At 49.4% G+C, this 288,358-nt stretch overlaps 2 protein-coding genes across 2 annotated transcripts; one reads left to right on the forward strand and one right to left on the reverse strand.

The window, feature by feature from the left end:
* Positions 1 to 18,147: 18,147 nt before the first annotated feature.
* ENTHD1 (ENTH domain containing 1) lies at positions 18,148 to 143,599 on the forward strand (the record flags this gene model as incomplete). Its single annotated transcript, XM_080704779.1, has 6 exons — positions 18,148 to 18,496; positions 44,358 to 44,501; positions 70,799 to 70,917; positions 81,566 to 81,689; positions 123,166 to 123,561; positions 142,971 to 143,599. 6 exons carry the CDS (start codon positions 18,148 to 18,150, stop codon positions 143,597 to 143,599), a joined length of 1,761 nt encoding a protein of 586 aa, XP_080560905.1.
* Positions 143,600 to 190,824: 47,225 nt separating this feature from the next.
* On the reverse strand, positions 190,825 to 272,596 carry CACNA1I (calcium voltage-gated channel subunit alpha1 I; the record flags this gene model as incomplete). Its single annotated transcript, XM_080704780.1, has 36 exons — positions 190,825 to 191,370; positions 192,349 to 192,545; positions 193,792 to 193,951; positions 194,045 to 194,167; positions 194,795 to 194,941; positions 195,170 to 195,508; positions 196,422 to 196,543; positions 196,626 to 196,704; positions 199,185 to 199,255; positions 199,976 to 200,109; positions 200,898 to 201,007; positions 201,992 to 202,143; positions 202,671 to 202,863; positions 204,413 to 204,502; positions 205,952 to 206,077; positions 206,236 to 206,362; positions 206,805 to 206,989; positions 207,352 to 207,420; positions 207,543 to 207,666; positions 208,264 to 208,364; positions 208,572 to 209,045; positions 209,575 to 209,777; positions 210,393 to 210,486; positions 210,929 to 211,084; positions 211,182 to 211,299; positions 211,553 to 211,738; positions 212,274 to 212,421; positions 218,618 to 219,031; positions 220,332 to 220,644; positions 223,549 to 223,641; positions 224,922 to 225,237; positions 229,871 to 230,030; positions 240,994 to 241,091; positions 257,237 to 257,370; positions 257,752 to 257,853; positions 272,339 to 272,596. The coding sequence occupies 36 exons, from the start codon at positions 272,594 to 272,596 to the stop codon at positions 190,825 to 190,827; spliced, it is 6,462 nt and encodes a 2,153-aa protein (XP_080560906.1).
* Between the last annotated feature and the right edge of the window lie 15,762 nt (positions 272,597 to 288,358).

Here is a 288,358-nt window from a genome sequence, read left to right on the forward strand (position 1 = left end):
AAATCCTGGTGGAATCACACTTAATGACATGTCTTTGAACAATTGCAGACTCTCCCTGATCCAGAAAAAAAAAAAAAAAAAAAAAGGCAAGTTCTGCTCAAGTTCAGGCACGAGCCCTTCGAGCCACCAACGCCAGCAGGTGTTATTCTCTGGCAGTCAATAAATATGTGGGAATTGGGATCATTTTTTATTCTCCCAGAAGGCAAAGGCTCTGAAAGCGACGGCTTCGGGCAGTCAGTGCGATGCGTTTTGTATAAGAGATGGGAGAAAATGATCAAGATCCACCGAAAGAATTAATAATGGCATCATCTTGTGTTTCCATGTGCCTTTCCCCTGAAGTGCTTTGTATATTTTAACTCATTTATTCTCTACAGTACCCCCATGAGGTCGACATAGAACAATTGCAATACAAAAGAAAGGGAGCTTCATGAGGACCCGAGATGTGGAAAATATTCAAAATATTCTATTAGCCACAGAGATATGTCTTCATATTGAACAGATGGGTCACCTCTGCTTCCGTAAAGTCGTTTTTGAAAAGATAAAAGTAGTAACAATTTAGGGAGAATAAGATTATAAGGGGGACACTGGAAGTTGACTCTAACGGGAGGATTTATTCAACAAAACAGGGCTGCCTCTCTTTTATAAAAAGAACAAAAATATTTTTTCAAAAAGCATACAGATCAGGACTTTTAAAAATTTGAAATTTAAATATACGTAGGCAGCTTTCTATTCACACTGAAGTCTTTCTTTAATAGTGGAAGCTTTTGGAAAGAGAATCATTTTAAAATTATTCTATACACATGAAGTTTTATATACAACATCAGGTTATTCGGGGAGAGTAACTTAAAAACTAAATGTTCTGTCTGAAGCTGAAAATAAGAAGGAAAAGAAAGGGACTCACTAGAGAGCTAGCAGTTTATAATAAATGTAATCGCACAGGATTAACGAGCCTTCCACCTCAAGTTCCCATCTCAGATAATAGGAGCACAGGACATTTCCTGCCGTTGGAATTTTAGATCCTAAACATTCTCCCTTTAATTTATCTAGGAATATAGAGTTTGAATAATTTATAAATAAGTTATATAGACTTCATTTGAGCCTACGTTGAGGGCCTAATTCAGGGTATGTAGATATGTTGATTTTTAAGTTGGCAAAATCTTTGGAGTATCTTTGTATTTACTACTCATGTTCAGGAATAGTTGGGAGCAAAAACATATAGGCGCTATCTTTCGGCGGGATATTAGAGACAGAGGGATAGAGCCCAACTGTTAATAGGAAGACAAAGACAGACAATGCCCTCTCAAAGGATTTCAGCATAACGTTTTCTTTTTGTAAAGGAGCGCACACTGGTATTCTTTGTAAGACAGAACTGGAAATTTGAGCCAGTTGAGAAATCCTGACCTTGGAGTCTGGTGTTCATTCATTGCTTCTCAGCTCTCTACCACCTCCCGCTCCCCAATTTGGATCATATTGTGACTGCAATGAAATAAACGATTTAGTTCATCTAAAGTCTTTCCCTGCCGAAATGGCTCAGGAGCCAATTAGTGGAGGTTTTGGTCATGAGCTGAGTATGGACTAAGTCTTCTCCAGGTCACCCGACAGGAATTGAACGCTCTCACCACCAACATCACGGCCAAAGCTTTAGAAATCTCAGCTGATGAACTAAAATATTAAAGCAATATGAGAAATTCCATGGGATTCGTTTTAGTCAGATGTGACCAGAACATCCCGTACATCATAAAAACTGCTTAAGGCTTCTAAAAGACGTGTACCAGTGTTGTATAACGACATACCTTTTGGAAGAGGAGAGGTTGAGTTTACGTCTTGGCTTTGATGCGAGTTATTAGAATCTTCTCTTGCAAGAAGGCAGGCGAATTCAAACACCAGAATTACTGCATTTCAGAATACAGTTCCACCTTGTGCTGCGCTGAGAGGGTGCGAGCTTACAGATCCATTAATAGTGCCTCCTCTCTACTGCTTCTCCTCCAAACTACCCCCAGGCGGTCCTGCAGTCTCTAGGCAAACCACACAGGAACTAGCAGACACCAGGCTGCAGAGGGTTGGGTGTGAGCCTTAGATTATGTGGTTTTGTTTTCTTGTTGCCAGGGTTGAACTAAATTGCAGGAGGTATACCGAGAAACACTTTTGCTTCTTATGTTTGGTTTCAGTTTTAACAATATCCCCCCTGAACACTTAGGTTCACACAAGAAAATGTCTCATCCTGGATATGGTCCATCAGCACGCTGCTGTTGCCTTTAAGGAAAATTCTCATTTGCTCTTAGGATATCCACACATCTAGAGAAACAAGGCTTCTTGGGGAAACTTATTTGAAACCGCCCTCAATCGATCACAAAGTTAAAATCTCAGAGAAAATGTTTTCTGAGCGCGTTCAGCCCATGGTGGTGTTACTCTGACCTATATGACTCTTGACTAAAGAAGAAAGACTGGACTGGAATCAGTTCTAACCCAAGTTTCCACAGTCTGGCAGGAGTGAAACTGTCCCTTAGATTTCTGGGACCTTGCTTTCTCTTAAGTGAGTTGGGCTGAAGGCTTTTTGGGATTTTTAAGACCCACTCACTGACTTAAGAGTTTTGTCACCTTCAACTTCCTTAGTTCTTACCTTTACATTTATAACTCACCCTCCCCCCTGTACCAACTGCCACCTGTGAAGGCCTCTTCCTCTGTCTTTGCTCTTGACAGCAAATGGATTGCCAATGTGCACCTTTTGCACAAAAATAGACATAGTGCTACTTGCTAAGTGGCACCCTTCAGAGTTTGGAGACTGGATCTAAGATGAAGAGGGAAATGTTGACTTCCACAGATGTTTCTGGCATTAACCATGGCATGCCAAGAAGGAGGGTTTCATGTAAGACTCAAGGTGGGGATCTAAAATGTGAACTTGTTTTGTATTTCTGCATTGTGCAATGGCATCCTTTAATTTCTTTGCCTCTTCATACCTTGCTCAAGATTTGCTTAAAAAAACAAATAAGGCAGGCATGGTGATGCAAGCCTATAATCCCTGTATTTTGGAGGCTGAAAGAGGAGGATCACAGGCTGGAGGACAGCCTCAGCAAGAAGTGAGACTCTCATCAGCCTAGCAAGACTCTGTTTTCAAATAAGAAATAAAATTGGGCTGGGGGTATAGCTCAAAGGCAGAATGCCTCTGAGTCTGATCTCCAGTGCCCCCCCCCATACCCAACAAACTTTTCCTTGATTATAGTTGCTCAACATTTTTATTGAAATAGAAAAGAAAAAATGAGGTATAGAGTTAGCAAAGTACTGTGGTCATAATAGCGGCTCAAGCAATGTTCACTGAATAAGTTAAAGAAACAATCTGCTATTCCTAATTCCTTAATAACAAAGTTTATTTTTATTAATGCAAGTTTCTCTATTTTTTTGAAAATTCAAGTTGTATCTGAACAGGATACCCACTATTCCAGCATGTCATGCAGGTAGAATTTAAAAAATGACAACACACGGCTGATTCTGAAACAATAACATCTCACAGTGGGCCTCAGGGTTCTTCAGCCGCCTTGGTCTAAGGACCTTCTTAGATTCCATCATTACTTTAAACAGTTCCATCACTGATTCCCAAATACTGAGATCCTCTGGCCACAGTCCTTATTCTTCAACAGCTCCCAAGTCAGTGGTTTGAAGTAAACAGTGAATCCCAGAACTTTTATGGCTGAGAAATGGGAAGAAGGAAAAAAATATTTAATTGGTGCTATGCAGAAAGTGTTAGGGTATTTTTGGCTTATACCCCAATGGTGAGGCTAGTTTTTCTCTAGGAAGCAGAATATAATTCCTCCCCTTATAAAGGTATGGGGCAGAATGCAGAACAGAAGAGCTCCAGGAAGATTTATTTTGGTAGAAGGCACTGATTGGCAGACTGTTGCACAGCATATTGGGAGGGAAGGAGGCCACACCGGTCACTTATTTCCTAAGGGTTCTGTAACTGAACATGTACAAAGGTGGAGCCCGAGAATGAAGACCCTAATGTGAGAATGTGAGCACTTCAGTCCTCACACTTGGAAAAATAGCAGGTAATTGGGAAGATTCGGGAATATGGGAAATCTCAATTATCTACAATGGAGACAATTTCTTTTAGAACCACACTTGTTTAAAAATTGTCAACAGCTAGGCGTGGTGGCGCACGCTTGTAATCCCTGTGCTTGGGAGGTGGAGGCAGGAGGATCGCGCAGGTTCGAAGCCAGCCATGCTGGCTTAAGAAACCCTGTTTCCAAATTAAAAAAAAAAAGTATAAAATAGGTCTGGGAGTGTAGCCCGGAGGTAGAAGGGCTTCCAGAAGCCCCAGTACCACACACACACACACACACACACACACACACACACACACACACACACAAAGTCAACAATCCCTCTTGAAGAGCCATTGTTAACATCAGAGCTTCTCATGCATAATTATGCCCAATTTTACTTTATGATAAAATGTGTAATGCTGATTCAATAGCATGGATCCAGACATTCTGTTTTCATTCGTCAAGTTCCAATATCGTTTTGGTATTGGGTGTGTAGTAGGTGCTGGGAATACACTGGTGAACATAACATAGTCTCTGCCCGCAGGATCCTCTAGTATGTATGCAGATGGTTGTGGTCTAGAGGCAAATAGAACGGGGCAAGAGCCACAGGGAGTGTGGCTGCGATGGGGGTTGCAATTTTATGTTGGGAGATCAAAGGGCGTTTGAAAGACCAAAACAAAGTGAGGAGCCAGCCCATGGGTATTGCAATGGCGTTTGCAGGCACAGGGGTAGCAACTGCAAAGCCTTCAGGTGGGAGCCTCCTTGACATGGCTGGAGAAGCGTTGGGATGGAGGTCAGAGAGGGGCCAGGACGCCAGGGGCTGCCCAGCCACAGCAAGACCTTTGGGTTTGACTGAGTTGCATGGCAGCCAATGAAAGATTTTAAACTCAGAGTGATATCATCTGACTTGGGTTTTAAGTTTTAAAAGGATCACTCTGACTGTTTGTTGAAACTAGATGGTAAAGGAGCAGGGACAGAAGAAGGGAGAGTGCTTAGGAGGCTACTGCAATAGTCCAGCCAATAGATGATGGTGGCTTAGGACAGGGGCGTGGGAAGTGGTTGATTTCCAAGTGTATGAAGTGATCATAAGCTTAGAATTGTAGAAAATATCATTGTACCATATACTGGAATATAGTATCAACTAAACCATTTATTATTCAGACTTGGTAGCCACCCTGTATTTCAAAAATAAGCTAATACATAGGGAGTGAGGTGTCAGGGAGAGTAAACACTAATCTGAGGTTCATGGCCTGAGGAACTGAAAACCAGGATGCAGCCTTCACTGAGGCAGGGAGACTGTGAGGACGCAGTCCTGGAAGACAAGGCCAGAGGTATGGTTTTGGAAGCCTGGCATGGGGGCGCACGCTTGTAATTCCAGCACTCACGAGGCTGAAACAGGAGGATCGTGGTTCACGGACAGCCTCAGCTACTTAGTGAGGCCACCCATAACTTAGTGAGACCTTGTTTCAAATTAAAGAAGAAGCCGGGTGTGGTGGCGCACGCTTGTAATCCCCGCGCTTGGGGGGCAGAGACAGGAGGATCAAGCAGGTTTGAAGCCAACCACGCTGGCTTAAGAGACCCTGTTTCCAAAAATAAAATATAAAATAGGTCTGGGACTGTAGCCCAGAGGTAGAAGGGCTTCCAGGAACTCCAGTACCACCAAAAACAAAACAAAACAAAACAAAACCCCCAACAAATTAAAAAAGAATAAAAAATTGGGCTGGGGGCGTAGCTTGGAGGTAGAATGCCCCTGGGTTCCATCCCCAGTACCACACACACAAAGTATGGTTTTGGACATAATAAATGAGATGTTCATGAGATAGACTAAAGGGAGCTTAAGATAGTGAGACCCAGGACTGTGGAGGTCAAGAGAGATTGAGGCTGAAGGTAAACTCTCAAGAGTGTTGTTGGTATGGAGGAGTATTTAAAGAGATGAGACTGGATAACTGGTTCCACCGAGGACCAATGTAGATAAGACAAGTGCTGGATAATAGATTTCTCCAAAGTTCAGAGGCCACAGAATTGGGAAGAGATGAGCCAAGGAGATCAGAAGAAGTGGCCCTGGAAATTAAGCAAGCAAACTTCATTCACTTTATCAAATGCTGAGTTCAGAAAATTAAAGGGAAGAAAACTCCCAAGAAAGTTATTATCATAGGACCATATCTGTATCTGGTGAATGCTGCAGAATTAGTAGTATAATCGACCATATTTGTATCAGGTGAATACCACGGTACTGCAACTAAACTGTGCCCCCCAATGGAGCAAAGTAGACCAGAAGGCCCCTTATCTACTGTCACTTGAACAGGGCGCATCCCACTGCTTGTGATGCCTCACGCTTCTGCGAGGGTACGTAGCTCCTCACTGCTGTGGCTCCTCTGCCCTCTCGGGCTGCAGTCTTTGCTTTTGCCCTGTCTCCGGTTCCCCTGCCTCTTCTCGTGCCTTCTCCACACTGACGACTTGAGTCTGATTCTCAAGTCTGTAATTCTGCCCCCAAACTCCCCTCCATTACAGTTCTCTGTACTTTCCTGTCCTTGGCAAACCTCACCTCTCCGGGCTCTCCATATTCAACATAGAAAATGAAATGAAATTGAAATGAAAATGATGAATTCCATTTTCATCATCTTCCCTGCCTCACCTGCCCCTCGGACCATATTCCTAACTTTGATGAGCAGCAAGTATTGACAGTCACCCAAAAAAGAAACTCGAGAGTCAATGTGCTCTTCCTTCTCCCTATTTTCACATATACCAGGAGGAAAGTGCAGTAATTTCTCCATTTTAATATCCTATATAAAAATATATGAGCTATAGAAGAGTGAACAGAATTAAATATTCTGCTATGCTTATCTGGGGCATATGTTCCAAGACCCGCCGTGGATTCATGAACCTTAGAGAGGACTGATCTCTATATATTCTATGTGTTTTTCTACACATACCTACCTACAATAATGTAAATTTGTGAATTAGACCCAGTATGTTATTTATAATAACTAATAATCATAGAGAATAAATCTGACAGTATACCATTATAAAGATTATGTGAATGTGGTTTCTGTCAAAACATTGTACTGTGCTCACCTCCTTTTTCTTGTGAAGATGTGAGATGATTCAAAGTCTCATGGTGAAATGGAGTGCCCAGTTTCCATTCTATGTTTTTGGACTGCAGTTGTGGCAGGTCACTGAATCTGAAACCATGGTCAAGAGGAGACAGCTGCCCTTCTGTTTTAGTTATGGCCTTTATCACTTATTGCCAGACAGAATTCTTGTATCATTCTCTTCTTTGTTCAGTTCCTCAGTTTTGTTTCCTTTCTTTTTTCCCCCAACACACATGGAAATTCATCCTAAAAGGAGAAAGTGAATGGGTTCAAAAAGAAAAAAATCGCCGGGTGTGGTGGCAAATGCTTGTAATCCCAGCATTTGGGTGGTAGAGACCTGAGGATCACGGTTTGCAGATAGCCTCAGATACTTAGCGAGATCCTTCACAACTTAGTGAGACCTTGTTTCAAAACAAAGAATAAAATATAGGGCTGGGGGTGTAGCTCAGAGGTAGAATACCCCTGGGTTCCATCCCCAGTACCCCCCCCCAAAAAAAAAAAAACTGAGCTGGGTGTGGTGGCGCACGCTTGTAATCCCAGCATTTGGGAGGCTCAGACTGGAGGATTATGGTTCACGGACAGCCTCAGCTACTTAGTGAGACCCTCTGCAACTCAGTGAGACCCTGTTTCAAAATAAAGAATAAAAAAATAGGGTATGGGGTATAGCTCAGAGGTCAAATGCCCCTAGGTTCCATTCCCAGACTCGAAAAAAAAAAAAGTCAAACACTAAATAAATAAAAAGACTAAAAAAATAGGGCTGGGGGTGTAGCTCAGAGATACAGTGTCCCTGGGTTCCATACCTGGTACTGAAAAAAAAAAAAATCAGAGTCTCTGACCTTAAAGCAGGTAGAATTGTGACTGAGAATGTCAATGGAATTCAAAATCAAGGACCAAAGATTGGTCCTCTGAGTAGGGGAAAGAGCATAGAATTGGACACAGGAGATTTGGGTTCAAGTTCCAACTAAATCACTTGCTTGTTGAATATTCAGAACAATTCTTGTAAACTGTGTATTCCCACACACCCGGCTCAAGCTCATCTCCAGAAACCGACTGTATAGGACTATGTAGACTCAGACTAGGTCCCCTTTTACTCCCATACACTCTATGCCTGCCTTTAGCATGGCAACTTATTTATGCTTGCTAATATCTTCCGGTTTATACTATCAGATTATTAAACTATAACTTCCTTATTTTCTCATGTCTCAGTGCACTGCCTGGCACATAGAAGGTGCTCAGTAACATCAAATAAATGCATGTTTCCCAAACTCAGCTTCCTCATCTGTAAAAATGGAATAACAATGCCTACTTTTCAGCATTACTTAGAAGTTTATATAAGATGCATATAAAATTTTTCATAAGCTAGCCAGGCGTGGTGGCACACACTTGTAATCCTAGCATTTGGAGGATCTCGGTTCGCAGACAGCCTCAGCTAGTTAACGAGACCCTCTGCAACTCAGTGAGACCCTGTTTCAAAGTAAAGAAGAAAAAATAGGGCTGGGTGTAGCTCGGAGATAGAATGCCCCTGGGTTTCATCTCTAGTACCGCAAAAAAAAATTTTTTTTCATAGCTATAGCCCAATGTATAAGATACTTGTTTATTCCCCCATTATTTTATTGAATAAAATGCAAATACCTTAGCATGGTATTCAAGACCCTAAACAATCTGTTTTCTAGGCTGTTTTGATTTGCCTCTGGCCACTACATCCATTATTCTATGTTTTAGCCAGCTAAATAGTATTTCAAACACACCAGCTTTTTAAATACCCATTATTTTATATTGTACTTACCTGTCTGTGTGCCAGTACCAATAGTGTTGGCTACTATTATAATCAGAACCGAAGTAGAAGATAAAAATGAATGTTACTTTTGACTACTAAGCATTTTCTTAACCTCCTTTCCCCTGCTCCTCATCCTAGTCAATATCCACTCAGTCTCTGTCGTGTTTTAAAACATGGGTTTGATTATATTTTCAGTGCCTACTGGATAAAATCACTTAGTGTATGGACAAGGTTCTTTATGACCCGACTTTTCTCTGCCAATTCATCTCCCTCCACTCTTCCACTAATAGCTTTTGCGACAGCCATAGTAACTCTAGTACTTGTAGTTTTACCACGATAATAGGCTCTCTGCTTTCGTGCCTTTACACATGATGTGTCCTTTGCTTCTAGTGTCCTCCTCTATTTTGTCTATCCAGTGAACTCCCTGTCACCTTTAAGATTCAATTCAGATGTAAGCTCTTCTGTGAAACCAGCCCTTAAATACTCCTTGGCAGAATTAGATGCTCTCTCCTCTCTTTTTCTCCGGCACATATCTTGTCACAGCCTTCTGGGATGTTCCTGTAACCTCTGCTAGCCTGGAAACTCATCCAGCATAGGGCTGTTTGATCTCTGGGATCGTTCTGCTTGGCACAAAGTGAGCGCTCACGGAAGATCCGCTGAATATATCGACTGCCCCTCAGTGGTACCCGAAGCCTGTCACTGGAGGTACTCCATCACCCCAACATGCCCTCGCTCTTCATCTCTTTATGTTCTTTGAGATGGCAATCCGGTGCTCATAGGGTGACATTTCTAGTCAGTTAAAATTACACTAGTAGCCGGGAACACGCTTGTAATCAGGAGGATCGCGCTGGTTCGAAGCCAGCCTCGCTGGCTTAAGAGACCCTGTTTCCAAATAAAAATATATAAAATAGGCCTGGGAGTGTAGCCTGGAGGTAGAAGGGTTTCCAGGAATCCCAGTACCACCAAAAAAAAAAAAAAAATTAGAAAGGGCTAGGGGCTCAGTGTAAAGCACCCTTGAATTCGATCCCCAGTACAAAACAAAATTACATTAGTAACAATTGTTACTAATAGTAACTTGTAAAAATTCAGCCTATGAAAGGAAAATTAGGAGCCGGGAGTGTGTTGTACACTAGCGAGCAAGAATAACTGTCCATAGCCAACTGTTTGTCCGAAAAGCCACACTTTATTAACAGGTTCGAACCTGGACCCAAGCATCTCTGCTCAGCAGATAATGACAAGGGCCCCATCTTTTGTTAACCCTCTCCTTATACAGCATCTTGTTACAAGGTCATTAGTCATTCTATCAGCCTGGACATTTTTTATATTTACAACCTGAAAAGCAACCATAAAGCACACCACTGACCTGGGAACAGGGTCCCTCCTCTTATGGTATGTTTACCCAGATGTTGAGGAATGAGATAACGGGGATGTGTGAGTCGGCTGCTGCTTTATTTTACCTTCCCCCAAGGACAGCCGGGGTTCCTTGCCCCATTTGTCTTTCTATCTGCCAATTAGATAGAGGAGATGAGGGAGAGCAGGCTTGGGAAGGTATACACTTTTCAAATTTATAACTCCTATGTTTAAATTGCCTGAGAAGCATAGATGTTCAGAGGTGGCAGGGGCTCACGGAAGAGGGTCTCTTATCTATGGAATGTTTGTTCAGACATAAGGGCAATGGAGCTGGCTCCGGGCTGGTGCTTTCTTACTCCCACCCAGTGCCCGGTTCTTCTCTTAAACTGTTAAGAGGAAGACAGACTTTAATAGAGTCAGCATTATTCACAGCTGGGCTAAAACTCTACTAAAGTACAATCTCTAAAGGTTCCCTAATTCATCGGTCCCATCTTAACACCTCTATACTATTAATTCAGACTAGAACATAAGCATTTGATTAAAGGCATATCATAGCATTTCTTCACTTTAGAGCAACTTGTACAGACAATTTTTAAGATAACAGGGGCCTGGGGCAGAGATCCCTTATCTGACACAGACGATTGTTCTTTAGTGGCCATAAACTATTTTGCACCCTGTTCTTGGGTTTAAATCTCAAGGGGAACACATAAATTTAAGATTGAAATAAAACTTATAGAATCAAACTCTATTACGATATAATTTCTAATAACACACTAAATTATTGATCTTACTAATGATTATAACAAATTTTGTATTAGCAAAACTTAAACTAAGCCTTAATATCTAATTTAGAACAAAACACTTAAAGCAAGGCACAACAAGTGCTCCTAATCCCAGTACCCGGGAGGCTGAGAAACGAGGACCGCAGCAATGTAGTGAGACTCTCAACAACCTAAAGATACCCTGTTCCAAAAAAAAATACAAAACAGCCGGGCGTGGTGGCGCATGCTTATAATCGCAACATTTGGGAGGCTGAGACTGGAGGATCACGGTTTGCGGACAGCCTCAGCTTAGTGAGACCCTCTGCAACTTAAGTGAGACCCTGTTTCAAAATAAAGAATAAAAAATAGGGCAGGGGGTGTAGCTCGGAGGTCAAATGCCTCTGGGTTCCATCCCCAGACCCGCAAAAAAAAAAAAAAAAAAAAGTAATCCCAGCATTTGGAAGGCTGAGACAGGAGGATCGCGGTTCACTGCCAGCTTCAGCTACTTAGTGAGGCCCTTTGCAACTCAGTGAGATCCTGTTTCTAAATAAAGAGTAAAAAATAGGGCTGGGGGTGTAGCTTGAAGGTAGAATGCCCCTGGGTTCCATTCCTAGATCGCAAAAAAAGTAAATAAAAAAATAAAAACCAAAAAGGGCTGGGGTGTATGTAGCTCGGAGGTAGAATGCCCCTGGGTTCAATCTCCAGTACCATTAAAAAAAGAAAAAGAAAAATTAGGACCATGGTAGTGCCATAGACAACAAACTATGAAATGAAGACTTCTGTCTTTACTGCGCTTGATGTTCTCCAGCTGAGGGACTTTATACCCATCTTGCTTGAGGCCCGGGGGCCGGGGGGGGGGGGGGGGTAAACCAGGGGACCGGAAGTGAGGAACCGGAAGCGAAGAGCAGGGAGGAGCGGAAGTGGGAGGAAGCGGAAGTGGAGGAGGGCGTGACAGCCCGAGGGCCGTGGGGTTTGAATTGAAGCGGGAAAAGGCCGAGGCTGCGGCTGGAACCTTGGGCCAGGTAATGGCCTCCGAGTGGGAGTGGGAGTGGGATGAGGATGGAGGGGCCAGCCGGCCGCCCTCCGGCCTTCTGCCCCCGCGGGCCTCGTGTGGCGAGGCGACTTCTGCGTCTGCCTGAAGGAAGGTTCCTGCCGTGCCGATGCCGCCATGCCATCCCTCTTTCTGGAAGCTTCCCTGTGGGCCGGCGGCCCCTTTTGCAGGAAATTGTACCTGTCGCTGGGCTGGTTCTCTGACTGGAGACGGGCCACCTGGTACACAGTGGTCACCCTGAAACGATTAAGTGACGGAGAGCCAAGGAAAGACCGTGTCTACAGAAAGTGGATTTTTCTCTCAGCTTCTACGTTTTTCAAAATTCTCTCTAAAATGTCTTCCTGTCCGCAGCCCCTTGTGCTCAGTACTCCTTACGCTGCAGATGAAGGAAGCGAGGCTCAGAGAAGTGGTTAAAGCTTTAATTAGGGAATGGAGAACAGGACCTCAAGCCCAGGACCTTTGAATCCTAATTAAAGTAGCCAGATGAACCATATGGAATCCCAGGTGTAGCAGTTTATTCCAATGGGCAAAGACGGGTTATGTGCGCCTGTTTCTCTATTTCACCCTTCCCTAGGATGGAGCTTGCCACATCGGAAGCTCTGGAAAGTTACTAGTTGAATGAATTAATGAAGGCACAGACGGGGCTCAAGTTAATTTCTCTGCCTATTGTGGTGTTATTTCCATCTAAATAGTAACAACTCCTTAATGCCACGGCATTCTCTCTCCTTGTTGTCCCTTACCAATCTGGCCAGAACTTATTTCGTCCTGAGTCAAAATCAAGTCTGTGGGCAGAACCTGTACAGACAAGAGGGGCTCTCCTTCTCACGCTACCCTAAATCATCTCTCCAGAGATGCCTCGAGGTGCCAGCTCGCAGATGCTATTATCATTATTGGGTTTTTTTTTTTTTTTTTTTTTTTTTTGGTGGTACTGGGGTTCCTGGAAGCCCTTCTACCTTCTACCGGGCTACACTCCCAGACCTATTTTTTACATTTTCATTTTGGAAACAGGGTCTCCTAAACCAGCGCGCGCGGCTGGCTTCGAACCTGCGCGATCCTCCTGTCTCTGCCTCCCAAGCGCGGGGATTACAAGCGTGCGCCACCACGCCCGGCAATCATTATTGTTTTAAGTCTTTGGATAGTTTGTCTAGCTCCTCAATCCCTATTCTGAAATCAAAACGTTTTGAAAACCAAGTATCTCTTCTAGCTCACTTGGTAATAAAATCTGAAGTAGGCTATTTATAGACTTTATTCCAAATATTTACGTGTTTTCGTTGCAGACACATTGATGGGTTTCATTGTTCAGAGTAGCCCTACACCTTATTGTGGGTATTGTGTAATGGGTAATATAGTCACCGCACTACCCTTAAAAAAAGCACATTTTACAACTCACCTGGCCTCAAAGGATTTGGCTAAGAAATTGTGGACCAGCAGGTTGATGTCATCTGGTATATTATTTTCTGTTATGATTCAAGTAAAGTGGGGCAGGGGAAGAAAACAGCATTGTGGAAGTGGGGTGATCGGAAAAAAAAATAAAGAGCTGGGCGTGGTGGTGCACACCTGTAATTCCAGTACTTGGAGACTGAGATAGGAGGATTGCAGGTTCAAAACCAGCCTCGGCAATTTAGTGTGACTTGAATCAACTTAGGGAGACCTGTTTCCAAATAAAAAACAAAATAGGGCTGGGAATGCAGCTCAGAGGTAGAATGCCCCTGGTTTCAATCCTCAGCACCATACACACAAAAAGAAAGTAAACAAAGAGACCTTTTCTACCTCATCATTTGTTTACTTTAGAATTATTTAAGGGAGAAAGTTACTTAACTGAATAGTAAGACCTTTTTTATATATATGGGGAATTTAACTTAGAGACATTCTACCTCTAAGCTATACTCCCAGCCCTATTTTATTTTTTAAGTGTGTGTGTGTGTGTGTGTGTGTGTGTGTGTGTACATGCGCGCACATTCGTGTGTGTTAGTGTTACTGGGGATTGAACCCAGGGGCATTCTACCTCCAAGCTACACCCACCCTGAGTCCTATTTTTATTTTGAAGCATGGCTTCACTAAGTTGCTGAGGCTGGGGCTGGGTCTGCCAACCTGCAACTCGTTTCTCAGACTCCTAAGTACTGGAATTATAAGCACAGGTTCTCACTAAATTGCTGAGGGCCTAAATTACTGAGGCTGGCCTTGAACCTGAGATCCTCCTGTCTCAGCCTCCCGAGTTCTGAGATTTCAGGCATATACCATCACACTCACTGAACAGTAAAACTTGAACGTAAGGATCATGTTTAAATTTCTCCACAGAGTTGGATAAATGATAGGTCCTCAAGAAGTATCCCTTGATTGACTTGAAAATATTGGCTTGAAATTCTAGAATTTTACTTGAAGATTTTATTTTAAAAATGTCATGTTTATAATTCAGAGCTGTAGAATTTTTACAGGTTTATCCAAAAGCAGCATCATTCAATCATTTGGTTATTCACTCTTCACCTGTTTTGAGTACCTACTATTGCTAGGTTCTAGTAGGCCTAGTATTATAGTGGTAAGTAAGTAACAAGCTCAAGGTCCCTGCCTTCTAGGAGCTTTTAGTCTGATGGTAGTAAAAAAAAATAGGTAAGTACAGAGCATTCTAGCTGGCATGAAGGAAACTAAGCTGGTGCTGGTTGAAAGTGTGTGGGGTGACCTGAGTAGTTAGAGAAGTCAGCAAAGATGTCTCAGAGGAGATGACACAGATTGTGACACAAGACGCCTTCTTTCCTCTGGTTCTTCACATTATAGTGATACAGTCAGACAGCTGAGATTCAAGTATAGAAAATTACCTTTCTGCCAATAATTTTGTCTCAGGTGTCATACAGCGGACCAGCCGTGTTGCTTAATGACAGGGTCATATTCTGGGAGACGCACACTAGGTGATTTTTGTTACTGTACAAATATAGTGTGCTTATACAAACTAACATGGCTATGATATCACTAGGTGACATATCTTTTGGGACCACTGTCACATATGTGGTCCATCATTGACTGGAACATCATTATATAGCACTCGACATTATACAGTTGTAAGGTTATTTGATGGTATGAATAAAGGGAGTATTTGCCTATATTCAGGTGTCTAAAACATGATTAAGTGACACATAGTTTATGTCTAACACCAATTAATTGAATTCCTTGTTAGTCTGAAAAGACATCAGTGGTAGAATGGTGTCTCACATAGTCTATGTTCATATCAGAAACTAAAGTTCATGTCTATCTAGGCTTTTTTCTTTGATTTTTCTAATGGTTGGAAGGTATATGATTTTGGTATGCTAGTATTCATATCTATTTTAAATTACTATTTTGTATTATAAAGCTATTTTGATATTTTTCTGGCACAGAAATTAAAAAAAACTTCAAATATTGAAGAATGCAGGCTAGAGAATATAAGAAAACCCCCAAATTAGGATATGCCTCATATATATCTATATATCTATATCTATATATCTATATCTATATCTATATCTATATATATATATGAGAGAGAGAGAAAGGAAAGAAAGATGAATGAGAATTTAACAACTGTTGTTCGCTTCCAACAAGTTATGCTTCCAAGTTCTTTTTAATAGACTTGTGAAGAAACAGATCAATGCTCGTTGCTGTAAGCCAGTGCCACAGTGCATCTTGCATTGAGTGAGTTTGATAGAGGGGAAAAGGAACAAGAGAAATAGAAAATTTTAATAGCTCATTGAAACATTTTAAGTCAGGTTTTTCCTTCAGGAGGGAGTCAGATAAAAAAAAAAAAACAACAACCTGTATTTGAAGTACAAACAAGAGAAAATCAGAAAGTTGTGGAAACATTCTCTTTTTTTTCTTCGTAGGGCTGAAGGTAGTCTCTTTCTGAGAAACATTAATTAAACAGATAAGGTATTTTATCTTGCTTATTTGAGGATGAGTTGTACTTTTACAAAAAAAGGTTAATTATCTACTCTTTAAAAAATAAGGGATGGTTCATTTCAGATGCCTCTGAAAATTTATGTCTTCCTTCAGTACATAGAAATTAATCAGGCTTGAGTCAGTAGCTGCGAAGGTCAAAGAAGGGAAGCAAAACTAAAAATAACAAACATTCATTATGGAGTTTAGCATTTTTTCCTTTGTATGTGTTCAGCTTCTCCAGTAAAATAGGATCATAGATCGGCTAGGCTTTATTGGGTCTGGATGCTCATCAGGGCTTGAAATCAATTTGGCACACTTCTCGGTAGCCATCAGTAGTGAATCACTAGGGAAATTGCAAACTAACTGACTCACCTTAATGAAAAAGAGGAAAGGGAATAATTGCATGTAAATTATGAATTGATAATTCATAAGCATTATGTATCTTTTGGGGCTGCATACCTTTTTTAAATTTGATTTTTTTTTTCTGTACTGGGGATGGAACCCAGGGGCATTCTACCTCCAGGCTACATCCCCAGCCCAATTTTTTATTCTTTAGTTTGAAATAAGGTCTCATTAAATTGTGGAGGGCCTCACTAAATAGCTGAGGCTGTCCTTGGACCTGCGAACCTCCCGTCTCAGCCTCCCAAATGCCGGGATTACAAGCATGTGCCAAATGCCTGGTTTTGAATGTATTTTTGTATCAACCTAAATGGGCTTCTCTTTGTATGTACCTGTTTTGAGATTTGTCAGACACATGCTGATCACTCCAGGTTTTAGGGAAATCCTTACACTATTTGAATCTTACTATTTAATTCTACAGCTGTATTTTTTCTAAAGGCAAGTGAGGGAAGTAATTTAACCTTTCCTTCTAATTTGCTACTCTTATCTGGGCTAAAGCATTGGTGTTAAGGCACTATGAGTAGCTGTGAAGTCTGCCGAGGAACAAGTCTCAGTAGTTAACCCTCCTTTTAGATTAATAAATCAGATCATATTTAAATGTACTTGCTGAGGTACAAGTCTTACTAGTTAGCCCTCGCCCTTCTCGATTAACAAAAAAGTAAGACCATATTTAGATATGATTGTAATGACTTGTAGTTCTAAAAAGAACACAGTCATAGGGCTATTAGGCAATTCTAAGGCTTAGTTTTGTGTGTGTGTGTGTGTGTGTGTGTGTGTGTGTGTGTGTGTGTGTGTGTGGTGGTACTGGGGTTCCTGGAAGCCCTTCTACCTCCGGGCTACACTCCCAGACCTTTTTTTTAAAAAAAAATTTATTTGGAAACAGGGTCTCTTAAGCCAGCAAGGCTGATTACCAACCTGCGCGATCCTCCTGTCTCCGCCTCCCAAGCGTGGGAATTACAGGTGTGCGCCACCACGCCCGGCTAAGGCTTAGTTTTTTTTTGTTTTTTGGTTTCTTTTTGGTGGTACTGGGGTTCCTGGAAGCCCTTCTACCTCCGGGCTACACTCCCAGACCTATTTTTGCATTTTTATTTGGAAACAGGGTCTCCTAAGCCAGCGCGCGGCTGGCTTCGAACCTGAGCGATCCTCCTGTCTCTGCCTCCCAAGCGCAGGGATTACAAGCGTGCACCACCACGCCCGGCTAAGGCTTAGTTTTTTAAACAACTATTTTAATTACTTTCAGGGCAAAATACTTTTATATATGGCCACATCTGTTAAGAGATGTCAGAGAGCGAGTTCCATGTTATTAAACTAATATGTCTACTATCCATGTAATGCTTTATAATTACTGTATTTCTGGCCAAAGAGATTGAATTTTTTTTTTCCTGCAAGAACTTTTAGGACTGAAAAGAGCACCTATATTTCTCTAACAAATCTCTCATGAAGCATTTTCCTGTACCCATGTTGGGAATGTTTATATGGTACCCTATGTTCTGATTGATGTAACAGAGGGGGCTGATTTAGAAACAAAACCTAGATTTTTCAGACTGTCCTGGTTTTCTGTAGACCTTTTTGTAAAAATAAAAAAAATCTTTAACTCACTTTCTTTTTGTGCTTTCCTTGCAGGAAATTGATACTTTATCAACATGGAAATTAATCATTTGTATTTGGGAGCAGGAGAGCTGAGGACCAATTACCTGAAAAGAATTTTATGAACCAGTAGCACTCCTATTCCACTGCGCTCATACCCCATTTCACCTTTGAACTTGTCCTACCTATGGCATTCAAGAGGCAGATGAAAAACTTTGTGAAAAATTACTCAGATGCTGAAATAAAAGTCAGGGAAGCAACTTCTAATGACCCTTGGGGTCCCTCTAGTTCTCTGATGTTAGATATCAGTGACTTGACTTTCAACACAATTTCTCTCTCAGAGATTATGAATATGCTCTGGCGGAGGCTCAGCGACCATGGGAAGAACTGGCGCCATGTGTATAAGTCCCTCACCCTCATGGATTATCTCATCAAGAACGGCTCAAAGAAAGTTATTGAGCATTGCAGAGAGGGGTTCTGTAACCTTCATATGCTGAGAGACTTTCAACACGTAGATGAAGGCGGAAAAGACCAAGGTAACAGTTAGGGAGTTGTACAGTGTGACCACAGAGAGCAGGAGTTTGGGAGGGATCCTTTAAAATCAGGAGCTGGGGGAATTGTTCGTAAATGCACCAGCTAGTTCAGTCCTCTGTGTTGACTCTTCGGTGCCTTAGAGAACAATATCTTTTTTCAAAAGGAGGTATAAAACTAATACACTTAGCTTCTTGAAAAACTGATGCCTCACAGAAAATGAATAAAACAGGAGGCATGACGATTTGGTATAATAATGTCACTGTGATTCATAATTATAGTTGAAATTTAGTCATAAATTATGGAAGTATTTCTAAAGACTCTAGAATCTGCAAAATCTATTTAGATGGAAATAGTTGAGTGCAGAAATTGAGGTCATAAACTAATTCTCTTGGAGGTAGAAGAGAAAGTAAAATAAGGAAAGAATACATAGAGCCCTGAGATGATTCAGTCATGTCTGATATTCTTCAGTGGTAGAATAAGCATTTTCCCTCTATCCAATGTAAAATTATTGTTGTTCTTGTGATACTGGGGAGGCCAGAGGTATTGTACTTCTGAGCTTTACCTCTAGCCCTGTTTTACTTTTTATTTTGAAATGGTTTCACTAATGGACCAATGCTAGACTTAAACCAGCAACTCTGTCTCAGCCTCCCAAGTATTGGGATTAGAGGCGTGCGCCACCCCCCAGCCTAATGTAAAATTATAATTTGTGTTTAAGGTGAGTAGTCTTATGAATCGTGAGAAGGGGATAAATTTTTTGTGCAGCCTCTCTAGAGGTTAAGCATGAATTTTAAAAATAGATCTTTTTTTTAAAGGGGAGTTTTAGCTTTACAGAAAAATTATGCAGAAAGTACAGTTTTCACATTCTCTTTCCCCACCCACGGTTTCTCCTATTAACATCTTGCATTAGTGTGGTTCATTAGTTACAACTGATGATCTGATATTGATGTTATTAAGTTCATATTTTATATTAGGATTCATTCTGCATTATATAGTTCTTTGTCTTTTTTTTTTTTTTTCATCGTACTGGGAGTAAGTCTAGAGGCATTCTACCTCCAAGCTCTATACCAAACCCGATTTTTATTTCTTACTTGGAAACAGTCTCACTAGGTTGCTGAGAGCCTCACTGAATTGCTGAGGCTGGCTTTGAACCTGTGATCCTCCTGTCTCAGACTCCCAAGTACTGGGATCACAGGCAATCACAACCATGTCAGGTATGTTTTTTTTTTTTTTTTTTTTTTTGCGGTAATGAGGATTGAATGCAGGGGTATTCTACCTCTGAGCTACACCCTCAGCCCTATCTTTTATTCTTTATTTTGAAATAGGGTCTCGCTATCGCTAAGTTGTGGAAGGCTTTATTAAGTAGCCAAGGCTGGCCGCAAACTTGGGATCCTCAAGTCTCAGGTACTGGGATTACCAGTGTGCGCCACCATGCCCAACTTTTCTATGGGTTTTGAAAAAAATCATTATATCCTGTGTCCTATCATCCAGCTTCAACAGAATAGTTTCACTGGCCTGTGACTGCCATGTGTTCCACCCATTAATTTTTTTCTCCCAACTCCTGAACGCCTGAAAACCATCGGCCTCTACCGTTTTGCCTTTTCCGTTTGTCATAAAGTTGGAATCAAAGTATGTAGTATTTTCAGACTTTTTTTTAACTTAGCAATATGTACTTTATTCCTTCATGTCTCGAAAGCTCATTTCTTTTTCTCCTTTTATTTATAAAAAAAATAGATCTTTTTTTAAAGGGGAGTTTTAGCTTTACAGAAAGATTATTTCTTTTTCTCCTTTTTATAAAAACAGTTTGAGATATAATCACCCAAGGAATGTTTTCAACTATATAGTCTTTGGTATATTACATTAGTCTTAAAAATCATGGCAAATAATACATAAAACATTTGTCTTTTTAGGTGCAATTTAGTGGCATTAATTACACTCACAATATTGTACAACTGTCACCATTATCTATTTACAAGCCTCTGTCACCTTAAACAGAAACTCCATAACCATAAGCAATAACTCTTCGCTCCCATTCCACCAGCCCTCATCTGCTCTGTCTGCATAAATTTGCCTGTCTCCAGTGCTTCATATAAATGGAACCATGCAGTTTGCTCTTTCACATCTGGCTCATTTCACTTACCCTAAGACCCTCAAGGTGTATAAATTGTTTCAGGATGTATCAGGACTTTATTCCTTTTACCTTGAGTAATATTTTTGTTTTAAGCCAGCCGGCATGGTGATGCATGTAATCCCAGTACTTGGGAGGGTAAGACAGAAGGATCGGGTTCACAGCCCGCCTCATCTACTTAGTGAGGCCCTCTGCAACTTAGACCGTGTTTCAAAGTAAAGAATAAAAAATAGGGCGGGGGTGTAGCTTGGAGGTAAAATGCTCCTGGGTTCAACCCCCAGTACCTCAAAAAATTTTTTTGTTTTCTGCTTTTATTGATGCAATGTAGTTATCATCATAGTGAAATTCAAAGTAATAGAGACATATGTACATATGTCACTTGGTGTATTTTCTGTTTTCAGTTCTTTGGGGTGTATACTTAGGAGTGAAATTGCTGGATCATCTGGCAATTCAGTACTTTTTGTGGAACTGCTAAGCTTTCCCATAGAGGCCGCACCATTTTACATTCCCATCAGCAAAGTATGAACGTCCCAGTTTTTCTGTAACCTTGTCAACACTTATTTTGTCCTTTTGAAAATTGTAGGTATTGTATGAGGTAATCTCATTGTGGTTTTGATTTCCTCTCCCTAAGGAATAATAAAGTTGGACTTCTCTTATTTCCTTGCTGGCAATTTGTATGTCATTTTTATTTAGATCCTTTGCCCTTTTTTAACTGGGTGGTTATTACTGAGTTTTGAAAGTTCTTTATGTATTCTGGGTACAAGACTGTCATCAGATAGATGATTTGTAAGGGTCTTCTGCCATTCTGTAGGTTGTCTTTTTACTGTCTTGTGGTCCTCTAAAGCTCAAAAGTTTTAAATGTCAGTATGTCCAGTTCATCTATTTTTCCTTTGGTTGGCTGTACTTTTGGTGTCGTATGTGAGAAACCATTGTCTAAAGTCATGAAGATTTACACTGACTTATACGGCACCTTTGATATGTCAAGGCATAGTATATTTGAATGTTTAAATCCACCATCATGAAGGTCTTTCAGGTTCCCTAAAAATAAACCAACCTGAGCTCTTTGGGTTTATTTAGGTCTTCTTTCATACCTTTCAACAGTGTTGTGCAGTTTTTAGTGTGAGTCTTGCGCTTTTTTCTGTTATTTATTTCTAAGTATTTTTTCTTCTTGATGCTGTTTACATGGAGTTATTTCTTAATTTTCAGGTTGTTCATTATTAGTGTATAGAAATACAACTTATCAACCAGTTGTATATTAATCTTGTGTCTTGCTACTTTACTGAACTAGTTTATTGTAATCGTGTTTTGGGGGGAGGGGAGTAGTTTCCTTAGGATTTGCTATATACAAAATTTAGATAATCTGGGCATGGTGGTGCGCCCCTGTAATCCTCCCCCAGGGAGCTGAGGCAGGTTCAAGGGTAACCTCAGCAAATAGTGAGATTCTCATCAACCTAGCAAGACCCTGTTTCCAAATAAGAAATAAAAGTGGGCTGGGGACGTAGCTCGAAGGTAGAATAACTCTGGGTCCAATCCCCAGTACCCCCCCACACACACACACACATTTTTAAAAAATTCCCTTGATTCTGTGACTATGACACATTACATATTGACTTTTTTTTGGTGTGTGTGTAACTGAGGATGAAACCCAGGGGCATTCTACCTCCGGGCTACACCCCCAGCCCTATTTTTTAAGTCTTTTTAAAATTTTTTTTGAAACAGGGTCTCACTGAGTTGTGAAGGGCCTCACTAAGTACCTGAGACTGTCTGTGAACTCCATCCTACAGTCTCTGCCTCCCTAATGCTGGGATTACAAGAGAGCGCCACCACATCCGGCACATAAAGACTTCACATGTGAGCCAGCCTTGCATTTCTAGTATAAATCACACTTGGGCATGTTATCGATTCTTTTCTTTTCTTTTTTTTTTTTTTTTTTTGGTGGTACTGGGGTTCCTGGAAACCCTTCTATCTACGGGCTACACTCCCAGACCCATTTTTATACTTTTATTTGGGAACAGTGTCTCTTAAGCTAGGGAGGCTGGCTTTGGACCTGCACGATCATGTCTCTGCCTCCCAAGCGCGTGCCACCACACCTGGTCTATCGATTCTATTTTTAGGTGTTTATTTCTGGACAGGCCTGAGGCCTAATGGTGAAATAGAAATTTTCATAAGTTTTGATCATGCTCTGCTGCTTCATCTAGAAATTAGAGAAGGATCAACATTCAGGAGGATTAAATTTATTATTATTATTATTATTATTATTATTATTATTATTATTATTATTGGTACTAGGGTTCCTGGAAGCCTATCTACTCTGGCCTACACTCCTAGACCTATTTTATGTTTTTTTTTTTATTTTTGGAAACAGGGTTTCTTAAGCCAGCGCAGCTGGCTTCGAATCCGTGCAATCCTCCTGTCTCCGCCTCCCAGAGCAAGGATTACAAGCCTGGCTAAATTTATTTAAAAAAATAAAATACTAATTAAGTTTTTGCATGCCTAAGACTAGGTTAAAAAGGCACGTTTCCGCCGGGCGTGGTGGTGGCGCACACTTGTAAGCCCCACGCTTGGGAGGCAGAGACAGGAGGATCGCGCAGGTTCAGAGCCAGCTGTGCTGGTGTAAGAGACCCTGTTTCCAAAAATAAAATAGGTTTGGGAGTGTAGCCGGAGGTAGAAGGGCTTCCAGGAACCCCAGTACCACCAAAAAAAAAAAAAAAAAAAAAAAAAAGGCACGTTTCCCTGGTAATTTGTAGAGCAGCTACTTTATTACTGTACTAAGAACTTTGATGTTGTTATGAAGAAAGTGAAGCTAGCCTTTGCTGTAAAGAACCTGAGATATTTTGAGAGGTAAAATGAGTATGCATTTAACTTGAAATGCACAGACAAACCTACTCAAAAGATCTTTCAGATTCCCTAACAGTTGAGCTTGGGATCAAAAAGTAAGCCCAATGTGTACTATGCTAGATTTTGTGAATACTCCTGGTAATTGGTAACTACCAAGAGAACAAGAAAAACGTCAACACAAGCAGAGTGTGTTCATTCGTTGTTTATGCAAGGTATGTTAGGAATTGATTGATAGCAGTGATCCACATTCACTTATAGACATTAATGAAAAAATGAGGTACTTGCAGTGGTCTATGCCTATAATCCTAGCTACATGGGAGGCTGAGGTAGCAGGATCACAAGTTCAAGGTCAATTTGGGTGACTTGGGGAGACCCTGAGTCAAAATAAAAATAAAAATTAAGCTGGGTATGGTGGTGCATGCTAATCCCCAGCACCACTAACTAACTAACTAACTAAATAAATAAACAAATAAATAAATATTAAAAGGGCTGGGAATGTAGCTCAGTGGTAAAGCCCCTGGGTGCAATCCCAGTACCACAAATGCTTATTTTATATTTATCTTTTGTATATTTCTCTTTTTTCCTAGTGAATGTCATATACTATGAGAATAGTTCTTGACATAATTTATACTTAAATAAGTGTGTATTGATGAATATGCAAAAACTTATTAGTGGGATGATCATATAGTCAAATTCATTAGTCTTCAATATAGCATACTGTATCAGCAAGCATTCCTAATATATTGTTTGCTTTTACAGCTCTGTGTTTGTACTTAAGATGTTTCTTTCCCCCTGGGATATTCTTTGCTTGATCTCTGTTTGTTGAACTTCTACTAATCTTTAAAGGCTAACACAGAGATCTTTTCTCTGTACCCCACTCTTTGCTTTCTCATCGGGCAGGACCAATTGCTGCAGTAATTTATTCATAATATCAGTGGGATATTAGTGGTATGCTTTTTATAGTATATTTTATCTATTATACAAAGTATATATGGGGAACCATATGTAGTATATATGATGTATTTTAATATATAGTAGATAGGAGGAATTATACCTTATGTGGGATATGTATGTAAAAGATAAGAGTCCTTAGCTAGATTACGGTCATATGCTGTATGTTAATCATCCTTTCACCATCAGGCCTGGGTACACAGTAGTTTAATCAGTAAATGTTTTTGAATGGAAGTTAGAGAAAGCATGAGTGTGATCATCAAAAAACTATTGGATAAAATCTCTATACAGTTCTAAGTTTAAAGCATTGAGTCCAGTGTTGTTCTGAAAATATAAATATATGATTTTCCCTGTTTCTAGACTTTTGGGTCATTTTGTATTGTATCTGCTTTTTTGTTGTTGCCTTGAAACAATATTTACACTTTAGAATAATATATTGAACATAATACTTCAAAATGTAACTGAATAGGCCGGGTGTGGTGGTGCACGCTTGTAATCCCACATTTGGGAGGCGGAGACTGGAGGATCATGGTTCAAGGACAGCCTCAGCTAATCAGTGAGGTCCTTTGCAACTCTGTGAAACCCTGTTTCAGAAATGAAAAGACTAAAAAATAGGGCTGGTAGATCAGAGATACAATGCCCCTGGGTTCCATCCCTGATACCGAAAAATAAATAAATAAATAAACCCAAAATGTAACTAACATACTACTTAAAAATTATTCTAAGCTGGGTGTCGTGGCGCACACTTGTAATCCCAGTACTTGAGAGGCTGAGACAGGAGGATCGCACAGTTTTGAAGCCAGCCTCAACTACTTAGTGAGGCTCTCAGCAACTTAGTGAGACCCTGTTTCCAAATAAAATATAACATAGGTCTGGGAGTGTAGCCCAGAGGTAGAAAGCCCCTGGGTTTCATTCCTAGTGCCACACACAAAAATTATTCTATATTTACTAAGTTTTGGATTCCTTTATTAGCAAGGATTTTTGCATTAAATTATGTGACAAGCACTGGTCTAAACAGTTGGCATGCATAAATTTATTTAATCTTCACAATATCCCTTTGAGATAGGGCAGTGTTGGCCTCTTCCCCCACAATGTTACTCTTCCCCCACACATGCAGCCTTTCTCCATCAACATCCCCTCTCAGAGTGGTGTTTGTTATAGTTGATGAACGTACATTGATATATCATTATCACCCAAAGTTCATAGTTTATATTAGGGTTCACTTTTATTTTTATTGCATTGTAGTCATACATCTTAATGGAGTACCAGATGGTAGATGCATGCACACATCACTCATTTAGTCCTTCACTTTTAATGTTGTACATTATATAGGTCAGGAAGATGTATCTATCATTACAATGTCATATAGAGTAGTTTTACTGTCCTAAAAAATCGTCTTTGCTTAGCCTATTCGTCCTTCCCCCAGCCCTGACCAATAGCAAGCCTCACTGTTTCCATGATTTCACCTTCCCAAGCCACAGGGCCGAATCGCACAGCATCGAGCCTTTTCACATTGGCGTCTTCCACTTCATCTTGACGGCTCATTTCCTAGTGCTGCCTAATCCTCCGCTGTCTTCACGTACCACAGATGAGCTACTTGTCCACTGAAGAACACCTTGGTTGCTTCAAGATTTGTCAGTTATGAACAAAGCTGCTGTGAACATCTGTGTGCAGGGTTTTGTGTGGAAAACAGTTTTCCGCTCCTTTGGGTAAATAACAAGGAGCGTGATTGCTATATTGTATGGCAGGCACATGTTTAGTTTTGTAAGAAACTACCAAACTTTGTACCACTTGCATGTCCACGAGCGATGCAGGGAGTCCTGTTCTGCTTCCTCGCTGCACTTAGTGTTGTCGCAGTTTTCCACTGGCCATTCTAGTAGGTATATGGTAGTCTCTCATTGTTTTAATTTGTATTTGCCTGATGACATACCACGTAGAGCATCTTTTCACATGCTTTCTTTGTCATCTGTATATCTTCTTTGGTAAAGCAGCTAGGGTGTTAGGCCCCATTTTAAAATTGGGTTGTTTGTAGTTTCTTATTGTTGAGCTTAAGAATTCTGTATCTATTTTTGGATAACAATTCTTTGTATTTCATATGTCTTTTACAAATATTTTCTCCTAATCTGTGACTTTTCATTTTCTTGATAGTGTCTTTCATAGAGCAGGAATTTTTATTTATTTATTTATTTTTGCGGTACTGAGTATAAAATCCAGGGACATTCTATCTCCAAGCTACACCCCTTGCCCTATTTTTTATTTTTTGAGACAGGGTCTCACTAAGTTGTGGAGGGCCTCACTAAGTAGCTGAGGCTGTCCGCAAACCGCAATCTTCTGATCTCAGCCTCCCGAATGCTGGGATTACAAGCTGCATCACCATGCCTGGCTCAGGAATTTTAATTGTAATGAAGTTCATTCTATTAATTTTTTTTCATGGGTTGCGCCTTTAATGTTTTATCCGATAAGTCATTGCCAACCCCAAGGTCATATAGGTTGTCTCCTGTTATCTAATGAGAGTTTTATAGCTTTTGCACTTTACATGTAGATCTGTGGTCCTTTTTCTTTCGGGTACTGAGGATTGAACCCAGGGACATCTACATCTGAGCTATGCTCCTAGTCTTTTTAATTTTTATTTTGAAACTGGGTCTCGCTGAGTTGCTGATGCTTGCCACAAACCTGTGATCCTCCTGTCTCAGCCTCCAAAGTACTGGGCTTACAGGCATGTGCCGGCATGACTGGCTTTGAGTTAATTTTTGTAAAAGGTTTAAGGCCTTTGTCTAGATTCAGTTTTTGCACCTCTGTTTAGTTTTCAGCATTATTTGTTGAAAAGTCTATCTTTTCTCTGCTATATTGCCTTTGTTCTTGTTAGAGATAAGTTGGATGTATTTGTGTGAGTGTTTCTAGGCTCTCTGCTCGGATCCATGGATCTGTCTGTCTGTTGTTTTACCAGTACCACGCTGTCTTGACTACTACGGCTTTATAGTAGCTCTTGAAATTGGGTAATGTCAGCCTTGCAGCTTCGTTCTTCTCCTTCAGTATTGTTTTGGCTATTCTGGGTCATTTGTCTTTCCATTTCAGCTTTAGAATCAGTTTGATGTTATCCACAAAATACTTTGTTGGGATTTTGGCTTAATTATGATTGTTATAAATGTCCAATCCGAGATTCCAAGATCCCTGCTGTATCTGCATTTGATTTGATGCTCACTTTGTCATTGAACTGTGATTTTTTACTATTAGTATCTCTTATAATTTTTCCTTAATAGCCAGACATGATGTACAGGTAAAAAGAACTGTTGTGATGTGGTGGTAAGAAGAGGGAGCAGACACACTCTGCAGTCCTGTGACTAGGTCTTGGTCTTTTAGTGGGCTCGTATTGGTGGACTGTGGACTTTACGTGTGCTTCTCAGCTGCCATCCTTTCCCATCTGCTCCCCCTTATGTGGGACAGGATGTTTAGAATAGACCACAGTTGGAGAGTTCCCTTCTCCAAGACCAGTTAGACTGATAATATCCCATAGGATAGGCTCTCGTTAACTTTTTTTTTTTTTCCCCTGAGGGAAACCTTGTTAGAAATAGAGGGTACTCCACCATATTTCAGAGTTGTTCCTTTCCCTTCCCACACCAGAATGACTAGCTACATTGCCTGGCTAGTGGAAAGGGGTGGACCCCCAGTATTCACTGTTAGAACCTGGTTAAGCTCCTGGAGGGCACTTCTAATGACTGGGTCTCCACACTGAGTCCATCCACACCGTGCCTCCAGCAGTTAGTGCCGGTTCCTCCACCTCTGCGCTTGTTCCCTCAGAGATGTGCACTGTGGATTTCTACTCTAGCAAGCTTCGAGCTTTATGTTCACCTGTCAGTCCAGTTTGGGGGGTCAGTGGTTTGCCCTGTGATCACACCTCTCTGCTGGCTCTAGGAAGAGTTGTTTAATTTTTAGTTTGTGCAGCCTTTTACCTCCTGTTAGGATGGAGTGAAAACTTTGGCTCAGATGTTGAACTAGAAGCTAGAAGTTAAGTTTATTCTTTTTTTTTTTTGTACATGTTTTAAAGTTATTTAGGTCAAAGATGGTATAAGAAATACATATTTTATATTCTTTGTTGCTACTCTCAGGGCTTAAATCTTCGCTCAAGTCTAACTAATTTGATGGTCTTGGGCAAATAGCTAGACACAACCAGGAAAGCTCTTTTATCTTAGGTTGGCACCCCTTAGTCTCAGCTTAGGCTCATGAAGAGAGGCTCATATTACCACAGAGGACTTGGGCCTCAGTTGATAGTCCTGAATCTTGTCATTTTAAGGTAATGTACATTCTATTATGTCCACAATATCTATATTCATGATATCTATATGAACCTCTATTATGGCCCATTTATGTACATGTTTGTATCCCTTTGCAAAATTGGATTTCTTTCTTTCTTTCTTTTTTTCTTTTCTTTTCTCTTCTTTTCTTTTTCCTTTTTTTTTTTTTTTTTTTTGCAGTACTGGGGATGGAACCCAGGGGCATTCTACCTCTAAGCTACACCCCCAGCCGTGTGTGTGTGTGTGTGTGTGTGTATACATATATACATATATACATATATACATACTGGTGGTACTGGGGTTCCTGGAAGCCCTTCTACCTCTGGGCTACACTCCCAGACCTATTTTATATTTTTATTTGGAAACAGGGTCTCTTAAGCCAGCACGGCTAGCTTTGAACCTGCGTGATCCTCCTGTCTCCACCTGCCAAGCGTGGGGATTACAAGCGTGCGCCACCACTCCCGGCCCTATATTTTATTCTTTATTTTGAAACAGGGTCTCACTGAGTTGCAAAGAACCTCACTAAGTAGCTGAGGCTCTTTGTGAACTCGGATCCTCCTGTCTCAGCCTTTCAACTGCTGGGATTACAAGCGTGTGCTACCATGCCCGGCTAAAATTGAATTTCTTAAGGACAAGAACAGAGTCCCTAGCAGTTGGCACATTGCCTGGGAGTAGGATCACTCAATACATATTTGGTGAATGTATGATTAATTTCTTGATATTTTTATACTTTTAGCAAATTTATAGTAACTGACTTTGCAAAAATAAAAATGTAAATGTCAGAATTGACTAATAAAAGCTGGGCATGCTGGCACATGCTTGTAATCCCAGTATTTGGGAGGCTGAGATATAGGAGGATCTGGGTTCGCAGTTAGCCTCAGCTACTTAGTGAGGCCTTCCACAACTTAGTGAGATCCTATTTCAAAAATAAAGAATAAGCCAGGCGTGGTGGCGCACGCTTGTAATCCCAGCGCTTGGGAGGCTGAGACAGGAGGATCACACAGGTTCGAAGCAGCCTCAGCTACTTAGTGAGGCTCTCAGCAACTTAGTGAGACCCTGTTTCCAAATAAAATATAAAAATAGGTCTGGGAGTATAGCTCAGAGGTAGAAAAAAATCCCCTGGGTTCCACCCCCAGTACCACACACACAAAAAAAAGAATAAAAAATTCAGGCTGAGGATATAGCTTGGAGGTAGAATGCCCCTGGATTCATTCCCCAGCATCACACACACACACACAAAGAATTGATTAAAAAAAATTTCTATACCTTCACAATATATTACATTTATTTATTTATTTATTTATTTATTTATTTATTTATTTATACGGTACTGGGGATGAAACCCAGGGGCATACTACCTCCAAGTGACACCCCCAGCCCTATTTCTTTTTATTTTTTATTTTGAAACAGGGTCTCGTTGAGTTGCAAAGGGCCTCACTAAGTAGCTAGGGCTGTCTGTGAACCCGAATCTTCCTGTCTCAGTCTCCCAAATGCTGGGATTAGAAGCATAAACCACAACGCCTGCTCATAAATTACTTTTAAAAATAGTTTAACATTAGTAGTACCAATAAGCATATACAATTTGCATATTATAAAATGCATAGGTCTTAGCCAGAAACGGGGGCACATACCTGTAATTCCAGCAACTCAGGAGGCCAAAGCAGATGGATCACAAAGTTCAAGGCTAGCTTGAACAACATAGGAAGACTGTCTCAAAAAATACGCTTGTAATCCCAGCATTCGGGAGGCTGAGACTGGAGGATCGCGGTTCACGGACAGCCTCAGCTACTTAGTGAGGCCCTCTGCAACTCAGTGAGACCCGGTTTCAAAATAAAGAATAAAAAAAATAGGGCTGGGGCTATAGCTCGGAGGTCAAATGCCTCTGGGTTCTATCCCCAAACCCTAAAAAAAAAAAAAAAGTGCTAGTGGTGTCGCTCAGTGGTAGAGTGTCCCTGTTTTCAATTCCAATACCACACACACTGGAGATGGAGTGCAGTGGTAGTGTGCTCCTGGGTTCAATCCCCAATACCATAAATAAAAACATATCTTAAGTGTACAGTTTTATGAATTTTGACAAATTTCACCCATATCAAGGTAAGTATTTCCAATCATCCCATAAGTTCTTTCACCCTCTTTCCAGTCAGTCTTCCTTCCAGAGGAAATTGCTTTCTGATTTTTTAACCACATAGATTAGTTGCATTATTTTCTTGAAATTCATAGAAATGGAAGCATGCAGTACATATTCTTTTGTTTCTGCTTCTTTTTCTCAGCATACTGTTCTTGAAACTCATCCAAAGTACTTTTAAATGGCCTGATCATTTTATACTGCTCAGTAATGAGAGCTTGTTATTCTCATCTTTGCCAACACTTGGACATGTAGATTTTTTTGTTTGTTTTGGTATTGGAGACTGACCCAGGGGTATTCTTTTTAATTTCCTGAGGACTGAGCCAAGGACATTTTACTTTTTATTTTGAAACAGGGTCTTGCTAAATTGCTGAGTCTAACCCCGAACCTGTGACCCTCCTGTCTCAGCTTCCCAAGTTCTGGGATTACAGGTGTACACCACCATGCCCAGCTTAGTAATGGTATTATTTTTAATTTAGCTATGCTGATGGGTGTAAATGTTTCCATTTGGTTTTAATTCACATTTACCTGAATAACTTTATATGTTTTTGGCTATACAGTCTGTCAAATATTTTGCTTATTTTTATTTGTCACATTTTTAACAAGTTATAGAAATTCCTTATACATTCGGGAGATCAGTCTTTTGTCAGAGGGATGGAATATAAGTATTTTCTCCAAATCTGCAGTCTTTAGTTTCTTACTGTGACTTTTGAGGAGCAGATGCTTGTAAGTTTGGATGTGAGTGCAATCTGTCTGCAACCCGTTGTTACCCCGTGCGTGGCCAGGATGGACCCAGCTGTTCTGGCTGGCTGGGTGGGTGCCCATCCCTCCTCGCCCCTTCCTGTGTGTTCCTCCCGATGCCGTCCATGGGTGTGGTGGGTGGATACCTTCCCCAGTAGAGGAGGACCATTCTTTAGTTAAGGGCACATGAGCAGCTGTGCTCCCTGTTGGGATTCCAGACAAGCTTGCGAGACCCATTTGTGGGAGGACAAAAGGTTAAAAAGTTTGACATTCTGATGAGGTTCACTTTATCTCTTCATTTATTGTCTATGCCTTTTGTGCCTTTGCTGAGAATCTTGCCTACCTCAAGAAAGATATTCTCTCCTGTTCTATTCTAGACGTTTTTGGGGTTTTTCTAGGTCTGTGATTTATCTAGAGCTTTACTTAAGCTTTCATGTATAGTGTGAGATAGAGGTAGAGTTCATTCTTTTTCATATGGTATCTAGTCGTGTGAGCATTATTAGATTTTAATAATAGAGTATTTCTATATACGTTATTTCATTTGGTTCTTCAGGCAATCTTATCAGAAGAGAAGGATACAGTAGTCTTTTCTGTGGTTTCACTTCCTACAGCTTTATTTACCTGTGGTCAACTGCAAAAATGGTAAATGGAGAATTCCAGAAATAAACAATTCATAGGTTTTGAATGACTTATAGTATATTGTTATACTTGTTCTATTTATTAATAGTTACTGCCATTGATGTCTTACTATGACTAATTTATGAATTAAACTTATCAGAGGTATGGGGAAAATACGGTATTATAGGGTCTGGTATTATCCATGGTTTGGGGGATATACTGGGATATGGGAACATAAGGGTATCTGCTGTATGTCTTCTCTCAAGGAGATGAGGAGCCAAAGCTCAGGGAGATTAAATTATTTAGGTAATGTTGCATAGCTAATTAATGACTGAAAACAATTAGAACTCATATATCCCGATACTATTTAGTTGTATTCTCTTATACTTAACGGCCTCTCCTAACTGAATCTTAAGAATACCATAAGCTTCACTGAACTACTAAATGAACTCAATTAAAATTGCCTAAAAATATTAAATGTGAAAGCTTTGCCGGGCATGGTGGCACATGCTTGTCATCCCAGCATTCGGGAGGCTGAGACAGGAGGGTCACGGTTCGAGGACAGCCTCAGCTACTTAGTGAGGCCTTTTGAAACTCAGTGAGACCCTGTTTCAAAATAAAGAATAAAAAATAGGGCTTAGGGTGTAGCTTGGGGTAGAATGCCCTGGGTTTCATTCCTGGTACTGCAAAAAAAAAAAAAAAAAAAAGGTGAAAGCTTTTTCTTACCATCACTTATTTGCACAAATATGTTATTTTCTAAAAACTAATTCAGATTCTAGGAAATGTGTGCATTATAGGTTTATGTGTTATCTTATTATCAGTAGGACAAGTCATGAAATTAGAATTAATTTCATTTAAATAGGCCAACTCATGTATATATTCACATATAATTAAAGATTTTTTTAAATTTTTTTATTGGTGCACTGTATTCATACATCATAAAGGGATAAAAAAAAATTTTGTAGACATATATGCACACATCGCCCAGTTAGCCCCTACCCAATCCCACCCCATTTTCTCCCCATCCCTCCTTCCCATGCTTGGCTTAGTGGTTGACATCTAGTATTATAGCAATTTATTCAGAATTAACAATGATAATCTCACATAACAGTTTAATTTGTCTGATACCAAGCTTTTGATAACTTAAAGATAACATTTCAATATTTCTTTTTGCTTTCTTTCTTACCAGAGAATATTTTTTCTTTTTTTTTTTAGGTGAAACTATCATACATTTATTTATTTATTTTTCAGTAAAAATCTATCCTAATATGGAATATGGACTCTAGATACCCAAAACGATCTTGAAAAAGAACAAAGCTAGAAGATATATATTTTCTGATTTCAAACCATATAAAGCTACAATAATTGAAACAGTGTAGTACTGTTCTAAAGGCAGATATATAAACCATTGGAGTTAAATAAAAGCCTAGAGCTAAATTCTTCCCTATATTGTCAAGTTATTTTTGACAAGGTTTCCACGAACATTTGGTGGTGGAAATAATAATCTTTTAACTAAATATTGTTGAAAAATAATACTTACATGGAAAAGAATAACATTGGACCCTTACCTAACACCATATACAAATATTAACTCAAAATAGATAAAAGACCTAACTATAAATCTTAAGACTATAAACTTTTAGAAGAAAATCTGGGTCATAAAACCTCACAACATTGAAATTGGCAGTGATTTCTTGGATATGATTTCAATGGCACAGGCAACAGAAGGGTATACAAACTCCCTAAAAAATAAAAAAAAAATGTATATCCAAAGACAATGTAAACAGAGTTAAAAGTTACTGATAGAATGGGATAAAATATTTCCAAATGCTATATCTGAAGGTATATTAATATTCCAACTAGAAATCCTAAAAATTAACAACAATAAAGGCTGCAATACCATTTAGAGATAGGTAAAAGACTAACAAAAATAATGAATCTCCACAGATAACCAGTCTTAGTTGTCTGTTGGATGGAAAATCTTGTTTCTCTGGTTCTGGTGTGTGTTACCTATTTCTTCTTTGTAGTTAATCTCTTTGAGTATTTTCTCTAGCGCTGGTTTTGAAGACATAAATTCCTTCAGTTTCTGTTTGTCATGGAAGCTTCTTATTTCCCCATCTAATTTGATAGAAAGTTTAGCTGGGTAGGAAATTTTTGGCTGGAAGTTGTTTTTTTTTGTTTTGTTTTGTTTTTTCAGAGTTTGAAATATGTTGCTCCAAGCCCTTCTGGCTCTCATGACTTGGTTTGGGAAGTCTGGAGTGATTCTAATTGGTTTGCCTCTGAATGTCACTTGGTCCTTTGTTTTTGTTGCCTTTAAGATTCTCTGCTTGGCTTCCACATTGGTCATTTTGACAATTATGTGGTGTGGGGATCCTCTTCTCCGATCCTGTCTAAAGGGAGTTCTGTAAGTTTCCTGGACCTGTGTATCAACCTCTTGCTCTATGTTTGGAAAATTTTCTGCTATTACTTCCTTGAAGAGATTGTTGATCCCTTTGGTTTCACCTTCTTTTCCCTCCTCTATCCCAATTATTCTTAGGTTAGCTCTCTTAAAATGGGCCCATATTTCTTCAATGTCAGATTTCTGCTGTCGGATTTCTTTTTTCTAAATTAGAAACTATGTGTTCATTTTTGGAGTGATCATCTTCTAGGAGCGAGATTCTATTCTCCATGTGGTCTAATCGGTTGTTTATACTTTGAATTGAGGCCTTTATTTAATTGATTACATCCTTTATCTCTTTTTGGCTCTCTCTGAATTCTTTTTGAAACACCTCTATTATTTCTACAGTTATTTTCCTGATTTGATCTTCTAGAAATCTCTGAATTTCTGTTTTATCAGGTTCTGACGTTGTGGGGTTGTGGGCATTCATTGCTCCATTGTTATTCCTCTTTCCCATGATTTTGGAAGTTTGTGCCTTCTCTAGGTTCTTCTCTGGGTCAATAAGACTTCACTTAAGGTGCTCTGGATCTCGAGTCTGTGGTATCTCAGTCACCACTACTCCTTTACTGGGTTGTATCGTAAAGTTTCAGACCCAGGGAGTCAATCGAGGCTGCTTTAGACCATGTGGGATGCCAGGTTGGGCGTTCTCCTGCAGGGAGTTGTGACTATGGTGTGATATCTCTGCCACCGCCACTCCCTCACTGGGTCAAGTCCCTGGGAGTGCAGTACTGGGATTTCTCCTCTAGGGGCCGCAATTTGACTCACGGTTGTTGAGTGCGCTGATGGAGCTGTAGTGGACTCAGTGAATTCACTGCTGCTGCCGCTGGTGGCAATATGGTACCACTGCCATGCCCTCGGCCGTGAGGCTGGCGTATTTCTTCTCTGATTTTGAGCTCCACTCTGAGTCCCTGCATGGTGTGCTGAGCCCAGCCCCTGAGAGCTTTAGATGCTCCCTGCGCCGAACAATCTGCCAAATCCCTCCATACTGATCCTCAGCGGCTCACCTCGGCTCGCTGTCCGCTGCTCCTCTCTGGAGCCTGGTGGGCTGTTGAGTGCTTTGGTCTGGTGCCATCCGGTGAACTTGCTGCTGCCGCCGGCAGTAAGGCGCTGCTGCTGTGTCCTCGGACATGAGGCCGGTGTATCCTTTCTTTGGCTCTGAGCTCCGTTCTGAGTCCCCCTCCTCTCTGGGGCCTGGTGCTGCAAGGGAAGATTGCACCCGTGCCACTCTGCTCCACGCCGCAGCTCCAGCCGCAGCACTGCAGTCTGGTTTCTTTCTGGTGTCTCGTTTTTCCAGCCCTCTTTTTCTTGTCCCTTGTATTTACATTTTTTGCTTCTCTGCTGATGGTGTTTTCTGGCTATGAAAGGCGCTGATTTTGTGGTAATAGAGATTGGTTGTTAGCAGGGCTTGTAAGCCCCGCTTTTCTCCGTTGCCATCTTCCTGGAAGTAAGATTTATTTTTTAAAGGGCTACGTTTTAAAAAGACACAATTTTAATGTTATTAAATGTTAAGCTATTTTACTTAGAAGTAGCATGTGTTGGTGACATGATTGCCATTTTAGTTTTCTACTGTCATTGTCGGTCATGTAATTTAGAAAATTAGGTACTGATATTTATATTCATGACTTGTCTAGGTATAGGCTGCTTCCCTGGTGTGTCCTCTAAAACTTAGGGATGGGCCCATACCAATCACCTGTTTGTTCACTAACGTTTGAATATCTTGGACTAAGACCTAAGCCTTGTAAGCCATCATCAAGAGCTATGAATTAAAATGTAAAAGGCAAATACTCTGGAAGAGATAATATTTATTTATATTCATGTCAAGTTCTAAATTGTTAAAATCCATTAGGATTTTGAGTTCAGATTCTCACAGAAAGAAAGAAAACACCAGATATTTGGTCCCTGAAAAGGTTTAGACAAAGAGGGCAAGAAGAAAGAAAAGGAGTGACTGAGACTTTCCTTTTCAAGGTGGTTGTAATGAATTGACTAGAATCAAGATACCTAGAAAGTACAAGAAAAAGAAAATATTTTAAAATATAAAATAAATGACTCTAGATATATATTATCTATGTCAGTACCTCACTATGGGGCATCATTACTTTTACAGAAGGAGCTGCCCTGGAGTTGTATGAGGCAGACAGTTCTTAGTATGGTGCAGAGGCTAAGCGCTAAGGAAAAACTGAGCTTCAAAGTGGATCAGACTTAATGTTTTTCTACTGCTGTCAGCACTAGTCACAATTTTATAATTAGAGAACCCGTGGCTTAATACAAAAGTGAGCAAATGTCATTTCCTGTAACATATATGTATACATATACATGTGTGTGTACTGGGTATTCGACCACCCAGGGTAAGTGTGTGTGTGTGTGTGTGTGTGTGTGTGTGTGTGTGTGTGTGTGTAATATTGGGGACTGAGCCTAGAGGCATTCTACCCCAAGTTATACCCTCAGCCCTTTTGTTATTTTGTTTGTTTTGAAACAGGGTCTCACTATGTCTCCAGAGTCTTGCTACATTGCTGAGGCTGTCCAAGAACCTGGGATGGTCCTGTCTCAGCCTCCCAAGTACTGGGATTATAAGTGGGCACCACCACACCCAGCTCACCAGGGGATTTCTATTTTCTTTTTTTTTTTTTGGTGGTAGTGGGGTTCCTGGAAGCCCTTATACTTCCGGGCTACACTCCCAGACCTATTTTATACTTTTTTATTTTTGGAAACAGGGTCTCTTAAGCCAGCGTGGCTGGCTTTGGCTGGCTTTGAACCTGCGCGATCCTTCTGTCTCTGCCTCCCAACCCCGGAGATTACAAACGTGCACCACAACAAGCGTATACTACCACGCCTGGCGGGATTTCTATTTTCAAGATACATCTCCAGTCCAGAGGCTTTCTATCTTCAAGCTGCATCCCAGCTCTTTCTATGTTTTATTTTGAAACTGGAATTTGCTAAATTGCTGAAGCTGGCTTTGAACCTATGATCATCCTGTATCAGCTTCCCAAACACTGGGATTTAAAATATAAAATAAATGACTGTGCCTGCCACTAACAAATGCTTTTGATGAACAAATAGTTTTCTTTAACAAACTTGCTATAGGTTTGGGTCATAGTAAGCCTGTGGTTATAAGTTACATTCTTATGCATTTAAACAAAATATGTTTACTTAAAATGGCTGAATATTTTAGATGGCCTTGTGGTTTTTTTCAACAAATGTGTCATGATTGGTAATCATGAGAGCAAGAAGCAAAGCACACATTTGTTTAAACTTAAACATAGCCTTTCTAGACTGGCTTGCCTTCCTATGGTGTTATTTGTTATTTACACGGATGACAGAATCAGTAAGCAAAAAAGGAGAGCAGCCAGTTTAGCATTTTCAGTGCTGTGTCAACAGAATTATTCTCTTAAGCTTCCCATCAAATAAAATAGTTCATAATATATACGAAGGCTTGTCACAGAGATTAAGGTCTACATTTGTTATTTTTTTACAGAGCTGATCTCTGCTTTCTAACTTAACTTTATGACTTTGGGAACCTAACCTTAATACCCAAACCTTACCGTTCTCTTTCATAAGATGGTTTAATAACTGAGTGTTTGGTTGGTTGTGAGGATGGGAGAGAGAGATGTGTGAGAGTCAGCCCCATCAGTCAGGTCCTCAGTCAAGGTTCACTGGTACTCTGCATCCTTGATTCTTACTTTTATTACTTCTTTCTCTTTTTTTTTTTTTTTGTGGTACTGGGGGTGGAACCCAGGGGCTTTCTACCTCCGGGCTATACTCCCAGCCCTATTTTATCCTTTATTTGGAAACAGGGTCTCACTAAGTTGCTGAGAGCCTCACTCAGTAGCTGAGGCTGGCTTCGAACCTGTGCGATCCTCCTGTCTCAGCCTCCCAAGGGCGGGGATTACAAGCGTGCGCCACCACACCCGGCTATTATTTATTTCTTAGGACATACATTCATACTGAAATAAAGCTCAGTGCAAGTATTCAGGAGGTCACTGTTGGCCCCAGCCACTTGTCCACATGTCTGTTGTGGTCCTTACCACCTGCCATTATGTCAGTGATTTACATGCTGCCTCCTTTGCTGGACTGAATGGAAGGTTAAGATTCCTCTACTTGTGTCTCTGTTTTTTTACTGAGTCTGGTGCAGATGTGGGATAAGTGTTTGCTGATTGAAAGACTGACTGAATGGCAAATGTCTGGTTGTGGTTTCAAAGTAGGAATTGGTAGCTTTGAAGATTTTCTCTATTTTTTTACACTGTTTTTTATATTTTCTATATATAACAAAAACATAAAATATGAACTTGGAATATATTCAAGTTTTTTATACTTTTATTGATGCATTATAGTCTCACATGAGAATTTTCCCTTGATCCTAACTGTTCTTGTATTTTCCGACAATGTTTCTAAGTGTAGACTTATTTTGGCTTATTTTGCTTAGCCTTTGGAGATCATTTTTGATGTGAAGATTCATGGATTTTCTATGAGTCTTAGTACTTGTCTCTGAATATTTCTTGTTTGCTATTACTTTAGTTTTCTCCTTTTGAAAGTTTTGGATTAATGGGGCCTTCCAGTTTGTCCTTTGTGACTTTTAATTAATCTCTTTAATCTTGCGGCCTTTCTTTGCTGTGTTTTGGAAGAATTCTTTAGTACTGTCTTAAAGCTACCAATTTTCTCTTTAGCTGTTTGAGTATAGAGTTTATCTTGGATGTGGAGAGTGTTTTTCGTATTTTTAAATCTCACTAACTCTGTTTTTTATATCTAGGATTTTAATTTATTCTTTTCCTATCCATCTGTTGTTATTTCATTCCTGCCCACTTTGTTTTATTTCATAATTTCATATTTCTTATTCTGGATATGAGTCTTATATTAATTTCTTTTAATCATTTATTTTAAAATCTTTGTTAGATGATTTATAAATACTATAGAATATATAGAATATTAGTTTTTCAGATGTTACTATTGGAATACTTTATTTATTTGGAGTAAATTTGTGTTTCTGTTGCTGATTTTATTCTCTTTCTTAGCATTAGTTTTTTTAAAAATGCACTTTGGAATATAGTTTTAGGCTTATTATGGGTGGGAGATTCTTCCTGCAATCAGCCAGATTCACTTTCCTTTATCATGACTTTTTGAATCCTTTTTTTTTTTACCCAGCTCCATTCAAGCCTTCAGTATAGGCCTTATAAAGGTGGCTAAAATTCAGGCCCTGTGATAAAACCAGGTGGTTTAGTCTAGTTCCACAGCTCAAGACTGTATGAGGGTCCTGCTTCTAGACCCACAGCACAAATAAGGGATAGCCCAGGAAGGAGTTAGCCCCACCCTATTTCTTCCTAGCCTCATAGCCATGGAACTCTCTAATATCAAAGAATAAAACCAGAGCCAGGCATGGTGGTGCACACTTGTAATCCCAGTACTTGGGAGGCTGAGACAGGAGAATCGTAGGTTCGCAACCATCCTCAGCTACTTAGGACCTCCACAAATTGATGACACCCCGTAGCTCAGAGATAGAATGCCCCTGAGTTAAAAAAAAAAAAAAAAAGAGTAAAACCAGCTCTGGTTCTCCAGCACCTGAGAAGCTGGACTCCTGGCTGCCAGATTAAGATCTCAACAGTCCCGTGGCTTCAGCTCTACTTACTGCTTTCTCATTTCTCTTACATTTTTTCTTCATGTAGGTTTTTATCTTGTTTTTGAGACTTGTAGTATCTCTTATTGTTGTGTATTTGGAACAGAGTAGAGCAGCCCTTTGAAGCATGAACTTACTGTGCCAGCTTGACTGAAGGTTTTTTTAACTTGAAAATAATTTGATCAGATATTTAGATAACTTTCCCCTCCCTCCTTTCCCCAGTCCTCACTCCTGGAGGCCTTGTGAAAGGTAGACTGGAAGGGAGACTAAAGATAAGTAAATAGGTTACCTAGGCAACAAATGATCCAGGTCTGAACTAAGGGAGATGGAGAGGAGAGAACAAGAACGGTTTAGAAGATATTTCGTGGATGTAATTGACAGTCTTAGATAACTGAATTGGAGTTGTATGTGTTCATATTTGTAACTTAGAATGGAAGTAAAATTCATAGAAAGTATTATAGGGAAAAGAGTAGATTCTGGTAGGGCAGTGAGTCAGAAATAGAGACAGGGGTATTAAGGTGTTTTATAAGCACTGCTTGAAGTTTGTAGATGTTTTTCTAAAGCCCTTATGGTATGGCTCTTTCCCAGTGCTGCATCTCAATGCTCATGGTCTTTGAATTTACCATATTTCTAAATCTCTTTACGTGATGTTCAGTTGTAAGTTTACAGGCTTCTTGGCATTTGGAAACATTTCCTCAGGATTATTGTTCATTCTGCAGACTTTTCTTGAGTGCCTCGTAAGCATAGTTCTGGCCTTGATGGATGGTATAGACTAATGGAAGAAAAAGGCGTTTATCAAATGGGCAGCTACACACTATGAGAGCGTCACAAAAGACAGACACATGGTGCTGCGGGAACGTCCGCAAGCAGGACCTGCCTGAGTTGCAGCCGCCCTGTAAGGGGCGCGGTGGGTGTGCTGCCTGGCAGTGGAAGGCTCCTCTGCAAATGGTCTGGAGCTGTCCCGCCGCCTGCGCTCTCTGCTCTTTTGTCTGTGTGTGGCTGGGATTTTGCTGTTCAAGACTTGGTTACCTTCATTACCTTTTCAGTAAGACTCCCCGTGCCTGCACCCCCGTTAACGTTCAGCACTTCATGGTTCCTTAGGTTCAGTAGAGCATTTATTTTTATTTGGAATCACCTCAATTGGCCTACTGGATGTTTCTGCCACCTAGAACATAAGTGCCACAAGTGTAGGGACCTTGTCTCTCGTTTCCTTACTTGTGCCTTGAGTGCTCAGGACATTTCCTGACACTTTCTTTAACATAAGTGTTCAAGAGATAATTAAATAGCTGCACAATAGAATGCCCTTCAATACTGACCTTGCACAGTAGCCCTAGTAATTCGTCTCTCCTCTTTTTTTTTTTTTTTTTTTTTTTTGGTGGTACTGGGGTTCCTGGAAGCCCTTCTACCTCCGGGCCACACTCCCAGTCCTATTTTATATTTTTGAAACAGGGTCTCTTATGCCAGCGCGGCTAGCCTCGCACCTGCGCGATCCTCCTGTCTCTGCCTGCCAAACGCGGGGATCACCACGCCCGGCTTCTCCTCTTCTTTCAACTTGTGTTTGGGAGGCCTCTCGGCTGGCTTTCTACTTGATTGTATTCTGTTGTGTTGGTCCTATCTTCACCATTGTGCTTTTCTAGTGGGTGTTGCCACTCACAGCATCCCACATAGTGAGAGACATGTGCCTGGAGCTGGGCCAATCACAACCATTCTCCTGGTTGCCCCACATTCGAAGGAAGGAAGAGGGAGACTCCTTTGGCTGCAGAGCTGTGAATCTGGAGCCATTGGGCTATATCCACATTAAGATGGAAAAGGCCAATCTGCAAGAGGAGAAAATGAAGGCATTATATAGACAGAAACAGAGATGGGAGAGGGGCAGGGAATCCTGGTAGTTTCTGCTTCATTTGTGCCTGAAGCTCAATTATCACTCCTGGTTTCTCCATGATTTTTACCTTACCCTCTTTAAATTGAATTTCTGTAATTTATAGCCAAAAGATTTCTAATTAAAATAGTATACAACTTTATATTCATTTTAGCCTGTACCTCAAGAAGTCTTTTCATCTTGATGTGTTTTATATAGTATCTTTGCATATGATCCTTGGTGTGTGTGTGTGTGTGTGTGTGTGTGTGTGTGTGTGTGTGTGTGTGTGTTACTGGGGTTTGAACCCTGAGATGCTCTACATCTGTATTTTTATTTTGAAACAGGGTCTCACTAAGTTGCAGAGTGTCACTAATTTACTCGAGATGGCTGTGAACCTCCTGCCTTAGGGTTTTGCTAAGTTCTGAGGCTGTCCTAAGACCTGGGATCCTTCTGTCTCAGCCTCCCAAGTACTAGGATTACAGGCATGAGCCACCACACCAGGAAACTTATATGTTTTTTTTTTATCACCTAGCCCCATTTTTCTTTCAGACACAGAAAGTTGCAGCCTGAGTTTGTTCTACTTCTAGTTCTATTCTACTATGTCCTCCTTCCTTTCTTTTCAGAAGCATATTGGTTAGAAGTAAATAGATGCCATCTGATTATTTCTGTTGTTTGCTTAATTTCTCCCCGAAGCAGGTTTACTGGTTTTTTTGTTTTCCACTTTGATGCTTTAGTTCTGAGCATCTCGAGGGTGACAGAGCAGCTGCCAGGGTGGTGGGGAGTGAGGCACTCATTTTGGGTGATGGTCTCTATTTTGGGTTAACTGCTGAGGAGGAGCCTCCACCACTGCAACTGGCCTGAATGGTGTACTTGCTTGTCCCTTAGGACTATGGAGCTTCTCACACATCCCACAGACTCCAAGTAGAATATCCCACAGCTGTCTCATAATTTCTAGTTTCTTATTAGAGATATTGCAAGAAATTGTGGTGGGCAAGTAACTTCCTCAGGCACTTAAGTTGCAAATCAGCTCTTAGTAGTTTTCATCAACCTGGTTCTATTCATACTCTATCAAGGGGAAATTTGGGACTTTTTGATATGTTTCTTTTTGATTCATTCACTAAATGGATATTTATTGAGCATATACTATATGTCACCCACTTCAGTGTCTAGAGACTTCTCTGCTCTCTTAGAACTTACATTCCAGGTGAGAAAACAACAAACAAGTGAATAAATATGTAATATTAGGTAGTGCCAAGAGCCAGGGTGGAAAAAAAGGCAAGATAAAGGTATAGAGGGTGGTGGTGATGGGCCCTTTTAAAGAGGGTGGGCAGAAGGAGGGCTTTTCTGAGGGGGTAACGTGTGAGCAGAGACCTGGATGAATCAGGGATGTAGCTGTGCAAAGTTTCTGGAAGAAGCAGCAGCCACAGACGCTCCAAGGAGCTAGGGACAGTGGGGTTGTAGCGTAAGGCACCAGGGTGGCTGGAGTAGAAGAAAGAAACAGAACGGGAAGGGGATGAGTTTCTGAAGTCAAGAATGGGAAAATGTGTTTTTTTATGCTTCCAAAACCCAGTTGGCCACTTTCCAGGTGAAAGATACTCTCATATCATCTCCAAAGGCCAAAATTCAGAGCAGACATGAGTGAGATGCTTGCTTCTTTTATGTCTTCCCTTGTTTACTTGTTACACGGAGTGATAACCCAAAATGAGGTGGGAGTTTTTGATTAGGAGCTATAATCACAGGAAATCAAGTGTGAATTCAGATTAGAATGATGAGATTGAAGCAATTGTAAATGAAGTTTGGAAGGAAGAAATGAGTAGGAAGTGACACTAGAACCATCACAATCTGTATTTCTCTACTATTCTCTCCATATACCTACACAGTGTTTTATTTATCCCTGTGCTTTGCCGATTTGAGCCATAATATGCATAGTACTTTAAATATTTAGCCACATGTGGTCACAGTCTAGGTCAGTACATCTAAATCAAATTCCTCTTTCTTATATTCCTGTATTGTTGGGCATAGATGACTTTTAAGAGAAAAATACAATAACGTACCTAATATGAAAAATGTGCCAATATACGATTTCATCATATATGAATGACTTATTTACTTAAAATATACAAAAGATTATATTTATTGAAAATTCTTATTTGCTATAGATTTTTCACTTTGCACACATTTCACATTTTTTTAATTTTCTTGAGAATAAAAATTAATTATGTACTTGACCAGTAGTTCCCTTCCTCAGCAAACTCAATGTTTCCTTTTTTCAGGTTATTATATTCGGGAAAAGTCTAAGCAGGTCATAACACTGCTAATGGATGAACAGTTGCTGTCTAAAGAGAGAGAGGTAGCGTGTCGGACTAGGCGACGGACCTCGTACTCCATGTCAGTGGCTAAGAGACTGCCTGGTACAGGTAGCTCACCAGCAGCATGTGCGTCTGGCCCTGCCTCTGAGAGGAAGCAGAAGCTTCTTAAGGTTGCAAGACTTCGAAATAAAAGTACGTATAATGACCACTGGCCTAAAGCACTGTAGGGATCATTTAAGAACAATTAAAAATATTTACTGAGCTGGGCGTGGTGGCGCACTCTTATAATCCCAGCATTCGGGAGGCTGAGACTGGAGGATCGCGGTTCGTGGACAGCCTCAGTTACTTAGGCCCTCCGCAACTCAGTGAGACCCTGTTTCAAAGTAAAGAATAAAATATAGGGCAGGGAGTGTAGCTCGGAGGTCAAATGCCTCTGGGTTCCATCCCTAGACCCACACACACACAAAAAAAATTACTATTAAATTTTAGTGCCAAATTGTTGTTATTAATTATTATTGTGTATGTGTTTGTATGGCACTGGGGATTGAACTCAATGGATTTATTTTAGGGTAGGTAATTAGGGGAGGCCTTCTGGAGGAGGTGCATATTTAAGCAGAGACCCGGATACAGTGTAGGGAACAGTCTGTGCCCAGCAGGCCAAGGAATAGTAGGGGCCAGTGCTCTCCCTGAGCTGGCAGGCGAGCTTTGGAAGTGAGTCCCTAACCTGCCGCAGGGTAACGGAGCCATTTCTCTGAGTCTCATCAGAAACTCAGACTTAGTGCTTTATAGTTATAGGTTGTGGTTTTATTTTGTTTCATATCTAAAATTATATTCTTTAGCTTTATGATACATCTCATTCACTAGGCTGAGATTGAATGACTTTTGAAAAAAAATTTTAAAGCATGAAGTTTTAGCTGGGTATGGTGATACATGCTTGTAATCCTAGTACTTAGGGGACTAAAACAGGAGAATTGAAGATTCGAGGGCAGCCTCAGCAATTTAGCAAGGCCCTCAGCAACTTAGACATTGTTTCAAAATTAAAAATAAAAAGGGCTAGGGACATAACTCAGAGGTAGAACACCCCTGGGTTCCACAATAATAAAGAAGTTTTATTACAATTTGTTTAATACTGCAAGCATGTCTTGAATACCACTTACTATCTGCCAGGCAGTTTTCTAGGCAAATGAGTATATTTCTGCTCTCATGGAAGTTATATCTTGAGATTTACTATGCACTTTCAAGTCTGTTTCATAGACAAACAAATTTTCCAAGACAGTTTTGGTCAATGATGACATCACTTAAGTAAATCTATAGTAAGTACTACTTACAGTGAATAGGTAAGAGAGTTTGGATGTGAAAACTATTGTTGATTTGTTTATAAATCTGTTAAGATTATTATTGTTTTATTTACCCACTGTCTATACACATACATATCAGATAATATAGATGTATGTGTTTGTATTCAGAAAAAAAAACAGATAATAAACTTATCCACACTGACCGCAGGTGTTTGAAGCTACATTTTACAGATAGAAATAGAATGGACAGTGGGAGAGGGTAATGGGGAAAGATAATAGAATAAATTTGTGGGGATTCTTATGGGGAGAGGAGAAATAGCAAATGAAAACCTAGAGATGGGTAGATACTGGGATCAGGTGTATCCACAGGTGATAGTATAGAGGCCATTTAAATCCTAGCACTTGAAACAATAGGATTGTGTTTCTCTGTTCTGGAATTGATGAAAAATAGAGAGTTCCTTCCCTTTGAGGACACTTACTAAAAGTTGGATATAACATTTGGGCCTACATATTGCTTAGCACTGAGCCACCTCCTAGGGAGGCTGAGAAATAGAGTTTTTGCACTGGCCAGTCATGTGCCCACATGACAGTTAAGAGGCAATAGCAAATCATCTCTATCATGGTAAGAAAGCATATAAACAAAAAATGAGCTTAGCATGGTAATATCTGATTGTTTAACTAAATGGAATAAAAACGATAAATTTGATTATATGGGAAAATGTTGGCAGATAGTTAAACATTCTCAAAGTGATTAATAAACAGCAAATAAACAGTATTTGGAAATTTCAGTTTGATAAGAATAGCAACAAGGAAGCATTGCAGGCCTTGAAGAACAGAAGGCATGTTTAGCCTAGTCACAGAACTTAACTTTCTTATTACTGAAAACAGCTGTTTATGGAAGATAATTCCTATTGCTTTGTGTAGAAATGAAGAAGAAACGAACTGGAGGGGAGCTTTTTTTGTGAGAGAGTTGTTTCAGTGCAGGCACAAGGCTGCTCTAGTGCTGTAGAAGTGAGGGACGGTAATGTTCAAAGATAGCACGGCGTGGCACCAGGGCAGTGGTGACATGTCAGGAGAGAAAGGAAGAAATTGAAAATGACGCCAACTTTTGTGTTAGAGGACAGAGAGACGTGTGATGGCATCATCCAGGTGAATTCCCATCAGAGGGATTTAAAGATGTCTCTGCATTATTTAGTTACCGTGAGACATAAAATTGAATGCATTGCTAGAAACCCGATTCGCAGACTTCAGTATCTGGAGCTGAAACAGCTGCGCCTAGCTTCTTGGTGGTAAATTAGCAAGGGAAAAGAAGTACTTTGAAATAGGTTTTATACACACTTCACCACTTCTTTTTTTCCACTTCTATTCCTGGATGTTTCCTTCAAGTTTTAACTCTGTAGATAGCTTGGGTGGGTTTTGTTTGGATCATTTTGATTTTGAGGGAAGAGATGAGCTGGAGAATAATTGCTGCTTGATGGCAAGGCAGAAAAGTACAAAAGCACAGCGACAGCTCCACTTCTCTGAGCTGTGTGTCAGAGAGAGAGGCAGTAATTATTACAGAAACTGTCGCCAGAGACGTGGCTTACAACCAGCCCACAGAATGCTACCTGTGTTGGCCATCTGGTCTTCCAGAAGAGCTCCTTAATAGTAATATTCTTTGCAGTGCAGTTGTATATTAAGAAGGATTATTCTGGGCTACATTGAATGGAAACATTTCCCTGCAAGTAGCATATGATTGCTGTTGATAGGAAAGCTATACTGCAAAGTATTGTCATGCTTTAATAATCAAATCCACCAAGGGTGATGTTGCTAATTCCTGTGGTCCACTTTGTACTAACAGAGAATTGATACAGTCATTCTGGGTTCTTTTTTTTTTTTTTGGGGGGGGTGGTACTGGGGTTCCTGGAAGCTCTTCTACCTCTGGGCTACACTCCCAGACCTATTTTTACATTTTTTTATTTGGAAACAGGGTCTCCTAAGCCAGCGCGCACGGCTGGCTTCGAACCTGCGTGATCCTCCTGTCTCTGCCTCCCAAGCGCGGGGATTACAAGCGTGTGCCACCACGCCCGGCTCTGGGTTCCTTTAACTCATATAGATGAGATGACAGGGCTTATGGTTAAGTTGTGGTTGCTACTAAAATATTTTCATTGATAAATTTCAAGAAGTTATTATTATTTTTTTTAATTTTATTTTATTGGTGCACTGTATTCATACATCATAGTGGGATACAAACTTTTGTAGACATACATGCACACATCGCCCAGTCAGCCCCCACCCGATCCCCACCCCATTCTCTCCCCATCCCTCCCTCCCATGCTTGGCTTAGTGGTTGCCATCTAGTATTATAGCAATTTATCCAAAATTAAAAATGATATTCTCACATAACAGTTTCATTTGTCTGATGCCAAGCTTTTGATGATTTAAAGATAACATTTTAATATTTCTTTTTGCTTTCTTTCTTACCAGAGCATATTTTTTTCTGTTTTTTTGGTGAAACTATCATATATTTATATATTTATTTTTCAGAAAAAAATCTATCCTAATATGGAATATGAATTCTAGATACCCAAAACGATCTTGAAGAAGAACAAAGCTAGCAGATATATATTTTCTGATTTCAAACCATATAAAGCTACAATAATTGAAACAGTGTAGTACTGTTCTAATGGCAGATATATAAACCATTGGAGTTAAATACAAGCCTAGAGCTAAATTCTTCCCTATATTGTCAAGTTATTTTTGACAAGGTTTCCACGAACATTTGGTGGTGGAAATAATATTCTTTTAACTAAATATTGTTGAAAAATAATAATTACATGGAAAAGAATAAAATTGGACCCTTACCTAATCCCACATACAAGTATTAACTCAAAATAGATAAAAGACCTAAATATAAATCTTAAGACTATAAACTTTTACAAGAAAATCTGGGTCATAAAACCTCACAACATTGAAATTGGCAGTGATTTCTTGGATATGATTTCAATGGCATGTGATGAGCCCCACCCATTGCCTGCTAGCTCGAAGACCTAAAAATAGCGCCGAGCGGAAGCTCTGTGAGGCCCATTAAGCAGTAAACAACTTTCAGGAAGTCCGGTAACCAGAGCATGGGGCGCACGGGAACACAACATACCACTGTTTGTAACAAATGAGCTAATTTTGCATGGAGCGAGTGATCTGAGTGCTGATTGGCTGCTTGGGATATATAAGCGGGGAGCGGGGAGCGGAGAGGAGGAGAGTATGTAAGAGCCTGGGATAATAAAGAGTCCGAAGAAGATCGTCTCCGGTGTCGTGCTTGAAAGCGGCAAGTGGTGGCCCGTACGGGGAATCTCTCTCAACGAGACGGTCAGAACTTTGGACTTTCCAGGGCAGCCGGCTGGTAAGTTCTCCTGTGAAGAGGGAGGCTCTACAAAGTAGAGGATCATAAGATTGTTCTTTCCCAACTCCGTTTGAGGACGAAGGGGAGCTCCTTTGAGGGGAGGATTTATAGGGTAGTATACTCTCAGGCTGGACCTGAGGCTGAATAGGTATGGGAAATAATCCATCTCATCCAATACAAAAGGCTTTAAAAGCCTTATTAAACGGAAAGGGGTTAAAACTTAGGGATAAGACTATTCAGGGTTTTTTGAGCCAAGTGGATGAGGTGGCCCCTTGGTTTGCAGTATCAGGAAACTTGACCCTGGCAAGTTGGGATAAGTTAGGGAAGGATATTAAAAGGGCAGAGAAAAACAATCAAGTCACGGGAGGAACTTATCCTTTGTGGCGCCTCGTCAGGGCATGTTTGGAGCAGAAATACTACAAACCGCTAGTGCGAGAGGGACAAGTGGCACTTGATCTGTTAAAAGAGGAACGGTCCACTTCCTCTCACCCAGCTAGTGAACTAGGCTCTGAAGGGGAGGGGGACTCGGACGAGGAACTTGCGGCAATAGAGGAGGAAGTCAGCAGATTAACCCTAGCTACGGGCCCCTCGCAGGGCTCTGTTCCTCCGCCCTATAATCCCTCAGCTCCAGGACAAAGCGGAGGCCGCTCCTTTAATGAAAAGGTATGGCGTGAGCCGGAAATGTTACTATCCAGACAGGCTTTCCCCGTGTTTCAACCACAAGGAGGAGGACCTCGGTATCATGAGCCTTTAGATTATAAGCTTGTAAAACATATTGCTGAGTCCGTGCGGACTTATGGTACCAATGCTGCATACACCGTAGCCACCTTAGAAAGCATTTACAGGTATGCCATGACCCCTGGAGATTGGCAGAACTTGGCCCGAGCGGCTTTGACCCCAGGACAGTATTTAGATTGGAAGGCTTTCCTTATTGAGTTCGCAGCAGAGCAAGCAGCGGTGAATCAGGCCGCAGGACAACCTGCCTGGAATTTGGATATGCTTTTGGGACAGGGACAATTTGCTAACAACCAGACCTGTTACCCTCAACAAGTGTATGATCAGATAAACAATTTGGCCACCAGGGCATGGAAAAGTTTGCCTAATAAAGGGGAGGTGTCAGGCAATCTTACTAAGATAATTCAAGGTCCCACTGAGCCTTTTTCTGATTTTGTGGCTAGGATGGTAGAAGCTGCTGGACGAATATTCGGGGATGTCGATGCAGCCATGCCACTTGTTAAACAGCTTATTTTCGAACAATGTAATACTGAATGCAAACAAGCTATAAATCCATATAAAAGTAAAGGTTTAGAAGTATGGATGAAGTTATGTAGAGAACTCGGCGGACCTTTAACCAACTCGGGGCTCGCTGCGGCTATCATGCAAGCATCTGGCAGGCAAAAGGGCAATAACAACACCCGACTAGGAAATTGCTTTTCATGTGGGGCGGCAGGGCATTTAAAAAGAGACTGCCCAAAACGAGGCTCTCTCTCTCAAAAGAGCCCACCAGACCTATGTAAGAGATGTAGAAAAGGCAGACATCCCGCCTCAGAGTGCCGGTCCGTTAAGGATATTGACGGCAATATCCTACCGTCCCATGATCAGTCGGGACAGGGTCGCCCGCTGTCAAAAAACGGGAAACGGGGCCCCCATCCCCAGGGCCCTTACAAGTATGGGGGCCAACAAATGTACAATGCTATAGAGACACACCAAACACCCCAATGGCCCAATCTCCAACCGCCCAAGGAATCCGGAGAGCCACTCCCGGTTCAGCGGGATTGGACCTCTGTGCCACCACCCAGCTGGTATTAACCCCTCGAATGGGAATTCAAATTATGTCGACTGATATGTCAGGGCCATTACCCCCAGAAACGGTGGGCATAGTTTTGGGGCGATCATCATCCACCATGAAAGGCCTAATAACTCATCCTGGAGTTATTGACCAAGATTATGAGGGCGTTATAAAGGTTATGGTCTCCGCCCCCAGAGGAATTGTTGCCATCTCTCCTGGTGATCGGATAGCGCAGCTGTTATTATTACCTAGTCTACATTCTCTCTTCCCTTCAAAAAAGGAACAGTGAGGAGAAAAAGGGTTTGGGTCCTCTGGTACTAATATAATATCTCTCGCCTTTGATATGGGAAAACGACCTTTAATTACTTTGAAAGTGGAGGGAAAGCCGATTCTAGGATTGCTTGATACAGGGGCAGATACTAGTGTAATTGCTTCTAAGGATTGGCCCCCCGCCTGGCCCATAAAAAAGGCTGACACACAGCTTAGAGGATTAGGATACATTAAAACACCTGATATTAGTGCTAGACCCCTTCATTGGGAGGACCAAGAAAAACATTCTGGGACCTTTACACCCTATATGCTGGAAATTCTGGTCTCCTTGTGGGGTCGAGATCTACTTCTGGACATGGGATTCCGATTACATAATGAGTATTCTCCCCAGGCGCTACATATGTTTAACAAGCAAGGTTTTCATCCATCATTTGGATTAGGGCGAAACCTACAGGGACGGAGGAGCCCTGTCCCCACTGAAGGACAAAACACTAAACAGGGATTGGGTTTTGTGGAGTAGCCACTGGGGAGGCAATTCCCATCACTTGGAAGACGGGGGATCCAGTATGGGTTTCCCAGTGGCCTCTCCCCCGTGAAAAATTGGAAGCAGCAAAAGAGTTAGTAAAAGAACAACTAAAATTAGGACATATCCAATCATCCACATCACCCTGGAATACCCCTATATTTGTAATAAAGAAAAAATCAGGAAAATGGAGACTATTACATGATCTCCGAGCCATAAATGAACAAATGCAAGTTATGGGACCAGTCCAACGTGGACTCCCCCTTCTCTCAACTATTCCAAAATTCTGGCCAATTATAGTGATTGATATAAAAGATTGCTTTTTCTCTATACCATTAAATCCTCTAGATACCCCACGTTTTGCTTTTACTGTGCCATCCCTAAACCAAGAGCAAATTGACCAGAGATATGAGTGGAGAGTGCTCCCCCAGGGTATGGCGAATAGCCCCACTCTTTGTCAACTATATGTGGATGCTGCCTTACAACCTGTTAGGGATAAATTCCCTCCATTGCGTTGTCTCCATTATATGGATGATATCCTATTAGCCTGTGAAAATGAAAAGGTACTGGATGAAGCGTATTGTGTGCTTGTTAAAGCCCTTGAGGAAAAGGGTTTAGTTATAGCATCTGAAAAGGTTCAAAAGGGCACCGTCACCCATTTTTTGGGAAATATTCTTTATCCCAATTTTGTCACGCCTCAAAAGGTCACCATTCGTACAGACCAGTTACACACTTTAAATGATTTTCAAAAGTTATTAGGAGATATTAATTGGATACGTCCTGCTTTAGGAATCCCAAATTTTATGCTAAAACCTTTATATGATATCCTCAAAGGAGATTCTTCCTTAACCTCTCCTAGAATGCTGACTGCTGAAGCCCGGGAAGCCTTAAGTTTGGTAGAACAAGCTTTAACTAAGGCTTCCCTTAAGCGCATTTCACCGAGGGATTCTATTTGGGCATGCATACTGGCTACTGAGCTCCAACCCACTGGGGTCTTATGGCAACAAGGACCTCTATTATGGATTCATCCTAAACTATCTCCTCAAAAGGTTATTGAGTATTATCCCTCTATGGTGGCAAAGGTTGCTGTTCTTGCCATACAGCAATGTATTCAACATTTTGGCCAAACCCCTAATAAGCTTATTGTTCCCTATAGTAAACACCAAATATTAATTTTACAAACCTCCCTGGATGATTGGGCTATATTACGATGTGTGTTTAATGGAGAGATAGATAATCACTTACCTAAAGATCCTATATTACATTTTGCAACTCAACATCCTATTATCTTTCCAACCATAACCAGAAGAACACCTATACCCTTCGCTATCAATATTTTTACTGATGGATCAAAATCTGGCCTTGGAGCTTTTATGATAGAAGGACAAAAACCCATAGTTGTTCAATATCAGCATATATCACCTCAGCTAGTTGAACTAAATATTATATTAGAAGTGTTTGAGAGATATGATTCTTCCTTTAATTTGTTATCGGACTCCTCCTATGCTGTAGAGATGATAAAGTCCCTTGAATGTGCGGGGCAAATATCAACACATACGCCCATCCACTACTTGGCATCTAAAATTCAACATTTAATTTTGATGAGGAAAAATCCCTTTTATGTACAACATATTAGGGCACATACAGGCTTACCAGGGCCTGTTGCCCAAGGTAATGATTATGTAGATAAGCTTACGAAGATGCCCATGATTTTCTCTCTCACCCCACTTCAACGGGCACAAGATTTTCATCGCCAGTTTCATGTAAATGCTAAAACTTTACAGATTAAATTTAAAATTCCTCGTTGTCAAGCCCGTGACATCATCAAGGCCTGTGGTACTTGTGCACCCTTTATCCCCTCTTCTAATGTTGGTGTTTGCCCACGTGGGTTGCTCCCCTTACATTTATGGCAAATGGATGTGACCCATATACCTGAATTTGGCTCTGTTAAGTATGTACATGTTTCTGTTGATACTGTTTCTGGAATTATATATGCTTCTACTCACACAGGGGAAAAAGCTCGTGACGTTATCGCTCATTGTCTTGAAGCTTGGGCAGCATGGAATGTGCCAAAAGAAATAAAAACTGATAATGGTCCGGCTTATACCTCACAAAAATTTCAGTCTTTCTGTAAACAGATGGGCGTAACATTAAAACATGGCCTTCCATATAATCCTCAAGGACAGGGCATTGTTGAACGCGCCCATCGCACAATAAAAGAATGTCTAATAAAACAAAAAGGGGGAATAGGTGAGAATCTGAAACCAAGGCAGCGATTATCTTTGGCACTTTTTACTTTAAATTTTTTAAATTTAGATATTAATGGCAAATCGGCCGCAGATCGCCATTTTTGTCCTTCTAGTATTCCCCATGATATGGTAAAATGGAAAGATGTCCTCACCGGAAAATGGAAGGGACCTGATCCGGTACTCACATGGGCCAGAGGCTCTGTTTGTGTTTTCCCACAGGACGGAACCGATCCGATTTGGATCCCAGAGAGACTGACTCGTCAAATAATATCGCAAGATGGCGCCTCAGGGATGGATACACCTGATCACCATGCTGATCTGGACAAAACCAGTATGGAGTGAGCAACAATGGGGTATTTTTACAGCTTTTCCATTTCCATTACCATTGAGTTGCTCCTCCCAGACCTTCCCTAGAAATTTTACTACAAATGCATCTCTAGAACTTCTCGGGAGCTTTCCCAACATCTTACAGGCAACTGGAGCTGGGAGTTTGATAAACTCACCGAACAATTACGTGCTGAAATCATCAAGGTCAACACCACCCGAATCGACCGAACAATTACGTGCTGAAATCATCAAGGTCAACACCACCCGAATCGACCGAACAATTACGTGCTGAAATCATCAAGGTCAACACCACCCGAATCGACCCCAAAGTGGCCCAAACGCTGGCGTCCCGGATCCAGAAGGCAGCATTCCATCTAAAAGAATGGGCCGGGTTGGGAGCATTGGGATTTTGTTTTGTTTTCCTGTGCATTCTATGTCTCTGTTGCCTGAGACGTTTATTTCTGCAGAGGGCCAAGGATCAGATGCTCCTAGCTCAGGCTTTCATGGCGGTTGAAGCAGGACAATCGCCTACTGTTTGGCTAGCCGCAATGGAAAAATCATAAAGCAGAATGTCAGCAAGGACTGCACTTGGGACCCCGGGAGGGTGCATCCCAAGGAGGATATGCTCAGCTGCATACGGGTTACCACTGTATTGCTCGCCCGTCCCTGCAAAAAAGGTGGTGGCAAATAATTGCATAAACTATAGCAGGGGTTGAGTCCTCTATCCTCTTCTGCTTAAAAACAAAAAGGGGGAACTGTGATGAGCCCCACCCATTGCCTGCTAGCTCGAAGACCTAAAAATAGCGCCGAGCGGAAGCTCTGTGAGGCCCATTAAGCAGTAAACAACTTTCAGGAAGTCCGGTAACTGGAGCATGGGGCGCACGGGAACACAACATACCACTGTTTGTAACAAATGAGCTAATTTTGCATGGAGCGAGTGATCTGAGTGCTGATTGGCTGCTTGGGATATATAAGCGGGGAGCGGGGAGCGGAGAGGAGGAGAGTATGTAAGAGCCTGGGATAATAAAGAGTCCGAAGAAGATCGTCTCCGGTGTCGTGCTTGAAAGCGGCAATGGCACAGGCAACAGAAGAATATACAAACTCCATAAATAATGAATCTCCACAGAGAACCAATCTTAGTTGTCTGTTGGATGGAAAATCTTGTTTCTCTGGTTCTGGTGAGTGTTACCTATTTCTTCTTTGTAGTTAATCTCTTTGAGTATTTTCTCTAGCGCTGGTTTTGAAGACATAAATTCCTTCAGTTTCTGTTTGTCATGGAAGCTTCTTATTTCTCCATCTAATTTGATAGAAAGTTTTGCTGGATAGGAAATTTTTGGCTGGAAGTTGTTTTCTTTCAGAGTTTGGAATATGTTACTCCAAGCCCTTCTGGCTCTCATGACTTGGTTTGGGAAGTCTGGAGTGATTCTAATTGGTTTGCCTCTGAATGTCACTTGGCCCTTTTTTTTTGTTGCCTTTAAGATTCTCTGCTTGGCTTCCACATTGGTCATTTTGACAATTATGTGGCGTGGGGATCCTCTTCTCCGATCCTGTCTAAAGGGAGTTCTATAAGTTTCCTGGACCTGTGTATCAACCTCTTGCTCTATGTTTGGAAAATTTTCTGCTATTACTTCCTTGAAGAGATTGTTGATCCCTTTGGTTTCACTTTCTTTTCCCTCCTCTATTCCAATTATTCTTAGGTTAGCTCTCTTAAGATGGGCCCATATTTCTTCAATGTCAGATTCCTGCTGTTGGATATTTTTTTCTAGATTAGAAACTATGCGTTCATTTTTGGATTGCTCATCTTCTAAGAGCGAGATTCTGTTCTCCATGTGGTCTAATCGGTTGTTTGTGCTTTGAATTGAGGCCTTTACTTCATTAATTGCATCCTTTATCTCTTTTTGGCTCTCTCTGAGTTCTTTTCGAAGCACCTCTATTATTTCTACAGTTATTTTCCTGATTTGATCTTCTAGAAATCTCTGATTTTCTGTTTTATCAGGTTCTGATGTTGTGGGGTTGTGGGCGGCATTCATTGCTCAAGTATTATTCCTCTTTCCCATTATTTCGGATGTTTGTGCCTTCTCTGGGTTCTTCCCTTGGGTCACTATGACTTCACTTAAGGTGTTCTGGATCTCGAGTCAGTAGTATCTCAGACCCCACTACTCTTTTACTGGGTTTTATCACAGAGTCTCCGACCCAGGGAGTCAATAGAGGCTGCTTTAAACTATGGGGGGTGCCAGGTTGCACGTTCTCCTATGGTGTGATATCTCTGTCACCACCACTCCCTCACTGGGTACAGTGAGGTACCTCACTGTACCTCAGTGAGGTACAGTACTGGGATTTCTCCTCTGTGGCCCGCAATTTGACTCACTGTTCTTGAGTGCGCAGATGTAGCTGAACTGGATTCGGCGAATTCACTGCTGCTGCCGCCGCCGGTGGCAATATGGCGCCTCGGCTTCGCCCTCGGCCGTGAGGCTGGCGTATTTTTTCTTCTTCTCTGGTTTTGATTTCCACTCTGAATCCCTGCAGCGTGTGCTGAGCTCTGCCACTGGGAGCTTTAAATCCTCTCTGCACCGAAAGATCCCGCCTGGCTCTTCCGCAGCGGCTCACCTCGGCTTGCTGTAGCCGTCCGATGAGTTCGCCGCTGCCGCCGGCAGTATGGCGCTGCTGCCGCGTCCACGGGCGCGTGTGTCTCCTCTGTGGCCATGAGCTCTGTTCTCAGTCCGCTTTCTCTCTGGAGCCTGGTGGTTTTTTTGTTTTTCTGGTGATGGTGTTTTCTGGCTATGAAAGGCGCTGGTTTTGTGGTAATGGAGATTGGTTGTTAGCAGGGCTCTTAAGCCCCGCTTTTCTCGGTTGCCATCTTCCCGGAAGTCCTTCAAGAAGTTATTTTTTAATTTAAAAGTAAATGTACAAGCGGGGCGTGGTGGCACAGGCTTGTAATCCCAGCATTTGGGAGGCTGAGACTGGAGGATTGTGGTTCACAGACAGCCTCAGCTACTTAGTGAGGCTCTTTGCAACTCAGTGAGATCCTGTTTCAAAATAAAGAATAAAAAATAGGGCAGGGGGTGTAGCTCGGAGGTCGAATGCCCCTGGGTTCTATCCCCAGACCCCCACAAAAATAATAATAATATTACGTGTACAAAAAAGAAAATAACAATAATTTATATACCTACCAACCTAAAGAAACTACTATTAACATCCTAGAATATTAGTTTACAGTCTGTTTGGTTTTCTTTTTTTGATTTTGTTTCAGAAAAAAATCACTCTATTCTTCTAAAAACAATACAGTTTTATATAAAATCATTCTTTGCCAATTATTTAATAACCACTATTAATATTAGGTGAACATAATTCTAGGACACATACATATAGAGAGATAGAAAGTTAGAAATTATTTTTATTTAAAACAGATTATAGCTAGGCATGGTAGTGCACCCTATAATCCCAGGTATTTGGGAGGCTAAGACAGAAGGATCCCAGGTTCAAAGCCAGCCTTTGCAAGTTAGCAAAGCTCTTAGGAACTTAGTGAGACCCCGTCTCAAAATAAATAATAAAAATAATTAGGCTGGGGGTGGAGCACAGAGATAGAATGCCACTGGGTTCAATATCCAAGACCACAAAAATAAAATAGGGCTTGGGGTATAGCTCAAAGGTAGAATGCCCTCAGTTCAATCCTCAGCACCACAAAACAGCAAAAACAGAATCTACTATATACTAGTTTTTAGTAAGAAATATTAAAGGTCTACTTCTAGCAATAAGACTTAGTAATGACACATCATCTGAGGTATTACTGACCTCATAAGAGTTATGAGAAATTTCCAAGGAGTTCTTCCAAACATTTTAAATAAGTAAATAAATTAAGAATAGAACATGCAGCTGTTGTCAGAGTGACTTGGAGCTGGTCCCCATGGGAAGTTTCAGGGATTGAGTTACTTAAGAGCATCAAAAGTTAAGAAAACGAGTTTGAGCCAGGTGTGGTGGTGCACACCTGTAATCCCAGTATTTGGGAGGCTGAGACCGGAGGATCATTGATTTGAAGATCGCCTTTACAATTTAGGGAGACTCTCAGCAGTCTAGTGAGACTCTGCTTAAAAACAGAATACACCAAGCTGAGGGTATAGGTGGAGGTAGAATGCTCCCGGGTTCAGTCTGCAATTACCCACACAAAAAAAAAAGAAGAGAAAAAAAAAGAAAAGAAAAAGAAAGAAAGGAAGAAAGAAAGAAAGTTGCCTTGAATGTTGGGAAAGAAAGCCTCGATTTATGGTGCTGAACTCAAGTCCTCAAGTGGGCTGAAGTGGTCCAAAGACGTTTTCTCTGTAGAAGAAAGCCTACTCAGTTCACCTGTTAGGCCCATGGGATTTTCACCAGTTAAAATCAAGCAATGTGCTCATAATCCACTATTTTCATACCAGGAGAAAGTAAGTAGCAAAGAACATGTTCAGTTCTCAAAGATGGTGGACATTGGAAAGGTCAGGTATAAGATGTAGAATGTGGGAAGCCATTAAGGTTTTCCCCTAAAAGAATATTTCTGATTTGGCTGACTGTCCTTCGCCCAGAGTCGACAAGGTTTGGGGTCATGGAAAGTTCAAAGTAAAAGGTCTGAGAGAAGATCAGGTGGTGATGGCACGAGGGTGCTGATTAACCTACCTGTAATGTATGTGCTTTGGATTGGTCTCTATTGTATTCCGGTGCTGATAGCATGAGGATATTGATTGACCTGTAACTGTATAAATACCTCTAGAGAAATAAACCCGTTATTGGCCAATAGAGAACATTGACCCAGGAGCAGGAGTCGACCAGTAGGGATAGTAGGCTGGCAGCCCCCCCACGTTAGAATTTTTAAAAATCTTGGAATCAAATTCTTAAGAGTTGAATTCTTCATCCTCATGCCTCTCTTCTGAACCCGTTCTTTTGCCGACTGGCTCCGGCAGTAGAACAACTAAATATTTAAATATTAAAAAAATAAAATGTTTAGTTCTCCTGGAAGATAAATAAAAGTACATAAGGCAAAAATTAATGGAACTATAGAAATAAAACATCTATTATCATTGATGATTTTAATTTTTTATTTTTCAGTGGTACTGGGCATGGAACCCTTCTACCTCCAGGCTACACTCCCAGACCTATTTTATATTTTTATTTAGATACAGGATCTCTTAAGCCAGAGCGGCTGGCTTCGAACTTGCGTGATCCTCCTGTCTCCGCCTCCCAAGTGCGGGGATTACAAGTGTGCACCACCACGCCTGGCATCATAGATGATTTTAAAAGGAAACATTTTGGTTATAGATAAGTGAAATGCATTTTTAAACATTTTAAAAAATAAGGATTTTAGAATTGATTATGTATGTTATAAAACCTTTACATTTCAAAAATTCTATATCATACGAACCAAAAGACAAGAAAAAAAATAGAAGTTAAAATTTTCCATACATTGGAATGTGGAATATTCAAGTAGAAGAAGATTATTTCCATTCTTCTTGTGAAATCAGCTTTGTACAAAAGGTCCTAGCCATGATAGTAAAACAAGTAACAGAAATAAAAGTGCAAGTATTAAATTGTATATAAATTGTATATAAAAATGTACTAACAAAAATTCAGTATTAAGAACTTAAAGGTATAAAAGCAAAATTTAAAAATGTTTAGAAGAAAATTTAGTTGACTATATTTTTTACATTGAGAAAAAGGAATATTTTTTAAACATAAACATAAAAAGTGGTTAAAACAACAACAACAACAACAACAACAACAAACAACAACAACAACAACTTTTTTCCCTCTTTGCAGTTCTGGGAATAGAATCTCAGGCCTTACACCTGTCAGGCAAGTACTCTACCAGTACCCCTGAAAAAATGAACTATTAAAGAATTCACAAGTTTGATTGCTGTAGTAGGCAGAATTCTGGAGTAAGCCCTAATGACCTGGGCCTTTATTTAATTCCCTAGCCTATATTGTTTAAAATATTTCTTTGGTTTGCTATTGCATTTTAGGGTCAGATTTAAAAATTCAAACACAAACTTTAACCATAATTTTAAAAAAGATACCATTTATAATAAATCATGACCTACTTTGGAACAAATCTTATAAAACTGTGTACTTTCAATACACTAAATATTATAATGCTTAATTGAAATATATTAAAGTAGACATATAAATAGAAAAATATTTTGTCTTTATTGAAATACTCAATAATATAAATATGTCAATTCTCCAAATTGTGTAGAGTTGGTAAAGGGTTTCTTAGCCTTGGTACTATGGGTATTTTGAGCCACATACTTCTTTCTTGTGAGGCCTGGGCATCGTAGGATGCTGAGCATTATTATCCTTGGCCTCTGCCCACCCATCCTTTCCACTGAGAATCAAAAATGGCTGCACATATGGCCATTGGGAACTACTGATTCACTGAAATTATAACCAAAATCTAAAAGCATTTTTAAAATGGGTTAAGATGGGCTGGTAATAAATTTATATGGAAGAATCAAAAGGTCAAGAATAGCCAAAACATTCCTTAAAAAGAATACGGTGAGCCGGGCGTGGTGGGCACGCTGGTAATCCCCCCGCTTGGGAGGCTGAGACAGGAGGATCGCGCAGGTTCAAAGCCAGCCTCAGCTACTTAGTGAGGCTCTCAGCAACCTAGTGAGACCCTGTTTCCAAATAAAGTATAAAATAGGTCTGGGAGTATAGCTGGAGGTAGAAAGCCCCTGGGTTCCACCCCCAGTACCACAAAAAAAAAAAAAAATAAGTTGGAGGGCTTGCTTTTCTAAATAATAAACTAAAACTATGGTATCAATGCAGGTTATGTGTACCGACCAGTAGGACAAACAATAGAGCACAGGAAATGGACCTGCTACTTTGAAATCTTAGTAAAGGACAGAGGTGTCCTTTCACATTGGTGGAGAAAAGATGAATTGTTCAATAAATAATACTGGGAAGCTTAATTATCTATATTGAAAATTTTAGTTAAAAATGTACTAACAAAAATTCAGTATTAAGAACTTAAAGGTATAAAAGCAAAATTTAAAAATGTTTAGAAGAAAATTTAGGAGACTATATTTTTTACATTGAGAAAAAGGAATATTTTTTAAACATAAACATAAAAAGTGGTTAAAACAACAACAACAACAACAACAACAACAACTTTTTTCCCTCTTTGCAGTTCTGGGAATAGAATCTCAGGCCTTACACCTGTCAGGCAAGTACTCTACCAGTACCCCTGAAAAAATGAACTATTAAAGAATTCACAAGTTTGATTGCTGTGGTAGGCAGAATTCTGGAGTAAGCCCTAATGACCTGGGCCTTTATTTAATTCCCTAGCCTATATTGTTTAAAATATTTCTTTGGTTTGCCATTGCATTTTAGGGTCAGATTTAAAAATCTTTGCTTAGACTAGCATCAAGAAGCTTTTCCTCTGGTGGTTTTGTGTTAACTCTAATTCATTTTGAATTGATTTTTATGTGTGGGGTGAAATAAGTGTCCAGTTTCATTTGTTTGCATGCAGATATCCAGCACCATTTATTGAAGAAACTGTCCTTTTCCCATTACACGTTCTTGGCACCTTTATTGAAGCTCAGTTTACCATAAATGTGTGAATTATATTTCTGGGACCTCATATAAACCACTGGGTTCCAGTGGTCTACATGTCTGGTTTTGTGTCAGTAACTTTTACTTTTTATAAACCTTTGTGGTAGATTTTGACATTTAAAAATTCCCCATATAAAAAATGAAAAAATCATAGGACTGGGGATATTTTCCAACACACATAACTAACAAAGGATTAGTATTAAGAATACATAAAGAATTTCTATGAATCAATGAAAATGGGACAACTGAACAGAAAAAAATAGGAAGGAGGTATGGAAAACATTTACTAGCTAAAAGGCCAAGAAATACTTAAGATGCTCATCTTTGATATGTTATATAGTAGAAACAATTATAAAGTGAATTTTATGAAGAGATATAATTTACAGTGACCTTAACTACCAAATGTCATATCATAAGGAGCTTTCTTTCTGTTCCTTGGGCTACATTTTCTTCTACATTTAGGATCTTTATTTGCTCACTTTATCGTGTCTTCTTCCTTTTTTTCCTACTGCACTGTGTTTAGTTCCTAGGTCATTGTTTCATACCTCGCTGATGCATAAGTGTGCTCTTCTGAAGGCCGTAGAGAGTGGTGATCATAGCTCAGGTTCTGGAGCCATGACCTGGACTTGGGTCTTGACCAGTTGTGTGAGCCTGGACATGTTACTTAAGCCCTTGTGCTGCAATTTCATCTTCTGTGAAATGACAGCATAGTCCCCATGATTGCACTGTTATAAGAAGTAAATGAGCTATGAAAGTCATGACACAATTTTGGATGTAATTTGCTCGAAACACTTAATCTTTTAAAAAAACTTTTCCTATCATATCTAAGACCAGTTTGCTCTACCAAGTTGCAGTTTTTATTTTATCTTATATTATTCACTTTTCTGTAGCAAGTAGGAAGAGGGGATTTCAGCTGAGCCCTGTGCAGTCTTCTTCAGAACACCTGGCCTTTGCTTTAGTTCCTGAGTCTCTTCAGAGTCCTGCTTACTACCCAGTTTGGATATGTACCCAGTTTGCATGGGGTGGTGGGGTGGTGGAGTTGGCCTCAAGCTTTTATCATCAGCCCAGTTTAATGTTAACCTGTAGTTTTCCCTTCTATTACAGTGCTAACATCTTTATTTATACATTGTTTTACTTACTTTTTTACCTATTTCTACATCTTCTCAGTCATAAGAGGGAAAAAATACTGTTCAGTTCCCTTTTTTCCAGACATTGGGATATTGATGAGAAATATCAGGATCTTGTTAACTTTCCAGTGTCACTTTGGGGGAGAAGGGTATTCTAAGTCTTGTTCGTCCATTTTTTTTTTTTTCCTTTTAAAAATGGAGGAGAGCCAGGCATGGTGGCGCACGCTTGTAATCCCCACGCTTGGGAGGCGGAGACAGGAGGATCGCGCAGGTTCGAAGCCAGCCGCGCTGGTGTAAGAGACCCTGTTTCAAAAATATAAAATAGGTCTGGGAGTGTAGCCCGGAGGTAGAAGGCCTTCCAGGAACCCCAGTACCACCACCAAAAAAAAAAAAAAAAAAAAAAAAAGAAGGAGAAACTCCAGTGGAGCCAGGGAGGTGGTATAGGGAAAGGGAGGGGGATCAATGGGAGACACTCCCATTGACATACATACATAAGTGAGAATACCAGTGTCAGTCTCAGAACCCTGGAGGGAGCTGGGAAAGCCCATCAAGTGCTGTGTGCGTGTACGTCACCATCTCTATGAAGTGCGTTATGATGCGAGACCACAATGCACCAATAAAAGTTTTGAAAATAAAATCCTTTCTGTTGCCGGGCGTGGTGGCGCACGCTTGTAATCCCAGCACTTGGGAGGCTGAGACAGGAGGCTCTGGGTTCATGGCCAGCCTCAGCTACTTAGGCCCTCTGCAGCTTAGTAGGTGCAGCACCCCAGGCCCAGGTGATGGGACCTTCTTGCTGCAGTTTGACTCTCCCCTCTCAACGCAGAGCTCAGCCACTGTATATTAAAGTCTGCTCTTGTGTGACTGCATTCTTTCTCTTCATCTCTAGGACTGGGCACTTAACATCGTCTGAATTTTCCTGTTTCCCATTATTGTAAGAACTATTGGCAGTACCTCAAATTTTATATGCTATTATTAGCAAAATGCCAAAATTAAATTGCCTTAACTCCTTTTAAAGATATCCAACAATAAAAGTTGGTTCTTTCCCACTTGAAGCACCAAACCCTGGTCCTGTAAAAGTTAAATATAAGCGTAATTGCCTTGAGACTTTTACAGTTTATTAGTTTTTCAGTAGCCCACTGAATATTTTCCGTGGTGGAGTCTATTTTACATTATGAGAAACTAATTTCAAGTAAATGACTTGATTTACTTAATTTATACCTAAAAGCACACTCAGCACACAGCAAGAGTGCTTATCAGACACTAAATGATAAATGAAGCAGCTTGGAAATCTGTGCGCTGTATGGAGGATCTAGGTTACAAAATGTGCTGTTGTGTGGTCTGTCAGCTTGTCATCTCATCTGAGAACCTCAGGTTTACCAGTTCTGCTTTGCAGTATTATCTGAGTGCTGCAGACTCGGCGGGGTCTGCAGCTGCTCTCTAGATAGTGTCTACAAAGTGCTTACGACCTTGCTATCTGGCCGCTCATCTCCACAGGGCTCCAGAGCGTCGTTTCCTGCTGCATTCTTGCTTTTTCACTAAGGCTTCTCATTCACATACTTGTCCTCCTGGGTTTGTGCTTTCACAGACCTGGTTGATAAATTGTGATGATACCAAAGGGACTTTGTTTCTGCTAAGGAACTAAATGTGTATTCTCCCCTTCCATTTGCTTGTGAAAATCCATAAATAAGTGTTGTGTAACCACCTCATGTCATTAAGCCCACTTCTCTCACATCCAGTGTTGCGCCAGCTGATAATCAAAAATGACTTCCCATAGACTTACTATATTCTAACTGCCTTTCTTCTTGCCCTGTAAGATATAAATTTATAATATTTTAGTTATTCTAGGCTGAAATGCATCTTTGAATAAGCAAGATATTTCTTTCACAATTCTTGCTGTTCTTTGGTTTCTCTCACAATTTTCTTTAAAATTAATTTTCTAAAAATTTTATTAATCTACTTCTGTGATGTATAAAGCCCAACTTCATATCATTTCATAGATAATTTTGTTGCTGAATGCCGAAAGAGTGATAATATAGTTCCTAATTAAGTCAAATGGAAGTAGATAGATTATCTAAGCCCCAAGTTACCACTGTTTGCCAGTGTTAATTATAAAATCCCAAGTGCAAAATAAGCCCATTTCCATTATTCATTTTCCATGTGAGGTTACAACGAAATGAAAAGCTAAAACCACAAATGAGAGCTTCTTGTTATCTCTGGTGTCTGCCATGCTCGCTCCTCTTGCCCACATGGCTCCTTCTGCTTTGAGTAATCTCTCTCTTCCTATTACATTTATTAGAACTCTAGCTATCCTTCAGAGCCTTGTTCATATTTCACTTCCTGTTTGTTTGGGGCTCTTCCTACAGTTCATTCAAGGAAGCTCAGTATGAAATTGTTTTCTGATTGTTTCCTATAAGTCAGTATTGTTAGACTTAGCTCCTCTAGGCACGCAGTAAGCTTTCTGAAGGCAAAGATTATGTCTCATACCATTGCTTTTCAAGATTTTTTTTTGGTATATCTCCCAAAGTAATTTTGAAAAATTATGTATCTCCTCATACATTTTTGTATTGACACATGAAATTTTATAAAAATGAATAGCTTTAATGGATATAATTCTGGTGTATTATAAATATTGGCATTAAAGAAGGGAGAAAAGAAAAACAAAAGTTATTATTAATCTAAAGGAATCTAAATGCCTTTGGGGTTGACACCTGTTATCATTCGAGAAAAACTCATGAACTCTCTAACTGTTGGAAATTTTATTTCATTCCCTTTTCTCCGTGAAGTTAGTTTTATTCCACATCCTTCACAATACCCTATATGCTTTATAGAAGGTATTTTTGTGCTTGACAGTCTTTCTTACATCAAGTATTTAAAGTATATTTAGGGTGTGAGGGCGATCTGGCTGCGACATCCGTCACCCCACTGATCGCCAGGGTGGATTCGGCTGATCCGCCTGGCTAGGCGAGCGTCCCCTTCCTCCCTTACCACTCCACCTGCGTCCCTCCCGAAGCTGCACGCTCGGTGGAAGAGGACCACCTTCCCCGAATAGAGGAGGACAGGTCTTCGGTCAAGGCTATACGAGTAGCTGCTCGTATATATGATCCCCTGCTAGAACCTCCAAACAAGCTCCCAAGGTCCATTTTTAGGAGAATGTAGAGTAGTCAAGCTTCAAAGACTCCAGACACATCCAAATTAGGTGCTGCGCGTGGCAGTCTGTCTTTATAAAAAATGTTTTTAAAAGTATATTTAAATTTAAAGTGTTTTTCTAAAGTTTCTGTGAGCTAAGGTTTTAAATGGTAAAATATTTCACTTATTACAATTATTGTTAACACACCATCAACCAAAAACCACATGAATGTATTATAATTTTATAAGAACTTATCAAACAAAGAATATAATTTTATTGTAAAGGCATGCTTTTATGAGATACATGGGAGTATTTATTTAGCCACATATGAGTATTACTTATTGTTAGATATAATCAGGGTTCAGTATAGATTGTGTTTCTGTTTACATTTTTATGGATGTAAATGTGGTGAAAACTTGTTGACATAAATTATAGGTGGGACTAGGGTGCTTTATTACAGAACTGGCAGTCAGTTCTATGAATTCCTTCTGAGTAATGTGCCAAAAATTATAGTTATTTATTATAAAAATAGTTTTCATTTTTTGTTGACTGTTAACTAAATCTTTACTGTATTGAAAGCAAAGAATTGGAAACATTTTATTTAGAAAAAGATTTGTTAAAACAGTCTTTAGGAGTAATTTATTTCCTCAAATGTCTGGAAATAAAACCAAAAAATTCTTTGCTAAAATTTATCAAATAACTTTTTATTTTTTTGTATTGGAGGCTGAACTTAGGTACATTCTGCCTCTGGGCTACACCCCCAGCCCTATTTAATTTTTTATTTTGAAATAAGATCTCATTAAGTTGCTAAGAGTTTTTGCTAACAAGCTGAGACTGGCCTCAAACGTTGCTAAGAGTTTTTGCTAACAAGCTGAGACTGGCCTCAAACCTGTGATCCTCCTTTCCCAGCCTCCCAAGTGCTAGGATTACAGGCACACAATGTGGAGAATGCAATTGCTAGAGACAGGTTAACATTCATCTTGGAAAGGTTTTAGGGGAAGCCAGGTGTGGTGGTGCACGCTTGTAATTCTAATACTTGAGAGGATGAGAAAGGAAGATCATGGGTTCGCAGACAACCTCAGCTACTTAGTGAGGCCTTCTGCAATTCAGTGAGACCCTGTTTCAAAATAAAGAATAAAAAATAGGGCCGGGGAGGTGTAGCTCAGAAGTAGAATGCTCCTGGGTCCCATCCCCAATACCAAAAACAAAAACAAAGAAAGGCCTTAGGGTCATAGAAAGCTATGACCAGGCTGTTGAAAGCAGACTGTCCCTCCAAGGTAAACATTCCTGTGTTTCTTGCTGTTGCCAACCCCCAATCTCAGGGATCTGCTCTCCATCTCCAGGACCTTGTGCAGCTGTCCTGCAGTGTACCAGCTATTGCCTCAAGGTGTCCCTGCACGTTTACTGGTTAAGCATTACCTCCTGGGCTCTGCACACAGGCAGCAATGTCCAAACCACAGCTGCCCCCTTTTGCAATGATAATCAAAGCTGTGGACAAGTGTCCAGTTGGGACTTCGCCTAAGATCGTGTCTGGGCCATTCTTTTCCTCTTGGGAGTGAGGGACATTACTGACAATGCACCACCATGCTTGCCTCAAATAACTATCAATTAAAACTGTTATACTTTTTTTTTTTTTTTTGGTGGTACTGGGGTTCCTGGAAGCCCTTCTACCTCCGGGCTACATTCCCAGACCTATTTTTACATTTTTATTTGGAAACAGGGTCTCCTAAGCCAGCGCGATCCTCCTGTCTCTGCCTCCCAAGCGCGGGGATTACAAGCGTGCACCACCACGCCTGGCAAAACTGTTATACTTTAATTTAACCCAATATACTCAGAAACTGTAGGAAAAATAAAAACATTAATTGTAACATACATGTCAATACAGTAATTGAGAAAATGATTATTACAGCACGTGCTATAAATAGATTTTCATCAACTCTTAGGAACTGCAGATTTAGTTCATTCAATTTCTAGAGAATATCTGTCATATAACCTAGTTGACAAAGCCAACTCCTATTGTCAAAACAACTAGTCAAGCCACATATGAAGTTTTTCTCCCCCAGAAAGTACCTTTCCTTTTTTATTTAGTTAAATGTAAAAATAAACTTTGCTCTGATGACCTTCATGCTCCTGAATTCTTTTCCTCAGGCTCCAGCTTTGTTTTGTGGTTACTGTATTTATGGCTCAGGCTTCTACTGCTTGGCTCTGAGGGGACTCTGCAGGGAACAATGCATTCTTTGATAGTATCTGGGAAGTGAAAATCACAAGGACATTAAGTGAAACTTGTTGCCTATGCTGCTCTTCCATACGGTAATACCAAACATCCCGTATGGACTAAAATGCCCTGTTACTTATGCCATTCTTTGCCATTAAAAGAATAGATGTAAAACAGGACGCTTTGGGGTTTTGTGTCTTGATTAAAGGAGGCCTCTCCTAAACCAGTAACTTTTTACTGGTTGGTGTCTGAGAGGTTTTTATGCTCTGGGAAGATGCTGTAATAAATTGGATGAAGGCTATGTCTTTCTTTTATAAAGTCGGGGGGTTGCTTATCTAAGGGGAAAAGAACTAGCCTGAAGCCTCTATGTAGCTGCATTCTCAGGCAGATGAGATTTTGGAAAGAATATATGCAGATTTGTTGTGGATCTGTAGATTAATTTCTTCAAAAGAGTCATGTCAGCCAGGTGTGGTGGTGCACGCTTGTAATCCCAGTACTTGGAAGGCTCAGACAGAAGAATTGCAAGTTCAAGGCCAGCCTCAGCTACTTAGTAAGGCCCTCAGCAACTTAGTAAGACCCTGTTTCAGAATAAAGAATAAAAAATGGGCCTGGGGGTGTAGCTCAAATGTAGAATGCCCCTGGGTTCCATCCCCGCTATTGCAAAAGAAAAAAAAAATAAGGTCTTGTCCCCCTAGCCACTGTGAAGATTTTATGTACCCCAATAGTGTGCATACATCGGTTTGGAGATAATTTTCTTACATTTCTTATTATATACATTAATAGGCTGGAATGGAATTGGCTCTAATAATTTTAGAGTTAGACTCTTTTTTTCTGGTATTGGGGATCAAACCCAGGGCCTCACTCATGAAGGGCCTGCACATGCTGGACAAGCCCTATGCTGCTCTGCTATGCTCCCTGCCTGCAGCTTAGACTTTTTAGAGTTAGTCCTAGTACATGGGAATTAACATGAGAACATAAGGGATATTGATACTACAAAAATATTAAGTGTAGTAAAATATATAAGCAGAAACATCAGCTTATTTTCATTGATGTGTTTTTTCCTTTTATTATTATTTAAATTAAAACTTAAACATCGTTAAGTTCTTTTTCTTATCTACACATTCTGATTTGTTTCTCTTACAACACATAAAATTCATGCTGGAATAATAAAGTTTTAAAAATATTAATTAGAACCAGGCGTGATGATGCATGCCTATAATCTCAGTACTTGGGAGGCTGAGATAGGAGGATCACAGGTTCAAGACCAGCCTCAGCAACTTAGTGAGGCTCTCAGAAACCTAATGAGACCCTGCTTCAAAGCAAAAAATAATTAAAGAATATATGTATATATGCATTATATATGTACATGTATAGTAGTACTAGGGATTGAACTCAGAGGCAGTCTACCTCCAAGCTATACTCTAGCCATTAATATCATTATATAATATATATTGTGGTACTGGATATTATATAATATAAATGTTTATATTAATTAGAATAATTATAAGTATTATACCTGCCTTGCTAAAATTTCAATAGAATGATTTTCACATTTTCAAATTCTTCTATATAATTATAGCTTATCTTTTAAAATGTTTCAAATAACAAAGCTAAAACAGAGTTATTACATGGAAAAGGACTTAGCTGGGCGTGGTGGCGCACGCTTGTAATCCCCGCACTTGGGAGGCAGAGACAGGAGGATCGCGCAGGTTCGAAGCCAGCCACGCGCGCTGGCTTAGGAGACCCTCTTTCCAAATTTAAAAAAAAATGTAAAAATAGGTCTGGGAGTGTAGCCTGGAGGTAGAAGGGCTTCCAGGAACCCCAGTACAATAATAATAATAATAATAATAATAATAATAATAATAATAATAATAATAATAATGGAAAAGGACTTGAATTTAAGTTGTATTTTTTAAAATCATTCTGAGCTGAGCATTGTGGCACACATGTGTAATCCCAGTACTAGGGAGGCCAAGACAGAAGGATCACAGGTTTGTGGCCAGCCTCAGCTACTTAGGCCCTCCACAACTTAGTGAGACCCTGTTTCAAAATAAAGAGTAAAGGCCGGGCATGGTGGCGCACACTTGTAATCCCTGCGCTTGGGAGGTAGAGACAGGAGGATTGCACAGGTTTGAAGCTAGCCTCGCTGGCTTAAGAGACCCTGTTTCCAAATAAAAATATAAAATAGGTCTGGGAGTATAGCCAGAGGTCAAAGGGTTCCATCCCCAATACCACCCAAAAAAAAAAAAAAAAAAAAGTAAAAAATAGGGCTGAGGGTGTAGCTCTGAGGTAGAATGCCCCTGGGTTCAATCCCCAGTACCACACACACACAGAAAAAAATTATTCAGAACTTGCCAATTGCTATTTTAAAAAGTATATCAAAGCGATGAATACTTGTGGGATATCATTGGCATATGATACATATTTAGTAAGCAAAAGTAATCTTCTATAGTGATTAACTTAAAATTAACTAATATAAAAATCTTAATGTTTTTTGCTGAAGTAAAATCTTTATGTCATTGACAGAAAACTCTTCCAAGGCAGGCTTGAAACAGGAGCAGTGCCAGGACGTTCAGTCGCCTGCCGGGACTGTGTTGTCACAGGAAATTCTACCACTCAAGATAAATGCTTGGAAATCAACAGAGGTGAGTTGCTGCTGTAACAAATTATCAAAACTTTGGTGCCTTGAAATAACACAGATGTGTCATCTGATGGTTGTGTGGGTGCAGTCTGGCTGGTCTCGGTGGCTGAACGCTGTCTGTGGCCGCCTGCCTTTCTGTTTGCTGGCCTTTCCCAGCTTGGTGGGCTCCATCAGAAACTGCTGGTCTTGTGTGTGTGTGTGTGTGTGTGTGTGTGTGTGTGTGTGTGTGTGTGTGTGTGTGTTACTGGGGACTGAACCGAGGGGCGTCCTGCCTCTTAGCTACACCCACAGCCTTATTTTCTTTTTTCTTTTTTCTTTTTTTTCTTTATTTTTTATTGGTGCACTGTATTCATACATCATAGTGGGATACAAAGAAAACTTTTGTAGATATACATGCACACATCGCCAGTCAACCCCCACCCGATCCCCACCCCATTCCCTCCCCATCCCTCCTTCCCATGCTTGGCTTAGTGGTTGACATCTAGTATTATAGCAATTTATCCAAAATTAAAAATGATAATCTCACATAACAGTTTCATTTGTCTGATACCAAGCTTTTGATAACATAAAGATAACATTTCAATATTTCTTTTTGCTTTCTTTCTTACCAGAGAATATTTTTTTTCTTTTTTTTTTTTAGGTGAAACTATATTTATATATTTATTTTTCAGAAAAAAATCTATCCTAATATGGAATATGGATTATAGATACCCAAAACGATCTCGAAAAAGAACAAAGTTAGGAGATGTATATTTTCTGATTTCAAACCATATAAAGCTACAATAATTGAAACAGTGTAGTACTGTTCTAAAGGCAGATATATAAACTATTGGAGCTAAATAAAAGCCTAGAGCTAAATTCTTCCATATATTGTCAAGTTATATTTGACAATGTTTCCACGAACATTTGGTGGAGGAAATAATAATCTTTTAACTAAATAATGTTGAAAAATTAAAATTACATGAAAACATTTCAATATTTCTTTTTGCTTTCTTTCTTACCAGAGAATATTTTTTTCTATTTTTTTTTAGGTGAAACTATCATATATTTATATATTTATTTTTCAGAAAGAAAATCTATCCTAATATGGAATATGGACTCTAGATACCCAAAACGATCTTGAAAAAGAACAAAGCTAGAAGATATATATTTTCTGATTTCAAACCATATAAAGCTACAATAATTGAAACAGTGTAGTACTGTTCTAAAGGCAGATATATAAACCATTGGAGTTAAATAAAAGCCTAGAGCTAAATTCTTCCCTATATTGTCAAGTTATTTTTGACAAGGTTTCCACGAACATTTGGTGGTGGAAATAATAATCTTTTAACTAAATATTGTTGAAAAATAATACTTACATGGAAAAGAATAAAATTGGACCCTTACCTAACACCATATACAAATATTAACTCAAAATAGATAAAAGACCTAACTATAAATCTTAAGACTCTAAACTTTTAGAAGAAAATCCGGGTCATAAAACCTCACAACATTGAAATTGGCAGTGATTTCTTGGATATGATTTCAATGGCACAGGCAACAGAAGGGTATACAAACTCCCTAAAAAATAAAAAAAAAATGTATATCCAAAGACAATGTAAACAGAGTTAAAAGTTACTGATAGAATGGGATAAAATATTTCCAAATGCTATATCTGAAGGTATATTAATATTCCAACTAGAAATCCTAAAAATTAACAACAATAAAGGCTGCAATACCATTTAGAGATAGGTAAAAGACTAACATAAATAATGAATCTCCACAGATAACCAATCTTAGTTGTCTGTTGGATGGAAAATCTTGTTTCTCTGGTTCTGGTGTGTGTTACCTATTTCTTCTTTGTAGTTAATCTCTTTGAGTATTTTCTCTAGCGCTGGTTTTGAAGACATAAATTCCTTCAGTTTCTGTTTGTCATGGAAGCTTCTTATTTCCCCATCTAATTTGATAGAAAGTTTAGCTGGGTAGGAAATTTTTGGCTGGAAGTTGTTTTCTTTCAGAGTTTGGAATATGTTACTCCAAGCCCTTCTGGCTCTCATGACTTGGTTTGGGAAGTCTGGAGTGATTCTAATTGGTTTGCCTCTGAATGTCACTTGGTCCTTTGTTTTTGTTGCCTTTAAGATTCTCTGCTTGGCTTCCACATTGGTCATTTTGACAATTATGTGGCGTGGGGATCCTCTTCTCCGATCCTGTCTAAAGGGAGTTCTATAAGTTTCCTGGACCTGCGTATCAACCTCTTGCTCTATGTTTGGAAAATTTTCTGCTATTACTTCCTTGAAGAGATTGTTGATCCCTTTGGTTTCACTTTCTTTTCCCTCCTCTATTCCAATTATTCTTAGGTTAGCTCTCTTAAAATGGGCCCATATTTCTTCAATGTCAGATTCCTGCTGTCGAATATTTTTTTCTAGATTAGAAACTATGCATTCATTTTTGGAATGGTCATCTTCTAAGAGCGAGATTCTGTTCTCCATGTGGTCTAATCGGTTGTTCATGCTTTGAATTGAGGCCTTTACTTCATTAATTGCATCCTTTATCTCTTTTTGGCTCTCTCTGAATTCTTTTCGAAGCACCTCTATTATTTCTACAGTTATTTTCCTGATTTGATCTTCTAGAAATCTCTGATTTTCTGTTTTATCAGGTTCTGATGTTGTGGGGTTGTGAGCATTCATTGCTCCAGTATTATTCCTCTTTCCCATGATTTCGGAAGTTTGTGCCTTCTCTGGGTTCTCCCCTTGGGTCACTATGACTTCGCTTAAGGTGCTCTGGATCTCGAGTCTGTAGTATCTCTGACCCCACTACTCCTTTACTAGGTTGTATCACAGAGTCTCCGACCCAGGGAGTCGATAGAGGCTGCTTTAGACTATGGGGGGTGCCAGGTTGCACGTTCTCCTATGGTGTGATATCTCTGCCACAGCCACTCCCCGACTGGGTCAAGTCCCAGGGAGTACAGTACTGGGATTTCTCCTCTGTGCCCCGCAATTTGACTCACTTTTCTTGAGTACGCAGATGTAGCTGTACTGGACTCGGTGAATTCACTGCTGCTGCCGCCGGTGGCAATATGGCGCTGCTGCCACACCCTCGGCCGTGAGACTGGCGTATTTTTTCTTCTCCTGTTTTGAGTTCCACTCTGATTCCCTGCAGCGTGTGCTGAGCTCAGCCACTGGGAGCTTTAGATGCTCCCTGCGCCGAAAGATCCCGCCTGGCTGTTCCGTAGCGGCTCACCTCGGCTTGCTGTAGCCATCTGGTGAAATCGCTGCTGCTGCCGGCAGTATGGCGCTGCTGCCACGTCCTCGGGCGTGAGGCTGGTGTATCTCCTCTGTGGCTCTGAGCTCTGTTCTCAGTCCGCTTTCTCTCTGGAGCCTGGTGATTTTTTTGTTTCTCTGGTGATGGTGTTTTCTGGCTATGAAAGGCGCTGATTTTGTGGTAATGGAGATTGGTTGTTAGCGGGGCTCTTAAGCCCCGCTTTTCTCGGTCGCCATCTTCCCGGAAGTCTCTTTTTTATTTTGAATAAATAAAATGAGAGTCCTACTGAGTTGCTGAGACTGTCCTTGAACTTGCAATCTTCTTGCTTTAGCTTAGGTTCTGCTTGTCTTTTTACTTTCTTTTTAATTTTTTTTGTTATACAGGGGATTAAATATGAACAAGGTCAATATATATATAGTAAAGTTTACCTTTATGCTTTATGTCTTTAAAAAATTAAATTTTAGCGACGCTTGTAATCCCCACGCTTGGGAGGCGGAGACAGGAGGATCGCGCTGGTTCGGAGACAGCTTCGCTGGCTTAAGAGACCCTGTTTCCACATAAAAAAGTAAAAAGATAGGCCCGGGAGTGTAGCCTGTGGGAGTATAGCCCAGGGGTAGAAGGCCTTCCAGGAACCCCAGTACCACCAAAAAAAAAAAATTAAATTCTACGCCCGGCGTGGTGGCGTACACTTGTAATCCCCGCGCTTGGGAGGCGGAGACAGGAGGATCGCGCAGGTTCGAAGCCAGCCTCAGCTACTTAGTGAGGTTCTTGGCAACTTAGTGAGACTGTTTCCAAATAAAGTATAAAATAGGTCTGGGAGTACAGCCTGGAGGTAGAAAAGCCCCTGGGTTATACCCCCAGTACTACAAAAAATAAAAAATAGCCGGGCGTGGTGGCGCAGGCTTGTAATCCCCGTGCTTGGGAGGCGGAGACAGGAGGATTTTGCAGGTTTGAAGCCAGCCGCGCTGGCTTAAGAGACCCTGTTTCGAAATTAAAAAAAAAAAAAAAAAAAACCTATAAAATAGGTCTGGGAGTGTTGCCCGGAGGTAGACGGGCTTCCAGGAACCCCAGTACCACAAAAAAAAAAAAAAAAAAAAAATCTTTCTTATCCTAATGTAATAAAAATCTCTTAAGTATTGAAGTCTTACATCCTCCAAAACTTTACTGATGTGGTATATAGTCAAGGTTTTGTACCCTGTATAGTCATTATTTATTTAGTAACCCATCTTTCTCTACTCATTTTAAAAACCTTTATTATGAATCCAATGTAGCTTCAGACATTACACTAATAGTACAGAGTCCTGTGCAGCCGCCCCCTAGCTTCCCTAATCATTTAACTATGGTACAGGATCAAAGCAGGAAACAGACACGGCTATGCCAGTGTCAGCGAGATGCCAGACCTTGGTCCTGGATTTGTGCAACCGGCACCACGCTCATGGTACAGAACCGTTGAATCGCCGGGCGTGGTGGCGCACGCTTGTAATCCCCGCGCTTGGGAGGCAGAGACAGGAGGATCGCGCAGGTTCGAAGCCAGCCGCGCGCGCTGGCTTAGGAGACCCTGTTTCCAAATAAAAATGCAAAAATAGGTCTGGGAGTGTAGCCCAGAGGTAGAAGGGCTTCCAGGAACCCCAGTACCACCAAAAAAAAAAAAAAAAAAAAAAAAAAAAAAAAAAAAAAAACAGAACCGTTGAATCTCACAGAATCCCAGCCCCATTCTCTGGCAACAACTAGTATTTTCTCCATCTTTATAGTTGTGTTTTTGTCATTTCTGGAAGGATATATAAATGGAATCAAACTTTGTAACTTTGAGGTTTTCTGCTCAGTTGTAATGCTCTTTTTTTCCCCCATAACTGGATATTGAACCCAGCCTCCCAAGTAATGGGATTACAAGCGTGCATTGCCACTCTCTGTTCTGTTATTTATTTTGAATTAACTTTTGCATACGGGGTGAAGCATAAGTGAAGGTTTAGAACACCTGTTTTGGGGGTTTGGGGGCTGGAGCTTTCTAGTTCCAACCTCACTTGTGGAAAAGACTTAATTGTACTGCAGTATGCTTACATGTTTTCTTCTCTCTTGTCACCCATGGGACATTTTAGTGGGGAAATTCTGTCATCTCTCTTGAATTCTAGATTGTTATTTTCTTTAAGCATTTTCTACCGTTCATTTTTTCTTTCTCATACTTTGATTATCTGGATATTTTAATAATTCTCTTTTTGACTTTGCAGTTTTTGTTTCTTGGTTGTTTTCTCTTTTTTCACTGAGAGTTCTCAATTTGATCTTCTAGCGTACTCATTTCTTCATAGCTATATTCCTTTCATTATTCCTCTAAACTGTTCTCTCCATTCTTTTCTATTTAATATTTGTTTCATTCTTCATATCCAGTCTTCTTCCTGCTTTGTATTACTTGTATCCTCATTAGTTTAGTATGTTTATTAAGCTTGTTTTAAATTCTTCATCTTTTTTAGTCTTTTTTTTTTTTTGTGTGGTACTGGGGTTCCTGGAAGCCCTTCTACCTCTGGGCTACACTCCCAGACCTATTTTTTTATTTGGAAACAGGGTCTCTTAAGCCAGCACAGCTGGCTCCGAACCAGTGTGATCCTCCTGTCTCCGCCTCCCAAGCGCAGGGATTACAAGTGTGCGCCACCACGCCCGGCGTTTTTTTTAGTCTTTTCATTATTGAATCTTCAGCTTATAGATTTTTGTTAATAGATTTCATATTAGCTTCTCATTTCTTGCTATGAAAGACACTCTTTCTACCTTTTATTCAGAGTGCCTTGTTAGGTGTTTCCTGCCATGATTCCAATAAGGGAGGTTGGCGTTCTTTTCTTTTTTCTTTTTTCTTTTCTTTTCTCCTTTTCTTTTTTTTTTTTTTTTTTTTTTTTTTTGTGGTACTGGGGGTGGAACCCAGAGGCCTTCTACCTCCGAGCTATACTCCCAGACCTATTTTTATATTTTATTTGGAAACAGGGTCTCACTAAGTTGCTGAGAGCCTCACTAAGTAGCTGAGGCTGGCTTCGAACCTGTGCGATCCTCCTGTCTCAGCCTCCCAAGCGTGGGGATTACAAGCGTGCGCCACCACGCCCGGCTTTTTTTTTATCTTCTTTTTTTTTTCTCGTGGTACTGGGGTTCCTGGAAGCCCTTCTTCCTCCGGGCTACACTCCCAGACCTATTTTATATTTTTGAAACAGGGTCTCTTACGCCAGCACGACTGGCTTCGAACCTGCGCGATCCTCCTGTCTCCGCCTCCCAAGCGCGGGGATTACAAGCGTGCGCCACCACGCCCGGCTTTTTTTTTTATCTTCTGTTCCAACTCTTTTCCCCAACCCAAAAAGGTATTGGATTCAGTTGCTTTTATAGCAACTCAAAAAGTACATAAAATTTAAATTTCACTTTTCCTTAATTGCATAATAACTCACAGATTGAAAACACACAGATTATTTTAAAAGGTAAGACATTAAGTCAGAATAATTTTTAAACCGGACTTAGTGGTGCAGGCTTGTAAACCCAGTACTTGGGAGGCAGAGACAAGAGGATCTGGATTTGTGGCCTGCCTTAGCTACTTAGTAAGGCCTTCTTCAACTTAGTGAGACCCTGTTTCAAAATAAAGAACAAGCCTGGCTTGGTGGTGCATGCTTGTAATCCCAGCATTTGGGAGCCTGAGATGGGAGGATCACAGTTCTCAGACAATCCCGGCTACTTAGTGAGGCCCTTTGTAACTCAGTGGGACCCTATTTCAAAATAAAGAGTAAAAAAATAGGGCTGGGGGTGTAGCTCAGAGGTGGAATGCTCTTTGGTTCAATCCCCAGCACCACACACACACACAAAAAAAGATTTTAAAATTTGAGATCAGTCTTCTTGCTGATGATGGCTTTTAGGTTGAAAATAGACTTGAATAATTCTGTACACTTTGGAGCTGATGACATAAAATTAAATCCTGACAATTACTGTTTTTGTTATTTTAGAGGAATTCACTGTTATTGATCTTTTATCAATAACATGAGAAAAATGATGTTGTTCTCTCAAAAGAAGTTTAGAAGTCAAAGTTTCTTTATCAAAACATGGCTATATCATAACATCCCATCACCCTATCAACAGGCATCTCTTCTTCCCAATATCAAGAGCATTTGATGCAGTCTGGGGTGGCCTCCTCAGTAGTCTGCTTCTGTAACAGAAGACAAAACCTGTCAAGTTAAACAGCAGAACTAATTGTTGATGCAGATGTAGTGTGTGAGAAATACTGTCTACACTGACATTCTCATGTTCCTGATACACAACAAGAAAGAAATGATATTGTTGATTGCTTAGGCAGAATGAAGGTTGCCTAAAATTTTTATTTTAAAATATAAACCTCTTTAAGGTTTTCTACAAATGAAAGAAAAGTTATCATGAAAGCAATATATAAAATTCTTAGCAGAACTTTCAAAAGCAGAACAGTACTTGCCTAAATGATATATTCAAAACTAAGTAAAGCCTTTACTATTAAAACAGACATAGGTCTGTTTTCTCTGAATACTGTTCAGGATTTTGTTATTAAATTTGCTAATTAATAAGCCTATTTGTATCTTTTCACCACTTAAAAGACCTTTTCCTGCTTGAGAAGATTGAACAATGAGGTGGTGAATTTTTTGGTCTCTGTTGTTTCCATAGCAACAGTTAGGGATGCTGTGAAGTGGTTCACACAAAATCAAAGCTGACCAAAACCTTCAGTCTAGCTGTGAGTTCCTAAATTGATAGTGATGGAAGGTAAAGGTTTATTTCCTGTACTTTCTGCATATTGTTTTAATAAATGAAGAGTACACAGTTTTTAGCCTTGGGTTTATTTCTATGTCATTTATTATATTTGAAAAAATTTGAACTCACCTAAGTTGTTAGAGAAAATGGAAATTATATCGATTTTTATTATGTTAATTCATCATTCCTAACTCTTTGCTGTATCATTGCTTTGGATCTAAAAGTTCTTTTTAATTTTCATTTTTGTGCTTTTATTCTTTTTTTTTTTTTTTTTTTTTTTGCAGTACTGGGGATGGAACCCAGAGGCATTCTACCTCTGAGCTACACCCCCAGCTATATTTTTTATTTTTTTATTTTGAAACAGGGTCTCACTGAGTTGCAAAGGACCTCACTAAATAGCTGAGGCTGTCTGCGAACCGTGATCCTCTTGTCTCAGCCTCCTGAATGCTGGGATTACAAGCGTGCGCCACCACACCTGGCTGAAAGTACATGTTTTAAGCATACTTTATATCAGTAAATATAGCTGTGCTGTATAAAATCTCGATTTATTTAATCATTCCCTATTGGCAATCATTTAGGAATTATTTACATTTTGTCTATTAAAAGGCAATGTTGCAATGAAATTTTTTCTACACATATTTCACATATTTTTACAATGCTGTCAAGGAAAATGAATTACTGAAAATTTATATAGTATTTGTTTTTGTCTTGAAGGGTACTACAAAATTGTCCTCCCAAAAGTTGTACTAATTTATACCTAGTAATAGTATATCAGAATGACTCTTTGCATTTTTAAAAATTTTTCATCAATATGGGGAATATAAATTTGTTTTAATTTGATTTTTACAATTATTAACTGTTAATACCTTTTTAAATTTTTCCTATTTCATTTCTCATCTTTCTTACCTTGGTTTAGGGAGTAAGGGGTGGTGGAGCTCAGACCTAAGGTCTCACCCATGCAAAGCACTCCACCATTAAACTAGATCTCAAGTCTCTTCCTAGGTACATTCTAAGAGCAGTTTATCTGTTGAAGAATTAGCCTATTGTTTGGTTCTTTACATGTATGTCAATCTTCAATTTTTCATTTAATTTTTTATATTATGGCCTTTTTTTGTCCCGTAGAAGTCTTTAATTTTTATGTAGTCAAATTCACCTTTCTTTCCTTTACAACTTGTAGATTTTAAGTATCCTTAGACTTTCCTTACTCTGAGCCTTTATAAAAAGTCACCTTGACTTTAAGCAGACTAAATTTTAGAGCTATTATACTTTTAGAGCAAAATTGGGGGCAGAAGGTACAGAGATTTCTCTGTGTACCCTTAGTCCCTCCTACACAGTCTCCCTCTGCCATCATCCTCTACCAGAGTGGTACATATGTTGCAACCAGTGACCCTACAGCGACATGTTGTGATTACCAAGTGTGATTTACAGTGGGGTTCACACGTGGTGCTTCACACTCTCTGGGTTCAGGCCAATTTATAATGACATGTATCCACCAAGATAGCACTATACCAAGTAGTTTCACGCCCCTAAGAATTCCTCTGGGCACTACCTAATAATTCCTCTTTCCCTCCACCCCCTAACAACCACTGATTCTTTTACTATTTCCATAGTTTCACCTTTTCCAGAAAGCCATTAGTCTTCAGGAAAATTTAATTTAAATACCCAATGGCATATCAAAATGGCTAATATAGAAATGGTAGTAACGCCAAATGCTAGTGAAGATGTGGAAAAATTAGATCATTTATTACTGGTGGGATTGTAAAAGGGTATAGCTCTTTCTTATAAAACTGAACATGTATCTGCATACAAACCAGCAATTACATTTCTAGGCATTGTCCTGGAGATATGAAAACCTATATAAAAACTTGTGCACAAATATTCACAGCAGCTTTATTTGTAATAGCCCAATTCTAAAAACAACCCATATGTCTTTTTTTTTTTTAGTCTTTTTTTTTTTTTTAGTCTTTTTATTTTTTTTTAATCAGAGTCTCACTGAGTTTTAAAGGGCCTCGCTAAGTAGCTGAGGCTGTCTGTGGTGAATTGTGATCCTCTGGTCTCCACTCCCGAATGCTGGAATTACAAGCGTGCGCCACCACGCCAGCCCCCATGTCTTTTAGTGGGTTAAACATCCATGCCATGGATATTACTCACCAATGAGAGGGAGTAACTTGATACACACGACAATCTTGACCAGTCTTCAGAAATTAGACCAGGTGAAAAAAAACAACCTCAAGCTAGGTGTGGTGGTGCACACTTGTAATTCCAGTGTTCAGGAGACTGCGACAGGAGAATTGCGGTTTGTGGACAGCCTCAGCTACTTAGCGAGGCCCTCTACAACTCAGTGAGACCCTGTTTCAAAGTAAAGAATAAAATATAGAGCTGGGGGTGTACTTCAGAGGTAGAATGCCCCTGGATTCCATCCCCAGTACTGAAAAAAAAAAAAAAACTCAGAAAGCTACACTGTATGATTCCACCTATATAGCATTCTTTAAATGTCAAATTCATAGATAATGAAGAACAGATTAGTAGGGACAGAGGAGGATGGGTATTGCTATCGAAAAGCCCCAGTTTCCTCTTAGTTATGATGGAAATGTTCTATATGTTAACGGTGTCAGTTCAGTAGCCCAGATGTGATTGATCTTGGTTTCCCAGCTGTCATGGTCTGTCTTGTTTTCTGTCAGGACCTGATGCTTTTTCATGATGAAGCTCCAAAGCCGCCTCTGCCAGCAGCACCTCCTTCCTTCATCTCCTCAGCCGCATGCTTGTCAAAGGGAGAAGGGGAAGCTTGCAACTTCTGGGGCGCAGGTAACTTGTGACGGATAGGAAGTTCACTCAGAAACATGAATAAGAAGCACTGGGCAGGAATTCCATAGAAATAAAAAGATTTTATTTTATGAAATATAGTAGTCGTTGACTTTCCTTCCCCTCCCTCCCTCCCTCCCTCCCTTCCTTCCTTCCTTTCTTCCTTCCTTCCTTCCTTCCTTCCTTCTTTCCAGTACTGGGGATGGAACCCAGGGGCATTCTACTTCAGAGCTACATCCCCTGCCCTATTTAATTCTTTATTTTGAAACAAAGTCTCACTAAGTTGCAGAAGGCCTCACTAAGTAGCTGAGGCTATCTGTGAACCTCTGTCCTTCTGTCTCAGCCTCCCAAATGCTGGGATTGCAAGCTTGCACTACCACACCGGGCAGTAGTTGACTTACCAACAGTGAGCACAAAGGGCAGGACTGGCACGCATCAACACAGCCCACACTTGATCCCATAATCTTAATTTACCATTTGTTTCAGTGTTTTTTCTTTTTTCTTCTTCATTGTCTTGTTTCAAAAATAACTACAAGCCTTTAATCTCTCATGAAAGGCTTAAAAAAGAAAATTAATTTTAGTTTCTGCTTATGTTAACTAATTTTTATAGAGTTTAATGTATGACACTTTTCAACATAAGCATTAAATAAAATATGAAGTCAAGATAGTTCCTGTCCCACAAATTGGCTAATCATCTCTTAAATAATTAACATTAGAGAAAAACACAATATAAAATTTTATAAAACTAGCTTTCAGTAACTTACGCTACTGAATTCCAGCGGGGCTTGCTGCTGGTCGAGCTCCTCTAGGACCTGAGTCTTGATTGAGCCGCTCCGTCCGTCCTCTCTGTTCCCCATGAACTCTCCATTTGCAACACATTCTTCTCTCAATTTCCTCAGACAGTAGGTGGAAGGTCTGTGAAAATGCGCGTGCACGTTCTTATTAGTACCTTTCATCCTCCCTGTCTTTACTTTCCTGTCTTTCCAGGCACCCTTTCATCACAGCAATGGTCCCCATGTCTTGAGTTCCATCTTCTCCCTCTTCTCAGACCAAAAACCTCAAACTTCCTCTTATATAGATTTTCAGTATCCAAAATACAAAACTTGTATTAGTACAAACTTACTTTAAAGTTCACATTTATAGTTTTTTTTTACAAAGAAAACAATGAGAGTATTTCAATAAATCACAAAAACAAGAACTCAGGGAGTATCATGACATTTGTATAAGGATGGCATTCACATGGACAGTTAGTTACAGACGGGCAGTTTTAGGCAGTCTGCTTGGTATTGTAATACTTATTAAGTCAACTGGTCCCCAACTCAGAAGCTTGAAGGAAGAGCAGTAAGGAAGCGTTTTTGTATTCTAACACTGCCTGACATTTTTTCCTTCTAACATTTTTAAAAATAGACTTTCTTTTTGAGAGCAGTTTTACATTCACAGCAAAATTGAGAAGAAAGTACTGAGTCCCATATGCCCCTACCCCCACACATGTATTGCCTCCCCACCATCAGTATTCCACACCAGAGTAGTACATTGGTTCCAGTCATGAACTTACATTGATTGACACATCATTATCTCTTTAAATCCACAGTTTACATTCGGGTTCATTAGGGTTCACTCTGTGTTCTATGGGTTTGAGCAAATTACATGCATACACTTATTATAGCACCATACAGAGCAGTTTCCCTGTCCTACAAATCCTGTATGCACTGCCTATTCATTCCTCTCTCCCCCAACCCTGGCAACCACTGATCTTTTTACTGTATCCATAGTTTTCTTCTTCCAGAATGTCACAGAGTTGGAATCAAACATATGTAGCCTTTTCAGATTGGCTTCTTTCATTTAGTAATATACATTTAAAGTTCCTCCACATCTTTTCATGGCTTGACAGCTCATTTCTTTTTAGCACTGAATAGGATGTTCCTCAGTTTGTTTATTCATTTACCTACTGCAGGACATCTTGGTTGCTTCCATGTTTTGACAGTTATGAATACAGGTGCTCATAAATATCAGATGCAGGTTTTTTATGTGAGCAGAATTCCCTCCAACATTTAATTCAAGAGAAATTGAGTATAAATGGGTGTCAGAGGTGACTCAAGGGGAAAAGAGTCACAAAACACGTTGCACAAGGGATGTGCCCTTACTTTACTTGGCCAGGACCCATTTTAATCAGGGAGGCTTTTCCTGTTTTTAAGTTTTTTCTCCAAACTTTCCTTGACACTGGTCTCAGAGATACCTTGTTAAAATGCAGATCTTCGCATTTCACTTCTCAGCTTAAAAGCTTTCCGCAGTCCTCCACTGCCAACGAGATAAGCCTTATTTTTTATACTGTCATATAACACTTTCGTCATCTGGTCCCCACCAGGCTTTCTGGTCTCATCACCCAAACCGGCCAAAACTCTTGATGCTTTGTGACATCCCATTGCTCTTGTAGTTTATTCTTTTTAGAATGTCTGTGTTCCAGTTCCTTTAGCTGTATAACACATTGCCCTAACACTTTGTGGTGTAAACGGCACATTTATTATGTTCGTGGATTCTCTAGGTCAGGCCTTAGGACAGGGCACAGTGAAGATGGCTGTCTCCACTCCCTGATACAGATGTCTGGGCCTCAGCTCGGGAGCGCAGAGGCTCGGCAGGGATCCCCTGCATGCTTGCTCCCTCACGGATCTGACCTTGCCGCTGACTGCCTTCGGGGCAAGGTTCCTCTCTCCACAACCCTCTTCATGTGGGCTAGTCTGGGCTTCCTCGCAGCATTGGCTGGGTGCCTAGGGTGAGCATTCTGTGGAAGCAAGGACCTCGTAGACACAGAGTAATTTGGAAGTCATACTGTGATACTTGTGCCACACTCTGTTCATCAAGGCAATCACAAAGTCCTGCCCTGTTTCAAGGGACAGGGGATGTAGAGCTCTCCTCCATGGAGGAGTGTCATATTGAAAGAAAAGCAGGTTGGATGGGATGTATGTTGGTACAGTCATCATTGAGAAATAGAATCTTCCACAGTAGTCTACCAAATTATAAATGCTTGACAAAACCCAATTCAAACATCAAGGCCCAATGAAAATGTCACTACTACTATAAAATCTTTATATACAATAAATCTTTATTTCATTGTGTTCTCATAGAACTTTCCCCACATCTCTACTATAGAATCTATAAATTTGAGCCAGGCATGATGGTACATGCCTGCAATCTCACAACTTGGGAAGCTAAGATAGGAGGACGACAGATTTGAGGCCAACGTGTGGTAACTTAATGAGACCCTGTTTCAAAATGAAAAATAAAGTAGGGCTGGGGCTATAACTCAGAGGTAGAATACCCAGTGCCCCTGAGTTGGGTCCCCAGTTCCACAAAAATGTTTTTGACTTTGTATCATAATAATTTTATAAATTATATTTACCTTACAAATTAACATAATTTTATTTTTTTTAATTAAGACATATAGACAAAGCTAACCTACCACACTGTCCCTTATCCCAGTACTATCTGCTCCACAGGGTTAACTGTTAGTAATTTGGTGATTATTTTCTCAAACTTTCTCTGTGTATTTACATACATACATGCACATTTAGAATTATATAGAATTGACTTAATTTTATAACATTATTTTGTATTTTACTGAAACTTATTAAATTTAAAAATATTACTTGACAGCTGGGCGTGGTAGCACACGCTTGTAATCTCAGCATTTGGGAGGCTGAGACAGGAGGATCCGAGTTCACGGCCAGCCTCAACTTCTTAGGCCCTTTGCAACTCAGACCCTGTTTCAAAATAAAGAATAAAAAATAGGGCTGGGGGTGTAACTACGAGGTAGAATGTCCCTGGGTTCCATCCCCAGTACCGCAAAATATTAAAATTAATAAAAAATATTGACTATTCTCCAGTGCATGTCAATATTTAGAGATGTAGTGCGCTTTCCTTTTTTTCTCTCGTAGCTCCTGTATATTATAATTTATTTCTCTCATCATAGACATTTTGGTGTTGTATATTTTTAACTATTATAAATATAGTGAATAAACGGGTGCATGCCTGTAATTCCAGTATTTGGGATGCAGAGACAGGAGGATTGCAGGTTCCAGGCTGGCCCTCAGCAGCTTAGCAAGATTCTGTTCAAAATAAAAAGGGGCTGGAGGGATAGCTTAGAGGAAGAAGCCCCTGAGTTAAATTCTCAGTGCCAATAAATAAATAAAGTGAATAGCCTGTACACATATGTGAATGTATATGAGTGTTTCTTTAGGGTGAATTCCTAGAAATCCAATTGCTGGACCATAATGAACCCTGTTTTAATTTAACTAATACTGCCCAAAAGATCCTCAAAATATCAGTGGCATTTTTCATTTTTGCTTACTGTATATGAAACTACTTACATACTCTTACCCTTAACAACACTTGATATTTTCAAGCCATATATATGTATTCCTTTTCTTTTTCTTTTTTGTGGTACTGGGGATGGAACCCAGGGGCAGTCTACTTCTGAGCTCCCCGCCCCCAGACCTATTTTATTATTTTATTTTGAAACAGGGTTTCACAAAGTTGCAGTTGGCCTCACAAAGTTGCTGGGGTTGGTCGCAAACCTGCAGTTCTCCTGTCTCAGCCTTCCAAGTACTGGGATTAAAAGTATGTGCCACAATGCCTGGCTTATGTATTGCTTTCTTAATGATGTCTTCATAGAAATGTTATGTTTTGTATCATGATTATTTTTCTTCATAGCTTTCTGTGTGTATGTATTTTTAAGACAGCTTTCCCTATACCAAGTTTATAGTACATATTCAGCAATCTCTTATTTTGTTTGAGTTATTTAATTCATCTGGATTTAAAGTGTTTGTAAGTGGTTTTAGATAGGGACAGTGGCAGCCAGTTGTCAACCCTTATTCACTAGTTTACATTTTTATTATTTTGAAATAACTCTTTAACCTAGACTAAAAATAGATCTGCTTAAGAACTGTGTTCTGGCTGTGTGGTGGTGCACACTTGTAAACCCAGCATTTGGGAGGCTGAGACAGGAGGATTGTAGTTTGTGGACAGCCTAGTGAGGCCCTTTGCAACTTAGAGAGACCCTATTTCAAAATAAAGGATAAAAAATAGGGCTGGGATCTGGGCAGGGTGGCACACGCTTGTAATTCCAGCATTTGGGAGGCTGAGACAGGAGGATTTGGGTTCACAGACAGCCTCAGTTGCTACTTAGTGAGGCCCTTTGCAACTCAGAGAGACCCTGTTTCAAAATAAAGACTAAAAAATAGGGCTGGGGTGTAGCTCGGGAGGTAGCATGCCCCTGGGTTCCATCCCCAGTACTGCAAAAAAAAAAAAAAAAAAAAACAAAACAACTATATTCTGTTAAATTGGTCTCTTTTTATGTTTCTGGTCTATTTATTTTTTGCAGCTATTATAATAGTGTATACTGCTGTAAAAATGTGTTCTGTTTTATGTAGTTATTATATTATTGGTCACTTAGGTTATTTCTATATTTTTACTCTTATATAAACAGCGATGAAGTAATGTCTTTCCTCCTTCTCAAATAAAGTAGGCTTTTATTTATATTTTTCCATGAGCTGATGCAAATTCTGAAGTACATTATTCTGAATTTCTGTTGGTAAATTCTGTCCAGTTCACTAACTTATCCTGTCAACAGATGGTTCTGATTTCCATGTTCTGGTTTTGGCAACTTCAGCCTGAGGCAAAAATAAAGTAAGCGCGTTATTCTGGTACAGCGTCTTGGGTTCTCCTCGCCTCCTTGCTTTCGCCCTCCCGAGGCGCTGGCGATCTGCTGTCCGTGCTCCACGCCAGCACTGTGCCTGCCTCCCCAGCCTACCTTTTCCTCAGCCTGCAGAGGCCTCTTCTTGGATTGTGGGCTGCTTCCTTGCTTTTCTTGTAGTTTGTTACATGTGTTTACTCTGAATATATTATTTGGTTTCATACACTCCTAACCTTTTAGTTTTAATACACCTCTGTTGGTGCACTGTACCCACACATCACAGTGAGGTTCAGAGTGACAGGGACATACCTGCACACGCGCCTGGCAAGCTCCCCGGGCCCCAGCCACTGTCCCCTTGTCGTACGTGATTTTGCATACGTGTGTAGCATCATTTGGAGTGTTTGCTTCATCAAGTCTCTCCCCTGCCCCTCGACACGCCTTTATCTGGAGTCCCTCTTGTATCCGCTTCTCCCTACCTTAGCACATGAGAGAAGACATGACCCCTCACTTCCTGTGCCTGTTTATCGCACTTAGCATAATCTTCTCTAGTTCCATCCATGTTCCTGCAAGTGACAGAACTTTATCTTTTTTATGGCTGAGTAAAATTTCATTGTGTGTGTGTGACAGTTTCATACTCCACTCATCTGTTGATGGACACCTAGGCTGGTTCCATGCTTTGGCTGTTATGAATTGTGCTGCTGTAAACAGCTTCAGTTTCTGGTTCAGTTTCCTCAGAAAGATACCCCGGAGTGGGATAGCTGGATCATATGGTGGTTCCATTCCTAGTCTTCTGAGGGATTTCCACACTGGTCTCCACAATAGCTGCATGCTCTGGTGGGTTGCCATCCACCAGCATTGTGTAAGGTTCCCATTTCCCCACATCCTCACCAGCATTCGTTATTGTTTGTATTCATGATGATTGCCATTCTAATTAGGTTATTTGGAATCTTACAGTAGTTGTGATTTGCATCCCCTGATTGCTAATGATGTTGAACATTTTTGGTCATTTGTATTTCTTCTTTAGTGAAGTGTCTATTTTTGTTCAGTTGCTCATTTTTTGTTTGGTTATTAATTTTTAGTGTTTTTTTTTAAGTTTTTGAACTTTTATAGGCTTGACTTTTTTTTTTTTTTTTTTTGGTCTGTTTTGGTACTGGAACCAAGGGATTGTGTGTGCAAGGCAAACACTCTACCACTGAGCTGTGTCCCAAGCCTCTTGAGCTTTTATAAGTGGAATTATTCTGAATTTGTTTTTCTGACCTTTTTTTAATAACTATTATACTCTTAAAATTCATCTCTGTCTATGGTTGTCATTTGTTCTTGCATAGTATTTTGTCTTATGTATATATTTGCATGTATTTATTTACTGTCCGTGGAATGCTATCATCAGTGCTGTGTGTCAAGATTTTTTATCGCACACAGTGCTGTTTATGAGCTTGCTGTGTCCTTGTATAAGCCTTCTGGTTTTCTTGGACAAGAGGTTCTCGGGGGCATATATTTTGGGGTGAACTTCCTGTATGGTTAAATACAAGCACCTTTAAGTTTACTAGGTAATGCAAATTGTTTCCCAAAGTTCTAGTTGCTCCATGTCCTCACCAACCCTTCTGCTGACGTTTTTTGAAAAGTTGACAATCTAGTGGATGAAATTTTGTATCTGATTTTTTTCTAAAATGTATCTTTGGAAAATGAAATTGAGCATATTTCCATATGTTGAAATTTTTCATAGGTATTCATGTTTCCTCATCTGTGAAATGTCTACATATCCTTTGGCCATTTTTCTGTTTGTCTTAATTGATTAGTAGTTCTTTATTCTGGAGGCTAAGAATTCTATGTTGTAAAATTTTCCCCCATTTATGACTGGTCTTTTTACTTTGTATAGAGTTTTTGAATAACAGTTCTGAGTTTTAGTATGTATGTATGTATGTATGTATGTATGTATGTGTTTTAGGGTGAGCATAATGGGTTTATTGGGTTCACTAGGAGGACCACAGAGCTGGCTGGTCCCAGAGTGGGGAGAACGAAGGGAAGAGTCTGTGGCATGGTGAGGTTTTTATACTGTCCAGAAATCCCACCCCTCCTCGTGCATAGTAATTTGGGGTGGCTGCTTATGTTTGAGTTTCATGCTGCTGTGTTGAAATTTCCTGTTGATGTCTAAAGCTGCAATGTAAAGGCTCCAGGCCTCTGATCACAGCGAGGCGGGCCAGTCCCCACATCTCCTCAGGAAGGCTTCTGCCTGTCCCATTTCTTTTCCCACACTGCTCATCTCTGACTGTCTACCTAAAATTCCCCCTCAAGAGCTAGATACCCTGGAATCATTTAAGGAACAGGACGATGATCCATTTTCTATAGTTTTTCCGAGCTTCTGAATTTTAATGAATTAGAATTTTATTCTTTATGTTTTGTACTTTTTGTATCACGAAGATAATTTTATGTAGGCTAAATTTTTTTTTGCAGTTTTGCTTTCCACAATTAACTCTTTAATATAGAATTGATTTTTGTGTATGGTCGAGGTAGGAGTCCAGTTGTACTTCTGTGTGGATGGCCAGCTGTCCCAGCATCACTGATGGAAAAGTCTGGCCTTTCCCTGGTGAGCTGCAATGCCATCTGCATCCTAAAGCAGTTCACACATATGCCCTGTGCTGTTTCTGGGCTCTGTGTTTTGTCCATCAGTTACATGACTATCCCTGCACCAGCAAATAGGAAACTTCCAGTGTACAATGGGTAACTCATCATAAATTAAAGAACACCTCTATTTTCATCACTACTATAAAGGTTATCATTTTATAAATTGCATTTTCTGTTTGTTGATAGCACAAGTGAGTGGAATTAATTTTATATATATAGTTTTTGTAACCAGCAATTTGCTTAACGCTTGGCAATTTTCCTAATTTATATATGGATTATCATGCATTTCTCATGTTGATTTTCTTGTAGTCTGTGAATGACAGATTTACTTCTTCATTTGCAAATCATATACTTTGTATCTCACTTCCTCACCTCACTCAAGTGGAGGGTGTCAGGTAGGACTACTTAAACAGAGCTGGGTGGAATATGGTCATGGGCTTCTCAGGTCCTGACTCACACCCATTAGCCACTGCTTATGAATTGCTATTGTTTTATATCTTAGGCATCTTGCCTTTCAAGATGTGCCATGTGGCTGAACTCTGTGGCACATGCCTTCAATCCCAGCTGCTCAGGAGGCTGAGGTAGGAGGATTGCAGGTTCAAGGCCAGCCTGGGCAACACAGCAAGACCCTGCCTCAAAATTTTAAAAAGATACAATAGTTTAAGGACTGGGGATGTAGCTCAGTGGTAGAATGCCCCCGGGTTCAATCCTCAGTACCTTGGGTGGGATGCAGACATGCCATGTGAAGATGTAACTTTAGCAGTTGTCAATTAGGAAGATTTTCCTATTGTGTTTCAGGAACACTTCTGAGTGAGACTGATTTAGCAGTCCTGCACTCTGGGCAGTGCTGGCATACTTATATATCTTCATATTTTCAAGAGAATAATTATATTTTGCCATTAAAAGAGATTCACTAAATCTTTTGTCAAGATCTCCATTCCTAATTTGTTAATAGTTTTATCATGACAATATTTAAAATTTTCTCCATTTAGCATCTTAATTTATAAGCTTTCTTCTTTGATATGTTAATTTTATAAATTTGTTGACTTTTAGATATTAAAATAACCTTAAGTTTCTGTAGTAAGCTCAATTTGATCATGATATATTATCTTTTCTATATATTGCTGGATTTGATTTACCAATATTAGTTTAGGAGTTTTGCATCTATGTGAGTCATTGTCTCACATAGATGATTGGGATTGTCTTTTTTCAAATTCTCTTTGTCATCCTTTGAAACTGAGGTCATACTAGACTCATAAAAAAATCAGTAGGTATTTGCTTGTATTTACTCTGGACTAGTTGTGTCAGGGTTACTGAGATACAATGAGACAGATAAGGTTTCCTGTAAGTGCACTACTGGTGCTACTGGCAGGACTGCAGGCAGGGAAGGCCAGTAGGCCCAGCATACATGCTCATGGGTTCAACCTGAGTCTGCCGCAGAGTGGCGGGCCGTTTCCCCATTAGGGCCTAGTGTTGGAGCAGTCAGCATTCACAGAAGCCAGATCGCTTGGTGAGAGAAAGTGTATGTTGGTGAGGCCAGGCCTCTTAAGCTATTCTGCATGGCTGGAGCCCACTGAGCAAGCACCGGAGTGACCAAGGAAGGAGGGTTATCACAATCACTATATAGAGCTCATTCCTGCCTGACTTTTGAGTCTCCCCTACAGTGGATGTCCTCTGGCAAGCCTTTATAGGGACATGAAAGCTGGATGCAGTGAAACAGCCCGTAATCTCAGGACTTGGGAGGCTGGGAAAAGAGGGTGGCAGGTTTGGGGCTAGCTTTGGCAGGTATTGGGATATGAATGCCTTTACATCATTTGCATGTCCTTGGTACCCATATTCCAATCGTATTCTTTCCAAGTCCCTAACTAGCACCCATAAACCACTGCTTATGAATTGCTGCTGCCTTTTGAGATGTGCTGCATGGTCAGATGCTGTGGTGCATGCCTGTAATCCCAGCTACTCAGGAGGCTGAGGCAGGAGGATTACAAGTTCAAGACTTGCCTGGCAATGGAGTGAGAGCCTGTCTTAAAATTAAAAAGGGGTAGTAGGAATGTAGCTCAGTGGTAGAGCTACCATGGGTTCAGTCTCCAGTGCCACAGGGTGGGCCGGGGAGTTGTGGCATATAAAGATGTGCCATTAACATTGTCCGCTAGGAAGATCTCCTAGGTCTTTCAGGGGCACTGATTTGGCAATCCTCTACTCTGGGCAGTGCTGGCATCCTGAGATTCACTGCAACCCAATCCCCTACTTAGCTCTCTTAACTAGCAGTAGGGAATTCTCCATGAACTTACTGGTGTAAGTGGAGGGTGGAGCAGTAGCAGAGTGGGAGCGGTACCGTGGAGCCAGAGCCACCTGTTTGTTCTGTTTGCTTGGCCCCTGAACTGGCTTCACCTGGTCTCCTGTGTGCCAATTTAATTTGATAATGGAATGCTGCTGTGTACATCCAATTTTGTTTTGTGGCTCAGATAATACTCATTATGTGAGGGGACTTGGTCACTTGGTGTCTTGTGTCAGGCATTCACTCCCCAGCCAGGCCCAGTAGGAAGCCCAAAGTAGCTTTTCAGATGGACAGTAATCATAGACAGAAGAAGGCATGTGCTTCCTCCCAGGGTCGAGAGAGGCTGCAGTCTGCATCCCTGTCTGCCGGGCACTTGAGGTTCTGGGCTCTGCTGGTTATGTGGTGCGGGTGTCAGCACAGCTCATCCTGTAGCCTGAATCTGCTGCAGAGCCTCTTCTTGCCTTTGTCCTCATTCAAAATGGGCATTAACTGTTGAGAGTGCACACCCATGTCCATCAAGATTCGCTTGGGGTTATCGTGTTCTTTATTTTGACTCTCTCGAGGTATATACAAGGTATTGCTCGCTTTAGAGGGAACATCTTGCCATGCCACAGACCACTGAATTCTAAAATGTCACATACGGGGAGGCTCCGAGCTCTGCCAGGACCTCTCTCCTACCTCTGCTCACATGTCGCACAGGGGTTCTCGGCACTTGCTGTACTAGTCCAGTTAGCCTTTATCAACAGTGCGGTGGGCCGGTGTGATGTTCTGTGGGACAGACTGCAAGAAAAGCCAAGTCCCTCTGATTTTATTAAAAGACATGGCAGAAATGACAGAGCTGTGAGGCAAGACTGAAAGGCATGTACTATTGTCCCTGTGACATGAAGACTGTTTCTAAGTGTTTTTTTTTTCAGATATAGACAAAAATTTATTTAGGAAAGTGAGAAATGTACATTCAAGGGAAAATGTGGGCCACCCCAAAAGTGAGAGAAGGCCTTTGGGAGTTCAGGGCTCTTCTGTTATAGGAGACTCCATGGTGGGAGGCAGGAGGAGGGATGTGAGGACGTCACAAGGGGTATGTATGTTTAATACAAGTAGTCACAAGGGGGTATGTATGTTTAATAACAAGAGGTGTTTAAAATTCTAGGCTGACAGCTATATACTAGATGTCAGGGGCTGTGATGGTTTGCTCTAGTAAAGGTACCCACAGCTGGAGCTTTAGCTGTGTTGGGCATCCTCACCTGGTTGTATCTGTGATCATTGACAGTCATCCCCACATCCATCCAGCTGTTCAGAAAAAAACAGGCTAATGACATTGGAGAATCACCACCCTGCAACTTGCATGTCTTCAGTGGTGGCACTACTCTCTGAAGTTTCCCCAGAGAGGCTGGAGTGTGTGTGATTACAGGGGCACTGCTTGGTCCCTCTGACCTTAATATACTGACCTCTGTGAGTGGTAGAACCACTGGGACTGTGGAAGTAACAAGAGATTGACCTGTGGTTTTACAAGACCTGTATAAGGTGAGTCCCAGACTAAGACTTTTTGTGTCACCTGATTTTCATAAATTCCTTCTATGATCAGTAGACTTAAAGTGACATTGTTGGAGGTCCAGAAGTTAGTGTCAGTCTAGATGCAGTACCCAGTAAGACCTAGAAAGTCTACGTCTTTCTCTTCCTAAATGCAGTTATTGTAATTGGCTTCAGGTACCTCTAGGGAAGGCTCAGGGAAAGATTTACTATATACATCTGTGGTTACATTATAGGATTCTTTTTCTTAAAGGGAATCAAGATTTTGGCTCCGGGCACTGGCTTAGGTTTAGAAATCAGTAATAGAGCATAAATCCCCCCATGAAGACAGTAGTTAGGTTTTCTATATATGTCAAACAGCACTTAGGAGGCTGCTTACCTATTTCTCACAGATCCTATGATTCATTCACTAGTACCACAAGCAAAGAGAACTGGTGTCATTGCGTCCCTCTTAACTCACTATGCTTATTGTGGCTAACTGTTCTCCTAGAGCTAAACACTGTTGTCTGGTGGTTCCTACCCTGGGATCCTGTATTCCCTCTGAGGTCAGGAAACCCAGTTCCATTGCCTGGTCCTGTGGTCTCTCCAGCTTAGAGATCACAGCCACAACAGAGCTCTTGAGTGATGCTGGTGCCCTGGCTCACTGCACTTTTTAAATCTTGGTGAAGCAAGTCAGAGGTGGCTAGGCACAATTGTTATAACAGGTCTACCACAGTAGTCTCCTCTTCTGGCACCTCTGAGCTTCTTCTCCAGTGTGCTAGAGTATCGCATCCCTAAGGCTCTGACCAGCAGAGCCTAGGGAAGAAACAAACGAACGCCGACTCTGTTGATGAAGCTACTTCCTCTTTTAATGCTCCTTCTCAATAATGCTGCTGCTGCTGCTGCTGCTGCTGCTGCTGCTGCTGCTGCACACAGCAGGCAAATATATATCAGTCTCATAACCCCTCCCTCATCACTCCACCAACCCCAAGCTTCCCACAGCTAGGGCGTGTGCATTTCTAACCCTCTCATAGGCGGGCTGGTGGTAGCACGAGGCGCTGCGTCACTGATCATCCGTAGGGCGCCTGATAGGGCTCACTGCGCAGGCTCAGGGCACCACCAGCCTCGTGAGCCTCGTGACTTGGCTGCAAGCCTAGGCGCCATCTTGAGTCCCCGCTGGCAACAAGCCTGGGTGCCATCTCGGTCCAGCCGAGTGGGCCCCAACACTAGATAAGTGCGGACTTTCCCCAGGCCTGTTGACAGGGAGCATCCTCACTTGTACTTTTCCTCTTTTCATTTTCTGCTGAAATGTTTCAATCTCAGGGAGGCCTTCCTGAACAGTTTTAAAAACCAGCACCCACCTCCTCATCGCCAGTGGCACTCTCTCCCTCTTCTGTAGCACTTACGAGTGCCTGGCTTGCAGTACACTTAGGTGTCTATCAGGAGACACATCACTGGGCATGCTCAAGTACCACTACCCTGCCAGTAGTGTGGCTTTGGCCTTGCTCTTCATCACAGCTGGGTCACGTGGTGCTGGTCACGGTGCAGTTGTATGCAGTGTGTGTGCATGTGTGTGTGTTACTTAGGATTGGGTGCATTTACTGATGTCTTTCAAGGACAGTTGTTCAATGCTTTCATATTTCCTGAAAGTGTCTTTATATCAGTCATCTGAGCATCAAAAAGCATGCCTGAGATTGTAGAACACACTGTCGATATTTGAGAAGGCAACAGCATAGTGACTGTGTAATGTGGTTGGTATCAAGAAGTCAAACTAAACCCCTTGTAAACTTAATGGTCTTCTTTTTACTTTAAAATGGGAAAACATGGTTCACACAAGAAAAATGAACAATATATGAAACTATTAATGACTTTAACTGAAATGGATAGAGCAAAACTACCTTCTCAGGTGAATTGAAAGGCTGAAAGGTAGTAACTGTATTAAAAACGCCAACTTCCATCCATTTCTCATGTAGTGATCAACTGTGTTCATAGCTGTGATGATTGAAAGAAATATTGAGAGACTGACTTTTGAACTATTTATGAACGTTAGGCCAGGAAGCTAGCCAACCTAAACTCTCTTCTGCTCTCCTAATGAGTATGTATTATAAAAATGTCATATAAGCCTTTTAACAGTTCTGATTAGGAGAATCGAGCTTAATCTAAACTAAGTTGACAGGTTTTTTTTAATCAAAATTACTGATTTCTCAGGTGTATAAGTCCCAAGTTGACTTTTTATTTGACTAAAACAAATAGCTCTATATTTATGATCACTGCCGCAGAGTCGCCTTCTGACTTTGTAGGACTTTTTTTTATCATCCCTAGCAGACACTTGTCACATTACCTAAAGAAGAAAGTGCTCAAAACTCAGAATAAGGAGGGAGAGGGAAGGGAATGGGGTGGGAATTTGGGTTAGGGGTAATTGGGTGATGTGTGCATGTATGCCTCTGCCATCTTATACTCCATCAAGATGTATCACTACAATGCACCAATAAAATAATTTAAAAAAGAAATAATGTTAACAGACATAGTGAGAGGGTGCATGTGGGCCATGGATAGGCCGAGGTAGCGTTTATTTAGCTTTTTCTTTCATATTACTGCAAGTCTGGTCTGAAACCAAGACTCAGAGATATATCAGCAGCTTTCTCCCAGTTCCTAGATGTTGGGTAGTGACCCAAGTAGGTGGGTTTTGGGAGGCAGAACCTCTGGCAGGCAGCTGAGGGCTGTCTTCATGGTGAGTTAGAAGAGGTGGCCGCGACAGGGCCAAGGCCATCGGGGAGCTGGAGGAGCCTTCCAAGGTCCGTAGGGCTTAGGCTTTTATCACTCAGGCTTGAGTTGTGGGCATAGTATTTTCAAACCATGACTTCTAGTGTGCCAAAATGAATAGCTGTATTTTTATGTAATTTAAGATAACCTTACATTCCCCTCATGGCAGAAAATACAACCTTGGTTATTGTATTTTTTTCAAAGTCATTTCCATCTTGAGCCCAAGTCAGTCTAGGATTTCCTTTTCTCCCTCATCTTCTTGAGGATGGTGTCAAAGTTTCAAGGACCTGCTTGGCATCATGGCTTTTTCAGGGATGAGGGAATCTGGCCCCTGGTTGTCAGGCATCTCTTCACACAGGAGAAGAATCTGCTTGTCTTGTTCTTGAATTGCCCACCTCTTTCTCTTTCTGCCTGTGTCTGTTGATATCTTAGCAGCACGTCCTGGTCTTAAGTTGTTCGGCCATGCGGTCTACATCCTCTCTGTCCCATCCTGAGGCCCTTTCACTTTGGCTACCCTCTCTCAACTATCTCCAACCCCCAGGAGGCACTCCTGAAATCTCGCCCACGTCTCACACAGGGAACCACAGTGGCTAGCTCAGCTGCTCTCTTCCTGCACCACCTGATTGCCTTAGCCTTTCTATTCTTTCTGTCTGGTTCTGGGATAGGGGAATTCTGAAGCATTGCTCACTCTTCAGGACCCACTGGGAAAAAAGTAGAAATTGTCTTCACCTTCAAAAAGAAAGCAGCATGAGAGAGGGAATTTTTTTCTCTCTTAAGATCGCTATGAAACACTCAGGCTAGAACAGTAGCAAGCTAACAGTAGGTCTCCTATTAGAGAACTAGAATGGAGGATGGCTAGTCCTTACCCAGTCTCCCAGCTCCCAGCCCTGGAGAGGTTTGAGACGCAAGACCTCCTCAGTAGGGCTGTTGAGCCTTCCTCACCGCATCTGACTCTTGTTACTGCTCTTGTTAATCTGCTCCCTCAGAGAACGCTAAGGCTGGGTGGAGCTCAGAGTTGGGGGCAGTGAGTACAAGCTAAGCCAGTGTTCTTCCCAAATCTCCCTTTGTTACCAGATAATCTTTGTTTTAGTTGAGGTCTCATCTCTAGACCCTTCATGCATCATCTTCTTGGGCAGTGGTGGCTTCATATTAGGTGACTGCTCGGGAAAGGACCTGGGGATTCAGTGATGTGTGGGCTGTGGGGAAGGAGACCATAGCTGGTAATATTTCACTCATCCTCCCCTCCCCTCTGCATCTCCATTACTAGCACAATGCCCAGTGAATCCTGGATTTTCACTTCATCCTTCCTTGTTGAAGTGAACATTGGATGGGCCAGAAACTGGTAAGACATTGAAGAGAGAGGAAAAGAAGCTTGGGAATGACTTCAGGGCAAAGATGGACTGGGATAGAACGAAGGAGTGTTCAGTATCATTGCTTCTTATTGAATCCTATTAAATGAGGCCTTCTAATTGGTTAATTTTGATACTGTAAAGACTGTTGCTATTGTATTTATTGATTGGCGGTATGATAGGCGCTCCTTAAACACCAACTTAGTAAGCAAACTCTCAAATTAAGGGGGGGAACCCAGAGATTGTTCAGTTTACTGTAAACATATACCAAAATAGCTATCAACAATTAGATGTTAATTGCATGATAGTCATAAAATTCCAGGAGGAAAGATTGAGAAATTAGAGTTTAGTTCAACAAATACTTATTGAGTCACCGTGTGTGCCGGGCACTGTGGCAGGTGTGGCACGCATGGCAGGCTGCCCTCAGGGAGCTTCTTTTCTGGTGAAGGCAACAGGTAAGAAGTAAACAAAATAGTTATAGGTTGTAACACATGCCTGAAGGAAGTAAGCTGGGGGCATCATGGAGTGACTAGAGAAGCCTCCTGCAGAGATGAGAGGCAAGATGGGCAGGACAGGAGCCTGGGAAGGAGCAGCCAAGCAGACGGCAGCAGGCAGGGAGGGGGCTGGTTTGTTCTCTTGGTCACAAGTGAGAGGTGGGCAGGATGAGAAGAAGATAGGCAGGGCCACACCTCATGGTGTGTGAGTCATCAGAGGATCCGGGGCTGAATTCTGTGTGTAGGGGGCCACTTGAAGCAGAGGAAATTGGGTTTATATTTACTTAATTACAAGTAGGGGTTAGTGGTTGGTGGAGGGTGGCGAGAGCTGATGCACAGGTCAGGAGGCTGTGTTGTATTGACCATCAGGTGACCATAGCTGAGGAGAGGCAGTGGCTGTGAAGGAAGCAGGCACACGGGAGATCTGTCTGGGAGCTGCGCCCTCAGGTTTCCCAGCAAGGGGCTGTGAGCGGTGGGAACACAGCTGTGCCACTGCCTTTGGAGCCACTTCTCTAGGAGCTGTGCTCTGGATGTGTTGCATTCCAGGAGCCCATAAGACCTCCATTTAAAATCCTGTACTTACTCTTCTGAATTGACAACCAGGACACTAAGATAACTAAATTAGAAGCTGGGCAGTTGTCTTTTTTCTTTAATCAGGTTCTCTCCTTGAAAAACCAAATTTTTACAAATTCTAACTGCTTTCTGAATGGTGGTTATGTGTTTACTATAAATATGAGCATTTCGTGACTATTAAAAATAAATAAAAACACAATGAACCTTGAATGTCCACAATCACCAACATTCTCAGCCCTTAATAGCATTCTAGGAGAAATCGAGTGGCTGATCTTTTGCCCTTGTTGCTGATTACAGTTTAGACTATCCATGCTGCTGCTTCATTCTCCCTGGAGTTAGCAGTTTTAACAGAATGATACTTGATTTCTTCCTCTTCCTCACAGCAGAGTACAGATGTTTTAGAGGTTATGTCAGCCAGCTTTCCATCGTTGTAATAAATATTTGAAATGGCCAACTTATAAAGAGACAAAGTTTATTTAGGCTTATTTTGGGCTCACAGCTTTGGAGATTTCAGCCCATGATTGGTTGGCTTTATTGCTTCTGTGCCTATGGCAGAGCAGCACATCATAGCAGAAGGGCACAGCAGAGCAAAACCACCCTCTCTGTGGCCAGGGAGCAAATGAGAGGAAGCGGGAGTTTCCCGCATTGACCTGAAGACTGCCCGCTAGGCCCCACCTTCTTAAGGTCCCACCACCTCCCAATAGCAACCCCTGGAAACCAGCCTTGACTGTGCAGGACTTTGGGGGACACCAGCATCCAAACAATAGCTGAATTAGGCAAAGTAAACAGTTAAAGAGCTAGTTCCTAACAGGTGACTTGGCTCATGCAAATCCTCTTTTTTCTTTTGCAAAGATTTCATAGTGTGCGTGTGTATGTGTGTGTGTGTGTGTGTGTGTGTGTGTGTGTGTGTGTGTGTGTATACACAATATGGAGGCACCATTGTACTACAAAGGTACTCTAGAAGCACCTAGGGAATTCTGCGACAGGTGTTTCTTATGTGCTCTTGGATCAGCATGCAGAGTGACAAAATGACAGGCAAGGGCTACAGCAGTTACAAATCTTGATACGCAAGAGTTATAGCAATTACAAGGCTCAATTGTGGTTTTTGCCAAGGTCAAATGCTTTGAATAAATGTAGATTTAAAAGGTGTTTTGCTTCCTGGTTAGGTATTCAATTCGTTTAACTTGGAAAAGAAAAACCCAGAAAGAAGTACTTATTACTTGATAATGATAGTTGCCAGTCCTTTGCTGCCTATTATAAACTTGGAAAAGCTTATTCAGACATTTTCAGTTGTTACTTGTGGCAGTTCCTTGATAATAATATCTTAACTGCCATCGCCTTCCCTACCTTGGCCCCTTGTCATCCCTGGCTATTCTAGTACCTTTGTTAGTAATCTCCTTGCCTGAGTCTCAGCCCTGCCACTTGCTCTTCAAAACAGGCTTTCCTAACTTCTTACTTTTCCAGAAGTATGGACAACAACACATTCTTCAGGTTCTCCTGCTCTTAAGACAAACAAATAAGCAAACCTAAATTCTGGATAAAAGGTACTTTTTAGTGCATCATTGGGAATGCTAAAGGAAATTTCTAAGGGCAAAACACAATAAAAATAAACTCGAGAGTTGGCAATCGATTGGAGCAGAGAGCTATGAATATAAGCAAAAAAAAAAAAAGAAGAAGTTTCTTTGGAGGCAGATATGGTATCAGTTTCACAATCAGAAAAGCAAGCCTTGAGCCAGGAGCAGAGACTAAAGCAGAGCCTCAGACTTTGCCTTAAGCCGGAGGGCTCTAGAGGGTAAACTGGCTGCAGCAGGTCAGCAACCCCAGGCCTTAGGATAAACACAGATGGTCTCTGGAGGAAAACGTAACCTGTGTGGACCCCCAGGATTCTTACGGGTGAACTGCAAGCCAACATGATGTCACAATCAGTGATCACCAAACAGACGAGGAATTAGGCTGGCAGGTGGCAGCCGCGCACACCTCTAATCCCCATGTTTGGCAAGATAGAGGATTGCAGGTTTGAAGCCAGCATGTGGTGATTTAGGGAGACCCTGTTTGAAAATAAAAAGTAAAAAAGAGCTGGAGGTGTAACTCGGAAATTTCCTTTAGCATTCCCAATGATGCACTAAAAAGTACCTTTTATCCAGAATTTAGGTTTGCTTATTTGTTTGTCTTAAGAGCAGGAGAACCTGAAGAGTGTGTTGTCCATACTTCTGGAAAAGTAAGAAGTTAGGAAAGGCTGTTTTGAAGAGCAAGTGGCAGGGCTGAGACTCAGGCAAGGAGATTACTAACAAAGGTACTAGGTGTCCCTAGTAGCCCCTCCTCCTCCACACAAAAGAAAATAAGTCTGCATAAGTGAGAGTCTGCAAAGACATAAACAACAGTTTTAGCTGCCAAGGACTTCAGCTATGAATTATTAGCTACAGAATATTAAGCACCTCAGTATGAAATGTTTGAAGAAAGTAAGATGGAATCAATAAGCAACAAATAACTGGACAGATTTTAAAAATAACCAGTGAATGGTGGTGCACGCTTGTAATCCCAGTACTTGGTAGGCTGAGATAGGACCACAAGTTCACCACTAGACTCGCCTGTGTAGGCCCTTCGCCACTTAGACCTTATTTCAAAATAAAGAATAACAAGTAAATCTGGGAGTGTAGCTTGGAAGTAGAATGCCCCTGGGTTCAATCCCCAGTTCTGGAAAAAAAAAAAAAAACTTTCAGAAAGAAAAAAAATAAAGTTAAAAGTGAAAACTTGGTAAATGTGAATGAGTTAAACAATTGGTTGTATTTAACTGAAGTGAAAATTAGTTAAACTGGAATGTGTATCAGAAGAAATTCCCAGAAAGCAGCAAAGAAGCCAAGGAGATGGAAAATACTAAATAAAAGTTAAAAGACAAATAATAAATAAAGTATAATATAGCCAATAGAAATTCCAGAGAGAATATATGTAGAAAGGGAGGCATCATTTGACAAGGTGATGGGAGATCATTTTTCCAGAAGAGATGAAAGGTATTAACTCAAAACAAGAAGCACACTATACGCCAACCAGGATAAATAAATCGAACAATTGCAAACTTAACTAGTATGGTAAGCCTGTAGACAGAAATGACAAACTCAGCATCTAATGGTGGGGCCTCAGCCACAGGGAGAGGACGCGTAACTGAAAGAGCACGTGTACTTACACAGACATCCCGGCAGCAGTCCAGGAAGCCTGCACGGAGTGCAGAAAATACCTGCCAACCTGCAGCATGTCATCTTTTAAGAACTGAGCAAGGATGTTTTCAAAAGAAGACTTTACAAATGAGCAGAACCCAAGCGATCACCACAGACGCTCACTAAAGGAACTGAAGTAGACATGTATTTCATGAAGAAAGAATTGATTTCAGAAGAAAGATCTGAGGTGAAGGGATGGCGAGCCAGGAAATTGGTAAGTACTAGATAAATCCAAACAAATGTAGTCTGTGCAAAGTAATCATAAGAGCTGAGACAGCAGGGTACCCTGTTTCTGAGCAAGGACCTTCATAGTGTGTGCAATGAATTAAAAGTGAGTGGTGTTGAAAGGGACAAGGAGACCTTTTGCTCAGAAGCGTGCCCAGGCCACACCATGGAGAAGGCGGCAAGGCCACAAGCACAAGATGGCCAGTCGCCACATGTTTGGGCAGAAGATAAGCCAGGCCTGGATTCTCAGACATGGTGCCAACAGGAACAAAGGTATCGATCATGTGGGGCAAGGGAACACTGCTGCAGTCTTTGAAGAATCCAAGTGATACATCCCACGAACAAAAACCGGCCTTGCCGGGCCTCTCTAAGGCAGGAGGCACCGAAGGGCTGCAGGTCGGCTGTGCGTCTGCAGCTGCCAAGGGTGCTTTTGCCTGCTCTTGAGAAGGGCTAAGAGAAGGGGACATGCCATCAGTGCAGATTCATACATTGATCATGAGGCTTAAGGTAACTGAAAACAAAAACCACAGGTTAAAAAGTAATCATCACATCTAATTTATGGTGTTAGAGCTAAACTGCTAGGTAGCAATAGCATGCAGCTGAGGGGTAAGGTAGAGTTAAAGGATTTTAAAGCCTCTGAAGGTAGGTTATTATACTAACTTTAGACTCTGTGGGCTACATATGTGTATTAGGATGTTAAAATGAAGCTCTTCCTGCCACTCTTGCTTTTAGGTGCTAATAATAAAACAGTAGATATCAAATTCATATGTGAATATCTTTAAAGGAGATGGATAAAAACATACTCAGGACTCATGAGTCACCCCCCACCCCCTACACAGTTTGCAAATATTATAAAAGGACAGGGCCGTGTAAGAGTAAGAGTCTGATGAGGTAAATGGTGAGTTTTCTTGGGAAAAAGTTATCACACCACAAATCTCATTTTCCTTTCCCCCACGGGGCAGCAGTTGGAAGAGTGTTACTCCCTAATCCTACCCTAGTGAGAGAGGCTTTGAAATATGTTCATTGGAGTCATAGACTCTTCAGACTAGTGCCTGACTCCTGCCAGGATTATGGTCAGGATCCCTCTGCCCTGGGAGAATGGAAGGCTGGCCAGACCATGTAGTGGCGAAGTCATTGGCCTGGCAAATTGGGACTGGCCAGTGCCCCCAGAGGTGGTCAGCGCAAGGGCTATGTGGATGTGGGTTAGGCAAGAGCAAGCATCATCATGGTCCTCTTGGGTCTTGTTCGCCAAGACTGCCTGGAAGACCAAAAGAGCTCAGCAGAAAGATAGTGGAGTCTGAGAGGAAGGTGCCACCATAGCCCCCTGGAATAGAAAGGCACTCAGCCCAGACCTCAGTCGTCCCTGACCAGCCCTGCTCTCATATCAGTCCTGCCTTCAGAGTACCTCTGGGGTCAGGTCACCTCCACTGCCATCATCCTGCTCCTGCCCACGTTACTCCTCAGCAGGGCCCCTTTCCTCCCATCTTCTAGCTCCTTGCTTCTCCTGCCACAGCCGTGCTAGACCCTGTGGTGTTCTTAGAACATGTCAAGCGCCCTCCCCCTGGGCTCTGCGGTGACTCTTCCTCCAGCTGGGACCCTCTGCCTCCCTGCACTCCATGTGGTTTTTCTCTCACCTCTGTTTTACTGCTCAGATGTCACCTTAGCAGTGAGGCCTCTCTGATCACCCCATAACACAGTCACGCTATCCCCACCAGCTTGCTCCGTCCCTGCTCTCTATCCCTATAACTGCTTTGATTTCCTCCATAGGTGTTATCACTGCCTGGCTTACTATATATAAGGCCTTGTTTAATTATTCATTTTTCTTCCCCCACTTTATGATGTAAGCCCTAAGAGGGCAGACACTTTTTCGTTCACTTTATTTTTAGTTCCTAGAAGAATGTGACACACTGCCTAATAGATATCTTTTGAGCAAATGAATGTATGGATTGAAAGACACAGAGAAGAGAGAGGGATTAGCCAACCTTAAATGCCCCAGAAATGTCCTAGGACACAGGACTGGAAATTTTCCATTGGTCTGAGCAAGTAAGAGGTCAGTGATGGCTCCGAGGGAGGACAGCATTAGTTGAGAGGTAGGAATGGAAGCCAAATTATAGTGTTCTGAGGAGTTCACCAGCAGAGGAGGAAGTGAATTTAATGCGAAAGTTATTTGTGTGTGTGTGTGTTTGGTGAAGAAGCATTCACGATGGAAGAGACTGCCCTCCAAAGTTAAAAATAAAACTCCCATATGGTCCAGCAATCCCACTTTGAGTCTATCCCAAGGAAATGAGGTCAGTGTGTTGAAGAGATGTTGGCGTCCCATGTTCATGGCAGCCGCATGCTCAGTAACCAAGATACTGAATCAGCCCAAGCATCCATCAGTGAGTGAACAGATACAGAGGATGTGTGTGCGCAGTGGAGTTCTGCTCAGCTTCAGAGTAAAGGAATCTGCTCCTTGCAACAACATGGATGGACCTGGAGTATAGTATGAAAAGTGAAACAAGCCAGGCACAGAAAGACAAATACTGCATGCTTCCACTTATATGTGGAATCAAACTCAAAGGCAGAGAATAGAGTGGTGGTTCCTTGGGGATGGGAGTAAGGTGGGAGATGTTGGCCAAAAGGTAAAATACTTCCATTGGACAGGAGGAATAAGTTCTGGTGATCTGTTCATCATGACAAGTATAGAAAAAAATTATGTATTATATACTTGAAAATTACTTTAGAAAGTAGGTCCTAAATCTTTACCCACAAATGATTAGTATGTGAAGTGATTAGCTTCATGTAATGATTTTACAATGTATACATATACCAAAACATCACATTTATACTATAAATATATGTAATTTTATTTGTCAGTTATACCTTGGTTGCGATGAAGTATACAATGGAAGAGACTCGGTACCTCTGTGGGCTAGGGGAGAGAGCTAATAAGGAGGAAGCTGAAGACAAGAAAAGAGCGGAACCTAGGGGTGCTTCAGTGACAGGCGGCAGGGAGGATTTCTGAACCAGGAGACAGGGAGGTGTGGGGATAGCTGTGGGCAGAGTCTGGTTGGTTAGCAGCAGGAGAAGTGGAAGCAGATTAATTTAAAAGCCTCTCTTTCTTTGATGAGTGGAGATCAACTAAAAGTGAGAAGAGGAAAGTCAACAAAGGTATTGGAGGAGAGCAGCTGCAGAGGTGCTGTGGTGCCCTTGAGGCCCAGATGACCTGGAGACCAGGAAGTTACAGTGGTCAATTTGCCCGGGCAGCAGCCAGTCAGCCCATCACCCCATCCGAAGGGGCTAGATACAATTGAAAATTTGGGAGGTGGGGAGAGTTGGAATAAGTTGAGCCAGGCCTGGATACCCCACATTAGGGAACTGTGGTTCTGGGCTCCTCCAGGAGCATCAGAGCACTCTCGCGGTGGAGAGACAGCACCTGGGCACCTGTCACCCAGAGGGCTCAAAAGGCCTTATCAGCCAAAGAGGCAGTGACAGCCAGCAGATAATATATGCATGAACACAGCAGTGGCCAGGCGGGGGAGGGACAGACATGTCTTTTCTACCTCTGTCCCAGCAGCCTAGAGAGCTGAGCCCCTGAGCAGCAGGAAGACCCGCCCCATGAGCATATCAAAGTGGGCCTCTGCGTGAGGGGAGGAAGGAAAGTAAAAAGGCCGCCACAAAGAGCAGCCAGCCTGAAAGCACAGGCAGCAGCACGTGATGTGACGTGATGTGATGTGACGTGACGTGATGTGACGTGAGGTGCGGGGTCTTTCAGGTACAGCATGGCCCAGTGTAACGAGGCCGGTCAGAGAGGCTGGCGAGGCCGGACCCGCCGAGGTGTGACGTTGGGCCTTCTCGTGCTCAGTCTCCCTTTGATCTCTGTGCTCAGTCTTTAAACCATTTATCTGTGCTTTTCTTCCAGTTCCCAATTTTCTACTATCCACCAATTCGTTTTAAAATTTCAGTTGTTTTTGTTTTTCAATTTTAGAAATTCTACTTAGATTTTTAACAGATCTGCTTGGTTTGGGTTTCAGTTTTATAATGTTATTTCTTGTTCATTTTTCAGGAAGACTTTTTTAGTTACATTAAATACACTTGTGGTTATTTTTCTTCTTTATTTTATCATTTCAGTGTCTAAAAGGCATTGCTGGTCTAAGTCTGCCTTTTGTATCCTCAGGCATTCGCATAGTTCATGGTCCATCCTCAAAATATATATTGCACAAATGAAAACATGTCAAAAGTGCCGAAGGAATAAAACTATAAACAAAATGAATAAGTCCCAGCGTGTACTACTGTAAGTCAGCAGAGAGGAATATAAACAAAGAGCTGTGAGAGCAGAGACCGGGCAGACCCCCTGTCAGGGAGGAGGGTGGCCTCCGTCACCTCCGGCATTCAGCAGGGTCCCTGAAGGACGTGCTCTCTGGGATGACAAAGTTTTAATGGGTGTCCTACTGGCGTATTTGAATAATAGAACAGGTGTGCTTTCTGAGAAATAGCACTTCATCTGAATTAAAGACCAATAATGTTTAAAAGCTCATCAGCGCATTACAGACTTAGACGTGACTTTTACTGTGTTGAAGTAAACAAGTTTATTATTGGTCTGTGTACCTAAGGGGATGTTTGAGAACTTTTCTACTCTCATTGTGTTTCTTCACTTTATCATCATCGGTTCTCTGGGTCCTAAATACCACATCTAAGGACGGACGGCACAGGCGCATGCCTCATGCTTGAGGCCTACACCTAGAGAATGTCTGGGGAGGGGAGCACCGGGCGTCCAGGCCCCATCTGCTCCCAGTCAGGACTGTCAGCAGCCCTCATAACGCCATCTCTAGGATTGTTTCCCAACAACAGTCCCAGTGCCGAGAGAGTGTTGACTATGGGCAGGGCACCATGCCAAGCATTTCATATATTTAATTCATGTCTGAATTAAGTCTCTGACCCAGTTTAGCTCTTTCACTCTCCTCGAGTCACTGTTTTATTGTCATTTTGAGGATGGGTCAGTTCTTGTGCCTCCAGAGACCTGTTCATCTCACTGGGCCTGGAATGTGCTCGCAGAACAGGAAGAGCCCTGGTGCACCAGAGACCAGGTTCCAGCCAACTCCAGCCTCAGGGGTGGCAAGCCTTGAGTGGGCATTGAGCGCCAGCTTCACAGAGACAAGTCAGCCTCAGTTTTTAAAACTGTAATCTATTGGGAGAAATTATGATTTTTATCATTGGCAAAACCTCAACTGTGTTTTAAAATATAATAATGAGCACTTGGTGCCTTTTTACAGCCCATTCATTATGATCCATTTTCATTGTATGAAAGGCGTTAACTGTCTTGCTTCAAGAGGCACTTGAAATGAGTGCTTTTTAAAAAAGCACCTTCATGTGGGTTCATGTCTCCATTTTCCTAGGAGAAAAATCAAAGTATTACCTGACATTTACATTTAAAGAAGTCGTAAAATGTACTTGCATATTTCATGGCTACGTTTTTCAAATTTTTTTATTTTAACATTTGGGTATAAACACAATAGTTAAATGTAATAATATATGATGAAATTCTCGGGACCTATACCTGTGTATACATAATGCACACTTTTTTTTTTTGGTGGTGGTACTGGGGTTCCTGGAAACCCTTCTACCTCCAGGCTACATTCCCAGACCCTTTTTATACTTTTTATTTGGAAACAGGGCCTCCTAAGCCAGCACGGCTGGCTTTGAACCTGCATAATCCTCCTGTCTCTGCCTCCCAAGCGCGGGGATTACAAGCATGCGCCACCACGCCCGGCCGAATGCACACTTTTAATGCAGATCATTAAGAGATTATAGCTCTCCAACTTATTTTGATTATATAAGGTTTTGTGCACATACCACAAGAAAAAGTGTATTAAGACTTTTGTGTCACACATGTTATTTAAATTTCACATTTAACTTAGTGGCTTGTCTATTTTAAGCCAAAATATTAATGAGCATTTAAATCACCCCTCTATATTAACAATTCATAACTGTGGCCTCTTTGAAAAAATGACTTTATTATTATCTTCAAGCCTTATTTCCTTTGATTAACTTAATTACTAGAGTAAAAGCTCCTTTGGTTACACATTTTTAAGCTACAAAAGACATATTTCGGCACCTTCTTTCGTCCTGCTCGCCAGATCTCTCCTTTGTAGCAGTAATTGGATCCTACGTGTCAGACCAGCAAGAGAACAGAGCACAGCAATAGCTCTGCTGGAACATGACACCCACTATTAGAGTCACAGTAACGAATTCAGAATAACACAGTGATTATAGTACCTGAAACAAGGCAGGGGAATTACTGAAAAATGAAGAAGCACCACTGTGGAATGTTTCTGTATGTAGACAAAAGTCTCTTAACTCAGAACCACAGCTGAAGTTCTGTTTCAATAGGTTTCATTATCATCTGCAGACTGGCAAAAGCATTCTTAGTAGCTCCAACAGCATAGCTATCCTCTTCTGACCCTAGGCTCAAAGCATGGAGGCGCTGTGCTGGGCTTTTGGTTTGGGGGCATTTTCATAATTATCTGTGTTTAAGTTTGCCTGATGTCTTACATAGAAAAGAAGCTTCTTCCTAAAGAATAGCTGTCAGGCATACTCAAACCATTTTTAATAAGACTGATGTTCCAAGATTCTTTTTCGCACTAACCATGTATATTGGCAGGTATAGAATGACTCTATAATAAAGAAAACTGGTACAGTCTCATAATTTAATACTGAGCTTCCCCTCTAGAAGTCAGCTGGATAGACACTTGAGAACAAAGCTCTGACATTCAGGTTTAAATTGAAAGAAAATGAGAAACCAGATAAAGCAAGCCAAGCAGATTAATTCACTCTGTACTCCTCTCTGCTTTTTCAGTGGAATTCAAGGAAATTCTCTGCCAGAAAATATTGGGAAGCCCTCCTGAAAAAAAAATGCTCTGTTTACTGAGAATATGTTTGTGTGTTTGTGCTCAGAGGTACAAAGGCAGTATTTGTTGCTATTGCCCATCAGATCCTCTCATGTTTCTGTGGGCTCCAGGAAATTTTCCACGGATGTTGTCCATTCTTTGTGTGTTCAAGAAATGTCTACCCCAAAGCCTTCTTCCCGGGAGGAGATAAACAGGCTCAAATACATAGGCCAGCTGTTTACTCTCAGCCCAAACCCTACTCCCATGCCCTGCATCTCTAAAAGCAGCATAAAGGACAAATGGAGTGTCCCCGAGGAGAGACGAAGCCACTTCACAGCTAGGGACACATATGCATGTCAAGCCATCAGAAGAATCTAGTAAAGAAGAACTGGGGACAGCGGGACCTACCATGCTCTTTTGCTCCCCTAGTGAAAAGAAAAACATTGGTTAGAATGCAGGAGTCTGGGGTTCTAGTCCTCGTTCTACCCCTTATTGCTATGTGACCCTGAGGGAATCACTTCCTCTCTGGATGTCTCAGGCTCTCATGTGCGTCACCGCTGGACAGAGTTAGGGCATCTTCTCCCACCTCCCTTTCTCTGCACTTGGGGATTTACTGTTGCTACTGCTGTTTTGTTTTGTTTTGTTTCAGTGCTGTGGATGGAGCCTAGGGCCTCCCATGTGCTAGGCAGGTGCTCTACCACTGAGCTACATCCCCAGTCCCTTGCATTCTTTTTTTTTTTTTTTTTTTTGGTGGTACTGGGGTTCCTGGAAGCCCTTCTACCTCCGGGCTACACTCCCAGACCTATTTTTTACATTTTCATTTTGGAAACAGGGTCTCCTAAACCAGCGCGCGTGGCTGGCTTCGAACCTGCGCGATCCTCCTGTCTCTGCCTCCCAAGCGCGGGGATTACAAGCGTGCGCCACCACGCCCAGCGCTTGCATTCATTTTAATAACTAAGATAACTTAGATTATGCAGATAACAATATACTGAGCAAACTTCAACTGAATGACTGTGAGATACTTGGTTTAGTGCTAAGAACAGGCATGGAAATTGAAGAACCAAAAGAAGTAGAGCTGGATCATAAGCTTTGGGAGGACGAGGCAAGAGAGGGAAATGGGAACTGATTTGCGTAAAGCCTGTAAACTGAGTTAAGTAGCTTGGCGAAGTTACTGGTGAGAAATGGCATCTAGTTTTCATTTTAGAAAGGTCACTCTGGATGGGCTGTGTGGAGTGAACTGAGGGGGCAAATGATAATCTCTCAGAGGCTGTGGAACAGTCACAGATCCAAAATAACCTAGGGAGTGGGGCTGATGGCCTATTAACAGAGGGAAGGAGACCTCACTGTGTAGAGATAAATAGATGTGTGTGGCTAGAACTCAGCACAGGTCAGGAGTGAGGCTAAAATCTGAGAGTCACTTGCCTATGTACTAGCCCTGCTTCTAGTATAATAATAGATGATATCACCCAGGGAGGTTTATAGAGGCAGAAGAGAAAAGGGTAAAGACATAGTCTGCATTTTCGAGGAAAGAAAACCAGGGGAAAATATTGGGAAGATTGCTTAGAGAGATAGAAGGAAGCCCAGCAAAGTTCAGTTGAGGCATCTAAGGAGTGAGTTTGAAAGATATTATCTTAGATCAAGACTCTAGCTAGGCAAGATGATGCATACCTGTAATCATAGTACTGAATCAGGAAGATCGCAAGTTTGTGGCCAACCTTAGCAACTTAGTGAGACTCTGTTTCAAAATAAAATAGGACTCAGAGGTAGAATTCCCCTGGGTTCAATCCCCAGTATCATGAATGAATGAATGAATCAATCAATCAATCAATGAGGCTAGGCATGTAGTTTAGAGGTGGAATGGCCCTGGGTTTAATGCTCAGTACCAAAAACAAAACCAAGATAGCCACTTCATCCTTCTTCAACACTTCTGCCTGTCGGTCAAGAGGCCAGCAGCCCTGGCTCTGCAGACTCAGCTCCCCCATCTGCCACACATTTCACACTGCTGACACAGAGTCGCTTCCTGCCTGCCCAGCCAGGGCCACGCTCACGCCTTCATTTCTGTGCTGAGGTTGCTCCACTTACCTGGGCTCCTCACCACCTTTCTTCTCTCACCTGTGTATTTCTCATCTTTCTAGCTTACCTTGGACATCACCACATTCAGAAGACTTCCTCGAAATTCTTAGACACCTTTGTGCCTCTAAACCTAACACAGTGCCAGAATCTGTAGTTGCTTAGCACTTGCTTTGAACCTTGGCGTCTGAATCCATTGGTCTCCTAGTTGTTTTCCTTGTGTCTCCAGCCCTAGAGCATTCTGTATAGAGATACAGCAGGAATTTTCTTCCAGAGTTTTAGGTTTAGCACTTTATAGAGGTATAATCATTTTTTAGTGAACTATACATATTATATATCTTCTTTAACCCACGGGAACTGGAAGTATGTTTTCTGAGATTTTAAAGTTTTTAGTTTCTAAGTATATTGTTACTTATTTCAAATTCAATTCCATTGGTCAGAAAACTTCATATAAACCTTCAGGCTTTTGAAGTGTGTTGAGATTTATGGCCTATCTCGGTGAGCAGATCATGTGGACTTTTAACCAAAAAAAAATGTGTATCCTGGCTGGTTGGTTGTGGTGCCTTGTAAATATTCATTAGTTCAAGGTCATTGATAATGTTAAGTGATCAGATTCTTCCTGATATTTGTTTAATCAATTGCTAAGAAAAAGATGTTAATATATCCAACTGTGAGTTAGATTTGTGCAGTTCTTTCTTAAATTCTATCAGGTGTTGCTTCACATAATTTGGATTTCTGTTATTTCATTTATATGCATTTGTAATAATGCCCTCTAGATTACTGGCCCTTTCGTCATGATGAAATGTGCTTTTTAATCTCTACTAATGCACTTGTCTTCGAGTCTGTTTTATATGACAGTATTGTAGCTACCCAGCTTCATTATGCTTGTTGCATGGCGTAGCTTTTCCGAGTCTCTTACTCTCAACCTGCATACAGTTTTGTCTTAAAAGTATGTCTTTTGAAAAACCCGGGCGTGGTGACGCATGCTTGTAATCCCTGTGCTTGGGAGGCTGAGACAGGAGGATCACACAGGCTTGAAGCCAGCCTCAGCTGCTTATTAGTGAGGCTCTCAGCAACTTAGTGAGACCCTGTTTCCAAATAAAGTATAAAATAGGTCTGGGAATATAGTCCTGAGGTAGAAAAGCCCATGGGGTTGCACCCCCAGTACCATAAAAAAAAAGTATGTCTTTTGTAGACAGCATGTAATTGTATCTTTTTTATACAGTCTCAAATAATATCCTGGTTTTATAAAAGGCAAATAAAATATTGGGCTTTTTGATACTGGAGATTGAACCCAAGGTATTTTACCTCTGAGCTATACTCCAGCCCCTTTTACTTTTTATTTTGGAACAAACTCTCATTACGAAATGAAGACTGGTTCTAACCTGTGATCCTACTATCTCAGCCTCCCAAGCACTGGGATCATGGTGTGTGCCACTGTACTCAGTTTACTCAGTGGACACAAAGTGATGATACAGTATTAGCTCTAAGCAGTCTGTGAAGACTTAAGGGTATGCAGTTTAGTCATTAGAGAAACCTCCATAATTAATCCAAAGAGCTATAATGGAAAAGGCCAACAGATAAAATGGGATTCTAAAAACAAATTTAATTAGTCTAAAAGAGGGCAGGCAGGTTAGAGTAGAGGAACAAAATGTGGATGGGACAAAGAGAAAGTAATAGTGAAATAGCAGGCCTGAAGGAAGGCCTGGCGGAAGCCGGGCATGGTGGCACACACTTGTAATCCCAGCATTCGGGAGGCTGAGACAGGAGGATCGTGGTTCAAGGACAGCCTCAGCTACTTAGGCCCTTTGCAACTCAGTGAGACCCTGTTTCAAAAAAAAGAATTAAAAAAAAAGGGCAGGGATGTAGCTCAGAGGTAGAATGCTCCTGGGTTCCATCCCCAGTACCGCAAAAAAATGGAGGGGGGCGGGGCTAAGAGTGTATCTCAGAGGTACAACACCCTTGGTTCAGTCCCCAGTATCCAGCACACTCATACACTCACTCTCTTTCTTTCTCTCACACACACACGCACACCCCCCACACACACTATTAGTGGTCTGTTTACCACCCCAGCATTTATGCTATAATTGTCATGTAATTAATCTTTACATGTATTAAAACACTTTGCATAGTGTTATAATTTTAAGTGGCTCCATATATTTAAAGAAATTAAGAGAAAAAGCAGTCTTTTGCATTTCTTACACATTTTCCATTTCTGGCATTTTTTATTCCTTCTCAAAGATTCAACTTCCTATCTGGCATAGTTTCTCTTCAGTGTGAAATGCTTCCTTTAACAGTTCAAGTTATAAAGTCTTGCTGGCAATTTATTCTCTTTATTTTTATTTATCTTACAGTGTTTTATCTTGCCTTCAATTTCGAAGGATGTTGTTACTGGATATAGGCTTCTGCATTGACAGCTTTCTTTCTCTCTCTTTTTTCTCCCTTCCTTACTTCCTTCTTTCCTTCCTTTCCTTTTTCCTGTATTATATTTCAAGACAGATGTCATTCTGTTACTTTCTGCCTCTACTTACCTGATGAGGAGTCAGCCTCAGTCCTGTTATCTTCCCATATATGTAAAGTGTCATCTTTTTCTAGGTACTTTCAAGATTTTCCTTCATGTCTGATTATCAGCAATTTGACCACCGTGGTCAGACTGCTAGTAGGTAGTAGTAGGTGGTCTCTGTGGCTCTTTTTTATCAGGACTTGCTCCCTTACTTTCCAGTGTTTTGGTAGTTCCCAAGTCTGTCCTCTGGTTCTTTAAGCCAGGAAGACTTAGCTTAGCCTAGTTTGCACCACCCAGTGAAGATTGACCGGCACCCAGATGATGAGCTGGGGACACAGCAGACTCACACAGCGCTCTTCTGTAGCCCAGGTCTTGAACTCTTCGAGTTTGTGTGTGCTTTTGGTCACTGTCCTCTGCCTTTAGGAGTTGGTATTTGTATATTGTCTAGAGGTTCTTGCTGTTATACATGGGAGAGTTAGTGAAATAGAAATTACCTCACCATTACTACAAAAATATAATAGATTTAATATAAAGAATTTTTATTAGGAGCCGGGCGTGGTGGCGCACGCTTGTAGTCCCAGCATTTGGGAGGCTGAAACAGGAGGATCACAGTTCTCAGACAGCCTCAGCTACTTAGTGAGGCACTCCATAACTTAGTGAGATCCTGTTTCAAAATAAAGAATAAAAAAAAATGGCGGGGGGTGTAGCTTGGAGATTGAATGCCCCTGGGTTCTATCCCCAGACCCCCCCACCCTCCCAGACACAAAAATAAAGACTGTTGATTAGGTATTGAAAACTAAAAAGGCAAAAAGAATATCCAGATATCATGGAGGCATCAGTGGCAGGGATAAGCTGCCTAAGGCTGGGGGAGCAAAATGGAAGAGGTTGGAATTACTAAAATTTAGAAGCTTAGAAGAGGATCTCTGCAGGACAGTGAGCCAGCTCTGTGACCCAGGCCTCTTAGGAGGAGGTGCTGGTTGCCTGGTGTTAATGTTACTAATGGAGTCTTGTACAGCTGCTCCTACACGTGTTAGGAAGACTCAGGCTGGGAAGAACTTGCCGGCAGAGTGAAGGAGCATCACAAAGGTGACGCTGTCAGAGCAGAGGCAGAGCCTAACAGAAAATTAACTGGCAAAACAGAAATGTGGTTTGCGGTGTCCCGCCCCCAGCACCACAAAGCAGAGCACAGAAGAGCTGAAGGTGTAAAGCCAAAGACAGTACAAAATAACTCATAGCCCTCCGTCAATGCTCTGCATCCATACACGTTCTCCTACAGGTATTTGAATTGTCCAAGCAATACAAATAACTTTTTTTCTGCCTAACAAGATGCATCTATTGCCGGGTATGGTGGTGCAGGCTTGTAATCCCCACGCCTGGGAGGCTGAGACAGGAGGAAATATAAAAAAAAATAGGTCTGACCAGCGAGGCCGGCATCGGAGCCTACCGTGAGGCAAGGCCGGTTCTGGGGCCTCCAAGGCCAGGATAAGAGCCTGCCGAGGGGTTAGGCCGGTGCTGGGGCCAGCGAGGCCGGCACCGGAGCCTGCCATGAGGCAAGGCCAGTACTGGGGCCTCCGAGGCCGGGATTGGAGCCTGCCGAGGGGTTAGACCGGAGCTGGGGCCAGTGAGGCCGGCATCGGAGCCTGCCGTGAGGCAAGGCCGGTGCTGGGGCCTCCGAGGCCGAGATCGGAGCCTGCCTTGAGGCAAGGCCGATACTGGGGCCTCCGAGGACGGGATAAGAGCCTGCCGAGGGGTTAGGCCGGTGCTGGGGCCAGCGAGGCCGGCATTGGAGCCTGCCGTGAGGCAAGGCCGGTACTGGGGCCTCGGAGGCCAGGATAAGAGCCTGCCAAGGGGTTAGGCCGGTGCTGGGGCCAGCGAGGCCGGCATCGGAGCCTGCCATGAGGCAAGGCCGATACTGGGGCCTCTGAGGCCGGGATTGGAGCCTGCCGAGGGGTTAGGCCAGAGCTGGGGCCAGTGAGGCTGGCATCGGAGCCTGCCGTGAGGCAAGGCCGGTGCTGGAGCCTCCGAGGCTGGGATCGGAGCCTACCTTGAGGCAAGGCCGGTACTGGGGCCTCCGAGGCCAGGATAAGAGCCTGCCGAGGGATTAGGCTGGTGCTGGGGCCAGCGAGGCCGGCATCGGAGCCTGCCGTGAGGCAAGGCCGGTACTGGGACCTCCGAGGCCGGGATAAGAGCCTGCCAAGGGGTTAGGCCGGTGCTGGGGCCAGCGAGGCCGGCATCGGAGCCTGCCGTGAGGCAAGGCCGGTACTGGGGTCTCCGAGGCCAGGATAACAGCCTGCCGAAGGGTTAGACCGGTGCTGGGGCCAGCGAGGCCAGCATTGGAGCCTGCCGTGAGGCATGGCCAGTGCTGGGGCCTCCGAGGCCGGGAGCGGAACCTGCCGAGGGGTTAGGCCGGTGCTGGGGCCAACGAGGTCGGGATTGGAATCCTGCCAAGGGGTTAGGCCGGTGCAGGGGCCAATGGCCAGCATCAGAGCCTGCCGTGAGGCAAGGCCACTCCTGCGGCCTCCAAGGCCGGGACCGAAGCCAGCTGAGGGGTTAGGCCGGTGTAGGGGCCAGCGAAACCAGAACCAGGGCCTCCCATGAGGCAAGGCCGCTGCTTGAGCCAGCGAGGTCTGGATCAGTTCACTGAGTAGCCAGGCCACTACTGGGGCCGTCAAGAGTGGGATCGGTACTTGCAACGCAGCATGCACAGAGAAATATCGCAGAAAATATAAATCAGACGCTTCTCTTAATCAGCAATAACTAGGAGGAAAGGGGCAACAGGAAGAGGTTGAGCTATAGAAAGGGCCCTATAGTGAAGCAACTAATGTGACCAATCAGAGGGTATGTAATACTGGAGGACAGAGCCTCTTTAAAACGCAGGAGGTACATAAACAAATGTATCAAAGTCAATCACCAAAGAAGCTTGGAATGGAGGGAGGGTGAGGGAATGGGATGGGGGCTGGAGGAGGGCTAATTGGATGATGTGTGCTTGTATATCCTCTCAAGTCTTGTACTCCAATGTGATTGATATATGACTACAATGCACCAATTTAAAAAATAAATTAATTAAAATAAATAAATAAATAAAATAAAATGGAAAAAATAGGTCTGAGAGTATAGCCTGGAGGTAGAAATCTCCTGGGTTCCACCCCCACTACCACACACACACAAAATATGCAACTATCTTTTCTGCAAATGAAGAGTCTCTCCCCAGAATAAGGTTGTACAGTCTTCTGACCCCTAGGGCTTTCTGGAGTTCTGAGGCAAGCACTGGCCTCCTTGGCGTCGGCTTCCTTCTACTCCTTCAACCTCTCCTTTCCTAAACTTGTGTTCACATCTCCATCTTTCGTTGTCCTCTCCTCTCTCCCCCTTGTACTTTTACCCCTTTTTAGGACCCTTTGTCATTTCAGTGGGTTTGGGGGAGAGGATAAGTAAATACACCTTGTAGCTGATAGTGTTGCTGCCCCTGTCCATGTTCTCTCGGCTTACCTGAGTATAACTACTGTCTTGGTGACCAGTTCCCCTGTGCACCAGGAGTGCCTGTGTGTGTCTACTTCTCCATCTGCCAGCGTTCTGTGGGGCCCAAGACATATTCAGTCTAAATATAGGGCAGCCTGAAGGACCAGGCATTTATACTTTAGGACCAGTCCTCAAACAGTGAGGGCAAGAGTCATTGAAAAGATATTCTGCCTCCCTGAGCCACCTGGTAGGATGAACCTCAGTTACAATGATGGTGCTCGTTGAGACGCTCCGTTGACTTTAGTTCCTTCTTTGAACTTTGCCATTCTCACATTTGTGCTTCTTGGGATCACTGGCCAAATTAACTACCTGCATCCAAGCCTTTTTTCTTAGTCTGCTAAGAAATGAACACATGTTCAAATTGTTATGTTATACAATTATATTTTTGTGTTCATTCATTTATTGAAAAACTGAGATCTTTTAGACATTATGAGACCGAACTTGTAACTTGTACAATTAGTTGTTTTATAAATGTTTATCATAGCTCTATCTGTGTGGATACACATGCAGTATAAATAGTATAAACCGACAAATTGTTGGTTGATCATATTTTCAAATTTCATAGAGTATCCATTGATGTGCACAGAGTCAACGTGTAAAGCTGATATTACACAATTTACAAATTAAGGAATAGTTAAACTTAACAAACGATTGTGCAAATGCATGATATAGGCTATAAGGGCAGAATGCAAGAACTTCCTATGATGTGTGATGGGTACTATACAGCATATGATTAAGTGGAAAATTAGTTTATAGAAATAAGTATCTTATTCTAGAGAAGAGAGATTAGGATGGAGTGGTAATGGTTATTTGAGATGGGTCTTGTAGGGCTGATGAGATTTAAGTAGGTGGGGAAGAGTCACCTGCTCCTCGGTCAGTGTCCTGGGGAGAAGGCAGTGGTGATGGAGGCCAACAGACCTTTGTTAACAGGGTGGGGCAGAGGAACCAAATGCAGGCACAGGTGTGAGTGAGGCAGGGCAGGACACCTGCAGGTCGGCGCCTGTTGAGTACAATAGTGGCTAGGCAGTGGCAAGCCTTTAAAACTCGAGGGACCTTTTACACTTGTCACTGACCAAGAGGAAATTTTTGAAGGACTTTTGAATATAAACTACAAATGACTAAAATAGTGATTGAATTGAAGAGGCTCTATATGGTATGTTGCAGAGAATGACTGGGAAGGGAACAAGGCCGACGGCAAAGAAATGCAGTACAATTTGCTTTCCAGAACTCCAGGACTCTTAAGCTTTCTATTAAAGTAAATACTTTCCTCTTTGAGATATAAATTTAAGTAATTAATTTATCATCAAGCTTATAGTGCTTGATTCATTTAAAAATGCACCATTTTTAAGCCGGGCATGGTGGCGCACGCTTGTAATCCTTGCGCTTGGGAGGTGGAGACAAGAGGATCGCACAGGTTCAAAGCCAGCCTCGCTGGCTTAAGAGACCCTGTTTCAAAAAAAAAAAAAAAAAAAAAAAAAATATATATATATATATATATATATATATATATATATATATATATATATATATTAGGTCTGGGAGTGTAGCCCGGAGGTAGAAGGGTTTCCAGGAACCCCAGTACCACAAAAAAAGAAAAAAATGCCATTTTTAGCAAGGCATTAGATAGTTCATGCCTATAGTCCCAGTACCTGGGAAACTGAAGCAGGAAGATCCCGGATTTGAAGCCACCCTCAGCAACTTAGCAAGGCTCTCAGCACCTAGTAAGACCCTGCTTGCAAGAAAAAAATAAATAGCACTGGGTGTGTAGCTCAGAGTTAGCATGACCCTGGTTCAGTCCCCAGCACCTCCACAAAAATAAAAGTTACCATTTCTAACAAAACTAAGTGACTGAAAGATTGTGGTATTCTCTTGGAAAAGGAGGTAAGAGAAAGAGAATGATTCTAGTCTAGTTTGTTTCATTAAATTTTAAGGTTTTGTTTAATTTAAATTTTTTATATTTATTTATTTATATTCTTTGGTGGTAATGGGGTTCCTGGAAACCCTTCTACCTCCAGGCTATACTCCTAGACCTATTTTATATTTTTATTTGGAAACAGGGTCTCCTAAGCCAGCAAGGCTGGCTTCAAACCAGCGCAATGCTCCTGTCTCCACCTCTCAAGCACGGGATTACAAGCATGCGCCACCACGCCCAGCTAAATTTTTTATATTTAAAGTAGCAGCTATACAATGACTTTATGCATCCCAGTTTTGAGATTTAGATCAAATGTTCTTATGTCATTCTGTCATTCTGAGCCAGGCCCAGAACCATATGCCTGTAATCCCAGTACATGGGTGGCTGAGACAGGAGGATCACAGGTGTGAGGCCAGTCTAGGCAATTTAACAAGACCCTGTTTAAAGATACAAAGAGAAGCTGGGCATGGTGGCACAGGCTTGTAATCCCAGCACTTGGGAGGCTGAGACAGGAGGATCGCGGTTCGAGGACAGCCTCAGCTACTTAGTGAGGCCCTCGGCAACTTTGTGAGACCCTGTTTCAAAATAAAGAATAAAAAAATAGGGCGGGGGGTGTAGCTTAAAGGTAGAATGCCCCTGGGTTCCATCCCCAGTACTGAAAAATATAAAAAATACAAAGAGTTGGGAATGTAGCTCAGAGGTAGATGCTGCTGGGTTAAATCCTCAGCAGAATGGAGGGAGAGAACGGGGAGGGAAGGACGTCCAGCCTAGTTTACATATTGCTAAGTTTTGAGATGATTTTATTACGTATAGAGCAAGACATTTTTTGTGGTCCTAGGGCTGGAACCCAGGGGCTTTCTACCTCTGGGCTACACTACCAGACCTATTTTTATATTTTATTAGAAACAGGGTCTCACTAAGCTGCTGAGAGCCTCACTAATAGCTGAGGCTGGCTTCGAACCTGTGCGATCCTCCTGTCTCAGCCTCCCAAGTGCGGGAATGACAAGTGTGCACCACTGCGCCCAGCTAGAGCAAGACATTTTTATGTTTTTCTCATGTCAAATGAAACTCAATAGAAAATATTTAACAAAAATTCACCTTTAAGCAATGCTTTTATGTCAATACAGTAATATACACATGTACTTTGGAATAACATAAATCGTTTCCTACTAAAATATGCTTTAGTAATTTCTTTTTAACCAGAGATTGAACTCAGGAGCATTTTCCCTCCAAGCTACACTCTAACCCTTTTTTATTTTGAAATAAGTCTTGCCAAGTTGCTGAGGCTGGCCTCGAGCCTGTGTTTCTCCTATTTTAGCCTCCCATCTACTGGGATTACAGGCATGCACCGCTGCACTCAGCTGCATTATCATTATTATTATTATTATTGTTATTATTATTATTATTATTTTGGTGGTACTGGGATTCCTGGAAACCCTTTTACCTCTGGGCTACACTCCCAGACCCATTTTTATATTTTTATTTGGAAACAGGGTCTCTTAAGCCAGCGAGGCTGGCTTTGAACCTGATCACTTCTCCTGTCTCCGCCTCTCAAGCGCGGGGATTACAAGCGTGAGCCACCACGCCCAGCTTGCATTAGTAATTTTAATAGTCTTACCTATTAAATCTAACTAGGCCATATGCGAAAGAGGGATGTTTTAGAAGAGGTTATTTTCATCTGATTTTCTCTTTTCTTTATCATTATTAAGTCATTAAACCATATTCGATTTAGAGAAACAAATCCATTAATTTTTCTTTCATTCTTGTACCTCAGTTTTTCATTCATTTCATACACCGAGCATATTCTCCAGGACTGTGCAGTGAGGTGCTGAACACAACTCCTGCCGAGGGCCTCCCAAGGGGACAGTGCGGGTGGGGCAGGACCCTGTAGGATGAAATGCTCTGGCTCACAGAGGGCTCACCAGAGTGCGGCACGAGAAGCCGGGTGCAGTGCGCATGCTCGCAACCCCAGCCTTCGGGAGGCTGAGACAGGAGGATCGTGTTCAAGGCCAGCCTTAGCTTCTTAGTGAGGCCCTGCACAACTCAGTGAGGCCCTGTCTCAAAATAAAGAGTAAAAAATAGGACCAGGGGTGTAGCTCGGAGGTGGTACAAGCTTACTGGTAATCCCAGTACTTGGGAGGATGAAACAGGAGGATCGCAGGTTCATGGCCAGCCTTAGCAAATTAATGAAGCCCTCTGCAACTTAGTGAGTCCCTGTTTCAAAATAAAGAATAAAATAGTGCTGGGGGTTATGGCTTAGAGGTAGAATGCCCCTGGCTTCCATCTCCAATACTGTAATAATAATAATAATAATAATAATAATAATAATAATAATAATAGGAAGATTGAGAAAAAGTAGACTTTTTTAGTAGAGATCAAATATAAAGTTGTCAAATTGTTTAATTCTTAGAATATACCAGCATGTTCTTTCCTAGCTTCCAAGTATGGATGAAATTGGGAGGGAGGGATTTAGTTGCTTTCTGTGATAACACCTAGAGGTGATGGTGAGCACACGTGAGCGTGTGCGGTGCGGTGCGGCACGCGGTGCAGTGTGATGGACACTGACACTTGAGAGCGGCCGCGCTCACAGTGGGGTCGACTTCTTTGTACCTGCTCACCCAGCTGTGCTTTTAATTCATGAACTCAGTTTCTTCCTGTGTCCAGGTTCAGGTGAAACTTTTGAGAGCAAGCCCTGGGACTGCTGATAGCAGTTTGCCTTTAGAAACTCAGACTGGGCCCTTAGCTCGTGGATTCAGGAGACATGCCAGATCCGTTCTGTCCCTCCCCCTCCCCTGACACTGGGCACTCTACCTTGGAGCTACACTCACGGTCCTAGTTTTTTTCTTTATTTTGAAATAGGGTCTCACTAAGTTGTGGCGGACCTCACTAAGTAGCTGAGGCTGGCCACTAACCCGTGATCCTCCTGTCTCACCTCCCAAGTACTGGATTGCAAACGTGTGCCCGCGCGCCCAGCTGATCCATGCCCCTTCAAACTTCAGTTTCTTACAGTTGCTTTGGTCCTTCCATTTGCAGTAGTGTGTGTCTGTTTTATCTTAGGCTGTGTTCTCGGTGCTTTGGTGATTTTTTTTTGTGTGTGTGTGTGTGTGGTACTGGGGTTCCTGGAAGCCCTTCTACATCCGGGCTACACTCCCAGACCTATGTTTACATTTTATTTGGAAACAGGGTCTCCTAAGCCAGCGCGCGCGGCTGGCTTCAAACCTGCGCGATCCTCCTGTTTCCGCCTCCCAAGCGCGGGGATTACAAGCGTGTGCCACCACGCCCGGCTGCTTTGGTGATTTTAAAGACTAAAATGGACACAGAGATGTAAACTGGCAAAACTTACAACTTTGTAATCACCACAGCAGCACTGAAAGATTATTTCTTTCTTCCACAAAGACAAAGGATGTATTGAAATGACGCTGCTACCTGAAGCACTGGGATTCTCTAATGTGCCTCCTCCAGACACTGAGAGGCAGGGGCTCTCGCCTCAGGGGAGCTTCTCTGTAGCTGAGGTTTCTGTAAGGGTACAACACTGTGATGTGGCATATTTTCTCTAGTTTATCTTGTAAAACATGAAGGTTTGAAGTTACTAAAATAGAGTGGTTTAAGAGACTAGATGAGTGGGTGAAGGGAGAAATATTTAAAGACGAGTTATTTGAAGCTCTTCTTGCCTCGTGTTTTAGTGAAGAGGGAGGAGAAGGCAGCCACCAAATGACTAAGGCATCAATTATAGCTTGGATGTGCTTTAAACAGAATATAGAATCATAGTAAGAAAACAGAGGACTAAATAAGGAAAAATTCTGTTAGGGCATTAAAACCCTCATTTATTAAATTGGCAGTGGTTTTGAAATAGGGTGTTTCCAGTTTTTTTTTATTATAGTTCTTATTTGTTTCTTTACAGATGCTATACCTGCTCCCTCAGGAAAAAAAACATCTCTGCAGACAAATGAGAGTATGGACAAGAAATCAGACAACACCATTACTAATACTCTACCAGAAAACCCCTTGCAAATGCCTCAGGAAAAGCCGGAAACCACAAAGCATTCTGAAACATTGACAGCTTTACCAGCATTTGGGCCGTTGAATAAAGAAGAATTTATTAGCCACAATTTGAGGATGTCAAAATCAGATTCTACCTTCTGTAACAAGTCCTCTGTAGAGACACTCTATGTCTCTCCCTCATTCAAGACATTTAACCCAGCAAAGGAGATTGTGATCAACAAGGAACTTCAGAAGCCAGAGCAGGCAAGCACTGCCCAGATACAGGATGCAAACCTCAAGACCCTGACCACCTGGGGTGAGTCTGACACACACACACACACACACACACACACACACACACACACACTCTCTCTCTCTCTCTCTCTCTCTCTCTCTCTCTCTCTCTCTATCTCTCTCTCTCTCTCTCTCCCCAGCCCCGCCTCCCTCTCTCTCTTCCTCTCTCAATATTCTTTTACTTTCTCTGCTTTCTATCTCCTTTTTGGTCCCCTCCTTTCACTCTTTACCAGTGATATTAAAATGTAAATATCACAGAGGTACTTCTTAGTTGAAGAAGTGCCCCCTTTGTTTTAAAGGGCTAATAGATTAACTTATCACTGCACATTACAAGTATTTGACTGAATATTTTAGCCATAAGTCCTGAGTAATTTCAGTGCAAACAAAACTAGAAGAAACTAATGTTAACTACGAAGTTTCTTTTCTTTTTTCTTTTTCTTTTTTTTTTTTTTTGTGGTACTGGGAATGGAACCCAGGGGCATTCTACTTCCAAGCAACACCCCCAGCCCTATTTTTTATTCTTTATTTTTGAAACAGGGTCTCACTGAGTTGCAAAGGGCCTCACTAAGTAGCCAAGGCTGGTTCCGAACCTGTGCAATCCTCCTGTCTCAGCCTCTCAAATGCTGGGATTACAAGCGTGCGCCACCATGCCCGTCTTAACTACGAACTTTCTATTATTTAGATTACTTATTAAAAAAAACTATATGAAAAGGAAGTGGTCATCATGCATATATATGTGCACTCTCTTTTAAAAGGGCCATGTAAGCTGGGCGTGGTGGCACACGCTTGTACTCCCCACACTTGGAAGGCGGAGACAGGAGGATCGCGCAGGTTTGAAGCCAGCCTTGCTAGCTTAAGAGACTCTGTTTCCAAATAAAAATATAAAAAAATAGGTCTGGGACTGTAGCCCGGAGGTAGAAGGGTTTCCAGGAACCCCAGTACCACCAAAAATAATAATAAAATAAAAAGGCTGTGTAAACAGGCATGGTGGCACAGGTTTGTAATCTCAATTCTTGGGAGGCTGAGACAAGAGGATTGCAGGTTCCTGGCCAGCCTCAGCTACTTAGTGAGGCCCCCTGCAACTTAGTGAGTTCCTGTTTCAAAATAAAGAATAAAAATATGGCTAGGGTTGTATATTAGAGGTAGAATGCCCCTGGGTTCAATCCCCAGTTCTGCAAAACATAAATAAATAAAATAAAGGGCTGTGTACCTATTACACAAAAAGGGCAAGGGATCACTTCCTTTTATGTCTTCATAAAACATTTAAGATGATTTTACAGTATTGTTTAGACTGGATGATAAAGGATAAAGCCTGTTGGGACTGCAGGTCAATGGCTGTCAGTTATTAAATTCTTCATATATAGTTATACTTTCTTTTTGAAAGTTGGTGAAAGATGTTTGCTCATATATATTTTAAAGACTAAGTAGTAGGTTTATTGGTTCTTATGTCTGATAATGCTTACCAACTCATAGAAATTCAAAGCTTTCAATGTAAGTCTTTGAAACTGCTTCAGTCACAGATCAAAAGGAAAAGGACATACAAATACAAACAAGGGAAGCCACCTTGTTGAGGTTAAAGAAATTTATTTTCCTTCCAATAAGGTCAATGAATAATAAAAGATTCTCCTACTACTCTTTCAAGAACTTTTTGGTATTTGAATAGCCAAAGTATAATAAAAATGATTCTTAGTTTTGTCACCAAATTAAGTCTTCTGCTGAGACTACTGATGTGGAAACCAATTAGTCCTGGTTATGAGAGCTAAGATAGCTTCTGTGTGTGGCTGTCTTGTGAGAAGTTCTTTCGCAATGTACTTTCGGTTCGTCTCTTTCACAAATACCACAAAAAGATAATTAAAATAACTTGGCCACTCTCTGTACCAAGTACAATTAATAAAATATAGCAAGACATTCTTCTAAAACCAGTTAGCAAGGAGAACTTTTGCTTCTGGTTATAATGAAATAAAATAGTATTTGTCTAACCCTATCACCAAAGATAATAAAGCTGGAAAGCTATAAAAGTTGGTTTGCAGTATCATACGCCAATCAAAGTACGGAGCACAAAATAAATGGATCAAGATCTCAGGGATACTTGGGAGGCTGAGACAGGAGAATTACAGGTTCAAGGCCAGTCTTAGCAACTCAGTGAGACCTGTTTCAAAATAAAAAATAAAAGGGACTGGAAGTATGGCTTAGAGGTGGAATGCCCTGGATTCAATCCCCAGCATAAAAAAAAAATCTCAGGGCGAACACTGAGATGAATCCCATGTTTACCTCAGTCCACAAACGCACGCACACACACTTTAGATCACAGGCCTGGACTTTCTACAGTCTCATTGGGCTTGGGACACAAAATTGGAATTTGGGAATTGGAATTGGAATTTGGGGAATTACAGGAACATAAGGAATCACAAAGAAATTCTAGAAGTCTTTGTGCAGTTACCTAACTGTGAAAATGCATATATTCTGGATGATACATCAAGAAAATAAATGTGAAAAAAAGAAAATAAATGTGAAACAGCTCTAGAAGGCCAACATTAAGCCGGGCGCGGTGGCGCACGCTTGTCATCCCAGCATTCGGGAGACTGAGACCGGAGGACGGTGGCTCGCACACAGCCTCAGCTACTAGTGAGGCCTCCGCGACTCAGTGAGACCCGGTTTCAAATTAAGAATAAAAAATTGGGCAGGGGGTGTAGCTCAGAGGTCAAATGCCTCTGGGTTCCATCCCCAGACCCGCTAAATAAATAAATAAACAAACAAACAAACAAACAGCCAACATTGTATCATATTGAACTTCACTATGATGTATAATTACAATACACCAATAAAAGTATGTTACTAAAAAAGAAAGAAACGGCCAAAAAATTAAACAGTGACTCTAATAATCTTGATATGTTAGGAGACATATCAATTAGAACTCAAGTATGCCAAATTATAGGGCCCCTGGTAAATTCTTTCGATTTTCAGTTGAGTCCTCTGACAGACTATACCCTAAGATCAGAACTATACTCTAAGCCAGGCGTGGTGGCACACACTTATAATCCCAGTACTTGGGAGGCTAAAGACAGGAGGACTCAGGTTCACAGCCAATCTCAGCTACTTAGTGATGCCCTCTGCAACTTAGTGAGACCCTGTTTCAAAATAAAATTAAAAAAAAAATAGGGCTGGGGGTATAGCTCGGAGGTAGAATGCCCCTGTATTAAATCTCCAGCAACACACACACACACACACACACACACACACACACACACACAACTACACTCTAGGAGTAAGAAGAAACCAGAAATAGAACAGTCGTCACATGTACTGACACATAGCTTCAGCTAGAGCAAAGCGGTCAACTTATCTTCCATCTATCTTCTGGAAGACAAGTATTCTCTTAAGAGCTTCTATAATATTTGGTGAAAAAAAATTTTTGCACCAACAATATCAAATATAACAGGAAATGAACAAATGGCCAGAAATGTGGGAGAAAATAGACAATAGAAACAGATCCACAGATAATATAGATTCTAACATTATAAGGTAGCTACTTTAAAATAATTACGATTAATGTGATCAAGAAAACAGATGGAAAGATGGAGAATTTCTTCAGATGTATCTTTTTTTTTTTTTTGGTGGTACTGGGGTTCCTGGAAACCCTTCTACCTCCGGGCTACACTCCCAGACCTATTTTTACATTTTTATTTGGAAACAGGGTCTCCTAAGCCAGCGCGCGCGGCTGGCTTCGAACCTGCGCAATCCTCCTGTCTCTGACTCCAAAGCGCGGGGATTACAAGTGCGCCCCACCACGCCTGGCCAGATGTATCTATTTTTTTTAAAAGGCCAAATGAAATACTAGAGCTGAAAAACATAGTAGCTGAAATTAAGACTCTGAAAAGTCTTGGTGTGTGGTTGTACCACTTAGCAGAGTCTTACCACTACATAGTCTAATGTGTCAAAAGAGGGAGTTCAGTCCTGGCAAAGAACCTGGAGAGTAATAAAGGAACCCTAAAAGGGAATGAAACTCAGAAGGAAGGAGGCTTATAAACTCTTCCCAAATTCTTTACTGACTACTCAGTTACACAATGTACACCCCAGTGAGTCTGAAAATATTAAAAATTTTTCTGGAAGTATTGAGAAAAAACTTCAGCTGCTTCTCATTGCAAAGATGACAATTTGAAGAGTCCAGGCAAGTTATCTTCTTAGTAGAACAAAAATTGTTCTTCAGAAAGATTATGACAGATTCAAGAGACTATGCAGTATGTCCTCTAGATACCTAGAATAGGAAAACATAAGCTAAAATGAAGCTCTAAGAAGGCAACAGAAACTAACCCTCTGATGACCCAGATGGTACAATTAGCAGGCAAGTCCATAAAGCAACCATTCAAAGATTTAACTCAGTGAATGAACAGATAATTGAATCTTAGCAAATAAAAGCTAGTTTAAAAGAACTAAAGAGAAGTTCTAGAGGTCAAAAATAAAGTATTTAAATGAAAAATTCTCTGGAGATGTTTAACAGCAGAATAGAAATGATAAAAAAAAAAAAAAAAGGAAGCCATGCGTGGTGGTGCACTCTTGTAATCTCAGCATTTGGGAGGCTAAGACAGGAGGATCGCAGTTCACGGCCAGCCTAAGCTATGTAGTGAGGCCCTTTGCAACTCAATGAGACCCTGTTTCAAAACAAAGAATTAAAAAAAAATAGGGCTGGGGGTATAACTCAGAGGTAGAATGCCTCTGTATTCCCCAGTACTGAAAAAAAAAAAAAAAAAGAAATGAAAGAAAAAAGAGTAAATGAATTGGAAGATAGAGCAAGAGAAATTATATAATCTTAAAAATGGAAAGAAATATATTAAAAAAAAGAGTCTTCTGGGACAATATAAAGCAGCCTAAAATGGTTATAATTGGAGTTCCAGATGGCAAGGGAAATAGATATAGGCAGAACTTTTTTTTATTTACTAGATAATAGCCAAAAGCTCCCCAAATTGGTGGAAGAAATAAACCTTCAGATGCAAAATGCTTGAGCAGAATAAATACAAAGAAAACTATAGTTAGGCATATTATGGTTGAATAACTGAATTCCAAAAATAAAATTTGGAAAGCAGTTAAAAAAAATTGTTATATAACAAGGAGCAAGCATATGCATGATGCTTGCTTTTTCATCATAAGAGCACATATGAGGAGACAATGAAAGTCATCTTTTAAGTGTTAAAAGACAAAACCTACTGATCCAGAATTCTATATCTAGTAAAGTGAAGAAATATTTTCAGGTATTTCACAAGTAGCAAAATTATACCAGATAGTAGCTTGATTCTACAAAAATGAATGATGAACACTGGAAGTAATAAACATGTAAGTAAATATAAAATACTATGTATTTGTTCTCATTAAAAATTGCATATAGCCAGGTGTGATGGCTGTGTTTGTAATCCCAGAGCTTGGGAGGCTGAGACAGGAGGACAGCACAGGTTCAAAGCCAGCCTCAGCTACTTAGTGAGTCTCTCAGCAACTTGGATCCTGTTTCCAAATAAAGTATAAAATAGGTCTGGGAGTATAGCCCGGAGGTAGAAAAGCCCCTGGGTTCCACTCCCAGTACCATGAAAAAAGTGCATATAACTGTTTAAAGCAAAACTATATAGTACTGTATTTTATCATTTAAAACGTATATAGCCAGGCGTGGTGGCGCACGCTTGTAATCCCCGCACCTGGGAGGTGGAGACAGAAGGATCACACAGGTTCAAAGCCAGCCGCACTGGCGTAAGAGACCCTGTTTCAAAAATATAAAATAGTTCTGGGAGTGTAGCCCGGAGGTAGAAGGGCTTCCAGGAACCCCAGTACCACCAATAAATAAATAAATAAATAAATAAATAAATAAATAAATAAATAAATAAACAAACAAATAAAACGTATATAGATGCAATGAAACAATATAGCACAAAGAACAGGGGAGTGTGTGGCATTATACCATTGAAAGGTTTCTGTGTTTTATAATATACAATACAGGTTTTTTTTTCTTCATTGGCACTAGGGATTGAACCCAGTAGCATTCTACTTTCAAACTACATCCTGTAGCTCTGTTTTCTATTTTTTATTTTGAAACAGGCTCTCAGTAAGTTTCTAAAGCTGTCCTCTAACCTTCAATCTTCCTGTCAGAGCCTCCCAAGTACTAGGATTACAGGGTATACCACTATGCCTGGCCAAATTGTACAATTTTAACTATAATTTACAAAGTTAAACATGGAAGTTAAGTCACACTTTTCAAAGGGAAATAGAAATAACTAAAATCCTGTAGATTTACTATACAATGCTAACAATATATTTGATTAACACAAAAGAGAAAAGGAAAGGAGGAACAGAAAAGACAAATAAAATAGCAAAAGAGATATAAATCCAACCATATAATACATTAAATGTAAATAGAGACCTGCTTATAGTGACAGAGACCAGAGCCCGTTGCACAGCAAGGCCGGTGTGGGGGACTCTGAGGCCAGGATAGGAGCCTGCTGGGCGGCTAGGCGGGTGCTGGGGCCAGTGAGTCTGGGATTGGAGCCTGTCATGAGGCAAGACCAGTGCTGGGGCCTCTGTCCAAGGCTGGTATCAGAGCCTGCCGAGGGGTGAGGCCAATGCCAGGGCCAGGGAGGCCAGGATTGAAGCCTGCCATGAGGCAAGGCCAATGCTTGCGCCTCCGAGGCCAGGATAAGAGCCTGCCGAGGGGTGAGGCCAGTACCGGGGCCAGTGAGGCCAGGATCAGAGCCTGCCATGAGGCAAGGCCAGTGCTGGGGCCTCTGAGGCCAGGAACGGAGCCTGCTGAGGGGTGAGGCCGGTGCTGGAGGCAGCGAGGCCAGGATCGGGGTCTGCCGAGGGGTGAGGCTGGTGCCGGGGCCAGCGAGGCCAGGATTAGAGCCTGCCATGAGGCAAGGCCAGTGCTGGGGCCTCTGAGGCCGGGATCAAAGTCTGCCTTGCGGCAAGGTCGGTGCTTGCGCCTCTGAGGCCAGGATCACAGTCTGCCAAGGGGTTAGGCCAGTGTCAGGGTCAGCGAGGCTGAGATCAGAGCCTGCCGTGAGGCAAGGCCAGTGCTGGGGCCTCCGAGGCTGGGATCAAAGTCTGCCTTGCGGCAAGGTCGGTGCTTGCGCCTCCGAGGCCAGGATCAGAGTCTGCCAAGGGGTTAGGCCAGTGTCAGGGCCAGCGAGGCTGGGATCAGAGCCTGCCATGAGGCAAGGCCGGTGCTGGGGCCTCCGAGGCCGGGATCGGAGCCTGCCAAGGGATGAGGCCGGTGCCGGGGCCAGCAAGGCCGGAATTGGAGCCTGCCATGAGGCAAGGGCAGTGCTGGGGCCTCCAAGGCCAGGATCGGAGCCTGCTGAGGTCATCCCGGGGCACCTGCCATAAGGCAAGGCCAGAGCTGGGGCTTCCGAGGCCGGGACCGGAGCCTGCTGAGGGGTAAGGCCAGTACTGGGGCCAACAAGGCCAGGATTGGAGCCTGCCATGCCATGAGACTGTAGGTGGAGCCAGCGAGGCTGGGATAGGAACTTGCCTTAAGGCAATGCCGGTGCTGGGGCCTCCGAGGCCAGGATCAGAGCCTGCCATGAGGCAAGGCCGGTGCTAGAGCCAGCGAGGCCGGGATCAGAGTCTGCCAGGTGTCCAGGCTGGTGCCGAGGCCTTCAAGAGTGGGATCAGAACTTGCAATGCGTACACAGAGAAATATCACAGAAAATAAAAAATCCCTAATATGCAAAAACTAGGAAGAAATAGGTAATAGGAGATCTAGTTGAGGAAAGGGCCCTATGAAAGAGCAATTAAGGTGACCAATCAGAGGGGATGGGATGGAAGAAGATGGAATCTCTTTAAAACACATGATGTACTTAAACAAATATATCAAAGTTAATCAAATCAAACATGAGATTGAGGGAGGGGGAGGGAATGGGATGGGGATTGGATAAAGGCTAATTAGATGGATATGTGCTTGTATATCTTCACAAGTTTTGTATTCCATTGTGATGTTTGACTACAAAGCACCAATAAAAAAATATTAAATAGGAGCCAGGCGTGGTGGCACACGCTTGTAATCCCCGCGCTTGGGAGGCTGAGACAGGAGGATCGCACGGGTTTGAAGCCAGCCTCAGCTACTTAGTGAGGCTCTCAGCAACTTAGTGAGACCCTGTTTCCAAATAAAATATAAAATAGGGTTGGGAGTATAGCCCAGAGGTAGAAAGCCTCTGGGTTCCACCCCCAGTATCAAAAAAAAAAAAAAAAAAAAAATATATATATATATATATATATATATATATATATATATATATTTAAATAGAATAAGCATTCCAATTAAAAGGAAGGTGCTTTCAGATCAAATAGCTACATGCTATCTGTAAGGGAAGCACTTTAAATATAAACATATATTGCTGGGCGTGGTGGCGCACACTTGTAATCCCCGCGCTTAGGAGGCGGAGACAGGAGGATCGCGCAGGTTCGAAGCCAGCCGTGCTGGCTTAAGAAACCCTGTTTACAGAAATAAAAAAGTATAAAATAGGTCTGGGAGTGTAGCCTGGAGGTAGAAGGGCTTCCAGGAACCCCAGTACCACAAAAAAAAAAAAAAAAATGATAGAGTAGAGGGAGACACAGTGTTTGAGGCACTCTGAGACTCAGCCAGCAGGAAGACTGCTTCTTGGCAAGGAAAGAAAAGCAGCCAGAAGTCAACAGGAAAATGACAAACTGCAGTGGAATTGGAGGCAGCAGAGAGAGCAGCAGACTGAAAAGAGCTCCACAGGTCACCAGTGAGCGGAGAGGAGCAGCAGCACCATCTTGGCGTGTTCACCCCAGTGCCACTGGCTGCTGGGGCCCGGGGGTCAGAGAGACCAACTCCAGCAAAGAAGCAGCAGAATCTTGGGGAGCCAGTGACTCTAGACCATCATCAAAATCAATTGCACTCTTCTCTCCATCTTGACAAGACTGGATTCCCTAGATAGACAGCCCAGCTAGATTATGCAGCAAAATCCTGCACCGCAGCTGAACTTGTCTCTGCCTGCAGGGACTCAGTAGCACTTGTCAAGACTGTGAGTTAACAAACAGTCCTAGGGGGAGACAGCCCATGGGGTCCATGAATTTGCAAATCACCCTTGCAGAGGTGGGGGTGGGGCTACAGTCAAACACAGCAGAAACATCAATTAGCAGACAGCCCCTAGGGAAATTCAGATGGGAGACCTAGAAGCAATAGTTCCCCATGCCCTTGCAGGGTCTCCAGTGATCTCCATAGGACAGCCAGCCTTGTATCGGTGGGGTGAAATAGCCTACTGAGTTGCAGGCTCAGAAAACTATAAACTTACGCCCAGCCATGTTTGAGTGCTATAGGCACCAAAGGCCGAGGCCAACAAGGTCTCATGTGATTGCAGCTACCCAGAGCAGCGGTGTTCCTAGGGCTAAAAACTAAACTACTCAAGCCCTAGGCTCCAAATAGTACAAGCTCTTTCTGCCAGAGCTTGGTCCCTGAAAGCAGGGAAGCCAGGGGCCGGCAGTGGTTCACATGATCACAGCTACCGGCTGGGGACTCAACACTCTCTACCATCAGAATTTGTGTCTGGTGTGCATACATGCCAGTGACTGACAGTGCTCCGTGTAATCATAACCAGTAGATCAGCAGTGGTGTGCCCAGGCCATCAAAGCTTAGTGAGCTAGGCCACAAACTCGAAACATAGCAATTTCTGGCCCTGCTGAGCCTAGACAAAGTGGCCACTGAGGCCAAAGGGCAGCACTATGCAGTTTCACAGGTTCACAGTCAGCAGAGTAGTGGTGGTGTCTGTGGGGCATTAAATCCCAACCAGTAGGCTGCAGGCTCAAAGAGAACATTGTAGTCTTTGGCCCTGTTGAGTTTGGGCCTGAAAAGCAAAGTGGCCTACAGCCAATAGGAGACTCCTGTTTGCCTGCACTAAGAACTTTATCTTGTTAATGAGGCTTTAGGAGATTAACTCAAAAGTTTGATTAGAGGCAAATACATACCCCCCCAGCATGGACCTTATTATAAAGGAATAACAAACACAGGAGTCACACACAAAGACAACAAAGATGCCCAAACAACAGAAATACAAACCTGAGAACTCTGAAAACATGAGCATGAAGAACATCAAGGAAACAATAAACTCCTACAACTCAACAAGGGAGATCACCAGTACAATGGAGGAAACGCCAAAAGTATGATCAAAGGCCTCAGAAAGAGTGTGCAGGTAATGAAAGAGCATAGGATTAGAGAAATTGAGGCCCTAAGTAAGAATCAAAAAGAGGCTTAGAGTGAAATGAAGCAGTTAATGAATTAAAGACCTCAATAGAGACGCCTCTGGCAGACTAGACCACATGGGAATCAGAGTATCATTCTTGGAAGACAGCTCATTCAAAACTAAAAGTCAACAATATAGTACAGACAATACAACAACATGACCTGAACATCCAAGAAATATGGGATGATATGAAGCGATCTAATTTACGGGTAATAGGCATTGAAGAAGGTCTAGAAGCACAAACCAAGGATATTAAAAATCTCTTCAGAGAATTTCTCATAGAAACAGACTTGGACATCTATGTACAGGAGACATTCAGAACAGCAACAAGACAAGATCGAAGACTTCCCATGGTGGTGCACACTTGTAATCCAAGTACTTGAGAGGCTGAGACAGGAGAATCTCACAGGTTCTAAGCCAGCCTCAGCTACTTAGTGAGGCTCTCAGCAACTTAATGAGACCCTGTTTCCAAATAAAATATAAAATAGGTCTGGTATTGTAGCCTGGAGGTAGAAAGCCCCTGGGTTCCACCCCCAGTACCACACACAAAAAAAAATGTATATAGAGCCGGGCGTGGTGGCGCACGCTTGTAATCCCCGCACTTGGGAGGCAGGGACAGGAGGATCGCGCAGGTTCAAAGCCAGCCGCGCTGGCTTAAGAGACCCTGTTTCTAAATAAAAATTATAAAATAGATCTGGGAATGTAGCCCGGAGGTAGAAGGGCTTCCAGGAACCCCAGTACCACCAAAAAAAAAAAATGTATATGGAGAAACAAAAGACCCAGAATCACCAAAGCAATACTCAGCAATAAGAACCATATAGGAGGCATCACAATTCCTGACTTCAAATTATAGAACATGGATATGCATATATTACTATAGTTCTCTGATTTCAATTCCTTTGGAAGAATACCCAGAAGTGATATAGCCAGATCATGTGGTAGATCCATTCAGTTTTCTGAGGAATCTCTACACTGATCTCCATAGTGGCTGAACTAATTTGCAATCCACCAACAATGCAGAAGAGTTCCAATTTCCCCACATTCTCACCAGCACTTATTGTTTTTTCTTTTACTTCTTGATGAATTTTTTAAATTTAAAATTTTTAATGTTTAAAAAAATTTTATTATAATAATAAAAATAGCATGGTATTGGCAAAAGGTAGTGGCACAAAAACAAAACACAAAGACAAATGGAACACAATAGAAGATACAGAAATAAATCTACACATTTATAACCAATTGATTTTCAACAAAGGTGCAAAAACATACATTGGAGAAAAGACAGCCTTTTCAACAAATGGTATTGGGAAAACTGGTTACCTAGCAGTATAAAAATGTAACAATTCTTTCCTTTTAGCCTACATATGAGTCAACTTGAGATGGATACAAATTGGTTTTGTTTTTTGGGTGCTAGGGATTGAACCCAATGGCATTCTACCTCCAAGCTCCCCCCAGCTCCCCAGCCTTTTTAATTGTTTGTTTTGATACAGAGTCTTGCTAAATTACTGAGGGTTTCCTTAATTTTCTGAGGCTAGCCTTGAATATGTTATCCTCCTGTCTCAGCCTCACAAGTACTGGGATTACAGGCATGTGCCATTAGACCCGGCTTTGAGGACTCCAATTTGAAAGTTGTCTGGCTCCTCAGAAGAGACACTAAGAACCTAATGGAATACTGTGGCAGAGCTTCCAGTGCTCTAGGAAGATTAGATAATAAATCGAATGTGCCTACCCTCGCCATAAAGCCAAATCAGGGTTTGTAATTGGCTGAAGAGCATGGTTATGAGAGCAGAGGCTCTGGAGGCAGACTACCTGGGCTCATAATCGCAGCTCAACACAAACTCTGATGTTAGGTGAGGCACCTGCCCTGCCTGCACATTGGAATCTTCATCTGTGAGGCTTTTTTTCTATTCTGGACATTTCATATAAATGCAGTATGTGGCCTTTTATCTGGCTTCTTGGACTTAGCATAAATATTTCAAAGTTCATCCATATCATGTAGCATGTATCAGTATTTCATCCCTTGAAATATTATTTCCCTTAATATTCCATTGTGTAGACATACACATTCTGTTTATTAATTTATCAACTGATAGACATTTGGGTTGTTCCTATTTTTTGGCTTCTTAGATAATTTCTGCTATTAACATTTATGTACAATCTCAATGTTACAAGACAAGATTAGAATGCTTAAATTTGTATGCATAGTTAACTTGATAGCCATTGTATATCATCTAGGAACACTAAAAGAGATTAATTGAAGAATGGGGGAAAAAAACTCTTAGTAAACTGTTTAAAATGCTTAGCTAGCCAGGGACATGCTACTTTCAGAAAAGTCTGTATTTATAGCTAATAAGGATTAAATATCTCTAGAAAGTTATTTGTTATTACATTTTTGCAGCACAATTCTTCTAAATGTCTTTTAATTTGAAAGTTGTCTTAATAAAATGGTCCTATATTATTTACAAGAATAAGCAAAGATAGTACATCAGCATTTGAAATGATTTTGTCAATGCTGTTTTGAGCAGGCTTAACGATTAGCCTGCATTTATTATTTATTTATTTTTGCGGATCTGGGGATGGGACCCAGGGGCATTTGCCCTCCAAGCTACACCCCTGCCCTATTTTTTACTTTTTCATTTTGAAACCGGTTCTCACTGAGTTGCAGAGGCCTCACTAAGTAGCTGAGGCTGTCTGCGAACCGCAATCCTCAGGTCTCAGCCTCCCGAATGCTGGGATTACAAGCGTGTGCCACCACGACTGGCGACACAGTGAGATTTTTTAAATAAATTTATTGCAGCCAGGTATGGTGGCACACGCTTGTAATCCTAGGGCTTGGGAGGCTGAGACAGGAGGATCCCAGGTTCGAAGCCAGCCTCAGCAATTTAGCGAGACCCTATTTCTAGAGAAGAAATAAAATTGGCTGAGGGTATAACTTGGAGGTAGAATGCCTCTGGGTTTAATTCCCAGTACCACACACACACCAAAAAAAAGTTATTGCATCCTATTTGCAATATTTGCTGCATGTCGGCTCTATTGAGTAGATTATATGAAGCAAACAAAATGTAACAAGATTTCTAGATGGCTTCTATAGGGAGCCAGAGAAGGGGAAGCAAATGGGCAGCAGAGAAGGCCCTGAAGAGCAGCTTGAAGTATGGAGTACAGCTGTGGAGTGTTTGGAAACAAAAGTAAATTGGGATGTGGTAATTAGAGATGAGTGGCTTTTATAAGCAAAGCATTATGCAGCCTGTGAATGGAGCTGCAGAACTATAAACAACGATAAGCTATTTAGTCAGCAGTTATAGCCACAAAGCAAAAGAAAGGTGGACAGAGTCGAAAGCAGTAGTTCTCCTACCCCAGCATGCCTCAGAGACACCTGGAGGCTGGTTAAAATTCAGCTTTATGGGCCCAGCCCCTAGCTGCTGATTCGGCTGGTCTGCAATGGAGCCAAGAACTTTCATTTCAAGTCTTCCAGATGCTGCTGCCGCACTTTGAAAACCATGACATAAAGTTAAATATCAGAGTTCTTAGTCCGATCATATGTCTCTCATAACTGTGTTAATTTTATATATATGGTAGCATTATATTCATATATGACTAAATTGTTATTTTCCTCTTGACCTGCTTATAGGTGTTTTGTTAAATCCTTTCTGGCCAGAGTAAACTCAAATTCTTCTGTTCCTAGCATAGTTTTCTAGTACTCTAGCAAGTGTGTTTGAAGTTCTGCTATCTTAGAATCTGTCTCATCAAGGACATAGTTATGCAACCTAATGCATGAAACTTTGAGGTCATTCAGGCTGTGTGTGTGCACTCCATGAGCGTCAAGAAACATTTCCCAAAGGAGCACAGTTTGTATATGGAAAACCATGACTATAACTTCTGTTAGTAATTGGGCAGCTAAAATCTGTTTTCCTATAAATTTCACCTACTGGTCACAGCTCTAAAAGACACATTATGAGAAATGGAAGATACTTCCAGGTTTTGTGATTATATTCAAATAATTAAATACAGTTTGTCATTCTCTCTCCTACTATCTCTTGTTAGATAAGGATTAGCATATCTATCAACTATTCTTTAGAGATAGGCTATCAAATCTCTTAGCTATCCTAGTTACCTTCTAAGTTTCAAACCCAGAATTTAACATAATTCTATAATAGTAAAAATCATTCCAAAATGATGGAATGGTATGAATGTTTAATGGTTAAGAACATGTGCATTGCTATTAGAGATACTTAAATTTGAATCCTGATTCTTTTTAGTTTTGTGATCATAAGAAAGATGTTTAGCCTCTTTGAGATTTCTTTGCCTCATATTTAAAATGAGGTTATAATCATTAGCCATCAGGGAGATGAAATCAAAACTATGATGAGAGTCCATCTAACCCCAATCAGAGTGGCAAGCTTAAAGAACTCAAATAACAACAAATGCTGGTAAGGATGTGGGGAAAGAGGAACTCTTTTACACTGTTGGTGGGAGTGCAAACTAGCTCAGCTGCTATGGAGATCAGTGTGGAGATTCCTTAGAAAACTGGGAATGGATCCATCATATGAGCCAGCTATACCACTCCTGGGTATCTTTCCAAAGGGGCTGAAATCAGAGAACTACACTAACATATGCAAACCTATGTTCATAGCAGAACAATTTGTAATAGCCAAAATATGGAACCAACCTAGGTCTCTATCAACAGATGAATGGATTGCAAAATTATGGGAAATACAATGGAATTCTACTCAGCTATATAAAAAAAATCATGTCATTTGCAAGAAGATGGAAAGACCTGGAGAACATTATGTTAAGTGAGATCAGCCAAGCACAGAAAGAGAAGGAACTTATGTTTTCTCTAATATGCCCAAGCTAGGGAGTAGCAGGGATACCAGAGGGACTCCAGACAATGGAGGAGAAACCCCATCAAAGCTAGAATGGAAGGATGGGAGAGGAAGAAGGCTGAGGTTGATTAATGAAGGAGCTACATCCGAATTTGTGTAAAAATACAAATATAGCATGGTTAACCTGGACACTCACTGTTGGAAGGGGACAGGGGGGAGGGTACCAAGCATAGTCTGAATGTATGCCATTTTCAACATGTTCCACATAAAAATTTTAAAATGAGGTTATAAATTCTCCACGTCAGCTGCTATATTAGTCTTTATTCTGTTGCTGTAACAAAATACTTGAGGCTAATACTTCATCAATAAAAGAGGTTTATTTACCTCATAGTTTTGAATATTTAAGAGAATGGTGCCAGCATCTGGGCTCTGGTGAGGGCCTTTTAGCTATATCACAATATGGTGGATGATATCATGGCAAGAATACATGTGAGAGGTAAAGATATGAGACAAGAAGCCAAAGAGGAATGCAGGAATCGGGCTTGCTTTTTATAACAACTCAGTCCCCTGGGAACTGGCCTGGGTCCTACAAGAACTACATTAATCCCTTGAGGCAGCACTGCCAATGACCTAACTACCTCCCACTAGATGTCACCTCCTAAAGGTTCTGTCACCTTTCAACATCACCACACTGGAGACCAAACTTCAACACATGACTCTGTGGGGACAAACCACATCCAAACCATAGAAGGCACCAAATAAAGAGGCTTAGGAAGCATCTGTGTGGACCTCAGTGAAGTCCAGTCTTCACCTTGCCAGAGAGGAAGAGCAGGTACCCTGAATCCTCACCCTCCGGGCAGAGTCTGGAGAGAGTAGATGGAGAGTTGCTAGTGGTGGCTGAGTGTATGGATACTGTAACCCAAACTACATGAACCAGCAACCAAATGCCAAATGCTGCAGCCTCTTTTCCTAGGCCCCCAGGAACACTGTTAACCAGAAACTTGCCATGGAGGCAGGAAATGGGAAAATTATTCTCTTAGAGCCTAACTTGCCTCAGAGAAGAGAACCAAAGATAGGGACATTAGTAGTTCCTCAACAGGTAACCCACCCAGATGACTACGCATCAAACCTCAACGTTGGAAAAGCTCTATATTCACATTCAAAGCTTTTTTTTTTTAATCCTTCATTCTTCTTTTTTCTTTTTTGATGGTGCTACTGGGGATTGAATCCAGGGGCATTCTACCTCTGAGCTATACCACCAGCCCCATTTTATTTTATTTTATTTTTATTTTGAAACAGGATTACACTAAGTTGTGGAGGGTCTTGCTATAAATTGCTGAGGCTGGCCACAAATCTGCAATCCTTCCGTCTCAGCCTCCCAAGTTCTGAGATTACAGGGTACATGTGCCCAGCTTAATTCTTCATTCTTAATCAGAAGGAGACATTGAGTACCAGACATCTGAAAAAAAAAAAGTCATTTCTCACATGGAATAGTGAGACAAAAACAAAGAAAAAATGACTTGGAGGAAACAAGTTGCACTATGAAAGAAAACCAAAACTTCGTTGAAAAACTTATCATAAATGTCCTCAAGAAAATATGTTGTATCCATAAAACAAGAACAGGGTGTTAGAAGAATTTCTGAGAATAAAAAGAAAATAGCTTTTAGAAATAAAAATATAGTTGCAGAAATTAAGAACTCAGTGGTAGACTTGTAAGCTCAAGTTGACAAATTCTACAAAGAAGTAGAGTAAATAGACATAGGAAGAGAAAATGGGAAAGAAAAAAATAGTATTGGAAGACTAGTCCAGGGAACCCAAAATTTGAACAAGAAAGGGTCCAGAAACAGAGAACAGAGGAGACAGTATTGACTGGACAACCCAAGGAAAGGTTTGGAGCTGAAGGAATCTCGCAGCCAGAGACAAGCCAGATTACAAACAATGAATAAGAATTTGAATGGTGTCAACTCTTGCAGAGCAGTATTGGAAGACTATGAAACGTGGCCTTCAAAATGCTCAAGAAAAGGATTTCTGGCTTAGAATTTTTTGTTAGCCACACTGTCATTAAGCCTAAAAGTAGAGTGCAGACATTCCCACGTTGGTAAAACGCTCCCCAGATCTTTTCCTCTGGTGCATCCTTCTCAGTGACCTCCTGGAGAGTGGCATACATCAAAAGGGAACAAGCCAGCAATGAGAAAGTCATGGGATGTACAGAGCTGAGAGCCAGCGCAGGAGAGTGGAGGGGTACGTGCTGATGACAGCTGTGACCCTGGCACCAAGTGCACCCAGTGAAAGGGTTGAGCCGCTGCCCCGCAGGGGGCAGGGCCGGAAGCTAGGAGGCGGAGCCCTGTGATTCCCAGAGGAGACCACGCCCCTTGATGAAAGAGAAGCCCCGAGACAGAGAAGTGCGCTCTCCCCCTCGGGCCGGCGGGGGCTGGCGGCCGACTCCCACGAATAAAGGCATGCACATCATCATATCGGACTCCTGCGTGTATCTGTGCTCCGATGGGAAACCGCCAATCTTATACCCAGTTCAGAGCCTTAGCACCGAGCCTCAGTACACCCGGAGGCCCTCCTCACTGCCATGCCCACTAGCACTGCAGCATCCCAGTCCAAGGATAGAATGTCCAGATTAGACCGACCTAGATTCTTAAATGGACTTGGCTTGTCTTGACCAAACACTGATGAATTTCCTGCTTTCCTTTTCATGTCCTGCTGCTATACCAGCTGAGAATACTCATTTCATTTAAAAAAAAAAAAAAAAGTTTGTGATTGGAATTTTCGCTGAGAACTGGAGATGGGCTGCCACAGGCTTTGAGGCAAAAAATAGAGAGTAGCCACCTGCCCTGACCACATTTTTATGAGTTTCAATTTAGTTTAGGAGGAACATGAATATGTAGAGAAAAATAAAATAATAAAGTCACACACTACTTACTGCGTGGCAAGCATCAGTTTCTTTGTTCTATGATGTGTAGTCAATAAGTCCTTTTATAGTAGCAAGTCAGAGCCCAGCGTGGTGGCGCACGCTTGTAATCCCCGCGCTGAGACAGGAGGATGCGCAGGTTCAGAGCCAGCCTCAGCTACTTAGTGAGGCTCTCAGCAACTTAGTGAGACCCTGTTTCCAAATAAAATATAAAATAGGTCTGGGAGTATAGCCCGGAGGGAGAAAGCCTCTGGGTTCCACCCCCAGTACCACAAAATATAAAAAATAAAAAGTAGCAAGTCAGAGTGAGTCTCAAAGACATCCAAACCAGATATTAGCAATTTGTACCATGTATCCATAAATAAATGCAGATAGATATTCCAAGAAGAAAAGGAAAAGTTCTGTGTTTAAAAAGCTTGGAAAGTACTTGAATAAGATACTGTAGATTTCTCAGAATTTTCAGTGAGCTAATGGACATTGTTAATCTCCTAATGGGAGTCATAATATGCAGTTGCCCAGTTTTATTTGTCTACAGAGCCCTGTTTTCACAGAACATCTAACTTCATAAGGAATACACTGTATCTTAGGACAGTTTGGAAAATAAAGCTTTAGATTGAAGTATGAGAGTAGATATTTAACACGATTTTTCCTGAAAGGGAGTAAATATTTTTCGGATCTGTAATTTTAGAAAGAAAAGGTTTAGAGTGCTTTCTATAGAGCCAGGCGTGGTGGTGCACACTTGTAATCCCAGTACTTGGGAGGCTGAGACAGGAGGATTGCACAGGTTTGAAGCCAGCCTCAGCTATTTAGTGAGGCTCTCAGCAACTTAGTGAGACCCTGTTACAAAATAAAATATAAAATAGGTCCGGGGTATAGCCCTGAGGTAGAGGCCCCTGGGTTCCATCCCTAGGACCACACACAAAAAAAGAATGCTTTTTATGTTTGTAGTTTCTTGGTGAAAAAAAGATGATTTACATGTGTGTGCAAAAGTGCTCTGGATCTCAGGTTCAGTCTTGATTGTATTTGGCTGTATAGAGAAAAAGATTAATCTCACTATTTGTTGCTAGTAGTTCATTTTGCCATTTTCAGACTTAACTTTAAATATCAACTTAGAATATTGGCAGTCAGTAGGTTGGGGCTTGGTGGTTTTCTCTCTCTGATGACGTTTAGAGTAGTATAAAAATATGTTGGGCAAGGTTTGAGAGTCAAGATGAATGTTGATAATTCTATTTTGGGCTCATTTCCATGGTATTATTGATATCTATATATACATCTATAGATTTTCTCAGTTTCCTGCTTTGGGTTTTTTAAGACTTATTATGAATATTTAACATTTACAATTCAAAGTAGTTTATATTGGGACCTTCTACATAGGCTTTTTCATTATAGAATTACCCTATTACTCTCATTTGTATGTTACCTATCTGTCTCTCTCATTTATATATTTTAGTTTCAACTACCTCTGAGGGAACATCTTCCTTTTCTACCTTGTCCATGTCGTCTCCTGACTCGGGTCCTCAAGAGAAGTCCATCCGTCGTTTGCACCGAGCTTTGGCCGGACCTTCCTTCTGGACTCTGTCCCATCAACAGTCACGTTGCGCCTCCTTTAGACATAGAGATGAGATAGCCAGAGCTCAACAGCCCTTCTCTCCCAGGGGCCTCGTGTCTTCTGATGAAGAGGAGAGCGACAACATCAGTCTACTGGAAATTCTTCCAGAAAATTCTGATTCTGCTGCAAAGAAGACAAGTCATATTTTCAGTAGTGATTGGGTAGAATTTTCCACCAAAAATTTAGACCAATTTCCCTCTACGTCTTGTTCTAGCATTCAACCAATCACAGGCTTGCCTAGGGAACTTGAAGCAAACAATTCCATTAAAGTTCTTCTAGGGGAGGTAAAAAATGCAATACTTAGCCTACATGAGGATCTGAGCATGGTGATTCAAAAGCTCAATGTCATCAGTAGCCACCTGGTGAGTATGAGTGAGAACAGCCTGCCGGCCAGTGAAACCCCAGAGGCCCCCCCGTCGGCTGAGGGCAGCGCAGGTGCAAGGCAGTCACCTTCCAGCCACTGTGAGTGAGCTCACATGAGTCCCCCTCAAAATTAACCTATAGGTCCCCATTGCATTACAGCAATTTTTCTTGTCAAGTTTATTAACAAGTCACCTTTGATAATTCAGACTTAGATATTAGGTCATTTGAAACCAGAGAATTACATTCTTCTGTGTTCTGCACTTTTTTCCAAAGCCAGTTAAACAGTAGTGGAAGCTGTGGCGAGTGACCACCTGAAAGCCTCGGGGTCCGTGAACAGGGAGAAGCCCTGTCTCTTCTAGCTATCCAAGCCTCATCCTTAATAAGCCTCTGCCCTGACCCTGGGAGACTGAGTTTGGAGTGTACCTTCTACACGTTCTCTTGCAAGCTTCAGGTTCTGCCAGCCAAGCTCCAGAAATCTTCCTTCTTTCAGATGCCACAGTGTTGAGAGCCAAGTTGAAACAAGTAAGGCGTGGGACAGGTGCTGTATTGTTAATGTACATTGCAAAGTGAATTCACGCATACTTTTTTCCTTCTGTTTCAGAAAATAAATTTGATTTTCTCATCTATGTGTATCTTTTTAATTAATCAAGCCAGCTTTCAAATAGAAATGTCTCAATTATTTATAGGCAAAATGACTTGCTTTGGGGATTCCAGACCAGTGATTCCCAAACCTGATGCACATTGGAATCACCACAGAAGCTTTCTTTTTGTTTTATATTTGAGAGAACAGTGTGATGGGCTCTACAGTCCCAGCACTCAATGTTCCCATCAACAATTAGCAACTCCAAGTTGAAATAATACCTGATCAGTTTGAAGAAACATGGAACATTTAAAATGCATACTGCTAGCCGGGCATGGTGGCACAGGCTAGTAATCCCAGCATTCGGGAGGCTGAGACTAGAGGATCAGGTTTCATGGACAGCCTCAGCTACTTAGTGAGGCCCTCTGCAACTTAGTGAGACTGTTTCAAAATAATAAAAATATGGCAAGGGGTGTAGCTTGGAGGTTGAATGTCCCTGGGTTCCATCCCCAGACCTACCAAAAAAAAAAAAAAAAGAAAAAGAAAAAAATAACACAGACTGCTGCCTGGGTTCTCCCAGAGGAGCTGAAGCTGGTTTTCATTGCGCTGACTGGGCTAGGAGATAGAGGGCGCTGAGGAAAGCTGGCCTGTCTGAGGGATGAGGAGGAGGCTCCCATGGCTGGAGTGAACCAGGCAGCGGCAGGAGGAGACTGAGGTCATGGAGCAAAGAGCAGGCACGGTGCTAGATAATACAGTTTCTTCTTGACCATTGTTAAAGAGCTGGGCTTCTACTCTGTAAAAATTAAACTTATAGTGAGGTTAGAGTATAAAATGACCTAAAATTTAAAGGATCCTTCTGGTTTGGGCGGGGGAGGGGGTGTTGCAGGCATGGAGTGAGGCAGGTAAGCCTCTTAGAAAGATAACTTGGGTAGCCGGGCGTGGTGGCGCACGCTTGTAATCCCCACGCTTGGGAGGCAGAGACAGGAGGATCGCGCAGGTTCGAAGCCAGCCGCGCGCGCTGGCTTAGGAGACCCTGTTTCCAAATAAAAATGTAAAAATAGGTCTGGGAGTGTAGCCCGAAGGTAGAAGGGCTTCCAGAAACCCCAGTACCACCAAAAAAAAAAAAAAAAGAAAGAAAGAAAAAAAAAAAAAAAGAAAGAAAGATAACTTGGGTATCCAGATAAGAGATGATAGAAGCTCAAAGCAGGGTGGGCATCATGAAGGTAAGTGACAGTGACCAGGGAATCACTGATGGCTCATAAAGCAGAGGGGGAAAGAGTTGAGGGAGAATTCAAGGTATTGGTGAAGCAACTAAAATTCAAGATGAACTCCCATCAACTGAATTGAGGAGGCTGCTGATAGAGAAAATTTGGAGTTCACTTTGGGATTTATTAAATTTCAGGTGTCTATTAAAAAACCAAGAGAAGATGTTAGTTTAGTACCTAGATGTGAGAGTTGAGTTTGAGAGGAACATCTCCGTTGGAATGGAGTCTGGGAGTTAGTCCTTGGCTGTCATTTAAAGCTATGTGACTGGACCAAGTCAGCAGTGGAGTGAGCATGAGATGGAGAGAAGCTGAAGGCCTGAGCCCTGGACCCTCGCAGCAGCAGATCAGGAAGAAGCTGAGGAGCCAACGAAGGAGGCCAAGGAAAGCCACCACCGAGGTAGGAGCGAAACGGGAGCGTACGACGTGTGGAAGCCAAGAACAAAGAGTTCAGCACTGAATAATCAAATAGCCTTTTCCAGCCGGACATGGTGGCGCACGCTTGTAATCCCAGCATTTTGGGAGGCTGAGACCAGAGGATCGTGGTTTGTAGACAGCCTCAGCTACTTAGTGAGGCCCTCTGCAACTCGGTGAGACCTGGTTTCAAAATAAAGAAAAAAAGGTCAGGGGGTATAGCTCGGAGGTCAAATGGCCCTGGGTTCCATCCCCAGACCTGAAAAAAAAAATAGCCTTTTCCTAGATTCACTAATTATTAACATTTTTCCATATTTGATTTGTCTCCTCACTTGCTAAGCATGTTTGTATCTGTATAGACATTGTGTAGACACACATACATAAGTACATACATATTATGTTGAGCCATCTGAAAATAAGTTTCACAACACTTCACTCCTGAGTCTTACAGTACACATGAATAAGGGGGATTGTCTTCCAACCCAACTTCCAATTAAACAGTTCTTTCTTCAGCTGTGTCTAGTCTATTGTTTTGAATCATTTCCAGAACTTAACATGGTCCTGCTATATTACGTTTTGTGTTTCTTGCAGATATTTTTTTGGAAGGAGCATTACTGGGAGATCCACCCAGGGCCTCATATGTGCTAGGCAAGTACTCCACCCCCAGTCTTTTTGTTTCTGTTTTGAGATAGGCTCTTGCTAAGTTGTCCAAACTAACCTCAAACTTGTGGTCCTTCTTCCTCAGCCTCCTGAGGAGCTGGGATTGCAGGTGTTTTCCATCATGACTGGTTTCAAGCATGTGTTTATTAGAACAGAAAACAAATTAGTATAGAGTTCTTACTAATAAGAATAACAAATTAACTACAGAGTGTTCTACTAGCAAACTAGGAAAAATAGTTTAATATATTTATTTAGATTTATACATTTTTTAACATGGCTGTATCCCACAAAGTTTTAAAAATTAGATACAATAATTCATATAATATGAATTTGCCCTTTTAAGATACATAATTTGATGGGGCTTAGTACATTTATAAGGTCGAGCTGCCATCACCACTAATTTTAGAACATTTTTACTACCACAAAAGAGAACCCATACCTGTTAGCAGCCAGTTCCTTTCCTTTTCTCCGAATCCCTGGGGAAACACAAATTTATTGTCTATTTCCACAAACTTATCTGATTTTGATATTTATTATAAATTGAATTATATAATATGTAGGGTTTTGTATCTAAATTTTTTCATTTAGCAGAATTGTGAGGGTCATCCATATTGTACCACATATCAGTACTTCTTTTTGTAGCTAAATAATACCCATTGTATAGATTACTAATTTTGTTTATATATTTATTAGTTGACGAATATTGGGTTTTATAGTTTTTTGCTATTATGAATAATGTTGCTGTGAACATTTATTTGAACATGGTTCTCTTATGTATACACATAGGAGTAAAAATACTGGGCCATAAGGTAATTTTTTTTTTTTTTTTTTTTTTTTTTTGGTACTGGGATGGAACCCAGGGGCATTCTACCTCTGAGCTACATCCCCAGCCCTATTTTTTATCTTTATTTTGGAACAGGGTCTCACTGAGTTGCAGAGGGCCTCACTAAATGTAGCTGAGGCTGTCCATGAACCACAATCCTCCTGTCTCAGCCTCCCAAATGCTGGGATTACAAGTGTGCACCACCACGCCTGGCTTAAAAGGTAATTCTTATGTTTTGACTTTTTGAGGAACTGCCAAACTACTTTTCAAAGTGGCTGCCCCATTTTGTCATGTTTTGATATGTAATATTTTCATTGTGCTTTGGCTCAAAAACTCCTATTATGAAGAAGTGTAAGGCTTAGGATATAGCTCAGTGATAAAGCACTTGCCTATCATGCAAAGACCCTGGGTTCCATCCCTATTATAACATACACACACAAAAAGTATAGAAGTATAGTCCCTAATTTCCAAGCACATAGTACTCTCTGATATACTAATACCTAAAGCTTTTATGGATATATTTCCGTTATCAGTTTATGCTCATAGTATGATGTTCTTTGTGATCCTAATTATTTGAACGTGTTGGTCATACTTGAAACATTATTTGTATGAATAGCAGAAGACCATGGTTTTGCTCTGCCGAGTGCTGGTTATACCACCATACTAGTTAGGTAAATCAAGATCCTGGCTGGAGGTTCCCCACGATGCCCGGTGAACCCCAGACTTAACGTCCTCACTGGGACGCTTCCCTTCCTGTCATTTTCTCTGTATTGTGTGTCATTTTATCATGAGGAACTTCTGTATTAGATCTCCTATCTTGTGTGAGGTGATTGCTATTTTTCTCACCTTGCAAAGCCATCCAAACAGGAGTTGGAATTTGTTAGGTTCAGCAAATGCCCTTTGGGGAAAGTGGCGTCTGTGATCATTACCTAGCAAGCTCTTTCTGAGTAACTACAATTTGTATGGTTTCTGCGAGACTCTGAGAATAGGGTAAGAACAAAATCAGATATAGTATCTGTTATCAGAGAGCTTGAATTCTAGAGTTAGGGAGAAATTTGACAAATGAATCAAATGTGTCCCCCAAAATGTAAAAGTCTAATGATTCTGAGGCAAACATTAGGATTTGACCTGGTCAAAGAATTGGGGGAAAGTTGGGTTTTGTTTTGTTTATTTGTTTGTTTGTTTGTTTGGCAGTACTGGGTTCCAGGAAACCCTTCTACCTCTGGGCTACACTCCTAGACCTATTTTATACTTTTTATTTGGAAACAGGGTCTCTTAAGCCAGCATGGCTGGTTTCGAACCTGTGTGACCCTCCTGTCTCCGCCTCCCAAGTGCGGGGATTACGAGTGTGCGCCACCATGCACGGCTTGGGGAAACTTTAAGAAAATAATCTTGAAGCTGAAATATATGTTTCAGGATTATGGAAGTAAGAGAATTGTTAATATACTGGGCTAATAAACTTTGTGAATTAAAGCAGGCTGTAAAATAAGGATGATCCCTTAAGACATACTGTATGAGATATCTTTATACATCTGGGGGATCCACCAATTTTCTGGTTCTAAGGCTTCTTAGTTGTACATTGCTAAGAGTGAACACAGAGCCTCTAGAGATTCAGCATTCTGCCCCCCCTACCAGCACCCCCAAAACATGCTGCATCAGGGAAACCACACTAATAACTAGAACAACTAAAAGTATCCCTTTGAGAAGCTGCCACACTTATTACGTGCTTACTACATGCACGTAGTCACTTCAGATTTTTAACTAGATTTCACATAGCTCCTGTGTTTTAATACAGCCATTTGCTAATTAGTATAATTAACAAGCCCTTATTTGAGTTTCTATTTAGCCAACTCCATTAAACAAGTAGAATGAACTTGCCTTAAATTAAGACTGGGTATATTCTGATTGACTTTGTAATTATCTCAGGTTTAAAATATTTCCTGAGATGTTATTCTCTTAAGTGTTTTAGTTTGAACTCGATCCTATTATAAAGCAGTTATGAAATATTTTACAGTTTACGTGCCGTCAGATTGCTCGTGTGTTCATTCTTAAAATATTTATTAAGCACCCATTATAAGTAGGCAACTTGCCAGACGTCGGGACACCGTGCTGAGCAAGGAAGCTGCTCCCTGTCTTCAGAGTCACAGTTCCCTGGCGACGGTCAGGTGGCGGGGAGTTGTGTTGTGGCACCCATGGGTGTGGGGACGACAGGACGAGGGCAGGCTGTGATGAGGAGCCACAGCCAGCTCTGAGTGGGGTCGAGAACGCTGCCTGAGGGAATGGACGTCCACACGGAATCCTGAAGGAGACTCAGGGTGAGCCACACAGAGGGAGTCGGGGTAGGAGGACATCGTGTCCAGAGCGGGAGCAGAGGAGCGGGGTGCGGCGCTGGCGTGTCCGGAGCGCGAGCGCTTCAGCCCAGGACACTTTGCAGTGACACTGCAGGTGATAGCCAGGTAGCCTTTCTAGGCTCCATAAAAGAGGACGACGGAGTGCCAAGTAAATGGATCGTATTGAGAACAAAATGTCATAGAAATTGAGGATGAAAGGGTTTCCAAAACCCATTCACAAACTGATAAAAATAGACTTTTAAAAGGGTTTTTAGAGACCTTGGTGACTCGTCTCTGCCAGATGAGGCGGCAGTGACAGCAGTTTGCCCCAGAGTGTGCAGGGAATGTGCATGCGGAGAGCGCCTTGGCGAACTGCCTCCTGGCCAGCTCTGAGGACGTGCTCTAGGTTTTACTTTATTTTAATAGAGTAGATTTCTAGATGTGATAAAAGGGTTTAGAAGTGTGGAATTGAGAGATTTTTATTTTGTGCAGAACACCAAGTAATTTGAGGAGGCCAAGCACATTATTGTTATGCCAGAATATACATGCCACCTTTTATCAGCAGGCAGCGTAGAGAAGAGAAAATTGGCTCAGAAGAAACTAGGTTTTCAAGATGATTTTGTTTAGTAATTTTGAATTCTGTTTTCTCACCAGTGGTGCAGAAAGTTCTCAGAAATATGGTAATTATTGCAGAGATATGGCTTCAGGTATTTGCAGCTATTCAAACAGTAGAATTCCATTATAAAACCACAATCTTTGTGTTCAGTTACGCTGCAGTTGAGAACTTGTGCCTATACGATTTACTACATAATTCTTATGTCACAGAGCCCTGTAGCATGGAGGAGCTATTCCAGAACCTCAACTAGAGAGAGCAAAGATACTGGAGAAGTGTTGTATTATATGGGACAGATGCCACCTGGTAAGGCTGATTGTTAGGTTAAAATCATACATTTTATGTCCAGTATTCTATTGGGTCCACTTCAAGTTCTCAAATCAATTACATAGAAATCCAACAAATTACACTTTCTCAACATTTTTTTATTGAATAGTCCATTTATTTAACTAAAAAGCTCTTAGCACATCACAGAGATAGTAAAAGCAATGATTAGCAAAATTGAAAGCTCAGCATGTTCGTTCATAAACTTTTTAAATTTTTCACTATCACTGATTAAATCAGCCATCAGTAGAATTAACAGGTCATCAGTCAGTGCTGGTGCAGAGGTGACAATTTATAAAAAGTCACCTGAATTCTTAATTTGGGGCCTTGGTTATCACTTATGAAGACTGTTGTGGATCTAAACCCAGTAGGACGAGTGTCTACGTGGCATGTTTAGGATTTAGAAGGTATTTTAGTTGGAGTAGAAAACGCCGTCTCTAAGAGCTAAGCCATCAGTAGCTGGGGAGATCGCACCTTTAAAATAGAGACATAGGGCCGGGCGTGGTGGGCACGCTTGTGATCCCCGCGCTTGGGAGGCGGAGACAGGAGGATCGCGCAGGTTCAAAGCCAGCCACGCGCGCTGGCTTAGGAGACCCTGTTTCTAAATTTAAAAAAATATAAAAAAGGTCTGCCGGGTGTGGTGGGCACGCTTGTAATCCCCGCGCTTGGGAGGCGGAGACAGGAGGATCGCGCAGGTTCAAAGCCAGCCGCGCGCGCTGGTTTAGGAGACCCTGTTTCCAAATAAAAATGTAAAAATAGGTCTGGGAGTGTAGCCCAGAGGTAGAAGGGCTTCCAGGAACCCCAGTACCACAAAAATAAATAAATAAACAAAGACATAGATTCATAGAGATGAAGGGAGGGAGTGGTGGGGCTGGAGAGAAGCAGGCGTGAGTTGCACTCGGCAGCCCACAGGTCCCCTCTGCCACCAGGGAGCCGGTGTCCACAGGGAGCTCAAGTTCTGAGGGACAAATGAGCAGCTTGGAGGGTGCCTCGGCTACTAAAAATGACTGTGTGCAACTCACACATACCGAGTACCATGGACAGCCTCTGTCTGTGTTTAAAATGGACCAGTGAGCAGAGCCTGCCTATGATTCCTGGTGGTGCACACCTGTAATCCCAGTACTTGGGAGGCTGAGCTAGTGAAGTGGGGGTTTCTTGCGAGAAAACCCCGGCGAGTTCTTGTCTACGGAGAGCGAAGAATGACACCTGCAGACCTCAGGAAGGGGAGTAAAAGGTTTATTGGAAGCAGCAGGGAAGGGGGTAAGGGTGGCTGAACACCCCAAAGGGGCTGGAACTCTGGGTCCAGCAGCTGCCTTCAGGACAATACTTGAGAGTAGCCCGAGCTGAATTGCCTTCAGGAGCAGGCTGCTTTCTTCCGGAGTCCACGCGATCTGCCAGAAGGGAATAGAGAAAAGTGGCCGAACACCCCATAGGGGCGGTCGGAACTCCAGGGTCCAGTAGCTGCCTTCAGGGTCACTACCCGAGTGTCGCCTGAGCCAAGTGCCCATCAGTTGCAAACTACTTTCTCCCAGAGTCCACGCGATCTGCCAGAAAAGAGGTACAGGTCACCCCTAGGGGCCTGGCCAGGCATGATGTTCAGCAGAGGCCTTCAGGTCACTACTCGAGAGTCGCCCGAGCCACGTGCCCTCAGATGCACTCTGCCTTCTCTCAGGGCCAACACGACCTGTGAGAGAGAGAGAGAGAACAGCTCCCCAAAAGGGGAGGGGGTCCCGAGTGGGAAAGTCCCCCTTTTGCCATCTGACTGGCCGATGCCTGACTGCTTGCAAGTCCGTTTTTTGGTGAGGGTGACTTTTGGGATTCCAAGGAGAATTTGCATAGGACATTTGCAAGTTCTTTGAAGGATCTCCTTTCAGGAATGCCAGACTTGCTCGGTGGGTTTGTTGATTAGGAAACTCAGGATGGCTTTGTGAAGCTCTGGCCTTCTTATCTCTGAGTCTTTGGAATTTCAGGTACTTGTCGCCCCTCAGGAAACTCAGGAAATTAACTTTTTTTCCTACCAAGGCCTTTTCCCTATCTGCCTATTTCCTTTCTATCTCCTCACTAGCAGGATCACGGGTTTGAGAATAGCCTCAGCAACATAGCCAAACCCGCAGCAAGTAAACAAGACTCTGTTTCAAAATAAAACATAAAAAGGGCTGGGGATATAGCTTAGAAATAGAATGCTCCTGGGATCATTCCTCAATACCAAAAAAAAAAAAAAAAAACTATCAGTGAATTTTAAAACAATTAGTTTTTCTGAAGCCCTGCCCCATGTCTCAAGCAACTTAGTGAAGCCCCTTTTTACTTTGAAACAGGGTCTCACTAAGTTGCTTGAGGCTGGCCACAAGCCTGTGATCCTCCTGTCTCAGCCCCCCACCCCCAGGTACTGGGATCATATTTGTTTTTAGAAATAAGGCGAGGCACTTAGGAGTGCCCCTGGGGGTGGTTTGCTCGTCTCCAAGCTGATAACGGGGCTGTTGCTTTCTGTTCACACTGTTGGTTAGGGGAGTCCCAGGGAGGGCCAAACCCCGAGGAGCTGGCTTTTATTCTGCTCCATCTGAATTCCTCCCCCCACCTTCCTGAACAAAAAAAAAAAAACCACAGAGGTCTAAGCTAGAAACAGTAACAACCAAGTGTGAGAATGAACAGATTGAACAGCACAGATTCTAAGGATAAGGAAAACTAGCGGAAGGGAAGAGGACAGATGCATCCACGGGCCGTGATACTTCCTATCTTGGCCTCACATGGTGGACAGATGATAGGGCTCAAAACCATGTCCTCAGATCTGCTAACTTGGCCAGCTAAAAATTTTGACAAGGTCATCAGAAGCCCTTGGAGGCAAAATGTCTCTCTGACCTTCTCCAGGTGTGGTGGCACATGCTTGTAATCCTCGCGCTTGGGAAGCTGAGACAGGAGGATCACACAGGTTTGAACCCAGCCTCAGCTACTGAGTGAGGCTCTCACCAACTTAGTGAGACCCTATTTCCAAATAAAATATAAAAAATAGGTCTGGGAGTATAACCCAGAGGTAGAAAGCCCCTAGGTTCCACCCCCCAGTGCCACCAAAACAAAAAAAAAGTCTCTCTGACCTTAAAATGTCCTCCTGTCTCCTGCCCATCTTCTCCCCGCAAAGCAGCTCATGGGAACCAGAGTCCACTTCCTCACAGTGAGCTATAGAACCTACATCGTACCCTCCCCTGCCCTTCTATGTAGGAGCTAGCTGTAAAGAGTGTCTGACCCACCTCATCTGATAGTAGTTCCTAAGACCTTTGTTCCAAAAGGGGGCCAGGCCTGCCCTGCCTGGGAGGAAAAAGCGCCACCCAGAGGCCAAGAGGAAGCTGGATACAGGCCCCGACCCACCCCATCTATTACTGTTGGCTAGACCTTTTCTTATCCAGTCATGTCTACATGGTTGTCTGTTCTTTGTCAATGCCCTATGTCAAAGCATATTGTTTCCCCTGGGTATGTGGGTCTTCATGTCTGAAGACTCCATGTCACATAAAACTCTGATTAAATAAATGTGTTCTGCTTTTCTCTTGTTACAGTAGTGGCCCGTGTGACACTAGTGGGGAAGAAGGGTCACACTAGAAGGGCGAGAGCTCTCTCAGTCTCTCATAGGGGCATGACTCCATCACAGGGCTCCACTCCCACATCTATTTACCTCCTGCAACTCAGGTAAATATGTCCCCCAAGCCTCATGTGTATTGGGTCTGGTCCCCAGGGTGGTGCAATTTAGAATGGTAGAAACTTTAGGGAGTGGGCCTTGTGGTGGTCCTTAGGTCACTGGGGCATGTCCACACAGGGGACTGTGAGACCTTGGTCCTTTCCTCTGCCAGTCTCTCTTCCTTTTCCTGGTTCATGAGGTCAGCAGTTGCTCCTCCATGTATTCTTGCCCTGTTGAGCTGTCCTTGCCAGAGGCCCAAAACAACAGGACTGGAATCTCCAGAATTGTGATCCAAAAGAAACCCTTTTTCTTTGTATGTCTGTTACCTCAGGTATTTTGTTATAATGACCCAAAGGTCCCACCTCCTAATAATGTCACAATAGGGATTAGTTTCTTAACATAGGAATTTAGAAGTGAGGTGAGGGTGGGAGGAAAATAGACATCAGTCCTTAATGAGAAGCATCCTCTCCCCATAGCTCCATGGCCCCTCCCACAGCACAGGGGAGCATCTGGATTCCAACCAACTGCCAAAAAAATCAATACAGAGTCTCTGCCCTTAAAATTGTCTTCTATATTCTTAATCTTGTAGGTTAGCTTTGTTGAAGCCATTAACATATTTTATCATCTCTAATATATGGAAATTAGTGTTTTCATGAGGCTCATTAATCCCAACTTCTTCCCCAGAAAGGTCGAAGTTACTGGAAACAGTATTACAGAAATGAGGCCACCTCGCAGTCTTCAGAGGAGCTGAAGGGGGGAGGGCAGTTATCACCGATTTTGTCTAGACACCTAAATGACAATCATTAAGAGGTGAATTTCAATGACTGATCTGCTGCATGCCAGCTCTGGTGTTCACTGATAGAACACAGCAGGGCTGTCCGGCCCCCTCGCCCCCGGTGGCAGGGGAGAGAGACACGAATATCCAAGTAAGGGGCTGTAAATCCTCCTGAGTGGCTTCCCTCCTGAGGCCTGGGAGCAGGAGCAGGAGCACTGGGCCTGTGCCGAGCCTCCAGCCTCTCAGCTGCAGTGTTAATCTGTCTCTTGGGCCACACCACAGTGCTGGACACACAGAGATGAGAGGCAGGGGACCCCGCTGGCGGGAATTCCAGGGATGTCACTAGCATCCTCCTGCAGGCTGGGCTGCTCGCTGCAGGGCTTGGGTTTTGCTGGAACAGAGGCGCCTGCTCTGACAGGAGGAGAAAGTAAGGCCAACACTAGGTTCCTGTATCAGTTTCCTAGAGCTGCAATACCAAAGTGCGTGAACTGGGTGACCTCAAGTGCCAGAAGCTTCTGATCGCCGAGTCCTGGAAGCCCGATGTCTGCGGGCAAGGTGTGGGCGGTGGTTCCTCGGAGGCTCCCGGCTTCGGCGCCTGCCGGCCATCCTGGCATTCTCTGCCTTCACGTGGCTTCTGCCCGTGTCGCTGCTCGTCACCCTCTGTGCACTGCAGTGTCTGTCTCCAAATCTCCCCTTTCATGACTAGTGTCGACGCTTGCCCTCAGGACCGCCCTTTGACCCTGTCGCCCCTCTAAAGCCCCTCTTTCCACAGGTCACATCCTGAGGCCTCTTCCCAGTCCATAGAGCATGTGTCCCAAGACCCACCAGTGGGCACCTGAAACCCAGAAAATGCTGAGCCCTAAATCGATTTGTTCCTATACAGATATATCTATGAGGGAGTTTAACTGGTAAGTGAGACAGTAAAAAATAATAACTAAGAAGATAGAACAATCCTCACAATGTACTATAAAAAGAGTTATGTGAATGTGGGCTCTCAAGAGCTAAAACGGAGCTGGGCAGGTGGCACATGCCTGTAATCTCAGTGCTTGGGAGGCTGAGACAGGAGGATGGCAGGTTCAAGGCCAATCTCAGAAACTTAGTGAGACCCTGTTTCAAAACAAAAAAGGGCTGGGGGTAGCTCAGAGGTAGAATGCCCTGGATTCAATCCCCACTCCCCCCACACACAAAAATTGAAATAAATATCAATACTTTCTCAATGACATTGACCAAAGATAACAGAAACCTCAGAAAGCAAAACTGTGGCTATGGGGAACGGTACACAGCTGTATCAAGCAGCTCTCTTTCCCATACACACTCGCCTCGGCTCACCGGGGAATGAACGTTCCAGAGAGAGCAAGCGGTTCCCCGCACCCACCTGCTTGCCCAGGCCTGATCCCAAGGGAACTCTGGACCCAGAGCCAGCCCTCCTCCTCCTGGTCCTCGCCACACAGGCTGCGCGGCATGCGGGGGACAGGGAGAACGCACGCTTCTGGGGACCGGGCAGCGCCCGTTTGGCTCGGCAGCCCCAGGCCAGCTACTCAGCCTTTGGCAGCCCCGCTCCTCCCCAGCCTCAGAAGTGAGCCCCACACACCTTGCTGGTCACTGTGGGAGTTAAAGGAAATCGTGTCTAGAGACGCCTTGCACATCAGACGAGCTTAGTAAACATGAGTTCCATCCTCCATCTGCACTTCCTGCATATCTTGCATAGTCCTGGGGTTTTAGTTTGGCCCGACCTTGGCATGTGGACAATTCTGCGACAAATACAGGCTCCGGCTCCTCAGCCCAATCTGTGCTTTAGTTCACTGACAAGGAGATAGGCTTTTCAGTGCCTGGGTTTTTAGAGTCCACCCAGGGATCCCAAGGACACAGGCCAAATGCCATGCTGGGATTGATTGACTGACACAGGGTCCCTCCAGGTCCCACGCCGCATGGGCCTTTGTGTCTGCTGTACAGAAATCGATTGCCCTGTTCCCGGGAGCCCGCGCCCGGGGGAGCAGCATTCGGCTGAGGACCGCTGCGCGGGCACGGCTTTCTGCAGGCCCCTGGCTGCCTGTCTCCCCCATCCCTCCTCCAGGAAGGCGAGGCCGCAGCTTCAAGTGATACTGGCAGGAGGGCTGCCCCTCACAAAGGGCCCTCACCTCCATTGTGTAGCTTCTGAAACACTCACTTTATTGCAGATCCAGAGCCGCTCCAGCCAGCAAGGTGGCTGTGTAACCCCATCCCGAGGGCACTCTGCCGCGAGCCAGAGCCTTCCTGCCCCAACCGCAAGTGTCTGTCACTTTGTTGACTCCTGCATCCATGCCTCCAGCCCTCGGGAGGGCAGGCTGAGCTCATTCCATCCTAAAAACCACCCAGAGAGGTGTCCTCTTCCCCCGTGCAGATGGGGAAACTGAGGCTGGGGAGAAGGAGTTATTTTCCCACATTCTTCTGCTTGTGGGCATGCAGAATCAAGGCAGGAAAAGGGAGCCGGGAACTGAGTCGGCTCAGTGTGAACCTGGCGGCAGACAATCCCCCAGCGATCTGGTATCACTGAGGGGCCAGGGCCGACACACAGTGGCTTATTTCCTCTGTGGTGCTGGGGACGGAACACGGCACATAAGCGATGCCTCGCGAGCCACCCGACCCCGCCCACAGGGATCAGAAACTTCTCACCAAGGCTGCCCGTCACGTTCTGATGGTCAAAGGGAGCGTGTGGCCGAGCCAGCTGTCACTGGGCCGGGTCTTAGGGACACCTCCAAGTCAAGGCAGAAAAACTGACCACGTAAACACAGCAACTGCAACAGGCCACCCACACCGCTGGTCGCCACCGCCCGCTTCCACAGTAGTTCCCTCTTAATGTTTCATTTACAGATAAACGATGGGCTGGGGACACACTCATGGTAGAACACATGCTCGGCATGCACAGGGCACTGGGCTCGAGCCCCAGCCCCCCACAAAGAGCTTAAATGAGATGCCACCTGCCCCACGGCGTGTTGTAATTGGCTGACGACTCTAGCACGGGCCGGCACAGCAGCCGCTCGGTAGCCCCATGGCTCAGGAGTTCCACAAGTGTGCGGCTTCGTTGGTGAACGTTTGCCGAGCACCTATTCTGTGCCAGACACATTCTAGGCCATTCTAAGGTAGCTCTTAGGATTCAGAGAAGAGCAAGATAGGCACGATCTCTGTTGCCAGGACCTTCCATTCCAGTTAGTGGGGCACAGACAATAAACAATGAAATTAGGGCAGGTGTGTGGTGCACAATGTAATCCTGATACTTCAGAGGCAGCGACAGAGGATTGGAGGTTCGAGGCCAGTCTCAGCAGTTTAGCAAGACCCTCAGCAACTTAGTGAGATCTTTCTTTCTTTCTCTCTTTCTTTCTTTCTTTCCTTCTTTCTTCTCTTTTTTGTGATACTTAGGATTGAACCCAGGGGCATTCTACCTCTGAGCTACACCCCCTAGTACTATTTGATTTGATTTGATTTTTTTAATAGAGTCTCACTAGGTTGACGAGAGTCAATCTACTGAGGCTGTCCTTGAACCTGTGATCCTCCTGTCTCAGCCTCCCAAGTATTGGAATTACAGGGTGTGCGCCACTGTGCACGGCTGTGAGACCTTATTTCAAAATGAAAAATAAAATAGGTTTGGGGTGTAGCTCAGAGGTAGAATGCCCCTGAATTCCACCCCAGCACCACAAATAAATAACACCAGTGCCTCAGAATGAGACAAGCTGAGAGGTGTGACCAGGCTCCCTCAGTGCCCAGTGGCTCCGCTACCTCGGTCACACATGGCCTAAGTAGCTTTTTGAGGACTCCTGGCTCCTGCAGAGGCAGCACCGGTGCTAGTGTGAAGGACAATGGGTGTCCAGAGCTGGGTGAGGCCACGCGTGGAGAGCTGTCACTGGAGCTGAGTCATGTTTCCTATGTGGACTCCTTTCAGAGCAGGCCCCAGAGAAGGTCCACCCACGCAGACTGTGGAGTCAGGCCTGTGTCTTTGGCTCGGGTCAGAAGATCTAGACTGCAGCCCAGGCGGGCCAGCGGCCTGAGTGGCCTTGGGATCCCTCCCCGGCTGTCCAAAGGACCTTGGGGGGGGGGGTGTCGTGGTCCCTCCAGGCCCGGCATCTTTGCTTTAGCAGGGAGCTGTTGGAACAGGCAGATGCCTGTTGCAGGGACATGGAGCTGTAGATGCGCTCTCTGGGGGCTGTGTAGCTGGGGGCCTCCTCTGGGTCCCAGGAGCTGCAGGAAGGATGCCCAGGGGGCCTACCCCGCAAGCCTGGGAAGAAGAAGCACCGCCCAGGAAGGAGCCCACCCACCAGGGCTGCTCTGAGGCCTCACGGGCTGCGCGGGCGGCTGAGGGTCAAGCCAGCCCCCTCCTGGGGCCGGCGCTTCTCCTGGCATCAGTGTACTAGACTCAGTGAAAGGAGGGGTTAGGCAGACAGGGTCGTCCATGAGACTAATTAGAAAGTGCTTCAGCCTGGGGTGGGGGAAAGCCCTCTACCCATCTCCAGGCAAGGGGGTGTCAGGAGTGTGCCGGGGGAGCGAGGGGGAGGCCCAGCTGAATAGAACCAGCCCCTGCAGTGGTGCAGATGGACCAAGTGCTGGTCCAGATGTCCGGGCAGGGCTCAGGGGCTGAGCAGGACCAGACGCTGTCCTGAGGACCCCAGGAGGGGTCCTGATTATCAACCCCAGGACCCAAGCAGAGGGTACACTTGGAAAGGAGTGGGATTTCCCAGGCACCGCAGGTGGCGGGAAATGAGTCTTGGGTGATGGGCCCATGTGGTCTGGTTTCTTAGCAGAGTCCCAAGAAGGAAACCCAGACCAAACAGGCAAAGTGATTAAAAAAAAAAAAAAAAAAAAAAAGGAATCCCCATCCAACCTCTGCATCAGCCAGGACAGACTCAGACCCAGGGGTGGACTTTCTCTCCTACCCAAGCTCTTCACCCGCCCTAGGGCTTCAGCCCCTTAGGTTGAGAAAGAGCCTGGTGGCCCGAGAGGGAGGCTGTGGAGCCAGCCAGGACTAGCCAGCGCCTGGTCACAGCAGCCCTGGCAGAGGACGCGGGGGGCCAGGAGAGCTGGAGGAGGAGGGTCACCAGGACTGCGGGGGGGCAGAAAAAGGGAGGCAGAGAAAAAGTTCAGTCAACACCACACCTGTCTGCAGGCCCGTCAGGGAGGCACTGCTTCCCAGGCCATGTGAAGAAACTAGGCCCAGAGAGATGAAGGGATGGCCAAGAGCACACAGCCAGTAGATTAGGGAGGACCAAGAGCACACAGCCAGTAGATTAGGGAGGACCAAGAGCACACAGCCAGTAGATTAGGGAGGACCAAGAGCACACAGCCAGTAGATTAGGGAGGACCAAGAGTACACAGCCAGTAGATTAGGGAGGACCAAGAGCACACAGCCAGTAGATTAGGGAGGACCAAGAGCACACAGCCAGTAGATTAGGGAGGACCAAGAGCACACAGCCAGTAGGACTTGAGAACTGAACCCCAGGCTTCCTGAAGGTGTGTTCTGAGAACTACACTACAGACACCTCCTGCCAAAGGGGAGACAGAGAGATAGCAAGAGACAGAGACAGAGAGAAGAGAGAGACACAGGAGAAAGAGAAGAGAGAGAACAGAGAGAGAGAAGAGAGAAAAGAGAGAGAAAGAGAAGCAGTGGGCTGAGGAGAGCAATGACAAAGATTGGAAGATCATTGGAAATGAAAAGAAGGGGAAACACACGTGTTGCCCCAGCAAGGGGAAAGGGCCGAGAGAGAGAGGAAGAAAAAAAACCACCTAGAAGCATAAACCTCAGTGACAGTTGAGAAGTTAAAAAACATCTGTCACAATGAGTTTTCTTTTTAAGTCCTGGCATCTAAGCTATGACATAATTTTGGGACAGGTCCAGGAACAGCAAAAACAGAACCAATTAAGTGCCCCCACCCTGAATGTCTTCCTGGACCCACCCCAGCACCCCAGGGCCCTGAGGTCCTGCTGGACGGTTTAAAAGCCACAGTGCTCAAGTGGCGCCTGGAAGGCCCGGGCTCCCATCTGTGGCTGAGAGCGGCACGTTTTCCTCTTGTGCTCGGGGCCCAAGTCTATTAAAATTCTGATGCTTCTGTGGCTTTGGGATTGGATAATCATAGAAACTTCAGCAGAGGGAGAAGAGAAAAATCTAATGACTGTCAGCACAGCCGCAGCGGAATGCGGTGCGGGTGGCCCTGGCGGGGTGGGCTGCGGGCTCTGCCCTGGCGGGGAGAGAGTGCTGCCCTCCTTCGCCTTGGGTTGACCGATGGCCACTGCTGTTCTTGGAGCCATGTGAAAGACAGAGAGGATTATTAGAATAAGTAGCAACAGCAATAATAATATTCTAGTACTTTGCATTCATGTTTTGCATGTTTAATTCACATCTGCACAGGGCTTGACATCCTCCAGAGTGCATCAGTACACAGTTCACTCTCCATCCTGACGACAACCTGTGAAGCAATCAAGAAATGTCCAGTGCAGACCCAAGCACTGTTACTAAATATAAATATACTGGCTTTCCTCCTCTCGGGCACGAGGAGAAGCAGCCTATCCTACCCCCAGAGATTGGCTGCAGCCAAGCCCCTAACCATGTGGACAAAGCCTTTCCATTCTAAGTCACGTGTCCCCTACCCTGGAGTGGCCTTGGTCCCCAAGGAGAGAGACACATAGCAAAGTCCCCAGTTAGCCAGCAATGAGCATAGCATGAATATGTATTTGTTACTACAGCAAAACCCAGCCATACTGACTGATACAGAAATTATTCCCATGTTCAAAGTGAATGAACAAAGATTTGCATGAATCAAGACCTCCTTAGATACAAATTTGAAATAAACCTGTGGCCCCTGGCATAATGAATGGGAAGGACTTACTCTGAGGCAGAGCAGCACTGGGCTTTACCTCTTGCCAGTGGCCTCGGGCAAGCCATGTTTTGCCTCCCGAGGCTCATGTCTCGCCATGTAGAGAGTGAAAGTGATGGGACCAGCACACAGGGTGTTGGGAGAGCTTGGTCAGACGACGTCGGGGTGCTCAGCCTACGGTGCTCCACAGGCTAAGTGCGCGTGCCCCTGCCACTTCTCCAGCTCTGTGCCCAAGGTCTCCGTGCAGCTCAGGAAGTTGGAGGGTGATCCAGGGTTCCCCAAGCTCTCTCCCTGACTGTCTGCCCTGCCCTCAGCTCAACTGAGCCTTTATTCCGTCTGGGCTTAGAATCGGGAAGGCGTCTCCTTTGTGTCCAGCAGGGACATTTTTCATTTCAAAGCGCATTGTTGTCTTGGACAATGACATAAAGCAGAGCTTGGCGGCTCCTGAGAAGAGAAGTCGACAGGGGAAAGGCTTTCTGAGAACACTGGCGCCTTCCAGAGCGGCCGCCCTCCCGGAGCCGGCACCCCGAGCCACAGGAGAGACCTCGGAATTAATTTTTAAATTTGCTATTATCATGCATTTAGGCAGCGGCCTGAACTTCCAGTTGGTTTTGACCTTTCAAAATGTTACCAGCAATATCAGCTTTTCTCCCACGAAGGATGCTGAGCCAGAGGCTATAAAACCCCAGCCGGAGGGCCGGCCCCCTCTTCAAGTTCCCTCTCCTCCCTCCGCTTCACTTGTCGTCTATATAAAGGACACACGCACACACCCTATTATATGTGCTTCTAGCCCTTTATTTTCCATTCCTAAAGAGGCTGTCACACATTTTTTAATTGTGGCTAAAATATTCATAACATAAAATTTGCCATCTTAACTCTTTTTATTTTATTTTGTGTGTGTGTGTGTGTGTGTGTGTGTGTGTGTGTGGTGGTGGTGGTGGTACTGGGGATGGAACCCAGGGGCCTTCTACCTCCAGGCTACACTCCCAGACCTATTTTATATTTTATTTGGAAACAGGGTCTCACTAAGTTGCTGAGAGCCTCACTAAGTAGCTGAGGCTGGCTTCGAACCTGTGCGATCCTCCTGTCTCAGCCTCCCAAGCGCGGGGATAACAAGCGTGCGCCACCACGCCCGGCACCATCTCAACTGTTTTTAAGTGTACAGTTCAGTGGCCCTACATATGCTTGTGTGTGCGTGTATGTGTGTGTTTTACTGGGAATTGAAACTCCAGGGGCGTTCTACCTCTGGTTTTATTTTTTATTCTGAACCAGGGTCTTGTTAAATCGCTGAGGCTGTCCTCCAGCTGTGATCCTCCTGCCTCCACCTCTCAAGTACTGTGGCTACAGACCTGCACCACCATGCCCGACTGGCTTACGTTAATGGTGCCCTGCCACCGTCACCACTCCCCATCTTCAGAAATTTCCCAAACTGGCCGGGCGTGGTGGTGCACACTTGTAATCCCAGCATTTGGGAGGCTGAATCCAGAGGATTGCAACTCGTGGACAGCCTCGGCTACTTAGCGAGGACCTTTGCAACTCAGTGAGACCCTGTTTCAAAACCAATAAAAATAAAACTAAAAAATGGGGCTGGGGGTGTACTTGGAGGTACAATGCCCCTGGGTTCCATCCCCAGTACTGAAAAAAAGAGAAATTTCCAAACTGAAATTCTGTACCCCTTAAAAATAGCCCCCTCCCCACCCAGCCCTGGCAGCCCCATTCTACTTTCCTCCTTGATTTTGACTCCCGAGGCCCCTCAGTAAGTGGAGTCATGCGGTGTGTCTTTCATCCTGGCTGATTTTGTTCAGATTGCACATATGTGGACATTCTTTCCTCTTTAAAGCTGTATACTATTCCACTGGACGTGTCTCTTTAAAGCTGTATGCTATCCCACTGGACGTGTCTCGATGAGCTTTAATGGTAGAAGATGCTCTATGGCAAGACAGTTACGTCGTTTTCCAGAAATTGTTTTCTCCACACATTGTTTCATTGGATCCCACAAGACTGGAGATAAACATAATCACCCGGGTCACCTGCTCCATGAGGAAGCAGGCCTCTCGGAAGTTTCTGGACTGCCCTCCCACAGAACCCCGCCCTCGCGGCCCCACCCCACACCCCCTGGTCTCCAAAGCTAAGAGCGAGCTTGTTCCTTGCCTGCGGCGTCTCCCTTCCATGGCATCTCACTTGCCGCCCACATCTGCCCCTCAGAGGCTGGTGGCAGAGGCTCCAGGAGCTCAGAGCGGCACCGCCTCCCTCCAACACCCGGCCCCAGCGCCGGCCCCACCCGGGCAGCTGCCCCCAGCCGTCCTTGCAGGTGCCGACAGGGAGGGAGGGAGAGGAGGCCTCCTCGGTCTGCATTAGAGTCGCCTGTTGTAATAGGCAGAGCCTCCTGTCAGAGCACACTGGACGGGGGCAGCCAGGCACGGGCCCCTGAGGTGGGTCGGGCTGTCTCCACGCGGTGCCCCCACTCCCCACGGCAACCCACAGGGGGGATCTTTGCCTTGCTCCATCTTTTCCCTCTCCTCTTTGGGGAGTGGGGATGGGGTACTGGGGACTGAACCCAGGGGCATTCTACCTCGGAGTTATACTGTCAGCTCTTTTTAATTTTTCTTAAATTTTAAACAGAGCTCGCCAAGTTGTTGAGGTGGCCTCGAACCTGTGACCTTCCCGTCTCAGCCTCCCAAGTACTGGGATTACAGGCCTGTGCCTATAGGAAGCTGTCAATGGTAGTCCAAAAAATGGTGTTTCTCCACTGGCTCTAAGTATACCGCGCACAGAAAGGCTCAGTGGCGCACACCTGTAATTCTAATACTTGGGAGGCTGAGACAGGAGGACACAGGTTCAAGGTCACTCTCAGCAATTTAGCAAGACCCTCAACAGCTAAGCAAGACTCTCTTCTTTCAAAAAAAAAAAAAACTAAGATAGAACCGGGGGTGTAGCTAGAACTCCCCCCGGATCAATCCCCAGTGCCACTAAACAAACAAATGGTGCACATTTCCGGGTCACAAGTGCCAGGCTCAGGCAGGCACTGAAGACGCCAAGACGAAGACCTTGCCCGTGACCTTGAGGGGCAGACCTGAAACAGCCGCACGGTAGCCACAGGACAGACTGTTCCAGGGACAGCGGTGGTGCCGCGCTGGGGCTGATTGTGTCCTCCCGGGGTGGGGGAGGCAGCACCTGGGGAGGCGTCACAGAAGATGCCACTGGGGCTGGTGTTCAGGGACAAACTCGGCAGACAGGACGATGGCGGGGCAGGGCAGGGCAGGTTACGCCTCGGCGAGCCCAGCGTCTGCGGGCCAGCTGGCGAGAGGCAGGAGATGTTCTGGAAGGAGCAGCAGGCAGGTGCCACCATCTGCAAGACCCCGGAGGACGACAAGCTCGGAGCCCAGACGTTCTCCCGTAGCCATGGGAGCCGGGGAGGCCCCGGAGTGGCGAGGGACAAGTCAGTACCCGATGGGCGGGCACCAGACTGGTAATTAAACCCAGGAGTGTTCTGCCACCCACCAAGCTACACCCTCTGCCCTTTTATTATTTTTCATATATATGAAACAGGGTCTTGCTAAGTAGCTGAGGCAGACCTCAAACCTGTGATCCTGCCGTGGCCTCCAAGTACTGGGATTACAGGCCTGCACCACCGGGCCCAGCTAGGGGGCTGGTGTCTCAGTGCCCATAAAATATCACGGTGGAAACTTGGGGGACTTGCGACTTCTGCCCATCTGAGCGAGATTTGGGGTGTCGTTTGAGGGATGGAGCTGGTTTCTCCCACCACCCATAGACACCGTCCTCTGCCCTCCTGCTTCCTTTTGTAGCTCGGCTCTGCAGCGGGCGCGCACAGCCCGGCCCCTCTCCTTAGCCCTTGGTTGGGCTCCCTGAGCCTGGCTTCCATAGGGAATTACTATGGTCCTCAGCAATGCCAAGGGCCAGGTCTTCCACGGTGGCAGCAGAAGGACGCCTCAGGTGTGGGTGTGGGTGCAGGCACTTCACAGTCCCCTGGGGTGGCTCCCCGTCCCCGTGGCAATGGCCACACTGCCCTCTGAGGTCCGTGTCTCCCTCTTATTGCCCTGGTGAGAGGTGGGCAATTGCCCTTTAGCCCAAAGACTGGGCTGGGGTAAAAACAGGACACAGAATGTGCCCCGCCATGCAGCCTGCCCTTGGGGTCAGAGGCCCTGCCTAGGTAACAAGCTCCTGAGGGCCCAGCACCGTCCTCCAGCCGGCTCCCACAGCTCGGGGTTCTGATGGGGTGCAGCTGGGCACAGCGACCCCGTGGCGGGGGCTATCTACACCAGAGACACTGGCCAACACCACCATAGGATGCTTTTTCTCAGCAGAGCTGGTGGCTGAAGCTGCACACACTGGCCAACCCCCCGGCCTAGCAACTCCGCCCCTGGGCACCTACCTAGGGAGCCCCCGGCATTCCCCCAGAGCTCAGGCCCGGCGGGCTCAGCAGGCATCACTCCTGCCCTCCCTCACCAGCCTCACCAGGTAGAGTGAAGGAAAGCTCTTCCAGGCAACCTCCCAGGCTCGGGTTCTGCAGGGTCCAGGCCCAGAGCGGCCTGGGTGAGATGTGACCGCTGTTCGCTGAGTCTGGGCCTCTCCACATCCCCAGAGAATGGCTCAGACTGAACCCACACCACAAACTCTCACCATGGCATCTGAACGAGTCACTCCACCTGCTTGAGCCGCAGCTTCCCTGTGTGTAGGATGGAGTCCTGGCGCGCCCGAGGTCCACCGTCTTCAGAAGGCTCAAGAGGCCCGGCCCACAGACTGGCCATGCCACGGCTGGCATCACTCTGTTAGATTCTGACAGCCCGAGTTGGTGCGGTTATCTCTGTTTCTGTGAGTGGTCTGGGCTTCCAGCCCCAGTGAGCTCTCGGGCCCGGATCCTGCCCAGCTCTCCCGCGCCCTCTCAGCCTGCGCCATCTCCCGCCCTCCCCCATCTTTTCTGGTGTCCATAACACTCCCTCAGCAGCTGGCCGTCCCTCCAGACCCACCTGTGGGGACAAACCTGACCCCCGCGTCAGCCTGACCCTGATCTAGGCCAAGGTCATCTCCCTCCATGTTTGGGGAAAATTGTTACAAGATTCCTCACATTATCAGCAGGCAATCTGCTCCTGCCAGAGGGGTGCTAGATAACTTCTGCTTGTTGTTTTTTCCATTTAATAACTGCTTTTAAACCCGAGACAGAAATAACAGGGGTCAGAGCAAAAGGGCTTATGATAAGTCCGTTTTTCTTCATTACCGACTTGTTCCTGGTCGCTCTGTGCACAGTAAGGTCGCTCCCGCCCGGCCCGGCTTCTTCCTTTCTACGCTATGACGCTGCCCGTCTGTGCGTCAGCTCGCGATGCGCTGGCCACATAGACAGACTTCATCCTCCCTGGAATTCCACCGTGGGAATGCTCGCTGGTTTAACACTTCAATCCCACTTCCTTGGTTGCAGCCCCACTCTAATGAATATCTTTGTGTGTTTGTGCAAGTAATTCCATGAAATAAGCCACCGGGAGTGGAAGCTGGTCAAAGCTCACGGGCCTCCCTGGCGACCACCGACTGGCTCCGCCCTGCAGCCTGCGGGGTCCCACTCGGGCCAGCCACCTCCGCTCTCCAGTGCAGGCCTCTTGACTAAGCCCACCTGTGTTTTGACAGTCATTCATTCATTCACTCACTCATTCATTCCTAACCTCTCTGGGCCAGGCCCTGTGCAGGTGCTGGGGATTCGTGTGGCAAGGCCTCCCCCAGCCTTGGCTGACTCCTCCTCTTCTGTGGAGTCTCCTGGGCCCCCCCACAGGGCCGCACACAGTTTACACAGCTCCTCTGTAGTGGAGACACACACGGCACTTTACAAAGAGACCTATGCTCTAGCCAGTGACACGAACATCCTGTGCCCAGCCCTGGACACAGCAGGGCCATGGTGTTCCTGTCCTGGACGCTGCTGAGATGTCAGATGACGGGAAGGTGCAGAGGCTGAGCTGCGGCCGCTGAGGCTTCCAGGAGACCCAGCCTTGGGACAGTGGGAGGGGCATTGTCCAGGACAGTACAGGAAGGAGGCTGGCTCTGAGAGAGACAAGACCTGGAGGCAAAGTCCCCAAGAGACACCGCCCTCCCTGTGGTGGGGCCCCGGGGCCTCAAGCAAACGCAGTTCATCTCAACTGGCTCCTTTTCGTTAAACAACCACTGGCCCAGGGCCTCCTCCTGAGTGGAAGGGGTGCTCAGGTCCTCCCCACTGTCCAGAGGGAGGGCCAGGGGGCATGGTGGCGCATACCTGTAATCCTAGTATTCAAGAGGCTGAGGCAGGAGGATCACAGGTTTGAGGGCAGCCTCAGTAACTTAGCAAGGTCCTCAGCAATTTAGTGAGACCCTGTCTCAGAGTACAAAATAATATAGGGTTGGGTGTAGCTCAGAGGTAAAATGCCTAGTTCCACACATAGATGCACACACGCACGTGCACACACACACAAAGCTGAGAGCGGCCACCCGGCGCCTGTGGACTGAGCCCTGGCCCATGCCAGGTGCCAGGCTGGGTGTGCTGCCCGGCCGTCGTGCACGCACCTTCTCCACACTGCAACTATGCCTCCGCTTCCAGCAAATCTCTCCAAACTGGCCCACAGCTCGGATCTGTATTTTAATTCTAAATCCCTGTTTCTCAATTCAGTGGAGAGGGTTGGATGGCACAGTAGCGCTTCCGGGAAACAGAAGGAACACAGAAACACCAGGCACCTGGCCCGCCCTTGCCCTGGCCGAGGAAGGCCGTCTGCACTGCAATGGCGCCCCTGCCGCTGAGCTGGCAGCCCAACGGCACGTCCTCCCGGCTGTGAGCACCTTCGCCGCCACCACGGGAGTCCTCTGCAGGCCCTTGAGGCTGAGGGTGGCGAGGAGCAGGTGCTCCAGAAGGAGCACGAGTTTACTGCCCTTCTGAGGCTCCCGCCGTGTGAGGACAGGGAACACCATGTCCCGAAGGCACACGCTGTGGCTGAGGCTTATGTGAGTTGAAGACTGGAAAAGTTTTCTCCCAATGTGACATTTCCTAGCCTGCCTGGCTCCCTGCCCATTCCATCATCTTGGGGAGCAGGGCCAACCTCAGGGCCCAGGCCACCCTCGCCCTCCTGGACAAGGGTCCTCACCTATCTCCTCCTCACAAACCCTAGAATCCCAAGCACTTGAGAGGTTTCCAAATAGATCCATAGCGTGGCACTGTGGGGGTCTTCTCCCGCCTCCTGCTGAGGACAGACCTCAAAACCAAAATGTTGCGGCTCTCTGGTGGGTGAGCCAAGCGGCCGAGGCTCTCAGAGCTGCGTGGCCCTTTCTGTACATGAGCTGTGGCCAAGGACAGCTGGCCGCACAGGTGTGGGAGACAAAGCCACCGACCGGTCAGGGCGGCCTCAGACCTCTTTGCCCCTGAGCAGAGAGAGCAGCCCGGCTCCTCCGTGTTCCCAGGGCAGGGCAACTGGTCTCCGAGGATGGGCACAGTGGCCTGAGAGCTCTCTAGGCTGGCCACCTTCCTTCGGGGCCCCAGCTACCCTGGCATCGCACCTCAGTTGTTTCTGGGCAGATAGATGTCTCACTTTGGGGCATATCCTTCCAGGGGAAATCAGTTTCTATCCTGCAGTAGGGGCCCCAGAAAGGGCGGGCCCGGCCAGTCTCAGGCACTGGAATTGGGGGCAGAGTGAACATTCCCAGAGATAGGACGTCAGAGACAGCTGGAGCCCACCCAAACGGGCAGTGACATCACGTATGCGGCGTGGGGCGGCTTGCAGCCGGCGTTCTAGCAAAAATGCCATCGATGCCTCTTATACAAGTACTAGGAAGACAGGGATGTGGCTAGTGGCAGAAGGTCTTGCCTAGCGTGCAGCGGCCCTGGCCTCCATCCATCCCCAACCTTGGGCGGGGCTGGGACTGTGGAGGGCCGTCAGCTAAGTCGGTGGAGCCCACGGGAGGAAGGGCATTTGGGGGCACAGTCTTCTCCCCTGGGTGCCCTGGCCAGCCTTGCTGTCTGCTTTGGGCCACCAAAGGTGAGAGGCTGGGAGGATGGGCGTGGGGCAGGGAGACCACATCCCGCAGTGGTCCTTGTTGGTAGATGTTTAAGGGCAAAGTGCTTAGTGCTCGGGGCTCAGTTCCCTTTATCTGAGCACAGATGCCCCGAAGCCAGGCCTGGCCTGGTCCCAAAACTCAGGTGGGCTCCAGCCTGCAGGTGGCACTGGGTGGCAGAATAAGGCACACATACCAGGCTCAGGGGGACTGCAGCCAGGGGAGCCATGATACCCAGAACCCACAGGAGGGGGAGGTCCACGCCTCTGAAAGCCGGCTGTTAATTTAAGAGCCTTCTCGAATGATAGCCACAGGCTGTCCCGGAGGCCCGCTTCTGGAAGGCAGGGTGCCGCTTGTCATGCCAGGTAACAGAAATTCCATTAACTTGTTACAGCCTCAGCCCTAAGAATCTGCTTTTATGTTCAGAAGACAAGGGATAAACGGACCCGATCACAGCTACGCAGCTGGTGTCACACGGAAGCGGCTGTGAAGTCTCTGAGCGGCGTTTGCACCTTGTTTATCAGATGTGTCAAGACCTTTCTCTAGGAAGAAGACACGTCCAGCTGAGAAACTGCTCTGCCCACCCCACAGCTGGAGACACATGCAGGCCCTGTTCCACGTGCCCCCACTCTGCGAGACAGCTATGGGGCTAATGAGAACTGTAGGGTGGCCCGAGTGCAGGGCCTCCCGGGCCAGGTTGCGAGGACCATGGCTACCCCAGTGCTAGGCCCAGGTCCTTGCAGGACGTGGCCACCTGGGCTCAGCTGGGCAGCCGGCCTCTCCCATCAGATGGCCGGTCAGATGCTACAAGGACAGGGGACCCCAGGGCTGCGGGGACAACCTACCCGCTCACACCGAGCATCCTCGGGGCAACTCTGCAGGCAGGACGATGGTGGTCACCCAACAGCAGGACAGAGGTCCTGAGACGCGTCCACGGCTGATGGGAGGGAGCAGACCCGCCGCCCCTGTGAGCACCCCCTTCTGATGAGGTCTACCTGCAACAGCCCCTGGCCTCTGCGGGTGAGGCTGATGGAGAGGCCTGCTGAGCCTCTTTGGGTTTAAGCTGGGTGTATCTGGCTACCTCTGTGAAGGTCAGGCCGGGAGCTGCAGCACGCCTTCAAGTCCTCCACTACTTAATCAGGACTCAATCCATTTTCTTCATCAGAGACGAAGCACCTCGTCCATCTTTCATGCTAATGTCTGGACGACTTGGGGTGCTCCTCCTCCCTGGCTTCTTCTTATCTTTCCCCACGGCCTTCCCTGAAAACCAATGTGCATGGGCCCTGGCTGGCTCCTCGTCTCCGCAGACAGACACTAACCCCAGATCCGTTCTGAGCTCAGGGGAGCCGAGGTGGCCCAGGAGTCCAGGCCGAGCCAGGGAACGGCTCGCGCAGGCGTCCACAGGGTCCTGGGTGGACATGTGTGCTCTGCCCATCGCTCTCCCTCCTGACAGTCAGACGCCAAGTTCCAGGGAAACAAAGATCTCGCAAATGAGCAGTTGGCGTTCCTGAAAGGCACCAACAGCGCGGCAAGGCTGGAGCCCAGGGCTGGGAGGGACAGGCCGGGCGGGGCCTCCACATGAGCACGCTCAGGAAGGCCGCAGCACACTGGCCAAGGAGACGGCGATCAGAGCAGGCCGCCGCCATGTGATGGGGACGACGTCCCGGCTCACAGCTCAGTGGCCTCAGCAGGACTCGGGAAAACTGATCAGGTGATCAGAAGGGGCTGGGGGCGGGGGACCACCTCCCCAGGGCCAGGCTGGACTGAGCCCTGTAAGGTACACTCCCGGGACCCCGTTGGGGATGAAGGTCCTGCCTATTTTTTTGTGGGGGCAGTGAAGTAGTCCCTTCAGGTCACTTAATAACAGCAAGATGCGACCCCAGGCCTGACTCTGGTGGGGTCTACGCCCACCCCTCGTAGCTGTGGCTACCTCGTCCCTTTTCCAGTACTGGGGACTGAGCACAGAGGCGCTTTACCACCGAGCTGCACCCCCAAACACCCCTTTTTGGAGACAGGGTCTTGCTAAGTTTCTCAGGATGGCCTTGAACCTGTGATCCTCCTGCCTCACTTCCCGAGTAGCTGGGACTATGGGCATGACCTCCATGCCGGCACCTCATCCTTTTCCATAAGCCCCTCAGAGATTGGGGAAGCAGCAGGGAGGGGGAGTAAGACAATGGGCCCTGGAGTTGGGTCCCGCTGGATTCAAGCCCACCTGGCCACCGTGTGGCCTTGGGCGAGTTCCTCTCCTGCTCTGTGCGGGGAAGACCACTTGCTGCCCCCCAAAGCGCCCAGGGCCCAAGGAGGCGCCAGGCAGGCTGCGCTGCAGAGCGGCCGGGCCCTGCTCCCCCAGCAGAGCGCCCCAGCCGGCAAACCTGTGCCCCATGGACAGCGGGCCGTGTCCTGCAGTGACCTGCCCCATGAGGACTAGGACACGTTTCCCAGTCACGCCTGACCCTGAGTTACTCATTTTGTCAGGCAGGGTTTGCCAGGAGTTGCTCCGTTTGGGGTCCAGTGGTGAGGGGATGGATGCTGCACCTCGCTTGTCCGAGTCAACAGCCTCCATCTGCCCAGCACCAACCACGAGGCGCGCGCGATAAATAGACTCATCGTGCTGATAAATGCGCCACCTGTGAGCTTCGCAAGTCCATCCATGACACGTGGGTGCACGGCTGTGTCCACCCCGTATCAGGAAAACCAGGCCCGCACGCTCCTCTAACCCGCCCGACCACAGAAGGAAGCATCCGCTCACCTGGGACCCGCAGAGGAGCAGCGCCCACGGCTGGACACTGCACCTGACCCCGCTGCCTGGCTGCTGGCCACGGCCTTGCCCAGGAAAATCGCCACGGCCGCCACCTTGAATCCCCAGCTCCCTCTGACTCCGCTGCAGCTCAGCAGGGCTTCTCCTACCAGAGAGGACACAAGACCCCTCCAAGCTGACTCCCCAGGCTCCGCTCTGAAGCTGCCTTCCCTCTGAGCCCTCGCCCCAGCTCTCCCTTAGACAACTCCGCCAAACTGCTTCGTTAAAACTCTTCTCTGGTCGCCTCCAGGGGTTCTCTGTGTTAGTTCTCTCTGCCTTTGCTCTGGGCAAAGCTTCCTGAACCCCTGGGGCTGCCTTCACCCTCTCCCAGCCTTTCTGTGACCTGTATTGTGTGAACCTGTATTGTGTGAGGTATGATTTGTGAATTGACTATATCTATAGATACTAAAAATTAAGATTGGAATAAGAGAAGCCAGGTGTGGTGGTGCACACCTGTAACCCCAGGACTTGGAAGGCTGAGATAGGAGAATCCCAGATTGGAGGCCAGCCTCAGCAAATCCGGTTTCAAAATAAAAAATAAAAAGGACAATCCGGGTGTGGTAGCACATGCTTGTAATCCCAGTACTTGGAAGGCCGAGACAGGAAGGTCACAGGTTCATAGCCAGCCTTAGCTACTTAGTGAGGACCTCTGCAACTTAGTAACCCTGTTTCAAAATAAAGAATAAAAAATAGGGCAGGGGGTGTAGCTCAGAGGCAGAATGCCCCTGGGTTTGATCCCAGTTCCACAAAAAGAAATTAAATAAAGATGAAATAAAAAGGGCTAGGGGTCCTTTTTATAGTCTAGTAGCCTGGAGGTAGAAGGAATTCCCTTGGGTTCAATTCCCAGTACCAATTAAAAAAAATCAGAATAAAAGAATTCGTGACTGCCTAGTCTATGACTTCCAAATGACCCAGTATTCAGTGACAGCAGCTGGTGCAAGGGGCGGAGCTCGTGAATTTATTATTTAATAAATTCCGACCCTGTGGAAAGACACGAGTGTGTTTGGTCTGTGGATGCCACAGCCGGCTCACAACAGAGTCCACTGAGCATGTGCCCCGGGACGTCTGCAAGGAGTGGTGTTTGCCAACCAAAGAGAGCCCAGGCAGCTGCGCAGCGGTGTCGTTCAGGAGAGCCCCAACTTCCCGCCCGTGGTGGCTAGAAACGAGCTCCACGATGCAGCGCGCTCCCCCGCGTGACCTCCGCTCGTCAGCCGCAGACCGTGTCTCCCGAAACGTTTTTGAAAACGTGGCAAAGTGGCCGGTTGGCCTCCTGATACAGGCAGGACACTGACCCTGTTACGATTTGCTCCAAAGGTCCTCACCAGAAATGGAATTTGCTCAGCAATACTAAATCCCAAGCTGGGCCAAGCCCGCATGGCACCTGCACCCTGCCCTGCCAGGCACCTGTGGCCTGGACCCTCTGCAAGGGGTGCGGGCTCCTCCCGGGCCTGCCCCAGGCTGAGGACAGTCACGAGGACGGCTGGGGTCCCAAACCACACTAGTACCCCCCCCACCTGTCACCCGGAGCTGGTCCCTGGGAAGCCTGCAAATGCACCCCGGGGGGCGCAGGAGGGCCGGGCCCCCTCTGGTTCCGTGGCCCCTGAGACTAGGATAATTACCCAGCCCACTATTGCTGCAGAGAAAGGTCTTGGCTGCACCCGACTCCACCTCCTGTGTGGGCTCCCACACCGGGGGTCCTGGTCCGGAAGCTCCCCTGACTCAGGAGAGCAGGCCCCTCCTGCCGCTGCAGGCCGGCTGCCCAGCCAGGCTCCTTTCTGGGCGTCAGCCTGGTCTCAGCCCTTATCCCTGGTTATTTCCCACTGCCCCCCCAGGGCCCCCCCACACCTCCTTCCCGCCCTTCAGCGGTGTACCACGGGACTCATTTCTTGCCTAGGCGACACACCATCAGTCTTTTTAATTTGGCCTCATAAATCAGCCACCTGGGCGCCCAGGGTGCCCCTGCTGTGTTCCTGAACTCCCTAATCCTCTGGACACCCCTCAGGCAGCCCCCAGACCCCAGCTCCCTCCTGGAAGGGTGGCCGTGGTCCCCCATACCCCGCAGGGTCCTGTCTCTGTCCCCTCCTAAAGCCCCATTCCCCCAGGACCCAGCAGGGGCCGCCTGGCCTGCAGGAGCCTCTCCTGTCAGCAGGGCCTCGTCTGGAGGGGATGGCTTAAGCTTGTTGGGATCAAGTGCCCGTGGTGTCCCACTTAATTCCCCTGCTCAGCAGCTGGCAGCCTCAGCAGAGAGGGGAGCAAGCACTTTGTCGGGGTGAACCAACTGGAAGGGACCCCGGCCTCTGGGGGTGGGGGAGGGCAAGCTGGGGCCTGAAGGGGTGGGGCTCGAAGAGACTCCCCAGAGCCCCCACCTTCAGAAAAGCCCAGCGGAGCCGGGCGTGGGGTGCACACCTGTAATCTCTGTAGTTGGGTGGCTGAGACAGGAGGATTGTAGGCTCGAGGCCAGCCTCAGCAGTTCAGTGAGGCTCACATCAACTTAGCAAGACGATACTGCTGGCGGCACCGGCGAATTCACGGGACGGCCACAGCAAGCCGAGGGGAACAGCCAGGCGGGATTTCTCGGCGCAGAGGACATCTAAAGCTCCCAGTGTCTGAGCTCAGCACACACTGCAGGGATTCAGAGTGGAAATCAAAACCAAGAAAAAAAAAAAAAGCCAGCCCAACAGCCGAGGGCATAGCAGCGGCGCCATATTGCCACCGGCGGCAGCAGCACCGAATTCACTACAGCTACATCTGCGTACTCAAGAACAGTGAGTCAAATTGTGGGCCACAGCGGAGAAATCCCAGTACTGTACTCACTGGGACTTGACCCAGTGGGACAGGGGCGGTGGCAGTGATATCACACCATAGGAGAACGTGCAACCTGGCACCCCCCACAGTCTAAAGCAGCCTCTATCGACTCTCTGGGTCGGAGACTCTGTGATAAAACCCAGTAAAGGAGTAGTGGGGTCTGAGATACTACTGACTCGAGATCCAGAGCACCTTAAGTGAAGTCATAGTGACCCAAGGGAAGAACCTAGAGAAGGCACAAACTTCCAAAATCATGGGAAAGAGGAATAATACTGGAGCAATTAATGCCCACAACCCCACAACATCAGAACCCGATAAAACAGAAATTCAGAGATTTCTAGAAGATCAAATCAGGAAAATAACTGTAGAAATAATAGAGGTGCTTCGAAAAGAACTCAGAGAGAGCCAAAAAGAGATAAAGGATGCAATTAATGAAGTAAAGGCCTCAATTCAAAGCACAAACAACCGATTAGAACACATGGAGAACAGAATCTCGCTCTTAGAAGATGATCATTCCAAAAATGAACGCATAGTTTCTAATCTAGGAAAAAATATCCGACAGCAGGAATCTGATATTGAAGAAATATGGGCCCATTTTAAGAGAGCTAACCTAAGAATAATTGGAATAGAGGAGGGAAAAGAAAGTGAAACCAAAGGGATCAACAATCTCTTCAAGGAAGTAATAGCAGAAAATTTTCCAGACATAAAGCAAGAGGTTGATACGCAGGTCCAGGAAACTTATAGAACTCCCTTTAGACAGGATCGGAGAAGAGGATCCCCACGCCACATAATTGTCAAAATGACCAATGTGAAAGTCAAGCAGAGAATCTTAAAGGCAACAAAAGCAAAGGGCCAAGTGACATTCAGAGGCAAACCAATTAGAATCACTCCAGACTTCCCAAACCAAGTTATGAGAGCCAGAAGGGCTTGGAGTAACATATTCCAAACTCTGAAAGAAAACAACTTCCAGCCAAAAATTTCCTACCCAGCTAAACTTTCTATCAAATTAGATGGAGAAATAAGAAGCTTCCATGACAAACAGAAACTGAAGGAATTTATGTCTTCAAAACCAGCGCTAGAGAAAATACTCAAAGAGATTAACTACAAAGAAGAAATAGGTAACACACACCAGAACCAGAGAAACAAGATTTTCCATCCAACAGACAACTAAGATTGGTTATCTGTGGAGATTCATTATTTATGTTAGTCTGTTACCTATCTCTAAAGGGTATTGTTTGCCTTTATTGTTGTTAATTTTTAGGATTTCTAGTTGCAATATTAATATACCTTCAGATATAGCATTTGGAAATATTTTATCCCATTCTATTAGTAACTGTTAACTCTGTTTACATTGTCTTTGGATATACAATATGTTTTTTATTTTTTAGGGAGTTTGTATACTCTTCTGTTGCCTGTGCCATTGAAATCATAACCAAGAAATCACTGCCAATTTCAATGTTGTGAGGTTTTATGACCCAGATTTTCTCCTAAAAGTTTATAGTCTTAAGATTTATATTTAGGTCTTTTATCTATTTTGAGTTAATATTTGTATATGGGATTAGGTAAGGGTCCAATTTTATTCTTTTCCATGTAATTATTATTTTTCAACAATATTTAGTTAAAAGATTATTATTTCTACCACCAAATGTTCGTGGAAACCTTGTCAAAAATAACTTGACAATATAGGGAAGAATTTAGGTCTAGGCTTTTATTTAACTCCAGTGGTTTATATATCTGCCTTTAGAATAGTACTACACTGTTTCAATTATTGTAGCTTTATATGGTTTGAAATCAGAAAATATATATCTTCTAGCTTTGTTCTTTTTCAAGATCGTTGTGGGTACCTAGAGTCCATATTCCATATTAGAATAGATTTTTTTTCTGAAAAATAAATATATAAATATATAATAGTTTCACCTAAAAAATAGAAAAAAATAGATTCTCTGGTAAGAAAGAAAGCAAAAAGAAATATTGAAATGTTATCTTTAAGTCATCAAAAGCTTGGTATCAGACAAATGAAACTGTTATGTGAGATTATCATTTTTAATTTTGGATAAATTGCTATAATACTAGATGTCAACTACTAAGCCAAGCATAGGAGGGGGGGATAGGGAGAGAATGGGGTGGGGATTGGGTGGGGGCTGACTGGGCAATGTGTGCATGTATGTCTACAAAAGTATGTATCCCACTATGATGTATGAATACAGTGCACCAATTAAAAATAAATATGAAAAAAAAACTTAGCAAGACCCTGTTTCCAAATAAAAACTAAAATTGGGCTGGAGGTGTAGCTTGGAGTTGACTGCTCTTGGGTTCAATCTGCAGCACCACGAAGGAAGGAAGGAAGGGAGGAAGGAAGGAAGGAAGGGTGGGTTATGGTTTGAAATGGTGGGGTTCTTTTTCTTATTCAAATAAGGTTGGTTGAATAGAAAAGTTAACGGGCAGCTCAGTGCAGCTTCAACAAACCTTTATTACAAAATTAGTAGGAAATAGATCAGTAGGAAATAGAGAAGAGAAAAAGCAGCGTGCTGACCACATGCTGGGGAGCCCGAAAATGGAACTCCGGCCCCTTTGGGGACCCCAACCCTTAAATAGATTTTGTATTGGTATCCTCTCATCAGCATTACCAGGGCAATGGGCTGGTTACTTATTCCTTAGCCAGGCGGTGCCCCTTTGTCTCCGGACAGCGCACTTCCTAAGTGCAAGGGTCAGGAATCTACCCGGCCCTCGGCTCTGTTGTATTGGGCAGTATTAGTTGCTCATCAACTAGGGTGCTTTGAAGCCGCACACAAAGTTTACCTTTCCTATGCCCAGGCCGGATCCAGAGAAGAGGAGGTAAACAGGGGCACCGGTGCCTCTATTGTAGTTTTAGGGCCAATGGCTTCAGTTGACTCTAAGGCTTTGACTATAGGTTAATGATTAGAATGAAGACAAAGACAGAGAGGACCTCTGCACTGTAACAGCTGCAGCCCCCTCTCTGCCTGAGCGCCTGCGCAGCGCCTAGGCTCTCACTAGATTTTACACTTTGGAAATTATCAAAGCAATTTTCCAATACCAGCACATTAATACATTTTGATGCCTCTTCCCAATACTGGTACAGGAAGGAAGGAAGGAAGGAAGGAAGGAAGGAAGGAAGGAAGGAAGGAAGGGGCAAAGCCCAGGGGAGCCAGGTGTGATGGCATACCATAATCCCAGTACATGGGAGGCTGAGGCAGGAAGATCTCAGGTTTGAGGCCAGCCTTGACAACTTAGCAAGACCCTGATTCAAAATGAAAAATAAAGCCGGGCATGGTGGCGCACGCTTGTAATCCCCGCGCCTGGGAGACGGAGACAGGAGGATCGCGCAGGTTCGAAGCCAGCCGCCCTGGCTTAAGAGACCCTGTTTCCAAATAAAAAAAAAAAAAAAATATATATATATATATATATATATATATATATATATATATATATATATAAAATAAATAGGTCTGGGAGTGTAGCCCAGAGGTAAAGGGCTTCCAGGAACCCCAGTGCCACCAAAATGAAAAATAAAATAGGACAGATGATATAGCTCCAAGGTAGATGCCCCTGGCTCAGCCTCGAGTACCAAAAGAAAACAGAAAACGGCCCTGAGCCTTTTGGGTCCAGAGTGGAGTCACAGTGGGCCTGGCCCTCGGTGGTACATGAGGAGACTTGGTAAAAGGGAGAAAAACTCTGGTGAGGAGAAAAGTGTGTGTGTGTGTGTGTGTGTGTGTGTGTGTGTGTGTGTGTGTGCGCGTGCATGTGTGTATGTGTGCGTGCGTGTGTGTGTGCATGTGTGCGTGTGTGTATGTGCATGTGTATGTGTGCGTGTGTGTGTGCGTGTGTGTATGTGTGTGTACGTGTGTGTGTGCATGCGTGCGTGTGTGGGTGCGTGTGCATATGTGTGAGGTCTTCTTCGTAGACAAGAAGCCCAGAGGTATCTTTAACTTCCACTTCCAGCCAAAGACCCTTGAAGATTCATGAAGTCACTGGACGTGGTGGCGCACACCTGAAATCCCAGTACTTGGGAGGCTGAGACAGGAGGATCACAGGTTCAAGGCCAGCCTCAGCAACTTTATGAGACCCTGTTTCAATATGAAAACTAAAAGGGTTGAGGGTGTAGCTCAGAGGCAGACGTCCCTAGGTTCAGGCCCCAGTGTCCCCCTCCAAAAAGAAGTCCATGAAGCCTGTCACTGGAGCCTCTGCTGTGTTCTGAGCAGGGACTGGTGATGTGCAGAGCTCACGCTGGCGGGCACAGTCCCCCCGAGGTCAGGTGGGAAGGCTTCCCGGGGAGGCTTAGCTGTGGCCGGCTGCCGGGACTCCGGGGTCAGCAGCGGTAGGCGTGGTTCTCACACTGAGGCCAGCAGTACCAGCATCGCCCAGAAACGTGCTGGGACCGCGATTCCCGGGCCAGCTCCGCGGCTCTGGGGGCGCGGCCGCTCCGAGGCCTCTCTCCGGGCACCGAGGGCCGCCAGCCTTTGGGGCCCCACTGAGGTTCCCATCATCCTCTAAGTCGGCAAAGCGTGTGCCTGGACCATCGGCAAAGCAGAAAACATTTCTGAAAGAATCTGTAATTTAGAATTTCTCTAAAATACTAAAATAATTCTCATAGAAAACATCAGATTCTTGGACATTTATTCTGCTTTATTCCCCAATTAGACATTCTTCTAATTGCTCCATACAGTGAGTGTGTGTTTCAGTTTCTCTGCACACTTAACCATTTCTTTCCTGCCCTGGCCTGGCCTCCTGGACTTCCAGAACTGTTTTATTTAAAAAATGACAACAGTGAGGGTCTCTGCTCCCTCGAGGTGGGAGCTTTACTTACTCTTCTTGAAAGATATTTTAATTCAGTGGAGATGATAGATAGACAGATATCTTATTGATGTATTTTCTTTCCTTTTTTTTCTTTCTTTTTTTTCAGTATTGGGGACTGAACTCAGGGACGTTCTACCTCTGAGCTACCACCTCAGCCCCTTTTATATTTTATTTTGTTTGCTTTGAAACAGGGTCTCACTAGTTAGCTGAGAGTCTTACTAAGTTGCGGAGGCTGGCCTCGAATCTGCAATCTTCCTGTCTCAGCCTCCCGAGTCCTGGGATTAGCGGTGTGCACCACCATAGCGACTCGTATTTTCACACTTGATGCTGTTATTTTCCAAGCTCCTAGACTCTATTTTTGCTGCTGAAATAATTGGCCTTCGGGCTAAGAGGCTTTCATTTGCAGGAAATTTGGCTCTTTTCTCTGTCCTCTTTGAAAACTTTCTCTTTGCTCTTCTGTATCACTGTGATGGAGCCACATACACTTTGTGTGTATGTGTGTGTGTGTGTGTGTGTGTGTGGTACTGGGGGTGGAACCCAGGGGCTTTCTACCTCCAGGCTACACTCCCAGACCCATTTTATATTCTTAATTTGGAAACAAGGTCTCACCAAGTTGCTGAGAGCCTCACTAAGTAGCTGAGGCTGGCTTCGAACCTGCGCGACCCTCCTGTCTCAGCGTCCCAAGCGCGGCGCCGCCACGCCCAGCCCACGTGCACTTTTAAAAAAATCTCTTGCTTGGGCTTTATTGTGCTACCCAAACTAAAATTCGTGACTTTTAGTAATTCTAGAAAATTCTGAGCCATTATCTCTTTGAATAGCGACTCTCACCCCACCCTCTTCTCCGGTTTCCGGAACGCCAGGTAGACGTGCGTTGTATCTTCTCACCTGACCTTCTTGGCCTCCATTTCATATTTTTTCTGTGTGTGATTTTCCTCTATCCCACATTCTGTGCCTCCGGGGAATCCCTTCAGCCCCGCTCCCAGTCCGCTGATGGCTTCCAAACTGGGGCTCCTTGTCCAACGTCCAGCTCTCCATTCAGCTCCACCCCCGGTCAGTTAGCACGTCTTTCATTTCTAGATGTTCTGTCGGGCTCTACTTACTATCTTTCTGAGCACTTTCAGAGTCCAATTTTCCTTGTGTACATTTTCATTTATTCTTATTTTCTCAAAGCCTTTCAATTTGTATTCCCGATCATTCAGACACCTTGAGTCCTTGGTTCTGGTTTGGCAGGTCCTGCTGATGCTGACTCCCCCCGCACTTTGCGCCATGAAATCCGAATCTGCTGACGTTCTGCGGGGGTGGGGGACCCAGACGAGGGTGCGCTCCAGCCGCATTCCCACGCCCGCCAACCCCACGCCGCCATAGGTTCATTTCTTGGACCACTCAGCTTTTTTATTTATATAGTTTTAGAACTGGAGGTTGAACTCAGGGACATTCCACCTCTGAGATCTATTTTATCTTTTATTTTTGAAACAGGGTCTTGCTAAGTTGCTGAGGGCCTCCACTATGTTGCCGAGACTGTCCTCAACCCTCTGACCCTCCTGTCTCCGCCTCCCAAGTGCTGGGATTACAGGTGCGCGCCACCGTGCCTGGCCCCACTCAGCTTCTATCTCATCCTCCTCTACTGCAGACCGAGCAGAACAAGCAGCCTCCTTCTCTTTCTTTGCCAGAAGATCCAGACCCGCCGCTCCCCCTGCGGACCCCGATCGAGAGTCCGTGTGCCTCAGTTGCCCCATCTGCAAACTAGAAACCATTGCTGCTTCCATGTGAGGCAGCCATCCGGGAAACGGCCTCATCAAACACATGGCACCTGGAAAGCCTCTCCAGTCATTGCTGTCCACACTCCAGTGCCATTCTAATTTTTTCCCATTAAGTCCTCTGTGAATATTTGCTAAATAGAATTTTTCCAGCAATTTATTATGAAATCTTCAAACACAGCAAAGTTGAAAGCACTTGCCGACTGCCCAGGATTCCCCCATTCACGTTCCATTGCACTTGTTTTATCACCCATCTGTTCATCCCTCCCTCCCTCCGTCCACCCATCACTGCATCTTATTTTTTGATGCATTTCACAGCATAATTAAGTATGTCCACAATGTCAGGGCAGTACGCTTGCCCAAAGCGCCTCACCATTTTCTGTTTCTGATGTAAAATTTACGTGTAATAAAATACACAAATCTTGAAAGTCACTTGCTGGATTTTGACAAAATCTCGTGTCTAGGGACCACAAACCACCATAAGAATAAATAACTTCCAACTCTTCTCAGCCAGTGCTGTCCTATTCCCAGAAATCAACCCCCGTTCTGAGAGGGGTTTTGCCCTGTGGGTTAGTTTTGCCTGTTCTAGAGCTCCACATAGTGCAGGACATGACTTGAGCACAAAGCAGAAGGTACTTGGCTCGCTTCAGGGCTATGTAACAAATCTCCCCAAATTCAGCCGCTGACAACATCTTATAACTTCAGTTTCAGGGGCTGGGCGCCAGGAGACGTGGCGGCTCCTCCGGCCATACTTTCATCTTAAGGACCATCCTGCTGGCCGGAGGGTTGGCCCTCGCTGTGGACTGCAGGGAGGGGGACGCCGTCCGGTCTCTCGTAGGGTGAGCTTCTCCTGGGGCAGAGAGGGCTGCTGAGAAGGAAGCCGAGTCCTCGTCACCTACGCATAGACTGCCGCCCAGCACGCCGCCCTACTAGATATATTGGTTGGCCACACACATGGGAGGATCCCGTGCTGGACGAGGCCTGGGCAGTGGGCAGCTGAGCCCGCTGAGTGAGCCCCTGGATGCAGCATCTCTTGCTCGGCATGTTTTGGGGACACCCATCACCAGTGGGGAACCGTGTCCCTGGTGCCCCTTGCAAACGCCCATCTGGCCACGTGGAGTGACCGTAGTGACAGACCTGGGCCCACGTCCCTCCACGAGGCCTTCTGGTAGGACGATGCCCCTCCCTGTAATGACCTGGATGCCCGCCCAAGCTGACGGCGGCCCTGAGAGCCCCCCGGGCATCTCTACACCCCCAGGAAGATGCGTCCTGTGGGGACACCCTGTCCAGGCACAGGCAGCATGGGGTGCAGTGAGGAGACCTCGCGTCTGATTCTCTCTGCCTCTGGGAAGGGCCCCTCTATTTACGGTATCAGCAAATTTGGGGTCAAGAGAAGCCCCGAGGACCAGCCGGGTGTGGTGCTGCACACCTGTGATTCTAGTACTTGGGAGGCTGACATAGGAGGATTCTGGGTTCAAGGCCAGCCTCAACAACTTAGTAAGGCAATTGCAAAACAAAAAGTAGAAAGGGCTTGGGGTGAAGCTTGGAGGTAGAATGTCCCTGGGCTCAATACCACACACAAAAAAAAAAAATTGGCAGAGAAAGGAGAAATGGAATTTTCCAGGGGCCAGAAGGGAGTGGAGCGTTAGTGTTTAAGGAGTGCAGAGCTTGAGTTTGGGAGAATGAAACGATGTGCCCGTGGATGGGGGTGATGGCTGCAACACCGTGAATACACTTAATGCTACAGAACCGTGTGCTTAAGCATGTAACGAATATGAACTCTGTTCTGTATATCTTAATATAATTAAGAACATATGAGGCTGATTTTTAAGTAGTGAGGAGCTGAGCCTGGTCATTCCTCGAGGAGGACCAGGGCAGGTGCGGGCGGATGGGCAGGGGAGTCTGGGCACGTCACCTCTGCTCTCTGAAAACTGCCTGGATTTAGCAAAGAAAAGTACAGGGTGGTCAGTTAAATCTGAATTTCAGATGGGCAACAAAAAAGTCAGTGTAAGCAATGTCCCAATATTGCAGGAGACATAGATACACTAAAAAAATGATTCGTGGCTTATCTGAAATTCAAATTTAACTGGGTGTCCTGTGTCTTCCCTGCAACATTGCTCTCTGGCCTCCTGCTCTTCATCTGAAAGGAGCCTCTGCCATCTGCGGGGTTATCCTTGTGTGCCGCAGGCATCCCCAGCTAGGCCCCCCGAATACCCAGGAACTCGGGTCTGTCTGCTGGGGTTAGCTGTCCCCCACTCCACGAGCACAGGGATCTGTCCCGGCTCTTTTTCCAGTGCCTCCCATAGGCCTGGCACACAGTAGGTGCTCAACTAATACCAGGAAAGGAGGGGCCCCATGCCTTCTAGGGGTCTGTCCCCCAAGCCTCTGGCCAGGTGACTGGTCCCCTCCCCTCCAAGGCTTGGGGCTAGCAAGAGTCCCACAGGTCCACAGCTCTGCCCTGGCCCCTGCTGATGGGACCAGCCTCCTGTCCACAGAGCCCCACACAGCCCTGTTACCATGACAACGGCAATCCGAGGTCACCGCGCTGGAAACCAGAGGACGTCCCCCTCCTGGAACACCACGGGCAGAGCCAGAATCTAATTTCATTACAGCCGTAATAGTGCGTTTGCATAATCGCACATATATTAATACCTAACGTGCCTGTGTTTATTGGGTTAAAATTCATGAATTCAGGTCTAAATAAAAAGTGCTGAGGGCTGAAGTTTCCCACCCTCTTCACATGCTCTGGGCTGCGGTTGTTCAAGCCACTGTCTCTCCTTGGCTACTTGCTCCCAAGCTCACTGTCCAGGGCTCCTCTCTCCAGGGACCCTGGCCAGCCGCAGGGCTGGCGGAGCGGGCGGCATCGCCCCCGGCCTGTCCTGGCTGTGTGACCAGGAGCACACCCATGTGTCCCCAGCTTTCTGTTGCTGTGTCCAAAATTCCCAGCATAACTTAAAAGGGGGAAAGCTTTGCCCTGGCGCACGTTTTTGAAGGCCTCAGTCTGCTGATGGCCTCACTGCTCCAGGCCTGAGGTGAAGCGGGCCATCATGGCGGAAGGGAGAGACAGCCAGGAAGCGGAGCGAGAGAGGGAGAGAGGGAGGGAGAGGAGAAGGGGGAACAGACCCAAGGGCCTGCCCCAGTGACCCGCCTCCAGCTAGACCCGACCTCCTGCGGTTCCTCATCTCCCAAGAATCCACTGAAGTCACTCATCTATCAAGGGACGGATCTGTTGAGGATGTCAGAGCCCTGTGACCCACCCCCCAGCACTGCTGTGTTGGGGACCAAGCCTTCAGCAAGTGAGCCGTTGGGGGACATGCCAGATCCAGGCCGTCGTGCTGGGCCAAGCACCTCCCTGGGCCCGTCTCTTTGGGGAGAGAAATAAGAGATGTGGGCTAAAGTCCCCCTGCTTCCCCAGAAGTGGTGGCCCACATCTGCTATCTCAGCACTTGGGAAGCTGAGACGGGAGATCACAGGATGCAGGCCGGACTCCGCGGAGAGGAGGCCAGAGGGGCCCGATCCTATAGGACCCGGGGGCGCTCGGGTGTTCAGGGCCCTGGGGGCCAAGTCTAGAGTCAGGACAAAGTTGGGACGGGGTGAAAGCGACATGCAGCGGGGGCGGGATGGCCATCGCGGTCTCCTCGCCGGGGTGGACGGAGCTGGAGACAGGACCGCACTGGAATCTTTCTGTGGCCTCAGCGGCAGCAGCTCAAGCCCAAGCAGCCGCCGTTGCTCACGGTGCCACCCCGTGTTTCTGGCCCTGAGAGTGTACAGGGGAAGGAGCCCAGGGCGCACATGTGTGCATGCGTGTGTGTGTGTGTGTGTGTGTGTGTGTGTGTGTGCATGCGTATGTGGCCTCTGGCATCTTGACGAGCGGGGCCTGCACACCTTCCTTGGCCCATAGTAGGTAAGGACAGGAGTCATCACCAGCTGCCAGGCAAGGTGGGCACCAGGCACAGCTGCCAGCCTGGGAGGGAGGCTGGAGCGAGTGGCAGGCGGCCACAGCACAGCACAGCCCTCAGCCACGGAGGCTGGCCCTGCCTGGGAAGGAGCGCCGGACCTAACGCTGGGCAGCCGTGGGGGGCACTGCTGCGGCCACTTGTCAGAAAGGCAGAACCGCCCGAAGCTGGGCCTTCAGGACACACAACTGGACTCCCTCGGAGGCCCCTTGTCTTGTGGAGGTGACAAGCTGGAAGACAAAGCCCACCATTCAGTGTGGTGGTGGCAAGGTGTGACCGCACAGTCAGACCCCGAAGAAGGAAAAGGCCCCGTGCTTGTTTCCAGAGGCCGCCTTGAAGCCTGGGGCCAGGGAACTCCTGGGGGGGAGCAGGGGAGAGGCTGGGGGACAGGATGCATCTCAGAGCCTTGGGAGGGGAGGGGCTTCCTAACAGGTGTGTGTGCACAGACATACACAGACCCTCAAACGGGATGCACACCCACCGTCTGGCCCTGTACCTGCCCCAGCAAGGGAGATGCCTGGGACAGAGACGGCCACACGGGGAGCCCAGCGGTTGCACCCACTTCTCATATTCCCAAGAGTTGCAGCAGAGACATAGAAAGCAGGGGCCGGGCCGGAGGACCGAGGGTGACACTGGGGTCTTCAGTGAGAGATGGTGCCCCAGAGCAGGCAGAGCCTCGGAGAGGGCATGCTGGGGCCACAGCCGCTGTCCTGGTGATGGCCTCCGCAGTGCCCAGGGCCAGGAGCAAGCCGACATGGCAGATGAGTCTGCTGGGGTCCCGGTGGGCTTCCCATCGCCGACTTGGCCCGTCTCCTCCCTGACATCAGCGTAACCAGGCCTCCTGCTGATGGGCTGAGAACCGCCCTGCAGGGAGTTGGAAGGAGGGCAGGAATTCCCATCTTGCCTCTGCTAGCTCTCCTTCCTGCCAGCGAGACACGTCCCTTCCCTCAGCCTTCTCTCTCCTTCCTATTCCCAGGCAGTGGCACAGGGTCACCCGTCCCTGTGTCCCAGAGGAAGCTCGGGATCAGAACTGGCCAAGCGGAGCACAGTGTCTGCACAGCATGTGCCCGTCAGCCCCAGGCGGCGAGGCTGGGCCGGAGAGGCCGCCCTTCACCTGGAAGTGGGCTCAGGGACAGGAGGGGCCGCACAGGGGAGCAGCGCCATGCGTGGAGACAGACTGTAATAGAGGTGAGGTTAGAGCCCTTGATCCAGCTATTCCTGGAGCCAACCCCTCTGGGCTTCTCTCTCTCTCTCTTTTCTCTCTCTTTTTCTTTCTTTCTTTCCTGTTACTGGGGGTTGAACCTAGGGGGTCCTATCCTTGAGGTACACCCCTGGTCCGTTTGGGATTTTTTTTTTATTTTTGCGGTACCGGAGATAGAACCCAAGGGCATTCTACCTCCAAGCTACACCCCCAGCCCTATTTTTTAGTTTTGTTTTGTCTTTTTCTTTTTTTAACTTTTGAAACAGGGTCTGAGTTGTGAAGGGCCTTGCTAAGTATCTGAGGCTGTCTGAAAACCGCGATCTTCCTGTCTCTGCCTCCTGAATGCTGGGATTACAAGCGTGCGCCACCACACCCGGCCTTTTATGATATTTTAAAGCAGAGTCTCCTTAAGTTACTGCGCTGGCCCCGAGCCTGCGATCCTCCTGTCTCAGCTTCCCAAGTGCTGGGGTTACAAGTGTGCCCACCACGCCTGGCATTTCCTTTTCTCTCCTCCCTTTGCCCTTTTTTCTCCTTCCTTCTTTCTCTCCTTTTCTCTTATGTGTTCCTTCTTTTGCTCTTAAGCCCATTTGAATTGGCTTTTCTTCTTTGCAGCCAACATGGGTAACAGGGGCCCAGGGAACGTGCCACACGCCACATCTGGGTCTCCGACACCCAGACCCCACAGCCTGAACACGAAGGAGGCCACGTCACCACCCTGCCCCAGGCAAAGCCCCGCTGGACACCCGCCCTCTAAGGAAAGGCAAGCAGAGACACAGAGAAATTCCTAAATAGGCTTCTGGGGTTTTATTCAAAACAACACTGGTGGGGCTGCGGCATGGTTTGTCTACGCCCCGCCATCTGGGCCTGCGGGGCAGCGCCATCAGCAGCTGGGAAGTTCGTTCACGCCATAGAAACTGTACAGTGACAGGAGTGCATAGCCGCAGCGGCCGCAGGCCAGGGCTTCCTGGAGGCGGCGGCCTCTGCCTCCTCCCAAGCCCCAGCTCGCCCAGATCTGCGGACACTGATTATTGCACAAAGACAAAAAGAGTTATGTGTCTGGGCTGAACAGCGGGGTCTAAGACCCCAGCCCTTACACAGCGCAGCAGGGGGCTGGAGGCTGAGGGGCAGGCAGACAGGCGGTACTGCGCACGTGTGGTCCTCCTTCCAGGGGCTGCCTGGCCAGAAGGCAGAATAGGGAGAGGAGGAGAGCCTGGCCAGGGCCAGCAGCGCCCCATCCGGGCCCGAGTTTCTCTGCAGATGCCACAGTGCCTGCCAGCTTCCACTCCGCAGTGCCCGGCAAGGGAACGGCTTTAGAGCGTGGGCGCCTACATCCTGTTCTCCCATTAGGGTACACTTGTGCTTTTGAGATAGACTTGCATGGGCCTGAGGCCACAGCCCCGGGCCACAGGGCTGGGGAGGGAGGAGGGGCCGGGCTGCCCAACCTGTCTCCTTGTCAGCTTGTCCTGGCCAGTGACTCCCAGCTTTCCTCATCCCTGGCGTCCTGATACCCACAAAAACAAGGCCAAACACCTGGAGTCCGCCAGGGGCTTCTGCCTGGAGACCAGCCCCCACCAGAGCTCCCCCTCTTCCCCTTCCTCTAAGCTGGGCCTCTGCTCACGCCTGTCCCTTGGCCTAGACTGTCCTGTTCAGCCTGTGGGCTTAGGCAGGGCCTCAGGGTTCAGGGTAAAGGGACAGCTTTATACACCAAGGCATATTCCCTGCCCAGCGCTGACATGTGAGAGGCTGGGAAAGTCTGCTCTGTGCTGCAGCACACAGGACCATGCCCCACTCCACCAGTTTAAAAAGATGATGGACACTGAGCCCAGAAAAGAGGCCGTCCTACAGCAGAGGAGCTCCGGGCCGTGCGGCCTGGTCACCGAGCCGGCCCAGCTCCAGGTGGGCCCACTTTTGTACAGGTCAGGTACACAATGGCCCTGCACAGGCACCCCAGCTTCTCTGCTGCCAGAACCTGAGGGACCTCTGGTGGCCTCTTCACCTCCTCAAGCCTCTGTTTCCTCTGGTATAAAGTGGGCCTGACCACCCTTTCCTGCCCAGCATGGCCCCCTCAGCTCCAAAGAGGAGGGATAGAAAACTCATGCCACCCATGCTCTCCTCTCTTCTCTACAGCGTCCAAACCCCAAGGGGCCCTGTGCCGGCCTGGAAGACACCGCTCTCCTGTGCTCGCCAGCCTGGCACTGTGAGGTTGGGAGCGGGAGCAGGACGGGGCCTTCTTGGAGGCCCGGCGGGAGCCAGGGAGAAATGTCAGCAGGGGAACACAGTGGAGATCCTGGAACCAGAACCCCAGCTGCCCGGCTGGCTGCCTCTGTGGCCACACCGCCAACAAAAACCCCTGTCCAGGGCCTGACTCACACCCCCAGTCTCACACCTGTCCAGGGCCTGACTCACACCCCCAGTCTCACACCTGTCCAGGGCCTGACTCACACCCAGTCTCCTTTAAACAGACATTAAATCCACTCACTTTTAGAACCTAGCCTGGACTGAAGCATAATGCCTGCGAAATTACAGGTTCAACGAATTATATTTTTTCTAATAAATACTGAAATAAATGCATAATTATTAAAATAAAAAAACTGTCCGGAACTCGTTTGGGAATTACTACTATAGTAAAACCTGACCTGCAGCTTAGGAACAGCGAGACAGGTAAGCGGGGAGACTGGGCTCGGGTGGAGAGAGGCCTGGTCCCGGCCAGAGCAGGTGCCCTACCTCTGCTCAGAACCCCGCTAGATCTGCTGCAGCCGGAAGCCGCCAGGGCAGGGGCAGAGCTGCTCAGGACATGATCACACTTCCAGGGACACCTGCTGCTCAGAACCTGCGTTGGGGTGCAGGGCAGTGAGTTCCCAAGCAGCCGTCTGCCTGAGCCCAGGAGCACCTGCGCGGACCTGGCAGGCACCGAAGCTCAGCGCACGCCCTGCCGGCTCAGCCCCCTCTCCGGGGGCGACCGCTGCTGCTCACGGCCTCCTGGGGACAGAGCCCCCACAGTGCTCACTGAGGCAGGACCTCACCTGGTACCCTCTGCCTCACTTCTGCCCTAAGAAACATAGGTCTACTCACTCCTGAATTTTCTAAAGAAAACATCTAACCAGTTGACTAAGAGAGTTTGTGTGCTCCGGGTGTCTACAAAAGACTTCACAATAACGAGACGGGTCAGAGGACGAGACAGGCACCCAACACATGGGTGGCAGTAGGGGGATCTTAGCAGCGTCTCTTTTTAAAAGGAAAAAAAGGAGTACCCTGAACTGCACCTCTCCTCCCGGGCCTGTACTCCTGACCCAGGAAGTCACCCCGATGCCCGGACACGGCCGTGTGCCCCGGACGGGCCCAGCCTCTAAGCAGCGGACAAAAACCCCTGTCCAGGGCCTGACTCACACCCCCAACTTTAGCACTTTCTGGAAGTCATAAGCTCTCAGTAAAAAAAATAAATATATATGTCTATGTGTGTGTGTATATATATATCTGCATATATATATATGTATGTATATGCACTGGGAGGCCCCGCTGGCCACCCTGGGCCCCGCTGGGCGTTCGAGCCTCCGCTGACCCCGACCCTCCTGGAGCGGCCGGCGGGCCGGGCGCTGTTCCCAGGTGTGGACCAAGTATTGCTGTCTGCTCCCTGGCTCCTGAGGTAAAAGAAGGCGAGATGGGGCGGGCGGGCGATGGTCCTGCGCGGCCCCCGCCGCCCCTCATCTCTTCCCCTTGCTGGCCACGTCGGGCGGCGGCTGCGGGCCGGGCTGGGCGGGCGCGGGCCCCGGCGGGTCCTTGCTGCGGCCGGCCGCCCACGAGGGGCTCCGGGCCAGGCGGCGGGGGGCGGCCAGGCTGCTGGTGCTGCGGAACCTGCGGGCCGGCGGGAGGCCGGGCTGCGGCGGGGGCGGCGGGCAGAAGAGCGACGTGAGCGACAGGCTGCTGAGCGCCTCGGCCGGCTCCCCGCCCGCGCCGCGGCCCTCCTCGTCCGACGGGTCCATGGAGTCGTGCTGCGTGCAGCCCGGGCTGGTGGAGCCGCCGCTGCTGTGGCTGCGCTGGTGTGCGCGCAGGCTGAACAGGCCGCGGCCACGCAGGCTCCGGCGGCGGCGCGAGGCGGGCGACAGGCAGGCCCGGGGGGCGGCAGGCGCGGGGGCCCCCAGGGCGCGCCGGGGGCTGTCGCTCAGGGTCAGGCTGTCCTCCAGCGTGGTCTGCAGGCTGCCCGCGGAGCTGCTGGGGCTGGCGTCCAGGGACGTGTCGCTCACGGTGGCCTGCGGGAGGCACAGGAGGGAGGCCCTTGTTTCCCGCCCTGGGGCAGCCCCTCCTGAGCTTCTGTGGTTCCCTGGCTCCTGGGGTCCCCCGCCCTCTCCTGCTCCTCTATTCAAGCCCATCAGAGCCCAGCCGGCCCAGAGCAGAAGCCCCTAGGCCGTCAGCCGCACCGGGACCCTATCTCAGTCCCAGCTCAGGGGCTCCCAGTCCCTTGGCAAGGCCTCCCAACTCCCCCCCCCCCACCGCAGGCACCTGCCGCCTCCCTATCCTGGCTCCCAGCACTCGCCAGCACTCTCAACACACTGCACTGCTTTTGTTCTGTCTTTTCTCCAGCACACTCCAAGCAGCCCTGGGAGGCAGGGAAGTGATATCTGCCGCCTGGGCTGGCATTCAGCCTGCCACGCCAGCGCGTGCGGGGAGGGCCAGCCCTCCCTAAGAGAATAACTGATGGGAGCACGCACCATCCCCACCCTTCCCTCGATGGAGCCACAATGAAGCCGCGGGTCTGCAGGGCCTCTTGCGCTCTGGCCCAGGCCTTCTGCATGGCTGCCCCCCCCCCTTCTACTGGGACCTCCTGCCGGCACTGTGAACCAGCCACACTCCAGCCTAACAGGGGACCCTGCAGCCCAGACCTGCCCCCCCGGACCTGCTCCTCCACCTCCATTCCTAGTAAGCAGACCCCTATCACATCCACCCAGAGAACCGGGGGTCTGCCCCACCCCCAGCTCCACATCACCCTGCAAAGTCTCCCCATCCTCCATCCTGTGCTCCCCTCAGGAGAGACTCCCGGGGATCCCCTTTCAGGCCCTCCCACCACCTGGGTCCCCCTGCCCTCCGCTGCCCCAGGTGCCCCAGGAGCTGCTCCTGCCACCTCCCAAAACCCTGCAGCCAGCTCCTCCTAACTTCCCCAACACCCGGGCCCTGGAGCCCTGCACCTCACCTGGGGCTCCGGCCCAGCAGGGCGACTGGCAGCGCCTTACCTGCCGGAGGAGGGTACAGTTGACACTTGGGGAACGCAGGGAGGCCCAGGAGCCCTGCAGGGAGATCTTGGGGAGCATGCCAGCGCCAGTGCCCTTCTCCTCCCCTTGCTGGCTGGCGGATACAGCAGGGTGGAAGAACTCGGCAGGCATGGGCAGGAGGGGGCTGGAGGCCTCCGGGGAGAAGGGGCTCGAGGGCGCTGCAGGGGAGGCAGAGGACAAGCTGGAGGCTGGAGGTGGGGACTGAGCGTGCTTCACCAGGCTGGCAGAAGGGCTACCTAACAAAGTGGCCAGGAGACCGGGCCAAGACCCCTCCTCAGAGCCTCCGTGCCCCACGGGGAGAGCACGAGAAGCACTGAGCCAGAGGAGAGACGCCAGGAGGACAGGCCGGCCCACCGGGCTCAAGGCTTGGGTCCTGCGCTTCTTCCTCTGAAAATAGGGACCAGATGCTACCTCGGGCACAGGAGACAGCCCCAGCCCAGTACCAAGGGCACAGCAGGATCGGTCGCCAGGGCTGGTCTCCTCTGCCCACAGTCCTCCTGCATCTTGCAGGACAGGGGATATGTTAATCGGTATGCCACAGGGCCATAGGCCTGAGGGTCCCCAAGGAGGAGTCCTGTGCGGCACTGCCTTATTTAAATAAGTACAAATAGAAATGACTGACTAAAGGATAGACTCCACTCAGATCGCTCCGGCTCTTGGCTCCAGAGGCCTGGAGTCTCAGCACCTCAGCCACGGTGTCCACAGAGAAGCCATCAGCTTTAGGGAGGGACCTTGGAAAAGCCACCTGACCCCAGTCCTGAGAGCCACCCCGTGCTGATGTCCCAGGGGTGAGGGGCCCAGGGTCTGGGGGCCTCTTCTGCTGGGATCTCCTGTCTCCCCAGCCAGTGTTGGGAACCTGCTGCCGCCCAAGAGGACTGCAAGCAGAGGTGAGCCCTAGTGACAGGCTGGCAGGCTCAGTACCCCACCTGTGTGCCCACAGCCCAGCCACAGGTCCACAGCCCCTGCTGCCCCCAAAGGTCACTTGGTGCAGGCAGAAGAACGAATGTCAGGACATCTTACAAAGCAGCTTGCTGTTCAGCACCGCCTGGTGTGGTGATCTGGGGGATAAATACCTCTCAAGCTCAGCTCTCAAGACCCCTCAGTAAGCTGCCAGCTGTCCTGCTTAATAATGAGCTCTGTGTCCCAACCTGTTTCTCTTTTCACCAGAGTTCCTAGGAAGCTCAGTAGAAGCCTCAGCTCAGGCCTCTGTCATAATTATCTTGTCTCTGAATAATTGGGCTCTTGACCTTTTATCATTGTTAGAGCTGGCCTCAGAGTCAGATATAATTTTTGCCAGATGTTATTCATTCTGGACTAAATATAACAGTCTGAGCAAAAATAGCAAGGGAGAAAAACTCAGGGTCCCCCACCCAAAGCAGATGTTCAAGACGCCTCGCCCCGCACCTTGGCCACTCTCGTGTTTCAGCCAGGACCGGACAGGGTTGAAGGGGATGGCCTCCATCTCACAGAGGAAGTTCTCTGCACCCGAGGCCGCGTCGTTCAAAGGGAAGAAGCACTCACTCAGGTCCCCCGCCTGCGTGGGGTCCTGCAGGTCCGGCTCACCCTGCAGGGAGGGGAGGCAAACGGGACAGTGGAGGGGGACCTGCGCCAGTGCCCTCGCCGCCCCGGGAGGCCTTTCCTCTCCGGAGCGGCTCACCTGGTCGTCTTTAGGGCCGGGCGGGCAGGCCGGGGGGTCCTCGAGGCTCAGGTCATCACCCAGCAGGATGGATGAGGACCTGTCTGAGTTCAGGGAGAAGGCCTCCGTCTCAGCCAGCTGCACCTGCAGGGAGAGGCGGTGGCCCTGGTCACACCTGGGGCTGGGATCGTGCCCCCCGCCCGGGTGACACATGATGGTGCCACAGGGGTCGTCTCTGATGGGAGCCGGGCCTGGGGGGCCCAGCTTGCTATCTCAGCTCAAGGGCAAGCAGACAGGAGCTCCACAGCCATCTGCCCGCCCCAGGCCAAGGGCCTGTGGAACTGGGCTGGGTCCACCCCTCTGCCTGGCACGGGCGACCCGCAAAACCTGGCACAGGCGAAAAGCCGCAGACCCAGGGACCCTGAGGAGCCTGTAGCCACCAACCTCGGCCAATCTCATGGCCACCTGAGACGGGCTGGGGCACTGGGGAGTGGCTGCCTGGGGGCGAGGTGGGGCCATCAGGGAGGCTCTGGGGTCCTTAGAGTGAAAGAACAGGCTTGGATGACTTCTTCCCATTACAGGACAAAATGTACCCAGTGGACACGGGGCCCTGCCCACAGCCCACCGGGGCAGCCGGCCCTTTTGAGCACTGCATACAATGGTACCAGGGGCTCGCAGCTCTGTTCAGGCTGTGCGTCATGGACAGACATGTGGGCCCCAGCTGAGGAGCCTGCCTGCCCACCACGGCCGCCTTCTCCCAGGCCGCGCTACCTCTTGCTTGTCGTGGTGACACTTGTCGCAGCCAGCTGGCGAGGCATAGTGGTGGAAGATGGAGCCCGACAGGTTGTCAATGATGGTCAGCTCCCCCTCCAAGGAGTCCTTGATGATTAAAGAGACGCTGTCCAGCCACAGGTTCTCCTAGGCGGACGGGGCGGGGTGGCACGGGGTTATCGCGGGTCCCGGGGCTGGGGGTGGGCGGGGCAGCGCCCTCCCGAGCTCTGCGCCCATGGCCTGGGCCCTACCCCCTCGTCACATGGAGCTGGGCGTGGCGGGACCCCAAAAGACAGAGGCCTCAATCCAGCCCCACGGCCCTCCCAGCCCTGAGGCGCCCACCCAGTGGCCCCTGGGGCCCCCGGCCCCACCCACCTGGGCTGGCGAGTAGCAGCCCCGGCACAGGTGGCCCTCGGGGTCGCCCCCGCCGCCCGCCCCTCCTGGCCCCCGGCCCAGGGCCCCCGGGGAGCCGGCGGGCGGCCGCGGGCTGGGGCCCAGGCCGTGGGCCATCTCCAGCTCGATCTCGGCATCCATCTCGGCGTCCTCCTGCGCCTCCTTGTTGCTGTCGTCCAGGTGTTTCATGAGCACAGCCACCACCACGTTGATGAGCACAAACTGGGCCGTGAGCACAAAGCTGACGAAGTACAGCGGGGACACGAACTGCAGGCTGCTCAGGCAGCTGCGCTCGTCCTGGGTGCAGTCCCGCAGTGTGTCCTGCGCGAGGGCCGAGAGGGCGGCACGGCGGCCTGAGCGCCCTGCCCTGCCTGCCCGCGCAGCGGGGGCCACACGCACACACGCGAGTGCACGCACACACGCGACTGCACGCACACATGCGAGTGCACGCACACGCACACACAAGTGCACACATGCACACGAGTGCACACGCACACATACGAGTGCACGCACACTTACACACATGCACACACGCGAGTGCACACACGCACACACGCGCGAGTGCATGCACATGTACACACGCGAGTGCACACGCACACGCACACACGCTAGTGCACACACATACACACGCAAGTGCGTGCACACACGCACACACCCGAGTGCACACGCACACACATATGTGACACGCAGCCCCCCCAGGTCCTGACAGTCCCGGGCCCCTGCCTGGTTTGCAGGGGCATCTGCCTCCCTTGGCCTCAGCTTCCCCGCGGCCTGAGCCTCTCCCAGCTGGCTCTCACCCACTGGGCCACAGTCAAGCCCGAGGGGGGAGCCGGCTTCTTCGCAGGCCTGCCCTCGCTCTCCGATTTTGGCCAAGGAGGTCTCCACCATTCTCCTTCCGCTGGACTAGTGAGCGGCTGCTCCTCCCTGCCACCGGCCTCCCTTCGCCCTAATGCCCTGTCGGTCTAGTCTTGTGGCCATTGCAGCCAGACCTGGCCACCTGTCTCCACCCCAAGGAGGCAGGAGTCTCTGTCCTCAGCTCTGCTGGTGGCCCGCGCAGAGGCATCTCCCCTAGACCATGCAGGAGCAGCTCCGCCTGCTGTCTGGGGCCCTGCGCTCCCCCTGGGAACCGCGAGGTGCTGGTGTGCAGAGGGCGCTGCGGCCCTGGCCAGCGGGCCCTGACCCCACACGCGCTGGGAGCCCGCGACCTCCGCCGCCCCAGCCCGCTCACAGGTACCTTCATGATGCCATTCCAGTTGTCACCGGTGGAGACCTGGAAGAGCGTGAGGAAGGCCATGCCGAAGTTCTCGAAGGTGGCGTGGCGGCTCATGCCCTCGCACGGGTTCTCCTCGTTGCAGACTGAAAGGCAGAGCGGGTCAGCCCCGCTGCCAAGGCCCCGCCCGCCAGCCCCTCCAGCCCCTCTGCTCGGCCCGCCACTCACCCAGCTTCCCGAAGAGCTCCACTCCCAGGGCGGCGTAGATGAAGAAGAGGAGCATGAAGAGCAGGCCCAGGTTGCCCACCTGCCAGAGGGCAGCGGTGGGCCAGGGCGGGCCAGGGCCACGCCCGCGGCCAGGGAGCCCTGGCACCAAACCGCTCTAGAAACCTTAACCGTGAGCAACTCCGCTTCCAGAACGTTCCGTCCAGTGGCTCACCTCCTTCCCACAAGAACCCACAGACCATCTTTTATCCCCACTCAGACAAAGCAAGAGACAGAATGCGGGGAAGTCACTGGCCAGTCGCGGAGCTTGTGAGCCGTTCAAGCCTGGGGGTGCTCCTTTGCTACGCCCCACGCTGCGTGTGCTTGGTGAGTTTAGTGAGTAAACGGGGCGGGGGTCTCAGCAGCGCTGCCCCTCTCCCACGCAGCCCGCCTGGATTCCTCCAGGCAGGCCACAACGCATCCTGACGGTGCCAGTGTAACAGGTGCACCTGTCACCAGCCTCTGCTGCCTGGGAGGTCCTCAAGAGCAAGGGCGCAGCCACGTGCAGCCAGAACTGCCTCCCCAGGGCCAGAGTGGAATGGGCACGGGCATCATGCTGCCCACGGCCCAGAAAACTCCTGCACAGGCAGCCACCCCTGTCCCACGGCTCCTGCGGGAGAAGTCGCCCCAGATTCCAAACCTAGTTCCCACCCCTCCACCCGCCAGAGACCGCCTTTACCCTCAGCTATGGAGATCAGGCCCACAGGCGTCCCTGCCCTAGAAAGGAAACACCTCCCAGCCCTCTCTGAAGGCGCTGTGAACTGAGTCGGGAGGCATTCACGTTAATTGCCGAGAAGTAAGCTCCGTTAATCACAAGCTCCGGCTCCGGCTCCGGAGGAGGCTTCCTTCCCAGCCACTCACACCGTGCCGTCTGCCTAATTAAATCAGGCTCCGATCTCTAATGAAACAAGCACTTAGCAGACACCTCGGAGGCCGGCCCTGAGGCCCAGCACCAGAGGAGGATCAGGCATGGCAAGGCCCGCCCGCAGCTCCCATCCTGCAAAGAGCTGGCAGCTTCTAAACCAGGGTCCCTCCAGCTCTCCCCCCAGTCTCCTCTTTCCACTCTGGCATCTCAGATCTTGCGTGGCTGAGGCAGCCTCCCTGCCTCCATCCTCTCCTTCATTCTCCTCTTGAGTCCTCATAAACTGGGCTCTGAGGGGTGAGGAGGCACTGGCCAGCTGAAGACAGGGTCTTCCCTGCCACGGGAACAGAACCGCAAAGGCGCTGGGGGCCCTTTTTTTCCAGGCCGGTCACACAGGTGCTGGCCGGCGCACTTGGGCGTTATCCCTCTGTGGGGTGGGAAGTGGCTGAAATTCTGTTTTCATAGCACCTGACAGACCCCTGAGGAGATGCTAATGTGGCGCGCCCCCTACCTGGGGCTGGGACCCCTACCGTGTGCCCTGTGCCTGCTCAGGGAGGCTTGGGACCGAGCAGGGGGAGGAGGCCAGGAAGGTGGGGTGCACGCCCACACCGTCGTACCTCACTCCTGCCCTAGGCACATCCCAGGAAGCAGGTGCCTGCAGTGCTTTCCAAGCTGTAAGTCTGAAACCTCACACCAGCCCTTTGGCTTAAGCGCCATCAGCATCCCCACCTTCAGACAGTAAAACTGAGGCAGGGGTCACATGCTTGGGCCACACTTTGATCCAGGCTGGTGGCTCGAGCCTGAGCTCCGGCCCCCTTCCTGTCTGCACGCCTCCCCAGCCCTGCGTGTCATAGAAAACCTCCAACTCTTTGATGAATACCCCTGCCTCCCTCCATGGCTTTCTCTTTGTAACTTGGCCACTGGGAAGCTCACACCAACTTGAGAAGAGAATTCACTGGCATCCCCAGCCCGGGTCCCCGAGGGGCTGAGCTGCCACCTCCCCGGGCTGTTAACCTCATCCTCATTTTGAGTGGCTGCTGCGTCTGTGCCTTTGCTTTTGAGCCACCTAAAGTTCCCTAAGACTAGATTCGCCATATGAACAAGTGAATGGGCACCCGCTCCCTCAGAGCACAAGCCACGGAGGAGGATGGGGAAGAGCACTCAGGAGAGGAAGGCAGCAGGAGGCACGGGGACCGAGAAGCCCGGGGAGATGGACAGGCTCCCTGTGGCCTGGGCCCCTCTCCCCTTCCCCTGACCAGGGACTTTCCTAAGTCTTCAGAGTCCCCCACCCTGGTCAGCTGCCCACCCCGTGTCACCTCGGAGCCTCTGCACACCTCTACCAGCCCTGCCCTGCCACCCCTGCGGGTGGCGCGAAACCTCCCTCCCCTTGTAGCCCTCCCCATTTCCCCAGGACGTGCCCACCCTTGCCTCCCTGCCCCATGCTGCCCACGTGACCCTGGGGGCTCTCTAGGAACTGTGCGGGCGCTGAGGACCAGATACCACGCAGGTACCGGTGACCACGTGGAGAAGCCCGGAAGAGGCGGTAGCACCCCGGCTGCCCCCGAGGCTGGACTCTGCCCTGGTCTTTGCAGCTGCGGGGCACGGCGAAGTCGGGGCCCGCACCCCAGCCGGAGACGGCCGCCAAGAGAAGTGGCTCTTACCTGGGGCAGAGCCTGCACCACCGTGTCCAGCAGGGCCCGCATCCCCGTGGCCATCTTCAACAGCTTCAGCACTGTGGGCGACACCCGCCCCAGCCACTCAGCCCAGGCCAGCAGAGAGTGCGCGCACACGCGTGTGAACTCATGAGAAGGGCAGGGACGTGGTGGAGGAGCACGGGAGCGGAATGTGGCTCTCAGGGGTCACACCGCAAGAACGGTGCGTGGGGTTGTGCACAAGCACATGACACAGGTGTGACGGAGAGCCGGAGAGCGTGGGAACAGGTGGTGGGTGTGGAACGTGTGCGTCACCCACGGCCTCGAGGCAGCGGGGCCATCGTGAGCCTCTGCGTCCCTTCCTTCCCCTGCCTAAGAAGCCCGGGGTCGCTCCCTGAGTTTCTGCGCACCCCTCCCCACCTCAGAACGAGGAGGCGGTGGGCAGAGGGGTGAGGGGCACTGGGCTGCACTGAGGCCGGGGGACCGGGTGAGCAGGAGGCTCCCAGCACAGGAGAGGGCTGTAAGCAGTGCTGGTGCTGCGTGTCCGTCAGCCCGGGAGAGGCCGGGCAGCACTGGAGTTACTCTGCATCTCCCAGAGGCACTGGGTGCCCCCATCACAAGCTGAGTGGACCACACAGAGGGCGGGATGGCAGGAGGCAGGGGCTGTGCCCGGGACGGGAGGTGGGTGAGGGCACGGGGAAGGCTGCGCACACGGGGGAAGGCGTGGGCTCCTCCTGTGGGCTCCCGGCCAGTGGGGAGCGTCACCTGTGTCTGCTCTGTACCACCACCCCTGCCCTCACCCCGGGCGATGCGCAGAACCCGCATGATGCGGATGATGGTGGGGTTGATGGGCAGCGCCGCGTTGATCTCGATCTCCTCCAGCGTGATGCCCATGACCGACAAGAGCACAATGGCCAGGTCCAGCTGGTTCCACCTGCTCAGCGGACAAAGGGGCGGGAGCAGGAGTCAGGGGACAGGGCTCGAGCCCAGATGCGCTATGGATGGGGAGCCTTCCAGTTCCCACCCTCTGTTCCAGCCCCTGAGCTGCATGGTACCCTCCCTGCCAGCTCCTTCATTTATCACTGTGTCTACTCTCCTTCCTAACCCCCACAGCCTCCACTCCCCATGCCAGGGGGCAACGAGGTTAAACATCTCCGGGCTTTTGCAGGGCAGGAGGTGTGGGCTCTGACTTCTTTTTTTTAGGTGGTACTGGGGGTGGAACCCAGAGGCTTTCTACCTCCGGGCTATACTCCCAGACCTATTTTATATTTTATTTGGAAACAGGGTCTCACTGAGTTGCTGAGAGCCTCCTGTCTCAGCCTCCCAAGTGCGGGGATTACAAGTGTGTGCCACCACGGCCGGCTGTGGGCTCTGACTTCTAAGTCTGAATCCTGAATGGCTTTGGACCTGACCATCACTCTGAGCCTCATTTGTGGCCTCTGAAAAGAAGACCAGCATGAGGTAGACCCTGCTCTGCCCGCAGTTAGGAAGAACCCACCAGAGACGAGCTGCAGAGGAGCCGGTGAGGTGACCTGTCCCCTAGGATGAGACCTAATACACTGTCTCTAGATCCCTGTTTGGCGATATGGACAGCAGCTGGGAGGGTCCCTGGCCATCAGTGCCCAGAGACTCACTGGTTCCCCAAAGCTGGCTGCTCCAGGCCTCTCCAGAGATCAGGACTGCTTCAATACCCTGCTACCATACCCCAGCCCAGCCACTCACCGATCCTTGAAGAAGCGCCTCAGGCCAAATGCCACCAGCTTCAGCACAGCCTCCAGCACAAAGACAGTGGTGAACAGGTAGTTGCAGTACTTGAGTGCTGTTTCCAAGGACTACCAGGGGGCAAAGAGAAGCATGATCCAGGCCCTATGACCTGTCCCCACAACCTTCCTCCAGCCAATGTCTCTGCCTTTTAAGGGGGAAATTTAGTCCGCTTACATTTAGTACATATGCATTTTAGTACATGTACTGAATACATATTAGTATTTAGTAGTATGTGGTACTATACCTTTAGTACATATTCCTTCCATCTTCCCTGATATGTGTTATTCATTATACACTGTTGTTACTTTCCCTTTATATCTACTGGTTTAGTCCAGCTGCTTCTCCTTGGAGTCAGTATGGGGCCAAGAACTCCCAAACCAAACAGCATAATTTTGAAAACTGGCTTAGCACTTACTCTTTATTTGTTATGTAACCTTAGGCAAATGCTTGACCCCTCCATCCCTTCATTTCTTTATCTACAAGTTATGAGAAATAACAGCACCTGTCACAGAAAGCTGCTATGAAGATGAAATGAGCTAATGATTTCATGTTGGGCACAGAACAAATGTCTGGTCATGGAAATCTGGAAGTTCTCCAATTACTGTTCCAGCCTGCCCATGTTTTCCTTCAATTACACTCATCCTCTCTTTCATTAGAGATCAAATACCAGCTCTTCCCCGGAGGCTCGCCGCCCCCTTCTTTCCTCCCTACTCTCTTACACTAAGGCTTTTAGAATGTGCTTAACCCTCACATCCTCCTCAAGCACCCGGTCTGAAATTCTGGGAACCAGTCACCCTCTCCCAGTGTCACCTCCCCCACCCACCGGGAGCAAGTGACCTTCCCCCTGATCTTTCCCTTGCACACATCTGCACCACCAGCCTGAGCATCCTCAGCCCCCCCGCCACAGTGCCGGCACAGGGCTTGACATGGACGGGCATCTCAGATCCTGCTGTCAGCTGACCCCTGCCCCACCCTGCCCCTGGGGTGGCGTCCAGCTAAGGCCCTTCCTCAGCATGTGACCCGGTTTAGGAGGCGACCGACCCTGGGCTCACCGTGGGCTGGTTGTAGTGCTCCAGGGACATGGTAACCACGTTGAGGCAGATGATGAAGGTGATGAAGATGTCCAGGTAGTGGCTGGTGCACATGGAGTGGATGAGCAGCCGCGTGTGGCAGTAGGTAGCGTAGTAGGGCAGCCTCTGCGCCTCTGCAGGGGAGGGGGAGCGGCAAGGTGACAGAGGGTTGGGACCATGGGGAAGGGGGCAGAATGCAGAGGAGGGAGAGAGAGGGAGCCAGGGGAAGACCTGCGGGTCCACCCCGGGCCCTAGAGCACAGCGAGGTCCCCTCCACCGGGCCAGAGCACCAGGAGGGAAATGGTAAGACACGGGAGATGGCGGTAAGGGGGGCAGGACAGAGATTCCCAAACACTCCGAACAGGACCATGGCAGGGACTGTGGGGCTGCTGGGGCTGGGGCCACGGCCCAGGGCCAGGCAACCTGGCTCCACCCTCGCCCTCCACCTGGACGGCACCACCTGGAGCCTCACGCATGCTGCTGGTGGCGGCGCCCACGGGGCTCCAGGTGAACACTGATGGGCTCCCGTCACGCGGACAGGTGAGCACGGGGAAGGGGATTCTGTTCTTTGTTTCCTTCTAGCTCCAGAGGCCTGGGAGGGCTGGGGCGAGGCCAGGCAGAGGGGCTGGGTCAGGGTGGCGCCACCCAGGGCCCAACTCACTGCGGCGCTTCTTCTCCAGGCGCCGCAGCCGCTTCTCCTCGCGCCGCCGCGCCTCCTCCGCCTCCTGGTGCTGCCGGCACTTGTGGAAGTTCTCCACCACCACGCCCACGAACATGTTGAGCACGAAGAAGCTGACGATGAGCAGGAAGGAGATGAAGTACAGCAGCATCCAGGGGTTGTGGTTGGTCACGGGCTGCGGGAGCCAGACCCGGGGCTGAGGAGGCCGAGCGGGCGCACCGGCCGCCGCGGCGCCCGGCCTCGCCAGGCCTCGGTGGGGTGGGGCTGACGGAGCCTCCGAGGGGCCGTGAGGTTTGGATGGGGCAGCAGTGTCCACTCTGGGTCTGGCACAAGTAAGATGCTCAAGACAGTCCCTTTCCCTTACCTGCTCTAACTCCTGCCTCCCGAACACATCTCCCTGTCCTCTTCCTCATGTTTACCTACCCATCTGCTCACCTACCTGTCTACCCACCCACCCATCTGTCCATTTACACACCTGTTCATCCACCCCCTCCCACCCATCCCTCCATCCACCCATCCATTCATCCACCCATCTGCTCATACACCTATCTACTCGCCCACCCATCCGTATCATCCACATATCCTTCTATCCATCCATCTACCTATCCATCCACCCATCTATCCACCTATGTATCATCCATCCATCCACCTATCCATAGCCCTCATCCTTCCATCTAGCTACCCGTCCTTCCAGTCATCCATCCATCCATCCATCCCATCTACACACCCATTCATCCACCCACCTATCCATCCATCCATACACTTGCGCACACACGCACACACACACACACACACACTCATTCATCCACTCAGAAACAAGGAAGCCACAGAGAGGGGGCACAGCCCAGTAGTCTGTGTGTGCAGAAGCATTGCTGGAGGTGTGGGCACAGAACAGACAAGGAAGCAGAGGGCGACCTCGGCGTGTTCTCACCACTGCAGCTCCAGAGTCTAACCAGGTGGGTCCCCTAAGGCTGAGAGCTGGGGACACTGCAGCCTGATTCCTCCAGGGCAGTCCTGACCTGACCTAGGGATGTCCCTGCTCCTCCCAACCACGCCCTCAGGCTCCCTAGGTCTGGACCTGGCCAACCTTGGTGAGAGCGTGACTCGCTGGAGTCCTGCCTAGAGCCAGAGGCCCCACCCTCGGGCCTTCTCATAGGCCCAGCCTCCAGTCCACACCCCTGAAGCACCCAGTCCCTCCCAGATCCATCCTCACGCAGAAGCCCAGGGGACGCTCCCACAAGCAACCTGAACAGGGGCGCCACTCTCGCTATAACCCTTGTGGCTCCCTGCACACTCGGAATAAACTGACCCGCTGTGGCACATGTGGGGCCTTTTGGACCACCCAGCCCTATCTACCGCCTCACTCTCCTCCTGCCACCCTCCCCCTCGACTCTCCCTCAGGCCTGTCCCTGCTGTCTCTCTGCCCCTGGCTCAGCCCCCTCTTCCTTCTGCACTTGGTCCCCACCCACGGCTCTGAGCCCCTCCAGGCAGGAGCCAGCTGGGATCCCCTCAGGCAGAGCTGGGGGTGGGGGGTTTGTGAAACACGAAACAACGACGTACACTGCCCTGGTGTTAAAGGCCGAGGCCAGGAGATGAGGGGTGGACCAGGCTGACAGTGGGGACGCGGTATTGGAGGGCTCACTGGCACCCTGTGCAGACCACGGGTCCCCAAAGGCAACACGTCTCCCCGTGCCGTCCGAGCCTGCCTGGCCCCCACCGCCCACCTGCTGGTCCACAGCAACGGCGTCCAGTCCATTGTACATGATGTTCACCCAGCCGTCTTTGGAGGCCAGGACAAAGAGAGACATCAGAGCCTAGAGACAAGAGACACAGGGGAGGGGGCCATGGGCGAGGCGCCGGGGCGCAGGCCTTACCCACACCTCCTCAGCTCTGTTTGTTCGCCTCTGGGAGATGGAGGGACAGAGAGGCCCTCCCTGTGTGCCCGAGCTGTGCCCTCCACCAAGTGTTCCTGCAGGCCTACTAGGTGCCTGCCATGCTGTTACAGGAGAAAGAGCCTTGGGACCCCGAGTCCTGAGTTACAGTCTCGGCTCTAAAGTTAACTGGCTGTGTGGATCGCGGACAAAACGTCTCATGAGCTTGTCCCCTCGCCCACAGATAGGCCCTTGTAGGTGCCACGGGGAGGGTCAGCTGGGACTTCAAGTGGGGAGCTTCCTGACTTCAGGGGTGTCCATAGATTCGTCCCAGCAACTCAACTCAGGAGCACTGGGCCCCAGCCAGCCTCTGCCGCTCGTGGCTGTGAGAACAGGGCACGTTCCTCCAAGTCTGTTTCCTCATCTGGAAACGACAACAGTTATTCTCACTGGCCTGAGGTTTTGAAAAGGAGACGGTGAGCAGGAGGCAGCCAGCCGAGGCTCCTATGAGGATGGCAGGCTAGCGTCGTGTCCCTTGAGCAGGGTCATGGTCGGGTCCTGGAGCACCCAGCACAGAGCCTTGCACACAGCAGGCGCTCAGGAAAGGTTTCTGGACTGCACTTGAGTGTGGACTCCGTGCCACCCTTGCAGAGCGGAGTGAGTAAGCAATCCACAGAGGGCCCGCATCTCTAGGGCCGGCGCAGAGGTGACAGGCCGACTGGAGGAGCCCACCCCCGACGGTGCACGCCCTCCCGTCTGGACACACCTAGCTACCTGAGGGGGCCCTAAAGATGCACAAGAGGCCCTGGGGTCTCTCTGGAGGCAACAAGCCAAGGCTCTTACTCGGGGCACTGCCAGAGGGACCGATCCTGGCAGGCCCCCAGGAGAGGCGGCAAATCAGGAACCAACCAATCTTCCCTGCTGACAGGAGAGGGGAACAGAAAAGATGGATGATGGGAAAGAGGGGCCGCCCTGAGCCAGGGTGCTCAGCACACAGCGACGGCTGTGGCATTTCCATTCTATAGCTGAGGAAGCAGAGGTGACCCATACATGGAGTGGCAGCCCTGGCGTGCATACCCAGATAGGGCTCACTCTGAAGATCCAGTTGGGGTCCCCTGGGTGGGGGTGGCGGCCAGGGCCAGTGTCCAGTGAAGCACCTACTAAGTGCCCAGCACTAGTTGGGCTTTGCACACGGGCCCCAGCCCCCGCCACCTGGGAGGAGGCCGCTCTTACTAACCATCTTGCAGACCCAGAGACCCAGGTTTGGAAAGGTCAGAGGACCCGGCCTCACGGTGCAGGGCTGAGCCCAGGCCTGTGATCCTGGCCCACCAGCACTGACGAACTGTCACCCCAGCGGGAGGGTCAGATAAGCGGCAGGCGGGCGGCACTCACCTGGCCTAGGTTATCAAAGTTGTACTTGTGATGGACCCAGCGGTAGTTGGCGGCCATACAGTCGGAGCGGTTGGTGATGTTGCGGGTATCCACGCCCAGACAGTGGTAGAACTTGCCCTTGAAGAGCTGGGGGAGGCGGGTAAGGTCAGTGCTCCTCGGAGGGGGTTGCAGATCAAGAGTGGGACCCACCCTGAGATCACGTTTCTGCAGCCAGCCTTATGCTCAGCCACTGGGGTGTGGGAGCATTCCCAGGCGAGCCCCTGCCCGGCCTGGGCACCCCTCACCTGCACCCCCAGGATGCCAAAGATGATGAAGAAGGCACAGCAGATGAGTACGATGTTGCCGATGGGCTTGAGGGAGGAGATGAGGGTCTCTACCACCAGCTTCAGGCCAGGGGCCCGGCTGATGACTCTGCAGGAGGAGGGGCGAGCCCTGTGAGCAGAGCTGGGCCAAGCCTTCAGGGTTGAAGCCCAGAGGCCCAGGAACAGAAGACAGCAGCCAGGCCAGCCAGATCTCAGCAGAACAGGCGGGTCACACAGAAGGGCACAGTCCTTACGCCACGGTGCCCAGTGCCCTTAGGGTCCACACCCACCCTGGTTACAGACAGAGCCCAGGGGTGACCATGGGCCACCCGGACACAGAAATGGGTATCAGTACTGAAGGGGCCACCTTCAGCCCACCCTTCCAGCATCCCTGACCCTGGGGGCTCCGCCCCCCCCCCACAAGCAGGGTCTACGGTGCTTAGCACAGCGCTCCTGGAGGTCATAAAGAGTGCAGCGGGTCTGTCTAAGTGAGGGGCCCACTCAGAACCGGGTGATTTCCCAGCAAAACAGCCCGGGGAAGGAGCCCTCACCGCAGGGGGCGTAGAGTGCGCAGGAGCCGCAGGACCCGAAGGACCCCCAGGATCTTGGCTCCCCCGGCGGAGGCCACAGACACCACGATGTCGATGATGGACACGAAGACGAGGAAGCCGTCCAGCACGTTCCAGCTGCTACGCAGGTAGGCCTGCTCCCCGAAGTACAGGCCCAGGGAGACCACCTGGGGGGGCAGGGCGGTTGGCCTCCAGGAAGGGCAGGGCGATGGGAGGGCAGGTGGGCATGGACAGGGGTTGTTCACAGGGCGGGCAGTGGGCGGGGCCAGGACCCAAAGGGCCGCCCCCTAAGTGTCTCCCAGACCTTTAAACCCAACCTGGGAAGCATCCCCCAGGGAATCTCCCTGCGTCCCACACCTCCATCGATCCCTTCGTTAACACTGTCACTGTTTCTCCCTGCATTCGCCTTTCTGGCGGGGTTGTGACTCCTGGAGAGGGTCCCAGGAGCCAGCTGAGGGGTGGCGGGGCCTGGGCCAGGGACCCTGAGGGGCGCAGGAATGGGAGTGGTCCTGAGGGAGCCCACAGCAACCTTCAGCGTCATCTCGCCCACGAAGATGGCGGTGAAGATGTAGTTGGACACGGTGAGGAAGATTCGTTCCTGAAAGAGCAGGAGGCAGTGGCTCCCAGACAACCCCTCCCGAGGCCACACTGCCGTCCTGAGGCAGGCCCTGGGGTCTGCCCCTCGGCCTGCCCCTCCCCCGCCCGGGCGCAGCCACTCACGGTGCTGCCGGCCTCGATCTGGGGCCGCTCCAGCGCGATGGTGATGCAGTTTAGGAAGATGAAGGCCAGGACCACGTAGTCGAAGAGCTTGTGCGCGATGATGGTCTGACACAGGACCCGGAACCTGGGCGGGGCGGGGCTTCCGTGAGCTCCCTGTCCCGACCAGGAGCAGGCGGCGGGGCCGCGCACAAGGACCAGGATGGCCTAGAGCAAGTGACCCTCTCCCCTCTGGACACAGCCTTGCCTCTGCTCAGGGTGGTGACTCCTAGAGCCTCCTCCCCTGGCCACACACCCACACGATGAGGGCCACCCGCCCTGCACGGCCGCTCATGGCTTTCCAGACACTGGGCTCCTGTCCCTGACCCCGTCCTCCAGCGACAAGGAGACCATTTGCTTGGCCCTCCGCTTCTGCCCCAGGCACCCCCTCTACCGGGACCAGCCTCCTCTTCACAAGCCTGCCCCCAAAGCCCTGCACAAAGGCCTCCTCCTCCAGGAAGTCTTCTGGTGCTCCCCTCCAGATGTGCACACCCCTGGACGCTGGAGGATCTATCCAACCTCGTGCCCAGCACGGAGCTGGCCTACACCACAGGAGATGTCAGGAAAGCCCTGCGTAACATTTCAGCCCTCCACATCCCCTGCAGACGGGGGGTGCGCCACTGATGACCTGGCCTCCAGGACAGGGCACCCCTACTCTCCCCTCTCTCCAGCCGGCGCTGCCCACCTGTTCTCAGGAGAGAAAAGGTAGACAGACCAGTCCTCGCGGATCTCGCACCAGTCAGGCTTGTAGACGTCGATCATCTTGCGGACACGGAAACACAGAGTCTGGCCAGGGGAGGACGGGGTGCGGGAGGGTCATCTCTGTGCAGTGGATGGGCCACCCCGCTACCCAGCAGTGGGGAGGCCGGCCCCAGGGTGGGCGGGGCCGGCACTGCCCACCCCGCCTCTTTGGAAGCCCATGGCCCCGCCCCTCAGGCCCTGCCCCCTGACCACCTAGCCCACCTTCCTGGGCTCTGCGGGCTCCCCACTCACGTAGTCGATCTCCTCCTCGTCCTCCCCACGATCGCGGCGGTCATCCATCTTGGTGAAGACGTCCTTGGCGATGCTGGGCATTCTGCCATTGCAGTCCTCATGCCCAGGGACCGGGCCCACCGCCCGCCAGGCCGCCCGGGGGTGGGCACCCACGGTGGGCACCAGCTCAACCAGGTCCACCGAGTCCCTGGTGTCGAGGGACAGCGTCCGGCGGTGGTGGCGGTGATGGTGCGCCAGGTGGGGTCCGTGGTGTGCATGGTGAATGTGGTGGGCGTGCGGGGCGTGCAGCGGGGGCCACGGGGGCGCCTCGTCCCGGGCGCGCTCGCAGGCCCGGGCGCCACCACGCTCCGTGGAGAGCAGGGACTCGTGCTCAGCCGATGGCGGCTTGTGCTTGAGGCTGCTCCAGCTGGAGCGGCGGCTGGCCCAGGCCCCGCTGCGACCCCAAGGGCCGTAATAGGAGCTCCGGGAGCTGGACTGCGGGGAGACCAGGGCTCGGGTCAGCGCCCACACACTCACTGAGGTAAGTGCCCGGCCCAGTGTGGCTCTAGGAGGGATCCCCTGGCCAACAGGGACGGGCGGCTGGTGTCCGCTGCCTGCCCGGCCTCCCATTCCATCACAGGGGCAGGGGCTCCCATGAGGAAACTGAGCTGAGTGTCAATTTTCACAGGGTTACTCAGCTCCGTGGTGGCAGAGGCCAGGTTCAAGAGCAAGTCTTCCAGGGCCCAAAGCCTTTACCCTATACGCTGCTACCCAGATGAAAACCCAATTCTCCATTCCAGACCCCACCAGCACCATCCATCATCCATCCATCCATTCATTCCTGGTCACCAACTTCCGAATGGACCTGGGCACCCAGGAATGTGGCAGACAGTCCCTGACTGGTTTGGGCTGGGCAGCGCTGTGTCCTATGCCTGGGCACCAGAGTCAGAGGCTGAGGTGGCTGGTAGCTTGCTCCAGGGTCCCTGGACGGCACCCAGCAGGAGGGAACACCCACAGGACTCACCAGGGAGCGCTGGTCATAGCTCATCCTCCCCAGGGACATGACGCTGCTCTTGCGGGAGTCCAGGGCCAGCAGCACCGGGTCTGGCTGCAGTGACAGGCGGGGCGCAGGGCCCACCGCCCCGGCAGGGCCCAGGTGCCCACCCAGTGGGAGGCTGGGGTCCAGGTGCCCATTGGGGGTCATAGGTATTGGACAGAGCTTAGGATCTGGAGGAGCAAGAGGGACAAAACAGACAGTGGACAGAAGAACAGAGCAAGAGCAAAGGACACGAGTCAAAGAAACAGACGTGGACATAACAGAGACGGAGAGATTTTCTGGGGAGACTTCCTCCACCAGAAGTCTTCACGCTGCACCCCATCGCACATGCCCGTCCACCCTGCCTGCAGTCTGTATGTGTGGGAGCCTTGTCTCTATGCTCAGGCCATCCTGGAGCTGCACCTGGAGCCTGGAGCTGCACCCAGCTGCACCTCGCTCCGGCACCTCGCTCCCGTGCCCACTGCAGGAAGCAAGGCAGAGACTGTCTGCCCGGGACCCTGGGCTTGGGTTGGGAGTGGCTTGTCATCAGCTAGGGAAGCCAGGCAGGGCAGGGCCCAGGCTGCATCCACAGGCCCCAAGACTCTAACCGAGAGGCCACATGGGGGTGGTGTCTGGAAGCCAGGAAACCCACACCTGCCACTGTCCTCTTTTGAGGTTTAGCATTTCTTTCAGTTATAAACATGAACAACAAACACAGGGGACTAGCAGCCCCAGGCCTGGGCTCCGGGGAAGCGGTGCTGTGCAGGGGAAGGCTCCTGGCCCTGGTGACATGGGGGCCCGCTCACCTCCGCTGCCATCCAGGCCCTCCGGGAGCTTGTCAAAGTCCTCCAGGTTAGATGAACTCTGGTCCTCGTCTGAGTAGGAGCGATTGGCATCACCCTGGGAGAACGACGCCAGGTCAGCTCGGCCCGCCTGCCCACCCTCCTGGACCTCCGATGGGAATTTCTACTCCCATTTTGCAGAGAGAAAACTGAGGTTCATCAAAGGAACGTGAGAAGCTAGTGAGGACCTAAGCCACAATCCCATCTGCCTGACTGTGGATGTCCCCAAGCCTCAGAGGACGGAAGAAGCAGGACCCAGAATCCCAGAGCAGGGGAGTTTAGACTCTCAGAGACAGAGAATTCTAGTCCTTTACCCCGGGAGAGACACAGGGTCCCAGAGTCAGTCTCCACGTGCATGCTTCCTGTGATGGGGAGCTCAGCACCTCCTGGGTACCCTTCCTTTGAGGCTATGTAGTCTGCTAGAAGTTTGAGTTGTAACGCCCCGCACCCAGGCCCCTCGCCCCTGCCCGGCGTCTCGCAGGCCCGTGGGGTGCGGCTACCTCGGCCTGGAAGCCTTCCACCAGGATGGCCACCAGCAGGTTAAAGAGCACATAGTTGCCGAAGGTCATGAGGGCAACGAAGTAGAGGGAGGCCCAGGGGGAGGTGGAGGCCATGCCGTTGTAGAGGACGACGTTCCAGTCCTCCTGGGTGAGGATCTGTCGAGGGCAACGGGAGTCAGTCCTGGGCCCTCCCCAGTCCAGCCCCAGCCTCTGGGCCGCCACCGCTGCAGGGAGACGCGCGGCTGCCGCGTACCTGGAACACCGTGACAATGGCCCAGAGCAAGGAGTCGAAGTTCTTCCTGTCGGGCACCGTGTCTCCTGTGTCTGTGCGGAGGCTGAACTTGCAGCCAAAGATGTGCATTCCGAGGATGCTGCAGGAGGGGCAGCTCGGGGTCTCACGCAGCGCTCCCCGCCCGCCCACGGTCTCGTTCTTAGACACCCAGGAGGACGGAGAGGCGGGGGCAGGTGATGGTGTTGGTCCCGTGTTGCAGAGAGCACTGAGGCTCGAAGGGACAGAGCCGCCCAGAGCCACAGGGATGGAAGATGGCACCAGGCTTCACCCCCAGTCCTGTCACTTTGCCCCCGGCTCCCGCCCGCCGGCCCCGTGGCGTGGCCCAGGCTCACCTGAAGATGAAGATGAAGAGCATGAGCAGCATGCAGAAGGTGGCCACGTTGTCCATGGTCTTCATGAGCACCACGAGCTGGCGCCGCAGCGCGGGCATGAAACGCACCAGCTTCAGCACCCGCAGCAGCCGGAAGGTGCGCAGCACGGAGAGGCCGCCGTCCGCCTGCCCCACGATCTCCCAGACGCTGCGGCGTGCCGGCGACAGCGGCGCGGGGGGCAGAGAGACAGAGCGCCCCCTCATCCACTTACCCGCCCACTGGCACAAAGGGTGCTGGAGGCTGCTCTAAATCGGGGCCGCTGCCCCCGGAGTCCAGGGCCCCCACTAAGCAGCCCATGCTAAACTCTGAGGAGTCCGCAAGCCACTGTTCTCTTCTTGAGCGCTAACACGTCCTTGGACTCTGAACGCAGACAGCCAGCCACAGAGCACTAGCCATCGCTGAGGCCTGGCGGGCACGGGATATGGCTGGCGTCCTCGCCCCAGACAGTGGATGCGGATGTTTCTGGATATCGTTATGCGCATCCCTTTGGCAGGAGCGGTCACAGACCCGCTCCTGCATCTGGCTGTTAAATGTTTAACCCAGGAGCACATGCATTACTAAATCACAAATTAAAAAAACAACATTTGGATAGGTGTATTCAGGGCCGTCGCTGCCCTTCCTGGGGGGCTGGTGTCGGTGTGTGGAGGGCCCGCCGTGCCGCGGGGTGCGTGGCAGGAGGTACCTGATGATGACGATGATGCTGTCGAAGATGTTGTAGGGGTTCCGCAGGTAGTCGAAGAGCCCGAAGGCGGCCAGCTTCAGGATCATCTCCAGGGCGAACATGCTGGTGAAGACCACGTTGCAGATCTCCAGGATGTTGGTCAGCTCCTCTGGCTGTGGGGGCATGGAGTGGGCTTAGCACGCGGGCGGGCCCCGGCTCTGCCCCTGGGGTCCTGAGAGGCCCGCGGGGGCTGACTGCCTGCAGATTTGGAAGCGCCGCAGGTGCTGTGCACAGAGGGAGCTTGGCCATACTCAGCTTACAGGTGGCCTGGCTGCCACACACTGTGCCCAGGATGGGAGGATGAGGACCAGCCACCTGCTACACATCACCACACAGGGCAGGGGGGGACCCCAGGACCCCAGGAGGCCGAGGAGCTGGCCAAAGTCACCAGCTGGCCAGAAGGACACCAGTTCTCCGTGACCCCCTCCAGCCACAGACATCCCTCTGCCCCTGGAGCTGGGCACCTCCTGGTCTTCAGAGGCAGATGACAACTGTAAACGGCGAGGCCCATGTTTCCCATGCTTGGCCACAAGTGGGACAAGCCTGTGTTCCAGGCTAGTGTAGACTTAGGTGGCTGGTGGCCCTGGACAAGTCGCCTCCCTACCACTGAGCCTCAGTTCTCTCTACCCGTAAAGCTGCGGGCGAATGTGTCACCTCATCCACTGCTCCCAGCCCCGGGGTAAGGGTGCCACGAGGCCCCAGTACCTTCTCTCCCCTCCGTGACCCCTCTGGGACCAAGTGAAGGGGCCGGTTTGTGCTCACCTGGCGCCAGGTGGTCCCTGCCTGAATCCTGAGGAGGGAAGGGTCCTCTGTCCAACCTGACCCTGTGCCCTCGCTGAGCTTGACCCAGCCCAGGCACTGATACGTTCACTCCATTCACTCGTTCCTTCATTCTTGTGGGCCTTCCACAGACCTTCCCAGAGCCCACAAGGGGCTGGGCATGAACTACAGCGATGGAGAACTTTGTGCTTGGTGCAAAGTCCCACAGACCCCCAGCCAGCACCTGCTAGGACCAGGGAAGCAGAGGATGGTTTGGGGGAACCAGTTATGGTGGACCCACAGGCTGAAGTAAGCCGGTGATGGAGAGGAGAGAGGCTGGGCGGTGAGGAAGCCGAGGACCACAGCAGGTATCTCCTACCCATCAGCAGTGCCTGGGGAAGGGACCCACCGAGCATGGGGAGGCTCAGGAACCCAGCTTTGTTTCTGTGTGGGTTCAAAAGGAAGAAAAACCCTCAGCCAAGCCGGGTCGGGCGTGGTGGCACACGCTTGTGATCCCAGTACTTGGGAGGCTGAGACAGGTGGATCACAGGTTCATAGCCAGCCTCAGCTAATCAGCGAAGCCCTCTCAACTTACTGAGGCCCTGTTTCAAAATAAAAAATAAAAAATAAAAATAGGGCTGGGGGTGTAGCTCAGAGGTATAATGCCCCTAGGTTCTATCCCTAGTACAGCAAAAAAAACAAAAACAAACAAAAAAACACCTCAAACACCTGGGTACCTGGGAATCTAATAAAACCTTCAGCTCGTCTCCAGCCTAGACCAAAGAGGAAGGCCTCATTTCCGTATACAGTAACATTCTGACTCACAAAATGGTCCCCAAAGGTGAGTGGGACCCAGAGCAGGGCCTCAGTGGGAAGGGCTCAGATGTCACGCCAGCTGCCAACTTCCTGGCCCACCCAAGCCACGTCCCCGGAGATGAGAAGCATGGACAGTCCCTGGTGGAGACTTCCCGGCTCACAGCCGCACGCGAGGCACCCACCGCTCTCCTGCAAAGGTCGCTCTCCTCCCAGGCCCCAGCAGCTGTTGCTCTGGCAGTGCGCACCTGTTAATCTTTTTCTAATGGACCATCCATCACCCACAAGAGCATTTTTCTGGGGGAGAGACAGGCTGGATGCAGAGTCTGACAGATGGACTACAGACCCCACAGCGAGGGCCTCGGAGGGAGGGCGGGGGAGCAGACGCTGGGGATGGAGAGAGATGGACGGAGAGACCCAGAAGAGAGGCGGCAGACCGGCAGACGCGGGTGTCGGGAGTGAGAGGGGGCCAGGGTGAGGAGACTCGGGCGCATGGGGATAATGACACGGTGACACTGTGAGTCAGACACACCGCTGGAAGGTGGAGACGAGCTGAGACCAGACAGGCTGAGGGGGCGCCCCACCCGTGAGCGCAGGCGCGGGGGCGGAGAGGGGAGAGGGTGGGTCCCACACCTTCGCCTGGCTGGGTGCCCCAGGCTCCCAGCCCTGGCCACCTCCACAGGGGTAAATGGAAGGGTGGGCTGGGGCCTCCAGGCCGGCCCCAGGAGCCCCTCCAGCCCGTGGTAACATGGCAGCTAGTGTGCTGGCTCCCGGGACCGGGCGAGCCGAGCTTCTCTCTACACATCGTCTCCTCTATGCCTCATGCAGCTCTGTACCGTTCCATCTTACAAACGAGAAGCCCCGGGCTCCGAGAGGAGAGGCTGCCAGGATCATGGCCAGGAAGTGGTGGTGAAGTCTCACACCTACGTCTCCTCCCAGGTGTCTCTGCCTGCCCACCTCTCCAGCCAGGCTCCAGTCCACAGCAGACACATCACTCCCACCAACAAACCTACCATGGCTCCCTAGTGCCCTAAGGATAACACTGACCTCAGGGTCCTCTGTGGAGGAGCAGCCCTCCTGGCCCCTGGGCTGCCTGACCCGCCTGTTCCTTGTGCACATTGTGGGGGGGTGCTAGAGACGGAACCTAGGGGCACTCTACCTCTGAGCTACACCTCAGCCCTTTTCTCTTTTATTTTGAGACACGGTTTTGCTAAGTTGCTGAGGCTGGCCTCAAACCTGCGATCCACCTGTCTCTGCCTCCCAAGTACAGCCATGCGCCACATCTTTTAAGGGCTCAGAGTCCTTTGGGGGAATGACTATGTCCCTCGTCCCTGTGCCTGTCTCTGTCTTACTGATGAACTCTTCATCAACCTTCAGAACCCACCTCCAGTACCACCCCCTCCAGGAAGCTTTCCCAGACTGCAGCCCATGTTGATGCTTTTCTCCCTTGGGCCCCTAGAGGGCCATAAAGTCAGCTGCCATGTCTCCCTCTCTTCCTCTCCCCAGTCACATTAGACCTGGGTTGGCAGGGATTCGACAGGGGCTGCCGAAGGAGACTAAAGCAGGATTTGAACCATCACCGACCCTGAGGCCTTGAGTGCAGTCCCCCGGGAGCTGGGTCCAGTGGCCGGTCCCTGGCCAGGGCCAACCATTCCCCAGGGAGAGACTCCCACCCTGTCACCCTGGTGTGGCCTAGATCTGGAACGTACATGTGTCAGCAGTGCAACAATATTCAGGGGTAAAATAATCGAATCAGGGCTCTAACCTCAGCAGCAGATCACCCCACTGATGCTTTAATGATTTAAATGGACGTACAGGTGGTAACTGTAGGCAGGTAGGGTGTGGCTGGAGGTAGGACGGGGACTTGGGGGCTATATTTGACCCTGGTGTCTGTCTTTATGTGTGCATCTGTGTCTGTCTGTCTGTCTCTTTCTCTAGTCACTGGGTTGAACAGCCATGCCCTGGCGCCATGATGTTTCTGCCTTAGAATCACCTAACCATGAACTGAGCCCCCGAAACCAGAAACCAAATAAACCTTTCCTCCTCTAAGTTGTCAGATATTCTGGTCACAGGGACAAAGAAAGCTGACCACACATGCCATGCAGCCCATGGCACGTGTTCCTTGTTCTCTATGGGCCCGGTGGGGGTGCGCCAGAAGAGGGGGAAACTGAGACAGACAGTCCAGGGCAGCATCTTCCTGACCCGTGCCCCCCACCACCAGTGCAACCATCCCAGCTGCCCTCAGTGCCCAGGAGCCCAGCTCCGCCAGGTCACCGCGGCAGCCATTTCGCCACACTGAGCCTCGGTTTCCCCATCTGCCGAGTGGGCATGCTGCCCCCCAGGGCTGCTGTGGGGCTCAAGCAAGGAAAAACTGTGACACTGACCACAGGCGAGGAGGAAGGAATCAGCCGCCAAGCTGAGGCAGCCCTCCTGCCAGCTGGCCAGCCGGTCAAGCAGCCACCTCTGGGCCCACCTTCCTCAGGGGTTCCCCAGGGGTGTGGACTTGAATGGCCTCTCCCAGCCTGGCCGATGCCCATCACTTCCCACCTCCTCCCAGGGGATCCCTGCAAGGACCCTCCATGGCCAGAGAACCTGAACCAGCCAGCGAGTGATATCTCCTGACCTGGCCGGTAGGGCCACGCTGAAGGCCATGGGCGTCTGCAGTTGAGATCCCTGTGTCCAGAGACGCAGGGTGGCCGGCCCCTCGCTACTAAAGCAGGGACCTCACTCCCGGCCCCCGCAGTGCTGCAGAGCTCCCCGCAGCCTGGGCGGTGCAGGGTGAAGCCAGGCTGCTGGCCGCCTTCTCCTACTCTCCTCCTCTCCCTCCGCAGCCCTGGGCCACCTCTCTCTGCAGGCGCCACCTCAGCAGGGGCTGCTCAAAATAAACTTGGGGGCGGACTATTTCCCACCGAGCGATGTCTGGGAGCCCAGGGAGAAGAGCAAAAATACCAGCAGGCCCAGGGGCAGGGCCTGTGCCGAGCTCCACCGAACAATGGCTGCCGCTCGGAGCTGCTTTAAAAAGAACATTTTAAAAATGTTTCCTCCTCCTCAGTTTTTCTTTAGCTAATTAATTTTTTGAGGCTCCAGACAGCGGATGGCAAACTTGCCCAGCGCCAGTGGTGTTGGGATCCAACACAGACGCGCAAGTCATGACTGATTCAAGAGCGCCTACTACGCGCCCGGCTTCTCAACACACTCGCCCGGGTGATGGAGCCTGTGGGCCCATTCAAAGACGGGACGCCAGAGGAGGGAGGTGTGGTGACGCACCCAGGACCGCCCCGCTGGTCAGCGACCGAGCTGGGGTTGGAACCCGAGCCCTGATGAGAAGGGCCTCTCTGTGCACCAGCCTTCCCAGTGCACGGCCCTGGACGGCAGCTCTTAGAAGGTGGTCGGAGGATCTCGGGACACCAGGCAGACTCAGGGCCTGGCGCTTAGTAAGTGTTCAGGATATGCAGTGCGTCCCTTTGAGAGAGGGTGCGCAGCTAGTCTCTGCTTTGCAGGGGGGACCCCTTGGACAGGGCAGGTGCCTCTCCAAGCCTGGGGAGACCACAAACGGGAGACCCCTTCAGCACCATGGATGCCTGCCATCGAAAGAAGTGAATTCCCTGGTGCCAGGCTAGAAAGCCTGCTCTGCTGGGGTATGGGAGAAGGAACACGGGGAACGGGGTGGACAACCAGTGCCCAGGGAGGCTTAGGCAGGAGCTACGGGGAGCCCGAGGCTGGGATTTGGGGAGCAGGGGTGAGCTCCCCAGATGTGACATAACCTCCGAGAGGCTATGAGAAGACAGGGCTAGCAGTGTGCTGGCAGAGCGGCCTCTGACAAACAGCCCCGACTTGTAGGATCTGCCAATTTCCATGGTGTAAATATTTCCATCATGGCCAATTTCAAGCTACAACCGCCTGCAAAATTCCTGAGTGGGAGAAAATTGGCTCTCACCAGCTGGTTCCGGCACGTCATTGGCAGGCACTCAGGCCAGCGCCCCAGCGGCAGCTGGGGGGCGGGGGAGGGGCTTCCCAGGATGGCCAGAGGCCAGACTCTGAGCCAGAGGTCCTGGGCTGTCTGTCTCTCCAGCTTCACCCTGCAGAAAGCCCTCCCGGCAGCCCTCCCTGGAGTCCTTTTTAATTAAGCTGGAATAGCTGGAGAACCAGCAGCTCCGGCAGAGTGTCTGTCGGTGGCAGCCCCAGGGGCCGCATTTAAGCAAATTGAATGAAGCATGTGCTCCGCAAACTAATGAGCAGGGAGATGAGGGTGCAGGCCCACTGGTTACCGTAGAGGGGCGAGCCTCGTGCAAAGAGGGCAGCCGGGGAGCCGCAGGACAGGACTCAAAGGCCCTGGCCATCGGAGGGGTCTGGAGCCAGAGACCCCTACCTGGCCTTCAACAGTGCCAACTACCAGGCTGAGCTAGGGCACGGGGTGAGGGAGCTGCCCTCAGGGGAGCCAAAAATGGCATCTCTCCAAATGAAGCCAGAACTCGTCTTCCAGGCTGTCACCCAGAGGGGGCCTATGGACAGGGACTGTGCGCCGCTTAGGAGGAAATAGATTCTGGTTTCCAGCCCCACAGAGCAAAACCCTGTCCTATGACGATGCTCCTCCATTCGCCCAGCAGAACCCCTCGCTCCCCGTCCTCTGAGGGGGCCCTGGGCCAGGCACTGAGGCCCCATACAGGAGGTAAGTTCAGCTCCAGGCAGGAGCAGGGAGCCAGACCCGGGACGCCCGCACCCAGCCCCGGCACTGGCCTGCTCATGGTGCTCGATGCCCATGCTCACGGTGTTGACCAGAATGGCCATCATGATGCCCCGGTTGAAGTACTTGCTGTCCACGATGCCCCGCAGCTTGGCTCGTGTCTCCCGCCACACGTCCCCGCACAGCCGGGCCGGCCCATCCGCCTGCTCCTCCTCGTCCTCTTTGCCCGTGTCCGAGGACGCCTCGTCCTCGCTACCGTGGGGCCCATCCCCGCCGGCCTCGGCCTCACCACCAGAGCTGGAGCCCTCCTGGCCGGAGTCGGTGCTGCCGGGTCCCGGGGCGCGCAGGCCGGCCTCGTGCTGGCAGCGCGGGCAGCTGGCGGCGTCGGAGGCCAGCATGGCCGAGATGGGCTGTACCAGCGTGTGTGGCGTTGGGTCCAAGGGGCTGTGTCTCGGGCACAGCTCTGGAAAGCAAACAAAGGCACGTGGATCGGACGTCGCAGCCTTCTCTGGGAGAGGGGGACCACCTGGAGCAAGCCAGTCCTGCCTGGAGGGCCGGGGCCTCCTGGGGAAATGGCTTTCCCCCTCTGGTCCCCTGGGTAGAAGCAGCAACCCAGCAGGCTTCGGGAGTTCTCTGTGTTAAGTGATGGGCCCTGCCAGGGCTGGCGTTCATATCCATGCTGGCTGCTGGCCACGCGAACCCTTAGCCCTGGGGAGCGGAGTGTGGGGACTGGGTGTGGCTGTGAAGGAGCCGGGACTGTGCAGAGCTTCTCAGACCTCTAGGATGCCAACGCAGCCATATCCCTCAGCTCTGCGGCCTGCGCACGCTTCCAGGGAAGAGAGGAGGCACGGGCCTGAGCTGGGGACGGCCCTCACTCCGGAAGCCCCCAGACTCCTCTCCATTTAAGTGAGAGTCAGGGCTGGGTGGGGGAAGGGCCGGGGGCCAGAGTGCTCATCACCGTCCTCCCAGGAACCCGCGCACTGTGAACCGTGGCAGACAGGGCTCAGAGAGGCCTCTGCCTGCTTTGGTTTCTTTTTTATGTCTTTCTATATTTTCCTAGAGTAAACATATGTTGCTTATGTTAGAAAAAAAATAACATTAACACCTGCCCTTCATTTTTACACTTCACCCAAACACCCCCGGGCCTGGACAAAGCCTCAGACTCACTCACAGCTCTGAGGCCAGCACCAGGGTGCAGCCCAGGGGCCGGGTCACACCTCACTGCTCTCCTTTGGACCCAGGCAAGGGGGAGGCATGGAGGCCCGGGGGCCAAGACCTCCCTCTGGAAGCCCCTGCTTCCCACTGTAGCAGGGCCAGGGAGAGGACTTGGGGGCGGCAGGAAGCCCCCCAGGTAAACACGTCCTTCAGTAGGCTGTGCCGGCCCGTCCATACTCCTGCTGCCCTGTGCACGCCGGGCCACCCAGAGTCTTCTGAGGCCACATCTGAACAGCTGGCACCTGAGGGTGACGGGCAACAGCTCCAAGGAAAAATTTTCCTGCTGCCCCCAAGAATCTCTGACTCCCAGAGAGCCGGGCTTCCCAGGACAGGGCTGGGGGCGCCAAGCCCCTGCTCAGAGCCCGTGCCGGGGGTCCCCTTGCCCCTCTCCACCACAGAGGGTGTAGTATTCAAGCTCCTGCCAACTTCTCAGCACCTTCTGGGGAGAAAGAGGCTGGCCCTGAGTGTGGGTGGCCGCGAGCCCCTGGCGACGCTGCGCTGAGTCCCAAGCGGGGCGCGCGCATGGCCGCGCGGGCAGGGCCACTTACCGCAGCGCTTGGGCTCCTTGGCGTGTGGCCCCGGCTTGGCGGGCGCGGGTGTCGCTGGGCCCAGGGCCTGGCGCCGGCTCTGCAGGGCCTGGTAGAGGCCCAGGGCGCGGCGCTTGGCCTTGCGCAGGATGTGGCAGATGTACTGGAAGATCTCCTCGTAGCAGTCGCCGGGCTCGGCGTAACTGGCCACCGTGCTGGAGGACAGGTAGCGCTGCCGCTGCTCCAGCATCAGCCGGTGCTCCCGCTGCTTGGTCTCCGAGAACTGGGTCGCTATGACAACGAGGCACAGGTTGATCATGAAGAAGGAGCCCACCTGTGACCAACAGAAGGAAAGGACAGGGACAGAGGGGACGGGGCGGGCGGAGGGCCGGCAAGGAGACACGAGGAGAGGGAGATGGGGAAAGAGAGTCAGGGAGGCCCAGAGGCAGAGACCAGGAGGAGGGACCGGGACAAATCAGAGACAAGAAATAAAGGAGAGAGGAAGGAGCAGGGAGGCCAGGAGACAGACAGCAGGAGAACGGAGCGAGGAGGAGGGGAGAGAGAGGGAGGCTCAGAGGTCAGAACCCAAGGGGGAGACAGAAGGGACGGGACAGGACAGAGGGAAGAGGGGAGGGTGGAGGGGCCCAGAGACACAGAGGGCACAGACACAGATGGGGACAGGAAAAGATCACTGAGGCCTTGCTCCTGGGGAAGGCGTGGCCGGCAGCCCAGCCCCACCCTACGCCGTCCTTCCTTCCTCAGCCTCCCGCATGTCTGGGGACTGTCCAAGGGCTGAGGCGCCTCCCCAGCTGTGAGGCCGGACACCTCAGCTCTCTGGGGCTCGGGATCGGGCGTGTGACCCTGCGCAGCCGGAACGTGAGGTCAATGGCAAGAGGTTTTTCAGGCCTGGCCTCTGGGCCCTTCCACACCTAGAACTCCGCAGAACAGGCCTAGAACAGGCCTCTGGCCTGTGCGCTCTGTCCTGGGGCAGGTCAGCAATCAGAGTAGCGGTGCACTTTTTTTTTTTTTTTTTTAGGTCTGGGGATGGAACTCAGGGGCATTCAACCTCCGAGCTACAGCCCCTGCCCTATTTTTTAACCTTTATTTTGAAACCGGGTCTCACTGAGTTGCAGAGGGCCTCATTAAGTAGCTGAAGCTGGCTGTGAACCGCGATCCTCCAGACTCAGCTCCCAAATGCTGGGATTACAAGTGTGCGCCACCACACCTGGCCAGCAGTGCACATGTATTGAGCACCACCTGTGTGCCAGGGATGTAGGCTCTGGGTTCTGCCTCAGCCAACCCTTCCCAGAGCCCAGGAGCTAAGTGCTACTGTGTCCCCACTCCACAGAGAGGCTGGGGAGCCAGGAGCCTGCCCAGGCTGCACGTGACTCAGCCTCTGAGTCCCACAGAGAGTAGTGGAAGGCCCCCCTGGAATTCGAGGCTCCCCAAACAACCCCAGTGGCTTGTGGGGTTCTGAAAGTTCGAGGTCCCTGCTCAGAAGGCTCTTCCCAGCAGACACCTCAGCCTCTGCGGCTGAATTCTAGCCCTACTTCCTCTGAGAGTCCTCCCGGATGAGCGTCCTCCCGGGCTCCCACCTCTCAGCGTCCCTCCATTTTTTTTTTATTTTTGTTTGTTTGTTTTTTGCTTGTTGTTGTTTTTTCCTTTTTTTTTTTTTGGTGTACTGGGGTTCCTGGAAACCCTTCTACCTCCGGGCTACACTCCCAGACCTATTCTTTATACTTTTTTATTTGGAAACAGGGTCTCTTAAGCCAGCACGTTGGCTTCAAACCTGCGCGATCCTCCTGTCTCCACCTCCCAAGTGCAGGGATTACAAGAGTGCGCCACCACGCCCAGCCTTATATTTATTTATCTATTTATTTATTTATTTATTTATTTATTTGTTTATTTATTTATTTTGCAGTCCTAGGGATGGAACCCAGGGGTATTCTACCTCTGAGCTCTACCCCCAGCCCTATTTTTTCACTTTATTTTGTTTTGTTTTGTTTTTTGGTGGTACTGGGGTTCCTGGAAGCCCTTCTACATCCGGGCTACACTCCCAGACCTATTTTATTTTTATTTGGAAACAGGGTCTCTTAAGCCAGCACGGCGGGCTTCAAACCTATGTGATCTTCCTGTCTCCGCCTCCCAAGCACGGGGATTACAAGCGTGCGCCACCACGCCCGGCTTTCACTTTATTTTGAAACAGGGTCTCACTGAGTTGCAAAGGGTCTTACTAAGTAGTAGCTGAGGCTGGCCTCAGACGTGATCCTCCTGTTTCAGCCTCCCAAATGCTGGGATTACAAGTGTGTAATACCATGCCCAGCTCTGTTTTTTATTCTTTATCTTGAAACAGGGTTTCACTAAGTTGCAGATGGCCTCACTAAGTAACTAAGGCTGGCCGTGAACCTTCCATCCTCTTGTCTCAGCCCCCCAAGTACCGGGATTGCAAGCATGTGCCACCACACCCGGCATTCAGCTTCCGTCCACTAGTCCCTAAGGCGCTTTATGGTCACTGTCTGCTGCCAACCCTTTCCCTTTTGAGACCCTGGGCTCCACCAGGCCTGACCCTCTCTCTGACCTTACACTCAGCTCAGGCCTAGCACAGTTCCCTGAATGTTCTGGTGAACAAAGAAACCAATGAACAGACAGCACTGGTGATCACGGCCCAGGACCCTCTCCCTTTTATCTGGTTGTCTGCTGGTCCCAGGCCCCTGCTCCCCAGGAACCTGCCGGGCTAAGCCAGCAGCAGGTGCTTCCTGGGTCTGCTCTCTGAAGCCACAGCCGGCCAAGGTCCTGCCAGCTCAGCAGGAGTCAGAGCCCCTGAGAGGCAGGAGGGGGGAGCTCCTCCCCAGACCTCGCAGCCCCAAGCTTCAACCTCAGAGCAGCTGATCGTCCTGCCCCAGGAGAACAGGGACGGGCCAGGGCTCTAGAGGAGCTCCGTCCTGGGACTGCAGCCTGGGCAGGGTCATGAGAAGAAGGTGTTCCCAGAGACACGAGGCAGAGAAAGACAAGCGGGAGCGATGGGGTGGACTTAAGTGCCCAGAAATGAGAAATGGAGGCAATCTAAAGTGATGGATGTTTCCAGCAGCCGCCCCTGACGAGCCCGTCAATCAGCAGCGGGTCGGCTGCATTGAAAAAGAGCCCGTCCTGCTGCCTCCCACCCGGGCTCCCCGGGGCCTCCCTCAGCGCCTCCTCGCCCGCAGCCCCGTCCTGAGCCGGCCAGGAGCCGCACACTTACTATGATGAGCAGGATGAAATAGATGAAGTTGTAGAAGGAATGCGCGTCCATCACATAGTACATGATCTCCACCCAGCCTTCCAGCGTGATCACCTGCAGCCGCACAGGACGGAGGGAGCCTGAGGCGCCGGCCGCGGGCAGCCAGCAAAGCAGAGCCCCGGGCAGAGGCCCTACTGTGCACCCGGGTGCAGGTGTGCCCCATGTCTGTCCTTCCTGCCAGTCTTCATCCCACTAAACCAGGGCCCGAGAGGCAAGGGTGGTGCTTGCCCAACACCACACAGCCAGGCAGGAAAACCTCCCAGGCCCTCGCTGCTGACTGCCACACCAGGAGGGAGGGCTGCAGAAGCAGGAGCCCAGCCACTCCCCGCCCAACCTCAGCTTCTTCTTTCTGTTACACAGGGATGGCAGAGCCCCCCGACCCAGCCGGGGTACGTCTGGGCTGAGCCCAGGAGTGTGGACTAGAGGAGGTTGGTGTGACCATTCCCCCGGCTACCCTGACTCCTTCCTGGACAGGAAGGCAGCAGCCTCAGGAAGGACACACGTAGGTCAGGTCATCCCAGCAGTATGGTCCTGTTTGCTTCTGGCAAAGGCTCAGAGCTGGAGCCCTGAGCAGCCTCCTGCCCGGCCGGGTCACCAGGCCCAAATCACAGAGCCACGGGCCGCGTGCATCACAGACATCGGAGCTCTCCCCGGGCTCCCAGGTGCCTCCACCTGCTCCCTGCTCCTGCCATGTTCCTCCTGAGGACAGCGGCGCAGGCACAGCAACCCTCCAGCTGCTGTGACCTGGCTTAGTCTTCTCAGCCATCCACCATGAGGGACCATTGTGCCCAATATAAAACTGAGAAAGGCGAGGCCAATGCCTACTGCGCTCCGCAGTGGCCAGGTGGGGCAGTCAGCTCAGGGGCCATTGGGAGACCATTAAGGCTTTGCACAGAGTCCAGCTGACCTGACTTTATGAATATGAGTGTGTGTGATTGTGCGTGTGTGTACACGCGTATGCATGTGCACTGGTTCACAGAAGAAGCATCTTCCCAACTGATTCCAGAAAAGCAGAGCAGAGCCGGGTGCAGACTTGACCACCGCCAGGACTGTCCTCCCTCCCCTTCACAGGGGCCTGCCTCTGCCTCAGCTGACCTCCCTGCTGGGACTCCGCCAGAGCAAAGGCCTTGGGCTCAGCCTGAGCTGAGGCCAAATCCTGATCTTGCCATCAGGAGCCACGCGCTCCTTGGCCAACCAGCCCGCTGCCTTTCCTTGAGCCTCAGGCTCCCCGCCTGGGAAATGGGCAGGATGCCAGGGAGGAGGCAAAGGCCGAGCACAGAGCCCTGCCTGCCAAGGAGCCGCGCCCCGGCCGTCCCCAGCCTGCGCGGCCTCACCTGGAAGATGACGATCCAGGCGTAACCGATATTGTCAAAGTTGATGGCGCCCTTGTGGGGGTTGGCGCTGCCCGTGCGACACACGTTGTAGTAGCGGTTCCAGTTGACACACAGGCCACTGGCGTTGAGGTCCTGGCGCCCCGGCCCCAAGTCGTAGACGTCGTCCTTTGACAGGCAGCACTCTCGGCCCTGCTCCCTGAGTGGGGGTATTTCGTGGCAGCCCATGATACCATTGTCCCCGGACAGAGAGCAGATGAAGGGCATCTCGTCATCCTCCTCCGGCTGGTAGTAGGGGGGGAGGGCCACATCCCCTTGTCTGTGCAGGGCCAGGCGGGGTGAGAGAGGGGAGAGAGAAGGGTCACAGCCAAAGAGCACCAGTAAAGGAGGGGCTACGCCAGAGCGGGACCGGCCCAGCTCTGCCCTGAGGCCTGGGCGCTTGCCCTTTCCCACCTCTGTGACTGCCACTTAAACCCTACAGGCCCACTGTGATTCTCGCCAGGGCCCCTCCCTCTGGGAACCTTCCCCAGGTGGCCCCCCAGGATCAAGCTAGCTCCCCAGGGTCACACTACCTGCCCCGGGGCAGCATGCCCAACCCCTGGGGATGCTGGACATCTTAGCAACCCCAGGCCCAACGCTGTTTGGGCTGCACACAGCGGGCACTCAGTAAGCCAGCAACAAATCCCACTGATTCAGCAGGCACTTGGATTTCCTCATCTATAAGGCAGGTGACAGTCCTCACCCTGACCACCCTGTAGGATTCATGTACACTTCGCTGCTATCCCAATTGAAATTCCAACATGATTTTCTCTGTGGAACCTAACAGATGGCTCAGGGTTTAATGAGATGGGAGAATAATCAAGGCAAGGCTTTAAAAGCAGAAAGATGAATGGAAACCAGCCCTAGAAGAGAGCAAAATACTCTAGAGTTATGAACACAGGGCGATATCATAACAGGACAAAAAATTAGTGGACTGGCCCAGAGCATAAAGAAAAGCCCGTGTTCAGAAGCACCGTGGTTTGGAGAGGGAGCATCCCCCGGGGAAGCTCAGGCATCGGCCACGCAGAAAGGTTCAGAGGCGAAATCATGGCATCACACTGTAATCTCACCAGAGGATAAGCCCGTGCCTTCATTAATCATTTGAATGGATTTACTGGGTGGTAACTGTAGGCAGGAAGGGTGTGGCTGGAGGAAGTCACTGGGGGCATGGCTTGGGGACTATACATGTCCCTGGTCTGTCTGTCTGTCTGTCTCCCCCTCTGCTTTGCTCCAGCATCCATGAGTTGAGCACACACACCCTCCACCAGTCACCCTGCCACCATGATGTGTTGACCTTGGAGCTGGCTGGCTATGGCCTGAGCCTCTGAAACCATGAGTCAAATAAGACTTTCTTCCTCTAAATTATTTCTGTTAGGAATTTTGGCCACAGTGATGAAGAAGCTGGCTCATACAAAGAAGCAACCAAAATTAACAATGAGATTGTCTACACCCATCCAAACGGCCAACATTTCGGCTGATAACACTGATGTGGGAAGGATATTACACACATATCCTGTGTAAACAGACACTCAGAAGCACTCCTGGTGGGCGTGTAAACCATCCAGCCTCCGTGGGTGGCAATCTGGCAACATCCACCAACAATCAAAACCTCACACCCGACCCACGTGCGTGTGACTGCCTGGTTGCAAGGTACTGCCGCAGTTTCACGAGAAGGGAGGAGCTGTCCAACGAATGGTCCCGGGACAACTGAATACTCATTAAATGAATAAATAAATCTTGATACATAGCCCTCAACAAAATTACTTGAAATGGATAGACCTAAATGTTAGATGAAATAAGAAAGTTTCTAAAAGCAAGCACTGCAGAGTATTTTTGTGACCTCGGGTGAAGTTTCTTAGCGTGAACACCCACTGCAATGCTAAACAATAACTGATCAACTGGACCTTGTTCTTACACTAAGAACTGCTGCTCAGTAAAAAGACACCCTTAGGCTGGGCATGATGGCACAAGCCTGTAATCCTGGTAACTTAGGAAGCTGAAACAGAGAGACGTAGGTTCAAGGCCAGCCTCAGCAACTTAGCAAGACCCTGTTTCCAAATTAAAAATAAAATAGGCCTGGCCTGGAGGTAAGCCGGGCGTGGTGGCACACGCTTGTAATCCCCATGCTTGGGGAGGTGGAGACAAGAGGATCGCGCAGGTTCCAAGCCAGATGCGCTGGCTTAAGAGACCCTGCTTCCAAATTTTAAAAAAAGTATAAAAATAGGTCTGGGAGTATAGTCCAGATGTAGAAGGGTTTCCAGGAACCCTAGTACCAGCAAAATAATAATAATAATAATAGTAATAATAATAATAATAATAATAATAATAATAGGGCTGGAGATGTAGCTCAGAGTTGGAATGCCCCTGGGTTAATCCCCAGCACCAAAAGAGGAAGAAGGAAGGAAGGAAGGAAGGAAGGAAGGAAGGAAGGAAGGAAGGAAGATTATTAAGAGCGAAAAAGCAATTTCTTTGTCCCATCCCTGAGTAAATTCATTCAATGATACATAACTACTTTTGGGGGGGTATGTCTGGGGATAAAACCCAGGGGCATTTGACCTCCAAGGTACACCCCCTGCCCTGTATTTTATTCTTTTTGTGGTGGTGGTGGTACGGGGGATGGAACACAGGGGCCCTTCTACCTCCAGACTACACTCCCAGACCTATTTTATACTTTATTTGGAAACAGGGTCTTTTAAACCAGCCGAGGCTGGCTTTGAACCTGAGCAATCCTCCTGTCTCAGCCTCCCAAGTGCGGGGATTACAAGCGTGCGCCACCACAATACATAACTACTTGATTATCAAACTATGAATGTGGACATTTCTGGGGTTTGGGCCCTTAGCACTCATAACTCACAAATATTTTTGTACAGGTATTTAGGTGGCTCTATACCATCTTTTGTGTGTGTGTGCACTGAGGTGGGGGTACTGAGGATTAAGCCTGGGGTACTCTACCACTGAGCTACACCACCAGCCCTTCTCATTTTTTATTTTGAAACAGAGTCTCACTAATTACCGCACACTAAGGCTTGAAAGTGTTTTCCTTTTGCCTCAGCCTCCAAAGTACCAGGATTACAGGCGCATGCCACACGCCCAGCCTGCACCATCTTTTCTCCTGAATAAATGCCCAGGAGTGGGGCAGCTGCTGAGGCTGAGCCCATGCTCAGCGTTAGCAGACTGTGCCAGCCTCCCGCAGTAGTCACACGAAATCTCCACCAGCAAAGCACGAGCCTTGCGAAGTCCACGCTCACCACGTTTGGCTCGGCCAGCCCCGCGTGCCGCCGTCCTGGTGGGGTATCATGGCATCGTACTGAGGCTTCAACTGTTTGTCCCCAAAGAAGAATGGCGATCGACACCTTTGCACAAGCTTATCAGACACTGGTACATCCTTGTGACGTATCTATTAAGGTCTCGGGGACCTTCTTTTTCTTTTTGCGGTATGGAACCCAGGGGCATTCTACCTCCCAGCTGCACCCCCAGCCCTATTTTTTATTCTTTATTTTGAAACCAGGTCTCACTGAGTTGCAGAGGGCCTCACTAAGTAGCTGAGGCTGGCCGTGAACCGCGATCCTCCGGTCTCAGCCTCCCGAATGCTGGGATTCCAAGCATGCGCCACCACACCCGGCTCTCGGGGACCATTTTTAAATTAGATCGGGGACCATTTTTAAATTAGATCATCTTCCTTTTATTTATCAAGTGATAGTAGTTCTTTATGTCCTCTGGATTTGAGTCCCCTGGTGGATATATGTATTGCAAACGCTTTATTCCAACTTGAGTTTTCCTTCTTAGATTTAATCACTTCTGAAAACCTATCAACAGAGCTCTCAGAGAGCCAGTGCACTGTGGCGGTGAGCGCAGGCTTTGATACCCACGTGGGTCCAAATCCCAACTCTGTGACTTACACGCTGGGTGACCTTGGACAAGTGACCCCACCCCTCTGAGCCAAGAATAAAATGCAGATGTAACACACTTCCCTCAGAGCACACCATGAAGACACCGAGTTGACTCTGCGGAGAATGGTGCCCAGTACTGAGCACCCATGGGTGTTTGCTACATCAGCCCCGCTACATCCCAAGGCGGGCACCTGCCCAGCGGGTGAACAAGGGTGCCCCCCAAGGAACTTCATGGTCCGGAGAAGACACCCCAAGCTGCAGAGGAGAACGCCCAATGGCTCCCACTTAGTGCTCCCTGGGGCCGAGCGCTGCTCCGAGGCGCTCAGCTCATGGATTCTAACTGGGGCATCTCCCAGCAGCCCTGCACTAGGAAAACAGCACAGAGAGCTCCAGCCACCGCCTCCCAAGGCCACACAGCCAGCAGGCGGCAGTTATGTTGTTCTGTTGTGATCTCTTTTCTTGGTACTGGGGGGTTAAACCCTGTGGAATTCTACCTCTGAGCTATACTCTCAGCCCTTTTAACTTTTTTGTTTTGAAACAAGGTTTCACCAAGATGCCAAGGCTGGCCTTGAACCCACAATCCTCCTGTCTCAGCCTCCCATGTACTGGGATGACAGATCGCTCCATCCCACCCTGCTGAAGTGACTAGACAGGAATGCAGTGTGCTAGAGTTAAGGGGTTATGGAGGCGTCTGCCCAGATTTCCAGGGAAGGCCTGGACACCGTGTTACAGGCCGGGACCTTGTGAGCAGGTCCGCGGGGGCGATTTGCGGGCTGTGAGCATGCGGCGGAAGCTCCGTGGCGACCTCAGGAACGAGGAGATGCCAGGAACGCAGACGGCCTGCCGCGGAAGGCCCAGGGTGCGCTTGTGAGCCGTGTGACTGCTAGAGAAGGCGGGATTCCACAGATGTCTGCCTTTTCAGACATTAAACCCAGCCCCTCCAGAGGCCCTAGCCGGCCAGGCCGGAGCTTCCCGGTCTTCCCGGCTCCTCCCCACCGGCTCCGGCCTCGCCTGCGCACTCACACGGTGAAGTTCTCCTCCAGGAAGCAGCGGTTGCGCAGCAGCCCCGCCCACAGCTGCACGCCTATGATGCCGAAGATGAAGAAGACGAAGAAGCAGAGAAGCAGGACGTTCCCCAGCATGGGCAGCGTGTCCAGGAGCAGGTTCACCAGGATCCGCATACCTGCAGGGAGAACGGGTGTCGGGCGGGAGCAGAGCCCCGGGGAGGGGAGGCAGGCGGAGGAGGGGAGGCCGAGGGGTGCCCCTCGCCCCGGGAAGCCACGAAATGGCCCTGGGCCCCTCGGCACTCACACCAGACCATGATGAACAAGGAGACACCGGCGGAGCCCTCCAGCGCCCTAAACCTGGGGACTTGAAGGAATGTGGTCCCCCCTTGATCCCAAAACAACACTGGGCAGACAGGAACTGGAGCTCCTCTCTGGGGCCACTCGGCTAAGGAACAGCAGGGTCCGGGTGTGAACCAGGTGACCCGACACACGCCTGGCCCTCTTCCCACAAGCCATCTCTAACCATGGTACCGGCTCCTGGGACGCGCTGGCCGGCCCCCTCTACTACCAGAGCCCACTGGAGCCTATTTTGTGAAGCTTCATAGGACCGTTCTCACCCCATTCCAGAGTCCCCCTCTCTCCTAGTCACGCCTTTTCTCGCCCAGCTGTGTGTGTTGTGAACTACACAACCTAGGACGTTCCACTTCTAGACGAGTGGATAGTTGCCTGTTTGCCCTCCTGTCTCACCTCCTGGCTATAAGCTCCTGAGGGCAGGGCCTGCGCGTGAGTCACTCAGGTCCTGGAACCCAGCAGATCCTAGCCCAGGAGAGAAGCCCATGTACCGTTTGTTGATGGCTGACTGCTTTTGAACATGAATGATGAGTCACGGGAACAGAGTGGGAGATGTAGCGAGGGATGGCGGCCAGGGAACGGCGGTCTGGTCTGAGTTTTTATTTATTCCGGGGCGATGCCGAGGCGGTTATTAACGAGGATGATTATTCAGGCTTTGCATCACGAACTCTGAGCAGTGATTTCCAATCAATAATTAATGCCCGCCCCCATCTTCCCTCCCCACAAAACTAGGTCAGCCTCCTCTCTGGAGAGGCAGTGGGGCTCCCTGGCAGGCTGCTCCACCCAGCGAGGAGCACCAGGGGACGGACTCAGCGCCTCCTCCCCGCACCCACAAATGGGGGGCTAGGAGCATGCAGAGGAGAGAAGCAGGCAAGCCGAGCTGCCCCTGCGGGACCACCCAGCAGATCCAGGGCCTACACAGGTCTTTCTAGGGCCTCCTTCATTCACTCATAAAACACTCAGCAATCTGCTGACCTCAGGGCCCAGCGGCAGGGACGGGCCAGCGCTGGGCACAGGGCAGGCTGAGGGCACGCTGTGGAGAGGCTCACTGAGCCGGAAGGTGCCGCAGAGGGGTGTGGAGGAGTGTAAGACTGCACAGTGACTGCTCAGGGGGGCCTGGGTTACTGAGATTTCCTTCTTTCTGTGTGTGTGGGGGGGGTGTACTGGGAATTGAACTCAGGGGCATTCAACTCTGAGCTACACCCCCAGCCCTATTTTTATTTATTTATTTATTTATTTATTTATTTATTTATTTATTTATTTATTTTTGGCGGTACTGGGATTCCTGGAAGCCCTTCTATCTACGGGCTACACTCCCAGACCTATTTTATATTTTTTATTTGGAAACAGGGTCTCTTAAGCCAGCGAGGCTGGCTCCGAACCAGCACGATCCTCCTGTCTCCGCCTCCCAAGCGCGGGGATTACAAGCCTGCGCCACCACGCCCAGCAGCCCTATTTTTTAGATAAATTTTTATTGGTTCATTGTAATCAAACATCACAGTGGAATACAAGACTTGTGTGGATATCCAAGCACACATCATCCAATTAGCCTTTGTCCAATCCCCATCCACCCCCTCCCCGTCCCTCAATCCCATGCTTGATTTAGTGTTAAACACTGATATATCTGTTTACCTACATCTTATGTTTTAATGAGATTCCATCTTCCCCCTTCCCATCCCCTCTGACTGGTCACCTTAACTGCTCCTCCATAGGCTCAGCCCTATTTTTTATTTTTATTTTGAAAACAGGATCCCACTAGGTGTTAAGGCTGTCCTCAAACCTGCGATCCTCCTGTCTCGTCTACCAATCACTAGGATTACAGGCATGCGCCACCATGCCTGGCTTATTTTTTTATTTGGAAACGGTCTCACTACGTTACTGGGAGGCTCACTGAATTACAGAGGCTGGCCTGGAACCTCTGACCCTCCCATCTCAACCTCCCAAAAACTGGCGTTACAGGCATAGGCCACCACACCCAGCAGCAGCCAACTTCTAAGCAGGCAGAGCCCTTGACTGGCTCTGGGCTTTACCCAGGAAGGGGCAATCCCGGAGGCCGGGCAGAGGCAGCAGCCAAGCAAGGAGGCTAGCAGCCCTGGAGGAGAGGCCAGGCCGGCAGGAGGAGGCATGGACACAGCCCAGCCTGGCTGCTCCCTCGGCAGCCCGTGGTTGCTCAGCTAATTCATTACACTCCTCTCGCTCTCCAGGATATCGAGATTCAGAAGGGCTCCAGAATGCCAGCCCCGCGGGCTCTCCTGAACAGCAGCCTCCTCCTCGGCCCTCCCGCCTCCTCTGCCCAGCTGGGCCCCAGCTCTCTTCCCGGCTCTCCCTGGGGTCCAGGGAGCCCCAGGGCCACGGAGCCCAGGCATAATTAGCTAATTAGGGACTTAGAATGAGTTCATCGCTTCTGTGCCAGGGAAAAGGGGCCACAGGATTAGGAAGTGAGGGAGGAGCCCAAGAGACCCGGCTAATCCTTCTTTCATGTCCTCGTCAAGTAATTAGCCACGAAAGGTGGATGGTTACCCTCTGTCCTCTGTCCCCCAGCGCTGGGCACAGGCGGAGGAGGCAGCAAGGAGAGAGGCCTGGAGACGGAGGGTGAAAGCGGAGCCCAGGCACCGCAAGCCGGGAGCCGGAGACACGGAGACAAAGAATGGAGACAGAGGGACAGAATGGAGACAGAGGGCCGGAGGCAGGCACAGAGCACAGGAGAACAAAGTAAGAAGAGAAGAGACTAGAGAGGGCCCTGGGGGGGGGGGGGCAGGACACGCAGAGAGGCTGAGGGGCGCGCGCAGCCCAAATGGCCTCCTCACCCTCTCCTCCAAACATCCAGCCATCTCTCTCTTTCTCTCTTTCTATTTGTGTGTGTGTGTGTGTGTGTGTGTGTGTGTGTGTGTTACTAGCTATTGAACCTAGGGACAGTCTACCACCAAGATACCTCAGCTCTGTGTGTGTGTGTGTGTGTGTGTGTGTGTGTGTGTGTGTTTTGTGTGTTTTGCTGGGGATTGAACCTGGGCATTCTACCGCTGAACTACACTCCCAGCGCTATTTTTTTTAATTTTTATTTTGAAACAGGGTCTCACCAAGTTGCAGAGGACCTCATTAAGTTGCTGAAGCTGGCCACAATCCTACAATCCTTCTATCTCAATCTCCCAAATACTGGAATCACAGGCATGCACCACCATGGACGGTATTTATTTATTTATTTATTTATTTATTTATTTATTTTTGAAACAGGGTCTCACTAAATTGCTGAGGGTCTAAGTTCTAGGCTGGCCTCGAACCTTTGAGCCTCCCGTCTCAGCCTGCTGAATACTGGAAACACAGGCCTGCACCACAGTGCCGAGCTCTAGTTACCTTTTCTAATTTCCTCCACCCATCCCCAGCCAAACCTCCTTTTCTAGGCAGCAACCCTGGTCTTCGCAGTTGCTGGTCCCCAAGCCCTCCTGCAGAAGAACCCAGGCAGCAGCCAGGTGGGGGTGGCCTGAGCAATGGAGTGGACCTCCTGCTGGGTATCTCCCGCCCAGGTGTGGTGTCTGCTCCCCAGAAAGGAGCTGTCAGCCCGGATTGGCTGCATCACTCAGCCCGGCTAACTCAAGTAGGAACCGGGAGTGGGGGGCACACGCCAGGCTGGGCCGGGCACAGCCTATGACCAGCGCGAGGTGACACAGGGGAAAGGGGTGCCGGGGTGGAGGCCTGGCCCCGGGCCCCCACACTCTCCGGCCTGGCCCGGTCAGCGAACGGCACTGAGTGGCCAGGAGAGGCCGTCTGCTGCACCTGCCATTGCCGATGCCAGCTAATGAGGGCACAGCGGGCGCCAGGGCAACCGGGCCAGGCAGCAGACGGCCGGGCCGCGAGGTCACTCCCACTGACCCCTGCTGGGCCGGAGAGCCTGTGTACAGTGAGTCGCCTCCACACCCAGCCAGCCGGGGACCCCACCTGCTCCTTCTCAGGAGGCCTCGGGGCCCCAGAGCCATCGGGGCTCACACCCTGGGGCCAGCAAGGCCCCCATCTCCCCGAAGGCCCCCACACTGCTGCCCTGACAGCCCCACTGTCCTTCCATGTCTTTCCCCCTCTTCTGAGGTCTCCCCAGAGAACACTGGGTCCCCCCACTCTCCCCCAGCCCCACCCCAAGCTTCTTCTTTCTCCCTAACCCTTTCCCAAATAAAGGTCCCGAGAAGGAATCCTGGTACTTCTGTGTACCTCCTAAGCAGAGCTGGCCTGGCCACGTCCTGGTAGGCCTGTGGCTAGACAGAGAAGGGCCTAGCCGCTGCAGGCCCTGCTCCTGCCTCGCCCCTGCCTCAGCCTGCGCCACGGGAACCTCAAAGGCGGCAGCCAAAGGCCCCAGAGGTACCGAGCACTGCAGGGGAGAGCCGGGGAGAGCAGGGACTTGAGGTGTCACCGGGGCCCATGGAGCCTTCTGCTCCTGCCTGGGCTGTGGGGAGCAGTCTGTCCCAATGCCCTGCAGACAGGGCGCGTGGCTGGGCGCCCATGCTGAAAGGAAGCGCAGATGTCAGTGAACCAAAGAAAAATGCTGGGGTCTTGCGAGTACAGACTCCAATCCCAGCCCTGCTCTCAGCTGGCTGTGTGGACGTGGGTGGGTTTCTCAACCCTCTGCCTCAATTTCCCCATCTGAAAATCAGGCGTCCCTGTGGCCCTAACACCCTAGGGCTATTAAGATGAAATGAAGCCGAGCGTGGTGGCTCAGTGCTTGGGAGGCTGAGACTCCTGGGAGGATTGCAGGTTTGAGGCCAGCCTCGGCAATTTACCAAGACCCTGTTTCTTTTCTTCTCTTTTTCCTCTTTTCTTTTCTCTTCTTTTCAGTATTGGGGATTGAACCCAGGAGTATTCTACCTCTGAGCTGCACCCCAGCCCTTTTTATTTTTCTTATTCTGAAGCAGGGTCTCGCTAAATTGCAGAAGGTCTCACTAAGTTGCTAGGGCTGACCTCAAACCTGTGATCCTCCCATCTCAGCCTCCCAAGTACTGAGATTACAGGCATGTGTCACCATGCCTGGCTAACAAGACCCTGTTTCAAAATAAAAAATGAAATAGGGCTGGGGATGTGGCTTAAAGGTAAAGAATTGTGCCAGGTTTGTCTCAAGCATTTGATAAATGACAGTCACTTATTTATTTATTTTATTTTATTTTTTATTTTTTTAGTGGTACTGGGGATTAAACCCAGGGGCATTCTAATGCCTCTGAACTATACACTCCAGCCCTTTTTATTTTTTTTATTTTATCTTATTTATTTATTTATTTATTTATTTATTTATTTATTTTGGTGGTACTGGGGTTCTTGGAAGCCCTTCTACCTCCGGGCTACACTCCCAGACCTATTTTATACTTTTTATTTGGAAACAGGGTCTCTTTAGCCAGCAAGGCTGGCTTCAAACTTGCACGATCCTCCTGTCTCCCCCTCCCAAGCGCGGGGATTACAAGCCTGTGCCTCCACACCCGGCTAATTTTTATTTTAAAACAGGCTCTTACTAAGTTGTTGAGAGGCTCACTAAATTTCTGAAGCTAGCTTCAAACCCATGATCCTCCTATCTCAGCCTTCCAAGTACTGGGATTACAAGAGTGTGCTCCCACTACCAGCTGTCACCCACTTTTTTTTTTTTGCAGTACTGGGGATAAAACCCAGGGGTATTCTACCTCTGAGCTACACCTCAGTCCTAGCTTTTATTCTTTATTTTGAAACAGGGTCTCACTGAGTTGCAAAGGGCCTCACTAAGTAAGTAGCTGGGGCTGTCTGCAAACCACAGTCCTCCTGTCTCAGCCTCCCAAGTACTGGAATTATAAGTGTGCGCCCCCATGCCCAGCTGCCACCCACTTATTAATATCAAATTCCAGAAGATGTGAACAGCCACCTCCACCTCCCGGGCTGTGGGGTCTAGCCCAGCCACCCTCTGCGCCTGCGCAGTCCCTGCACCAGGGACGCCCTCCCCGACCGTGCGACTAACTCTCCCTCCTTCCTGGATGGAGGAATGGGCCCCAGGGGACAGGGGCTTGCTGGAGTCCCATGAGAGGTGGGTGCAGGCTGGCATTGGAACCTGGGAGCACACGCAGAGCAAGCATGCAGCTCCGGGGCAGGTGGGGCCTCCCACCACAGCGCCACGTGTACCCCCACCCGGGGCCGGGACCTGCCAGCCCCTCCCTCCTCTCTGCCTGAACCCCCTGCCGGAGGTAGGCTGTGGCTCCACTAGGAGCTGGGTCCGAGCTGGGCTCAGCATCCCAGCAGCTGCCCCCAGCTCCCAGGGTTTCTCTCCCAGGCTTCCACAGCTGGATGCACAGCCTCAGCTGGCTCAGGCTGAAGAGAGGAACACCTTTGGTATGGAAAGGGCTCAGCTACCAGGACACAGAGTATTGTGGCCACTTGAAGGCTCGGACGTGCTGATGCCAGGGGGCTCAGCCCATCATGCCAAGGCCCAGAGAGGGGCAGTGACTGATAAAAGTCACACAGCAAGGCGCCCAGAGTTCAGGGCTCCCCTCCTGCTCTGCGGCCTTCTTTCCCTTTATCCTTCAGAGCCCAGGGCTGGGACTGACACTTTGGGGTGGGCTAGGAGACAAATGTCGTAAGAGTCTAAAAAGAGCTCCCTGACTCCCAGGCCTCCCGCCCACCCTGGGTGAGGCCGGGGCCAACGCATCTGGTCCCTCCTCCTGGTGTGTGTAAGTAGAGAAGCCAAGGCCTGGTCACGCCGCAGGCTCTTGGCAGAGCTGAGGCCAGGACCTGCCTCCCTGAACCCCAACCGGGTCTTCCTGGCGGACGGCGTGGGGCTTCGTGGCCTCTCGGGATTGTTTAAGCAGCGGCGAGCGCCTCGCTACCCCCAGCTTTGCAATTAATAACCTGTAATTTGACTCTGCCGGGACCAGCTCCCCGGCTGCCACCTAGTGTCAAAGCCGAGAGCTACAGGCAACCTGGGGAAGAACAAGTCCCGCTGCCGCAGCCCTGGGGCCACTTCTGGGGGAAAGAGGCAGCCCACAAAATCTCTCCAGGAGGCATTTGTGGAACCCCAGGTCACTCGGTGCCGGGGGCTCTGGGCAGAGGACGCCACTGGGGACGGAGTGGTCTCCCCTGCAGAAGGACAGGGCTGGGCCACGGATCTCAGATCCATGGTAGTAACAGTCTGGGGACCCGGTGATTAAATGACTCGCAAATATGAATTTATTTGAAGGTCTCTTTCCAGTGGAACTTGGTGGTTTCCAAGTCTGGGTTAGCGCCCCGACATCTTCCCCATGCCGGGCTCTGGGGAGATGTGACTGTCCGCTGAGAGGTGGGGTTGAGGGCTGTTAGCAGAAAGAGGCCCAGAGGAGAGAAGAGGCTCCTCGCCGGCTATCTGGGTGTGTAGCCTCTGTGATTGGAGCCTCCAAGAGCACCTGGATGCTGGGCTCAGCTCTGACTCCTGTCCTTCTCCAGAGAACCACAGGCTAGTGCCCGCGCCGGGGACAGAGAGTGACCTCCCCTGCCTGGGAGCCGGTTAATGAGCTCTGCACACAGCGAGAGGGGGCAGGGCAGGGCGCGCAGGGAAGGAGCAGCACAGGCCCCCACACGCTCTGAGATGCACACACGTAACATGTACACGTGCCACCTCCTGTACACACATGCACACACACATAGTCACACATGTACCCGTGTGTTCTCCATGGACACACACAGATCTTCGGGACCACCCAGTAAGAGACTTACATCACAGGTCTGTGCTGTCCCTCCCTATGCCTTCTCCCACTGAAGTGTCCCACACGCTGCCAGGCTGACAGACCCCGAGACCTGACGGGAAGTTCAGAATGGGGGACAGTGTGCAGACACCCCTCACGTATGGCCCCACCACAGGCATGCTCACCGGGGCAAGGTAGCCGGGACTGCGGGTTCCACGGCCAGGGTGGGACCAGAGATGAACACGGCAGCCTCTCCCTCCCTCGTCTGAAATGGGGTCCAGGAGAGATGCGGTCCCTGCCTGTGCCCTCCGACCGAGGCCCTCCCGCTGTCTGGTCCCAGGCCTGGCCCAGGAGCACCGCTTGTCCCTGTCTCTTCCCAGCCCCGGCCACATGCTCATCCCCGACTGAGCAGCCCTCTGCCCAGCTGTTAAGGTCTGGATTCAAAATGTCCCCCAGAGCCGGGCATGGTGGTGCACACCTGTAATCCTAGCCTTGGGAGACCCAGATGAGAGGAGGATCGTGGGTTTAAAACCAACCTCAGCAACTTAGGAAGACTCTCGGCAACCTAGGGATACCCTGCTTCAAACCAAAAAATAAAAAGGGCTGGGGAGTAGCTCAATCCCCAGTACCACAGACACACACACAAAAATGGCTTCCAGGAAAGCTCACTTGTTAGGCAGCGCCTCCAGGTTCCGAGCCGGGCGTGGCTGGGGGAAGGGGATCTCTGCAGGATGTGGCCTTGAGGACTGTCCCTAACCCCCCCTTACTGGCCACTGGACTGAGAGAGCTTCTCCTCCCTGCCACAGCCTGAGGCAGCACCGCAGCAGCTTCTGCCTCGGAGCCGGCTGAGAGCGGACTGACCTCTGAGCGCGGACTGACCTCTGAGCGCGGACTGACCTCTGAACCCACGAGCCTCACACACACCTTTTCTCCTCAAAGCCGTGCTTTCCAGGTATTTTGGTCAGTTGCAAAGAAGCCAGGAGCTGCCTGCACACACCCCTGCCGCGGGTGTTTCTGAAACTCCCCCGCTGACCTCTCCATGGCTCCCGTCAATGGGGCACGCAGGGTATCCTCACTGGCCTAGTGCCCCATCTCTCAGTTCCATGCCTGGCCTGCAGCAGCTCAGGACCACCTCCCCACAAATGAACCTCCAGGGCGAAGCTCCTGGGAGCCTCTGTGACGACCCCAGCTGGGACAAGATTGAGACGAGAAGCCGGGCGTGGTGGCCCACGCCTGTGATCCCAGTACTTGGCCTGAGACAGAAGGACTGCAGGTTTGCGGCCAACCTCAGCAACTTAGTGAGGCTCTCTGCAACTTAGTGAGGCCCTGTTTCAAAATTCAAAAATGAAATAGGGCTGGGGTCAGAGGTAGAATGCCCCTGGGTTCAGTCCCCAGCAACACACACACAGAGCTTCGCCCTGGAGGTTCGTGTGTAGGGAGGGGTTCCTGTGTGGCAACCTTGAGACCCCGGCCCTGAGGCCCTCCATGCCCTGTGGGACCTGAGCCACAGCCCTTCTCAGAGCAAAGTGGGAATCGGGCCATGCTCCAGGCTGACAGCTCTGCCCCTCCCCTCCCGGTCACCTTGCTCCACAAATATCCTGGAGCATGGCCTCCGCTGCCCGGGCTGACCGCCACGCTCGGCAGGCCTGAGTCGGCCAGCCCCACGGTGCATGGCACGGACCAAAGAGATGTGTGCAGAAAACAGGCCCCAAGGCCCCGGGGCCAGGACCTGGGACAGCACAGACTGGGGGCTAGGAAGTACAGCCGGGGAAATGGAGGCTCAGGCTTGGGAGATACAGACCCAGCTCAGATCCTGCCCGGCCCCCAATCGCTGTGTGGCCTCTGGAAGCCACTCAAGTGCTCTGAGCCTCACGCAGGTGGCTGAGGAGACTAAACCAGCCGTCAGTATCCACGTGCCCGGCCACAGGAGTGGGTAGGTGCCTATAAAAGCCCCTTTCCTTCCATAACAGGCGGAAAGCCCCATGCAAGTGGCGTCTTCCTCCTCCCCTTCCCCAGATACCCAACCCGCCCTGACCCAGGGCCCCAGAGGGGTCAGAAGACCTAACTGCTCCTGAGGCTGCTGCCCACTTGGCCGGGTAAATGTGTCTCCAGGTCTAAGGGTGTTCACTTCCAAAATGAGAATAGTCACCTCCCTCTCCAAGAGATCAGGGAGGTGCCAGCCGGACACACGTCACAACTGTGGTTACAAGATGATCTAAGTGCTAGGTTGTGGGGGTGGATGAATGTGTGCATGGATGGATAGATGGATGCATGGATGGATGGACGGACGGACGGATGGACGAACGGATGGAAAAGTTGGTGGGTGGAAATATAGGTGATAGGATGGATGGATGAGTGCATGGGTAGATGGATAGATGGAAGGGTGGGTGGATAAATGGTTGGAAGGGTGGGTAGGTGGATAAATGGATGCATGATTAGATGGAGTGAGGGATGGGCAGGTAGATAGGTGGATAGGTGGATTAATGGATTGGTAGAAGGATGGATGGATGGATGGATGGGAAGTGGGTAGGTAGAAAGATGAATGGATAAGTAATGGACAGATGGATTAATGGATGGAGGGATGATCAAAGAGATGAACCACATGTGAGTGATGGGTGGATGGATGAATACATGGATAGGTTGGTGGATGGGCAGGTAGATAGGTAGATGGATAGATGGACAGATGGAAAGATGGATGGATGGATGGATGGATGAATGACCACATAAGTGGGTGGACAGGCCCAGGGTAACTGGACACCAGTGCTCTGGTTGTAAGCCTGTCAGCACAGTGAGGAAGTCAAGGTTCACTGCCCAGCGAGATCCTTCAATGCCATCTCCCAGGCTAAGCAGCTTCCTTTCACACACGTGCCCACCTGACAGCCTGGGAAGACCACCCCATAAGGAACTACTTGTTCCAAAATAGTCATATTTTCAGGACCCAAGTTATTCTAGAATCAGGGGCACCAGTGACACCGTCCAGCATCCTCAGGCCTGAGAGCTGGCCATGAGCCCCAAGACCAGGGCTGCCTCTGTCCAGGCTCCGCTAGCACAGGCCCAGCCCCGGGAGGACTCTGCTGGTCTCCTGAGTAAATGGATGGGGCTGGGTGGGTGGTCCTGGGCTAGAGCAGGGCCAACTCACTTGGCACACGGTTGATGGCTTTGAGGGGCCTCAGGACACGCACGGTGCGGATGGCCGACAGGTTGATGTTCTGCAGGTCCAGGGAGTACTCGACCATCCTGTGGAGAAGGGGAGAGAGTGAGGGAGGCTGCAGGAGAGATTCTGGCCAGGCCGGGCCACAGGCAACCACAGCCACCCGTGTGCTGCCTCTGCCTGGAAGGGGTAAGGGCGGGGACCCCAGCCACAGTTCAGCCGTGTGTGGCCCTATCTATTTTCCTGGGCTTCTGTCTCCACTGTAAAGGGATCTGGTGATGGCTACTCCTACGGTGGGGAGCTGCAGGGAGGAACAGACATAGGCCCACTGCCAGCCGGCACCGCACAGTGGCCCCTGCCCTTCGCGCCTGTCTGCCTCGTCCCTGACCCGTCAGCCCTGGCTTCTAGAACTTCTCCCCAACATGGAGCTGCACTCTGCTGGGCTGCCCTATTGAATCTGTTCCCCAGAGGAGGATGGGAGGCTGAGGGATCCCTGGCCAATCCCAGGCAGGGACTAGATGCCACACTCACATCCGGAGCCACGCAGTGACACCCCCGCTGCAGGTAGGGCCTGAGCAAACTCCCACCAAGCCAGGGGTGCCCAGGTTTAGGCTTGGAGAGTAGGCCGAGGGGTGATATCTTGGGCCTGGATCACCCAGCAAATGAGCAGAGCTGAGCCAGGGGTCACACGGGTCGGGGCCTCTCTCCCCTCTCCGACTCTCGCCAGCCTGGCTGCGCCTCAGGGACACTGTGGCAGGTCTGGGCCACCTGTCCAGCCCGGCTCCAGCCTCAGCCTCACGGAGCTCGCCCACCCAGGGCCCTGGCTGGCTCAGGCTGACCCTTCTGCATGGAAGCCCCCCATTCCTGTCCACAGAACCTTGCTCATGCCAGCAGTGTCCACGCTCCAGGAGTCACAAGAAACCAGGCAATCTCACCTGGGCTCTGGACCCCAAAAGATTCGTGCCAGCATCTCTCCCAGGAGCACCCAGCCAGTGGGGGCAACTCAAAGGTACAGACAGCCAGAGCCCTTCCGCGGCCTCCCCAGACGGCCCTGCACCCCATCCCACTCCACAGCCCTGCGGCTGTGGGAGGCCCAGGTCTGGGGACACGGGTCCTGGGCTTCTTCCACCAGGTCCCGGCCCTCTGCTGCCCCCCCCCACCGCTGAGAGGCTCCTCCCCCGCCCAGCTCCACCTGTCACCCCGTCAGCATCAGCAGGAAATGAAGGCTTTCCCGCACACCCACAAACCTGTCGGACTGTTGTGAGCCGCCGCCCCCTCCCGCTGTGGGAAGCGGGAAGCGATTGAGCGGAAGCTTTGCCTGAAATGCCCCAGGCAGCCCAGCCCGCACACCTGCACGCACCACCGCGCACACACGCCAAGGGCACCCTCACGCAAACACTCTCCGACCCCAGCCCAAGTCCACATGGGGTGACCCTGAAAGTGACAGAGACCTGGGGAACCCGAAAAGAAAAGGGAGGGGAGGATGCAGAGGAGGGGGCTGTGGGAAGGGAGGAAGGTAGAAGGGAAAAGTGGGAGGAGGGAGGTGGAAGAAGGGGAGGAGGGAGAGCAGAAGAGGACGGAGGGAAGAGTGAGAAGAGGAGGAGGGAGGGGAGGAAGGAGAGAGATAGAGAGGAGGGAGAAAAAAGCAAAGGAGGGAAAGAAAAGGAGAAGGGCGGGAGGAAGGAGGGAGGTGGAGAGGAGGAGGAGGTGCAGGAGGAGGGAGAGGAGGGCCGGTGCCAGGGCAGCGGCCTGGCGGGCGTGGGTGCGGGCGGCGAGGGAGCGGGGCCGTGTGAGGATTCCCGCGTGGGCGAGCCAAGCTGTCGTTTTTATGTTTTGTAGAAAGAGCCCTCCAGGCAGCCGGGAGACGCGTGTGACGGAGGCGCTGTGGGGGCGGCGCGCACGGGCACGCGCAGGGGCTGGCTCGGGCGCATGCACACACATCCCAGGTGGGGGAGCCCCACACACACCTGCAGCCAGGCCCTGCGCCAGCCGCCCCGCACCCACAGACCCTCCTCCCGCGGGCTGACCTCACCCATGTGCGGTGTCCTGGACCCATGCTCGGGCTGGCGCCCAGTGAGGGCTCATTCCCAGCCCCTCAGAACACCAAACCAAACTGAAACCCGGTGGCACGTTCAAGTGAAGCCCGCTATCTGATCCTGCCCCCATGCCGACACTCAAGCCTGCATCAGGACGGAGCGGGACCCCAGGACCCCATCTGGCCCCGCCCTGCCCACACCATGGCCACAACCCCAGCCGCGGGCTCCCTGCCCAATTGCGCATGCCGGGGAGGACTGTCTCCTGTGTCCTGTGTCCTCCAAAGCAAGGGCCGATGGGAAGGGGCTGACGCTAGGTCCTGAATGAGACACAGGTTGGGCCTGGAGGTCACCGAGGCCCACAGTTAGCAAGCTCAGGGTCGGAACTCCTCCCAGACACCCAGCTTGCCATGGGAAACTCACGAGCTGTTGGCCATAAATTCATGAATTGGCAACCCCCTGCATCCACCCCAAGGAAGAACAGAAGCAGTCACCGCTGAGCGTGGCATCGGAAACTCCTGAAACTCAGAGTCCAAGCAGGTCCACGTGGAGAGGGCCTGGAGGAACACGCTAGCCTGGCCCCTTCCCTTCACCTGGGCCTGACCTCCAAATATTCTGGCAGGACCACCCTCCCCAGTCTGCTGCAAAAACTCCCTATCTTTTGCAGCCCTCGGGGTCCCCAGTAAAAAGGCCTCACCAAGGGAAATTTCTTATAGAATCCAGTGCCAAGACCTTAGTGAGCATCCTAGCAGCCAAGTCAAAGGGGGAAATGTGATGTTGATTAAGTTCTTAGCGGCAGGAAGGATCTTGACACTGTGGGTCCTTCCACGGAACCCATTTTCCTAAACCTTTCTCCTAGGTCCTAACTCTCTTTTACATTTCATGACCCTACTGGGGACATTTTGCGGCAGCTGCATTTCCTGTCTGGGGGAGTAAGAAAATGTATAAATACACTTATTTATACACAGTTTATTCAGTATATAAGAAACATATAGGATGTGCGCACTGTAGAGCCCACTTCTCATTCTTCTCTGAGGGACAAGGACAGGAAGGGGACACTGGACGGGCTGGAGCAGGAGAGAGCGCTTCACTGCAGGGCACGAACTGCGGGCTTAGCATCTGCCCTGGGGACTCTTGTGCCCACAAGCCCAACCTGTGGGCCAGCCTGCCCACAGTGCCCTTCCCCCGGCCTCCACCTGTCCTCCTGCCTCCTCCATGGCCCAGTCCACCCACAGTCCACAGAATCCTCCGTCTCAGACCTAGCTGTGTCCCTCAACTCTCCATGGCTCCCCAGTGCCCCAGAACAAGTCCAATCCGTGGGCCACAGCCTTCAAGGCCCCTGCACCCTGGCCTCTGCCCACCTGCTCGCTCTGAATGCAACCTCCTCCTGCCCTGTCAAAGCTCACAGCAGCCGCCTCCTTGCCTCCTGCTTCTCCAGGGCCGCCTCCTCCAGGAAGCCCCCACCACCACCCAGCGCCAGGGCAGCTCTGTGCTCACGCCTCCTGCTGGCTCCAGTCCCCTTTAGGAGTAGGGGGCTGAGAAAGCCCAGGAAGGGCCGCTGGCAGGCACTGCGGCAAGGACAGCAGGGCCTTGTCCCACCCAGAGCCCAGAGATACTGTGTGGAGCGGCCTCCCGGTGGAGGCCTGGACAAAAACCCCTGGCTGGAGGGACCACGGACAGCTCCCCTAGGGCTAGCTTTTATTTTTATTTTTGCTTTTATTTTGGCACAGGGGATTGAGGCCAGGGGTACTCTACCTCTGAGCCACACCCCCAGCCCTATTTTTTCTTTTGAAACACGATCATACCTATGATCCTCCTGTCTCAGCCTCCCAAGTACTGAGATCACTTGCATGCACCCCCACACCCAGCTACACCTCCCACTTTTTGGAAGGCTGCTTGCGATGGAGAAAGCTATCCCCCCTCCCCATCCTCCCATCCCCATGGCAGCCTGGCCTTGGTCCCGGCTCTGAAAAGGCCAGCGAAGGAAGGGCCATGGGCGACTAGCCACCAGGCTGACTCCCCTCAGGCCCCAGTGAGACATCGCTTTTGGGAGTGAGAAACGAATCCCTAATTACACAGTTACTTTATCACGCAGCTTCAGTGCTAAAAGTCTAAGGGAAAAAATCAACAAAACCCCCCTCTACCTCCTGTCGGCTCCCAGGCGCCTAATTAGGTAAGTAATTTTGCTCTAAAGTGAGCACTCCCATCCTGAGATCACCCCAGGGGGAAGAGGGTGATTTCAGGGCTGTCGCGCGGGACACTCGGGCACGGCTGTGCCCTGGTGAGGGGCATGTCGGAAGGGTGACAAGAGTGCCCTCCGATGTCCCAGGGAGAAGCCCCCTTCCCCCACCCCTGGCTCCTAAGAGACGCCCAGAGACCCAGGCCCAGCCACCCAGTGGCCACCATCCCTCCGGCCAGCCACCATGAGCGGTCCGGGTGGGCCAGTGGCCCCGGAGCTTGGGCCAACGGCAGTGCCCTCCCCGGCCAGGCCAGCGCCGGAGAGAGGCTGGGTCCTGGCCACACGCTGGGAGCCTGAACCCAGCCAGCTCTGCCATTCTGCTTCCCAGCCCCAAGAGCAGCCGCTCTGCACCAGTCCTGGCTGGTTCCCACAAGTTCTCTGAGTCCTCGGGTCTGCCAGGCGCAGGTGAGGAAACTGAGGCTCAGGAATAGCCCCCGTGACAGGGCCAGGTGTGGGCCCCGGGCCAGCGTTTCCAGAGGCAGCGGTGCCCAGTGGTTAGAGCGCGGAGCCGGCTCCGGGCCCGGCGCTGGCAGTGTGGCCTGCGGAAGTCATTTGGCTGAAATGCGTTGATATGCAGATTCGGCGCTGAGAACAGGGAGAGCCACGTAAGCGTGGACTATTAGTCCAGGGAAGCTGGGTGTGCTCACACTTCCTGCGAATCACAGGAAGCTTGCTCTGCCCTCCTCGGGCCCACCCCCTACCCAAAAAAGAAAGTCTGGCTGTCAGCGCTGGAAGCTCGTCCCAGCACCCTGCACCTCCCACCTGCGCTCCAGGGACTGGGGACATCCCCAGCTCAGAGTGTTTCAGCCTTGCCAGGTGTGACGGCGTTCGCCTATAATCCCAGGACCTGGGGGGCTGAGACAGAAGGATCTCGGGTTCGAGGACGGCTTCAGCATCTTAGCAAGTGAGGCCCTCAGCAACCTAAAGAGACCCAGTTTCAAAATAAAAAAATAAGTAAATAAAGGAAAATTAAAAGGGCTAGAATGTTGTTACTAAATTGTTGAGGCTGACCTCCAAGTACTTGGATTTACAGGCATGTTCCACCAAGCCCTGCTAAGGCAGGGATGTTTGTATTTTGCTCAGAGGTAGAATGTAGCTCAGAGGTAGAATGATCCTCAGTTCAGTCCCCAGTGCAAAAAAAAAAGACGTGCTCCTGCCCGCCGTGGGCTTACTTCCCGTGGCACTGGCGGTCCCTCCACCTGGAGCGCCTTCCGGGATCTCCCACCCCACTCCAGCAGAGCTGAGCTCTCCTGCCTGGCGTCCCACCTCACCCTGGGGCATCTCTGCGCAAGCCCCTGCCCCTCCATCGGGGAGGCCTCCGCGCTCCAGCTGGGTCCCCAGTGCCCACCCAGGCAGACCCCTCCTGCCAGGTTGTCAGACGACCAACCTGAAGGACAAATGAGTAAGAAAGTGCTGAGCTGATGAGAAGCAACACGAGGTGCCCGAGCGCCAACATCTTTCCAGGAAATACCCCGCCCAGGGGATGGCTTCTGCACGCTGCCATAAAAATAGGGTGTTTCCTCGAGCTTTGCAAGGGGCCCACGGGGGCTTCCTTCAAATGTAATTTAAGATGTAGCTAATGGGAAGGAAGCTGAGATGCTGGAAATCGCAGATCATCTGCCAGAGGCGGCTCGGCGATGACTCAGGCTCATGTCGCTTGATAACCAGACCACCAGCCTGTGAGGGGCACCTGGTACACAGCACACAGTAGGTGTTCAGAGAGTGGGAGGAGGGACGTGGGGGAACTGGGGGCCTGACAGCACTGACCCTTGACTTTAGCTGGCACCTTAAACTAAGGGGTCATTTCACCCACTGTTAGTGCCCCAATATTTATGCCCCCAAAAAATGCATACATTGAAGTCCCAGGTCCCAGTGGGATGACACTGGACTGTGGGACCCTGGTGCATGAAATTAGTGCCCTTATAAAACAGGCCAAGCTAGGCATTACCATGCCTGTAATCCCAAGACTTGGGGGAGCTGAGACAGGAGTATCACAGGTTCAAAGACAGCTTCAACAAGTAGAGAGACTCTTCACAACCTAGGGAGACTCTGTTTCAAAACAACAAAAAAGAAAAGGGCTAGGAGTGTAGCTCAGAGATAGAATGCCCCTGGTCAAATCTCTAGCACCACAAAAACAAAACAAAAATCAGGCCAAAGGGAGCTCGCCTGCCCCTCCCTCCTGGGAGACTCAGCAAGAAGATATGTCTACGAGGCACCAGCACCTCAACCTGGGACCACTCAGGCTCCAGAACTGTGGGAAACACATGAGACATTTCTGTTGTTCACCAGGCACGCAGTTGATGGTATTTTGTTATAGCAGCATGAATGGACTAAGACACTCAAATTTCCTCACATAAATCCTGTGAGACCTGGAGGCCAGAAGAGATTAAGCCCCCCTCGAACCAATACAGAAATGCTCTGAAACCAAGTCAGGCCAAGTCCCAAGTTCAGGGGGGATTCAGAAAAGAATGCTCAGCTGGCCACAAGTCCAAGACACTCTAAAAGACAGACCACAAGCCAGGAGTGATGGCACACACCTGTAATCTCAGTACTTGGGGGGCCGAGGCAGGATGATCACAGGCTTGAGGCCAGCCTTGGCAACTTAGTGAGACCCTGTTTCAAACTACAAAATAAAAAGGGTGTAGCTCTAAATTTCCCAGTACTCTAGTACAAAAAAAAAAAAAAAAAAAAAGGACTCCAGGCAGGCGGGAGCCAGGCCAGCTCTGGGGTCCCCAGCGGCAGGAGGCCCTGGACTCTCTACAGGCCTCCGGTCTTGACTCCAGTGACTTTATCTCTGGGTAGAGTTGCCACAGCTAGATTTAAACTTCAGATAAACAATGATTTATTGATTTATTGATTGATTTTTAAGTAATGTCCCCATAAGCCTCACACTTTCAGCCTTCCATGACTCCAGTTTAGCCTTGGCATGAGGCAGGTGGGCTTGGTGGCTGGGAATCAGATGGGGGGCACCATGGCTCTACCAGAGCTTGGGGGAAATGTCCCTCTCAGGGGGACTTACCTCACAGCTTTCCGAGGCTTGGTGAGGCTTCCCAAGGTCTGGGGGCCTACCACTGGAATCCCAGATCTGACCCTATAAAGCTGTGCAGCCTGGGGCAGGCTAGTGATATCTCTGAGCCTCCATTTATTCATCTGCAAAATGGGCATAGCACCCTGAGCCTCAGGGGATTATGACTATAATACTATTGTGGGTGTATAAGAGCCCCGTAAGGAACACTCACTTCTATAAACCCCTTAAGCTACAATCCTCAAAGAAGGACTTCCAAGCTGCAACTTGGGGTGGCCTGGGGCAAACTGGCCTCACACCCTGCAGGGGGTGGGATTTTACCTGGGTCTGGCCAATCAGAACTCTTCCTTACCCTGGCCCACTGTAATTGGCCCAGGGATGAACACATGCCCCAGGTCAGCCAATCCAAACCAAGGAAGCTCAGTTTCGCCCGCCCTTGGGGAATGGCTGGGGAAGGGGAGGTGAGTCTCTGAACTGCAGGAAGTAGGCTGGGAGCCCGGAGTTGCTGCCTTCCCTGGGTTGGGGAGACCCAGGGGAGCTGTGTGATGGAAGCAGAGCCTGGAGACATCTCCCAGGGTTCTGGAGCAAGCAGGTCCTAAAGCCAGAGACCCCCCGGCTTTTCAGTAAAGCAAACAGTAGCCACCCTTCAGCCGGGTGGGCATTCCTGCAGAACCTAATGGGCTCCTCCTGACTGACTCTGCCTGGCGCCTCAACCCAGTGGCCTGAGAATCTCTGGTGACTAACCCCACACCCCACTCCCCATGGTAACTACTATCGTGTTTCCATGGAAACAATGACCATCACCCACTCCAACCCTGCCCTGTATATAAAAGAAAAAAAAAAGACTCCTGCTAAGATTCCCACTGGAAGCTTCCCAGGCTCAAGGGCCCCCCACACGCAGCTCAACTTAGCAAAAATGGGGCCAGGTAACCCCCACCCAGCAGTTCAGTGCCTGGCACAACAGATAGGAAGCAAGCACGGCCTGGAGCCTCCCCCAGCCTCCTGGCCCAGGGCCGGGCTCTGGGGACTGCAGGAGGATGCCTAGCCTTGGCCCCTGGCCCCTGTGCCTCCCTCATCCACCCAGCACACACAGAGCCGTGCAGGAGGGAGCCAGCTCCAGAAGCTTCTGGAAGCAGCCCCAGGGATGACCCTCTGAACCCCTGACATGGCCAAGTCTGCTGGCAGGTGCTGTGCTTGCGTTTGCTGGTGTTTGACTCTAGATTCCTCAACAGCGCAGCGCTGCCCCGCCAGCCCAGGCAGCTGCTGACCAGGAGCCCAATCCTGGCAGAGGGCGCACAAGGAAACTGAGGCCCAGGAGAGGAACGTGGTGACTCTGAGAGGTGCCCAGCCAACGTGCTTTCTCTCTGCTCCCCATCTGGTGCGGCCCCAGAGAACGGCTCTTAGTTGCTTTAGCCAAGTTCAAGAATGTTTCCTGCTTTGCCTCCCTGTAGCTAGGGATGGCCGCGAGCCCCGTCTTGGCCAAGAGTGCCGGGAAGGGGGGGCCGCCGGGGGAGGAACGGCTGTCTTCCTGATCCGAGTGGACAGGCCCGGCTGGCTCGGCCCCGGCTCTCTTCGCCCTTCCTTCCGGCCTTCAGTTCAGACACAACACCTGCGGTGTCAGCGCTCGCTGCCTTGTGGCCATGCGAGAAAGGCCTGGAAACCACAAGGATGTGGGCCCCACAGAGCCCCCGCCAGGAGACAGCAGCCCCAGAGCTCTGCGCTTGTCAGACAAACCCAGGATTTGCCTGAGCAGCGTCGGTTGGATTTTCTATTCCTTGCAGCCAAACGCATCCTTGCCAAATACACCTAGAAAATTACATAGAACCAGCACCAGCTCCTAGCCCGTGGAGCCCAGCTCCCCGGGTTCAGCTCCTGGCAGTGCCTCTCGCCAGCCTGTGACCGCGGCTCGGCTGCGAAATGGAACTCACCATGGCCCCGAGCTCACGGGGCTCAGCTGGCGACGGCCCAAGGGCACTCAGCAAATAGTGCCCCCTCTCGCCCTCGCCACACCCCCAATGGCGTCTGAGAGGACTCAGCTTCCTTTGCTGTTTATTTATTTGGAAACAGGGTCTCTTAAGCCAGCGAGGCTGACGACGAACCTGCTCGACCCTCCTGTCTCCGCCTCCCGAGCGCGGGGATTACAAGCGTGCGCCACCACACCCGGCTCCTTTGCTGTTTAAGCCTCACCAGTGGGGCTCTGGACAAAACAAACTCTCAGCCAGCGACCGCAGAGCAGAGTGGACAAGCCCGCCTGATCTTTAGAAAGCGCTAGTCCAGGGCTGTGGGGCAATCATACTGTCTCTCTGCCCCACCCCCAGCCTCGAAGCACCTGGGGGGAAGCCGGGCGTGGTGTCCACACTTGTAATCCCAGTACTTGGGAAGCTGAGACAGGAGGATCACAGGTTCCAGGCCGGCCTCAGCAACTTAGCAAAGCTCCAGCAACCTAGCAAGACCATTTCAAAATAAAAAGTAAAAAGGACTGGGGGTGTAGCTCAGAGGTAGTATGGCCCTGATTCAATCCCCAGAACCAAAAGAAAGGGAGGATGGTTCCAGAGGACAAGAGGCCCTGGCCCCACCTCTCCTTCCCAGGCCCTGCTGGGAAGGCTGAGTGGCCCACGTTCCTGCAGTCTCTGTAATGTTACCAACGACCACGAACATTCCTGTGCGGAGTGGCCACTGCTCCGCTCGCCGAGCACATCCACCCGTCATGAGAACCATTCAGATCCTGGACACAGATGCAGAGACGGAGCCCTCCCCACTGGCCGTCCCCTTCCCCGAGTTCCCAGAACTGGGAACGTGTTCTCCACGTTTCAGGACCTTTCCCAGGACGGGTTGCCCTGAGAGCCAATGGGCCGCTTCTCCAAGTGTGGCCACAGACCTCCGCATCAGGGCCCTTGGCTGAAACGCAGGGTCCCCTGCCTGCGGGGACTAGGTGGGGGTGGGGGAGGCCGGGAGCCTGCATGTTAACAGGAGCCCTCCGATCCCGGTGCCCCCTCAAGTCTGGGGGAGCGTGGAGGAGGGGTGGAGGGCTGTGCGTGCGTGTGGGTGGAGGGTGTCCACTCGACCGGGGCGCCTGGTCCCTCGTCCACCTGTCTCTTGTTCTACACCCTCTCCAGGGCTGCGGTCACAACTGGAAGCTTTCAAGGGCTTTTGGAGTTTTCAGAGGTAGAATCCCAAGGGCATTCTTTTTTTTTTTTTTTTTTTTTTCCCCTTTGGTGGTACTCGGAGTAGAACCCAAGGGCAAGGGCTTTCTACCTCGGGGCTATACTCCCAGACATATTTTATATTTTATTTGGAAACAGGGTCTCACTAAGCCGCTGAGAGTCTCAGTAGGTGAGGCTGGCTTCAAACCCGTGCGATCCTCCTGTCTCAGCCTCCCAAGCGCGGGGATTACAAGCATGCGCCACCACGCCCGCCCCAAGGGCATCCTACCTCTGAATTATACCCCAGCCCTTTTTCTTTTGAAGTAGGATCTCACTGAGTTGCTGAGGCTGGCTTCAAACCTAGAAGCCTCCTGTCTCCACCTCCCAAGTATCAGGATTTCAGGCGTGTACCACTTCCGATTTGGGGAGGAGCTTCTGCCCTTTGCACTCATCTGAGTCAGGGCCCCAGGCAGGCCCCAGCCCTGGGCCCACACATACTAGCACCAGAAATCTTGGGGCGCCTCCACCAGGACGCCCCCACCGCGCCCCTGGTGGCGGCTGCCTTATGCTTTGGCTGGGAGGAGGTAGCAATCCCTACCTGATGCTCCGGGGAGGGATATGGAGGAAGAGTCTCCAGTTCAACAAGAATATAATTGAATATTTCATGACCTCCTAATAGGAGAGCGCAGCTTCGGTGATAAGACATGATAAGACAGCCGGCAGCTCAGCTGTGCCCCTGGGGCTGGAGGAGGGTGGCCCGGCTCTGCCTAAGGAAACAGCAGCCGCTGAATCCGGGCTGCAGGGAGGCTTTGGGCGATGAGAGAGGCAGCAGTGGACACAAAGTTGGAACTTGGGTTGCTCTGTTTTTTGTTTTATTTTGCTACTGGGGATTGAACCCAGGACTGGGGGGTTTACCTCTGAGCAACACCCCTCCCTGCCCTTTTTATTTTTTATTTTGAAACAAGGTCTAAGTTGCTGAGGCCTCAAACCTGCGATCCTCCCGTCTTGGCCTCCCAGGCAGGTTTTCACAAATCACCGGCTCTTAGTTTGGGGGTGGGGGTGCTGGCTCGGAGGGTGAACCCACCCCACCCGGGGGGCTGGAAGCACAGCCACTCAACATCCTCACGACCCTCCACCCCACGAGCCACCACACTTGGGATCTGGGGCCTGGGCCTGGCCAGGGGCCGAGATGGGTGCAGCAGGTGGGCCTCCGGGGAGGCTGTCTTTCTGCAAGGGGGACAGCTGGGGACACTAAATCTGGAAGGGAGCACTCGGGGGCAGGGGAGCACCTTGCACTACTGCGGGGCTGCGGTGAGTCTCAGCAACACCCCTCCGGGTGACCAGGTCTCCCCCCTCCAGGCCCATCTCTCGGCACCCATGCACCCCAGAGTGCCGGCCCACATCTGCACTTCCTAACACCCCAGGCCATCTAAGTGCCACCCCTGGACCTGAGACACTGTCCCCCCAGGCCAACACAGCTCTCACTCACCCCGGTTTCGTTTCCTGAAGACGTATAGTGGCTCCCAGGAGAAATCAGGCCCCCGTTCCGTGACCCCGTGGCCCCCCACTTCTCTGCGTCCCAGGTTGGGGTCTTTCTGCGATGGGCTGCCCTACACTTGTCTCTGGACTGTGAGCACGATCGTTCAGGAAGGACATCCGTCTCCACCTTCACGTCCTCACTGTCCGAGGCCGGGCGTGTAGTAGGTGCTCAATAAACACTGCGGTGGGGCCCGCAGAAAGGGAAATTTCAGCTCAGTAAAAGAAAGAACTTTCCAGCACATTAGGCTGTCCCAATTTGAGACTGGCTGCCCTGGCAGGCCGTGAGCTCCCTGCAGTGCCGCATGCAGGCAGGGCCTGGGCTTTGGTCTCAATTAAGCCTGTGGCGACAGTCACACGGGATGTGGCGGTGACGGCTGCGGCCTCCGAGGACCCTTCCAGCTCAGTTCTGTCTCACTCTCCTGGCTCTGAGAAGGAGCCGGTAATTTGGGGAAGGGGAGGGGCAGAAAGACAGGAGTCACCCCTGGGATGTCAGGCCCGTTACTCTGGAAACAGAACATTTATAGCACTGAGCCTGGTGGGACTTCAGGGGACGGGCGAGCAGCTTTGGGGACAGTGGGGACCTGGAAGAGCAGGGCCGGGGCTGGGACTGGAGCCCGGGCTTGTGACGCCCCGTCCTGCCCACTCCCATGTTGATCCTAGGAACAGGGGTTGGGGGACTCTGAGGACAGGCACGGTCTGGCTGGCAGAGTGCCCAACATCTAGCACAGGGCTAGTCAAATGCGTGTTTGTGACTTTAGCAAAAATGTGCCCCTTGCCAAATACTGTGGCTCACTCCGTAATCCTAGTACATAGGAGGCTGGGACAGGAGGATAGCAGACTCGAGGCCAGCACACAGAAACTTAGTGAGACCCTATTTCAAAATAAAATAGGGCCAGAGGGTGTAACTCAGAAACAGAATATCACTAGGTTCAAACCACAGTATCACACACACACAAAAAGCCAGGCAAAATGGCACATGCCTATAAATCCAGTTCTTGGAAGACTGAGGTAGGAGGATCACATGTTCAAGGCCAGCTTGCACAATTTAGTGAGATCCTATTGCAAAATAAAAAATAAAGCCGGGTGTAGCGGCGCATACCTATAATCCCAGTCTTTGGGAGGCAACTCAACAACTAGTGAGATCCTGTTTCAAAATAAAAACTATAATAGGACTGGGGGTATATTTCAGAGGTAGAATGCTTCTGGGTTCAATCCCAGTACTATAAAATGAAATAAATAACAAATGTCTCCCTTGAGCCCCACTCCCCATCACCCATGGGGACCAACACAGAGTGTAAACACAGGGTCCCTTGTTCACGGAATGATCTGAACACACGTGCTGCGCGCCAACCCCACGCGCAGCCTCCCCGCGCAGCCTCCCCGAGCCCTGGAGGATGCGGCTGGTAGGTCCCATTCAAGGACGGAGGGGGGATGCCTCTCTAAGACCTCGCAGCAGCGACCCGAGGCCAGACTGCTTCCTAGTTCTGCTCAGCTTAGATCTCCAGCGTCTTTATTTGTGAGTACGAGCAGACAGGAGGAGTCACTAGGCAACAGAGGGGATGCTTCAAGGGCAGAGGGCAGGTGGGGTCCTGGTGGGTGGCACGCAGGGCGGAGCCAGCGACACAAAGGACTTCCGAGGGACAGCGGACAGGAAAAATTACCCCACGCCTGGGAAACAGAGCAAAGGGGAGCCGGTATTTCTCACCCTATTTTGGAGCACGCTTTAACAGACTTATCTACAGATTATTTAATTATCTAAGGGAATATACCTTGGTTTGATTCACTGTTGCCTGTTAATTAAAGGTCCAGCTGCCGTGAAATTACATGTTGCACACGATTACCGCCCAACGTGAAGGACTTCTGCCTGTGGCAAAGGGTTTACAACGGGGAGTTGGTTAACCGGCTGCGTTGCCCGCCTTGGCCACTGCCGGCTTTCCTGTTTCTGGGGAGACCACCCCGCCAGTTCCCTCTCTAACGAGCCGAATACATTCATGATATACGTCTGCTCTGAGATTTGTGGGAGGGTGTTTTTTTTTAACTTTTCGAAATGTACTTTGACATAAAGTTATTTCCAGAATCAAGAAGGGACTTTTAAAAGGCTAGTTTGTATTCACGAAGAGATTGAAGTAAATACTGCATCCATAAAACGGGAAATCCATGGACAAGAAGGCTTCTGGGGGAGAGTCCCTGCAGCGGCCGGAGGGGGAGGGGATTGCTGAGGCCACTGACTCACAAGGTCGGGTCAAGGTGAAATCTGAGGAGAGGAGAGGTGTGGGGAGAAGGCCCAGGAGGAAAAGCCCAGCTGCTGAGATTCTAGGAGAGAGAAGACTGGGCGGTTACCAAGGAAGAAATGAGAGTGCTTGGTTCTGAACCGGAGGAACGCAGGAGCGCGGGGTTCTTGAAAGTTCTGGACCTGCCGTGGAGAAGTCTGAATGCTAAAGAGGAAGTAAAAACACAACACAGGGGAAGAAACCAGTCACCTTCCAAGAAAAGAGGCTCAAACCTGTGCCCGGCCCACCTGCACAACCATGTCATCGCCGGGCAGCGTGTGCAGGTTCTGAGGGAGGGAAACCACAGCTCCAGAAAAGAACAGACACATCCCCGGCCTCAGATCAGGGCCACGTGCTTAGACGGCGAGCCTGGGGAAAGACGCCAGCCGACGCCCTTCTCTCTGAAAAATCCACTTAAGGGTGCTCTCCTGCCAAACCAAAACCAGCATGGGAAGGAGCCTGACCTCGGGGTGACACGGCACACAGCAAGCCAGGGGAAACCAGCCCGACTCCTAGCTGGGTCTAAATCCCTGGGACGGTGTGGTCGTGGGACACGAGAGCTCGCAGGAAGGAATGCTGGGAAGGAACACTAGAGAAGCACACGCTCGCCGTCCCAGTGCTTGCAGGCTGAGACGGGAAGATCGCAGGTTCAAAGTCAGCCTCAGCCGGGCGTGGTGGCGCACGCTGGTAATCCCAGCATTCAGGAGGCTGAGACCTGGAGGATCGCGGTTCGCGGATAGCCTCAGCTACTTAGTGAGGTCCTCTGCAACTCAGTGAAACCCGGTTTCAAAATAAAGAATAAAAAATAGGGCAGGGGGTGTAGTCAGAGGTCAAATGCCCCTGGGTTCCATCCCCAGACCCGCAAAAAAAAAAAAAAAAAAAAAAAGTCAGCCTCAGCTCCTGTTTCAAAAATAAAGAATAAATAAAGGTCTGGGGTGATGCTCAGAGGTAGAATGACCCTGGGTTCAACCACCAGTTTGACAAAAAAATAAATAAAAATAAATAAAGCACTAGAAACAAAGCATCCCATTTTAGAGTCAGCAGAACACAGCAGGTACTTGGGATTCTCCGCACCCTGATGCCCTGCCTCGGGCATGTGCCAGGCACCCTCGCCGCCCCTTCTGCATGGCAGCAACACACAGGTAGTACACACGCACGCACACACGCTCACACGCACTGGGTGCCGTCACTCCTGTGCACGCACACACGCTCACACGCACTGGACGCCGTCACTCCTGTGCACGCACACTCTCAGCACTGCCTCTCCCTCCTCGCCCCGACGGCCTGGACAATGCTCAGCCATCCTTCAGCTCCAGGCACCTCCTCAGGAGCTCTCAAGCCCCCGGTGCCCAGCCTGGCTTAGCAGGTGTCCGCCACTCCCCCGGGAGCCGCTGCTGGACACCTGTGTCTGCTCCCATCTCCAGGGCGGCGTCCCCTGGTGGAGCCCGCTCCATCCCAGTCTCTGGCACGCACTAATGGTCTGACCCAAGAACGTGCAAAGGAGGCTCGGAGAGGCTCCGGGAAGCTGCAGGTGGCCCCTCTGACTGTGGCTATGTCCTTTCTTTTTGAGCCCAGGTTCCACTCTGTGGCTGGAGCTGGCCTCAGACTCCTGGGCTCGGCCGTCTTCCCACCCAGTAAGGCTTGTGCTGATGGAAATGAGCAGAGGAGGCTGCTCACTTAGCCACTGCTTTACTCCCATCACAGATGAGGAAACTGAGACCTGGAGAGGGGAGGCAGCTTCTGCAAGGTCCTACAGTTAGCTAATCAGCAGAAAACAGACCCGTCTCACAGACCCTGCAGCGCAGGACACAGGACTTCCCAGAAGAGAGGGAGGAACGGGTGTCCCTCCCCGCCAGCCGGCTCACGTCCCGGCCTCCTGCTACGTCCCCGACGCTTGCCCCTCACCCCCAGGAAGCCCTGGGCCTTCTAAGGGGCGTCCACACACACACCAAGGCCAGGACGCGCCGACGCTCTCCACCTACCCAGCCATGACGATGAAGAAGTCCAGGCGGTTCCACGTGTCCCCGAGGTAGCACTTCTTGCCAAAGATGCCCAGGGCCACCATCTTGAGCACCATCTCCATGGCGAAGAAGATGAAGATGAAGTCGTCAAAGACCTGCCGGGTGGGAGGGGAAGCCAAGGACAGCTTGAGGTTGGGGCGGAGCCAAGGGATGGGCGGGACATGGGCGGCGACTCGGGAAAGACCTGGAGACTCTGAGATCCTGGTCTAATGAGGTCACTCGAGAGATGAGGACAGAGGCCGGAGGAGGGCGGTGGACTCGCCCACAGTCTATTCTCTCCTGGGCTCCAGGTGATGACCAGGGACCCAGCGGGGGCGCGCGGTCCCTCCCACAGTCTCCCTAATAGCTGCCAGGCTCTGGAGTAGCCGCGGGACGGCACCCTCTCCTCTGACTCTCCCATAGCCCCTGGGGTGGCCCCGCTGCGCAGGTGAGACGCTGAGATGGAGAACGGCGGTGGGCGAGGGCCCGGCGCCCACCTGCAGGATCTTGCAGCGGTCCGACAGGCAGTCCATGTCGTCGCACGGCTGGTACATGCCCAGGGTCACGCAGTTGAGCAGGATCACCAGCATGCTGACACACTCAAACCACGTGCACAGCCGGTCAAGGACAGAACCGGTGGAGGTGGCGCCCGCCCACCGCCCATGTCGCCCACACCCGGCCTCCCCCTGCGGCAGGCGGGGCACCCAGCTCTCCGCTGTCACCATGACCCTCTAGGACCACGAGCCAGGACCCACAGTGCTCTCTGCACAGGCCCGCGAGCCGCCGCCGCAGAGGCCTCCGCAGCGCGGCCTCTTCCTCACCACCAGGAGCGGGTTAGAGTGCATGGCTGCGCGGCTCCTAGGCCGGCCCGCCCACCGGCATCCCCAGCTTGGAGCCGGAGCAGGGGGCTCCCTCCTGCACCCCCAGCTGGAGGAGCTCCAGAAACACACCCCTCCCCACCTGACTCCTGCTCTGTCCTAGGTGCCCAGGCCCACCACCCTCCACCCGCCTGTCAAGAGCAGGGGCCGAGGAACGCCGCCGGGCTTTGTGGCGCCCTTGACCTCCCACCTGCCGGTACAGGTGAAGTCAGCTAAGAGCGCCTCGCTGTGTCTCCCGTCTTGACTGAGCCCAGGGCCGCAGAGTCTGAGCCTCCCCCAGAGAGGGCTTAAGCCACACACAGCATGAGTGACTCAAGTCAGACCTTGGTGAGCTTCCGGACCAGAAGCCTGACCGTCTTAGAGGCAAGGACTCGAGCAGGGCTAGGCTTTTCTCCTCTAGGAGGAAGGATGCTGACGGGCCCTGCCACATGCCACCTACCTCACCGCCATTCCTGCCCAGACTGCACAGAAGCTCTGTGCTGGAAGACTGTCTAGACCTCCAGAGGCTCCCCAAGGACCCGGAGCCTCCCCACCGGCCACTGGCCACGCTTGTCACTCCTCAGAGCAGCACTGAGCTGCAGAAAGCCCCGGGGAGAGGTTTCCCTCCCCCTCGAACCACGAACCACGCTGTCTCCTCACCCGCCCCCACCCCGCCCCCCTCCAGCCTTTCTGGGCCCGCTGCCCCTCCGAGGCCTCAGGCCCCTCCACTGCAGGGCCTTTGCACATGTGCCCTGCCACCCTCGCCAGCTGACCCTTTAACCTCACTCACCTGCTCTGAGAAGTCCCCCCAGCGCCCTGCACCAGCGCCCCACCCTGCCGCTCCAGCCCCCCAGGCCCAGCCCCTGGGTGACCTTGCTCCCTGGCTCCGCCCACTGCTGGTGCCCACCCTGGGGGGACAGGGGCTTTACAGTCACGGCTCTAACAGTGACAGGCATCCAGGAGGACGTCAGTAAGGGCAGCCCGGCCACACTGGCCCCCAGGGACTCCAGGCCAGCGACCCCAAGCCCCCTCTGGCCTGCTGGGAGCCAGACCTGGTTTCCATGGCAACTGCCCCTCCATCCCGGGGCCTGGCTCACCTTGGGATTCGTCTTCTCTGCTGCCTCCTGGTCCCTGGTCCCTGTGTTGCTACTCCCTGTGCCACCACCCCGCCGCCACTCCCCCTCCACTGCCCCCCAACCCCACCCGCTGCCACTCTCCCGCCATAGCTTGTAATTAATCCAGCCGCTGCCAGGGCCCCCTTCTAGCCTGCACATCGCTCCGCCAGCAGTTTCATCATTAATTAATTTTTTGAAGTTCAAATGTTCTAATTACCAGTGAGCGCCCCTCTTTCCCGCGCTCCCCCCGCCCCAGGCTTCCTCTCCTTCCAGCCCGTCCTCCTGGTCCTCGTCCTCGTCCTCGTCCTCCTGGTCCTCCACCGAGCCACCCTTCCTGCCAACTCCAAGCTCAGGGCGCGCTCCCGGGCGTGGCCGGGGGCCTGGGTATCTCTGATCCTTCCTCCACGGGGCCCCTCAGCAGGACCATTTTACAGAAGAGGGAAACTGAGGGGCCTCTCCTGGGTCGCCCCAGAGCTGAGACTCACACCGGGCCTGCTGGACTCCGAGTCCAGTGCTCTCCTTGGTGACGCAGGGCGCGTCTCCCCTCCCCCCGCCTGGCCTCAGTTTCTCAGTTGAACCTGTGCCAGCCTCGCCTCCGGCCGGAGCATTCGCTGGAGCATTCTGCAAGTGTCTTGTCATCTAATCCTCAAGCCCCATGATGAGCCCAGCTCTCAGCGCACAAAGACGGAGCTGAGGCTCGGAGGTGAACAGATTCGCCAAGGTCACGGCTGCCGGCCGAGCCGAGGCGCACGCCAGGGCCTGCTTCTTCTTGCTCTCAAGACATGTTTCATTGCCGGCTCAGGCTGCCTGACACGACTCTGACGACGCCTCTCTCCTGCCCAAAAGCCTCCGTTGGCTCCCACCAGCCCCAAGACACCCAAGGCCTCCCAGACTCTCGGCTCATGAACTCCTCTGGTCCAGCTTCTCACCGGCCTCGGCACACGGAAATCCTCTTGATGTCCCCAAGCAGGCCCTACGCACACACGTTTCCTTCCCACCCATAAAACTGCTATTCACCCTTCATAGCCCCTTCATTTCCCACATCTTCTGGAAGCTTCCCTTAAGCGCCTCCGCCCCCCTCCCGAGGCGATGCCCAGCCTCCTCACCCCCCCCCCCGGAAGCTTCCAACCTGCCTGGTGGAGCACGTATCGCGGCAGTGAGCGTGGCAGTACCTACGACTACCTGCCACCCAAAGTGGCACCGAGGCCCCACTCGCCCCCCGCGCAGAAGCCACGAGGGCAGATGGAGCGCCCCCTCCCCTGCCCAGCCAGGACTTCAGCCGCAGCCCCCGCCCCAGGCGCGGGGAACTCCCGGATGGCAGAGCCTGGGCCTCTTCCAAGAGCCCCGGAGGCTCAGAAGTCGGGCCAGAGCTGGCACCTCTGCCCACGGCTCTGACACACTCCCCACTGGCTCGGGATCAAAGGCGCCAGCCCTCCTTGAAGTGCAACCCGACCGCGCAGCCAGGAGCAGGAGGCTGTCAGAGGGAGTCCAGCCTCCAGGCCCCGCAGCTCCAGGCCTGGCCCCATGCCCAAGGTTCCCACCGTCAGCCACGCGCCTAAGAACTCGGTGCACCGCAGGACGAGCTGCACAGCCGCGGGGCCTTGCGAGGGAGCTCGCACCCCAAGAGGACGTCCAGGATTTCTGGGTAATAAAGCAGGTAGGGCTTGCAGACTAGCTCATCCAGGGCAAGGGAGTCTTCGATGGCTCCCCACTGCCTCCTGCAAAGCCCCTGACTGGCAGTTGAGGCTGTGCAGTTGCAGCCCACCACCCTGCCCAAGGCACCCCAGGTCCTAGGGTGGCCTGTGTCACACAGCAGCCCCCCAAGATCTTTAGAGAGCAATTGATCCCACCCCCAAAGCACCCAGGAAACAGGCAGAGACCTGTCCAAAACAGAAATGACTCTCACAACACACTTGCCACCCCGGGGGTCCCTGAGCCATGCTGGGTTTTCTTTTCTGTATTTTCTTTCTTTACTCTTCTTTTCTTTCTTTACAGTACTGGGGATTGAGCCCCAGGGTGTTTTACTTCTGAGCTACATCCTCAGTCCTTTTCGTTTTTTTATTTGAAACAGGGTCTCACTAAGTTGCTGAGGCTGGCCTTGAACTTGCGATTCTCCCGTCTCAGCCTCCCACGTACTGAGATTACAGGCATGCACCACCATTCCCAGCTTGCAACAGCCAGGTTTTCAAATGCTCCCTGAACCCCGTGCTGCCCACATGTCCAGGCCCCAAGTAGGCCGCCGCTCGGCACAGCCGCCTGGCAGTCATTCAGCTGATTAGATCCCTGATGGGCAGCCATGAGCACCTCGAGGAGCGCAGATGGAGAAACGGATCAATAGCGGTCCAATCAATACGGTTTCCTTGGCAGGCAAAGCCATCCCAGACGCCCGGGCCTCGGGAGAAAAGCAACCCAAAGGTCCTTGGGGGCTGCCGGCCCCACCGCCAGCCTGTCCTGAGGGAGCCCTCCCCAGGGCCCGGGACACGCCCCCACATCCCAGCCCCGCCCCCCATCGAGCCTCCCAAGTCCTTGGAAAGGAGCGGGAATTAATGAGCCTATATGGGGCGCCTGCGATGTGCCCGGCCCGGATCTACAGCAGCAACCACGGAAACGGCCCAGTGTTCCTTTGCCTAGGAGCTTTCTAATCTAACTGCACGTGCATTCTCTCATTTAAACCTGGCAGCGAGCACGTGTGCCCAGTGGAGGCCCTGGCACACCTGCACACACATGGCCCAGGCCTGGCCCTGCGGGGTCAGCAGACAGAGCTCCTCCTCCACAGGGCCTGGGCTCTCCCACTTTGCTGGGAGGACAGAGATGGAGAACTCAGTGTTAAGTGAGTCAACACCAAGACAGAGAACAGGTATTAACTGCTGACTGTATAGACATAAAAAACAGAAGCTGGGCGTGGTGGCACACACCTGTAGCTAAGAGGTAGAACCTCTGGGTTCATCCCCGGTATCAAAAACAAAGAAAGCAAGAAAGTCAGAAAAAGAAAAAAAAATTTTTTAATAGAAAAGTAGGAAATAAAAGATGTCATTACCAGCCCTTAGAAGCCGATCCCAGGCAGGTGAGCCCGCACCCCAGCCGTTCAGAAGGAACCAGTGGGTGAACTGAGGCCTGGGACAGAGCAGAGTCAGGGGACTTCTGCAAGGCTCCCCAAGCCAACAGACACTACTGCGCCCCCACTTTGTAGATACGGAAGCTGAGGCATTGGAGCTGGCTCCGGATTCAGGCGGGGTCTGCACGGCCTCTTGCTGACTCTGCACCCCAGGGGCTCAAGCAGACGTCCACCTCGACCTGTCTGCTGTCTCAGGCTCAGCGCCTGGGCTGCAGGCTCTTGGCTGGTGTTTGTGGAACGCCTGCTTTTCCTACACTACTGCAGTCTTCTCGCAGGACCGGCGAAGGCTGAGCAGGGTCGGGTGCCCTGGCCAGGCCTGCTGGCCGTCTGGTGGGGTTGGGGAGCCAGGGTGGACAGGCTGGTTTTCTCTGCGGGAGGCAGAGGAGGGAAGAACTCTGTGGTTAGACACCCCCCCCCCGAGCTGGACTAGGACAACTCCACCCCGCACCCCAGCCCTGAGTCCTGCGGAGGCCAGGATGGGGTCGCAGGGAGGCCGCCATGCCAGAGACCCCCCACACCTGCCAGGTCCCATGCAGAAGAGTGACCTGGTGGAGGGGCCTGTCTTGTGAGTGAGCGCCCGCAGGGCGGCCTCCTCCCCGGAGCCAGCCAGTGGCCTGCACGGTTGCCATGACGACCACCCCTCTCGCACCAGCTGACAGGCGCAGTTTCCACAACTCGGGGGGCTCTGGGAGGCGGGTGGGGGGAGTGCTGGGTTTGGCGGGGGCGGCTAAGTTTGTTTTTATTTTTGTCAAATCTGAAATCTGATCCATTTCCCAGGGTACACCTCGTAGTCTAAATGCACCAAGTGGAGGAAGGGGGCTGAGGCAGCTTCCCCACCGGCATGGGCGATGGGGAGGTGGCCAGCCCCCATCACGCCCACCCCGGTGGACTCCAGCCGGCCAAGGACCAGGAGCTCAGGCGGGGACCTGAGGTCAGGGGACCTGGTTCTTGAGCCAGTTCTGTGCTCCTCTGAGGCCAGGTCCACAGCATCTATGCAGCACATGTTGTGTACCTGGAGTCTGCAGTGGGTGCCGAGATGACGCGGGCCTAGGTCCTCCCTGGAGGTGCTGGGGTGTGCCCTGTTCCAGCACCCAGCAATGAGGTGGGGCCATTTTCTAGTGCTGGGTAACAGGGGTACCGCTTTTGAGCATCAGCTGAGTCTGGGCCTGGGGTTTTGAGAGGATGCTCTTCATACACTCAGTCATTCCCTCATTCCCTCACCCCATAAATTTGTACAGGCAACAACCACTCCAGGAAGCTGTGTAGCAGTATCTTTCTAAAAGTAAGAATGGATCCGCGCTAGGACCCAGCAGGGCCGCTTCTAACCTGTACCCAGGAGAAGGGCCAGCCTCGGTCCCCCAAAAGCACATCCTGGAATGTTCACGGCTGTGTTACTATCAACAGCCCCAACTGGGAATAGCCCAACAGGATGCTGGGCAGGGCAGCTTTTTAATCGGGGGTGATTTTGTCACCCCGGGGACATCTGGCCATGCCTGTGAGCATCTTTATTGCCACAGCCCTGGGGTCAGGGTGCTAGTCGCCGGCATCTAGTAGGGAGAGGTCAGGGAGGCTGCTGACCACGTCTCCATGCACAGCACAGCCCTCACAGCAAGGTGTCAACAGTACCAAGACCGAGAAGCCCTGTGGGACACCCCGCGGATGGAATACTACACAGCCGTGAGCAGGCACATGGCCCACAGGCAATAGAGGGGACAAGTCCGCACTGTGCCATGAAAGCCGGACACGACAGGGCAAATAATGTGTGCACGTGCGACTGCATGAGGTAAAAAATTAGATGAAGCCGGGCGTGGTGGCGCACGCTTGTAATCCCCGCGCTTGGGAGGCTGAGACAGGAGGATCACGCAGGTTCGAAGCTAGCCCCGCGCGCTGGCTTAGGAGACCCTGTTTCCAAATAAAAATGCAAAAATAGGTTTGGGAGTGTAGCCCGGAGGTAGAAGGGCTTCCAGGAACCCCAGTACCACCAAAAAAAAAAAAAAAATTAGATGAAGGTAAGCTACAGCGAAGGAGGCCAGAAGAGCAGGAACGTGGGGGAGTCAGCCGCAGGACGGAGATGAGGGGCTTCAGGGGCTCTGGGCCTGTGCGGCGGTCACGGGAGAGCAGCTACGGAGAAGTGCCCCGGGCGGCACACTCAGATGTGTGCGCTCCGCTGCACGCGCGATTCATCTCAAGGAAAAAGGGGACGAGAGATGACAAAAGCAACCGCTCTAAGAATTAAAATGCGGCTGCTCACAACTCAAGCCGGGCGTGGGGCGCACGCCTGTGGCCCAGTACCTGGGAGGCTGCAGCAGGAGGGTCGCAGGTTCAAAGCCAGCCTAAGGAACTTAGCAAAGCCCTCAGCAACTTAGTGAGACCCTGTTTCAAAATGTAAAAAATAGCCGGGCGTGGTGGCGCACGCTTGTAATCCCCGCGCTTGGGAGGCGGAGACAGGAGGATCGCGCAGGTTCGAAGCCAGCCGTGCTGGCATAAGAGACCCTGTTTCAAAAATATAAAATAGGTCTGGGAGTGTAGCCTGGAGGAAAGAGGACTTCCAGGAACCCCAGTACCACCAAAAAAAAAAAATGTAAAAAATAAATAAAACAAAGGGCTGGGGATGTCGTTCAGAGGTAGAATGTCCCTGGGTTCAATCCCCCCCCCCACACACACACACACAAAGGATCTCAAGCAGCCCGGTGTGCACACCTGTAATCCCAGTACTTGGGAGGCTGAGACAGAAGGACCACAGGTTCAAGGACAGCCTCAGCAACCTAGCGAGACCCTGTTTCACAAACAAAGGTCTGGAGGTGGAGCCTGGAGGTAGAATGCACCTGGGTTCAATTCCCACACACAAAAATATCAAGCAACCTGCTGGGTGCTTGTGGTCTCTGATCTCCACAGACCTGCACGGCCACCTGCACCGCGGGCTGCGTCCCTGTTCCAGACCGGCCCTGGCCGCAGCTGGTCGGGGACAGAGCCAGGACCTGCCCCTCACACAGTCCCGTCTTCTAATATTTGCTTGAGGACTTGCTCCATCCATGACCAAGGCAGACAGGCACGGAAGGCGTGATTGCACAGTGTGTGTGTGTGTGTGTGTGTGTGTGTGTGTGTGTGTGTGTGCGCGCGCGCACGCGCGCACGCGCGCGCGCACGCAAGCACACGCACTGGAGACTGAACCGAGGGGCATTCTACCTCTGAGCTACATCCCAGCCCTATATTTCTTTTGAACAGGTTGATGAGAGGTCGCTAGGTTGATGAGAGCCTCACTACTTGCTGAGACCATCCTCAAACCTGCGATCCTCCTGTCTCTGCCTCCCAAGTACTGGAAGTACAGGTGTGCGGCACCATGCCAGGCTTTACACCCACTTTACAGATAGGAAAATGTGAGTCCAGAGAAGCCGGCGGTTGAACGGGGACAAAACACTGCTGGTAAGTGGAGAGGCCTGTGAATGCATGGTCCTGTGCCCTGGGCCTCCCTCTGCGTACCTGCCTCCATGAGGAGCTCCCCACAGGCCCCACACCCTCGGCCTCCCTGCCTTACTCCTGGCCCAGCCTCACTTCTTAGAGAACTGGCAGATGAGTGGCCAGGCGGGTGCATACAGACCGGGGCGGGGACGAGGCCTCAGGCGGCAGCAGGGTCAGCAGGTGACTGACCGGGCAGATGGTCAGAGGGTGGACGGAGTGTGTCCCAGTGCAGGAGGGGCGGGTGGGCGGGCTCGCGGGGATGGGCAGCTCCGGGATTCCAACACGCACCTGCATGCTCGGGGTGGGCCTCAGAGACCCCCAGGCTCCGGACTCCACACCGTCCCCACGTTTCCAAAGCCACAGGAAAGCCCAGGAACGCGCGGGTGTTGGGGAGGCCCTGGCTCCGTCCTCTGTCACAGCCAGGTCTGATCTGGACTCCGCTCTGCACCCTGGGCAAGTGACCCCTCTTCTCTGCATGTCATGTCCTGGTCCACGAAATCGAAATCGGGAGGAGGGAGGCCCAGGGCGACCCCCACCCCACCCCGCGCTGTCGGCCTCCACCCCAAGCCTCCCAGGATGCAGCCTCCAGCAGGCCACGCTCGGAGGCCGAGGGTTCCACACCACACAGCTGGGCCAGGCGGCGGGATGGAGCGGAGAGGCAGCCCCACAGGTGAGCCGGAGGGATTAGCAGGCAGTCATCCTGGCTGATTAAAAAGACGTATTGATTTCTCTCCCAGGGAAACAGATGAGGCCATTTGTCTCCCGACAGGATCATGACGGGGTCTGAAGGAGGCGCGGGTCAAAGTCAGCTTCCAAAGCCCGGGCCGGATGGAGGAGTAAAAATCCAATCATGTTTTTAATTCCCCAGGAGTGGGTGACTTGTACTCACCAGCCCGCCCTCCCGGCAGGGGCTCCTTATCAACAACCAGGGGGCTGCGGCCCTCCAGCACCACCGTCGCCTGGGGGGCTCCTCACCGCCTGAGCCCTCCTCTGTCAAACGGCTCCCAAGGCAGGAGCTCATGGGCGGCCTCCCCGCCGCCTCCCGGGCCATCCAGACCCCATGTCCCCTGGCCTGCCCACTCGGTCCTCTCCTGCCCACAGTCCAGGTGCAACGGTCCCACCGCTTCCTCCTCGTCCTCCCATCAGTCCTCCCCGGCCAGTCAGCTGACCGCCACCGCGCCCTGAGGCCCGTCCCTCCCGCAGCTTCGGGGAGAGGTCCCGGTGTGGCTCCTGTCAGACTGGGGACCTTGGGGCTCACTGTGGTGTCCAGGCCTGCACGGCGCCCTCGCATGAATGAATATCCCTGGGGCCTCCACTCAGGACGGGCAAATGCCAGCTCCTGCTGAATGAATAACTGGATGTCCCTCCCAGGCACCTCCTGCCTGGTTTCCACAGACCTGTGCCCCCACTCCAGGAGCGACCCCTCTCACAAACCTGCCACATCCCATCCCTGTGGACGCCCATCAGTGCCCCCACCCGGACGCAGCTGGCACTCACACCTTGCTATCCAGCCTCTGCCTCACACTGTCCTAGCCACGCCAAACTCCTCACAGCTCCTTCTACTATTCCCTCACTAGAACATCCTCCCTCGACTGTTCTGGGAAACTCCTATTCATGCAGCAAGACCCAGCCCAAAAGACCCCCTCCCACAGGCAGGTTTCTCCAGTGCCCCCAGGCCAGATCGAAGGCAGCCTCGAAATCTGCAGCTCTTTCCACAGAAATGTTCACACCACAGTACCTGAGGTCGCCCTGTGGGGTCAGCCTCCCACCGCCCAGCCAGACTCCTCTGATTGGTTGTCCATCCCACCCTGCTGACCAATGAAAGTGTGGCATCCACATTGGCCTCCAGGCGCATCCTGGGGGATGGTACTTGTGATGCTGACTTTTATTTCTGAGAAAAACAACCTTCTCCACGCCAGATGGAGGGGAACGGACAATTTCCCAGCCATGTGCTGCTTCTCCCAGCAATGCTGGCCACCGTCTGGACAATCCCATTGGACCAGGGCTGGAGGAGGAGGGGCCCCTCGGCCATGAGGGGGCCAGTATTCCAGCCCCCGCCCCGTGGCCCAGGACACGGCCCAGACTTGTCTGCCAGAGCTGGCCCTGGATCGCCCAATCGACCTGTGATGTCCCCAATCTCACAGAAGCTTCGGCGGAGCTCAGTAAGGCCACACAGCCAAGAAGCCAGGCACGAGATTGAGATGGGAGCCCGGGTCCCAGCCGAGCCGAGGCAGCCACGCCGGCCTCCCCGCGCTCCTGGGGCTCCTCTGTGGCCTGGGCACCTGGCCTCTCCCCACGTCCCAACACTGGATGCATATCTGTCCACAGAGCCTGAGCGGCTTCCCGCCCACAGCAGCCACCTGGCCCCTACAAGCACACGCCCAGCGGCTGGACAGCCATGCTCTGGTGACTGGCCTGGGAGTGGGGCCGGGGCCAGGGCCACGGCTCCCTCTGCAGCCCCGCTGAGCCCACAGGGGCCACAGGGCGGTGTCCAGGGAGCTCCTTCCAGCCCAGAAGAGGCCAGGCCAGCGGGTCTCAGCCAGGCCGCACAGCCAGAACCAGACAGCCATTCGCCATGGACTCCGGCCCTGGCAGGCAGCGGGTCCAAGCCAGGCCGGGGCGGCCAGAGGGGCAAGGCCAGGGCCAGTGAGAAGCATGGGGCCAGCAGACCCCAGGGGAGAGCAGCAGAGGAGTAGCTGGTCCAAGACACTGCACACCTGCCGGCAGCCTAAAAAGCCAGACCTGGGGGTGTCACCAAAATGACGGCTTTCACCCCAGCCCTGCCACGTCCTGGCTGTGCAGCCCAAGTCAGTCACTCAACTGCTCAGAGCCTCGCTCTCCTAGGCTGTGAAGCAGGGCCTTGAGGGTTCAGTAAGCGCTGCATCTGCTCTCCCGCCGCCCCAGCACCTCCTCTGGACCAGACACACCGCTGGGCGCCTTGTGGACATCACCGCCGATGTGTGTGTGTGTGTGTGTGTGTGTGTGTGTGTGTGTGTGTGGTACTGGGGGTGGACCCAGGGGCATTCTACCTCTGAGCTACACCCCCAGCCCTATTTTATTCTTTTATTTTGAAAACAGGTTCTCACTCAGTCATAGAGGGCCTCACTAAGTTCCTGAGGCTGACCATGAACTTATGGTCCTCCTGTCTCAGCCTCCCAAGCAGCGGGATTACAAGTGTGCACCACCATGCCTGGCTTCTCATACGCTTTAATTAACCCATTACAGAGAAAAGAAAACTGAGGATACAGGATGGGGAATGAAACCTAACACACACGCCGGTTATGGTCCAAAGAAAGCTCTGGGTGTCTAATCCAAGGGTGAAATATCGGTTTCCAGCCGATTAGTCGTGACTGCCAGGCTGCCCTGCTGGAGGATGCCACGATTGATTAGCAATGTCTGCACTGACAGGGCTGGGTTCTGAGCATCAAAACTCACACGGATTCACCCTGTTCACACTGATTCCTCTGGATCGCAAAGATTGAATCTCATTTTCCTTGGGAACGCTGTCCTCAGAAGGTGTTATGATCCACCTGAAGACTTGTCTCAACGTCTTGTTGAACCTACCGCGAGCAGAGCAGGTTACTCGCCAGGCACAAGGCCCCCACCGCCCCTCGGGCTCTCCTAAGAGAGGAAGCGCCCACAAGTGCTCTGCCATCGCTGGTCTACAAAGCTGCAGACAAGCATCACGTGACAAGTGGGGAAACTGGGACTCAGAGAGGTTAAGGAACCAGCCATGGCCACACAGCAACTGAGCCTGACTCAGGTGCCCAGCACCTTCCACAGCGCCACACGCCGTCAGCCAAACAGTACAGCCTGGCATTTTAAACCAAGGCCCAAGCCCCAGTGACAGCGCATGCCCGCAGCCCAGCCAGGCAGGGAGCACTGCTGACATTTGGGCCGATGGACCTTTCCAGCCCCGGCTAGCGGGCTCAGGGAGGGTCCCCGCAGCCTCTGGCTCTTCATGAGTCAGCGGTGAGTCAGGGCCCAGCTCCAGGCTGGCCGAGGAGCTGAGTCAGGGAGCACCGAGCTTCAAAGGGCAGCTGGCCTTGGGCAGGGCCGCGAGCTCAGGATGTGTCCAGGCAGATGGCCCACCGCCGGCCATGGAGCTGGTGGTCGGGACAGCGGCTCCCAGGCCCCACACCTGACACCCGCCAACTCAGCTCTGTTCTCAGTGAGAGGAAAGCTGCCCTCCATAGACTCCAGATGTGTGAAGGGCCAACTTGTGTTGGTCACAGCGATCCAGGGACACATGTCCAGGCCCCAGGAACACCAGGCATCCTGTAATCTAGGACACAGCCTGGACCAAAAGACGCTACCACTGCTCCCCAAGAAATAAAAAAGGAATGTAGGCCTCACTGAGCCCCTGGTTAAGCCCTCCTGCCGCTGAGGATGGGCGAGAGGGAGGCTCTGGCCAGGGAAGAATCCCAGAGCCCTAGGCACCCCATCAGAGCCACAGTACGGCATCCCCAATCCCCGAAGCACCCTGAGCTCCCCGCAGCCCCGGTGACCCCAGTGTACACGCTATCCCAGCCGCCCAGCCTGCTGGGACTCCATGGGCAGCTGCAGGGCAGCCGAGGGCCAGAATCGCTCCACGGACTCCCAGGACTTCAGATGCATAGCGCTGCCGCTCCCCAAACCCCAGGCTCGCCCTCTTTGAAGCACAGACTTTTCCAGTCTCTGGATCACGGCAGCTTAGAACTGGAGAGTCACCGGGGCTTGGATCTTACCTGTGAACCCTCAGACCCAGTCACGGGATTTCCACGTCTGAGTGTCCCCGGAGCTCCTGAAGTCGCTCTGCCTGGGAGTTGCCACATCTCTGGTCCGACGGTCCAGGTGAGGCTTCGTCCCCCACCACGGCCAGCCTACTGGCCCCCAGCCAAGAGGGCTGGGGACCCCTCCTTCTGAGCAGTTCCGGGGTTGACGGGCCTTCCGGGAAGGGGTGAATTCTGAGAGGTCTAGGCACCGGCACCAGCTTCGTGGGGAGCGGGAAGAGGCACCTCCCCCAGCCCCACCTTCAGGTAAAGATGCTGCGGCTCAGAGGAGGGGCGGCCCGAAGTCACCGCAGGGCGCACAGGACTCAGGCCTCGAGTGCCCGTGACGCTCAGGCCAGCGCAGCTGGACCCCAGGGCCCCGTGGCAGATGCCCAGCCCAAGGCCATATGCTGTTACCATCCTGACCACCTGAGGCTCCGAGAGGCAAAGCAACCTACTCAAGGCTGCACGGCACCAGGTGACAGAGTCAAAATCCACTCTTGTCATCCTGGGGCAGTGACCTGGTGTCGCCTCTCCCTGGTCTTCCCGCCAGCCTTTCTCTTCCTCTGAGACCCACAGCTGCTGAGGTCACGCCCTTCTCTGGCCTGGAGGCCTCCTTACTCCCACGAAGCAGGCCCCTACGGCCTCCCCAACACTCAATGCTAAAAGTACCCACATGGGGTGCCTGTGCCCCACCCCCAGGACTCGAGACACGCTTCTAAGTGGCCAGCAGACCCTCTCGCCTTGCCCGAGCCCCGACTACCCACGGGGGCCCAAGGCTCCTGGCCCCCACCTGCCCCAGGGCGGCCCCTCTGGCTTCCAAGAGCAGGGCACCCAGGGCTGCCCTGGCCCTCCCTGCCCCCGGGGCACCGTAAGACTCAGGGGGGACGGAGTCCTGTGCCCTCACTCACCAGCAGCCCCTCTGGGTGGCCTCCAGCACCAGCAGATCTTAAAACCAAGAGGCCCTCCAGACATAGTGGCACAGGCCTGAAATCCCAGGATGAGGGAGGCTGAGACAGGAGGCCAGCCTCAGCAAATTAATGAGGCCCAGTTTCAAAATAAAAAGGGCCAGGGATGCAGCCCAGAGGCATAGCGCCCTGGCTCTTATTCCCAGTACTGGGTCCTCTGCCCTCCTCGCTGCCTCCTACCGGCCCTGCCTCCCACCCTCCCCTGCCTCCTGCACCCTCCCCACCCCTGCCTCTCGCCCTCCCCCTGCCTCCTGCCCTTCCACCTGCTGGAACAGGACAACGTGGCACCAAGGCCCTCACCAGATGCGGCCCCTCCACCTTGCCCCTCCCAGCCTCCGGAACCATAAGGAAAGACTTCTTTCTACGTTTCCTAGTCTCTGGCATTATGTTACAGCAGGGAGTGGCGAGAGCAAGCCGGGGAGCCCGAGGGGCTCCGGGGGGCTTCTGCCACCTGCGCCTTGGCCCCTCAGCCACCGTGTGCTCAGCCTCCATCGCCGGCTCAGCCGCCAGGAGCTAGGCCAGTGCCCAACTTATCTGCGTCGCCAGCCCCAGTACAGGACTGGGGCTCACACCCAAGGACTTTCTGAGCCAGCCAGCTTCGGCACTGACCCCCACAGCCATGAGCACCTTCCAGGATGCCCGTATCAGCAGAACACCAGGTCCCCGCCAGTCCAACCTCAGCATCCTAACATCTCCCAGACCCCAGCACCTGGGCCGGCTCACCGCCACCAAGGCCTGCAGGCTGCGATGCTCTAAGAGGACCGGGCAGGCAGGCGGGGATCCAGGAAAGCGCTGTGTCGCCACCCCTCGCCCTGGGACATGGAAACGCCGGTGGCTCAAAGGATATGGGTTACACACCATCTTGATGCACCAGTTCCGGGGGCTGGTGGTCTGCCGCAGGCAGAAGAAGGCAACGGGAGCCAGGTCCGGGTGCGGGACATCAGGATCGGCTGCGTCCAGGGGCTCCTCGGGGCCCGGGGGGGACGGAGGGGGGCTCCGGGGCCCCGGCTGCTCAGTGACCCCCGGCTCCAGGGCCGGTGCTGCTGCAGAGGAGAGCTGTGAGGAACCTTCAGCCATGGCGGCGCTGAGCAGGGCACCCTGGGGAGGAGAGAAAGAGGCACATCATGGTGGCACTGGCCGGGCACTGGCTCCCCAGCCTGGTCCTGCTTAGGGAACGCACTTAGACAGCCCAGCTCAGGCCCACTGGCTCCTCGCCCGCGCACAGCCCTGCCGAGGGGCCAGACTCGCTTCTGCCCGGCCGCCGGGCCCTGGGCGAGTCCCCTCAGCTCACTGAGCCTGTGGTTTGGGGCTGCGCTGGGCACTGAACCCAGGCCCTCACACATGCTAGGCAAGCTATTCCTCTGGCCAATATTCATATTTTTATATAAGACTAGAGTTGTAGCTGGGGGTGTAGGTCAGGGGTAGAGTATGTGCTTAGCATGAGCAAGGCCCTGCTTTGGGTTCAATCCCTAGCACCAGCACAAAAATAATAATAATGAAAGACCACAGTCAAGCAATTATTGCATCATTAAAAGAAAACTCTATAGAAAACACAAGGAAGCCGGGCGTGGTGGCGCACGCTTGTAATCCCAGCACTCGGGAGGCTGAGACAGGAGGATCACAGTTCCCAGCCAGCCTCAGCTACTTAGTGAGGCCCTCCGCAACTCAGTGAGACCCTGTTTCAAAATATAGAATAAAAAATAGGGTTGTGTAGCTCGGAGGTCAAATGCCTCTGGGTTCCTGAGACAGGAGGATCGCAGGTTTGAGGACAGCCTCAGCAAGCAGTGAGACTCTCATCAACCTAGTAAGACCCTGTTTCCAAATAAGATATAAAATCGGGCTGGGGGTGCAGCTCGGAGGTAGGAGGCCTTTGGGTTCAATCCCCAATACCACACACAAAAGAGAGGATATTATTGCCAGGATGATGTGAACTATAAAGGAGAAGTTGGGGTGATATGTGATGAGAGGCAGGGGGACCCCAGCAGGCTAGGCGAGAATCACTGGGAGCATCTCTGAGGCGCTGACACTTCAGCTGAGACCTGCAGGAGCCCTTGACCCAGGAACCTCCCCTGGCTGCCTCCCAAGGCTAAGAACCCGGGGACCGTTGAGACTGACCCCTCTGCTTTGCAGACGGAGAACGAACAGGCAGGAAGTCAAGTGACAGCAGGGCTGCGACCCGGCCAGGGCGGCTTCCCGGCTCTGCTGCGCCTGGCTAACGTTCTGGGGTGCCACGTGAAGTTCTTGCTTTATCAAGGGACCCCACACCTCCATCTCCACCCGGGCCCTGCCAATCACACAGCTGGCCCCGCCTCCAGCCCAGGCCTCCGTGCCCTGCTCTCCCTGGATGCTACTGACTGCCCATTTGGCAGGTGGGGACACTGAGGCCCAGGGCAGGGCGTGGCCTGCCCAGGCTCCGCAATGAACCACGTGTAGATCCAGGAAGCGGCTAGAGGCTGGAAGCCCACAGCAGCACCCCAGATTCACTTAGTGCCTGCAGGGTGCACCACGGCCAGGTAAAGAGGACAGCCCCTCCAGGCACCCCCTTAGTGCCTCACCCAGGAGACCGCTGGTCCCTGGAGCTTTGTTGGCCGGAACCCCTGGGACCCAGAGCCTCAGCAGTGCCGGCTGGGCAGCAGGGGATGAGCCGGGCCCCCTGGAGCCCCCCGGAACCAGTGACCTCCGGGCTGTACACTGAGCCCCCAGAGCTGATGCATCTGGACATCTCCGTGGCTCCCAGGGGCAACAGGCAGGAACTGGCACTTTCTACCACTTCGCCCGGCTGGTCAGGGAGACAGTTTCTCCTGAGCTCAGGGCTTTACTCTTGGTTCCAGAAAAATAGCCACGGGCCTTACATAAGCTCCCAGGCACCTTGGCCGGCCACGTGTCAACCATTGGGCAGAACAACATGCTCCCTGGGCAGCTTCGGGACTGACCACTGCGATGCCAGCCTCGGAGGCCACAGCTCGCTCCCCGGCCACTCGCCCTGCGTGAAGTGGACCTCCCCCAGGCCCTGCCGCACCAGCCCTCGCTGGAGCAGACGCCCCTCTGACCTCCCCCAGGCCCCGCCGCACCAGCCCTCGCTGGAGCAGACATCCCTCTGCGTCCTGGCCCTGTCCTCCCAGGCCTTGCTGAGTCATTCATTTTTTCCACAAATATTTCCTGAGCACCTACTGTGTGCGGCTCTGGGGCTGGCAACAAGCTGGACTTGGCCCCAGCCCGTGCTCAGCCCACTCCGCTCCAGCAGGAGGAAGAGGTGCAACCATTGCTTCTCTCTTTCTGGCTCTGTAGCTCAGCACCAGCAGACACACATCCATGCCGCTTTTGTTTCTACACTTTGTGCCTCTAGCTTGGTGTTCACCTCTAAGCCTGAAGGAGCGTCAGAGAGAGCAGAGAGAGTGGAGAGCTGGAGAGAGCGGAGAGCGGAGAGAGCAGAGAGCAGAGGGCCGGAGAGAGCGGAGAACCGGAGAGAGCGGAGACCGTGCTCCACCACCCATCCCAGAACCCGGTTCCGTGCCTGGAACAGACTGGTGCTCAGTAAATATTTGTTGAACAAACGAACAATGGAAAATAAATAAAGGAGGAAAGCCAGGCGTGGTGGGCACCCTTGTCATCCCAGCATTCAGGAGGCTGAGACAGGAGGATCACAGTTCTCAGGCAGCCTCAGCTACTTAGTGAGGCTCTTTGCAACTCAGTGAGACCCTGTTTCAAAATAAAGAATAAAAAATAGGGCTGGGAGTGTGGATCGGAGGTAGAGTGCCCCTGGGTTCCATCTCTAGCACTGCCAAAAAAAAAAAAAAAAAAAAAAAAAAACCCAAGGAGGAGATGTTTAAGGGGAGACAGGAATCTTAAGGGGAAACAGGCCGATCTGCAGAAGAGGCACTCCAGGCGGGGGGAACAGCAGGTGCAAAGGCCAGGAGGAGCTTAAGGAATCAAAATGAGGCCTGTGTGGCTGAGCCGGGGCAGGAGCGAACAGGCAGCCAGAGCCCGGAGGAGCCCGGAGGAGCCCAGGGGGAGGAGCTCCAGTCCAATGGAAGCCCCGGGCACCAGGCAGGGATGGTGTGCCCGGCCTGTGTTTAACCATCCAGAGGGGCAGGGGCTGAGAGCAGGGAGGACTGGGACACAGCTGGACAGACAGGCTGGCCTGCTGATGAGGCCTCCTTGAGACCACCCTGTGGCCACACCGGGGGAGAGCTGCGCGCGGCCATGGCCACCCTCTCCTCGCCCTCGGCCCTGCCTTCCTCCTCTTCTCTTGCCCGTTTGAATCTGTCGCTCCACTACCGCCCTGTTTTCATCCCTACACCCGTCGCTTTATGCTCCTAGAAACCATTGCTGCTAAGGCCACCCCAACACCCCACGCAGCCTCCGCCCCTGGAATCAGCCCGGCCACCACCTTCTGACCCACTCTCCACTCCCAAAGCCCAGAAGCCCCTTTTCTGCCTGTGGCCAAGCTCCTGTTCCCTGACACCTGTGTGCCCATGACGAAGCCCTCTGAGGCTGGCGGTAGGCCCCCCAGGCTCCAGCCCGTCCATAGACAGAGCCTCATGAGGCTGAGGACTTGCTTTAGCTGACAGCAGTGGGTTCACACTCAAGCCCACTCAGTCCCTGGGTCTGAGCTGCCTCCGCCTCCCCAGCTCCTCCTCTGGGGGCTCCTGAGCCACCCGGATGCCCCTTCCCCCATGGGCCTCCATGAGGGGCAGGGGCATATGGAGCCCACACACCATCCTGACTCCGCCAGCCTCCTGGAGCCTCAGTTTCTTTCTAAAGTCAGCACTCCTCCTGCCTGCTCCAGCAGTCCCTGGTGAAGAGGCACTCTGGGGCCCGCAGAGGCAGGTGCCTGAGTGGACTTGGAACCAGGTGAGCCATCCCTGGTTGCATACCCAGCCCTCCCTTGGCCATCACTGCTACCCCCCACCATCATCACCATCATCACCACCATACAATCACCTCCACAACCACCACCACCATCACCAATATCACCACCATCACCACCACCACCACCATCATCACCACCACAACCACCATCATCACCACCAATACCACCATCACCATCATCACCACCATCATCACCATCACCACCACCATCACCATCACCACCACCATCACCATCACCACCATCACCACCATTACCACCAGCATTATCACCATTGCCCCATCATCATTGCCACCATAATCATCATCACCACCACCATCACCATCCCCACCATCATCGCCACCATCATCATCACCAACACCACCACAATCACCGTCACTATTATTACCATCACTATCACCACATCCATCACCACCATCATCATTGCTATCACCATCACTACCATCAGCTCCATCACCACCACCACACCCTCCATCAGGTAAGGGCCAAAGGTTGTACACACATCTGTGTCAAATCTCCCCACAACTCCATGACTTCTTTTCCTCACAGAGGAGAACAGGACCCAGGGGAGCCCACAGTACCCAAGGCCACCCAGCTTCAGAGATGACAAAGAGTCCCTGGTCTGTCCACTCTCAAGCCCAAACAGAACCATTACAGGCACCAACCTGGTTCAGGCCCTAGAAACAGGGCTCCCCTCCCAGGGGACATCAGACCCCAACGCCTTCCCCAGGCAGTGAGAAACCTGCCTTCCAGAATCTTCCAGCCAGCACTAGAGAGCTTTTAGGGTATGTCCCAGAGCTCAGAGGTCTGGTGGAGGAGGCCTAGGGCCTGGGCTAGTCACCCAGGGGTGTGTGTGTGTGTGTGTGTGTGTGTGTGTGTGTGTGCGCGCGCACACATGTGTGTTCATTCACACACCAAGCAATGTGCTTGGCCCATTGTTAACCACTTCCTCCAGGTAATATCACTGCTAGGACAGGCAGCAATTCCTTCAGGGGATAAGAGAGTCCAGGAACCTCAGACTCAAACCTTCAAAAGCTCAAAACAGTAACTTCGAGCACCCCGGAGTCCGCGCCGGCTCAGACACCAGCCCACCTGGCACCAGCAGCCTGGAGGTAACCTCGCCATCTGCCTGAGGAGACCCCAGCTGTGTAGCAGGGCTGCCGCAAGGCCAAGCCGGAGCAGATGTGCAGGGGAGCCCAGGCCACTGCCCCGGGCTCGAGCCCCACAGAGCTCTGGAGTCCTCAAGTCAGGGTTCCAGACTCTCCTGTCTCCAGAGCTTCAGAGGGCACCTCTGAGAATGAACAGAACCCCAGAAGTGGCCTGGTCCATCACCACACACCACACACCACACAGACCACAGTCACACTCACGGACTCACAACCCACTGTCACTCCCACACGCAACACCCCTTCTCACACACACACAGATATGGAACACACACATAACACACACACAATCACACATGCCTAACACACTCACACACATAATCACACACAGACATACAGAACGCATCACGTGGACATACAACATACACTGAGACACACACACAAAGGGCACAGGCGCACCCTCCACAGACACACTCTCTCCAGCACTCATGCGGCTCAGCCCAGCCTGCATCTGGAGGTCTGCAGAGAAGCCTCTGCGGGGCTGCGGGAACCCACCTCTGGAGTCCTCCAGCGGCGTCCCGCAGCCCCCATCCCTCGGTCTGCTCCCTCTTCCGCATGACAGCCCTGCAGATGCGCCGCGACAGCCCGCCCACCCCGGAGCCTCAGCTGCCCCAGCCTCTTGTCACCAGCTCCCTCAACCATTCTGTGGATGACAATTTCCAGATCAGCTGCCTCCCTGGGACCCCTCCCTGGTGGCACCCAGCCTGCCCAATGTCCTCTGCATGGGCTGGACCAGATTTGCACCAAGAGGCCTAGACAGAGCAGACAGGTCCTCTTTCCACGCAGACTGGAGCCCCAAAGCCCAGCCAGCACCAGCCAGGCTGCAGCGCCCATGGGGCATGTGGTTCACTGAGCCCCCAGATTTTCTTCAGGGAAGGTAAGCCACACTCCAGCTCCTCCAGCTTAAACAGGAATGGCCCAGGTTTGGCCCCCAAGGGCACGACCTGACACACACTTGCCAGGTGAGCCTCTCTGCTCTGCACGGAATCAACACACCGCCAGCTCTCCAGCCTAGCAGCACATTCCGCAAATGAGATCAGCAACCTCTCCCAGGAAGGCCAGCAAGAACGAGCTAACATCTGGGGAGTACTTGCTACATGCCACACCAGCCAGGGCTTTTGCTCTCTTCATCTACAGGGGAGGAAAGCAAGGCCCAGAGAGTGTGAAAGGGGATCTTCCCAAGCCAAGAGCCGCTGCGAAGGAGCTGGGCTCTGGATCTGGGTGGCCCAATGCCATCACCAGGTAAAGAGGCCCAGGCCAGGCTGCAGCCCCTGCTCGTGTGTGTGTGTGTGTGTGTGTGTGTGTGTGTGTGTGTGTGTGTGGTGTGTTTAGTGGGCCCTGGGTCTCAAGGAGTGAGGCTGCATTTGAACTCACATCGGTGTGTTTGAATATCTCCCAGCAGGCACTTCTGCCGATCAGTTTTTATGGTCTGCAGTAGTTAAGCCCTTACTTCAGGTAATGAGTCAGGGTGCAGATGGTCCCTGGTGACAGGAAGGGGCTTCCAGCAGAAAGAGCACTGGACCGGGAGTCCCAGGGCCCAAGCCCTGCCTCAGCTCTCCCTCCCCACGTCACATGGCCTCACCAAGCTTCATTTTCTCGTATAAAATGTGGAGGACGATGCCTTCTCTCCCTTGCAAAAGAGACAACAAACAGAAAGAGATTTTGGAAACTATCTTAACAAAAGGAGACAGGACCCATGCAGGTACCGTAAGCCTCATAAAAATCCTCCCCCTCCCACCCGTGGTGCGAGGCAAGCGCTCTACCACTGAGCTACATCCCCAGCCCACAAAAATGCTGTAAGGTGGACGGCACTGTCCCGGCGCACGACAAGCCAATGGTCCTGCGACACCAGGCGGCTCTCCCCGGCCACCGGCAGCACCCGCTCCTCTGTCCCCCGGCCACTGTCAGCACCCGTTCCTCTCTCCCGGCTGGGCCAGGAGCCCAGCGGTCCAGAGAAGGGGCTTAAGCCCAGAGCCTGGCTCAGACGATGCAGCCTTGCTGCTCAAGAGGTAGGTGTGGAGTGCGGAGAAGGCCCGTCTAAGGAGGCATCCTTAGCCAGCCCGCTCTGGCCCAGGTGGAGGAGACAGCTGGCAGGGGCTGGGCTCAGAGATGAGACCGTGGCCTCCAGGCACGTCCACTCCCAGAAACCACTTCCCCCTCACCTCGCCGCTCACAGATCTCCAAAGCCCTTGGCACTGTGGAGGACATTCGAATACCTGCACTAAGCCCTCCAAGGGCTGCACCCTTGGGTGTCACACAGTGTGACGTACTTCCAGAGCATGAGGGGATGGATACTTGATACCTGGCAGGGGAGCCCCCCAGGCATTGAGGCCCCTACAAGGCAGATTGGTGTGTGAGTTTCTGTTCTCTGCTGTGTCCACTGTGTCAGAACAGGGCCTGACACACAGTAGGTGCTTGATACATGTAAAAGGGAAAGAGAGAGGGGAAAAAGGAAATCAGAGTTCCTTCCTTCCGTCTTCAGACTGGCAGCCATGAAGGGGAAGAATCAACCATATCTTCTGGATTTCAGGACCCACAGAGTCGTTCAGCCACAGAACACAGACATGTACACCCACAGACCTCAGGTCCGCAGCGGCCTCCCAGCCCAGCCCAGCCCTGCCCAGCCCGGGCTCCCGGGGAAACAGGCCTGGTGGAGGGCTCATCCTGGAAAAGTGGGAAGAAAATGTTCTGCAGAAAAGAGGAGGAGGAAGGGAAGGGGTCAGAGGCAGTGGGGAGAGGAGGAGGCAGAGAGGAGGAGAGGAGAGGAGAGGACAGGAGAGGGGAGGGGAGAGGAGGAGAGGGTGGGGAAGGAGCCCAGCCCTCCTGCCATAGGGCCCAGCTCCACCTCCCTTCTTCCCAGACAGTTTTCCAGCACCCGAATGCAGGGGAGTCAGAGACTAGGACAGCCATGAGGAGCCAAGACACACAAGATCCTGTTTCTTTACCTTGGGGAGCTCGCAGATCTGCTGGGGGCGGGAGCCCCAAAGTGACGGGGGAGGGGCAGAGGGGCCCAGAAACAGCCCGTCCTGGAGCTGAGGCAGGGAGCCACACCTGGGTGCTGGCCGAGGGTGGCACCGTGGGTAGGAGAGGGGCATGACGCAGGAGCCTGGGGGAGGGGAGGGGGACAACCCTGCAGGCTCAGGGGCTGTGTGCGGGCCTGCAGTTCCTGCAAGCCCTCCGGCCTGGCTCCGCTCAGGAGGGCCAGCGAGACGGGTGCTTGCTTGAGCAGGGGCTTCTCAGTGCGCTCTCAGCCCCCACCTGCCCACCCAAGGTCAAGGAGAGCCAGCCCACAGGGCGCCTGGCGCCCCCTGGCGGGCCTAGGAGATGCCCTCTCAGTCCCAGACCTCCCGAGAAACACCGAAACACCGGGGAATGGAGGCGGGAAGAGGGGGCGGGAGCTGGAGAGCGGGGCTGCGGACCTCGGCCAAAGGAAGGGGAGGGGCCTCGGCCAGGCTGCAGCCCCTCCCCCAAGCTGCCCAGCGCTGCCCCGCAGGGTGAGCTGCTCCCAGCCGAGAGCTGGGGACCCAGCGAGAAGCCCAGGCCGCCGGCGAGGAGCCAGCCCAGCACTCCCCAGGAAGCCCTGGTCCCATTTCCTCCACCTCTCCTAGGCCGCTGCCCCAGGCTTGGTCCCTTCCCTGACACCCTGCTCTGTCAGACCTGTCACCCACTCGCATCCCCTCTCCCTGGTCTCAGAGGTGGTGGCTGAGACAGGAAGGGGAAAGGGAGGTCTCTAGCTTCCGGCCCAAAAGCCCAGCGGCCCTGGGACCAGGACTGAAACAGAAAGTTTGTCCTAAAGGGTGAACGGGAGTTCCCAGAGCGGGTCCTTGAGACCGAGGGAGCCCTTCATCCAAGAGGTGACTCAGGGCATGGGCAGGCCAGAGGATGGGCGGCAGGGAGGCCGCCCAAACTCCACCAGCCCTCCTCCCCCTGGCCCAGCCCGGCACCCACACCTCCATCTACCCAGCATCCTAGTCCCTAGGTGTGCCAGGGCCTGTGCCTGGATCCCCCAGGCAGGGAAAGATGCGACGGACAGGCAGACCACCTGCTCTGGCCGCCTGACCATCCAGCCTAGGACAGGCTGGGTCAGACCCCATCACCCCACACACAGGCACACGCAGTCTCCTCTCTCCTCTCTCCTCTCTTCTCTCTCTCTCTCTCTCTCTCTCTCTCTCTCTCTCACACACACACACACACACGCACGCACGCACGCACGCACGCACGCACGCACACCTGGCCCCAGAGAACAGGCTTCTCAGGCCAGAACACAGACCAAGGGTCTCCTCAGACCCCAGCCTCATCCATACTCAGGAGCCCCTGGGTTTTTGACTGTGAACAGACACGACAGCAGGGCTGTCAATGCCTCCTCAGCCTAGGCCCATCCAGAACCCCCCCAGCCATCATGACCTCCCCCAGAGGGGCCTCCCACTCTCTGCCAAGCCCCCTTGGCCCCCCACCCCCACCCACACACACCACCTAGCAGACAATTAGAGCCCAATCATCATAAACACTCATTATATAACCTTCTCCGGCGCTGCTGAGGACTCCTTTGAGCCCCTGGAGTCCGGCTCCGACCCCGGCCTGGCTCCTTGCTGGCGGCCTCGGCCAGGGGCTGGGTGCTGGCCAGGGGGGGCCTCCACCACCCCGCCCGGAGGAAAGTTGAGCCCTGCCTGGGGTTCCCGCTCATCTCCGGCCGCCACTCGTCCTGCCAGCAGTCCAGCTCAGCCCCGCGGACACGGACAGCCGCGGGTCCGGCGGTGGCCAAGCCGCAGCCGCGCCGCGGAGGGGCCCGGGACTGACCGGCCGCCGGCCGGGCCCGCGGGAGCCTGACTTGTTGAATAAATCTCTGCCGCCGGTCTGCCGGCTTTGGGCTTCAGTTACTGGCACCAGGAGAACTTTCGTGGCCTCGGCGAGGGGCCGGTCAAAGTTCGCCGTCCTCCCTCCGTCCTCCCTCCGTCCTCCCTCCCGAGGCAGGGGCCCGGCGCGCGGGCTGGGGGCGCACCTGACGGGCTCGCGCGGGTGGGGGCCCGGGCCCCAGCAAGGAACAAATAAATAAATAAATAAATAGCGCCCCAATAAAGAAAGAGCCCGGCGCGCCAAGAACCGGCGGCGGGGCGCGCAGCCCCCCCCGCCCCCCCCCCGCCGCGCCGCCCCTACCTTGGCGTGGACGTGGACGTGGCCGGCAGCGGGTCCGGCGGCGCCGCGTCCCCCGCGGCCGTGCAGAGGCCGGCGGCCGAGGGATCAGCCGCGCCCGCGGGGCGCGGGGGGCGCGGGGGGCGCGGGCCCGGGGGCCATGGCGGCGGCGCGGCCGGCTGCGGCGGGGTCCGCGGGCGGCGGGGCTGCGGAGGCGCCGGCGGTGCGGGGACGAGCGGCGGCGGCGAGACCGAGCTGCCGCGTGCGAGCGAGGGAAAGCCGTCCTTATACTGACACCAAATGTCTTCGGGGAAAGCTGCAGGCGCGGGACGCTGGGGGGAGGCGTGGAGGCGACAGACTGGGGCGGCGGCGAGCGCCCTCCCCGCAGGAGCCCGGCCGGCACCTGGGGGTCCTGGCCCCTCCGCAGGGGCTGCGTCACGCGCCAAGGGGGACCCTCCGATGACCAGCACTGGGCTGTCACCGAGGCCGAGGTCCGGGTGCCTCCTCGCGGTGGGGGCCCCCATCAGAGTCCACTGAGGCAGAACGACCCCGAAGGCCAGGTGGCTCGGCCACCGGGCTGCCGCCCCCTGCCCACTCGCACCCATGGGCGGTGTAAAGGCCAGCTCCTTCAGGGGCTGCGTGGAGCCCCCAGGTGGGAGCCCAGGTGGGACGCTGCCCCTTTCTCCAGCTGCAAAGGCCTGGCTCTCCACTCTCCCGCAGCCCGGCCTCTCCAGCCTGCACCTCTCCCCACTCAGGAGCACCCCTTTCCCTATCCTGTGCCCCTGAACCCCGTGCCCTCCACCCATCCCCCACCCTCTCTCCGGCCTACTGACTGGGGGGCAGTGGAGCCTCCGAGGTCACCAGCCCCTTTCGTCCATTCATTCCCATGTAGTCAAACAAAACCATCAGGATCCTCCCAAGTGCGGGTCAAACTTCTCCCTCCTCCGCAGACGCAGAAGCACTCACTGGGTCCCCGCTATGTGCCAGGCACCTGCCTCCATCTGAGAGGAGAGACGAGTGAGCAGGCTGAGGTTACTCACCGAGGAGGCTGCCCCAAGTGCAAGCCCAGGCATCCCCACGCTGGCCCGGGTGCTGGGGCCTTGCCTGGCGCGCCTGTGGGGACGGCGCGCTCCGCACTGAGCTCTTCACATCCACCTCCTGATCCTGGCCAGTGGGTCCCAGGCTCCCCATCTGTGAAATGGGGATAAGTGTTCACACGTCACTGCGTGTCAAAGGTCCCTAATGGACTTAGCATGGTGCCGGGCACAAGGTAGTTCTCAAGAAACACTCACCCTGGCTACCTTTTAGTCTGCCCAAGGAGAGGAGGTGAACCTTTACCCAGACCACGTCCTGGGAGCACACTTTAAGCCTGGACGCATCCCAGGGCTGTGACTTGAGCCAGCCGGCACCCCAGAGGGATGGGTGGACTGCAGATGGGAGTGGGCCTCAGGGGCGGACTCGCAAGGGCGAGATGCTCAAATGACCGCACCAGGAGGGAGCGGCAGGGAGGCAAAAGCTAGGGCATGTGGGCAGCTGCTCCAGGCCCCAAGCAGCTGGATGCACAGCTGGAAGACCCAGGCCTGGAGGGAGAAAGAAATCAGGCTTCGAGGCACAAGAGACCGGCCATTTCTTACCTCCTCCCCTTTCTCCACCAGAGCCTCGGTGGTCCACTCTGCAACCCGCCCGCCCGCCCACTAACCACCCACCTGCCCCACAGCGAACAGTCCTGTGCACACCAAGGAGAAGCCGTGAAGAGAGTGGGGGGAGCGAGGACCCCCAAACCTGCCGGGGATGGGAATGCGACTCGCTCTCTGCAAGACGCGCGTGGGGCGGGCCCTCCTGGAGGCCCTTGCTGGCTGCCGGAGCTTCATTTATTCATTATTGCTATTTATATTGTGCCTGGTATTTGCAGAGGGCTGCACCAGCCGCTCACTCATTAGGCCCCGCCATGCTGGGAGCAGAAGCCTGCCAGGAGCCCCAGCGCATCCACCTGACGGGGTCCAGCTCCCACTCACCCGGCACCCCACCCTCTCCCGGGCACAGTGTCCAGCCAGGCCTCTGCTCAGCAGTCCAATGGCCACTGGGCAGAGCAGCCAGGCTCAGCCCTGCCCTGGAGAGGAGCCGAAGAGCCCCCTGTAATTGTAGTGGCGTGGCAGGGATAGAACATCTGTCACCAAGGATAAATAAGCAAGCTGGAACTGCAGGGAGCAGGATTCCTGCTCAGGGACATCAGGTGGGGTCCCCCCAGGCCTAGAGAGTCCAGTATCCTCAGAATCCACACGGGTCTCTCTCTCTCTCTCTCTCTCTCTCTCTCTCTCTCTCTCTCTCTGTCTCTCTCTCTCTCTCTGTTTTGTGTTGTTGTTGTTGTTGTTGTTGTTGTTTTGGTACTGGGGATGGAACCCAGAGGCATTCTACCTCCGAGCTACATCCCCAGCAGGGATGTAACTAGAGGATTGCACTAGATTGCAGAGAGTCTCACTACATTGCTGAGGCTGGTCTCAAACCTGCAGTCCTCCTGTCTCAGCCTCCCAAGGATAGGGTTACAGGCCTGCACCACCACAACCGTCTAACAATCTTGTAAAACTTCTTGGTAGTCTTTTACAAAGAAAGAGCCACGGGCACAGAGAAATTAGATAACTTCCTGCAGGTCGTGTGGCTAATGAGCAGCAGAGCGGGGATTCAAACCCAGTGATCGTAAGTCCCAACAGTCCTGAGACAGGGTTTCCAGGATGCAAGAGTGGGGGTAAGGGACTTAAAGAAGGCTGGCCCACACGCCTCACGCTGGGCACCAGGTGGAGCAGCTCCTCTGGCCCTGCAGGACCACTCTCACCTGCCCGGTTCCCCACCTGCCCTCCAACCTCTGGGCCATGTGACCTTGCCCTGGGCGCAGCCCGCCATGGTAGGGCGTAAGGACAAGAGAAAACCAGTGGGAGAAAGCAGACTCTGGGGCTGGGGTGCGCTCAGCACGGGGCTTGCCTAGCACGTGCGCACGGGGCTCTGGGTGCCATCCCCAGCAGAGGGGCAGGAGGAAGCCAAACTTCAACATGCCAGAAGCATTTGTCAAGCACCTACTGAGGACATCCCAGATGGAAAAGTGCTGACCGTGGTGGGCTGAGAGATACGGAGAGCAACGCAGGAGGTGGGCAAGGGCACTGGGCTCCCCACGATGGGGCAGGCCGAGCCTCACACCCGCAGCACCAGGTGAGCTGAGAGAGGCCCGGGGGTCGGAGCCCATCTGGAGGGCAGGGCTGGATCGTTCTGCAGCGAACATGGAGGACGGTGGGAGTTTGAGGGAAAAAAAGCATATGGAGGGGGGAGGAGAAAAGACGCAAGCTGGAGAGGGCCGGCCCGGGGTGAGGCAGGGGACACCTGGCAGAGGCCCCCGGCCAAGGCTCCCAGCGACGGCCACGGCAACGCTGCTGTGCCAGCCCCTCTCCACCACACCTCTAGCAAAGCCAGCTAGAACACAGGAGCCGGCACCAGCAGGGCTTTCCGTGTGTGGTGTCAAGGAAGGAGATAAAGCCAGGCTCAGCGGCACACGCCTGTAATCCCTATACTGGGAGGCAGAGATGGGAAGATCGCAGGTTCAAGGCCAGCCTCAGCAACTTAGCAAGACCCTGTTTCACAATATAAAATAAGAAGGGCTGGGGGTGCAGCTTAGAAGTAGAATGCCCCTGGGCTCCATCACTAGTACTGAAAGAAAAGAAAGGAAAGGAGCCCCCTCAGAGCTGACGTGGGCAGGAACAGCCCAGGCAGGTCGTCCAGCCCATCCCCTTCTACACCGCACCAGCAGACGCCAAAGGTGGAAGCCAGGGGCCCAGGAGGACGCTGGCGCCCCGGGGCAGCTGCATCCAGCAGGAAGGTGGGCCAGGCAGCCGTCTGCCTTTCGGGAGCCCCTCCTCCCTTAAAACTCGCGGCAGGTGCCCACCTACTTCATTAGCCCACTTAACCCTGGCAGTGCGGTGAGAGGTCGTGAGCTCCTCCACACCTCAGAGAGCCAGGGTCCAGAGGAAGGAGGAGAAGACCTAGCCAGGGTGGCCTGGCTAATGAGCTACAGACCGGATTCTATGCCGGAGTGAGGGCGTGTGTATGTGACGGTGTGGAGGGAAAGAGAGGGAGAAGCTGGAGAGAGGCCGACGGCAGGGGCAGCTGATGCCCTAGAAGCTTCCTGGAAGGAAGTGCCTCAAAAAATATCCAGCCTAGCCTCATCTGGAAATGGCCACAGATGGTCCAGTAGTCCTCACTGGAGAGCAGGGGACAGACGTGTAAATGTTGGGGGTCAGCTGCCCAGACCCCCACCCCCAGACAAACACCAGAAGCCCCCCACACTGTGCTTCACAGGTGGCTTATCAACCCTTCGCGCCTCCTGGATCCCGGCACACAATAGGCGCTTCCCTGGATTTCAGCTTCCCCTGTGGCAGTCATTTCCAGGCTCATCTGGCTGATGGGGAAATGCGGAGTGCGGGCAGACGGTGCTGCAGGTGGCCACGCGATGCTACCTCTTGAGCACCTTCTAGGGGCCAGGAGGAGAGCAACTGGAGGCACGAGCCCCCCCCGCCCTACAGGGAGATGGCTGAGTCTAGACCCCCTGGGTTGAAGCCCAGAAGCCCCCGGGAGGGGAGGAGGGGTGCTGCAGGCATCATGAGACCCTCTGCCTGTCTCTCTGTCCGGCGCTGCTGACCTCACTCTCCTGTCCCGGGGCTCAGTGTGTGGGTTTTCTCCGCTACTCCAACTGCAGGGAGAAAGGATAATGGAGCTGCACCTGTGCCTTTTATCCTCTGTGGACAAAGGCTGGCACCGCAGTCAGGCCCCAGGAAGCCACCTCCAATGTCACCAGCAAGGAGACACCGAGGGCCATGCAGGGAGCAGGCTCTGGGCTGCAGGGGCCGCCGGCTTGCTCTGGTCGCCCTGCTGTGGTCCCTGTGAGCCCTGACCCCCGCCCTGCAGCCTTCAGAGCCCTGCACCCTGGCACCTAGCCAGCTCAGCCGCTGGTCCCCGGCCGTGAGCCCCACTCTGCCGCGCCCTCCTGCCTCTGCCTCCTGGCCAGGCCGGAGCTGGACGCAGAAAGAGTGCCGGAGGGTCTGTCGAATGAATGAGCAATGGTCTTATCCTGGAAGACATGACAAGCAGCCTCTCCCCCCACCCTTTTCTTTTTCTTTTTTTCTTTTTTGTACTGGGGATTGAACCCAAGGGCATTCTACCTCTGAGCTACACCCCCAGCCTTTTTTATATTTTATTTTCAAACAGGGGTCTTGCTAAGTTGCTGAAGGTTGCTAAATTTTCAAACCTGCAATCCTCCTATCTCAGCCTCCCAAATATTGGGCGCACAGGACTGCGCCATTGCACCCGGCTCAGTTTGTCTCTTTAGTGGCTCCTCTTGAGCCCCGCTGTGTGCTGGGCGCTGGCCTCGGCCCTGGGGCCACGGTGGGCAGAAAGTCCTGGAGCCAGGGGAGCCTGTGTCTTCATGAGGGAGTCCAAAAGTAGAGATAAAGCAGCAAAATACATAGCAGCAAAATACACGTGGCGGCGGCAGCCTGTTGGGGAGAACCCTCAGACCCAGGTGGGGCAAGGAGGGGCGAACGCTGTCTCCTTTGTGTGTGTTTTGAGGCTGGGGATTGAACACCCATGGCCTCACGCATGCCAAGCATGCCCTCCATGCGCCCCCCACCCTGG

The sequence above is a fragment of the Muscardinus avellanarius genome (genome assembly GCF_963383645.1).
Source record: "Muscardinus avellanarius genome assembly, chromosome: 11".
Lineage (NCBI taxonomy): Eukaryota > Metazoa > Chordata > Mammalia > Rodentia > Gliridae > Muscardinus > Muscardinus avellanarius.